Source organism: Ctenopharyngodon idella, chromosome 23, assembly GCF_019924925.1.
Source record: "Ctenopharyngodon idella isolate HZGC_01 chromosome 23, HZGC01, whole genome shotgun sequence".
Taxonomy (NCBI): domain Eukaryota; kingdom Metazoa; phylum Chordata; class Actinopteri; order Cypriniformes; family Xenocyprididae; genus Ctenopharyngodon; species Ctenopharyngodon idella.
The window spans coordinates 19,373,644-19,658,682 of NC_067242.1; the positions used below are offsets into that span (position 1 = coordinate 19,373,644).

A 285,039-nucleotide genomic window follows, 5' to 3' on the forward strand; every position below is an offset into this window, starting at 1 on the left:
AAACCGGTTTGCCCTTGTGAAAAAGAGGTACATTATTATAAAATAATATACTTTAAAAGAAATGTAATGCTTTTGAACACTTAATTGTACATTAATTACAATTAAATGAAATGTATTATAGTTTAAAGGGGTGGTTGATTATGATTTCACCTTTTTTAACTTTAGTTAGTGTGTAATGTTGCTGTTAGAGCATAAATAACATCTGCAAAGTTACGACGCTCAAAGTTCAATGCAAAGGGAGATATTTTCTTTTAAAGAATTCTCTGTTTAAGGACAATGACAAATGGCTGGTAGGGACTACAACGAGCTTCTTCCCGGGTTAATGACATCACTAACCTTAAAATTTACATAAACCCTGCCCCCGAGAACACACAACAAAGGGGTGAGGCCATGTTATTGCAATACAGTACGTAACACAAACGCAATAGCATGTCATAAAAGCAAGATGCCAACATAAGTTATAACTGTAATTAAACTAAACTATACCTGTTCTATCTATACAGTTCCCACATGAGTGATTTATAGGTTATCATGACAGAATATGCTAATCAATGACTTTAAGATAGTTAACTCCAAATCAGCTACATAAATTCATCAACTAACCATTCTACACTTCTTTATAAATCTATCCATCATTGTCTGACTCTGGTTTGAACATAAAAGGCTGAACAGTTTCTGACATTTTAAGTGAGTCTGCGTGAGGTAATCGTAGCTGCTAATGCTAACAGGAGCTCTTGAAACTCCGCCCTCTTCTTGAGAGCAGCAGCTTATTTGCATTTAAAGAGACACACACAAAAACGGCACATTTTTGCTCACCCTCAAAAAATGACAAATTTAACATGTTATAAAAAATGATCTGTGGGGTATTTTGAGTTTAAACTTCACATACACACTCTGGGGGCATCAGAGACTTATTTTACATCTTATAAAAGTGGCATTATATGACCTCTTTAAATATATACTAAATGCATTTAGCTGAACTTTACAGTGCTTTTTTGACCGACTTACATGGAACTTGCAGAAATATGTAATTTCATAATTCCTTCTACTGTCTTTGAAATATGGTTAAAGTGTACTGCCAAATGTACTGACAAGCATTTATGATAAGCTAAAATATACTTGAATGTCATTTTTATTGAAACGTATGTCATGTATAATATATTTGTAATTACATATTTAATGATTTAAAGTTGCAATTTACTATATTAACAAACGTAATAACAAAAAACACACTACAGTTAAAATGACAATCAAGTCACTTTACATGTGCTTTAGTATGTTAGTAAACACATACAGTACATACACTTCATTAAACCACAACAAAATATTATTTAAAAAAATAATGATTTAAAGTGTACTTCAAAGTAAAACTTGTAATTTGACATTATTATTACAATGTGCACTTTTTAAATGTGTGTTAAGAAACAGTCATGAAAAGTGTACTGTCTTCAAGTACACTAAAGTGGCCTTTCATTTCATTTTTATTATATTATCTGCAAAGTACAGATGTTTAAAAATATATTTTTAATATCTGAAGTACATTACATTTAATACTATTAAGCACACTTCGTTTTCACATTTGAAGAACACAAAGCAAAAATGTAGAAAATACTGTTCACCATGAAAGTGACCATACATGACTTGTGTGCTATATTCCAAGTCTTCTGAACAGACTGAGAAAAAGAAGGATTGGAATGAAATGAGGGTGAGAAAATGATGACAGAATTCAAGTAAATGATCCCTCAATATATAATTAATTTGTCACTATACTACTAAATTGTTCACATTAATTTTATGAACTGCATTAATATTCACACGATGATTACTATAATGTAAAGTGTCAACGTATTTTTTTGGTGTGAAATGGCATTTCATAGATTGCGAGTGATCGTGTCATAAAAACAGTCTTCTAAAAAAACGTGTGGTGAGAAAGAAACTCTTTGGATTGGTGCAAAGGGAACACATGCCAAAGATACCTGCTCCTGAGACTCTATCAGAGACTAACCTGACAAAGGAACACCTGCTAGGATTTTATCTTTCTCTTCTAACAGTATGGCTCGGATTTTAAAGGACCAATAGTGGGGTGCTCTTCCTTGAAGTATGGCTACAGAGAGTTCTCCCCAACCACTTCCTGATGGGCGCCACCTGTTCTCTTTGCCACATGAGGATCTACGGATCGCTGGGGGAAGAGAATATTGTCACCATAACACTGCTGGAGCCTCTCTCTCTCTCACCCACCCACTCACTCACTCTTTATTCTCCGTCACCTGTTGTCCTTCAGGTACCAGATGTGACTGTTGGTGCAATAAAGGCCATATTCTAGGAATCTATCGGGCAGGGATTCCAGCTTGAATGACTTTAGTTTCTCATACTTAAAATGATAGTCCTGCCAGAAATGAAAATTCTGTCAATGTTTTTTCATGTTGTTCAAAACCTTCATGCCTTTCTTTCTTCTGTGGAACACAAAAGAGAATATTTATATAATGTCTGTGGGGTCCGATGTTGTTTTGGACCCTATTGACTTTCATTGCATGTACAAAAGCAGTTGAAACAAGAAGCAAGCCATATCTAGACTTCAATACATGGAGACTTTGGACTCTTTTGATAAGCAATCAAGCACCTAGCAACCACCCAGAACAACCTAGCAACCATATATTAGCAACATGCTAAAAACAACTCAGAGCACCTTAGCAACCACATAGCAAAGTTCTAGGATTGTGGCGGTGATTTTTGCAAGCTACGCTTATATATATATTTTTTTTAATTAAATGTAGCTTCTTTTAATTTTTCACAAAATGAGCTTCCTAAAATATTGTTAGGGGGAATTCAAAATGGGACAACATTTTGTGTAGATATTCCATGCAAATGTCATTATGCAATCTGCATCCTAATTATCAGAATATATTGGTTTCATATATATATATATATATATATATATATATATATATATATATATATATATGACATACTAGATCACACTGAATTACACTAATACAAATCTCAAAATTATTTTTCTCCATTTTTTCGAAAATCCATTTTTTGTATTATAATGTTGAGATTCCTAAATTCAATTGTAGCATTTAAAATTTGATTTTTTATGTTTTATTTTGAATTTATTTATAGAAAATAGTATAGAATATTAATATGATTTAATATTTATCAGTTATTAATGGAAGCTTGTTTCCACCACTGAATACAAAAAAAAAGTAATTGCGACTTTTTAAGTTTTTATCTTGCCATTCTTTTTTTCTCAGAATTGTGTGATATAAGGGTCAATGATGTGACGGGTCATTTTTGTATGATATAAATATTTATATATATATATATATATATATATATATTATTGTAAGATATGACATCCAAAGTATGTAAGGTAGTACAACTAGATCTCTTTTATTGAATCCAAAAGACTTTAACTATATTTTGCTACATATAAAAGGTATTCTAAAGATTTTGAAGTGTCAAAAGGTCATTCGGTTTAACCGTCCAAAGGCCAATACAGCCACTTCATTTGTAATTGAAATATCTTAAAATGTAATAAATGTATATATTTTTTATTTTGGCATGATTTTATAACATCATATATCAACATAGTGCAAAATGGTATTAAAATTATGTGTAGAAGTCGTTGCTTTGTTATGAGAAAGAATGTCCGGAAAAATACATTTCACTGATGTCATTCGGAGTAACCAATATAAAGGGACCATTTTGGATCAAGTCATGTGGTCAATATCATGTGACAGGATGTGACATCATTCAGACACCTGCAAAGGACCACATGGTCTTGAAGCAAAGTAACTAACTCTCTCTTAACTATTTGAAAAATTCATGTTTTCACTTGCTCATATGAAACATCAGGTCATTCGGTACAACCACTATAAAACACGGAAAATGTTGTAATATTTTAAAAACTTGTACTAAATATAAAATGTTTGATTGTCCTTTAGCTAGCTAGTTAACAAGCTAACTAGTTAGTTATCAGCCTGTTAGCATTGTTTGAAAATACTGTCGTTCGGTATAACCAAAAGTGTCATTCTGTAATACCAAAATTTTGGTTAAACCGAATGACTTTTTTGGTGACAAATGTTGTCCATCTTGTAAAAAAAAAAAAAAAAGTGTTAGCAGTGTTAATTGATTATAAAAACCACATAATATCATTGTTAACACTTAATAAAACTTCAAAATTAATTATATCTCCATTATGTTTTTTTTACACTTTTAAAAACCTTATTAGTCAATGACCTTGACTAACTTGCAACTTGCAATTGCAAAAAGTCGCAATTTCTTTATTTTTTTTTTTTTAATTCCGTGGTGGAAACAAGCTTCCACAGTTACTGGCCATAACAAAGAAATGGCCAAAAAATAATTGAAAAGTAGGGCTACTTATAATTCCCATATCTACGGAGCCTAAAAGGACATGGAATGAGATGGGAAGAAAACATTGCAAAATGTTTGCGTTCCACCGAGAAACTTCTCTCACAAAGCATTTCCGTTCCCTTGCAAAACTTTTGCATTCCCCCAAGAAACTTTGCGTTCGCTTGCAAAGAACACAAAAGTTTTGCGAGGGAAGGCAAAGGTTTTAAAAATATATTTTTTTTCCCATCACCATGTCCCTTTAGGAGCTCCGCACATATCCATTTAAAATGATCAAATAGGCCAAAATAAAACTGGCACAGAAACAAAATTAAACATTAAACAACAAACAAACTGGCAGTAACCCCAGAACCACCCCATTGTCACCAAAAAATGGGATTAATTGATTAATTAATTATGCTCAGTAAATAAGTTATGAGTGCAGGTTATAGCTTCAGTGGTGATTAGACCTTTGGCATGGGATCACAGACTGTTCTCAAAAGTGAACCTTTATTAGGCTACCCCACAAATAAAAACATCTGGTGCCAGCAGGCACTTTGGGTCTCATCATTATGCTGCAGACCAAAGTTCCTTCTGCCGTGTCATTTTAAAGCCATAGCTGTGTTCACTGGGTAATTTGAGTTGTCTTCATCATCCGCTGACAAATGGAACTTCATGCAGAGGACCAGATGGCAAGGCTAAGTCATAAATCTACAAAATAAGACATTTGATTGATGACTTACGAGAGAAAGAAACACTCCCGGTAAAAAACAAACCGAACAGCGATTTCTCTAATTGAAACTGACATAAACACTAGCAAATCTGGAGCTATTCAAATTTAATTTGGGCTTCAACAGTATATAGCTAATGAAGTAAGTCATGAATATTTTTTAGTTAAATCAAATTTTGAACTCAGGACAAAAATTTACCCAACAGTATGTGAAACACATATTAAACAGTGTTGAAGAAATTCATACCTATAACAATAAGAGGATAACAGACGGAGGCTTTGAAAAGACAATATGACGGATCCATAATGCCAATTATATCCCGAAGCAGAACTGAATAACCCTGTATATCAAAACAAACCTACTCTTCTTTTCACACAAAAAGTTTGACTCACTCAGTTTGGCACATTTAAAAGGACGTGCTATTTCATGAGGGTGGCATCCTAGTGTGACAAGTTATCACCACCTTGCCATGAATAAAACATCTTGCACCCAGAAAAAGAATAAATATGTGTCTGTTCCTTAAGAGTCCACATTCAAGAACCAAGCATATTCTATATTTTTCTGATTAGAACTCAAACTGTACAAACACAATTGCCCAACTATTGTCTGTCTAACAAAAGTTAGCAGAGTCCAAAAGCATTTGTCAATGATATTTTTTTTTCTGAGAAACATACAAATAAATAAACAAGGGGGCAATTTCATTTAAACTTTTCATGCATTTTATCTGTTCATTTACATGACAACAGCATTTTTTGGGCCTGAAAACACAAACTTTCGAAGTTTTTGAAAACGATACCATAGTCTCCACGTAAACTACAAATTTGTGAAAATGCTGATGTCATGCATATTACATGTAGACGTGTAGTTTTTCTTTACAAAGTGACACCAACTACTGGCCTAGTATGCATAATACAGTGTTTTAGTCATTTTCACGGATGCTAAACTTTAGAAATGCAAAGGAAAAACTTTTCCGTTTTAGTATCAGCGTCATGTAAACATGCCCTAAATAAAATACAGTACATGAGCAAAGTTGAAAACAAACTTGAAACTTATAATTTATACGAGCAGATACAAACTTGTGCATTTTAGCCATTCACTTACATGACAATGGCGTTTTTGGGGCCTAAAAACTTTTGAAAACAGGTTTCAAAGTGCATGTTTTCGAAAATGATACAGCTATCATCTCCTTGTAAACTACAAAACAGGAATTTGTGAAAACGGTGACGTCATGCGTATGTGTATTACTTGTTTATTCTATTATAGTTTACCTATTATAGGCACCTAGTTTTTATTTACAAAGTGACATCGCCAACTACTGGCCTGGCATGCATAATACAGTGTTTGGTAACACTTTATTTTACAGTACCACTGTTACACGGTACATGTAGTTACTGTAGTATAAATTATGCATAATTACATATGACTTAACCTAACCAATCCCTAATCCTTACCCTATAGTAGTCCATAAGTAGACTGCAGTCCATAAGTTTTGCCTCTTTGTTGCCATCTCCGTTTGAAACCTGCAATTGCAGTTATTTGCGGAAGTGTGGATATTGACTATAATTCGGAATTACAGGTACTACGTCTTGGAATGTCCAAAATAAAGTTTCACCGGAAAATGTCATTTGAACAAGTAAGTAACATGTCTGCCACTTTTGTTGTGACCAACTGAAAAAAAAAAAAAAAAAGTTTTACAATATATCTGCCAATGTGATTAAATCTAACGATCGCAAAGTTAGCTCATATCACGTCAAACCGTGTGAATTATTATTATTGTTATACTTTGTTCTCAAATGACAATATTGTGTATTGGCGTTATCTAATTAGCATTATCTACCCAATGAACCATTAATAGCCTATGTCTTACCTGTCCAGCAGAAAAAGCAATCTCTTCGTCCGTTTCAAACCCGTTCAAAACATTGAGTCCTTTTTTGCTGTAGTCACTCCGCAATACGAAGTCTTTTGCTTTTTACTACTGGTGATTCACCAATTGTCAATGATGATCGTCGTTTTTACCTTTCTTGATTACAATCCGCCATCAAAATGACAAGTTTAATTAATCCAGCTGCTGTAAAAAGAGGCTACAAATGACCGCCACCTGCAGCATCCGGAACTCCTTCTTTATGTATACAGACATGACATAATGACGCAAAGGCAAACTCGTATTTCCCGCGGAAACCTACCAGTACCACACAAATTAAAAAACATTATTACAAGCTTACCGTTGTGAATCGGGCCAAGGTAATGAGATAATTTTGAATGATGGCTGGTTATGTACTTGCTCAATAATTTATTTTGGATCATTTTTAACCAAAAACAGTCATCATCATCATCATGAAATACAGTACAAAACAAAGCTTTGAATAGGTTTTTTTATTCATAATTTATACCAGCAGATACAAAAATGTTTTAACTGTATCCAAATGTGCAAGAAAACACTATTGGTACTTTCATTAAATCAAATTAACAACATACAAGTACTGACTTTGGAAAACTGACCATGTAAACTGGAGTGAGCAGACCCTTTTGAACAAAAAGGACTGAATTCAGAGCATTATTATCACTAACTAAAAACGTTGACTACAATTTTTGCATCTGACTTTCTCATGACTATACCAAAGTCATTGTGAATACATAGGCCTATATCTAGGTGACATTCTATCTCCCCCATTTTGTAATTAAAAAGGCAATCATAATCGTAAAGCAGCACAAATGTGTATGACACATTAAAGAAATACATTTGTAAAATTGTACCAAGATGTTTAAGAAAGAGATATAAACAAAGAGAAACTAATTTGTACTAAATACATCATGTAAACATTCACCTTCATTCGCAGCACAAGGACAACAGAACATGGATCAGAAAAATAGATATTTCAGTGAAGCTTGTTAAGTGCTCAACTGTCATCGGTTCAAAATACTTCAGCAATCCGAACAAGCAACATCTAACGACATACAAACAAGGTCATGAAAATGATATTGAACATGATACAGTCCCGGCAACTTTTTTTCTTTTTCAAAACACATGCTCACACACACTGAACATTTTCAGTGTTTATCTAATTATGCCACACATCTGGGAAAAAAAAATAAACAAAAATTCAAAGTACATTTCGGTCAAACACTTCAGTTCACATTTATTTTTTGCATTAGTCAACTTCCACATTCTGGTAAATGCATTTTCAACGAATTGAAAATCTTGTGCCTTGCCTAAGACATTCCTCTTTTTGTTGCTTACTCATCCACATTCTTTCACTCTCAAACACACACAATTTAGATGATTCTTCTGACATCCAACAACAGATTTGAAGAAAACCCTTCATTTAATGGGAAAATTACAATTTTGCCCATTCAAATACAGCAAATAAACAAAGATCATATTCTTTACCAAAACACACATAGATACAGCATTTAAAATAAGCTTCCATGTGTGTAAAGGAGCAATTTCCATCTCAAACTGTTCCCTCATACGCATTACATACAACACATTTTTTTGCTGAAGGAATGAACTCTACGGGTTATGTTTTCACTAATGAATATTAAAGATGGCAAACTGTGTTTATTTGACAGCTAACCTTCAAAGTCTCCCCAAGGTGTCTCACGAATACTTTCTGCGGCATTGTTCACCAGTTTCTGTGAACGCCAGTTGGCACTTTTTAAAAAAGGCCCTTAAAAGCCTTAGACCATGTGTGGTGTGAAAACCGCAAATAGAAAGTTCTGGCTCTGATTCACACACATTCAATATGCCAGCTAAAGAGACATTTATAAGCTCCCATTTGCTGATTATCCCAATGTAGTCTAAAGCCAACCGGTGCCGACTTGTATGAGGACAGTGTACATGCAAAACCATTTCATGTCAAATTTATCCCAGCATCATTTAAGTAATGCACATAAACCACTAACTCTCACAAAATATGAGCTTCCATTGACTGAAAATCTGAAGCCCTCATTAAAGAAAAGATAAGCAACACAAAATTCCCTTTCAGGTGACAAGAAAGAAGATAAGTGGTGTGGGAAAAACAATGCACAACAGTGTATGAATTCTCAAATGTCTGAATGCAACATTTTTGGCTTGAAGCAAAGTTTATGAAATATTGACAGGCTGACATGCTGCTATTATGGAGGGCAGAGGGTGAGGAAAGCCTGCTGTCATTCTGCAAGGGGAAAAAAAAACCTCCCATATTCAATCAAGAACTTATGAATGCATAATTCCTTTGGGATATTTGCAGATTAATTGAAAGTTTGCTTATGGTTCAAGTATACAAGCCATTTAAGGTGAAATGTCTCTATAAAACTGTGCTTTTAGGTTTGGTAGGTTGTCACGAACAATTCCTGGCATTATTTTCCTCTCTTAACCAGAGCTTCAACAACAACAACGACGACTGATGGCAATCATTCCAGTAGTGCTGGGCGGTTTGACCAAAAATCTCTATCACGGTTTTTTTTTTTTTTTTCTAAGATTCTGGCGGTTTCACGGTATGTCACAGTTTTTGGCACTGGACCTTTATTTTGGCATATTTTACTGTCAGGAGTACAGGGAATATATTATATAAACATTGTAAGGACAATTAAAAATTAATTTTAATCAAATCAGTTCATAAAGCTAACAATTTAGTTTAAAATGTAATCAAATAATTTATTTAATTAAATTAATAATATTAATAAGTAGGCTACATTTTTACTGTGCAATTTCTGCCATTTCAATGAAGACCTTTGAGTTTGTTTTAATAAACGGTGTTTATTATTATTATCTCTATTAATTAAAGTATACTCGAGTGTACAATAGTATATTTCTTTTATTTCAAGTTATACCGAACTTTTATTTTGACAGGGTCGTGAAGACCTTTGACTTCCTGTGTATATGATACGACAAATGTCGATAGTTTTATCAAATTAAACGGTGAAACGTTCATAAAGTGACCCTAAGAGCAGCTCTGCAGATGAAGTTCATGAGAGAGCAGACACTGAAATCATCGCGAGCGTCACGCGTGCTTCAGTATGTGTAGTAGTAGTAGACGAAAATGCGGCGTTCATTCATACAAACTTTAAATTTCAATAGCAGTCTTTTTTAGCTTTAATATTCACAGACACTAGTCCGTATCGATATCTGATTCATTGTACAGCCCGACTTTTGATTTATTCATTCAAAAATTGCCAAATTCTGTGACGTTCAGCTTTATACAGTAAGTTCTATTTGTGACTGGATTCTGTGATTTCATCCGTGTTTTCTGCATCGCGGAAATCATATAGCTCTACATGGTATTTGCAGTATTAAAGAGAAATCGTTTTGTGAGTTATTTATTGTTGTGTTATAAAGTTGTTTCTATTAGTGTAAAAAGGGTGTGCAGTTAACAGAAGTCCGCTCTCTATACGCTCTACATAGCGCTTCATGGCCAGTGAATAGAGACAGCAGCTGTTTCAGCTACACACCGGTATGGCGGTTTTTGAAAAATACATATCGGTCTCGAAATTGAAACCGGTATACCATATGAACCGGTATACCGCCCAGCACTACATTCCAGCACTTGAATATGAAATACTTGAAATGCTGTTTAAACAAAAAACCAAGATGTTTGTGATATCTTAATGTACATGAGCCAAAAATGATTTAGACAGAACAGAATACTGTGTGAACCACACTATACAATATAAATAAAAAAAACTAAACCTCTTTTGTTCTTTACCTGCTCCCTTTTTGTATAGGATCACAGATTCGTGGCATTCTGCATGTATTCTTCTATAACATTTGATTTAGATGCGATTCACAGTCCTTCCTTTATGGCCTTCTCATACCTGACTGTCTGAATTTGTTGTTGCACAGATCTGCAGAAGTCTAATGGACGAATAAATGATTTACTGTTAACATCTAATAAATGTAGAATATTAATGCTAAATAAATACTTAATCTCTTACAAAAGTTGTCTGCTGATACTTGTCGTGTTTGACATGATAACTGTATTCCACCAAAAAACTGTCATCCAGCATATTCGCAAGTTTCATTAAAAGTACCGATTTGTAGAAGAAAAACTATCAAAACCTGACAAAAACGTGGTTGACATCATGTTTCCAGAAACAACACAAATTCCTTGTAAAGGTGCGATCACATTTATCGTTGTTCGGCAAATTTTTGCAGGCGAAATCCAGTAATTTTACTAGGAATCCACACGATTGGGAATTTCGTAAGAAGGCGAGAGCTTTCCCCAGACTGATTTCGCAATGGATTCACAGCGTCGATTAAAAGAAATCATCTTGGTTTGAAAGTAACTTCTGCGTAAGCTGTGCTTCATATATCGCTACACTATTGACAATAGACAATGAACCTTTTTTTGCCAGCGAAACTTCGCCAATGTGACCGCACCTTTACACTTCAGCAAAAGAGATTGCTGAATGAAGCAGATTAATGCAACATCCAATCCTCAAATCCAAGCTTTGATAATAGTATTAGCATTATTACTGCAATACATATTCATATAATCAATACGAATAGGAGTATTAGGCATGGCATTAAAAATCCTGACTGGTTTTTGGACTTATCAAGTGACTCTGAAGAGCCTTGCGAAATGTAAAACACTGAATCTGAGCAACAACAAATTTACTGTTCATTTCTGTGGGAAGATCGGATAGTCAGCTTATGCAACTGATCACTTGACCTCCATATATGTAAACTGTTTTAAGAATGCGTCACTCAACAAAAAGTGCAATTTACTACCATATCCCACTACAGTCCGTTCAGTAGTGCTTCTCCTGCAAATAATCTTTCATTTTGTTTGGTAAAGGCAGTTTCTGAATCAGATCTATCCGTGTGTACTGTCGGATGACGAAGCGGCAAAGATATTGCAGCGAACGGACTTGCATGAACCGCGAAACGGGATTGGTCAACCGAACTGGGTACGTGGCGGACCCCGGCAGGCGGGATCTGGAGTAACAGAACGCGCCATTTTCTGAGTCTTTTATAGAGTGCTCGATGAGATCTACAATGGAAGTGTGACCTTCTATGTCGGGCTGCTCGTAAAAGCTAAATCTGCCATTCGAGTGTTCGATCCTGGTGTGAAGCGTCTTTCCCTGTGACCGAAAGCTCAAGCTGAGGAGATAGCGATCGTCTGAACTGTCCCTCACCAAAAAAGAACCATCTGGAAGGTTGATGAGCTTCTCCTCTGCCTCCCATCGCGTTATAGGTCCCCAGTACCAACCCTGCTTGGCCAGTTTTTTAAGTTCCTCCGTAAGGCTTGTTACAACCATGGGTCCGCTGGTTTGAAAAGAATCGTACACCCTGCTAACACCGGGAGCGGAATTGGGGTCAAAGTTCAGGTGATGCCTTACTCTCTCGACAACATGAGAGTCTGCACCACTGAACCTGGAGAGGGTCCTTGGAATATCGTTGGTGGAAAGAGGTGATAGTGAAGGAGAAAATAAAGGTGTGTCAGCTCTGGAATTGGAAAGGACCATCGCCGGAGTACCGGGAAGGTGTCCGTTCACCGCCTGCTCCATGAGAATTTCCGGCGGCATGAGATCGTGGTCATCTGGGCCCTGGTCCACGTGCAGCGAATCAGATTCAACCTGATCAACCACTTCCATTGGTGAGGGGCCATCTAAGCAGAAGGACTGGGACGAATCTGGGTACATTCCCTCATCTAAAGGCATTGTGTACTGGATGTAGTCCTGAGGTGTAAGTCCAATAGGCACGTGATCCTCAATGTTCAAATGCAAGTTGCCACTTTGAGTCTCCATGTCCTTCAGAGACTCGCTCTGATCCTGGAACAGACCTTCTAATTGGATGTCATGGAACTCTTTTCTGATGCCATTGAGGGAGGGACTGGGGTTGGGGGAGTGGACCATAGCTTTGACCTTCACCTCCATCTTGATGCAAGCCTCCTCGGAGCTGACGGGCCGGAAAGGCCACGGAGAAGGGCTGTAATGATGGCTTCGGAGGGATGAGGATCTTAAGGGCCGCTGGGCTTTGACTTCATTAAAGCTTATCGGGACCGACGAGGAAGAGAAAGTGTCATCATCATCTCCAGAGCCTACTGCAGCGGACCCTCCTTTGACTTTCGCTTTCTGTTTGGTAGACAGTCTCCTCTTTAGAGTGCCCATAAGACTCTCGCTCTTCGATCGGTTCTTATGACCCTTCTCATCCTCCCCATTAAGATCACAACCTACCAGCCCTTTGGTGTAACAGCCTCCAAAGAGAGAGTCATCCTTGGTGAACTCAGCCGCTAAAGATGGCTGCTGAAGCATGACAAAATCCCCATCTTCTTTGCCCTTTATGTTCAGTGACTTTCTGATCGTCTTCAGACTGATCTTCTTCATCCTTGTACACCCCAGGTGAGGGCATGGGACGGTCCTATCTGCTGACCGATGAATGCTAACCGCAGAGTCCGGCCATGTGACTTGGGAACGTCAATCATGTGAACGCCAAAGTCTTCGTCATCTGCAAAAGGTGAGATAAAAGACATCATGAAAAAGTGAACTAACCACTAAATATGCAGAGTTCTCACTCTTTTTGATTCATCATGACATTTCAAGTCATCTGTGATTGTGGTTGACCTATACATGGCATTTTTTCCGTTTGGCCGATAAGTGTAGAGAGTGGGACTTTTATTTTGGCAGCGCTGAGAATCCAGCACCAAAATGCAGATACATAAGCACCCATTCTCAAGTCTTTAACAGTTCTGTCTAATAATACAAAAGTATTTTTGGACAATAATAATTGGGAAAATAATACAAAGGTAAACTTTGAGTTTGACATTCAGAAAATATGCATTTATTTCCGCAATGCTCAAAAATTTTGATGAATTCAGCTGAAAAGTGCATTATATCCCATATAAAAACACGTACTCTGTGTGTGATGATCGAATGATCCAAGCCATGTGATTAGGATGCAGACAGGAGAGTTTGGATGTAAGTGGACATGCATGAGCAAGCAATTTAATACTATGCTGAGCTATACCCAGTTTCTCGCTGTCAAATTTCTGTCATATCCTCTGTGTATTGTATGTAAAAATTATCATTGCCTGGGGCCCGTTTCAATAAGGAGGTTCAACCAACTCTGAGTTAAAACTTGAACTCTGAGTTGGCTTACCCTGAAATGGGAAACTCTGAGTTTTCTGTTTCAGAACAGCTGAATTCAGTTAGTTCAATTGACTCTGAGTAGGCTGACTCAGAGTTAAGCGCGTGCACCACGACTATGACAAGCTATCATCAATGGAGCCCCGATATTACAATTCACCATAGCAACAGCACGTGACAAAAGGACGTCCACATTAGTTAATGCAAGTTTAATTCCTATCACTGTTATAATATCAAAGATGAAAACTGGCAGAATTGTAAGTTATTGAACTAATATTCACTTTCACGGTATCCCACGGGCAAAAAAAGAAGAAGAAAAAAATAATTTAACAGGATGCAATAATAAGAGTGTAAATGATTTTATCATTATTAAACACTCGTTAGGCAATTTACTTCCACTTTTAGAACATTTTCTTCATTTTTATTGAAAATAAATGCCTTTCTGATGTGATGGGAAAAGGAAGAATAGCGAGCTCGGCAGAAGGCGGATTCGAACCCTGTCAATCGCATCACAAGTTAATTCTCCGCACCCAACACACTACTGCCTACACCACTGCAGCCACTGTACTGTACTTACTGTAAATTTGCAATTAGTAATAGACACTCCGAATAATCTTGTTTTCCGTTTGCATTAAGATTATTTTTATTACCACACTGGCGGATATTGATAATTTTACTTTATTAAAATGCACTTAATTTAGATCCCCCCAGGAAACAAGACTAAATATCTTATATCATTTTCTTATATGCAAAATCCATCTTGATTTAAGAATTTTTAGATATTTGTACTAGGCTTGCTACGGTAGTCGGTGTTACCGGTGTTCAATCGCAACACTGGTTTCATCACTTGCCCACCGCGGCACCGAGGTTCTTTTTTTTTTCCACTTTAACGCGTTAAAAATATTTGCATTTAATGCAATTAACGTAGTATCCGTTTTCTGCGTTATATGATGAAGCTTTTATTCATGCTAATGCTTTTAAACCATTCAAGCGCGACAAGGCAAAAGAGAACGCGCTGTCTGTGAATGTCCTGCCTATGTGACACACACACACACACACACACACACACACACACACACACACACACACACAACGCGCGCACGCCAGTATAGAGTTCTCTTCTGCTCTTAACGAACCATAACACACACAAATTATGCCAAAATGTCCGTTTTGTCGAGTGTTTTTCAGTAAGAGTAACCCACCATTCAAGCAATTGCCGTTAATTTGAAAGTGAAAGTCGGCCTTTCCGTAACAAAACATCGAAAGCTCAGCCGAACAGCTGATCATAGCTGTACAGGGTGGGTTTTTATTTTTCATGTCAAAAACATTCCTCGTTGCGGAGAGCGCAGTTAATGGTTGCATAGCAATGACAGATGCCACGGGACTGCAAGCGCTTTGGAAACAAAAGGAGAAGCGCGTGGCCGCGCTTTCCACGCGTTTTTAGACGCGACATGTGAACGGCACCATTAAAAAAAAAGGTAGAGACCCCGCCCCCCGGTGACACCGGTATTACCGGTGTTGTCTCATGTCAATTAACCGGTGGGAAAATTTTCTCACCGTCACATCCCTAATTTGTACTTGAAATTGGACAAAAAATACTCAGTACGAAAAGCATTTTTGCAGTGTGAATGAATGAGTGAACTATTTAAACATCACTAGCACTTTAAAAAGGGGGAGGAGACCGAAGGAAACTCTGGGTTTACCAAAGAAAACCTGCTCCCTACCAGGTTAGGTTCACAGAGATAGTTACCATGGTAACTGACTCTGAGTATAAGTTCCCTCTCTTTCAGAAACAGGCTTGACTTAACCTGCTTTCTCGGGTTTGACGTACCTCCCATTCTGAAACGGAAAACCCAGAGTTTCCCTCATTTCAGGGTTAACATACTCAGAGTTTTCACTTAACCTCCTTTCTGAAATGGGCCCCTGGTCTTTATTTGAGAATATATGATTTCCAATTCAAAAAGACAGAGCAGATTATTGAGCTCACTGTTAGTTATAGTGTTTACTTCCTTTTTATTTATGTTTTTATTGTCATGTCTTTATATTTTCAATTATTTTACTTTTTAAAATGCCATAATAGTATTACAAAATCAAAGACATTCCTATTTAAAGTATAAATCTGTTTATTTTACAGTTCAATTCAGTTACAATTCAAATTTTAAAACTATTTATTTCCAATTACTTTAGAAAATGTCAAATTTATTTTCACCAATTGTTGTGCTTGTGTTATTTACTATATTTAAATTAAGTAGTGTGATGTCATACATCAGCTTTATATCAGCCATCAAAAACTAGTCTGTGATACTTATTACTAAATGAATATTCATCACTATGAAGATTTTCATAGTTTATTAATAATTTACTTCTATGACTTTTTTAGGCCTGTATATAGTCTCTAATATTTATAGGATTTCCATTAACCAAAGTATAACACAAACAAAACACTAAATAAAGTGATTATTTTTATTTAACTTATTATGTATCCAATTTGCAATGCCAAATTCCACAAATGACATTTGTGCATTTCTTATTTTTTTATAAAATGGTTGCCTCCACGGAGTGCTTTCAAATTGTTTAATGCACAGCTAGCCTTAGATTATCCCACTTATACCATGGTCATTTGCAAGCATTGACAAGTTAAAACTGTTAATGATGTTTGCAGCACAATATTTGACTGGAAGGGTAAAAATGATTTTTGTCAGTTACAGCTCATTAGATGTAGCATTCTGCCCACTTTAAATCAGACAGAGATGAAGTAGTCCGGTAAGACCACATTTATTTGAATAAATTATAGCATTTATTTGAATTAATTATTGAGAGAGCGAGAGATGAGAGTTGTGTGTGTGAATTTCCTGCGTCTTTGCAGTGTCTCTCTCAACAAGCAATGAATCTGTCTTTAATTACTTTAAAAAAATCTTTTATATGACTCAAAAATAACAAAAGAGCGTTTTGTTTCTCAGAGAGCGATTCGTTTATTTTGTGCTGGCCGCGCATGCACATTTGCGCAACATTCTTTTCTTAAAAATGATGATGTGATGTCAGCAACAGATTTACATACTAAAAGTTGATTGGACAGCTACTCTCACATGGAACAGGGGCGTATCCATCGACAGAAACATTAGCAGACCTCTGTCTGTCTGTTTTACTTGTTGTTTTTCACTAAACCATATTATAGATTCGTCATCATATTTGAGATTAACCGCGGTACGAATGTATGCCGAACTGTAGGAAATAGAAATGATTAGTTCACCTCTTGAGTCTTCTGGTCCAAGTCGTTCCTTCATGTGACAGCCGCATAGACTCCAAGTCTGACTCTGAACAGGAAACAGAAATGATTAGTTCACCTCCTGAGTCTCTTTCGTTCATTTGTCACATGACATGAAAGCTGCATATATTCTGTATTGGATACCAAAATTAGTTCATAATTCCCAAAACCTATTTACAAAAATGATTATTACACGCGTATTTTGCTAATTATTTATTTACTAAATAAATGCAACATTACATACAGAGATGAGTAGCGATCACATGACAAATGAACAAAAGTGACTCGCACTGGAGAAGAGACACACAGGAGGTGAAATAATCAATTCTGTTTCTTGTACTAGCCTATGCAACTGTCACATGACAGAAGAATGAACGACTCTGACCCTGAATTAATCATTTCTGTTTCTTATAATTTGTAATTTTTTGGAATATGATCAAAGTTTGCAAAAGTAGGTGTGTTGGGGAATCTGGCTATTGAAAATGTAGGCTAACATTTAATTTAATTCTGCTCAAATGAACAAAATAACTTGAATAAAGATTTGTTTATTTTGCTGAACGAGATTCAAAGATCCAAGTCAGTAACATGATCTGATCTTCCCATTACTACAATGAAAGCAGTGCATATATATATATATATATATATATATATATATATATATATAATATAGAATGGTGATTAAACTGACAGGAACTAACTGTGCATTAAAGGGTCTTAATGCACACCTTCCAACCAATCAGACTCGAGTATTCAGACAGACTATTATATATAATGTTATACTGTCAGATCTGACATCTGATGTTTTACTTAAATTTTACCATGATCAAATCAACATAATAAATTGATTCTCAATTGTTAATCAGACAGTTACAAATAATTGGTTCATATAAAACTATCAGATCAGTTTACAAACACATTCTTCCCAACATTTAAAAGCAGACATAAATGCATATAATAATACTTATAATAATCCTTAGTGTTCATCAAAATAAGCAGTTTACAGCTAAACTGACACAGGCCTTATCAACACACTTGAATATGATAAAGCAGCATCTAAAGCAATAACTAACTATAGAGCCAAAAACAAAAAACTACTATTTCTTTTCTTTTTTTTTTTTTTTTAGTTTGATCAATTTCTGTAACTTTGTCTCGCAAAATAAACAGGCCTGGAGATAGCAGACTTAGCTAGCAGGCTACGGGACCTTCATCGTGTCGGACACAAATAGAGTGTAAATATTCACGTACATACACCAAATTACGTCCACTTACCACTTTAAACAGAGTTGAATCCCCCTCTCTCACTTCAGAAAGATGGATCTGGGTCGAACGAGTCCGTAAATCTGACGACGAGGGTTGCATTTAGCATTAGCGTGCTAATAATAGGCTGCTAGCTGCTAAGCTAATCCAGCAACAGCTCCCTCACCCGAACACGAGCTGCTTTACTACAATAACACCCACTGTTCATAGTCTGTCATCATCTCGTGCACGTAAAGAGCCGAGGCTGTTTTTTCCTCATCTGTATTTGCCAATTTGATAAGTGAAACATTTATTTAATCTTTCATGACAGCTCCCATTTCTTTCTTCCTCTTTTTGTGCTAGCTAGCCACTTTGGCTACAGCCCGATCCTCTCCCTCTTCCTTTGTTGGCTGTTGCATTCTGGGAAAAGACTCTGAAAGGATAACAACAGGGAGGGTGTCTGGACCACTGATCTATATAAATTTATATAGTCAGTTTGGACTGAGTTTTATGTATTATTTATTTATTTATTGTGAAATGTACATGTGTTGTGCAACAAACCATGACTTTTACCAGGTTTGACATTTTGAATAGGCTATGCAGCAGATTATTTATTACCTTATTTTCAAGTATTTATTGTATGTCTGGATTGTGATATCTATTAATGCACAGGAGTGTGTCTATCTATCTATCTATCTATCTATCTATCTATCTATCTATCTATCTAATGTGAAATATTTGATGGAAACATAATATGAAACATTTGTTGTGCATCAAACTATCACATAATATGATTTTGACAAGGTTTGATACTTTGAATAGGCTATGCAGCAGATTATTTATTACCTTATATTCAAGTATTTATTAAGCTGTGTATTATTAAACTGTGTATCCATTATTTATGTATTATGTGAAATAGGCAAGAGTGTCAGGGTTTATTTATTTATTTGTGCTGTCAAACAATTAATCGTGTGTGTATTTATATATACATAATAAATATACACAGTACACACATTTTTATTTTAGATGCGATTAATTGCGATTAATCGTTTGACAGCACTATTATTTATTTATTTATTTATTTATGTGAAATTGTCTACACATCTGAGTTATATTCACAGAAGAATAAACACAGAATTGTATGCAAATTAAGATCTAATCACGTAATACATAATATGACAAATGGTGTTAAAATGGCTATTAACACTGTTATATTATCTGGGAGTGTATTATGAGAAATTCTGAAACTCATGTGAATTCATGTTACCGTTTCAATCAAAAAGTTTTTTTTTTTTTTAAATGTTTTATTATAAAAAATGGAAAACAGTATCAGTTTCATTGAATTGTTCACCTAATACAGTTTTTTTTTCCACAGCAATGTCTTATGCTCTGAGGGTGGGTATTAAAAACTGATTAATGATGATAACAAACACACATAAACATATTCAAATTATTTTTCTATTTAAGTGCTTGATGATTTTTTCATTATTTTTATTTAATTGACTATATTAATGAATATTTTGTCAGATAGCTGTCTTATTTTTTTCTAAGTGCTGCAGTGTTATTAGAAAAAAAGCATGAACTTTAAGTAATTCATCGGTGGCCTAATTAGTGTCAGTATTGTTTTAAAGTGGGTAATTGTGTTTACTGCTGTTGGGCTAATTTGAGCCTTACACTCTGAGATGCTGTTTTTTCCCCCCTCCCTTAAAGTTAACCTGTCAAGTTAATAAAATGCTGTGGTGAACCTGCTGGAGCTCTTTGTGCAGAGACAGCCTCTGCAAAGAGTCTAATTACATGCCCCTATTAAGGCTTATCAAGCTGAACCACATTATATCCAGAGAGGAGGAGAGAACCTGTTTCGTTAAAAGAGCACTGTCATGCTTATGAAGGGGTTTTAGAAGACAAACAGGATCTTTATACAAAAACAGCTTTTTTATGTACATTGCATGCTTTCTATGTTTTTTAAAAGCAGGAGATTATCATTTGTCATATCTTATATGATTTTTCCTATTTTGTATGAAAGATGCATGAGCCAGAAATGATTTGCTCAATATGTCTGCAGCATCTCTCACATTGATTTAGTCCTTCAGCTTGACTGTTTTCGCTAGGGGGGTGGTTGTCAGAGGTCCCTTGGTGCCCACCCTAATATCTTCAACACTTGCAGTGGAGCGGAAGACGTGTATTACAGACATGTCAGACAGTGATGGTACCGGTGGGACCACTTGGGTTTTTGTTGTCTGAGATTACTTGGCTCTTGCTCTTCGGTCCGGGGTCATTTATTGGATTGATCATGTTTACCTCTTTAGCGTATGCTTGCCTTTCCTTTCAAGTCAACAAGTGCATGCACCCCATTAGCATGCAGGAAAGGCGATCCGCGAGCTAGTCCTTCAAAACCTCTGCTCGCTCCACATGGAGAGTTCTTAAAGGGTCTGAGAGAGTTTGCATTAATTACACCTGAAACAGCTGGAGCCGCACAGAATGTAATGAGTCAGCTATAGACCTTCTCAAGCTGAATGCAATTACCATGTGCTCAAAAAAAAAAAGCAAAAAAAAAAAAACACCATCGATATTTAGCCTACTTTAGCTTGTAAAACATGATTTGCTCATTGTCTTTAAACTGAGTCTATCCTTTTTGGGTCGTTTGGGTGTTAATGTGCTTTGAAGAACTCTGTGGATTATGTTGGGAATGAACCCTTTGAATCAGCGTCCTTATAATAAAGATAGCCTGGTTGCGAAATGTTAAAGTATGACGTGCTGGAGGCATGAATGTGTTATATCACTTTGACATGCACTTTCTGTTTTTACTTCAGCCTTTTAGATATTTTTTTCCAGCTATATTGCCCTCTTTATCAACATCAAACTAGAAATGTTTGAGTTTTTACATTTATATTATGCTGGATGTTATTTAGGATAATTAAATTAGCCTTTAAATGAAAGTATTTATGGTGCGTTCAAGTCATGCTGACAAGATTGTATTCATGTATCATAAGCTATGTTCAATATTTTTATGTGCATTTTGGGATATCGGATGAAGAAAAACACTGGATGGAAACACCAAGATGAGCATAAGTTCTAAAAAATGTGCATAAAAACGAAAAGAAGACATGCATAAACTATGATGCAAACACATTTACAGAATAAATTCCTTGATTCGCATCAAACAACTCAAGTGACTTTGCACGTTGGGACGGCATGAAGGTGCATTCACGCCATGTTATAATTACCGTAATGATTCTGAACTGTAAAAAGCCTTCACATGCTAGTAGAACTTAATTACAACGTGTAAACTCCTAATTTTCTGAGAGCTAAAGTGTGTTCAAGCCATGTTGAAATTACTGTAATTTTGAGATTTCAAATTGTAAAAACAGTTCACGTTCTTGTAGAGCTTGTAATTACAGCTAGTAAGATAGAGAGCTCCTACTTGTACCACATGGCCACTGTACCACCTGACTGCTGCAGATTCATTTAGGCGTTGATTGTGTCACCATAGAAATGCATAATTACCAGTCCAAGGACATGAATAACTCCAAATAGAACGTCACTGTCATGATTCGTGTCTTGTGTTGCCCTGATCTTGTGTGGACTTTTATGTTATTTCCTGTTTTACGCCATGATTTGTGGTTCTTTGTAGTTTTTCTTGTTGATTAATTCTCTGATTGTTCCCAGGTGTGTCTTGTTTGCCAGTAACCCCTTGTGTATATGTACCCCAGTGTTTCTCATGTTCCTTGTCTGGTTGTCTTGATGATGCCATGGTGGATCAGGTGGCCATGCAGAGCCAGCAGCGATGGAGGCCATGGTAGATTTTGTGGGTCAGAAGGCCATGGCAGGACAGAAACATGGATGTCTTTCCTGGCCGTGACAGAGCAGGCATGGATGGCAACCATGGCCGTGACTTGGGACACAATGTGTTTGTGAACGGCCTCCGTGGCCATGGCATGGGACACAGTGGGTTCTTGGATGGCCTCTGTGACCGTAACTTGGGACACAGTGAGTTCATGGACGACCTCTGTGGCCGTAATAGAGCAAGCAGAAAGTTCTTGGACAGCCTCCGCCTCTGGAGGAGCTGGGGAAGTGTGTATGGCCCAAACACACAAGATTGGAGACAACAGTGGCAGGAACTCTGGGACCACCGGACGTGGAAGAGCTGAGGCCACCGGACTTGAGACCACTGGATTTGGAACCACAACAGCCATGGTAGGTAATTCTAGTGATGTCCCAAGCTCCGCATCTGCTGGAGCTTCAGGCATATAGCCCCCATCCCCCCAAAAATCTCCAAGGGAAACTTGAATGTCTATGATGTGAGGGGACTCTGGCGTGGCAGCCGTGACGTGATGAGGCTCTGGCATGGCGGCCATGACATGAACAGGCTCTGGCATGGACTAAGCTGTGAAACTGCCAGGCTTCTCATCAGTAACTCCAACTTTAAAGTCGCCATGAAATCAAAATTTAAGTTTTTTGGCTTTTAGTATGTATATGTGAGCCTTACTCTTATCTATAAGCTAGTGTGCCTCAAAACAATGACAGAATTCTTATTTAGAAGATATAAGCATTCAAATCTTACAGTCTTTCACTTCCGCCAATATGGATCAAGATTTTGATGACATCACACTACACTTCAGCTTCTCATCAGATTTTCTGTCCAATCAAAGGCTCTCTAGAATCTAAAGTGTTCCGTTCCCTACTTTATAAAAAGACACTGAAGCCACGGCTAAAATTGGTCACTTGTTCACACATTTACTATTTTCTACATGGTGAATGCCACATAGTGCACTATATAGGGGATAGTGAACGATCAAGACAGTGTAAATATGCTTTCCATTGAGGCGAATGAAGTCTGGTTTCATGTTAGTCACACAAACCGCCGCAACACGCACACGGTTTGCTCCGGTCCAGAGACAAGATAGCACAGAGTGGATAGAGATTACGGTTAGAGATTAGAAGGAAACTGAGGCTTTACCGAGCTCAACAGCTCTGGCCGAGCTGTGTATAAATGAAATGCTATTGGCTATTTTAAAAAAGGGGAGCAGCTGTTCGATATGTCCCTCCCAGTCTTCCTGTTTCAGTGGAAATTATGTAAACACATTGAATAATGCTGCGCGTTCCAAGGCACTTCATTGGGCCTTTAAATCAGGAGCCACTCACTAACAGAGCATAGTCAATGAACATTGACTATAAAAATTAATTTTTCCCACTGGCAATCGAGACCGAACCAGTTCGTTCAGGCCCATCCAAAAAATGTTCTTCAGTGCCATGTCATTAAAATCAACAAGGTGACAAAGTTCACAGAACTCCTTGACATAGTCCTTGATGGACCAATTACCTTGACGAAGGCAAAGGAGACGAACTGCTGGGTTCATATTTGACAGTTACAAATGTCCACTGAAGGCAAGTTGAAGTGAGAACCCATATGCAGTTTATTAATCCAAACATACAAAATTAAAGAAGACTTGACATAAACTTAAATTTCTTAAAACAAGAAACTCACCAACAGAGTTTGCAGGGAACAAACAGGAACCTTGGCTAAAACAAAATAAAAGACCTGAAAGCATGAACTTGAAACAAAACCACAAAACAGACATGACAGTTTCACTCAGATATACGTCACAATAGGAAAGAAAAGATAACTTCCGATTCATGCCGATTTTAATATTTTTAATTTAAAAAAATTAATGATGTGTACAGATAAATTATTTATAATAAACACTCCAATATTTTATATAAAAAAATAGTAATTGTCAATTTTTATTTCTTGACTTTAACAAAGCAAAATGTAAGTTTTTCCAGAGAGCCCCTGGAACCTGCTCACTTTCATAAGAGCCTAAAGTGTTTCAAAAATAACCAAATAAGAAAATCAAAGTTTCTACCTGGTCTTTGCGATATCAAATGTGTTTGGGTTATGTTCCATATTGGACTCTTAGTGCGGAATATTCATGATGAGTCCAGGCAGGGGCATGGGTGCAAGCCAGGGCGATAGATTTGGTTCATCAGCCAAGCACTTTATCTCACAGTGGGAGAAGACGCAGAGCGATCCTCTCCCTAATCACAGGTTCGCATATCAGAAAGAGACAGCCATGCGGAAAATAAAACAGGGAAATCAGTCCAAAGGTCTCCAGGTCAGAGATGTGCTGAGAGTCATATCAACCGGTCAGACTGCTCAGGGAGGCGACCACAGCACTGTGGCGTTTTAGACAAATAAAGTGATTTGGACAGTGAAGCTTCGGTGTACCAGAGGAGGTGATGAATCATACCGAACCCAGGACACATTCATCTGAGGGTGCAGTCTGTTTCCTCAGGCTGAAATGCTTTGAATGACTGATCTCAGATCCAGGCTGATTACCAGCAGGGTCTATCACAGTGAGCACATGGTGAACATTTAGGTGTTTAAACCATATTTCATCCGCCACATACAGGCCTTTAGTTCTGATATAAAGACGGATGGAAGAAGGGGGGAAACTCATCCAACGCTATCCAGAATACCTGTCTATGAAATCAACTGAAAATGTTATATAATCAATCTTTTGTGGATAGGCTCATCAGACTGTAGAAAGTGTCGTACAGTTTGTGTGCTGTTATTGATTCAAGATTATTAATAAAGAAACACAGATACACTAGACGTCATTTTCCATTTATTATTATTAATAAAGGACAATACCAAAAATGTTTGTCAAGGACAACATAATAAAATAATAAACATGGCATAACAAATAATTGATTCATATAAATAGATTAAAATAACAGATATAGGCAGTAGAGCTCAAAAGTTTTAGCTTCTATTTTGTATATATATATATATTTTTTAAAGTCAGCATGAAACAGAGTTTGTGATAACCTAGTCTTTTTTCCCTATTGTGACGTATATCTGAGGCCCTGTTTACACTATTGCGTTTTTGTTTTAAAACGGCATTTTAAAATGAAAACGATCCTCGTCTACACTGGCGTTTGCGCAGCGTTTCAGAAACGATCTCCGTCTATACTACATGACCGAAAACGCATGTCACATGACTGTTCATGCACACTGGGCATGCGCATACAAGTGTAAACAGTTGCCTCTTGCGCATGTAGGCAGCTGCAATATTAAAAAAATGAAGTTTAACTGCACAATGGCTGCTGAAAATGACAACAATGCCTGCAAAGTTTGCAGTTCAGTCTCCATGTTATTGTTTACATGGTTGTCAGGGATACGCAGAACTAACTTTTTCAAAAGTCTCCATTTTGGTCTGTTTATACTGAAACGCAACGCTGGCGTTTTCAAACTAAAACGGGGTCTGCAGCTTTTTCGAAAGTCTCCATTTTCGAATTTCGAAAACGCTGGCGTAGTGTAAACAACAGGCGTAACTGTAGCAAAACGTATGCGTTTTAAAACGAAAAAGCACTAGTGTAAATGGAGCCTGAGTGAAACTGCTTCTGGAATGAGAGAAAAGGCAGGGCGGGACTTGATTTTGTACATCGGGAATTTGATTGGATCGTTGTGGTTTGCTATTGCTGTGATGTCATGTGAGTGACAGGTTGTATCATCCCAGCGCCAGTAAACACGTCATCAGAGAAGAGATGGGAAGCAAGAGGGAGGGGAAGTTATTTTGATTAAAGATTACTTGGGCACATGAATTAAAAAAAATAATGATGTGCACTACGGATAAATTATGTATAATCAATATTGTTTATTATTTAGAACCATTAATTTTGACTTCATTGTAATCATCTTTCATTAATTCAAGTGGAAAAAATAATACAATGCCCTTTTGCATTAACTCCACAGGTTTTTTAATTCATTTTACATTATTAATGTGTCTTGGTTTATATATTTTCAAATTACAAAATACTCCAGGCTTCAGTATAACTTGCGCTGAGCTTTTCTGAGCACGTCCTTTTGTCATATACATTTTGTCAATGTTTTAAATCTATTAGATTAAGATCAGTTATGCTCTGCATGTTTTATAACTGTCTTTTATTTGTGAAAAATATTGAAAAATAAATTTGCTGGCCTAAATTCACAGCTTTTTAAAATCAGATGAAACACACCCTTGTCCTGTATCACCTACCGCTTATATTATAAGACCATTTTCAAGTAAAAAGATGTCTGCAGAGGCATTTATCAAAATCTCGAAGTCTTTTAATTATCACTTTTGAGGATCCCACTGTGTTATCATATGTCACCAGCCAGAGTGTGAAAATGTTAGTCACCAAATAAATATGACCTGCAAAATCATATAGCCTACAGTCTTAGTGTCTTTGCACACTATATAGCTGGCTATATATCAATATAAGAGCTATATAATACACATACTATTTTTGATGTTTGGTAAAATATGAATTTGCTAGCAGGAAAGTTCAGGGAATTTGCAATGATGCCTCAAAAATGTTTAGTAGGCCTACACAGATCATGCTTGGAAAATAAAACAGATCACTGTACTCATCTCATTGTATTAAATAAGATTATTTTTCTTGTGTGTAAACAGTGTAGTTGATAAAGGCATCAGTGTTGTAATGAACATTGACATTTCTAGCTGGTGAAAAGTCACAGTACAAATGCCACCCAAGAAATCAATAAAGGACGCTTTGTAGGTCCTCTAAAATATGCTCCTCTCTAGATCAACATGCTTATCCCACACAAATATGGTATACTTTGGGCTTTCATAACTTTTTAATAGCATGAAAGGCACAAATACAATGTTTATTGTTGTGATAACTATTTTAAGATATATCTAGGAATGAAATAATTTACTCACTCTCATGTCATTCAAAACCTCTAAGACTTTTTTATATTCTTTTGTTAATATGAGTTTTAATAACAAGTTTGCAAAACCTGCAATCTGCATAAAAATTAATAGAAAATACAGCTCATATAATATTTAGTTTGACTTCCAGCAGTCTCACTATGTAAAATATTAAAAGCTGTTAAGAATAAAAATGTTAAGCATACATAAAAATGTAAAAAGAGGTTGCATGAAGATTATTTAGTAGGCTAATCTATAAATTTTGCAACAGCAGAAAAAGTAAAACAGTAGAGCAATGGTATTATTATGGCAAAAATGTACAGCTTCACAAAGGGGACATTCAGATATATTATATACAGAATATATTACTGATTTGCTTATTTATTTTGCAAAACATATCTCAAGCTGTTGTGAATTTGCAAACATTTCTGAAGTGTCTCATTGATATATCTGACATATACCGGAAGTGCCTCACAGTGGCGCGCTAGTTGAAAACAAACCCGGGCTGCTGCAAGCGATGATGACAAGGATGTGACGTTAAACCGAAAACCGCCGTTGATCACAGTAAATGTAGTCTGTTTTGTTTTCTACCTGTGAGATAAACTATGGAGTTATCATCACTCATAAAGAAGATAGGTAAGACGCTTAGTACGAGGGACAGACGACTTTCGGAAGTTAAACAACAAACAGCTGATTTTGAAGTAGCTTGATAAGCTAAACAGAAGTGAAGCTATATGTTTTGAGCAGTTATTTGGTATAAACGTGTGCATAACTACCCAATATTGTTGTTGTATCTTGCAAAAAAACTCATTTTTAGTGTGTTGGAGTCATATAAAAGCTAATGTGATGTTGCGCGTGCATTTGTGATAGCTTTGTTACGAGCTCGCAAATATGTCAAACTTTTCTTTTTGTCATGACAATAACATCCAGCTGCACTTTTTTTTTTTTTTTTTTTTTGCAAGCTTGAGTAGTTGATCTGTGTTTGATCTGCAGTCTGTGTTTGTGGCATTATGAAAATACATGTCACCACCACTGAGATATTGCTACATTTATGCTTTGCATATAGTTTGTAAATTGTGGCAATACATTATGCAGTATTGATACATTATTGTTTTTTTTTTTCTCAATAAGGACACTCCTTAGTGGAAATCAGAGTTCGGGCTCTTAAAAATATCAGAAGCAAACTGGATCATGATCTCATCACTGTTCCTGATCTGGTCCAGGAAAAGATGCTGTTTGTTTTCCTCCTGGAATGGTTTAATTTTCCAGAGGTTCCAATGCAGGAGGAAGTTCTGGAGTTGATCAGCATGCTGTCCAAGGTAGATAATCTTCAGAATGTATGTAAAAGGATTTGAGTGTCTTTATATTGTCAGGCTGCATTTAGTGAAATGTTCTCAATGTCAGGAAGTGATGTTTTAATGGGCCTAGTGCAGTGGCACTATTCATTACAAATCAGATCGGGAGGAAATAAAGTGAAAGGGGATGTCAGTACCCACACAAAGAACCAGGCAGATTATTCTACTAGATGGCATGTTTTGAGTAGTATCTAATTTTGGTTTCCGTGCCATGTCAAAGCACCCAACCGGAGCTCAAATGCTACGAGAGGTAGGGGCTGTCGAATTCCTAACACAGCTCTCGCCTAATGTGGATCTTCGCCTCCGAACAATCGTAGACGGCATCTTCGATCAGCTCTTCCACCTCCCAGAGGCCCTGCCTAGTTGTCCACCCACCACCTCCTACGAGCCACACTCTGTTCCCTCGCCGCAGACAGGTATAAAAACATTACATTGATTTTATATCCGTCTGTTCTGCAGATTACTGTAGATATCGATGTCATTATAACCAATGTCAAGGTTGCCACATGGTCTTTTTGAATAGCTGTCTGACAGCAGCTTCGGAATGAACATGAGTAGACTGTCTGATTCAAGGCAGAGGAGAGCATGAAAGTGCTGGTTTCTGATTTGCTTTTCAACTACAGCTGCTTTTGTGTTCTCAGAAGAGGACTCGTCGGCTAGGGGATATTTCCAGTGCAGTAAACCCAAGCAGACAGATGCTCCCACCCCCAGAGTATCATGTAGGTGACATCAACATCGAATTACTTTTTGTTTAACTAACTTTCAGGGAGAACTTAAACTCATTAAATCTTCACTGTAGAATGTATGTGATAAATAATCTAATATCAACACCGGTAAGAATTGCCAGGAATTGACAACAAGTCATTTGTTTCTTCTGGCAAGGTTGGACCAATAGTACAGATTTGCATGTTAATATATATAGAAGATTTTATTAATGTTTTAGCAATTTTGAGCTATAGATCTTTGTCTGTCAAAAAGACATACTTGTATATTATTTATATTTTAATTTTATATACACTACCATTCAAAAGTTTGGGGTTGGTAAGATTTCTTATATATATAATACAGTCAAACCAAAATTTATTCAGACACCTTGAACATTTCATTCATTAATACAGTTTATTTGCTATAGTTTAAAATAAAATTGTAATAAAATATGACAAGAACACAGTTAAACTGTGTCAGAAAAAAATAATCTTAATTATGTCAGATAACACTTAAGCAAAACATGGTCAGGTCAAAGTGTGTGAATAATTTTTGGTTCCAAATTTGTATCAATTTTAATGGTAGTCCACTGTATGAAGAATTTTTGCGTATAATCTGTCACAGTTTACTTTATTTTGCTATCCTCACTTACATAAATGAACTATAGTGTCCTGCACCCACTAGTAAAAAAAAAAAAAAAAAAATTATATCTGGTGTCTGAATAATTTTTGGTTTGACTGTATACACACACATATACACACACACACTACCAGTCAAAAGTTTGGAAACATTACTATTTTTAATGTTTTTGAATGAAGTCTCTTATGCTCATTAAGGCTGCATTTATTTGATAATAAATACAGAAAAAACAACAATATTGTGAAATATTATTACAATTTAAAGTTATGGTTTTCTATTTTAATATACTTTTTAAATATAATTTATTTCTGTGATGCAAAGCTGAATTGTCAGCATCATTACTCCAGTCTTCAGTGTCACATGATCCTTCAGAAATCATTGTAATATGATGATTTATTATCAATGTTGGAAACAATTGTGCTGCTTAATATTATTTTATAACCTGTGATACTTTTTCAGGATTTTTTGATGAATAAAAAATGAAAAAATATCAGAATTTATTTAAAATAGAAATCTTTTGTAACAATATACACCACCGTTCAAAAGTTTGGGGTCAGTAATTTTTTTTCTTTCTTTTTTTTGAAAGAAATTAATACTTTTATTCAGCACGGATGTGTAAAATTGATAAAAAGTGATAGCAAAGATTTATATTGTTAGAAAAGATTTATATTTTAAATAAATGCTTTTCTTTTTAACATTTTATTCATCAGTGAATCCTGAAAAAAGTATCACAGGTTCCAAAAAAATATTAAGCAACACAACTGTTTTCAACATTGATAATAACTGAGTATCAAATCAGCATATTAGAATGATTTCTGAAGGATCATGTGACACTGAATACTGGAGTAATGATGCTGAAAATTCAGCTTTGCATCACAGAAATAAATTATATATTTCACAATATTATTGTTTTTTCTGTATTTATTATTAAATAAATGCAGCCTTAATGAGCATAAGAGACTTCGTTCAAAAACATTACTATTTTTAATGTTTCCAAACTTTTGACTGGTAGTGTACATACAATTATTTTTTTTAACAATGTCTTTACTGTCACTTTTGATCAAGTTAACGCATCCTTGCTAAAAACTAGAAGAAAACTACTAATTTCTTAAAAAAATCTTATTTTCCCCAACCTTTTGAAGTTTGAATGGAAGTGTATTTTAATTAAGCATTCTATTTTATTTACAAAAAAACAGGTTACAGCAATTCATTTATAATTTTCAGGCATTCTAGCTGATGCTTGTAAAACTGTCAATCTCACTATTTCTGTCAAAACCTAATCTGTTATCTAGCTAATAAGTTGTACAACCTTGCTGACATATTTGTGTATTTTAAGATTTAATTTTTTATATTTAAGAAACAGGCATAAAAACGCATGTACATGATCAGCAATCTTAAAGTATTTCACCCAAAAAGTAAAATTCTTTCATCATTTACTCACCCTCATGTCATTCCAAATCTGTATGACTTTCTTTCGTCTGTGTAACACCAAAGAAGATGTTTTGAAAAATGTTCATTGTTTTGATCATTACATTAGCAAAAAGCTCTTTTCGTCCATACAATGAGGGTCAATGGGGTCCAGTGTTGTTTGGACCTAAATGTTTTTCAAATGATTGTATTTTGTGAATAAAGTCGTACAAACCTGCACCAGACCTGACAGCCTGATTGGGCAATAACAGTTCCATTATCTAGCCGAAAACTCCTTCAAATGGGTGCCTAGACCATCCTTATTGTTGAAATTTGGCCATTGTTTGAAGTCTTTACACTTAGGACATCTTATTTAAGAACTTAATATTCTTTATTTCTTTATCCTGCAGTCAGTACTGCTGTTAGATGCTTGAAGTTCTCTGTTTTTCCATGGCTGTCTTTGAACACAACAGATCGACATATATTGTCATCAAATGAAAGGTACTGGTACCCTCTGCTTGGTGTAATTTTACCACTGTTACCATGTTTTTTTGCCAAAATGACCTGTTGCTCGCTCAATCTTTAGTTCCCTTAGAAGCGACGACCACAACTTAGTACGAACGACCTGTGAGCTGCTTCGTGACGTCATCATGCAAGACTTCCCAGCTGAAATATTCCTGCAAAGGCCAAGTACAGTTCAAGTAAGATTTAAATTTAATTTCTGTCTTCAATCTGTCAGTTGTTTTAACCCCTGATGGGAGCTTCATAAGTTGAGTGACAGTGATGAAAGTGATATTGTGCGCTCCGTAATCCCCATTTCTATTCTATAATTGAATGCCACGGAATCTGATTGGTTGTACAATAGGTTCAAGTCCGGAAAGTATTGGAATGACAGCGGCAAATCGTGTCTTATGTCTAGGACTGTACCGTGATGATTAGCTGGCAAGCTGACACTAGCCGTTTTAGTACAAGCGTTTAAAACCAAGTGACAAGCATTGCTGTATTTCTGTCAAAAAATGTGTTGGCATGGATGCGATTGAGATCATCTTTCTGAGATATGTAGTCTCAATGCCCTCAATGAAAATTATTCATCATTCTAATGTGCTAGAATAAAGCTTTGAATGGTTTTGGCAGCATTCTCTTTGGTTCTTATTTAATGCTCTTGATCTTTTGTATAATTGTTTAAAAATTGAAGGTGCCACTGATTCTGACTCGGAGTGATCAGTTCAATTAGGTTTATTTAATCACCCTGATTCATCTGCGTTGCTTTGGTACCACTGGAGGGGGAGTGAATTTTAAATTGGTACAAATTACACAATTTAAAAGTCAGTATTAGGTGGTGGCCTTTTATTTAGTGCCTAATTGAATGTAGAATCACTGCTTTTAAAACACTTGCACCATTTGGATCAGTTGTTTTTGTTGTAATGTTATAACAGTTCTACACATGTCCTATAGGTTTACAAGACAACATCAACTTCTGTTTTCATATATTGTTCTTTCCCCCTCTAGAGTCTGCTGTCACTTCTCGGCCTGAATGTTGATGGTGATGTCAGCTTCCTGACGTTGCAGGCATTGGCCTGTCTGGAACAGCTTTGTAGGAACTTGAGGAGCCGCCTACGTTTCTACAGAGATCCAAGCTTCTGTTCAGCCAAGCAAGGTACCCAACACCATCTATTATGAATATGTTAACTTGTCCTAATGTAAAGGTTTACTCATATGAGCAGATTTTACATGAGTTTGCATTTTAACTATTAAAATCTGTTATATACAATAATACCATTAAAAAATGTTGGGGTCGGTAAGATTTTTTGGTTGCACTTTATTTTACAGTACGTGCACTCACAGTGTACTTGCCTAAGAGAGTACTGGGTAATAAGGTAACTACATGGGTTAAGGTTAGGTTTAGGGGTTGGTTCACGGTTAGTACTTAGTTATTACACAGTAATTGTAACTACTATTATAAGTACATAGTATGTACATGGGGGAACAGGACTGTAAAATAAAGTGCTACTGATTTTTTTTTTATTATGTTTTTAAAAGAAGTCTCTTTTGCTCTTATACACTAAAAACAGTAATACTGTGATATATTTTACAATTTAAAATAACTGTTTTCTATTTTAATATTGTTTAAAATGTTTTTTTTTTTATTCTTGTGATGCAAAGAGCATCATTAATCTTCAGTCACATGATCCATAAGAAATCATTCTAATATGCCTATTTAGTGCTCAAGAAACATTTCTTATTATTATTGAAAACAGTTGTGCTGCTTAATATTGTTGTAGAAATCATAAAACATTTTTTCAAGATTCTTTCATGAATAAAGTTAAAATAACAGCATTTACTTTAAATAGAAACCTTTTGTAATGTTAACCTTTTGTAACATTATAAATGTCTTTACTGATCAATTTAATGCATCCTTTGCTGAATAAAAGCATACATTTCTTTAAAAAAAATCTTACTGACCTCAAACTTTTGAACAGTAGTGTATTGTTCAGCAGTTTAAAGTTTGAGAATTTTCTGAAAATGCTGAATCAATATCTGTCTTATTATTTCATCACTTTAGACCCTGTTTCTCAGAACTCTTCTATCTCCTACCCTCATGAGGTGAGGGGTACCCAACGGTCTGGGGTTTCTTCCCCAGAGGAAGGTTCCCCCAGACCCTCTGTGGTGGGTCGACCCATTCAGCGGGTACGCGGGGATGGCCAGGACGGAGATGCAGCCTCTTCTAGGTGCTCTTAGCTTTGTTTTCTACCTTTTAAAATAAAATTAAAAACAGGATTTTCCTTTTTCATTTTTAAAATAAAACTGTCTGTTTAGATATAATGTTCATAACACAAAGCTCCCTCCTGGTCATGGGACACCTTGAAATTGTGTTTCCAGGCCTGGAAAAGTCAGGGAAATTTCTAGTTAGTAAATTGGGTAAAATTGCTCTTTGGACATGCAATTATTTTTTTTATCATGTTTTTAAATATTTATTTTAATTATAAAAATCCTTATCCATAGATCATTTACATATAGAAATAATAAAAAAAAAACAGCCCATTTAATTCAAGCGTTTAGAGAGGGGGGTGGAAAATAGTCATTCTAAGCTAAATCTAAGCTAAATTTTCTACAAGACATGCACGGTGCACTATGCAGGATTTTCAGTTACTGTTTGTAAACACAACACTCAAACTTGGCCCCTTCCTCATGGCCGAAACACCACCAGAAGTGCAAGCCCTCTCCCCTGACATGATATACACCGATGACCCAAACCTTAAGACCACCTGACTAATATGCTGTTGGTTCTCCGCTTGCTGCCAAAACAGCACCGACTCGCCGAGGCATGGACTCTACAAGGCCCCTGAAGATGTCCTGTGGTATCTGGCACCAAGACATTAGCAGCAGATCCTTGGATCGAACTTGTTGGTCCAGCAGGTCCCACAGATGCTCAATTGGATTAAGATCCGGGGAATTTGGAGGCCAGGGTAACACCTTGATCTCTTTATCATGTTCCTCAAACCATTCCTGAACAATATGTGCAGTGTGGCAAGGTGCATTATTGTGCTGAAAGATGCCACTTCCACCAGAGAGAACACCATTATCATGAATGGGTATACCTGGTCTGCAACAATGTTTAGGTAGGTGGCACGTGTCAAATTTACATCCACATGAATGGCCGACCCAGGGTTTCCCAGCAGAACATTGCCCAGAGCATCATGCTCCCTCCACCGGATTGTCGCCATCCCACAATTCATCCTGGTGCCATCACTTCCACAGGGAAACGGCGCACACGTACACAGCCGTCCATGTGATGTAAAAGAAAACGGGGCTCATCTGACCAGGCGACTTTCTTCCACTGCTCCAATGTAGGCGCTTTCGATGGTGGACAGTGGTCTGATTGGTCTGCGGCTATTCATTCCCATTCACAGTGTGAAGCACATTCCTCCCGTAACCATCATTAAAATTTTGTATGACACAGTAGACCTTCTGTTGGCTTGGACCAGATGGGATAGCCTTAGATGCCCTCATGCACCCCAGGCTGCAACTCAGAATCGTCCCAATTGCAGGACTTCAAGAAGAAAATATGAAAGTACAGGCACAGGGCAGTGTCTCTGTAGACACAAACATCACCGCACACCTCTAGTGGACCATAAGTAATGATTGAGAGGCACTTCATTTGAGCCTATAATTTGTTTTTTTGTTTTTGAAAATCCTTTATAGTGCACCTTTAACGTTCAACTTTTTGGGTTCAGGGTTTTTTTTCAGGGGTTTCCACAAAAATATTAAGCAGCACTGTTTTCATCATTGATAATAGTAAGAAATGTTTCTTGAGCACCAAATCAGCATATTAGAATGATATTTGAAGAATCATGTAGCGCTCTAGACTGGAATAATGGCTGATGAAAATTCAGCTTTGCCATCACAGGAATAAATTACATTTTATAATATATTAAAATATAAATTTTTGTCACAGTTGAGTTGCAATAAACAAGGAGTAAAAGATCTAAACACAGCAGTTTAACTTCTATTAAAACAAAGAACTCCAGGCACTAGAAAACACGAATAGAACAACCAAACATAATGCAACGAGAACTGACAAAGAACTGAAGGAAACCCAGAGAACCAACGAACCAGTCAACTCAATGAATAACAGATGAACTTAATTAGGCTAATTGGCACACATAAAGAAACTGGGGCTGTGTCTGAAATCACTCCCTATAACCTTAAATAGGGCACAATTTGAGGGGACAGCCATTTCTAGGGGTGTCTGAAACCATAGTGGATGATATCGAGTGCACTCGTTCAATCCCACAATGCACCGCAATAACAAGTGTACAACTGATGTACGCTCAACAGCTAGAGAATACCCATAATGCATTTTGAGAGTCGCGTGCCGAATTAATTCCGCATCTGGCATTAAAATGGCGCCCGCAGCTGAATCATTCATCCATCCATTTTCCAAACCACACTGGTCCAATGTGGCTACAGCATAATATTATACAGGTATAAATTCATTTTTAAGTGATTATTAAATTGTTTAATTCAGATTTATAGTTTCCATGACAGAGTTCAAGATAAATATTTTCATCTTACTACTGGAGCTGCAAGTTTAAGTTTCAAATGATTATTAAACAGCAAGCACAAACAATACAAGAGCAGCAGCCCTTTCGGTGCACTCAGTGTCCGAATTCACTCACTTGCTTTCATTCACTCCTTAAAGTGGACTATATTAGTGGTGTAATGTAGGAAATAGTGAATGAGGGTACAGGGGGCAACTTCGAACACCGCATAGGTGAACATACACAAGCAACAGGCCAGAACCAAACCAAAACAGAATATACACATTACAATTGTAATAAAATTTGACAAATTACTGTTTTTTATCAAATATATGCAGCCTTGCTGAGCATTAGATACTTGTTTCAAAAACATAAGAAAATCTTACCCCAGATTTTTAAATGTCAGTGTACATATAAGTAGACTTAAAATAATAATAAAAAAAACTACAAAAGTGTGCAATATGGCTTTTTAATGACTAAATTAAGGTTTATGTTGGAAAAGATGAGAACTAAATATAGCGATAGTATTCGTCACTGTCTTAAAACCTTTTAATTTTTTAAAAATATTGCTCACAATCATTCATGTCGTTCGCAATTAAATATTCTTTTTGATTTGTGCGGTACAGCGGTAGCAGCAGTCAGAGAGGGGCTCCCCCCAGGCCAGCCCAGCAGTCTCCCCTCCCGCAGCCCCACCCGGAGCTCCCCCCGGAGATGGAAGCAGAAGACTCACTGGAGCTGCAGCTGCAGCAGTGGAGCCTGGCTAGATTCGCCGTGGCGGCCGTGGAGCACGCGCTCCCTCTCATCAGGACAGGTGAGAGTCCTCTTAAACCCTCTTTCCTGTTTCAAACGCGGCTACAGCTGCTGCCGTTCGCCTCACACGTGTGCTTCCATCGCTCATCATATTCCCTTTTTTTTTTTTTTTTTTTTTCCCCTCTCATCCCTGCCTTCTCAGAGAGCCTGAAGGTTTTCCAACGGGTTCTAGAGCTGCTGGCAGAGGCGCAGGGGCTGCTGGGAGACAGCGTAGCCCCCGAGGTGTGGGACGAGCACAGCCTGACTGCGACAGAGCTGGCAAGTGTCTTTAACAGCCCTCCTCCACGGTGTAGATCCACAGCCATGAGGCTGATGTCTGCATTAGTGCATACAAACACACACCTGTCGCCGCTTCGTCTCACCCACTCCACTTACTCTGAGGGACAGATGGTCATTGTAGAACGTTAAGCTATCAGCGCAAATCAGTCATGGCACGACCGTTGTTTTTTTAGGCCAGGTTCACCACTTAGAATTCCCTGTTTGCTCCTGACAACTAAATACATCTGCTGTTTCCATCTAAGTAATTTGTATTGGTTAAAAAAATACAATAAGCTGTAAGTCGTTTCAATAAGGCTCTATTCAACAGCATTAGGTAATGCAATAACTAACATGAAATAACAATGAACAATCATTAATTTAGTGTATTTATTAGTCTTGCTTAATGTTAATGTATTCATACATTTTTAACATTTCAAGTTGTATAGATTAACATTAGTTAATGTATTATGAATGAATGAACATTAACAATGAACAATACAATATTTATAAATTAACCTAGAATACTAAATAAGTAATTGTTTATTTTTAATTCATTATACCTCATGCAATGTTTTGAGCCTTATTTTTAAAGTGTTACCCAATATGTCAACATTAAGGTATAACTAACAATCTTTGTAAGCTTTATATTATATTACGTCATATTACATTACATTGTATTACGTTATATTACATAAATGACACTTTTCAAATTAATGTTAGTTCATAATGTTAAACTAATGTTAACATACAGTATATTGTGTTATTACATGTAGATATTTGGGCATTGGTCAGAAATCATACTGTACTGTAATGTTTAACCATTATTATTATGCAAAGTTTATCTCATTCAGCTTATGAGTATTTTACATAAAATCACATCAATGCATTGCATACAAAGGATTATGTAGGTCGCATTACACTGATTTGCCTCGTCCAATGATGTTTATTGCCTCTAGAAATCTTTGTGCTTAACAAACTCATTGTGCTTAGTGTGTGTGGATACCTATGAGAACGTTCCCCGCCGCATATGATTATGTATATTTCACGGCATGCCTCTCTCCCTCATTGATCTTTAATACACGCTCATGGCATTTTATCTTGAAAAACTGCTGTCATCTGAAAACTTTCTTTGAAATGCACAGGACTCTTGCTGCCCCCTGCTGGCAGGAAAATGACATGAGATCAATAAGACTCTTTGTACTTATGCTTTTTTTTTTTCGCGTAAAAGAGGGAGAAATTACAGGCATGTATAGAGACGTTGGGAGACATTATGTGCTACCACCATGGCATGACTTCCTCTGAACAGCCAGAATCGTCTCTGATCCACCACCGAATGGTCTTCACGGGCACTGCCAATTTCACAATACGTCTCCTGCAAACCTTGTTACCTGTGGAGAAGGTGAGTGAGCATATGGCTGTGCCATTCTTAGACATTAATAAGCCGTGCCACTGTGGACATATGGCTGTGTCCTTCATGGTCATTATTAAAACAAATGAGAGTGTGAAACACACCAGAAGTCACTGTGAAAGGGTCAATCGTTCAGTTAAGCTGTAGACCTAAGGACAGAGCTGTAATTATAGACAAATTCATTAATGTTTAGTGCACATATGTGTGTTTATTACCTTATATGTGTTGTCTTTACAAACAGGCTGGAGATAACCTTCCGGAAAGTACAGTGGCTGCCATTTTCCTCTTGTGTCTTGATGCATCCTTCAGTGTGGCGTACCCCCTCATCCATGAGTCAGCCGTGGCGTACCTAGAGCAGGCTTGCTTTGAAAGATACAGCCTGTATCGTAGAGTATCCCGCGTTTCTCACTGCATGGAGGCTACATGCACCTTTTTAAAGGATGCACAGGCTGAGGTAATGATTGGACATTTTTAAGAACTACTAACATGTTGGATATCTGCTAGAAGAGTATATTTCTTCTAGTGGATTTATTATTAAGGCATGTAGTCGATATTTAAACTACACTATTGTCCAAATAAATGAAAATCACCTTGAAATCAAAATGAATAGTTCTTATTGTAGTATTTATGTTAAACGATTTATCCGTGCACAGCATAATTCATGTGCCCTTGTAATTTTTAATCAAAATAACTTGCCCTCCCCCGTGCATCTCTTCTCTTCTCTGATGATGTGTTTACTGGCTCACATGAAATCACGGCAATAGCAAACCACAATAATCTAACGGTCCAGTCAATTCCCGATGGACAAAATCAAGTCCTGCCTAAATGCTATCGCAACATTTTTGTTTTGAGTCATTTCGTGATTTGCTAAAGGCTGAGGTAATGATTGGAACTTTCAAGAATGACATACTTGTAGCTGGAAGAATATATTTTTCAGTGCATGCCTTAATTCAATGAATCCACTGGTATTCACTGGTACCGATGAGCCAATAATTGTTTTATGTTATAGTCAATATTAAAATTGTAAACCTATTGTCTAAATAAATTAAAGACAAAACACAAAAAAATTTTTTTTTGAAATTGACTTAAGTTGAGATTTACTAAAGATTAAATTTATTAGTGATTTTAAAGATTAACTTTATAAGAGCAATACATGACAGAAAAGGTAATCTAAGGGTATGTTTACATTACAACAATGTACTAAAAATAGAAAAGTTTTTTCTTTGTACAGATGGCAACGTTATCAAACTATCGCCGTTCACACCGATCCGCGAAAATGACAAAAAATGTGCCACTGTGGACACGCAATGTAACATTTTGTAAAGAAACATTACGCGCCTCACACATACGCATTCTTTTACAGAGCACTCACGCATGCCTATAGACTAAACACGTAATACGCATGTGCATGGCGTCATTTTTTTTTCACAGTTTTGTGTTTTTACAGTTTAATCTGTGCTGTGTAAACGGCCCCTAATAGAGGAAATCGGCATGAACAATGAAACTATCAAATAATGACCGATATTGATACATTACAAAAATCTTTAATCTCAAAAACCAATATAGTACCAATCATAGACTAAAAAAAGATGGACGACGCACCTTCACTCTCTTCCATTGTAGTAAGTGAAGCCTCCAGTGTGCCAATATGACACTGACATCTTGAGTCTCGAGTCTGCGCAGTAGTGAGCGCGAAGTGGAGCCACGACATCAAGGTCCCACCCACTCTCTCGCAGAATCGGTTAATACTGCAGAACAACACATTATGTCAGTGTGAAATAAGCAGTTCTGGAAATGTAGAAATTAAAGTTCCAATCTCCTCCTGAAGATCCAGAAAAAAGTCTGTTGGTGCTTCAGTGATGACTTCGCTCAGAGAAGCTGTCAATCTCTGCTGTCAATCATGACGTCAAACCACACATTTTTATAGCATCAAATAACTAACCTAAAAACAAACTTATTTAAAGAACGAACACTTTAACTAACATCAGCATGATAAAAACCTAAAATGACAGAAAAAAAATATTTGATTTGTAATTTGACTGTTTAGTTTGTCTCACGCCCCATTTCATTACATGGAGTGGGCGGGGTTTATGACCTATACTGCATCCAGCCACCTGAGGGCGATTGATACTCTTTGGCTTCACTTTTCAGGACTCGTGTGGCACGCTTGTTACCAATGTATAGGGCACCCCTAAATTATATTTAGTAGAAAAGATTATGCACCTTGAATAACTGTTTGTCTTTAAAGTCACCATGAAATCAAAATTGACAATTCTCATTTTTAATGGAGTAAAATACGCAAATGATTTATGCTTGCTTTTTTTTTTTTTTTTTTTTTAATTCATGTGTCCTTGAATCTTTAATCAAAATAACTTCCCCTCCCACATTTCTTCTATTCTCTGTTGACGTGTTTACTGGCACGAGGGTGGAACAACCTTTCACTCACATGACATCACAGCAATAGCAAACAACAATGATCCAACAATCCAGTCAATTCCCAATTCCCAAAAATCAAATCCCACCCTACATTTTCTTTCTTGTTCGAGAAGCTGTTTCACTTGGATTTACATCACAATAAGGAAGAACAACATCCATTTCATGCCAACTTTAAAGGACCAGCTCACTAAAATACTATTATTTACTCACACTTATGTAGAATTTCGAATAAATGTGGTTCAAGTGAAATTTTTCTTTACAGGGCGATAAGAATTGGCATGAACTTTTGGAGCTTGCTGACCAAGGAATAGATGCTTTTCCATACCATCAGCACCTACCGATGGTGAAGGAATGCGTTCAGATTTGCTCCTACCTGTAAGTTTCTCACAATTATAGAAACAGTAAAAAAGCCATTGACATCTGCTGTTTTGTCTGGCACTGTGGAAGAGGTGTCATCATATAAAAATCTGTAAAATCGTGTCTCTTTGTAGGTGGAAATTTGCACAAGCAAGCCCACTCCTGCAGTCGGAGAGTCAGAAGATATTTCTGAAGCTTTTGTCTCACCCTCTGTCCCCAGTGAAGGTGGAAACCTACTCCTGCACTCTGAGCATTTTGAAGGTACAAGATGTGCAGTGGCAATTGGGGAGCTAGGGCTTATTTTGAGCCACTTCCAGTAGATAAGTGACAGAAAAGACAGGGAAAAAGTTCACCTAGTTTTGGAACTGAAAATTCCAGCTGAACCATCTTCTGATTTTAGCTGTGTATGGTTTTTATAGGGTCAAAGTTGTTCATTAACTTATCTAACATTCTTTATGTGGTTGATTTGCTGGACTACCACCTGCTAGGGCAGAAGCTGACCAGTGTTTTCTAGACTACAATTCAGATTACAGCCACTATAGATTCATGAAGATTTTTATGATCTGGACTCAATTACACAGGTTTTCAGTGATCCAGTAATCGAATTCATTCAATCAGTCCAAAACAGCGCTAATGCAAAGAAGACCAGGCTGATTACATCAGAGATATGAGAGAGACTCATGTTGCGTTTTTAGTGAATTATTCATTCCAGTGTGTTTTGCTTTAAAACACGAGCTCTGTCATATTCTGTGATTGTTTCTGAAGAGCACAATTTTGGAGTCGTACAGTAAGTGCGTGAGAGTCTGTTATATTGATGCTCAAACAACAAACTGTGTATATTTTTTCTTTAATGTTTTTTTTCATGGGGTCTTTGGTGTGCATACATTTATGAATTATATGGACATATATGGTTATTTGGTGTCCTTTTGGAGTCTCCAAGTGTCCTTGAAAAAAGCTTGCAGAAAATAGTTTTGTGAGAATCACACTCTAATCTGATTGTTTACTTTGCTGGATATAGCAAATGTTGACAAAATGAATGTGTTAAACAAGATAAATGGTGTATGCTTAATTTCGCAATTAGTGTGCGATTTAATCTGATTAAAAATTTTAATCGATTGTCAGCACTTATTTGTGTGTGTGTATATATATATATATATATGTGTGTGTGTGTATATATAAGATAAGTTTAACTAGAAATCTTCAACTTGAAAGTGTTTTGTGCATTTAAAATTCATGCAATTTAAATGTAGAGTTGAGTTTTTATATTATATTATATTAGCAATAAATATGTAATTATATGATACATTCATTACCAAAAAGTTGAGTAGTTTTGGTTCTGTAAAACATTTTTTGAGAGAAATTAATCATTTTAGTCTACAAAGGATGCATTAAATTAATCAAGAGAAATGCATTTATAATGTTATAAAAGATTTATGAAGAAAATATGAAAAAAAAAAACTCTTTCCACAATAATATTAAGCAGCACAGATATTTGTGTAAATGTTTTTACTACATCTTTGGATAAATAAATGCAGCGTTGATAACCAAAAGAGACATCTTTCAAAAACCAGCCCCAAACCTCTGAACAGTAGTGTGTATATATTTAAAATTGTACAAAAATATTGTTTACTTTATATTCCAAAGCATCTTTTGGACTGGTTGACCCTGGTACTTCCAGCCAGAAATATAATATTTTGGTTAAGAGTTCTTCCTTTTGCAGGGGTTACCCTTTGTAATGGGTGTGTGTACGATACATTGAATTGCCATTTCATTTTCTTGGCAGTTCTATTACACTCCACATAGGGTGTTTGTGACCCTTGAACTCTGTAGATGGTAATATCCCCACCCTAACTTGCTGCTCTCACCCCCACAGGAATGTTTGGGAGTTCAGAATGTGGCCAAACCTGCCTCATCCATCTGCAGCGGAGTGCATTTCTTGCTTCACTCCCGTGTCCTGTATGAGATCAGTGTGTTTGGCCTTCAAGACCAAGCAATAGAGGTGAATTATTCATCTTCCTGTTTCCATCGAGACCCCAAGTAATTCACAAAGAAGAAATATTTTGATATACCAATACACAGCTTGCTAATAAATAATGTATCCACGCTGTATGTTTAATGGGTTACTGAGGTCATGCTAACTAATGATTGACATTGGAAACGCCCCCGTCTCACTGCTGTAGGTGGCGTTTGGTGGATTTGGATGAGGTAGCTTGTTGTAAGTGCAATATCATAGCGCCATCAACTAACTTTATGTGTGATCCAAAGGTGAGTGCTGCTGCCAAGGATATTCTACTCTATCTGCTGAAGGGACGATTGATGATGACAGCTGCAAGTTGGAGCAGATTTAATGAGGCACTTTACCCGGTCATTCCTATATTACAGGTGCAAACACTCTTTCCTTTCTCCACCTCTCTCTTCACACACACACACAAGCGCATAGTCGCAATATAACCGTCAAACTTGGCTGAAAAAATAATTTCCAATGTAATATTAAAGTGTTTGCGAGACGCCCAAGGCAGAATGGTAATATCCATGTTATGCCACGTTCTATTTTAAACACGGTTATCTTGTACTTTTCAACTACCGAAGCTACATTTCATTTTTTTGATGGGTGGGGTTGGAGTGGCATTGAATATTCATAAATCTTGTCAAAGTCATCACATTTGATTCATTTTTAGATGAAGCCTCTCAGTAATTGGTTTGTGCTGTCAATAAAGCAGTGTTCTTTCGGAATTGTGTGTTTATTTATTGTTGTTTCAAGCCCGATTTAGGTTTTGTAAGTCTATTGTCTGCCGTGTTAAAACTTTGTACGTTTATCTATATTAGAGTTACGCCAGTACCGAGGACGCCCTGGGAAACTGTATCTTGCTGCTAAGTGAAGCATCTGCTGAGAAGGAAGATGAGGTGTGTTCACCGCCTACTAGACTACGGATGGCCCTCCGGCTTCTGTTCACCAAGCATCACACGTGAGTTTAAAGTGCACCTCCATTTGTATTTATGTACATTTCTTTCACCTTCTTATGGCAATAATTTCCAAAAGATGAAAATTCTGTCATCATTTACTCACCCATATCATTTTCCTCTGTGGAACACAACAGGAGATGGTTTGTAGAATATATTATCGCTGCTTTTTTCCAAAGACAATGAATGGGCTGTGACTGTGAAAGTCAAGGTTAATAAGCATTGTAAAAGTAGTCCCACATGGATATATTCCAAGTCTTAAAACTTAAAACTACAGTAGCTTTCCCATGTGAAAAAGAAGTGCCATACATGGTATTGAATGTGCACTTGTAGTGTACTTCACTTGTAGTGTACTTGTTTAGTTATTCTTGCAGATGATAATAATATAAATGAAATAAAAGTCCACTTAAGTCTACTTAAAGGGATAGTTCCAAAAAAGAAAATTCTGTCATCATTTAGGGGCCGTTTACATGACACCATTTTCAACTAAAAACGGAAAACTTTTTATGCGTTTTGGCCGTTCATTTACACCACAACGGCGTTTTGGTGGCCTGAAAATGCAAACTTTTGAAAACGTGTTTCAAAGTGCAAGTTTTTGAAATCGGTCTCCGTGTAAACAACAAAAATGCGAATCTGTGAAAACGATGACATATTGCACGTGCATTACAAGTTCAGTCTATAGTGTTTCATCGCCATCTAATGGCCTGACAGCAGAATACCACGTTTTTAGTTGTTTTCGCGGATCTGTGTGAATGGGGATCGTTTTGACAATGGTGTCATCTGTACGCAGAAAACTCAAAGGAAAACTTCTCCGTTTTAATCATATCGTTGTCGTGTAAATGTACCCTTACTCACCCTCAAGTTGTTCCAAACCTGCATGAGTTACTTTTTTCTGTTGAACACAAAAGAAGATATTTTGTAGAATGTTGGTAACCAGACAGTTGACCGTAGCCATTGACTTCCATAGTAGGAAAAAAATACTGGAAGTCAATGGCTACCATCAACTGTCTGGATAGAAAAGTACTGTACTGGATAATTTTAACTAGTATTCGACATTACATTTAGTTAACATATTTTATATGTACTAAATTGTAACTTCATCATTACAAATGTGCAATTACAAATATATTTAAATATATGATAAGGTTCAATAAAAAATTACATTTAAAGGAAATTTTATTTTACCCTTATTAACCGAAGTAATTATTAAATTGCATATAAAGATGTATTAATAAGTTAAACTATATTTAATTGCAGTAAACATGCAATAAAGGGCCATATTTACTAACGGCAAATTAGCGCGAGCACAATTAAAAAAAAAAAAAGTGCAGATAGGAGTGGAAAGGTCTGTGTGCGATCTACTGATGACAAGCAAATTAAAGAACACAGACGCAGCCAAATAATTTCCATAATGATCAACGTAACCTACCAAGAGCAGCACAAATTAGCGTCTAGTTTAAGACATGCTTTTTTGCCGTAGTAAATAATGTCGCAAATACCAGTAAATTGACTAGCGTAAACCTTAGTAAATCACATTGCATAATTCATTTAAATACTCTCCTCCCATAAATTTTGCGCCTGAAAGGGAAACTCCTACAAATGCATATGCAATAAGGTCAACCACAAAAATAACTGTCCATGCTTTTTTCACTGTGTCTTTAGTAAATCCCGACAGTATTTTTTCAACGCCAAAAGAGGGTTTGCGTTGGCGCAAGCTGTTAGTAAATCAGTCCCTTGGTGTTAGAAAAAAAGACATTAATTTAACACTCAACTATATCCTTTTAAAATAAATAATTTCAGTAATAAGTACAAAGTTTGTAAATACTGTGGCTCTGTTTGCAACTTTTAGTGTGAGGAATAAAGCAGTCCAACATCTGCTACCACACCTGACCAGCGCTGAGGGTGCCAGCAAATCCAGACCAACCCTGGACAGCTCCACATTGTCATGTTTACCAAATCTCTACGTTCTTAATAAAAGTGTGGAGATAAAGTTGAGCAATTCAGACAAGTCATATGTGAAGGTAAAACACTGTCCTCACTCAGCTGCCTGTTAATAATGCACTCTAGTGTTGCTTTGAACCCAATGTATTGAGTAGTAATTATTGGCATTGACACCATGTGAAAAAATGTTGCTCTGTTCTTAGTGGTCTTGACACAATCTTCAGTAAATGTTCTTTTGTTTAAACAGGTGGAGTCTGTAAATAAGTTGTACAATATTCTTAAGTCGGAAACGGTAGATCTAGTTTTACGGAGATCTGCAGCTGATCAGCTGACTATTGTTCTGCAAGGTAAGGAAACCAATCTGTGCATCCCAGTGTTATTATCATTACTAAATCTAAAATTAAAATTTAAACCATGGAAAAAATGCATTACTTTGAAATAAAATAAACATTATCGGAAATAAAATAAAATATAATAAAACTTAAGCTTCACCAGGTGAAATGTTGTCATTCACATCAAATTAAACAATCTATTCTGATTGAGGTCCATTTCTCTCGAAACTCCTCACAAACCAATTTTAAGTGTTTTGAGGCACGTTTTTGATCTTTGAAACACAAATGGACAAAGCAGATAACCTATATTTCAACATGTGCTAGAAACTAAGCCAGTCTTGATTTATATTTCATTATGTTCTTCATAGATTCATCAATGCATGTGGTGCTGAAGGCCTTGGGCTTATCAGACAAGCTCATATCTTTCATCACGGAGTGTGTCAACAACAATGTGGCGGTAAACCTCACATTCTCTTTTGTTCAGTAAGCCTTTTGTCATGAATGAATTCAGGAAACTGGTGGCTGGGCATGATGCTTGAGTTAATGGTGTCAGTCAAGAGTGAGTCAGTCTTAATTCGCATCCATTGCATGATCTGTACATCCCTAGGCTGAAAGCTGCCAGCTTTGTCAAGTATTCTGGCCTGCTAATGTGGCTAATTAGCGAGAATTATGCACAGAAATGTCTGGCAATTACGCCACGAGCAGAATCCGATACGTCTCCTCCATTTGCCATGCCTAGTTAGTACTGTTACCGTCAATTACGACACTGCTTTGGCTGTTTGTTTTGACTGCTTGCCTTGCCTTTGAGGCTGTCTAACTTTTTGTGTTGTTGTAGTTTTGCTGTGAATGTTATGACTGCGGTTGTGATTGTGTTGATTGTGTAAACACTCAGTCATAATGGACTTTTTCCTCTAAAGCAGTGGCATAACACTTCTCTAAATAGCTTAGCAGTGCAGTAGTTTATCGCAGATGTGTGGTTTTCCCCAGGGTCAGCTAGTGATGGGAGAAACAAAGCCTTTCAAATCTTTGAATCAGTTGAACCACTTGCTTCACAAAGTGATTCACTGTTTCAAAGCTCTTGCTGGTGACGCTTTCTGGTCAGAACAGTTTACAAATGTGTTATTGAACGTATATTATCTATTAAATGCAATTAGCAAATCATTTAATACTATTAAATAGGAAGTGTCTGTATAATATGTGTTAATTTTAATAAATTGTAGAGCTTGTTTTGTTTGTTTTATGGAGAGCTTGGTTAATCGGGCTAATAAGAGACTATTAAGACCTTTTTATTATACAAATGTGTCATTAAAAATGTCTAAAAATGTATAAAACTCATCCGAGATCATGGTAAAAGCCATATATGTAGACACTGTTTCATGGATTCACAGAGGTCGCCACCTAGCAGCAAACCATTGAAATTTCAGAAAGTTTCGAAACAGTTATGACGTAACCAAGCCGTGTTTACTGAAATGATGTGACTTTGGCAGTTTGATACGTGCTCTGAATCACTGGTTTGTATTTGCAAAGTTTTCGAAGATTCACAAAGCGATGTTTCAAAAGCTCCCATCACTAGGGTCAACACATTGTCAAAGTTCTTTTGATTATAATCCAAGACTTCTTTAAAAATCTCAGGAGGCTCAGACCATCTCAACTCATGTCCTATGTCTTATCTGGGGGGATCTATTGACACTAGAAGGTTTTGCATTCAGTCTTTGTATTCATTATCTAGAGCATGGATTGCATGTTGGAGCCCAGCATATGCATGCTGAGGAAGCTGGTGTTTGCGGACCCCTCCCTGCGTCACAGTCTGGCTCAGCAGACGTCTCTTCTCATCAAGCTGCTCAGAGGTATGGCCCGTAAAACGTCCCTCTAACCTTAATTAATTCAACTTACCGTAGATAGTTGGTTAATTAGTCCAAAGAACCAAAGTTTTGTAGGCACCTTTTGTAGATGTCGTTTTCTTATTATTTTTCATCCTCTAGGAGTTTATGTCAGCCCCTTTGGCACAGTGATTGGGAAGGGCGTCAGTGTTCATGGTGCCAATTTTGGGGTCCTTCTCTTAATCTCTCTAGCGCCACCAACAGTTCAAAGTTATAATCACAGTTCAAACCGTTTTTTTTTTTTTTTTTTTGGTTTTGCTTTGTTCTTTGAAAGAACCACCAAGGCTGCATTTATTTGATCAAAAATACAGTAAAAACAGTAATATTGTGAAAAATTGTTGAAATATTTAAAATAACATTTCTATTTTAATATATTTTAGTATATATGTGCATTTTATTCCTGTAATGGCAAAGCTGAATTTTCAGCATCATTACTCCAGTCTTCAGTGTCACATGATCCTTCAGAAATCATTCTAATATGCTGATTTGATGCTCAAGAAACATTTCTTATTATCATTATTGAAAACAGTTGAGCTGCTTAATATTTTTGTAGAAATCTTTTTGTTACAGAATTCTTTGAAGAACATAAAGTTCAAAAGAACAGCATTTATTTGAAAGAGAAGTGTCTGTACTGTACAATTTAATTTGATCAAATTAAATGGATCAAAAACATCATTGATTAATTTAATGTGTCCTTGCTGAATAATAATAAAAAAAAAACTTTAGAATCCTAAAAAGTCTATAGTTTTCCTTAAATTTCTTAGATCATGCTGTTTTTTTTTCCTCGTCATTTTGAACTCCATTGTCAGTGATCTTCAGACGATGGTGGTGAAAGATTTTTAAAAGTTATAGTTTTGAAAATTGGGTTAAACTCTTCTTCTCTCCATATATTTGTGAAGGCTTTATTGCCATATTTTCAAGGTCCATAATCTTTCACAAAATTAGCTCAGACCATCTGCACACCAAACCTCACAAATATGAATAATTGGATTTTTGATTTTCAAAACCATTTCAACACATACAAACAAGTTAATGGCAACTTTTGAAACAACCTTTTCATTTCTCACCATACTCTTTGGGTATGTGCAAATTCAGCTCCACATACTGATTAATCGTTATAAGAAATAACATATCTTCTTCTAGACTTTCAACCAAAAAGAAACATTACATATCATAACAGCACAGATCTATGCATCTACTTGGCATCACAAGGTCCACTAATGTGTTTGTTTGGCCACCTAATTGCCGCTTGCAGTTGCTTTTTTTGTTTATTACTATATTTACTGCTGAAAATACAAAGCTATTGACATGCCCCTTCCAGTATTCTAGAACACTGCACAAATGGCAAATGTAATTTTTATGCATGTCCAGACATTTATAAACATTTCCAGTGAAGAGCTCCCCGATAAGCTGTTTGCGAATGTTTGTGATCATCTAGAGAATGGTGGAGTAAAATTTGTTTTTCTGACTCGAGCCCTTTTTGTTTTGTTTTACTTTCACATCTATAATTAATGAGTTGTGTTGTTTTCCCTGTTATAGTTTTGTTTTCATGTTTTATTCCACCTCGGTCCCAGGATGTGGTCCTTAAAATCTGTTTGCTACTATGCCTCAACTAACCATTTCTAATGTGTATACATGCTATACAATTCATGACACATTTGTACATTTAAATGATTGCTCCCCTTGTCATTTGACTTTTCTTTTTTCTTTTTAAGCTTCTTTGTTGACAAAGGAGAACCAGGGTGATGTGAGCGAGGCTGCTGCATTGATGTGCATTCTGCTGTTTGATGAAATAGCACAAATGGATGTTTGGTAAGTCTTCTTTGTTGTATGATCTCACACTCCATTGGTCGATTTGTGAAATATCTGCAGCTGGCTTCATCAAACCCTGTCAGTTAAAATAAAACCTGTAAAGCCAGCTTTCCACTATCTCCGATGTCTGAAACATTTTATTACTAGCACTGTTTATTGTCTCTATTGTTTAGTTCTACTGTAAGTCGGCCACATATGGTCTAACATCAGAGGTTTTTCATATATTTCAACATATCCGAAGCTCAAATCAGATCAGACATTTCCGCCTATGCATATGGTTAGAACTCCATGCACTTCCCGTACTACTCTACACTGAAAATGAATGACTTCTGGTCTGTCGCTTGTCAGAGATAGTAGAAAGGGAACTTTTATACTCTTATAATTATAAATAAGGGTTTTGTTTAACTTAAAGGGAAATTTGACCCAAAAATGAAAGTCAATGGAGCCCAGTGTTGTTTGGAATCCAATGGCTTTCATTACATAGATAAAAACAGTTAAAATATATTAAAAACCTGAATGCTTTGGCTCACGTTACATTTCATCATCTTTGTGCACTGATCAGGACTGGCAAAGCTGGCTCAGACACAGGTCTGTCTTCCTTCTCACTGCCTGCTGCCATTATACGGAGGTAAATCACATCCATTACGACATTCTAGCTGTGCATTAAAAGAAACGGCCGTTTAATTCCCCCATAACCTGACTTTCATAGGTGTCATGGGTAAATTAAATGGTGATTTAACTCTTATTTGACAGATTCATTGTATTTGAAATGTTACATCTCATATTTTCTTACAGGTATAATCTTCCGTTTCAAGCTCCTTCACACCATGCCGTGAGTCCCTACTGTTCAGTTCTCCCTCCATATTCAGATCTGCTGAGTCTGAAGCCTGCCTGGGAAGCACTGCAGATCACCTGGAACACAGCATGGCATTCTGGGATTGATGGACTGCTAGAGCATCTGAGGGGTTTTAGGAGTGATGTACCTGAGTAAGTTGGATCTACAGTGCCACTGTTATGCTTTTTTTGGATACTACGTTTCATGTAGTGTGTAATATAGCTATTTGTGAATGTAAAAGGTCTGCAAAGTATTAAAGATCAAAGTGCGCAATAAATTGAGTTTCTGTCTCCCAAAAATGAACCATTTTAGAACTGCCTGAAACAAGTCGTCAGTAATTCCAGCCATACTTCCTGCACAAACCTAAGTAGGTTTGTAACAGATTTGCATTTTTGTGGTCTTCATTGGCTGCCCACGAATAATGTCTACTTTGACCCGCCCTCAAACACTGTACTTGTAGCTGAGGCCTGGAAGAGTTTGGTTCATGTTGTCGACATATTGAGAAGATGCTTTTTTCTGCGCTGCAAATCCACTTTGCATGCACTTTAGAGAGACAGAATCCTTGATTGAACCATTTCAGACACTGTGAGAAAATTAAAGTGTTTTTTGACCTTCGATGCATGTAAATCTATTGTAGGAGACCTCCAAAACAAAATTAGGAACCTTTAAAATAGCATAATATAGGCTCTTTTGACATTTTCAAAGTGTTTAATTAGTTTTCAAGCACTCAAATTGTATTGAGCGCTAGGAGTTTTAGGCAATAAATCTGGGTCATCTTAAGATCCATCTTAAGAATCGTATTTTATTGCTGAACTTTTGCAGCACAACTTAATGTCATTTTAATACACAGAAGCTGTTGATTTGTTACCAAGTTTAAATTGATTACAGATCTGTTGTCCTGCTGGCAGTAAACCTGTCTGGCCTCCCTAAAGGAATAAATGAAAAAATAAAAATTCTGTCATTATTTACTGTTGTTCCAAACCTCTATGCTGTTATTTATCTGTGGAAGGAAACAAATGTATTTTATTTTTCAAGGATCTTTATGTATTGCTTGTGATGCATATTGACCATCTGTGCCAAACTCCAAAAAAAATAACAACAACAAGGTGCCATAAAAGTTCCATTTGATTTGTGCACTGCTCCAAGTCTTCTGAAGCCATATGATAGCTTTGTGTGAGGAACCTGACAAAATTTTAATTATTAAAATAGTTATTAATTGATAACCATCACCAAAGCTCATATTGAACACATGCGCGAACCATTGGCGTTTTGGCGTCAGTGACATCAACATGCCACATGAATGGCTTAACGTTTTTTTTTTTGCAACACCTCATTTTCTGCTTCCTCCTCTCCCTAAGGTTTCATGGTGATCTGGTGCTGTCTGAATCTCAGGTGGTGGTGTTACGAATAAGCAATATAAGGTCCGGGTTACAGGACTGCATTCACGGGGTCCGTGATGCAAGCTCCCACAGCACTGTGACCTTTGCCATGACCAGAATGCACCTGTACCTTTTCGCTGACCGCCTTGCACTCAAATCCACTGCCCAAAGCAGCAAGAACATCCTGCAAACCCTGAGCTGGCACAACGCTGTAGAGAGGTAAACACACTGTGTGTGTGATCTATAGATTTGTTTTCCCTATACCTCCAGATATGTGATTTGTGATCACCAGGCATGACTTTGCGTGAGTTTGATGGAGTGCGCCAGCATTACACTGCCTTAAACAATGAATGAGCTGACAACTTCAGACACAAAGTGGAACAATGTTTTATCTTTGGCAAAACAGAGCTTAGAAATGACACTGAAACTAAATATAGTACCATTCAAAAGTTTGGGGTCAGTAAGATTCTTTTTTTTTTTTTCTTTTGTATTCGGTTTGAAGTAAGATTATTTTGTTTACCTCATTGGCAGACTATTTTGCTTGTTTTAAGGAAAAACTCAACTTAATTTTGACTTATTTTTTCTGAAAACAAGACAATAATTTTTACTTGTCTAGAAAATGCTTCTTGATTTAAAAATTTTAAGATATTTTGACTATAAACAAGACAAAAACTCTAAGTAAGAAAAGCATTTTTTGCAATGTACCAACCAAACCAAACTTTTGAATGCTAACATAAACTCTCATTTTTTATTAACTTAACAGATTTCTAATGGTACGTCCAGCTTGCCGTCAAGATGAGAGGCTCTTGGTGGACATTGTCTCATTCCTCAACACCTTCTTCAAGCAGAATCAGTCTGAATTGGACCACCAGGACCTAAAATGGCTCCTAGAATTACTCCTAAACCAGGTATTCCTGAATAAACTCGAGTCACACACCATAGCCGTGTTGAATCCGTTATGGAGTGCTTTCATTTATCTGAGTTTACTTTGGAGCCCTCGTAAAACAATAAAGAGACTTATTGTACCTTGATAATTAAATTAGCTTGCCCTCCTGCCTCAGATGAACACAGTGTGGTATATTTATTAAGAGGAGCTGAAATAAATCACACTGTGGAGCAATACAAATACATTAATATCGAATTAATGCTTGTAACGGAGAGACGTTCATCAGCTGTCATTGTTTTTGTTTCTCGCACTGGGGAAGAATGGCTTTATTTCCTAAAAGTCTCTTCCCGCCTTACCTCGCATTAATGTGTATGTATGCAAACAAACCTGCCTTGACGCTCTACAGAGAACGCTGGGTTTGATGAAACGCCTGGTGGGGGAGGTGGTGAAATGTAGAGAGCATCCACAGTCGCTGGAGTGTTTCTCAAACATCTGTGCTGTCTAAATGAAACACAGGCACAACAGTGCTTTTTTTTTTTTTTGTGGTGCCTGCTAAGACAAGCACAGGCTTATTAATATTCTTTTGCACAAAAATTTGGCATGTAACTCATGTTGCATCATTAGAGCTTTGGACATGAATGATTGCTCAAATTGTGTGGCTTACTGAAGAGGAGAGATTTTTTTTTTTTTTTCAAAAAATCCCATAGACTTACATTGAAAAAGGGCCACACAAATATCTAAAGAGAGGACTATCATAGAGAATTATGGGTAGGCTAAAAAGCAACCACTCATAGGCCTGGTTTCACAGACAGGGTTTAGATTAATCCAGGATTATACCTTAGTTCAGTTAGGACATTTAAAGGGATAGTTCACCCAAAAATGAAAATGATCCCATAATTTACTTAGCCTCAAGCCATCCTAGGTGTATATGACTTTCTTCTTTCAGCCAAATGCAATCGGAGTTATTTTAAAAAATATATACTGGCTCTTTCAAGCTCAATAATGGGATTGAATGGTATCCTAGATTTTGAAGCCCAAAAAAGCGCATCCATCTATCATAAAAGTAATCCATACAGCTCCAGGGGGTTAATAAAGGCCTTCTGAAGCGAAGCGATTCCTCTTTGTAAGACAAAATATCTATATTTATAACTTTATAAACTATAATCACTGGTTTCTGGTAATGGCCGTACTCGAGTCTAGTTCCGGTGGAATATTAATGCCTTATTTTGCATAACCTTATTCCACATTCTTAATCCTACCCAATACCTAAACTTAACAACTACCTTACTAACTATTAATAAGCAGTAAATTAGGAGTTTATTGAGGGAAAAGTCATAGTTAATAGTTTATATGTGTTCCCTATACTAGTGTTACCAGAAAGTCATATACACCTAGGATGGCTTGAGGGTGAGGAAATTATGGGATAATTTTCATTTTTGGGTGAACTAACCCTTTAAGTAGCTTTTAAAGATGTGTCTTAGAAAAAAAAAACTTAACTGGTGTGCATCTTGAGACAAAACAAAGACACTGACATATGTTAGAGCAAGTTGCTTTCAGTTAAAACAGCTCAAACGTGCATTTTTGTCTGGGACTAGGCTTACGCCTTGGGATAATGTCTTAGCAACCACTTAAAAACCACACAGAACACTTTGTAGCAGCTACCTAGCAATGCCTAAGCAACCATCTCTGACTCCCTAGCAAATGACTAGCAATGCACAAGGAACCACCCTAGAAACTGCCTTGCTTCTATAGAAACTAAAACACGCAAGCAACCACAACAACCAACACCCTAGCATCTTCCCAACAGTTCCTGAGTAACCACCAAGACCACCAACCAGAACTCCACACGCATAACTCTTTTGTGCCTGCCTAACAACCATTCAGGGCACCATAGCAATCACCTAGTGGCCCTAGCAACTAGCCAGAACACCTTAGAAATAACACAGAGCACTCTAACATGGGGAACTTCACACACGTTTTCTTCCGAATGCGTAAAATCTACTTTTGTCCCTGCTGTGTGAATTTGTAGGTAAATTATATGCAGGATTAAGATTTCTAGTGTTGCTGAATGAGGAATTTGTAATAACGATGCTATTTTCAGTTGTCGTTCCTGTGGCGGATGAGGAAGGGATCATTAAATCATGTTCAGCTGAATCAGGAGGTATAAGATAGCCGTAATTGACAGATCACATTGTTAAGTAGCTGTGTATTCGTGTGTGTGTAGGAGTCACACACCCTGCTGAACTTGTTGCTGAGTGCTGAACCACAGACCCACACACAGATCCAGTCACAGGGGGAAGCGGACAAGCTTCAGGCCCACCTCAGTCACCGGCTACAGAGAGAACTGACAGGCCTCTTCAACACTCTGCTGCTTCGAATGACACACACTTCTGACAGGTAACACACACACACACACACACACACACACACAGCGGTGGATGACACAAACACGGGATAATGACTCACAAACTCAAGGACACTGAATGAGTCATTCTCTCACACACACAAAATGACTCACTTGACTCATTTAGCGACAGACTCACACTTACTGACTCACTCATATTCTTTAACACATGGAGTCAACCATCAGACAGCTCTATCTATAGAACATACCCACACATACACTGTGGCACCTGAATACTCTTGGACCTATTTCCCATTTGAAGACTACAGAAATTAAAGTTCTTCAGTAGGTTTGCAAAGGGGCAGAACATTTCCGGAAACTTTCCATGGGAAGTTAAGCTGGGGAATTTTGGGGATAAGAATTTACAGAAATTAAAGGGTATCAATTGGAAATTTAGGGTATTTTATACAGACTTTATCATATACAAACATAAACATTTTGTTTGGTCATAAGCAGACATGCTTACAAACTAATACATATTTTAAAATAACATTTTAATCATATAGTTTTGGGGATCTATTGGCTGTAGGTAACTGCTAAAACTGAGGTGAATAGACTTCATACACTTTATGACCTTGGGACCAGTTGGCTAAATGACTGAAGAAGTGAAATTAATTCTGAGATAAAGGCTAGCAGCAAGTTAGCAACAATCTGAGGCTTTCTTTTTCTTTCTTTTTTTGGTTACAGACTAGTTATACACACTTAACCTGACCAGTGAGTTATAGTTATAGTATAGTAGTGATAGGGAGTGTGCCACAGCAGTGCTTGAGTAATCAATTGTAAATAAATGACACTACTCGTCCTGCCTGAGAAAAATTCACACAGTCCATCAGAGGATGACAGTCCAGGTTACAGTTCCACAGTACGCCATATGCACGCATTGCGCTTCTCAACCTTAAAGGGATAGTTAACCCAAAAATGAAAATTCTGTCATCATTTACTCACCCTCAAGTTCTTCCAAACCTGTATAAATTTCTTTGATCTGCTGTACACAAAGGAAGGTAGTTGGTAGAATGTTTGTAACCAAGCAAATTCCCCTTGATCAGACCATGGCTTGAAAACAAAGGGTTTGTTACCAGATTGTAAGCATTGATTATGCCAAATCGGGGATTCAGTTAACTTAATAGAACTTCCCATAAAATTGCAGACATATTGCCAAATTTTAAGAGAATTACCCATGATTGTACATTTAAGTTCCCTGTTATAGGCTAACCTGCAATTTTGCAAATTTCCAGTTTGTTCCCATAAATTCCTGTTAATTCCCATGGAAATTTTCCATCTTTGAAAATTCCCGGAATTTTGCAACCTTATTCTTCAGTATTTCTCTTGACTAACTGTTAGGCCTTAATACACTACCAAATTTGGTGTCGATAAGATTGAAAGAAGTCTTTTAAGCTCAGTAAAAATACAGAAAAACAGCATCATTACTCCAGTCTACAGTGTCACATGATTCTTCAAAAATCATTTAAATATGATGCTTTGGTGCTGAAGAATCATTTCTTATTCAGTATTGATGTTGGAAAAACTGTTGTGCTGCTTAATATTTTACTTAATAACTTAATATTTTACCTGTCACGATCATGATCAATTATCATACACATAATTGCAATTAATGATTTAATTCTGTTTTGTTCATATCACTTTCAGTAATACGTTTAGTCATATATAATATAATAAGAAAAATGTTAATAAAATAGGCCCACATGATAATGCAGTCTGATTAAACCCACAGACCTTTGACTCTCTTTGTACTTTACATCAGTGTTTTTTATATTCTTTGTCAAAATGTGATTGAAATTTAAATTGGATAATTATTGCGGTTATCTCAAATAATTGCAATTACATTGAATGAGCACAATCAGACGATTAATCAATAATAATGACAGCATTTATTTGTAATAGAAAAGTATTTTCTGGCACTTTGGATCAATTCAATGTAATACTTGTTGAATAAAAGCATTAATTTCTTTAAAAAATAAAAGTACTGACCCCCAAACTTTAGAACTGTAGTGCATTTACCAGGGTGTCCCAGTTACTGTAGCTAAATGTCTTTCATCTTTGTCATGTAGTTACAGAGATTTAGCGGAGCTCAAACCTGTTACCCACACGCACACCACAGCTCAATGTGCCCAGAACATGTGCACTAACCCCTAAGCCACGGCCCTAAGAAGCTTCTAAATAAGTTTTATAAAGTAAAAGCATGATATCACTCTTTGATCCTGGTCTTTTTTTCTATCAAGATGATTGGTTTGCAGACCGCTGTGCATTTTAATTAAATCTTCAAATGTATTCAAGAGCCGTAGCAGCTATTGAGCTTAGCGTGCACCTGTGGTTATTGAGGGTGCGAAAACACTCTGTCACATCTGTTTACTCCCCAAAACACACTCATTGAAACCATTTAGACCGACAAGGCAGATTTGTTATTACAAAAACACTCTTCCTTTTCTTTCTCCTGTACATGCATTAAAAAATGTTTTACTATCCTCATTAGGAGATTTCTGCTTCTACCTGCCATCTGGGGGGAAATGCAAATCTAATGACGCTTTTGATTTAATTTTGTTATTTATGGAATAACTCTTCTGAAAACTCCTTAAGGATCTGTAAATTGGAAACTCCCACTGTTAGTTGTTGATGTATCAAGGCCCTGTAATGCAAATCTGATTTTGTAAGATATTTCTCTGCATGCATTTTCATTTTATGGGCAGCAATCTAACAGGTATTGTTTGTTCAGGGTGCTTGTAATGGTCCTTCTATGTTATGATCATTCTAGTTTGTAATTCTTCATAATACAAAAATGGCATGGACGTGTGTCTTTGCAAAAAGCAAAAAAGTGAACTATAGGTTTAAACATGGATGGAGTGGTCTGATTGCAAGAAGAATAGAAAGCATCAATTATTTTAATAAACTAAAATAAAAAATAATACATTTTAATAGATGATTAAAACACAAAAAAAGGCATTTAAGGGCAAAAATAAAAATTAAAACACAATCAGGACATTTAAAATCTGCAACTTTTTGGTTACCGGCCCTGATACTACTAGGCTACAACCACTTAAAAAAAATAAATAAATAAAAAACTTGCTGAATTTTCAGCATCATTGCTCCAGTCTTCAATGTCACATGTTCCTTCAGAAATCATTCTAATATGCTGATTTGGTGCACAAGAAACATTTCTTATTATTAATCTTGAAAACAGCATTCATTTGAAATAGAAATATTTTGGAACATTATAAATGTGTTTACTGTCACTTTTGATCAATATAATGCATCCTTGCTAAATAAAAGTGTTAATTAAAAAAAGAAAAAAACCTTATTGACCGCAAACTTATGAACGGTAGTGTATATAAGGCTTACGGTGGTCCAGCAGTGCACAAAACAACGAAACACACCGGAATCGAGCCACAACACAATGGAATCGAGTCACAACACACCAGACACAACACAACAGAATCAGCACAGCACACCAAAATTGCCAAAACACAATGAGAAAAAAGTCACAACACACCGGAATCGAGCCACAACACAAAGGAAACAAGCCACAACACACCGGACACAGCACAACAGAATCACCAAGCAACAACAACACCGGAATCGAGCCACAACACAACGGAATCGAGCCACAACACACTGGAATCGAGCCACAACACACTGGAATCGAGCCGCAACACACTGGAATCGAGCCACAACACACCGGAACCAAGCCACAGCACACCCGAATCGAGCCGCAACACACCGGAATCGAGCCGCAACACACCAGACACATGTCACAACAATGGAATCACAACAACACAACAGAAACAATGCCTATACCTATATATATGCTATTGAAGTTGTTTCTTAATCCTGGTCCTGGGGACCCCCCGCTCTGCACATTTTGTATGTCTCCCTTATCTGACACACTTCACAGTTGAGTTTATGGAACTGTCACCTAATGAGCTGATGATCTGAGTCAGCTGTGATAAATAAGAGAGACATACAAAATGTGTAGAGCGGGGGTCCCCAGGACCAGGATTAAGAACCACTGGGCTGTAGCCTTTGCTACTTGACGTGTGAAGCTAGTCTTTAAATAACACAACGCTTCATCTTTTTTCTCATTCATCAGTTGAATGAGCCAAGGGGTTTAATGCAAGGTCTAATTATCTAATGAAATCCAAATTTTGAACAGTTTTTACCATACCAATGTTTTTTTATGGACCTTTGAACTTTGCACATATTATTATCAGCCAAGTCATTTCACGGCTCAGTTTCTCGGCCACATAAAGAATGCATTAAAGCTAACAGGGCCTCATACTAGAGGTAATAGTCTAACAAAATCCAAATTTCAAACAGCTTTTACTGTACCAATCTTTTTAAATGACACTTTAAATTTGCGTATATATATATAAATGACTTGGCTAATTTCAAAAGTAATAAATGCAGTTGAAGGATGTATTAAAAAAAAGATTGGTACAGTAAAAAATGTTAAAAGTTTAGATTTCATTAGACCATTACCTCTAATTTGAAGCCCTTATGTTCGCTTTAACACACCCTCTATAGTGAACGAGAAAGGAGTGGAAGTGTTTACGTTGTGTTGTGGCTTGTTTCTGTTGTGTTGTGACTTGATTCCACTGGGTTGTTAACTTATATTTGAATTTTTAATTTTCATTGTGTTGTGTACTACTGGGCCACTGTAAGTGCTTCATACTAGGGCAAAGATTACTACTATTATGATCACTCTGTTCCTCACTTTGCATTTATCATCTGTTTTTAAGGGTGTGTGAGGCTCTGTCTGGACCGTTTGCCTCTGAGCTGTCTCTGCGCCTGCTACAGTGCCTACGTTTGTCCGACGCTCCATGCTTTTACGGCCTGCCATCTCTTGAGCGCACGCTCAGGACCATGGCCCATGTGACCGCCCTGCCCGGCTGGAGCACACACACACCCAGCATGGAGCCAAACACACTCTGCCTCAAGTACCTCAGTGGCCTCTTGGAAGTATGCATACACACATGTGCTCAAGTGCCTCGGTTACACACTAGAATATATTTTGTACAGATTATATACACGCTTCCTGCTGCTCTCATCCAGACAGAACACATTAAACGCGCACTCACACGCAGGGTCCAAGATGTTCCCAAACACTTATGCGTAAATCACTTCATACCAACCAGCTGTCTCAGCTGTATGTAAATTTTTTTTTTTAACATCATTATTGCTCCATAACTCAATTAAACTTCATCTTAACTTAAAGAGAGAGTTTCAAATTCTCTCATAATTTACTCACCCACATGCCATCCCCGATGTATATGACTTTCTTTCTTCAGATAAAAAAAAAAAACAACAACAAAGATTTTTAGGAAAATAATGTCTGAGTAGACATTTATAGACATTGATTCATCCACTGAGGTTGTATGGATTACTGTCACAATCGCTATGTGTGTGTGTTTTTTTAAGCGTCAACCAAGCAGCACCCATTTATTTGCATTATATGGACTCAGAGATTGATTTTTGTGTGTGTTTATATGAAGAAAGAATTTTTTTTTATTGATTTGTCCTACTTTGAGGTGGTTTGGTTGAAAAGTAGCAAATGAAAATATGTAAATGAAACACAAATGACCCCTGTTCGTCTCTCAGACAGCTAATTATGATCTTTTTCCTATTTGACTGCTCTTCCCAGGTCATCTCTTCATTCTATGTAGATTTGGGAGGAAACTCAATGTCCTTCATGGGCAAAGGAGTGACAAAAAATGCAGTTATCTGCCTGCTTCACCTGTCACATGAGATGATGAAGGAAACCAAAAATGAGGTCAGAAATGCCGTTGCAATTGACAATGATATCAGTAGGCTTTGAAACTGACACTAGGGGGTGCTAACACTTCTTCTAATCAATTTAGTGAACCTGACATTGGCCGATTAGATCGGTTTATCACTAGAAACCTGTTCTATAAAAATACTAAGTTCGATTGTTATACTACCAAATAATTATTAGTTGCATTAGAACAGCAGTTTTACGCTTCATATTTAGTGTTTGTGTGTTGTTTAAGGACTGGATATCCTTGTGGTCTCTGGGGCGTGAGCAAAGTTCTGATGAGCAGAGTGCCGCCCAGCTTGGCTTGGCCTGGCTAATTCCCCTCTGGGTGGACAGAGACCCTGAGGTGAGATCTTCACATGTAAAATAAACATTGGGACATACAGTAGGTACTTAACATGAAGTACTGTTTTGAACTGTTGACATGAAATACATTTTAGAAGTTTACATCTCCTTTGGTGTGACATGCTAAGTTAATTTAAGACTGTTTTAAACAGTTTTTGCTAATTTTATAATCATTATGAATACAGCTTTCCTGTATACATGTTAATTGAGAGACTACATGGATTATTTAAATTATATTATATTTAAATTTTTTTTTACTCCCTACGACCATTTAAAATGAACTAATGGTGAACGGTTAACTGTTATTTTTGTATTATTTTGTATACTTTTTATTTATTTATTAACGTTTTGAATTAGGTTTTATATTTTCAGTTTTCATTTTAGTTTTAGTAATTTTATGTGCTTTTGTCATTTAATATTTCAATTTAGCTTTAATTTACTTTTATTTATTTTTATTTTTATTTCAGTTTTAGTTTGTCATTTTAGTACCATAACTTAAACTTATTTTATTTCAGTTATTTTCCAAGGCAACATTTCTGTTTCTATTTTATTTTATGACAGCATTATTATTTCAGTTAAACGTAATAAAATTCAGTTTCACTTTTTTTTTTCTTTTTTATATTTGTTTAGTTAACAATAACAACACTGCCAGTTAAAGAACCTAATATATTTTCCCTTATACATTTATATAAATTTTAAACCTAAAAATGATTTTGAGCATTGAATCAGCTACTCACAGATTTTCTTAAACTTAAAAAAGTTTTTCTTAAACTGAGTTGTGTTAAAAGATTTTTAAAGTCTGTCTTAAATGGATCACAAGACTGTGCACTAAATACTGATTCACAAAGTTTTCTCAAATGATTAACATTCACTACATTGGCGCTGAATACAATCATAGACAGTGTAAAATTATTAAATGTGCGTGTTCATAATTTTGATTAAAACCTTATTTAGCAATTTGTGTGCATTGGCCTTCTATTTTGGATCGTTTTCCCAAGTACCCGTGCGTGTCCAGGCCTCCCTCAGCTCAGCAGATGCTGAGCACTGAAAATAATGGGCATGACAAACACAAATTTGTGCCAGTGCTACACGCCAAAGAGCCCATAGCAGTTAGCACTGCCAAGCACATGTGCGGGGTCTGAGCATGAGTGTGTGTGTGTGTGTGTGTGTGTGTGTGTTTGTCTGGCTCTAGGTCCGCTGTGCCAGCCTGGCTGTGGGTGCGGCTCTGAGTTCGCTGGAGAGAGGGTGTGTGGCGCTGTCAGCGAGTTGCCAGAACATCTCAGGTGGCTTGTGGGCCACGGTACTCAACATCCTGCTGGAGAGACAGGAGTGCAGTATGGTGCGCCGAGAGGTGAGTCCATCCAGCTTCAGCTTGAACACGACACAAAAAACTGAGTGTTTACTCAGACTGAGGGTCTAGGGACCAGCACACTGTCTGTTCACTGACTTTCTGATGCATATTGGGCTCAAAAAATAGAGAGTAATCACCAGTTCCGCCCTAGGCCACATATAATGAAATTAGTAAAGGCTAATGTAAATCCAGACGGTTGTTATTCCACTTTGCGTCAGGGTCCTGATCACCATGTCAGGGATTAATTTGCTATAACAACCAACTGGATGTACATTATCTCGCTTATTACACAGCTACTTGCGACATAAGTAAATAAGTAGACATGAAATATTGATTTGAGTTGAAATATTTTATTAGCTCATTAAATGCAAAGCTTCCACAAAGAAAAACAGTTCCTACCTAGTTCAAACAAGATGGACATTTAAGGGATAATGTACAGTCGTGACATATCTTTTCACCAAATAATGAGAGACATTTGAGAAAAAAACTTTTTCAAAATCTCACCTGTTTATTATTATCTTATAATCCATTACAATGTACAAAACAATCATTTTAGCAACAAGATGATCACTTCAACAATATTACCATAGGCAATAAAAAAACATATACAATTAATACAGAAGTTTTCATTTTACAGTAAATACAGTCAATACTTGATAACTAAGGTGCAAGATGGCAGCAGATGTCAAATTTAAAGTTCATAAAATTCACAAAGCAAATTTAAGTTCATAAAAAAAGTTCAAGAGGTCTTAAATTTGGGGACGAAAAACTAGGAATCACCATATGGCTTAATGTTATAATTAAACTTCAAAAGGCTATGATTTAATTAAATGTGAGCTCTGCATATTTCAAAATAAAAATGCGTTGCTGTTGCTCGTTCAACAAACTTTCAAGTTTCAGAGCAGTTTGCAGTCTATGAATACAATATGAATTATGCCAAGCGATCGTTTATGATCTACTATTGATGAATTATGACAATGTTTACTTTATGGTGTTTTTATCCTACCTGCAAACTCGTTGCATTTCGGTGAGGAAAGTTTTGATGGCGTTTTCTTATCCTTAAAATGCCTAATAAAGTAGTGTTTAAATGCGCAGTGCTGCTTTTTTAAGAGGTAACGGGGTAACCACTATATTTTAACCACCATCTGTCAAAGAGTGAATTTGCATTTTCATTCAGCGCATCTGCCGTTTTTGTTAAGACCAATGTGAAGATTGACTCATATTTTTACACGCAGTGTTGTGTTAACCACTTTATCGAAGGTAATGTTTTTTTCTTTAAAAAATGTAGAATAACAAGGTATCTAGAATATTATATAATCATATTTTAAATGATGTATACAATCGTGTCATTTTATGGTTTAGGATGTTACCATAGACATTGAGCTACGCCCACCCCAAAACATGGTATTAATTTTATTTGTGCATCTTTTAAAAAAACTCCAGATACCTTGTTATCGGAGAATGTCTCGGCTGATCAATCAGAATCAAGCATTTCAGAGAGCAATGTAATAAAGGGTGCTTACTAGCTTTACAAATCAGTCAGACAGCCACTTTCTGTAAAAGTGGGCGGTTCTGGGTTAGAATATGCTGCAATGATGATTAGACTTAGTCGCAAGTCAGAAAGGCTCTGCAAGTCATGTTGTTTTAGATCTGTGATCTATTTCTGAATGTCTCATTATTAGTACAGATTTCGTACAGAGGTTTATTTATGAACAGGAAGAGAAAAAAAGAGGTTAAACCCATATATACACTGTGGCACTGCACAGAAAAGAATTTTAGCTATACCTCAGTCACAGTTTAAATGGAATGTGTTTGCATTTCTCTCTTTTTTAAGAATTTGCTTGCTTTCTGCTATTCCACTGAGAATTCAACCAGCATGCATTTCCATTCATTTACAAGAAGATGGCAGTGTTTCTGACTTTTATGTTTCCCTTCCCTACAGGCAGCGTTTATTTTGCAAAACCTCCTTGTGATGCCAATGCCTGCTAATGCAGAAGAGGCCAAAGAGTGTGCCTGGCAGGTATGTTTACATGAGAATAAACTTTCAGAAGTGAATATCAATATCACAGCCGGTCTTAAAAGCTCTGTAGACATAACAAATCTGTCTATGGTGATTTCTGGTTTCCTCAGTAATATATTTACCTTTTTTTTTTACATTTCATCTTTTTTTTTTCTTGTATTCTTCTCTTTCTTATGTCTCCCAGAGCCCCTGCGTGCATGATGAGGATTCTGGCCTGTGTCTGGTCGGGCTTCCTGCCCTGCAGGCTCTGTTGTACCACTGCCAGTTTTTTGAGAGCGTGGGCCAGATGGTGAAGAGCTGTTACATGGGCAGACATGCCTTTACCCTCAGCCCCCCTCCTCCCCTAGCCAATGTCACCCAGGGTACGGCGTCCACGTGCCCAGAGCACTGCCAGCTATTAGTGGCTGTCTGACTCGGTGGCATCCATATGCTTACACACATTATTAATACTGTTCTGTACTAGAGATCATGGCGGGTGTGCCGCATATTTTAGATGATGGTGTTAATATTTATCATTCGCTTGTTATAACAAAATGTTAGTGTTAGTAAGCTGTTAGAGATAATTATTCCAGTGAATATAATTTAGTAGTAAATATTGCTGTTTTATTTGTAAATGAAGTGGTGTGTGTTTCTTTCTGTACATGTAGAGACAGATCTGAACAATTCTCTGAAGCACTGGAGAGAGATGCTAGCTCCTCTAAACCAAACTCAAGGCTCAGGATCCATGTCCACCTCCAGTACTCTGGTCAGTACACCATTTAATTTGTGGTTGACCAATATGTTTTTTTTTTTTCTTCTAGTAAACAGGGTGGCAGGAAGGCTGATTTAATGTCTATATATTATACACTACTGAGTTTGGGGTCAGTAAGATTTTCTTTTTGAAAGAAATTAATACTTTTATTCACAAGGACACATTGATTATCAACAGTGACAGTAAAGACATTCATTTTCTTAAAACTTAAAAGCATTACTGTATTATTTTACATGACAGTATAACACAATATATAAAATTTAATAGTTATTATTAGTAAGAGTGTAACTGTTCAGATTATTCACGGTTCGGTTTTTATCACGGTTTTAGTGTCACGGGTTCGGTATGTGCTATGTTCAGGGAAAAAAGGATTACTGTCAAAAAAAAAAAAAAAATAAAGAAAATAAGAACAAATAACCAAACTACAAGCAACAGCACAAATAAATACAATGGAGCAGAGATACAAATAAAATAAACGGTGCTTTTCAGGTCATTTAGGTATCTTAACAGTAGTTTCAGGTACAGAAATTGAATAAAGTAATCAAATGTAAAATAGCATTGCATATAATCTTCACTGTATAAATTAAATAAAGATTAATCATTATTAAAGTTACAAAAGCTATTCAGTCAAGAGCAGTGAGTGATTTCCTTGTCTTTTGTTGTTTGGTTAACATTAAAAACACAGACAGCAAGAATATTAGGCTGCTGTCACTTTAAGACATAATGAACGGATCCAAAATACTGATACTGTTACTCATGCGTTGTCTTTCTCTACTGTTTACGCTCACTTAAGACAAAACCTACTATGTTTGCTAGGATAGTCGCCAAGACGTGCATTTTGACATAATTTTTGTGTGAATTTGTCCATTCAAGCGCAAGACTTGTAAGAGAGCTCAATATATGTGCACTGCTTGAGATGCGGCTTTGAGTTTTCTTTCGCGTCTTCTTGCACTTGAATGTTTAAATTAGCAAGGCTTAAATGAGTTTAGTTTAAACACACATAGCAACGTGTGCTGTTCAGGTCTCACCTGCACTCGCACGCTATCAACACCCTGGTGATGATGGCGTAAATGACTGGCCATATTAGAGCATTAGGCACTCCTATCGAACAAAGTTTACAAAGAGTGACTGTTCCGTCCACGTTTTTTTGATAATCGCTGTTGTAACGTTTAGGGAAGCCAGAATGCGTATCCATTGACAGAAACATTAGCCGAACTCTGTCTGTTTTACGCGTTGCTATTTTCAACAAACCATATTATAGATGCATTGTCAGATTTGAGATGAACCACGGTGCAAGTGCGTGCTGAACCGTGGTTGGAGAACGGTACAGTTAATTTTTTTTACCGAGAACCGTTACACCCTTAATTATTAGTTTATATAATATAATAACTTAAAGTGGACCATCAATGGACTGTGCTCATAGGTAACCAACCAACATCTCTCTGCTCATCTAGTGTGTACACAGCCCTTAGGTAACATCTCTCTGAGCTGTTTTCAAATTGTTATCATGTCTGTTTTTGTGTTCTTCAGCTTCCATCAGTTAGCTCTAGTGGGACTCATTCTCCAGTTCCAACCTCAGGTGTTACTGGAATCCAGGACACTCCAGTCAACAGACTCACTGCTCAGGGTATGACTTGGGTTGAGAAAAAACAAGGAATTTTTGTACTAACTGACAGTTTGGCCTTGAGAGGAATGTTTCTATCAGTCTTTAGTGACTTGAGTCTTCCTGCTGTTGTTTCTTTGTGTTGTAGGTCAGAGTGACACGGACAGCTCAGACTCCGCCCTCACTCAAGAGTCCCACTCAGGGGGAAGGGCCGAGCCTGTTGCTATAGTAACCCCTCACCTGTTGCTAGCTGTGTGTGGTCTACTGGACAACCTGCTGGCTGTGCTTCCTGAGTTTAGTCTATCTGCCCTCAAGCACAACCAAATACTACAGGGCTTGGCCAGGTTAGAGAGACATGTGAAGATTTTATTAGTTGAGTCACATTTATTTATTTAGCACTTTGTACAATACAGTTTGTTTCAAAGCAGTGATAAATAGGAAAATGATTAAAAGCAGATTAAATGATTAAAACTAACTAAAACTGAAATAAATATAAATTAAACATATATAGCAATATTAAAAAAGACATTAAAATGACAATTCATATAACAAAATTACTATAATTAAAATTAACATGAAAACTAAAAATATATAAAAATAAAAGCTAATTCAAAATATGAATAAAACTAAAATAACACAAGAAATGCACACCTCTTACTTTTCATACACATTCATACTTGAGTATAGCTTTATTGTCATGGTTTTCCTGAGAACACTTTAACACAACCACATCCTGCCTGCCTTCTGCCCACTCTCTCTAAATGCCAAATTTGGTTGGTTTGGTTTTGTCTGTTGGCTTACAGAAAGACCCACATAAAATAGACACAAAAATGGACACAAAATATGCTTTAAGTTAGATTCTGTTTATTTGTTTGTTTATACGTATTCATCTATTTAGACCCTGTGAGCTCAGCTGAACTTCTTGTTTGTTTTGTGCTGTTTGTTTCAGTGTGGTGGACGCGGCAACCATATCTCAATGTGTCAGTGAGTTAAGGACACCTCTCCTGCCAGCTGCTATGGAAGATGCTAGGAACCAGGTGCATTATGGGAGTTCTGCTATCATTTTCTACCTCCACTTAAACACCAATCTGTCATAAGGGAATGTGCACCTGCAGAGTGCCACTGAAAGCTTGGCAAATTTCCACAAAATTGGAACACAAACACATTCACAAACTTCTATACGTCCTCCACCACATGCATGTTATTATTATTTTTTTTTTAAATATTGTTTTATTACAAAAGTGCTCTTTTTTTTTTTTTTTTTCTTTCAGTATTTTGATAATGCCATTTTTAGCAGTCTTCAGTAAATTGATAACGTCGTTTTGTTTCTTCAGTTTCTTTTCGACTGTGAAAGAAGCCAGTGTCGCCACCTTGTGGGCAAAAAAATCAAGGCACATGTGCGAGCCTACAGAGTAGACGCGGTTTAAAAAATGTACATCACACGCATTGTACAATAAAGTGTAATAAAGGCCTTCTGAAGCCAAATGATGCGTTTTTGTAAGAAAAAGCTAGTTATTATAGGTAATAAAGTTTAAAAATATAGATTTTTTTTTTTTTAATTTATTTATTTTTTTATACAAAAACCCATTGCTTCGCTTCAGAAGGCCTTTATTAACCCCCCGGAGCCGTGTGGAGTACTTTTACGATGGATGGATGCACTTTTTTTCGGGCCCCCCATTCACTGATATTATAAAGCTTGGAAGAGGCAGAATATTTTTTAATATAACTATTAAATGTGTATATAAATGTGTATATAATGTGTTCTGCTGAAAGAAGATAGTCAAATACACCTAGGATGGCTTGAGGGTGAGTAAATCATGGAATAATTTTCATTTTTGGGTGAACTAACCTTTTAAAGGGATAGTTTGTCAAAAAAATTAAAAGGTCCAAATATGTCATAAAGGCAATTTAATTTTAATTCACAAATAAAAATGCTAGAACAAACTTCATTGGTTCTCGTGCATCAAGCACGCACGTTTGAGCTTCTGTGTTTACCATATTTGATGTGCTCTATGTATGTGCGTCGATCATTGTCAAGATGTACATAAAAGCCTAAATTAACTCCGTTTATCATATTAATTGATATCCATTTATCGATTGAATCTCCTCACAAGAATTGGATTAAAACGCTCAATTCTTAGAGCTTTTATGACCTTTTTGGGTCTTCTAAGTTTTTATTACCTTGACTTTCAATGGAGGGACAGAAACCTCTCAGGTTTCATTAAAAATATCATAATTTATGTTTTGAAGATTAATCAAAGTCTTATGAATTTGGAACGACATGATGAGGGTAAATGATGACAGAAATTACATTTTTGGGTGAACTAACCCACACACACTCTCATGCTAGAAAAATGCTATTCTACCTCAAGTACAATACAAGGGCATCATGGTTTCTGGTTCAGTTCCACTTTGTCTTCAACACAGTGCCAATTAGTCGGCTGTTTGTTGTCATTTAGGGTTGTGAAACCAAAGTTCTGTGTGTGTTTTTTTTTTTTTTTTTTTTTTTTTTTTTTTTTTTTATAGGTAACTCGGCATTGATTACCACTGACTCTCTCTTTCTCTCCCATCACCCCCTTGTTTCTCCCTCAGGTGCTGAGTAGCTTGTATTATGTGCAAAGTTTGTGTAAGCTCCTGCAGTCAGCAGCAATGCACAGTGAGGATGTGCTGTTCCACCGAGAGCTCTTCAAACCCCTGCTGAACGACCTAATTTCCATCCTCACGCTGTCTGTCGCTGACTTGGGTAACACAAAACGTCCTCAGCTAATCCACCCCCCCCCCCCAAATTTCTTACACTCAAGACCTTCAAATGAAAGAAAAGTGTTTTTAGATGAGTGTGTGGTTGTTTTGGTCCTCAGATGCACAGGCCCAGGGTGCAGTGCTCAACACCTGGGCGGATGTGTTGATGCTCCTGGCTACTCTGCTGCGCAGGAACCAAGCTGCGGTAGGCCCATCTGTCGGTGTGGCACTGGGGAAACACTGGCAGTGCTTTTCAGGTGACACACACACACACACACACACACACCAGAGTGTGTTACAAAGGGTGGAGACAGGCAAATGGAGAGGGAAAGCAGAAAGAAACAGAAGAGTACAAAGAAAAAATGGTGGCAAACCTGATGAAAGTGCAAAGGGACAGAGGGGAAAGAAAGATTGAGGAGTTTAGATGGAAGAGGATGTGCTGGATAGATGTTGAGAAGGAAGGAGACAGCTAAGGAGATGTAGATGGAGACAGATGCAGTAGGAGGCCAGCTCATTATGCCTGTATGTGTGTCCCTGCTGCATATGACAGACTGGGACAGAGACAGGGAGAACAATCAGCCTGCTTTAGATCTGATGGATGTGGTAGAAAAACCTAAAACAGGTGGGTGGGCAGTAGACTTGCCTGCAGGTATCCAGGCTTTGGAAGCCTTTTTTAAAAGCCTGTGAGTTTGGAGAGACTTTCGTCAGATGTTCCCTTGTGGTGAAGATTGTTTGTTGTGAAGTTTTGTATAATTTGCATCTTCTCGTCTCGAAGTTGGAGTTTGAGAAAAGCTCCGAAAAGTAAATATTAGCATTTTTATGTTTAGTCTTTGCCCTGTCTCGTCACAGATACCATCCGAGTGTGTTTGAACCAATCGGGCACGGAGTCTTCTCTCTACACGTCGACCATGCACTTTCTGTGTGTGATGTTCACAGAGGAGGCTAAAAGGAGATCGGGAGGCCACACAGAGGATCTGTTCAGCAAGGGCCCAAGCTCCTCGCTAACTGCGGTCATATCTTCTGAGCCTGGAGAGGTCATGTGTGAACTATTACTAGAGGTAACACAGATTTAGTTTAGGTTGTAAATAGTCTCAGATACAATTTCCGTTGGCTGTTCATAGACGCATTTCGCACACAAAATTGGCAAGCACTTTCCCAAAAAGGCAAGCTCAAATCTGAGTGGTTGACTGTGACAAGTTCTTAGGATTGTAATGTCTGTATTTATGGTTTTTTATGTTTTTAAGGGAAATTTATATGTTCTCAAATCTGATTGGCTGTCTGTATTCATCTGGAAAATAAAAAATTAAGATTTTTTTTCTTTTATTTAATATTTAGCATTATTGTTTTAATTAAAAGGTATTAAAATATTTATTTTTCGGGAAAGGTACCCGAGCCGGGACTCGAATTCGGGTCGCCCGAAGCAAAACCACACTACATCTCGAAGCAGTGCCGAGGCTATTGGCTCTGAAAATGAGAAGATATTTAAATAAATGTCATAATTATAATAAAAATCATTATTTTATTTTACAAGGCATATTTGTAAAGTTTTTTTTAATAATGAAAATGATTTTTTTTTTTTGTCTTGGGGCCATACCATTGGAATACCTGAACTAATTTGAGGATGATATGATTATACCATACTATTTGATTACAGTAATTCATTAAAAAACCTTCACTATGCTTTATTTTTATATATTTATATATTTATTTATGTTTTAAGAAATAATCATAGAAATTATTCCAATTATTTTTTCCATCTTTGATCCTATTTTTTTTTTTTTTCTTCTCAATTTACAGCAATATGAGAAGATTCCGTTCCAGGATCCGCTCAAAAAGGTGACGGCCAAAGCGTTCATGTCTCTGTTAGCCTGTAGCTCCAGTGCTCAGAGTTATGCATGTAAAGGTAAAAATCACTTCATTGTTCTTCAACACAATCACACAATGAGGAACTAACTTGTGACGTACAATATAGACATACGCTATTGTTCACAACACAAAGCTCCCTCCCCATTCCACCCAAACCATTTATGGAAATTAAACCGCACAGTTGGATCACAGAGAAATCATCATAGTTTTGATGTCATAACTATGAGCACATTTGCATATGATTGCCTACATTTACATAATAACGCATATTTAGTAGTCAGCATCTTAAAGGTACAGTAGCATAAAGACGTCTTAAAGGTATAGTAGCATAAACATCCTGTTTTATTCTGGGAGTCAAAGAGGGTAGGAAATGATCATGTATAATAAATTACTACGTATTACTTGCCTAACATAATAAGTAAACTTCAGGGGGAAAAGCAGTTGAGTATGCGTAGCAGTTAAAAAGGTGCTATAACCTCAACTAGGAGGAAATCTTGCATAAACATTAATTTTAGTCCCAGGTTACATTATATTTGTGTCTAATGTCTGATGGATGAGTACATAGACAGATATATGTCTCTTCTCCCTCTTCAGCTGGTGTGATTGACAGCTGTGTGGAACGCATGAAGCACATTTACGCAGAGCTTCACCTGGAGTCTGTGAAAACGGGCAAGAGCACTCACAGGAGGAAGGTACAGAGGGTTCCAGCAACATGACAGACAGCTTCAACATCAGAAACACTGAAAACCTGTTGAGAGGGAGGAGGGAGGGAGAGGGAGAGACACAGTGCTTTCACAGATGTGACAAAATATGTCAAAACTGAAGCGATCCTTTGGTTCAGTTGATTTAACCAGCTGATTTCTTCATGGTTGTACCACTTTATAATAACTTATATATATACAGTGGTGGTCAGAATTATTGGCACCCTTGGTAAATATGATCAAAGATGACTATAAAAATAGATGTGCATTGTTTATCCTTTTGATCTTTAATTCATAAAATTAGCAAAAATCTAACCTTTCATTGAAGGAAAAGAATTGAAAGTTGGGAAAATCACACTATGAAATAAATGTTTTTCTCCAAAACACGTTGGCCACAATTATTGGCACCCTTTTATTCAATACTTTTTGCAACCTCCTTTTGCCAAGATAACAGCTCTGAGTCTTCACCTATAAGACAATTCCTTCAGAGACAATTCCTTCATGCAGAATCTCTACAGATCCTTCAGATTCCCAGCTCCATGTTAGTGCTTCTTGTCTTCAGTTCACTCCACTCATTTTCTTTAGAGTTCAGGTCAGGGGACTGGGATGGCCATGGCAGAAGCTTCATTTTGTGCTCAGTGACACATTTTTTGTGTTGGTTTTGATGTTTGTTTTGGATCATTGTCCTGATGGAAGATCCAACCACTGCCCATTATTGGATTTCTAGCAGAAGCGGTCAGGTTTTGACTTCTTATCTGTTGGTATTTGATAGAATCCATGATACCATGTATCTGAACAAGATGTCTAGGACCTCCAGCAGAAAAATAGGCCCACAACCTTAAAGATCCAGCAGTATATTTAACCGTGGGCATGGGGTACTTTTTATCCATGTGTGCACCAAACCCATCTGGTGGGTTTGCTGTCAAAAAGCTCTTTTTTTTTTTTTAGTTTCATCTGACCATAGAAGCCGGTCCCGTTTGAAGTTCTAATCTTGTCAGACAACTGAATATGCTGGAGATTGTTTCTGGTTGAGAGCAGAGGATTTTTCTTGAAACCCTCCTGAACAACTTGTGGGGATGTAGGTGCTGTTTGATAATTTTTTTTTTTTAGGCTTTCTGAGACTCAAGACTCAACTAATCTCTGCAATTCTCCAGCTGTGATCCTTGGAGAGTCTTTGGCCACTCAAACTTTCCTCCTCACTGCGCATTAGGACGATTTAGACACACGTCCTCTTCCAGGCAGATTTGTAACATCTTTAGTTGATTGGAACTTCTTAATTATTGCCCTGATAGTGGAAATGGGGATTTTCGATGCTTTAGCTATTTTCTTACAGCCACTTTCTATTTTGTGAAGCTCAACAATCTGTTGCTGCACATCAGAACTATATTCTTTGGTTTTTCTCATTGTGATGAATGATTAAGGGAATTTGGCCTTTGTGTTTCCTCATGTTTATAGTCCTGTGGAACAGGAAGTCATGGCTGGATAATTTCATGCTTATGATCACCCAGGTGTGCTAAAAAAATGTGAATATGAATGGGTATATACTTCAGAGATATTTTACTTATAAAAAATTCTAGAGGTGCCAATAATTGTGGCCAACGTGTTTTGGAGAAAAATATTTATTTCATAATGTGATTTTTATATATATATATATAATGGTAATTATGCCAAATTATTCTTTCATTTTTATTTTTTTATTTAGCCCTTTAATGATACTTTATTTGTTACAATCTTGGGATTGTTAAACCACCTTGACAATTTTGTTTTGGCTTTTTAATGTATAAACATAGACAAAAATCATGTCTCTTACCATTATTTAAATTTGAAAATATGGGAACTGATCTGTGTCTTTGAAGTAGAACATGTTCCTGGATCAACATCCTTTGTTGGTCCTGGAATGACAAGACTATTAACTAATCACTGCGGTCTAAATTTAGAGCTAGAGTTATGATGGTTGAAATTAATGTATTTCTAGAAATAACAAACAATGCTGATCCAGTAACATGCCGTATTTCAGTAAATTGTTGTGCTCTGTGAATTTATGTACTGTAATTTTTGTTAAGATTTATTAATTTATGAATTGTTACAGTTATAATTAATACAAACAGGGAAAATTAAGCACAAATGTATGCATATACAAATAAGATGGTATCAAAATTTCCATTATCAGCATGAGCTCTTGTTTTAACCACTCTGTCTTTGTTCAATGTCAGCAGGTGGAGAACAGCATGAGAGAACTTAAGATGATTCTAGAGATACTGCGAAATTGCCTGTATCAACATAATGAATGCAAAGTACGTCATATCAAATAATGTTCCCCGTGATGATTATTTGAGTAGTTACATTCATCGTACAGTATCCGCAGACGTTCTCAAAAGGGGTCTTGTGGGTTTGAAACACGTGGGTTTTCAGTCTTCCTGGCTGCATGCAGATTTTCTTGTAAGGACAGTCTTTACAAGAAAATCTGCACGACTCCCAGCAAGATGCTTCTGTGCGTGTAATGAGTTGTGATAATTTCTGTGAAGTACAAAAGAAAGTCAATCAACCTGAGACTGTTTCACCAATTAAGCAGCACAATTTACAGCCTTTCAATGAACATTCGAAAAACACAGTACTATTTTTCTACTTTTTTGGCCTTAAAGAGACTCAAGAATGAACATTTTGTCATCATTTATTTACCCTTTTTACCCTTTTTAGAGTTTAGTTGGGATACACTGATACTGATAAACCGATTGTTATTTTCATTTAATGGCTGATATTAAAATTCAATTAAAGTTTTAAATGCTACAAGTGAATTTAGGCATTTCAACATTATAATGTGCCATATGAATTCATTTATAAATATAATTCATTTTTGGATTTACTAGATTACATTTAATGTAAATTTAAATATAAATTTGAGTATTAGGTGTCAGCAAAGGTAATGTAAATGTAAAAAATTAGCATGAACAAAAAATATCTGACAAATTTTGTCTTGTTTGATTAATGAATTCATAATTTTCTCTTTACAGGCTGTGGCTACAGAGCTGCGTCTGGCAGCGGTGCTGTTGGCCCTGTGGCCCTGGTTCCTGCTGGATGACCTCACTATGACGGCGGCCCTGGAACTGCTCTGTGTCTATACTGCTAACTACACAGCTGGTCAGTCTTCTGAGAAGTGGAGGAACGAGAGTGAGAAAAGGAGAATTACAGAGAGAAAGAGGATTAGAAAGCCAGAGACAGGGTGCTGAGATAATGTATAAGCTTTGTGCTCACTGTAACCTTCTCATGAGTCATGTGGCAGTACAGTAAGAGCCATTGTGTGCCAAATGTAAGGCTGACATGAGCCCGACAGCAACAGAAAGGATTGTGTCATAGTCTAAGCGTGCTGCTTTACTGGAAGCTACGACAGAGCATTTGCGTTAAGGGGAGGTACTTCAGGCATAAATGCTTACTTTGGTTGGATTGTGCAGTTTTTGATATATACATATACTGTATACATATATACAGTCATATGAAAAAGTTATCTTATTGAATTCCATGGTTTTCCATATCAGGACATAATGAAAAATCATCTGGTCCTTGGCAGGTCTTAAAATTTGGAAAATAAAACCTCCAGTGAACAACAACACATGACATAACACACCATGTCATTATTTATTTCACAAGAACTAGGCCAAAATGGAAAAGCCTTGAGTGACAAACTAAGGACACATTATTGATTCCTTAGGAATTAAGAGGGTAAGTAACGGTCAGTCACTGCTAATCAAATGCCTTTGTGTGAGCACCTCTATAAAAGCAGAAGTTTTGGCAGTTTGTTTGGTTGTGTGTTAACAAGGCAAAGGAGGAAAGACATCAGCAATATTCTTAAAGAAGCAATTGTTGCTGCCATCAATCTGGGAAGTGTTGTACAGCCATTTCCAAACAATTTGAAGTTCATTATTCTACAGTGATGAAGATTACTCACAAGTGGAAGACATTCAAAACAGACACCAGTGACACCATGAGTGGACGTCCCAGCAAATTCACCCCAAGATCAGACTGTGCAATGCTCAGAGAAATTGCAGACAATCCAAGAACTACACCTCAGACTCTACAGGCCTCAGTTAACATGTTAAATGATAAAGTTCATGACAGTACAATTAGAAAAAGACAGGACAAGTATGGCATGTTTGGAAGGGTTGCCAGGAGAAAGCTTCTTCTCTCTAAAAAGAACATGGCAGCATGGCTTAGGTTTGCAAAGTCGCATCTGAACCATAAGACTTATAGAAAAATGTCCTTTGGATAGACAAGACCAAAGTGGAGATGTTTGGCCATAATGCACAGCACCAAGTTTGGTGAAAACTAAACACAGCATATCAGAACAAACACCTCATACCAAAAGTCAAGCATGCTGGTGGACGGCTGATGATTTTGGGCTTGTTTTGTAGCCACAGGAAGTGAGCCTCTCACAGACATTGAGTCGACCATGAACTCCTCTGTATTCTAGAGTCAAATGTGAGGCCATCCGTCTGACAGCTAAACCTTAGCCAAAATTGGGTCATGCAACTGCATGCAACATGCAAGCACACCAGCAAATCTACAGCAGAATGGCTAAAAAAGAAAAGATCAAAGGCGTTGTACTCGCCTAGTGAAGTCCAGACCTCACCCCGACTGAAAAGCTGTGGCGATAGCTGTGCATAGACAAATACCTACAAACCTCAATAAACTGGAGCAATGATGTAAAGAAGAATGGGCCAAAATTTCTCCAGAAAGATGCGAGAGACTGATAAAGTCTTACAGAAAATGATTACTTCAAGTTATTGCTGCTAAAAGTGGATCTATAAGTAACTGAATCATAGGGTCTCCTTAGTTTGTCACTCATGGCTTTGCTGTCTTAATTTATTTGTTAATTAAATAATGACACTACGTGATATGTCATGTGTTGTTCATCTGAGGTTTTTTTTTTCTTCAAAAGGGGGGGGGGGGGGGGGGGGGGGGTCTAATGCTATTTCATGCATTCTGACTTATTTACACTGTTAAAGAGTTGGATTCTCATGTTTCAAAAAACGAGTTGGAAACAATTCCTGTGCCAAAAATACTCTTCAGATTGCTCACAAACTTTAGACATTTTTTTTCGAGTATGGCCCTTAATTATGTAATAAAGGGCGGAGTTCGTTGTATGGGCACTTCTCCCGGAAGAGCATGCATGCACACATCGACCAGAGCGAGAGAGCAAGAGCCACCCATCAACGCGTTTCGTTCGGCTTTACGGAAGTCGTCGGCAGCGCTGCACAGGACTAGCTCGAGAAAGATTTGTCACTTTGTTTTTAGACCAATGTTCAAATCAACAGTCACCAAAAAAGTGTTTTTGGTTGTGAGGAAAAGATAACCTTGCTTCCCAAAGAACCCAGCGTTAAGTGGAGCTGAGAGTTTTGTGCTCACGCATTACATTGATGCGCTCTCGACATTTGTCATTAAAATAACCATAGAAACTGATAGTTGCAATCACTTTTTTATTAGTTAAAATGAATCAAGAATATCTTGTGTTTTTCCATGGCTGCTCGAGCCCTCAGGATTGGCGCTTATGGTTTTATAAACAAATCCCAGTTCTACGCTGGATTTACAGATCGTTTGAAACTGAGAGATGAAGCGCTCACAGCGATAATGATCCCGGTCATGAGTCGGAACCGCTGGTCGTGAGTAAAACTGCTTTAAATGTCTGTTTTGTTGGCAAAAGACGCCTAAGTGCATATAATGTAAACAACACGAATGTAGTGAATTTATAAATTCATTATTCATCATTCACTATACACTATATTCATTATAGGGATTCAAAAGTTATCCATGGATAATGCGATGGTGTATTGTGTGTGTTTAAATACATTTGTTTAGCTGACCATTGATAGCTTGCAGACGATCGCTATACAAAAGCTGTGTGTGCTCGTCACTCTATCTCCGCTCACACGACACGCGCTCAGCTGTTTTCGGAAAGACTCGGTACAGTGTATGTATCTTTTATAAATATGATAAAACTAAAGACTTTTCGAGATATGAAGGATGCACTACCACTCTATAGGTATTCGAGATTAACATGAGATTGGCAGAAACTGTGTGTGATACCCCCCCTTTAAGACCTGCCAAGGACCAGATGATTTTTTTTATTACGTCCTTATACGGAAAACCATGGAATTCAATAGAGTGTCCTCACTTTTTCATATGACTGTATATTAAACTGGATGTGTCAAGCGAACGTTCTTTCACTCTTCCATTTGTCCTGTTGTCGACAGGTTGTAGACGGTGTCAGTGATTTATAATGGCTTCTATTTGCTTTTGACGCAACGCGACACAACGTTCACATCCAGTATAGGCAAATGTCAGCCATTAAGCAACTGAATATCACTGGACGGGACTATGGTGTGATGCAATGCTTCGTCAAATTTCTTGCTCTGGATGCAGTCATTTGCAGATGTTTTTCACAGATCAAGCAATATCAAAACAAACTGTTTTTGGAGCATGATTAAATAAATGCTTTGTTTACAACCCTCTACGGTCAGACACACTGAAGCTCAAGGCGCCATTGGCTAGTAAATTTATTTTACTCACCAGACTTTTTACATGAAATGCAAGAACAATGCAAATGAAAAAAATCTACATAAATATCATATAAAATCTACATTTCACTTTAAGACTAATGCACTGATCCAATATACTAATACTATTACACGTGCTTTTCTTTCTCGATTGTTTATATTCACTTAAGACATAACTGATTATGTTACTAAGATACTCACCAAGATTTTGACATCATTTTGTGTGAAATTCTGTTCAAGTGCAAGAAGACGTGAAAGAGAGCTTAATTCAGTATTCACGTGCTGTCAGCTGCGGCTTTCTGGGTGCGTGCTTCAGATGTGCAGTTTGCGCACACAAAACTTCTAACACAGCATACGCGAGTTCTCTTTTTTGCGTCCGATCGAGACGTGACAGTTCTGTCAAGCCCAGTATGTGCTCTCTTTCTCTCATGGTGAGTGAGTGCATGTGTGTGAGCGAAAGCGACAGAGGGCGCTCTCAGCTAAATGACGGCTGTAAAGCTCAGCAGGCAATGAAATTATATCTGGTGACTGTAATCGTACAATTTACTAGCCATTGGCTAAGTAAATACATTTTTTAGTCGCCTCGTGAAATTTGGTCACATGTGCAAGTGATTTATTTGCATTGTAGAGGGTAGATGATAAGGACGTTTTAAGCTATGAAACTTGCGGGACATTTTAATACAAAGTACGAAGACCTCTTATATGTCAAGGCAAAAACATCAAGGCAAATTTGATTTCTCATGTCATGACCTGTGGTCCACCCTTTAGATGAGACGCATCGGGTGTACAGTAGTAAATAAGAAAAGCGCTATATAAATGATTAATTCCTTCATTCATTAATTGATTACCCTTTTAAGAAGCAAAATCTGAAAATAAAGGGGACCTATTATGCCCCTTTTTACAAGATGTAAAATAAGTCTCTGATGTCTTCAGAATGTGTATGTGAAGTTTTAGCTCAAAATACCCTACAGATCATTTTTTATAGCATGTTAAAATTGCCATTTTCGGGGATAAGCAAAAACCCACCATTAAATGCAAATGAGCTGCTGCTCCCGACTCTTTCAAGAAGCTTCAAGAGCTCATGCAACAACAAAACAGGGACAATCTCACGCACTGAAAATGTCAGTTCTTGTATGTTCGAAGTCGGACAATGATGCCTACAGAGCCAGAGAATATATGCTGCATGAAGATAGAACAGATATAGTTTAGTTTAATTATGGTTACAACTTATGTTGTCATCCTGCTTTTATCCACTAATAGTACCAGCCTGTTGTAGCGAACCCGTCCGAAGGATGGCCAAAAATTTAATGGAGAATTTAGCCTTAAGTTAGAAGCATTTTTATTTATAACAACCTCATAAGAAAAGGATCGGACACTTAGACAACCACTGTTGGTTATATTAGACAAGATTGTTAGCCCTTTACTATAAATATAGATATTATGTATTAGGAAAAAATCTAGAGAAAACTAGGAAGAAATTTATCCTCCAGACACTAAAAAAATAAATCTGTACGTTAATCTTTAAAAACTGCATTGTGTGTGTGAGAGCAAGACGGTTACACATGAAAGCATTTGCACGTGTTTCTCTGTGTGTGTACATGAAAGTGTACGTGAGGGTGTTTACTTAAACACAATGATTGCTCAGTATCACATATCTGAGCTCATGGAAAGCTGTACTTTTGCACAGGATGTGGCTTTACACCTGTGAACAACCAACAATGCATGGGCGTATGTCAGTCTGTACATCTGTGTGTGTGTGTGTGTGTGTGTGTGTGTGTGTGTGTGTGTGTGTGTGTGTTGGTGCGCATGTGTTTTTGCGTCTGTATTTGTGTGTGCGTTTGGGGTATCACTATAGTTTAAGGACACTGGTCTACAACAGCGTGCTTCATGTGTGGTGCTTCTCAAGGTCTGTGTTAACAGTAGGTGATGTTCAAAGTTCATGAGGTTGGTTCATCAGTTATGGAATCAGCCCTCCAGCACTTTTTCCTTCCCATCATACTCTGTCCTGTGTCACTTTATATAATTCATTAACCTGCAACACACAACCCTCATTCCTTCATCTGGCCGATTAATATTGGATTTATTCTGCAAGCAAAACCCTGCTGAGGCCCCTCAATAATCCAGCATAATGTTAAATGATTCACCCGCAGTCATGCAGTTCTTCAAAATACAGTCTGTCAACTTACCCAGAGGTGAGACATTTAGTGGGTTTGACACTTGATGACACTAAATGCAGCATTGTTAGACCTGGAGGAAATGTTTTTTTTATCTATCTATATATATATATATATATATATATATATATATATATATATATATATATATATATATATATATTTAGAATGAAAACACAGTGGAATGAAGTTTCCATTGAGTTTTCAAACTCATTGTTACACAACTGTGGTATTTTGAGGCAGTAAAGATGCATAGGAAAAAAAAAAAAAGTGATAGGGGTTGTGTGGCTTTATATCACCGGCAATGTTTCCTGTAGCATTATTTTGCAGCACCATGGGCAAAAAGAAAGAAATAAAATGTTTTTGAAAGAAGTCTCTTATGTTATGTTCTGTATGTTTTTACAAAAATACAGTAAAAACAATAATATTGTGAAATATTATTACAATTTAAAAGAACTGTTTTCTTTTTTACTATATTTTAAAATGTAATAAATTCATGTGATGTTAAATCTGAATTACTCAAGTCTTCAGTGTCACATGATCCTTCAGAAATCATTCTAATATGCTGATTTGGTTCATCAGCATTTCATCAAACATTTCTTATTATCATCAATGTTGAAAATGGTTGTACTGCTTAATATTTTTTGTGAAAATGGTGATTCTTTTTAGGATTCTTTGACCAATTGAGTTCAAAAGATCTTTACTATAACTTTTGATCGAAATAATGCATCCTTGCTGAATATTGTACGGTCGTGTGTGTGTGTGTGTGTGTGTGTGTGTGTGTGTGCGCGTACATATGTGTGTGTGTGTGTATGTATTTGTGTGTGTGTGTGTGTATGTATATATGTATATATATAAGTGTTCAAAGTTTTATGCAAGGGGTTTGGCCTATTTCGGGTTTAGGACGGTTTCTGCTAAGAAACACTGATCAACGTTTTTGTTTCCTTAACGCTTTTATATAATCTTTCTGAGATACAGTTACTTAGTTTCTTGTAACTCTTTGTATACGTTATAGTTTTTTCCATAATCAGGTTATTTCTCTTCTCTTTGTCTGTCTCTCCCTCATTCTCTTTCAGCATGCAGTGCTTTATGTAGCAGCAGCAGCAGTTGTAGCTCTGGCTCAGTTCAGGCTGTTCTTCCTAAGACTGCGGTCACAAATTCACTGATGCATGGGGTGATGAAACTGGCCTCCCAGGTTGCCCCTGACAACAGCAGCATCCACAGTCTGTCTTTCTCATTGCTGGCCAACCTGGCCATCTCAAAGGACTGCAAAGGGGTACTGCTGAAGGTAACTCGCTGGCTAATGTTTGAAGTAAAACAATTCGGGGAAGAAAGAAATATAACCATATATGAAACACTTCAGTAAATATACCTAATAGTCTTTTGGTTGCAAATCCGCTTTTTAGTTTCATAGAGAAATTCACAAAGTTAAGTGTTAACAAAACCTCCTTTCTTGCTATTTTCCCTAGAGTAACTTCCTGCAGCAGTTCCTGTCTCTCCCCATGCCTAAGGCAGGTGGTCGAAGCGGCGTTCTGACAGCGGATCCTCTGTCCCTGTGGCTCAGGCTGCTGCTGAACGTGTCGTTCGGGGATGACGGACAGCAGATGATCCTCAGGCTTCGAGGGGCTTTGGAGCTGCTTGTCGAACTGGCCCAGTCCAAACACTCCAGCACTAAACCCACCATCCTGCTCATTCTTCACAACATCTGCTTCTGCTCCGCTAACAAGCCCAAAGTCTTAGCCAATGGTATGAGCGCTGGATTTACAGGGTTTTAGATGTTAATGGTCGACCAACATGTTTCTTTTTGAGTGGATGATGCCAATGCCAGTATCTAATAAGGCTCAGCAGACATGGTTATCAGAATAGCCAAATGTCATCTGATTAATTGGCCTGGCTGATATATCAACCTGTTTTTTTCCACAAAAGTAACTACAACATAATGCTTACACTTTGCAATAAGGTGTGAGTTAACGTTAACGCATTAACAATGAGCAGTACATTTGTTATCGTTGTTATTAATCTTTATTAACGTTAGTTGATAAAAATACTGTTCATTGGTGGTTCATGTAAGCTCAGGTCCATTAAATAATATTAACAGATACAACTTTTGATTTTAGTAATGTAATAGTAAATGCTTTAACAAAGATTAATAAATACATTAGAAGTATTTTCATTATTAGTTCATTAATGTAGTTAATTAATGTTAACAAATTAAACCTTATTGTAAAGTGTCACCAAAATAATAATATAATAATTTTTATTTTATTTATTTTGTATTTATTCATTTATTTTTTGATCTGTGACATAGACTCCAGCCTGTTAAGATGAATTTAACACTGCCTGTGTAAAAGTGATCCACCACACAGCCACTTACGGCAATGCGTACACACACAAAAGCTCAAGTGCGGATGTGTCACAACAGCCTCAATGGATAATAGTTTTTCACATGACACCAACATTTCCTTCCAATTCCTTTTTATAGAAAGCGAAGGAAATGAGATGATTGTCTTGACATGATGTGAATGTACTCATGAAACAGTGTGAAACTGCAACTACACACTACCAATAATGTCATTTGTATTACTTATATTAAAAATATTACTACACACACATATATCAATCAAAGATATATTCAAGATCACAAGATGTTACAGGCCATAACAATATATTTTCTGTGAAAACTTATATAGCTTATATAGCCTTACATAGAAAATCATGATTTCTTCTTGTCCGAATTAGTCAGTGTCAATTCTGTTACTGTCAAACTAGAATGTATGTAACTGAATTGACAGTCATGTATGTGTGTGTGTGTGCGTGAGAGAGAGAAAGAAAGAATGTGTGTTTCTCTGTGTAGGACTGTCAGTTCTGTTACATATTGTCAACACTGTTAATCTGCCTTGGTAACGGAGTTTGAATGTAACAGAATTGACACTGAATAATTTGGACAACAAGAAATCATGATTTGCAGCTATATAAAACATGTTTTACAGAAAACATTATATTGTTATGGCCTGTAACATCTTGTGATCCTTGACAATGAGTAACAAATTATTAAAATGATTAAAAATATAAGCATTTGAAAAAAGCAGAAAAAAATGACTTCGGATAACAAATGTACCTGCAATTATAGAATCACACGCGCACACACACATTTATACCGTGTGTGTGTGTATATATATATATATATATATATATATATATATATATATAATAAACACTGATCAGGCATAACATTAAGACCACCTTCCTAATATTGTGTTGGTAAAAAACACAATATGTTGTGAAAAGTTGGCTGGCAAAACAGCCCTGACCCGTCGAAGCATGGACTCTACTAGACCCCTGAAGGTGTGCTGTGGTATCTGGCACCAAGATGTTAGCAGCCGTCACAATTTGGCCCTTGTCAAACTCGCTCAAATTCTTATGGTTGCCCATTTTTCCTGCTTCTAACACATCAACTTTGAGGACAAAACGTTCACTTGCTGCCTAATGTATCCCACCCACTAACAGGTGCCGTGATGAAGAGATAATCAGTGTTATTCACTTCACCTGTCAGTGCTCATAATGTTATGCCTGATCGGTGTGTGTATATATGTGTGTGTGTGTATATATATATATATATATTATATACATACAAACCCGATTCCAAAAAAGTTTGGACACTGTACAAATTGTGAATAAAAAAGGAATGCAATAATTTACAATAATAATTTTCTCATAAACTTAAATTTTATTCACAATAGAATATAGATAACATATCAAATGTTGAAAGTGAGACATTTTGAAATGTCATGCCAAATATTGGCTCATTTTGGATTTCATGAGAGCTACACATTCCAAAAAAGTTGGGACAGGTAGCAATAAGAGGCCGGAAAAGTTAAATGTACATATAAGGAACAGCTGGAGGACCAATTTGCAACTTATTAGGTCAATTGGCAACATGATCGGGTATAAAAAGAGCCTCTCAGAGTGGCAGTGGAGCAATATCAGAAAGGAGTTTCTCAGAGAAAAATTGCAAAGAGTTTGAAGTTATCATCATCTACAGTGCATATCATCCAAAGATTCAGAGAATCTGGAACAATCTCTGTGCGTAAGGGTAAAGGCCGGAAAACCATACTGGATGCTTGTGATCTTCGGGCCCTTAGACGGCACTGCATCACATACAGGAATGCTACTGTAATGGAAATCACAACATGGGCTCAGGAATACTTCCAGAAAACATTGTCGGTGAACACAATCCACCGTGCCATTCGCCGTTGCCGGCTAAAACTCTATAGGTCAAAAAAGAAGCCATATCTAAACATGATCCAGAAGCGCAGACGTTTTCTCTGGGCCAAGGCTCATTTAAAATGGACTGTGGCAAAGTGGAAAACTGTTCTGTGGTCAGACGAATCAAAATTTGAAGTTCTTTTTGGAAAACTGGGACACCATGTCTTCCGGACTAAAGAGGACAAGGACAACCCAAGTTGTTATCAGTGCTCGGTTCAGAAGCCTGCATCTCTGATGGTATGGGGTTATATGAGTGCATGTGGCATGGTCAGCTTACACATCTGGAAAGGCACCATCAATGCTGAAAGGTATATCCAAGTTCTAGAACAACATATGCTCCCATCCAGACGTTGTCTCTTTCAGGGAAGACCTTGCATTTTCCAACATGACAATGTCAGACCACATACTGCATCAATTACAACATCATGGCTGCGTAGAAGAAGGATCCGGGTACTGAAATGGCCAGCCTGCAGTCCAGATCTTTCACCCATAGAAAACATTTGGCGCATCATAAAGAGGAAGATGCGACAAAGAAGACCTAAGACAGTTGAGCAGCTAGAAGCCTGTATTAGACAAGAATGGGACAACATTCCTATTCCTAAACTTGAGCAACTTGTCTCCTCAGTCCCCAGACGTTTGCAGACTGTTATAAAAAGAAGAGGGGATGCCACACAGTGGTAAACATGGCCTTGTCCCAACTTTTTTGAGATGTGTTGATGCCATGAAATTTAAAATCAACTTATTTTTCCCTTAAAATGATACATTTTCTCAGTTTAAACATTTGATATGTCATCTATGTCAGTGTTTCTCAACCACATTCCTGGAGGCCCACCAACACTGCACATTTTGCATGTCTCCTTAATTAAACACACCTGATTAGGGTTATCAGCTCATTAGTAGTGACTCAAAGATCTAAAATGGGTGTGTCAGACAAAGGAGACATGCAAAATGTGCAGTGTTGGTGGGCCTCCAGGAATGTGGTTGAGAACCACTGATCTATGTTGTATTCTGAATAAAATATCGAAATTTGAAACTTCCACATCATTGCATTCCTTTTTTATTCACAATTTGTACAGTGTCCCAACTTTTTTGGAATCGGGTTTGTGTGTATATATATATATATATATACACACACACACACACACACACACACACTATGTACATTTAAAATATGAATGAATAAATCAGTAAAAAAATCAATATGTCTTTATATTTCAGATAAAGCTGTTGAGCTACTAGTCTCTTGTTTGAGCAGTAGTTCTACAGATATACGTACCATAGGAGCTTCAGCACTTTGGGCTCTGTTGCACAACAATCAGAAGGTAACGTCATTTATTCAGTGGCATCCTGTTATTACATAATGCTTTTTACAAACAGTTAATGAATGATTGGGAAAAATATTAAATAGTAGAACTAGTCAAGCAACAGTTCTTTGGCAGCAGAATGTGGAATAAGACACTATTCATGATCATTTTTATAAACACAAATTACATGTGAGTCTTCATTTCTCACATCCGTCTCACCCTTTATCTTCCCATCCTGCATGTCTCCTCTCACAAAGGCAAAGGCCACTTTGAAGTGTCCTTCCATCAGACTGAAAGTTGAAGAGGCATACGTGTCCGCCAGGAAAGGTGCGAATATATTCAGTTTGATCAGAGGAGAGCCTCTCATTTTTACTCTCAAATGGTACTAGAGCATCAGGAATGGATCTTTCCTGAGAACGTGTGGTAATTGTCTGTCTGTTTGTTTGTTCATGTAGATGAAGAGCACAGAAGTGACAACCCCCTGAACGTCTATCTTCTGAAGTGCCTGAGAAATCTCACACACATTTTCAACTCTTAATTGCCTCACTGGTCATGGAGGTCATTGAAATCACCTAATAATGTGAATGTTTATTTATGTTTTGGTACATATTATGAACAGTTTTTGTACATTTTTGTTTTGTAGCAAATAAATAAATGAACTGTTTTACAGTAGACACCTCTTCATTCTCCAACTGTTAGATCGGTATTACTGGATGATGAAATCTCAGTAATTATTTATCGCGTGCACTGTAAAGGACTAGTACAACCAAAGTTTATTTTTTTCACCATTTTTGGGTGTACTATTCAATTACTTAAGGTCATTATTTTTCCTTTCCTTTGAGTTATTTTTGTTTTGATGTATTCTTATCATAGGGGAATTCAGAGATTGGTTTCAAATCAGCTCAGTTTCAAATTTCAGTTTCAGTTAAACACAAAAAAAACTTTGTGTGGGGTGGAATTATGCCCATTGTAGTTAGGAGAACTTAACACCTCCTCTCTAACAGTGTTGAACTACTGGTTGAGGATGTGATTGCAGACTCTTGCAGCTGAGCACAGATAGTGCCTGTGGTCGCCTCAGTCCTCGTCAATGCTGTATTCATTCTGTCTCAGAGGAGCAAGATGGTGGCAGTACAAAAGGATTACTGGTACTTCTTGGTACTCATGATGCCGCTCTGTTTTCTGAAAGGTAATGTTTTTAGCAAAGGTAGGAACGTTTGACTGTAGTTCGAATGGTTTGTTATAAGCAATTGTTTGTTCCTTATTGGTAATTTATATCTATATTTAAGTAGGTAAGCATGAATGGCTGTTCTCTAGCATTATAAACAGTGTTCCTGTTTACGTATGAGTTGAATTGACTGTTTGATTTCAGTGCTTAAAAATTAAAAAAAAAAAAAAGTTTTAAAAAGTTTATCCTAGACTATTAAAGAAGGAAACATCTGCAGTAACTGATTTTGCTTTGTTGCAATCCTTTTAAGAAGGATATGTGGTTACATTGAAACTAACTTTCGTTTGTTACTTTTACTTGTGGTTGTTGATTGCATTGTATTTTGTAGCCTTATAAAACTAAACTAACAATAACAGTTTAATAAACTTAAACTTTAAGATGTTGTTCTGCTGCAACTTTACCAAACAACTGGACTGGAGACAGAAGCGAAAACCAGCAACACTTGTTGGTTGGACAACTAGGAGAACATTGTATTTTTGCACATATGCCTTTATTTATGTATTTAAAAAGAAAATTAAAAGACAAATTACAATTGTTGTTGATTTAGACTGGGGAAAAATAAAGTTAAATTATTTATATACATATATTAATAATATATTCATTTATAATACACACACAAATATGTTTTACAGTTTTTATAATATGGAATGGTAATTTTAAATTTATACAAATCTGAAAAAAAGTCATGATTTATATAATATAAATGTCTTTACTGTCACTTTTGAGCAATTTAATATGTCTGTAGAATGTTACAGAAAATTCTGTCTTTTGAACTTTATCAAAGAATCTTAAAGTCACAGGAAAATCAGTTTCCCCTAAAATTTTAACACACCACTATTTTCAACAGATAATAGTAAGAAATATTTCATGAGCACCAGATCAGCATATCAGAATGAATTCTGGAGCATGTGACACTGAAGACTGGAGTAATGATGCTGAAAATTCAGCTGTGCCATCACATTGTAAAATATATTTAAATTAATAATATCTCACAATATTAATGATTTTCTTTTTCAAAATCCCAAAATCTTGCCAACCTCAAACTGTTGTATGGTAATGTAGCCTATTTCAAAAATATTTAATTGGCTTCTTTCCAAAATCTGTACAAATGCCACTGTCCACTGACATGAAACGATGTACATTTAGATGGTTTTGTATTCCAAATTCAAAGTAGTTTTATTGGCATGACTGTACGTAATACAATATTCCTACAAGTATTCTTTTGTGTGTCTCTCTCGCTCTCTCTCTTTTAATCTATATCTGACTTCCCACACTTCCGCAATGGTCTTTTAGGCTCTGTTCAGATGAAAGCCCCAGAATCAACAGTCATACTGCGTGAGGGAATGATATTGGACTGCCTGTGTCCGTGGACTGGCCAGCTCACTATGGTCTCTTGGACTAAAAAGTCTCTTTCACAACCTGTAGCTGTTTATCATCCTCAGTATGGTACCAACTTCGAATCATCTTATGATGGTAGAGTGGAGTTTCTGAAAACCACCACGATGGATGGCAGCATTTCCATAAGGAACGTCACTGAGGGTGACATCGGCCAGTATCATTGCTCTCTGCAGACCTATCCTCAGGGTTCATGGACAAAAGACACATTTGTCAAAAAAACAGGTGAATGAAGAAACCATTTCAATTTTGCCATGTTCAGCATTACATTTTTCAACATTACAGATGAAGACAGGTAATCTAATTAGTGGTCGACCGATACATTTTTTTTGGTTAGGTCGATAAGCGTCAAAAGGGACTTTTATTTTGACAGTGCCATGAACGCAGCACCTGAGTGCAGATACACAGGTGCTCCCATTCTCTGTCTTCATTAGTTTTGTTTAAAGGCCCACTGAAGTGCTTTGGATCACGCAGCTTTATTCACTGTGTTGATATATCTAGAAGCTCCTCCTCTTTTTTCAAAATAGCCAATAGATTTTCGCCTAGATCACAGCTCGGCCAGAGCCATCGAGCTCGTAAAACCCAATTTTCCTCACAATCTCTAATCGTTTCTCCTCCATATCTCTTTAAAACAGAGCATCGTTTGTAGAATTCAAATGTGTCCGAACATTTTGTGGTCTGCGCCGACCCACGGCACAAGTTGAAAATTTCTCAAAGTTTCAAGCGCAGGCGTCAGCCAATTAGATCGCCTTATGGATAAAACCCTAGAGCAGTCGCTAGCCAATTGCGTTCATTCAACACCGGAAAGTAATGTGATTGGCTGTTGTCACTGAGACGGTCGCGTCAAGCTTCAGACACGCCCACCGTCAAACGTTAACGCCAACGCCCCGTGTGAATGCAGCGTAATGTGAAAATGGACTTCATTCGCGTCAACAGAAGTATATTTACACTGTCTGAATCGTTCCCTATACTCTATATAGTGCACTATGTGCCATTCGCCATATAGAAACTAGTAAATGTGTGAACAAATGGCCAATTTCAACTGTCTGTTTAGTGTAGGAGGGGGCGGGACTTTAGATTCTAGAGAGCTTTTGATTGGACAGAAGATTTGATGAGAAACTGAAGTTCGCGGTGATGTCATGAAAATCCTTGATCCATTTTAGCGGAAGTGAGAGAGTTTTGAATGCTTATATCTTCTAAATGCGAATGTTGTCATTGTTTCGGAACACATCAGCTTATTCATAACCTTTAGGCTAACATATTCTTATTAAAAGCTAAAAAAAAACGTAAATTTTGATTTCAGGGGGACTTATACAGTTCCATCTAGGATATTAGAACTGTTAAATTTGGCATGAAACGGAAGTTGCGATAGTCTTTTCTTTACTATTGTAACATATTTCCGAGTGAAACGGCTACTCGAACAAGAAAAATGTAGGGCGGGACTTGATTTCTATGGTTTGCTATTGCTGTGATGTCATGTGAGTGGCAGGTTGCATAATTCTACTCCACTTTTTTTCTAGCAATCACCACCACCATCTCTATTCAACCAGACACTAAGTTGGTGGTGGCAGAGAACGACAACCTGACCATTAATTGTGACCTTGTCCACAACGGTGAGGTTTATCAAGTAAGCATAGAGAAACTGAACACTGAGGAGGGGAGTAGCAATATTATAGCAACGTGTCAGATGCTGGAGGATGGCGTGGAGCTGAACGAGTTCAACAGTAGAGGACGAGTGAACTGCAGTGATGCTATGGAGGTCAGTCTACACCTCACCAACATCATCAAAGAAGATGGAGGATTGTACCGCTGCAACTTCAGCACAGACGCCGGTGTCCAGTCCACCACAGTCCTGCTGACCACTCTATCTGCTCAAGGTAGGACAAGGATGGGACTTGTTTAAAATGTTTCTTTCCTTTCTGCATCTTTTTGTCCACACTGCTTCCTTTTGAGAGAATGAGACCAGTACCAGTCAAAGGTCTTGTAGATTCATTCATGTGTCCAAACTTTTGAATTGTGTTTGTAAGTAAAAGCCCTATCATGCTACAACTTTTTTATATATATATAAAATGATGATAATTATAAAAAAAAAAAAAAAAACAATTTAGCGAAAAATCCTGTGCTACAGAATATTTGGTTACCAAAATGTAAAGAAATATGCTTTACTTTATTCCTTTGGCATTGTTATTAAAATATCCGGAGAGTTTTATATTATTGCGGTAGTTAGAGATCCCTCCGTGTTGGATATAGATCCGGGTCGCTAAAGACCCGAATATGTAATAATGACTGCCGAAACATTCATGCATTTAGGGGTTAACACAAAATATCAAATTGACAGTTCTGAACCAAAATGTTGAGTGATCCATGGAGTTTTTGTGAATTAAATTTTATTCACACAACTTTTTTGACCAGATTATTCAAAATTCCATTGGAAATGCATAATTTTGGCCCTTTGCAAAGACTAATGTGCGGACACATTAGCAGATTTCCTGTAAATTTTGTGGACAAAAAAAAAAAGTGGTGGCCACTGCACCGATATATCAGCCGGCAATATTTATTGGCCGATTTTTGATAAATTTACAACCATCGGTATATCGGCTATAGCATAAAAAAGGCCGATATAACAAACTGATGGTTTATTAATTAAACAGTTAGTTCAACCGAAAATGAAATCTCTGTCATTAATTACTCACCCTTATGTTGTTCCAAACCCGTAAGACCTTCATTCACCATCAGAACATAAATTAAGATATTTTTGATGAAATCCAAGAAGTTTTTTTTTTTTTATCACCCATAAAAAGCAACGTAATTACCATCATTTAAAGTAGTAAAGACATCATTAAAACGGTCAACGTGACTGCAGTGGTTCAACCTTAATGTTATGAAGCGACTAGAATACTTTTTGTGCGCAAAAGCAAAACAAAAATAACGACTTTATTTAACAATCTAATCTTGCCTGTCAGTCTCCTACGCAGTTGACGCAGTGCAGCACTTTCTTGTTTATGTCAGAACGCCGACTGGCGTTTGGACGTAAACACGGAAGCTCTGCACTGCGTCACTTGAATTTAAATATTCAAGTGCAAGAAGACATGAAAGAGAACTCAATTCTACTCACTGTGTGAGAATCGTGCGCCCGGAAAACAGCGTCTCAGACAGCACACAAATACTGAATGGAGTTGTCTTTCGCTTCTTCTAATTCACACAAAATTATAACAAAATGGCCATCTTGGTGAGTGTCTTTGTAAACATAGTCAGTTATGTCTTAAATGAACATAAACAGCTGAAAAATAAAATGCTTGCAGCTTGTGTAACAGTATATTGGATCCATGGAGTTCTTAAAGCATTAGTTCACCCAAAAATGAAAATTATCCCATGATTTACTCACCCTCAAGCCATCCTAGGTGTCTATGACTATCTTCTTTCAGACGAACACCATCGGAGATATATTTAAAAATATCCTTAGTCCCCCAAGGTTTATAATGGTTGTGAATGCATCCTTACATAAAAAAAAAGTTATCCATACGACTACAGGGGGTCAATAAAGGCCTTCTGAAGTGAAGCGATGCATATTTGTAAGAAAAATATCCATATTTAAAACTTTTTAAATTCAAATAACTAGCTTCCGGCGGACGACCGTACGCAGCCACAGCAGCCAATCACCACTTCGAATTAACGTATATACCCCACTTTTCATGACATTGCTTTTTAAACCTGAAGAGCGAAATGGCTCCAAAAAATGAAAAAATAACCACTTTTCCATTAATAATAAACATAATGAGTGCTATTATTATTTTCATTGATGTGCAACATTTACATATGTCAACATCTCAAAAATGTGTTTGTAATTCATGACCCTTTAAATCATGTGTTTATCTCTCATTACAGATTTAAGGGGTCTTCATCACATGCTGTACGTGTATATTGGAGGAGGGCTGGTTGGTGTCGCTCTTCTGATGATTTTGTTAGTGACGTGGGTGAACAGGTATGTCATCTTACTTTATTAATCATAAAGATGCCCAGCAGTTTTTTTCACTTCAGGTTCAAACCACCTTCCGTACTTCTGAGGATTTGCTTTAGCAAGTGATAAAGGCAGCAAAAAACATCATTTCTTATTTTTTATGTGGAAATAATTAGAGGTAACATAACTAAAAATAGAAAGTAGGAACAGATTCATTGCTAGTATAACAGCGCAGACTTGTGTTCTGTGCGTGTTGTGACTGAATTAAGACTGAAGGTTGAAGAACAATGCTTTTCCCATAGCTTTCATTAGGTATGAAGTTATAAGCGTCTGGTTTGTCTGTTAAGAGGTCTCTCAGATAATTGGCTTTGAAATCCCATCCCCTCCTCGCCTTCACCATATGTCCACCACACTTGCTGCCAGCCTCAGTAAGTTTTATACTGAGTGTGCAGTTCGTTATTTTGCAGTGAAGCGAGGTTATCTCCATACTGCAGTGTTTGCTTTCCTGCTTCTTAATAAAATGATTAAGTGGCCTGTAATGTCTGTCATCTAGAGTAAACCGTCACTCAATTTCTAAACTGGTTTTCACAGGATGAAAAGGAAGAGAGAGGACTACAGAATCAAACTGCACCCTGCCAAAAGACAGGTAAATATGTCAATCAGTTTGGCTCCGCACAGCTGAGCACATATTGTTGCTGTGTGAATATCATGAAGAAATGTCCACGTCCATATTTCACTCCAAAATCAAATGTTCAAAAAAATGTTTTTTTTAATTTGCATTGTGACTTATTTTCATCACAATGAATCACATTACTCAATAAAATTGGTATAATAACATTATAATACCATATTTTTTAGCTGTGCGATATGGCTGTATATCAGCACGGCTATGATTTGGCTGTAGGTAATCACAGTGTGCTGTTATACAGCCATATCGCACGGCTACAAGTGTGATATTGCGTTTATACAACAGTTCGACAGCACAAGTGTGTAAATAAATAAGAACAACAACGGATTGTCTTTAAAAACCCTCTTTTGTGAGGTACTACTTCCTTCCGCCACGGATTCAAATCTCAAGTTGACAGTTTAACAGTTGAGCCCAAGCCTCAGTTACTAATTTTAAAACGTCACTTTAGAACTAGTAACGAAGGAACGTTGAGTTGCTTCATTGAAACTCATTGTAGTATGTAAAGTATTATGAGAGAGAGATCGCCTGAGTGTATTACCTGCATCTAGCTGTTCAGGTCAATCTTATTTTCATAATCACAAAATCAGTTTGAATGTCCGCTTGTCTTTGTCCTTTTAACATTTAAGACATTTCCATGACAGCGCTAGTCAATGCATTTGTCAGTTGCATCTTGTAACAACGCCCTTGTTTCCTTGTTTCAGGCCATTTCAATATAAAAGTCTTTGCGGCTGACTGACTGACTCATAAAGACAGTCTTTGCCGCCATCTCATGGCGTATTAATGTAACTTTCACTGAAGTCAAAATCACTAACGGACTCTTTTTCAATACCAAAAAATACGGCATGTTATTTATATAAAATATTATTTATTGAACAATAATATTTAAATTAACAACAATAGCCATTATAAAAAGTAAAATAGGAAAATAAACACAAGCAAACAGTTCAGTCAAACGTACAAAAGCAGCACTCTAGTTAGTACAGGATTTAATTCCAATGTAAATATAAGTTATGAAACTTAATATAGCCCTTAAGCCAAAACTATTAGCTCTGGAACAAGTAATGTATTAATAAGACCAAAGATTGCCCGTTTGATATACCCAAAACAAATTATACGTCATGTTTAAACACTATCTACATAAGAGCCAGCAGCAAATTCCCGAAGGACTGGCCGAGACGCAGCTGTTCTCTGTGGGTACACGAGCACTGAATGGTCGCTGACGGCCTGGAGCTCACATCTCCGAAAGCGTCTAAACAAATTTTCAAACAGGCGCTATGTTTACATATAAATCGCATATCTGAGGTCTAAACAACTATATTCTCGCCTAAAAAAACTCTTAAAACGACATTCTATTACAAAATAACAGAAGTATCTATAAAAATATGGTGGGGAATTTATAATGATATTATAAGTAATATAAGTACATAAAATACTTAAATTATATATAACATATATTATGTAATTTTATTATATTAATAGAATAATACATAAAAATTTTATATATATATATATTATTTTTAATATAATAATATATATTACATTAAGTAATATTATATAAATTTTTATTAATTCTAAAATATTTTATTATTAATAGAATTATAATGCATAAAAATATAAATAAAAATAAGCAGTTTTATTTAGAATTAATTATTAACTAGAATAGTATTTAGTAATATTTTTAATGGTTTTTTTTTTTCATTTTCATTTTAGTAATTTTGTTTTTGTAATTTTTTTATATTTTCTATTTATCTTTATTTTATTTCAGTTTTAGTAATTTTAGTACTTTAAATTAACTTATTTTATTTCAGCTATTTGCCACTGCAACATATGTCATTTTCATTCAAGTTTTTTAAAGTCTTATATATTTAATTTATTCTTTATTTAAATGAACAAAATGATTTTAATAGTGTTGTTATTGTTAACTAAAAGCAAAACTAAATATGACCTGGACATATTTCATGAAATTCACCCAGCTATATTATATACAAACATACAGCCACTGTTCAGGGACATTTTTCATTGTTGGAATTTGTCTCATCAATTTCAGTGTGTCCACAGCAAAAACACAAAGCAAAGAAAAAGATACCAATTCTTATACTCGTATCAGTCTGCACTTTATATTTTCTATGAAATTGTTTATAATATTGAAAAGTGGTGTCGTGTCCTTGCAGCTGCCTGGAATAAATGTGTCTTTGCTTAACTGCCACATTCTCCTTAACTAATGAAAAACCCTTAACACAGATGTTTTGCTGTAGCTCTAATGCTTCTTTTATTCATAATAACTCAAACTGAATGTTTTCTTTCTGTGGCAGCGTAACACATATGATCATGGCTGTGTCTATGACAGGATGAAAAAGGGGACCAAAAGTGGGGCAAGAGATAAAGAAATATACGTTAACTTTCAGATTGTGAGGGCTCATAAAAAACAAAAACAAAAGAGATGAGATACCACCACTCAATAGAGTTTTATACTGATAAATTGGCGTCTACATGGAAGAACTAGCTTTGGCTGAAGAGCAGAAATCATAAAACATAAACCAAACATCAGTGCCAAGAAATGCGTTTGCACCTGAATACTAATGGATGGATCAGAGGGGAAATTCCTAATAATGCAGAAGATTAATGGAGCAGTGTGTATAATTTGTCATTTGATGAACCACTACCACCATCATCATCGCCATCTTCATCATTACATTAACCATTCAAGCCTGGCCCAGAACCCACATTTCATGGCATTTCATTGCATAATGGTGCTGGATGTTGGCTGCTCATGACTACATTGTGGAAAAATGTCCTCTCTGCTCCTCGGTGAAGTCTGTTTGACAGGTAATCTGCTTAAGAAGCTTTCTGGACTGTATCAAAGCCAGATATAAGCCAAGCACGGTCACTATGAACAGACACCGAAGCAACACTTTAGTTTGAGTGACTCTAATTATCGAATGATTGGATCTCAGAGAGCTTTTGAGTGGATGAATCTTCTCAAAATCACATCCTTGTCTCGTGTCTCAGTTTGAGCCTGAATGCTTTCTCTCTGCAGAAATGGAAGTACCAGCCTCACGAATGAAAACGAGGATACGAAGGCTTCATTACTCATAGGTTGAACTGACAATGCTCAGCTTACAGGCGGAATATGATTTGTATTGTGAGGAATAATGACTTTAAATGATTAGGATCATTCAAGAGTTCAGATTTGATTTTTGAGCACAGAGCACTTAACATGTACAGGAATAAAATGAATCACATTTTGATGCATCTATTCTATCCTTCATCTCACAAATCAATCTGTATTTGATTACAAATCAAAAATTAGGCTTTGTACTCTAAAAAAAAGATACAGGATTTAGCTTCATGAGACTGTATTATGCCTGAATGATGGTGTTCTTTATGACTCATATAAAGATATTAACATTTATTGTAGACTTCTTGCTTTTCTTATTTTCATATACTCATTTAAGTATATAAGTAACAACTCTTAAAGGAAAAGATGACATATATATATATATATATATATTTTTTTTTTTTTTTTTTCTTTCTAAAGATTGGGGTTAGTAAGAGTTCTTTTATTTTAAGAAATTAATCATTTTATTCAGCAAGGAGACATTAATAATATATACATTATATGTATATGTGTATATATATATATATATATATATATATATATATATATATATATATATGTGTGTATATATATATATATATATATATATATATATATATATACACACACACACACACACACGTATATAATATATGTATGTATATATATATATACATACATACAGTGTATATATATATATATATATACACACACACACACACACATACATATATACATAATATATATGTATGTGTATATGTATGTATGTGTGTGTGTGTGTGTATATATATATATATATATATATATATACACACACACACAAATACATGCATACATACATATGTATGTGTGTGTATATAATATATATACACACACACACACACACACACACTATATTATATATATATATATATATATATATATATATATATATATATATATATATATATACTAGGGGTGTAACGGTACACAAACATGATGGTTCAGTACGTACTTCGGTTTTGAAGTCACGGTTCGGTACAGCAAGGTGAGAAAACAAAACATTTTTTTCTCTTTTTTTATTAAACAATGTTTTACTGAACCAACTGTGTCTTTGTCTTTAAATGTATTCAATTATAATTACAATTTTCTTAAGTAGAAAAAAACTATCTCTGCTAATGCTGTAAACTATTAGGGAGCCATATTAAAGGATACAATTAACAACAGATCCCAAATAATTCAATTCAGTTGCTATTTATTTTTAGATATAATCATCAACACTCAAATAATAATAATAAAAAAATATATGTATTGTAAGCATGTAAATTACACATAAGGCAGTTTTTGCATTAATTTATGTTTCTCCAATTCGTTGTTGAAATATAATCATTAACACAGTGGCTGTCATAACTTGTTTTCATGACGGATTTATTTAGGCCTTACATTAACTAACAGGTTAAGTAAAATATTTAATATATAGGCTAATATAGTGCATTTATTTATCGAAACAGTTCATTTCTCTAGCGAACTAACAAGCTGTGCACACCGAATGGATTTTCTGAGGTAAATGTAATAGCCTACTACGTGACATATTGTTTACAAACTGTTTTACTGACATCTTTTCGTGGCTGAAACACTTACCGTGCGAGAGCGGCGTGGCGCGTCTTGGACGGTGAGAGTGTCGAGGAGAGTTGAAACAAAGTCCCTTTATAGTCTTTGGTTGAAATCAGGTCAACTTTATGGTAATGAGCTATGACACGGTTCAACGGCAACCAATCGGAATGTAGAGGTCCTCGCTTGAGAGGATTCCGATTGGTTGCCACAACTTGTCATTTACTTTGACCCTCCCGCCGGCGGCGGTTTGAATGCACAGTACAGCGTTGTTGGCAGGGCAGCCAAGGTGAATTTTGACGCTCTCGCCGGCGGCGGTGTGAACGCACGGTAAGTTGTACTGTATCTTTCAACATACCTTCATGTTCATTCTGTAGTAGTGAAGAGGAAGGGATGATCGCGTTCACTCGCGCTCCGCACTGCCGTTTGTCACGTCACATTAAAAAGCGCCAAAACAGCATTTATTGTTTGAATTTCGTGATAAATGGACAGATGGCACTTTGTTTCTTATCGAAAGTAACATAACAGAGCTTATTGCGATTATTGGTGGTTAATGCTGGTTAAAAAATAGGTTAGGCTAAAAAGCGCGCCCCCTTCTGGTTTGGAGTGTGGATCGCCTGTAGGGGAGAGTGGGGTAAGATAAGCCTTTTTTTTACTTATGTGGTCCTCAAGATAAGGGAAAATGAGGCAGAAGTACAATGAAAGTATTTAAAGTAATTTCAGGATGTTTCATATCATTTTAAATGATCAGAATACATCTATGACAAAGGGTTCTAAAAATATGGCTTCTTATAAAAAAGTGTTCCTCTGGCTCAATTTACCCCAGGTTAGGGGTAAGTTGATCCGAGTCAGTAGGTGGGTGTAAACTGACCATCTTAACTGAATCTGGATCAAACCCATGTGAAATTTTAAAGATAATGTACCTATTTTAAAAACTAATTTAATAATCAAATTTCCTTTTACAAATATTCATTTTTTTTTTTTTAAAGCTAACTTAAACAACATAAAACCAACCAAAGAAGTTGCAATTTTGGTATGTTTAATTGTTTGCATTTCTGAAACAATATGTTGAACACCAAAGTTGTAACCTTCCCATAAACAGACTAAACAGAGAGTTTGTTGAGTAAAATTAAATAAAAACTAAATAAGAATGAATAAATGTCACTGAAACTAATTAACATTTTAGTCAAAAGGTTCTTGTCATGGTAGTTTTTCTGCAATGTTTACCATGTTAGGACATTAGGGACTACAGGTGGAAAGATATATATGATTAAACATCCTCTGGTTCGTATCAGACTTGGAGAAAGATTTTGTGTACTTGTACACTGTTCCTATCAAATAAACTCAAAAATAAGGATAAACTAAACCAGTTGCGTAATATTACACTGAAATGACACCAGTTTACTTCAGATTTAACTTAAATTCAGTGCCTTATGGTGGGGTAAGTTAAAACGCTGGCTCAATTTACCCCACAGCATTTGGCTCACTTTGCCCCATAGCTGCCATTTTAGGAAAAGCTAGCTATCTTACCAATTCAGAATAACATTTAGCTAAATGACTTGCATGGTTTTATACGTTGCTAAATCACCAATATACATAATAAATATTTTTAGACCTGGACAAATTTGCTTTGATGAAACAGCCATTATATCTGTTATGTTAAAATTTTACTTTGACAAGCCAAAAACAGTTTTTAAAGTAAATAAGCGACTTCCACTCCTCCCATGTGCTTCTCCTTTTCACAGTCTGGCAGAAATGATGGGTGGTCCAAAATATATGGTCACGTGACAATAAAATGGTACAGTTGCCAAGATACAGGGGGTGGGTCAACTTAGCCACTGGCTCATATTACCCCACTCTCCCCTATTCGTCGTCATACTGCATGAACCGAACCGTGACGTCCGTACCGTGACGGTTCGGGACCAATACATGTACCATTACACCCCTAATAGGCAATATACATACATACATACATATTTAGTGAATTATTTGAATATGAATTCTTTATCACAGACGCATATACAGTATTCAGGGGTTTCTGTAAAGTCCATTCAGTTTATTTTACTCAGTAAACATTGACATATCCACACAGGACAAAATTCTACTTAATGCCAAAATAAAACATGGATTTTAAAAACAACAACATACAATTACAAATAAGCACACAAACTGAAACTGGTGTAAATGCTATAACACATCCAGAAAGACATCTTACAAGACATGATTTCTGGAAAAGCCCAAAGGGAATTCCCAAACAATGTTCATAGCTGGCAAGGTTTGGAATATCATGGTATTAAACAACACAGTGTTTGACCAAATATCCCTTTGAATCCTCCTTAGAAAAGGACATTCCCTTTACAAAGACATTTTAAATGAAGTACAATGCACACTGTCATAAAACAAAGGTTGTTTAATTCACATTCAAGTGCTACTAAACGCTGCCTAGAATGAATTCTGAGTATCAGCAAATAATTTTGTGTGGAAAAGGGAAAAATTACAATTCATAATGTGCTTCTAAAACCTTTAGCTCCACATCATGACATAATTTGTTATTCTGGTCGAATCAGGTTTTTCTAGCACAATTACACAAAAGATCAACAGTCATTTAAAGGTATTTCATGGTCAAGTTGTAAAGTAAATTGATTGTCGCACTGAATGCATTATTGTTTCTGTGCACACTTCTATCATCCCATCTATACAAGACCACTTGGAAAAACCCTTAAAGTCATACAGTAGAGTTAAGCATTTTCCTGTGCGGGGAGAGAATAGATATTTTGTTCTGCTTTTAGACAAATGCAGTGTCAACGGAGAAACGTAATTCAGTTATACACATGTTGGATGGCTAGAGGGATGCTAATTTAATCAGCGTTCCAGCCAGAGTCTCAGTCTAGCAGAGTCTGAAGGCACTTCTTCTGCAGTGTGAGAGGGTTCAGATGAACCGAACCTCCCATCCAGTGTGTAGACACATTTCAGAAATTAATTTCATATAAAATAAGCTTGTTTTGGGGGGGAAACATTGAATAGAATAGTTCATCCAAAAAATGTAAATGATAATTTTTTACCCTCATGTCCTTCCAAACCTGTACGACTGTCGTCGTCTTAACCGCTGTGGCCAGATGTTGTGTCCAGATCATTCAGACTGCATTTTTGAACTAAAGTTGCGGTCACACTAGAGTTTCACATTTCACTGTTCTAAAGTTCAAGTTTAGTGAACTCTGACATGCAAATTCATATGATGTGAAGACGTCTGAATGACTAGAAGATTGATACGCCACAGATTGATACAAACTTTGTATCTGCAGGACTGCATTGTTATAGTACATTGGAGTAGATTGCATATTTGATGTATTAGATGTTGAATTATGTACTTAAAAAAGCACGACAGCTGCAGTGTCCGTAGAAATTTGCTCAAAGTCTAGTGTGACTGTGGCTTAACTGATTCATTGAAAAGATCTAATTCAAAGCAATGGTTTGATTATGGTTTGAACATGATAGGAATCTGATCTAAAAAAAAATTTGACTGTTCACACTGTGTATTGAAACGGTTTAGATCTGATTTGTGTGTCTCGTGGCGCTCAGAATAGGCCTATTTCTATAGCACTGCAGTGTTGCCTTACAATATGATATAGAATACGATTATACAATTTTGATATATAGTAGCGCTACACGATTAATCGTAAAAAGCTCGCGATCTCGATTCAAGCACCCACGCGATCGTACTTTATTAATGACAACGATTCTCCCGCGTCTATTAAACCTTTGACAAAATCATACCGGAACGTTCAAATCTGTGTTCGGGCTGCCAGAGCCAGCGAGAGCCGTTTTGAATCACACATTAGTTATTTCTATGTTACAAATATTCACGTTATCACATAAGTACTGAGATATAAGTTTTAAGTTAGTATTTAAACACCGATGTCTACGATAGCGATCAAAATGGAGCAAATAGCCTACCTTTTGAAACGAACTTGGCACGTCAAATAACGGTTGTATCAATTACATCTAATTCCACTAGTTGGCGACAACTGACTGTTAAAAAAATGTATGTCATTGAATCGTTCATTCAAAAGATTCGTTCAAAAACACTGATTCATCCAGCAATGAAACAAGTATTTATTAATGAGTCACTGAATTCATTCAAAACCATTTTTTAAATAATTCATTCAAACATTTTCCAGCAATTAGAGTCAGCAATTTATATTTTGTCAAAACTTCTAGTAAATTACATGTTATTTTGTTTAGTTATATATTCAGAATCGTGATCTCTATTTGAAACCTAAAAATCGTGATTCTCATTTTATCCAGAATCGTGCAGCTCTAATATATAGTACGATATGCGTTTACGTTTTACATGGCGTGAGAAGGTAACAAAGAATTGCTATGATCAGAGCGGTCAGACTTTAACCGATTTCCAAAAATTAGACTTGAATAGGATTTCAAACCACATTTGAATGTAGCTTGAAATGGATTTGTAAATATCAGATTTCATGTGATTTTTTTTCCCGTTCACACTTGCTAAATAGGATTGAATTTGGACTGACGGTCTGAACAAGGCTTGTGAGTCCTTTTTGAAGCTTTTTCAGATTTCATGGAAAAGAGCAATCAGCACAGTCTTCAAAATATCTTTTTTGTGTGTGTGTGTGTGTGTGTGTGTGTGTGTGTTCCACAGAAGAAACAAAAACATATGAGTTTGGAAAGCGAGTAAACAGCGATAGAATATCCATTTTTGGGTGAACTATCCCTTTAAAAGTATGCTCTTTTTTCCAGTTTCCCCCGAAACACCACACTGCACACATCTACAGACATCATGGCATAATGAACACCAAAGCAAATGACAAAAGTGCAAAACAAGCTCTAATATAAAAGTGCAGGGTGCTAAAACACAAACAGATACCTTGTTTGACAGAAGCTACGTACAGTAGGTGTCCCATTACAACGACAGACAAAAATGCAAGAAACTTAGGGTGAAAGCGCTACAGCGCTTAAATATTTACAGTATATCTGAAAAATAACTGCAGAAAGTCCATTTGTCTTGAACTACACAAGGAAAATAAAGTTTATGGTACAACTTTTTGGCATTTTTTTTTTTTTTTCTTCAACGTACAAAAAGAGGCTCCTAGAGTTCTTAGTATACACACTGTTCTACAAATAATTATAATAATTATTAAGTCATACATATACATACATATATATTGAGAGAGAGTTCATACTGTTCATGTGTCTATGAGCTTCCTAAAGCTTTGGAATGTCCGAGAGTCGTGGCTTTCGTCAAGCCATGACAGTGCATGTCAACGGAGCGGCGAGGTGCTGCAATTCCTATCGCAGCCACTAGAGGCCGCTGTTGCTTGATCCTGGTTCTGCTCCTCCTCCGTCCTCTCGGAAAGGAAGCTTTGAAACGTCTGCGCCCGTGGAATGAGAGTCATAGTCAAGCTCGTACCTTGAAAGAGCCAGAGAGATCATTACGTATGTTATTGACACGGCACTGATTCGAAAAGACATTCGAGTAAAGGTAATAAGAACTGTACAGCAAAACACATTCCTGTGCATTGATTAACTTGCGCTTTTGAATGCAGCATTGATCGTCTTTGTGCATTAATATCACACTCTTCCTCAAACAAGAAGGGGAAAAAAGATTTTGGCAACTCTCCACGTATCAGTGTTTGGCACGCTCGCAGGAGAGGAAGATGGCTTAACTCGATTTTCTAGAGGTGATTGTGTGATCAATTATGGATGAGGACGAGTAGAATATCCAGGGTGAGACGAGGATACCTGTTCTCCAAGTAGGCGAATCACACAAAACTTGTTTCTCAACAACAGCAAGGCCATATATAGAGCACTGACTCAAACAAATACAGCCTCACCGAGGCGCCTGACACAAACCGTATTTAGAAACCAAGTGAGCCGCTTCTGAGGAACGTACAGGTATTGCACGGAAGACTGTCACTTCATTACTTCTTACAGGTGGGTGGGTTAGTTTGGGTGAACTATTCCTTTAGGTTTTTAGAAATCAAATGAATTTTTGAGCAAAACGGGAGTGCTGAATCCTGCTCCAGTGCTGTGTCCTAATTCGCATACTATCCGTCCTAAATAATAATTAGTGCGTCCCAAATCAAAGCGTGTTGAGAATAGTATGCCAAAGGTGCCTATATATGTATTATTATTAAAAAAAAAAGTTAGCGTAGGCCTATGTGTTTTTATTGAGTATCATATTTGATGTCAGGTTGTCCTCGAGGAGGACAAAAACACCTCAAGCCCAAACTGAGCAAAATATATGCAGTATATGCAAACTTGTAATGTAAATCAATGAGGTCTTTATAACTTACAAAAATGCATATAAATAGGCCTATTAGTTGTCACTCTAGCCTATTTAAATGCTTAGTTTTATGACCAAAGCTCTTTTTTAAATATATATTTTGAATTCATAGAGCAAAAAGACCTATGAAAGAGTGGCATAAGTTTGAACATACTCACTGCGTCTGAAATCGAATACTACTCTACTACATAGTATGTGAAAAACAGTATGCGAATAGAGTATTATGTCCAAGTACTACACGCATTTGTACTATATAGAGCATACTTTTTCAACGGTCGTGAAGTAAATTTAAATTCAAATGTAGTACCTACTCAACAGTACGCGATTTAGCCACTGTATAGACCTTATGTAGCCCCGCCCCTTTTCAGCGCTGTGCTCGTTGTCTTTTGACTTGCGGTAAATATTTCAACAGCGATCTTATGTAGGCCTAATTATGAATGAACTGCTCCTTTTAAAATCTTCCTGGCGTACTGACATTTGTTAAAACATGTGCTTTAAACATTACAATGCTCAAAAAAACGGAAGTTCAAAGACAATATTATAAAGATGGCGGCGTGCACGTTTCTCTGGCGCATAAGGTCTTATAGAAGAAAGTTTTGCTTTACGTTTTGTACTATTGCATATTTCTTTGTGTGTATAACTTGTGTAATGTGTGACGATAAGAAGTGACTACGACATGTTTGTTAAAATGGTGATATTCAGCGGATACTGTATTAATTAACGTAATGATATGCAGATATCTGAGTGAAACACTTGATTTTGTCTATATTCTACTTAATTTCATTATCCTTGATCTTGTCCACTTGTCCGCTTCGGATAGCACTCGTTAAAAAATAAAACATCACTAACATAACTTGTAAGATTCTATGCCTAAGATCTGATCAATAGACAATACAATGTTTTGACTCATTATGAATAATATAGTCTTTAAAGGTGCAGTGTGTAAATTTTAGCGGCATCTAGCGGTGAGGTTGCGAATTGCAATATAGAGAAGCTAAGGTGGCCAACACAGGACAAATATGTCGTCTGAGACAGCAGAGAGTAGCTAGTCAATCAAACGCACTCTGTAGAGTTTTTGTCCGTTTAGGGCTGCTGTAGAAACTTGCCGGCGCAAAATGACGACTTGACACCTTCGGTGTATGTAGATAAAAATGGCTCATTCTAGGGTAATAAAAACGTAACGGTTCATTATGTAAGGTCTTTCTACACCACTGAAAACATAATGTATATTATATTGCATTTCTGTCAAAAGATCCTCCTAAAATTTACACATTGCACCTTTAAAGAAAGTGAAATAGATGCTTTATTTATTTAGTTATTTACAGTATACTACTGTTTAAAAAAAAACTTTAAGCAATTATTTTATTCAGAAAAAAGCACTTATAATGCTACTGTACATAAATTCTTTTACAAATAAATGCTGTTCTATTCATAAAATCCTGAAGAAAAAACAATTTCTACAAAAAGCAACAAAAAGCAACAACTGTTCTTAACATTGATAATAATAAATATTTCTTTAGCAGCAAATCAGTATAGAATGATCTGTGAAGGATCATGTGACACTGGAGTAATAATGCTGAAAATTCAGCTTTACCGTCACAGGAATAAATTATATTTTAAATTATAGAAAACTGTTAGTTAAATTGTAATAATAAATTGTAATAATATCTCACAATATCACTGTATTTTTGATCAAATAAATGCAGCTTTGATGAGCACAAGAGATTTAAATGAACATTAAAAAAATCTTACCGATCCCAAGTTTTTGAACAGTAATGGATATATTTATTAATATTAATAATTATTATTATCGTATTATCAAAAACAGAAGCCCTAGACCGTGTTTAGTATCATTGAGATACTATTTTAGTTTCTATTAATATTTTATTTATTTTCTGGTATCATTTTAATTTTACAGTCATTTTGTTTTATGTTTTTGGCATTTTTATTATTTTTTTTTTATTTTTTTTTTAAAAATATGTTTGTATAGTTTTTATTCATTTTTATTTCAGTTTTAGTAATTTTTGTACATATTTTAGTACAAGTTAAACTGAATGGAAATCTTGCCTTGGCAACTAGCTGCAATAAAATTAGTAATAAAAAATAATAAATATTTTTTGTATATTTTATTTAAGTTCAGTTAACGTTCGATTCATTTTAAGTAGCGATTTATTTTATTTTATTTTTTTCATGGTTTTGGATTTAACTATAATAACCCTAGAGCATATTTGTTGCATAATCTGACATAATTCCTCATGCCTAAAGCCTGAAGTGTCTGCATCTTTAACTGTGTGAACTAGGTGCAGCACTGGAGATCAAATGACGTTTAGTTCCAACCCTCATCCGAATGGGTTTTCCTGACAATTTCAGGCAGTATCCGAGAAGGGTTGAAGCTAACCTCTGCATTGAGGGATCCTGTAGCAGAACTGAACACTCCCGCTCTGGTACATGATTCAGACAGCACAGAAGGTGTCCTCTCATCCAGATGCCACATTTTTGGTGTAAGCGGATTTGCGGGAGCCAGTATGAACCCAAAGGCAGTCGGAGCGCCACTTGTCCTGCATGCTTGGTAAACATGTTATGCCTCTGTGGCCCCAGCGATCTGCCAACAGACACCATCCACATGTGTGTTTCCATCACCTTAGGAAATTACAGTCAGGGTACTGAGCCACAGATGATCATCTGAGCTGCCAGTGAGCTCTACAGGATGGAGGAAATGAAGCAACGGCCAGATAAACAGACTTGGATGATAACACACACACACACACAGACACTCACACACCATACCTCAATATTTGCAATGTCTAGAGTCTACAAGCTGTATCACTTTCTTATAACAAAGGCAATACCGTGTACCTGAACAACCAGGAAACTATCTTTATCAAATACTCATAAACCAAGTCAAACCATAATGAAAAAAAAATCAGACTACGTGACTGTAGTCTGCAGTATGAATCCATTATTCATTTCAACAGACACAAATACAGCAATATGACATGCAAAAACATTATTTACATGAGCACAAAAATTATTGTGACCTCCATGACAAAAAAAAACAAATATTTTTATAGATTATATATGTATATATTCAATAATAAAAAAAATAAATTAACAAAAGAATGTCTAAGTATTGGATTTGTTTAGTGAATATTTGTTCATTTTATATCATGTTTCTTTGTTTACAAAAAAATTATGTAGTTTGTGGAAAAAATCCCAACACAGATTTTCAGTATATGGTAACATATTTTCACTAGCTTACATTTATATCAGTAAAACCGGTTATTCAAAGAGACTGTTGTTATCGTTAACTAAAACTATTAAAAACTGTTTTTTAATTTGAAATCAAAATTAAATACTTCATATTATTTCAGCTTCATCTCAAATACAACATTGGTTTTTGATAATAAAAACATTTATAAAAACAAAACATTTTTCTTTTTGTTTAATGAAAAAAAATAATAATAATAATCCCAGTGCAGATTATCAGTATTGCCTCATATTTTCACTATGTAACTATGTTTTATATTAGTAAAACCAGTTATTCAAAGAGACAATGTTATCGTTAAAGGGTTAGTTCACCCCAAAATGAAAATTCTGTAATTTATTACTCACCCTCGTGTCGTTCCAAACCCTTAAGACCTTTGTTCATCTTTGGAACACAAATTAAGATATTTTTGATAATATCCGATGGCTCAGTGAGGCCTGCATTGACCGCAAGATAATTTACACTTTCAAAGCCCAGAAAGGTACTAAAGACATATTTAAAACAGTTCATGTGACTAAAGTGGTTCAACCTTAATGTTATGAAGCGACAAGAATACTTTTTGTGCAGCAAAAAACAAAATAACGACTTTATTCAACAATATCTAGTGATGGGCGATTTCAAAACACGAAGCTTTACGAATCTTTTGTTTCGAATCAGTGGTTCGGAGCGTGTATCAAACTGCCAAAGTCGTGAACCATTTAAATTTCGAAACGTTTCAAAACACTTATAACGTAAGCCTCGTTTACTGAAATCACGTGACTTTGATACACGCTCCGAACCACTGATTCGAAACAAATAATTCGTAAAGCTTCAAAGCTTCATGAAGCAGTGTTTTGAAATCACCCATCACTAGATATTGTTGAATAAAGTCCTTATTTTGTTTTTTGGCGCACAAAAAATTATAACAATCATAACATTAATGTTGAACCACTGTAGTCACATGAACTGTTTTAAATATGTCTTTAGTACCTTTCTGGGCATTGAAAGTGTTAATTGTCTTGCTGGCAATGGAGGCCTCACTTAATTTTATCAAAAATATCTTAATTTGTGTTCCGAAGATTAACGAAGGTCTTACGGGTGTGGAACGACATGAGGGTGAGTAATAAATGACAGAATTTTCATTTTTGGGTGAACTAACCCTTTAACTAAAACGATTTTTTTTTTAATAAATGTGAAATTATTTATTTTATTTCAGCTTTCAGCTTATTTCAAATACAAAAAAATATATATTTTTTAAATTGTAGTTTAACTAAAGTTATTAGACAAAAATCTTAAAAAATTAGAAATGTTACCTTGGCAACTACCTGAAATAAGTTTAGGTTTAAGCACTAAAATTACGAAAATTGAAATAAAAATAAAGTTATATAGAAATGTTTAAAAAACAAAATGAATAAAACAGCACATAACAAATGACTTAAAGCTAAACTAAAATTAAAATGTTAAACTTGTTAAACATCAAACACTAAATGAGAAGGAAATGAGACAATCTCCTCTTATCTTTATGCCATTAAATGAAATGTGTAGTGATTTATTTTCAAACACTGGCATGGCATTACATTTATTCTAACTAATAACATCGACAGAAGTGCCGCTGTGTTTGACTCCCTAATTTTGACTGCAAACTGCCAATTGGCCAACACTATCAGTTCCCACCGCAGGGGCTCGAACTAACAACGACCAGAGAACAAAACAAAGTGACAACCTCTCGATTCTTCTTCATTAGTTCTTATGAAACGACAGAAGCCAAACAAGCCTTTCGTACCTCACTTGAAACAAGCCAGCCTTTAGAAAAATGCAATTATACTGCAGATCTGTTGCTCAAAGTTCTGGCCCGGTTTCAGCTTGGTAGGACAAAAAGAAGGGGAAAAAAAGGGAATTATCAGCCGGGATGGTAAACAAGCATATTTGTTGTGTGCAAGACAGCTCCTGCAGTGCCAGGGCTTCGGGTTAGACCACAGCTGTCACACACACACACACAAATGCGTACATGCACACATACAGTACACTCACACAAGAGGCTCCAGTACACTGATCTAACCTGGTGGGACACAGATGATTTGTCATTGGCTTGACATTAAAGCAAGTTGCTCTCACCAGTCTGACTTACACAGCTCTAGACTAGAGGATGAACTGCAGAAACTAGAGTATAGTACTGTTAGAGTATTGAACTTTCTGTAATAACCTGTTGTATTTGTGTAAATGAAATTATTTTAATGCTTTAAACAATTTGTAATCCATCACATTCGAATATAGCTTTATTGTTCTGTTAGACTGACAGACTATGGAAGTAAAATATAAAAAATGGAATAAAAAATAAAAAAAGGTATTTGTGACTCATAATTTTGAAGGTTTTTTCCCTTTTTTCCATTGCAAGAAATAAAGTCAGAATTGCGAGATATGAACTTGCAATTGCAAGAAACAAGAAACATATTGCATGCGACTTTTTTCTCGCAATTTAATATTCAGATCTGACATTATTTCTCACAAACTTTATAACACAATTCTGACCTTTTTTCTCAGAATTGTGAGAAGTTTGGAATTGCGAGAAAAAAGTCAGAATTGTGAGATATAAACAGGGAATTCTGACTTTTTTCCCCGCAATTGCGCGTTTATAAATCAGATATAAAAGATAATAAGGCGCAATTACCTTTTTTACTTTTTGTTCCATAGTGGAAACAAGCTTTTATAGAAAGATGTAGCTGGAGAAAAAGGGATAAAAGCAGGATGCATGTTCCACTGCTGCACTTACAGTATGACATCTCAGTGCCACTTGCATCATGGGTAGGTTGCATCAGCTCAGTCTAGTTGTGGCATGAATGGGCACCAAGGCTCCATTCACACAGCAAACCTTTCCAGTTCCCGCTGGATTTTGTCCTCCGTATATGAGCTTAATAAAGCCTGAACCTCGTCGTTTGTCTTACTGTACGCACTTTTAAAAATCGTGGTTGAAATAAAATGCTGCGTGGAGTCAACCAATCAAATTGCTGCGTGAACTCAACCATCCAAGTCCCACCCCCTAAAGTTCCTGAACTTTGAAAAAGTACTACCTCATGAGCAGGGACTTTCTGAGGGGTAAATTTTTACCCGGAACCTCATTTAAACCCTGGTCCCTGCGGTCGAAACACACCGAGTACCACCCCGAAGTCCCTGGGGAAAGTTCCTGCTGTGGAAACGTGTCTATATATAACCAATTCCGTGTTCAAGCGCACTCATAAAGCTTGCCGGAAAGCACCGGCAAAAGTAATGATTATGAATGTGTACGAAAAAAAATAGCAAAGAGACATTTTTATTATTTATTAATAAACTAGTGTTTTCTGAGTCAGTGTCAGCTGCAAAGATGAAGTTGACGACACCGACTCGCCACCTCCGCAGTATAGTGAACGCGCCTTTAGACAGAATGCACCTTTCGTACGGATTACATAATCAGAAAGTAGGGCCTATTTGTTTTATATTTGTATTAGTTTGTTTAAAAGTAGACATATATTGTCTGTGAGGCAAGTAGCCTATATGATGAGTTCCGATTCATTTTTGTGACACGCTCCAGTTCACAGAGACTGAGACAGCAGAAAGCACATCCTGTGTGTTTCCTTTATTTTACAAAAGCACAACGTTTTGTTGTTATTGCGAGTGTTAACAGTTTCGAATGTATTACTCTTATCTGTATGACCAAAAATAACAGAGCAAGTTGTTTCCGCTGTTATAAGCTTGTCAGTCGACATGAGAGCGCCACCCTCAGGCTGAATAACGCAACCTCTGCCAAAAGTGTGTCTGCATGTGTTCAGTGATTAGAATATAGTTTACAAAATAGAGCTAAGACCCAGAATCTGCCCTACCTAAATTTATAGTCAGGAGTCGCTACTGGGTGCATATCGATTTGACTGGGAAAAACACCTTTTTCCACCATGTATTTCTATGCATTAGTAAACTCACATTTTCCTGCTCTGAAAGTTAATTTACATTAAGCCCGATCTGCTGCTCACATATAACCTGCCATCACCAGACAGACACTCACCGCAAGGTGATTACAAACCTAAAGGCCAAAGTAAATGAGCCAAACTAATGAAGGTAGAGGAAAAGGTTTTAAGCAAAAGCCTCCATTTTCAAAAGTCTGTAATTGGGTAGTTGACAGATAACATGTCCATGAACTTTTTACCCGACTTCTAGATGTTTTTACATTAAGATACACATATTTTATACATATAATTTATTAATTTGTTTACACAGTTTATTTAAATAACCATGTGGTGCAACAAATGTGTTGTTAAAAGTACAAATATTCAATTTAATCTCTTATTATGAGTAATAATGTATAATAAAAATTATAAAACGGTTCTGGTTGGAGTATAGCATGCTGTCATTAGGCTAATTTAATGTCAACTACCCAGTTATATATGTAAACTAATTGATTTTTGCATTGATTTTATTTTATTGGTGTGGAACTTCTATTGCTAAACTTTAACTTTAAACTTTATACATTGTTTATATAAAATATCAGTCTATCTATGGCTAATACAGGTATGGCCATTATCAGAACAGGAATAAGTAATACTAGTTAATGAATACAGCTGTAGTTGTTGTCCATAAGAGCAACAGAAAAATACTTCTCTGCAAAAGTACGCCTACTCATGTTTTGCTGAAGGAAAGATTCAGCACACACACATACACACACACACACACATTATATATATATATATATATATATATATATATATATATATATACATACTTTAGCACAATCTTTGACAGGGAACAGAAGAGGCCCAATCAGTAGAAAAGCAAGGTGCAGCTGGTCAGAAGGACACACATGGGACCAATCAGGCTTATCAAACCACTCCAGAGCGTTCCCAAGACCTGAGACAGCAGCGTGTGAGCGTGTTTATATAATAAGAAAAGCTCTTTCCGTTCTACCCTTGTCTGAATCTTCCAGAAAAGCCTCTTTATATCATTGCTGCTAGGTTAGAGCTGCTGGGAACGTGCTGTCTGGCAGGGAGGCACACAGATTGGGTCTGCTGTGTATTGATTTCAGATTAGCGAGATGGTGAGGAATGCGAAGATGGGCATTTTTGAGTCTGTATATGGACTGGGCTCGTTCAGCTCCAACCCAGACAACCAGACAACCATGTGCTTAGTGCAGGTGTCCTGGAGAAAGTGTGGAACTGAAGGAACCTGTGTGTGTGTGTGTGTGTGTGTGTGTGATCCAGGTAGTCCCTACATTTTGAGGACCAAATGTTCCCATGGGGAAAACAGCTTATAAATCATTCTAAAAGATTATATATATATATATATATATATATATATATAGCAAAGTCAATTTTGAGAAAAATTTAGTTAAAGGTTCTGAAGGTTCCAAAACAAAATCATCTAGCAACCATACTTTAAAATCCCTGTTAATAACACCTAATTTGGCAAACACCTCATCAAAACCAAATATCTATAGGAAAATATATTCATCTCTTTTTTTTTTTCAATATTTTACTTCAATATTTTACTGTAATTCTGTTCATACATGTATATCGGGATCGCGCACTTTGTGCGAGCACTTCAGCGCGAGTAAGATCGATTTGTTTACATCAGCAAGAGTTTGAAAACTGCATTTTTCATGGTCAAAGGAAAGGTACTCCTCTCAGAAAACATACAAATAAAGATACTTTTAGATGTTTAATTGCTATTTGAAGCATTTGAATCGCTAGATGAGGGCTTAATGAACTCATTTTTGTGAAAACCTCAAATTCGACCAAAATCAAAATTTTTGACTTGTTTTTCCTGTAGCTCAAACACATTCTTTAAATGTCTCACAATGCAACACATTATACTAACCTTCATTAATATATCACCAAACATCATTACTATACATTATGCTTATACACTGTAAAAAAAAGAATTGTTGGCTTACCTTAAAAAAGTAAGTTACCTGGTTGCCATAAAATTTTGAGTTCATTGAAATTAAAAATTTGAGTTAATACAATGAAGGTGATTGGTTTAATCAACAGAAACTCAAAATATTATGTTATCTGAACCACATTAATTATTTATGGAAGCCCTGAACTGCATGGTAGAGAAAAAAAAAAGAAAACTTATCTCGTTATTTCGACATAAGTCACTATTTCGAGATACTTTTAGATGTTTAATTGCTATTTGAAGCATTTGAATCGTTAGATGAGGGCTCATTTTTGTGAAAACCTAAAATTCGACCAAAATCAAAATTTTTGACTTGTTTTGCCTGTAGCTCGTAATTAGCCCGTGTGTATTCCGACTCATTTTGCCTGCACAGGTCACATATTTCTGTAATAATTTCTTCAAGTTAAAACAAACTTATTGTGGCGAGTTGTAGTGAAGACCTTTGAGTTTCAATGTGTATATGATGATAGTTTTATTAGATGAAATGGTGAAATGATGGTGAAGTGGCTCTCAGAGCAGCTCTGGAGATGAAGTTCATATGTTCATTTAGTGAGACTGCAGACGCTGAAAACACCACGAGTATCAAGTAGATGAAATTATATGATTATTTGTACGGTGCTACTTTTGATTTATTCATCCAAAATTTGCCAAATTCGGTGACATTCCGCATTATCCAATAAATTCCATTTTATGACTGGATTCGGTCCGTTTTCCTCTTCTCAAAGTCATAATGCCCTAAGTATGACCCTAAATAAAGCCATCAAATAGTGCAAAATATGTATTAATCAAATTATCATCAAGCAATTGCACATAGCAAAATATGCTGAAGACATATTTTGACATTATTATGGCAAGGTAAAGTTACATACAAGAACTGCAAGGCTATTTGTAATAGGAAGTATTTATTAATTGTGCTACATGTCTTGGAGGGGAACGGAAGGAGGTGATCCATTTTTAACAGAATACATACAGTATGACTCATATTATATGAGTCAGCAAATCCATACCTGCTGACTACAAATTTATCTTGTGACCAAATGTACGCTGCCAGTTTGGCCCCTGTTTTCTATCTGTCACCTGAGCTGTGACTGAATGAACATCAGCACAACACTTTCCAGGCATTATTTCTCATTCACAAAGTGACAGGAAGTCATGTTCTTTCCTGCCAGATGTGGATATTAGCTGGAGAAGTTACTGTAAACAATTAAAAAGCAGATATTCATCTTTATATTGTAGTTCATACATCAATATGAGGGGAAAACACATTCTTTAAATGTCTTACAATGCATCACATTATAATAACCTTCATTAATATATTACCAAACATCATTACTATACATTATGCTTATACACTGTAAAAAAAAGAATTGTTGGTTTAGGGTTAGGGTTAGAAAAGTAAGTTACCTGGTTGCCTTAAAATTTTGAGTTCATTGAAATTAAAAATTTGAGTTAATACAATGAAGGTGATTGGTTTAATCAACAGAAACTCAAAATATTATGTTATCTGAACCACATTAATTATTTATGGAAGCCCTGAACCGCATGGTAGAGAAAAAAAAAAAAAGAAAAAGAAAACTTATCTCGTTATTTTGACATAAGACGCTATTTCGAGATATTAAGTCGTTATTTCGAGATATCAAGTCGTTATTTCTACGACATAACTCGTTATTATGACATATTTCATTATTTCAACATAAGTCGTTATTTCGACATAACTCGTTATTGCAACATAACTCATTATTTTGACATATCTTGTTATTTCGACATAAGTTGACTGCAAGCCGACAAGTTACTGTTGCACCACTGAAGACATTGAATTGTGCACGTCTTTTATTAAACTTGATATACAAGAACGAGTTATGTCGAAATAACGACTTAATATCTCGAAATAACGAATTAGGTCGAAATAACGAGATATGTTGAAATAACAAGTTATGTCGAAATAACGAGATATGCTGAAATAACGAGTTATGTCGTAATACCAACTTAATATCTCGAAATAACAAGTTATGTCGAAATAACGAGATAAGTTTTCTTTTTCTTTTTTTCTCCCCACCATAAGTTTTTTTTTTCTTTTCACCATGCGGTTCAGGGCTTCCATAATTATTTAAGTTGATTTGACAAAAAATAAATAAATAAATAAATAAATGTTGTGATAACAAATCATGAAAATAATTATTTACAGTGTAGGGATCGTTCGATCATTTACTTGCCCTCATTTCAAATCTGTATGACTTTATTTCCACGGAACACAAAAGAAGAGGCAGGTGACAAATATTAACAGATTTTTCATTTTTGGTAGAACTTAATGTAAATTATAATAGTTTTGAAACTTTGATTTACACACTACTGTTCAAAAGTTTGGGGATGGTATGATTTTTTTTTTTGTATTTTTGAAAGAATCATATGCTCACCAAGGCTGCAATTATTTGATCAAAAATACAGTAAAAACAGCAATATTGTGAAATATTATCACAATTTAAAATAATTATTTTCTATTTCAATATATTTTAAAATGTAATTTATTCCTGCGATGGCAAAGCTGAATTTTCAGCATCATTACTCCAGTCTTCAGTCACATGATCATTCAGAAATCATTATAATATGCTGATTTACTGCTCAATAAACATTTCATATTATTATGTGAAAACATTTTTGTTTTCTTTTCAGAATTCCTTGATGAATAGAAAGTTCAAAAGAACAGCATTTATTTTAAATAGATTTTTTTTTGTATGTCTTTACTGTCACTTTTAAACAATTTAATGCATCCACTCTGAATAAGTGTCTTACTGATCCCAAACTTTTGAACATTACTTAATAAATGCCTATTATTTAATACTAATGTTTACATTTAAATTTTAGTTTGTATAATTAACAATTATACACTAAAAAATAAATAAACATTTAATTAATAAACATTTGAATTTATCAGATTTTTAAAAATAAAATGTTGTATTTTATTTAAACATTTTTAAAAGCTTTTAAATGTAATATTTAAATGTACACAAACTAATGAGCAGTTAAATGAACATGCTGAACATTACATACTGTTTGTTAATGACCAGCTGTCACCAATTTATCTTTGTTCACTGATGTAGTATCCATTCTTCAGGTGTGAATGATTAGATTTATGGCATGAACTGTATATTATCGTACACAGTGCAGTGGGTTGTTCATATGCATGCTGATTGATTAAAAAAGCATCTTATGCTGTATATGCCATCTTACGCAGGTGGCAAAGTCCTCTATTCAGCACAATTCGTAAGGAGTGTGCTTTTGCACAGCAGAGATCTTTATAATATTTTCCATTTTCCTCTCACGGAAGGCACGCGCTCTCATTGACTCCTCAACCTAAACACCGTCCTTCAACATGGTGATGCACTCAATTTATTCATTGAAAAAAAAAAAAGCAGCATTCTGCTGAATTTGTATTTCTGAGGGAAGCTGATGAGGAGGGGGAACATTCACTATATCAGGCTAACATCTCAACAATGGGAATGCCACAATGATGAACGAGACAGAGGTTTTAAGGCTGGCTGCCTCAGAGGCAGATACATCAGCAGATGGAGCTGCCTCAAAACATTTTTTTCACTGATTAGGGACGCAAATATCATGCCATTATAGCTAATAATCTTTTTGTGTTTACACTAACGCATTCATATGTTCAAATTTCCTGCTTGTGTCTTGTGGAATTGCGTTACAGTAAAAATGCATGTTATTCGCATATGACAAAGGACCGCTTTGACAGCTTGACAAAGGCCGAGGCACCAAACCCATGTGGCGTCCAGTTATCTCTCACTAGGCAGATTAACTCATTTCTCCCCCAGCAGATGGACACATCATTTCCCTAATGCTACGCTTCTCCGGACCACATGGACATAAATGCACTCTTTCAGTCCAACACTCAAAAGCATTAAAAGGAGCCATGGAAAATAAAAAATAAAATCAATGGCACACAAATAGCAAGTAGATGCAAAATGTATTTTTGTAAAATGGATTTAAATGTGCGTCAGTGAGGGTTTACATAAGAATAGTTCAAAAAGAAAATCTGTAAATATTTACTGAAATCCATATAACAGTTTTCAGTTTCAAAGGAGTATTTACAGTATAGCAGAATGTTCAAGATGCTCTTTTCCCATATATTGAAAGTTTTCAAAGCAAGATTATTAGTGAATCTCAACTTAAAGTTCACCCAAAAATGAAAATTTTGTCATCATTTACTCACCATCATGTTTTTCCAAACCTATACAAGTGTCTTTCTTCTGTTAAACACAAAAGAATATATTTTTAAAAAATGTGGGTAACCAGACAGTCGATGGTACCCATTGACTTCCATATCTATATATTTTTCCTACTATGGAAGTCAATGGCTACCATCAACTGACTGGTTACCCACATTTTTTTTAAAAAATATATTCTTTTGTGTTCAACAGAAGAAAGAAACTTATACATATTTGGAACCACTTGAGGGTGAGTAAGTAATAACAACATTTACATTTTTGGGTGATCTATACCTTTAAATTTGGTCTTTTCCTCACGCTAAGCTATAAAGAGCTTCTGAAGACTTAGAAAATAGTATATGTAAGCAATCAGGTACGAGCGGCTGTGCTGTATCATGAATAAGTCTGCTTCGCGTCGTGCCTAACAACGCCCTTCTGCCATGACTTATTCACGATACAGCACTAGCCTCGAGTACCTTATTGCTTTTATAAAACGGTTACAACACAATACAAATATTAAAGCCAAAAATATGTATCAATGCAACTTTCATGACGTAAACTTTCACTAAAAGCCTTCCTTCAGCCAGAAAAAATAGTCCCTGACCATGAACAGCAACAGAAGTTACATTATTACGCCATTAGATGGCAGCAAAGACTGTTTTTATGAGTGTGTCAGTCAGTAGCGAAGACTTTTACATTGAAAAGACTGAATTGTTGTGAACATGGAACAAAACGCAACTGACAAATGCTTTGACTAGCGCTGTCAGTCATGGAAAACCCCTTAAATGTTAAAAGGACAAGATAATACATCGGACATTTAAACAGATTTTTTTATTATGAACATAGGACTGACCTGAAGGAAAATGCTAAATATGAATGCAGGTAACAAACTCGCTCACTCAATCTCTTTCTCACAGCACTCTTCTACATAATACAGTAAGCTTCAATGAACAATATCAATTAAGAACATACAGTTTACGTTGCTAAGAGTGGTTGCTAAGGGTGTTGTGTAGTGATACACAGAACCGTTGGGTTAAGCGGTCATAGCCGTGTTTTATCATGAATAAAACACAGCTATTGACCAATCAGAATCAAGGACAGGAACTAAACGTTTTATAAGAGCCAAACAAACTACTTTTATTATAATTTTATGGCGCTTTTTTGTTCTGAAAGCCCCGGTCCCATCCACGTTTACTGTAAAGAAGAGAGCAGTTTGAACATTCTGCTAAACTTCTCTTATGTTCCACTGTAGAAAGAAACTGGGTTTGGAACAACATGAGAGTCAGTAAATGAAATATATATTTTTATTTTTAAATGATCTATCCCCATTCTAAATGTGATGTAAGCGTCTTTTACTTTAAATGCAGTATGAGTTTATTTGTTGGCATAATAAGAGAAGCATCAACATGTTTTAATAAACATAAATACAGTAAGGTTTTGCTGACACAATTGTTTTAATTAGATGAATACATGCTCATCAGCTACTTTATGCAAATCCGCTCCCTATGCGGAACACAGCTTTACTGGTAATTCAAGATCACTATGGAAACCTTCCATGCTTAATTTATGTTCACTTAAAGTATTGAATTAAATCCACCAGTCTGATTTCCAGCTAGACTAATGCAGTACCACATTCAAACAGTCTTACAAAACACTTTTCACTCAAGAACTCCAGAAAGGGCAGAGGGATGTTAAAGAGCATGTAGCGCTGTTACACGCACAACAAATGTGTTGCTATATTATTGCTTTATTCAATCGCCGGATTGATTTACTTTACTCAAGTGAAAGGGCCAGTGTTGCTCACCGATTTATAAATGTACCCAATGGAGCTTCAGATGAAATCGTCACCCTCATAAGTACGGTGAACATTTAAAGACGGTGTTTTCACTGAGCTGTAGAGCGGGAAAGAGCTCTGTCTTACCTTGGTAATTGCAGATGTCTCCCACGCTGTTCTGACGCGTGATGTGGTGCCAGTAAGCGCTTCGCGGGAGAGATATCGACTTTGTTAATGTGCTCTCGTTTGAAAGAGTCTGTGAGGCAGAGCAGAAAATCATTGGGTTACATTGGTTATATTTCCAGTCAAATCACTCGGAAAGGGCTTACACTGAGAGGATTTCAAAGACCGAGACTCGCAGTAAACAGCACCCCTCCATTAGGCTGTTTTGATCATTACTGATGACAGGTGAAGTGTGATGTCATTACAGCCTTTTAAAAACAGAGCATTTATCACGAGAATTTCGCAAATTCGAACAAATAATACTTGTAGCGGGACTCTAGATCAAGATTTCAGAGCAAGCAGCATTTTTGGCAGGGGTCCTGAATGCGAGATCTGAGCGGAGGGCCATATGGTCAAGTCTCATCAGCCTCCACTGAAGGCCTTAGAGATGACAGCATAGATTCACTGCCAGCGAGGTTTAAATAGTGCAGGAAAGACCATCGCGCACCAGGCGACTGAACGATTCATCAACTTCACTTGCTTCAGGAGGTTAGAGAGAAATAACCAAAATGGGGTTTCAGTGATATGCTGACAATAAAAATGGTGAGATTACATTCCAAGGCATTACTGTTTAGATGCAGAAAGCTTTGAATGTTGAAAACCTCTTGAGGCTGTTATTTCTGTTGTTATCTTGCAACTAAGATGCATCTCAAATCTATTTACACGTACGCATTTGGTAGACGCTTTTAACCAAAGCTACTTCAGTTGCGGCTGAAGGTATGCTGTTTATCTGTGTGTGTATTCTTGGGAATCAAACTCTTGACCTTGATGTTGCTAATAATGTCATGCTCTACCAGTTGAGCTATGGGAACACATAAGCGCATCAATTTTGACATAAGCGCAGGTTTTCGACAGTGCAAAGATGCCAGTGTTCTGAGACCTGTGTGCGCTCTACAAGCAAGGGCATGGGAAAACTTAGAGGAATCCTAAAGGGTAAGTAGCAAGTTGCAATACTGATCCACAATTTCATTGTGTGCAGTGACAAAAGATTGACTTTTAGGTAATCTGATCTAAAGTAATATTGTTGTAGACTTGAATCCCTGAAATAATCACATATACAATACCATTCAAAACTTTGAGGTCAGTAAATGTTTGTGTTTGTTTCTTTGTTTGTTTGGTTTGGGGGTGGTGGGGGTGGTGGTGGTGGTGGCAGTGGTGGCGGTTTCTTTCTACATTTAAAGGGGCTATATGTAAGATTTTTACTTTAATAAAGCATAAAAATACCCCAATATGTTTGCAGATATTTATGAAACATGCTAAGTTCACCTACTTGTTTCTCAGAAAAACAATGCTACAGCTAGATATTCTACTTTGAAATGTGCGTTCCGTGTCGGAATGTCTGTCTTTGTTTTGGTCTGTGCAAAATCGTGTGCTGCCAGTTTATCCAATAGTATTTCGACATCACAGGTTGCCAGCATCCATCTAAAAATCTCTATGAACGACAGCATATTAAAACACAGATAAATCAACTCATCAGCTTACAATGTGTAAGTCTCCTCAGATTTTATTGTCAATTGCACTCCCTCTTGTTGCGTGTCCTCAAGCTGGCCACCCGCGTCTTTGAACGAGGGGGCGGGGCAAACAATATTTTTAATTTGGACTGCAGTACCTATTTTGACCACTGGGTGTCATTCCCACATAGAGCCCCTTTAAAACAGTAATTTTGTGAAATATTATTACAATCCAAAATACCTGTTTTATATTTTAATATATTTTAAAAAGTAATTTATTCCTGTGATGCAAAGCTGTATTTTCAACATCATTACTCCAGTCTTCAGTGTCACATGATCCTTCAGAAATCATTCTAATATGCCTAATTTGGTGCTCAAGAAACATTCCTTATTATTATCAATGTTGAAAACGGTTGTGCTGCTTAATATTTTAGTGGAAACTGTGATACCACATTTATTTGAAATAAAAATCTTTTGTAACATTAAAAATGTCACTTTTTATCAGTTGAATACGTCCTTGCTAGTCTCAATTTCTTTAAAATAAATAAATAAAATTACTGACCCCCAAATTTTGAATGGTAATGTATTTTTAGATTTAAAAAAAAAAAAATCTTTTTAGTTTTGTATAAGGTGATAAAATTAAAAGGGTCCTTCATTATGATTTCACTTTTTTAACTTTAGTTAGTGTGTAATGTTGCTGTTTGAGCACAAACAACGCCTACAAAGTTACAACGCTCAAAGTTCAGTGAAAAGGGAAAATATCTTTTCAAGGACTACAACAAACGGCTGGTAGGGACTATAACAAGCTTCCTCCTGGGTTGGTGACATCACAAACCCAAAATTAACATAAACCCAGTCCCCGAGAACACACAACAAAGGGGTGAGGCATTGTTGGGCTGCTTTAGAGAAGAGGGAGAGTTGTTGTAGAGTGTTGTTGTCATGCCGTCATTTCAGGGTCAATTCAACGCACAAAAGATTAACATGACGGCACATGCTAGTCAATGATTTGAATCAACTCCACAGCAACTACATACATTTATCCACTAAACATTCAACATTCATGCATTCTATAAGTTGTAACTTCTTCTTGAGTCTCTCAATCAGTGTCTGACTCCGGTTTGAACAATGTAAGGCTGAACTGTTACTGACAATTGTCATTTTGGCTGCGTGAGATTCTCCAGCTTTGTTGTTGTTGAGCAACCGAAGCACGAGCAGTTAAAGCTCCGCCCTCTTCTGGAAAGCGGCCAGGAGCAGCAGCTCATTTGCATTTAAAGGGACACACACAAATGGCGTGTTTTTGCTCACACCCAAATAGGGGCAAATTTGACAAACTATAATAAATGATCTGTGGGGTATTTTGAGCTAAAACTTCACAGACACATTCTGGGGACACCAGAGACTTGTATTACATCTTGCAAAAGGGGCATTATAGGACCCTTTTAAAATATAAGAAGTAATACGGCGCATTTGTGTGCACATGGAGGTTATTATTATTATTAATATTATAGAAATTTCATCAATGATGAATGAATAAAGAACCCCAGAAACATTTTGAATACTACAATTGAGACTCATTTGTGAAATATGTTTGTACTAATATTACAGAATAATACACACAGCAAATTGTTATAAAATACTAAATAAGAAAAGCCTTTCACCCCAGAATTCTGAGATATGTAGTTTTACTATACCTGTGAGCTCTTCTCCATCTCCATCATCATGCGTTCATGTTGCTCGGCGATGGACAGTGTGGCAGAGTGAACTCTTTGATAGATCATCTCGCCTTCTCTTGTCTGGAATGTGAACAAACCCTCCCCTGTATCACACATCCTGTAAGAGCACAACACACATGCACACACATCCGTTAAGCAATTATTGCTTCTATTAGTTTTCAGTACATTCACAATCTTGTCGTAATAGGCTGAGTAGTAGTAGTACACTTTAAGGGCAGCCATTCAAGGGAAATTATACTAAATGTTGAGCACCTTCATGAATCAGCAAATCAATATCCAGAGCAGCAGAATCAGGACTATTGGATCTAGGATGAAAACATCTTGTCAGACAAAAGCACACCCAACTAGAATCAAATGGCATTCACACACCTCCCGGACTCAAACGTGAACCAGGTCGAGTCTCTGCCGTATCTCCTCAGGGAGTTGAGCGGCCACATGACCAGCTTGACTCTGGCATTATGGACGTCCCAAAGGTAGATGTTCTCATGGGTAATCTGCATTGTGCACTCTCCGTAGATGTCCAGGTTTGGGGTAGGCATCAAGTAAACATTAAATCTCTCTGAAATAAAAAAAACAAACAAAACAAAACAATTATAAGTCACAAGTACTGCATATTGGGGTTGTTGAGATTAAATTAAATTAAATTAAATTAAATTAAAAATTAAATTAAATTAAATTAAATTAAATAAAATTAAAATAAATTAAAGTAAATTAAATATTAAATTAAATTAAATTAAATTAAAAATAAACAATTCAAATCATTAAAATATAACACTTAATTTGATCTTATAAAAAGATTTGTGACAAGACTTGGGGTTTTTTAAAATAAAATAAAATAAAATAAAATAAAATAAAATAAAATAAAATAAAATAAAATAAAATAAAATAACCAATTAAAACCAGTAAAATAGAACACTTAATTTAATCTTATAAAAAGGATATAAATACATTTTAATTATTTTGCAATAACAACATGCAAATAATTTGACAAGATAATATACTATTATATATTACACTACATTATATGTTTTATATAATATTATACATTTTTATATTATATAATATATAATGTATAATATAATATATTTATCAAAATTGTGTTCACAACTCATTTTACTTCAATAATATGAAGTATTTCCAAGTAAAAAAGGATATTTAATGTGAGAAAAAAAAAAAAAAAAAAAAAAAATGTAGAATAGGACCTGACTTTTTCCATTGGGAACTGATTGGATCTCTAAAAGTAGGTGTTATATGCCAGAATGGAGCCATGAAGCTGAAGGGGTCGGGGTTGTCAACATTTTTTTTGCAGTATTTTTGCAGAAGTGTTGTTTAATATATTTTGATGCAAGCACAGATGAAGCTCACCCAATAAAATTAGGAATTTATATTAAGTAGGTTGACAAAACTGAGTGGTTCGTTTAAGTAAATAAGTCATAGAAGTTCAGCAGCCATACCAGCTTAGGTTGACAGAAATTGCCAATGTTTTGTGTGAAACAAAATTCATAAGAGGGTAAACAGTTTCTTTAAGAGATACGAAAAGTTGCCAACTGCTGTGTGAGTGACATTTCTTTTAATAATAATTAAATTTGCTTAAAATAGGGCAACCACTGTGGCGGTACAGTCAATTCAGCTGTCATATTTACAGACATCTAAAACAGCTTGGGTAAATGCAGCTTTTATTTGCACAGCTGAAAGATTCTGCTCTGCCTAAAGATGACAGAGAATTAAAGGATATGGGTGGAGAGCTCGAGAACATCTTAACAGAGCTATCTAGCATGATTATTATTTTTCCAACTGACTATTTTCCTTCTTGCAGATGCAGCTCTTGCAGTGCACAAAGGTCAACAGATTGTTGCCATAGAGCCGCAATTGAGCCAACCACGGCTGGAGTAACCACACCATCTCAATTAGCTCCAAAAAGACAAGGGTGCACTTCATAATCCAAATTAATAGTGCCTAATTATACCTAATGCTTCAAAATAAGCTATGTGTCTCTCCAGAGGAAGAGGCAATGTAATGTGGGGGCTATTTTAGGGATTGTGAAAATTAACTCTGATTTAATTATCGCAGGCTGCCGTTAGAGGGGTCTAATTGAAGCGCAAAATGGCAAACTCTCTACTCGTTATTCCTCAGCTGTCGAATAGCGCAGAAACGATCATTTTGCTGACCTCCAGCTGATATAATCATATACACATTGCGCTCTCGTTATGAAAACAAATCAATATTTGCCTGTCATTTGATTGAAAAAAATTTGATGATCACGGCAGGGTGTCTGACACAGCTGAATGCTTGAACGCTTGAGCAGCACTTGGAGATGAACTGATATTGATTTTCTGAATTATGTTTAAAAAACAAACTGTAAACACAGACACAACTCAGACCAACTCAGACTGAAACAGTGTGATCCTAGAGAAGATGAGTTGCAATTGTCCTTGTGGGTCAGATCTGTTCTTATTGTCACAGACTTCAGAGAAAACTACATACATACATTCATACATACATACATACATACATATTTATACAACAGTTCGTTCTGCTTCTCGAATCTGATTGGCTGAGAGGTCTTTCCAGCCATGTTATATTCTACCAGTATTGCCACAGGAACTGTTTCAACCTTTGAATCACTCCGCTGTTCTTACAGCGAGTGTCATGGCGGACGAGGAAACTCACCATATTTTTATAGATACTTCTGTTATTTTGTAACAGAATGTAGTTTTAAGAGTTTTTTTTTTTTTTTTTTTAAGGCGAAAATGTAGTTGTTTAGACCTCAAATATGCAATTTATATGTAAACATAGTGCCTATTTGAAAATTTGTTTAGACGCTTTCGGAGATGTGAGCTCCAGACAGTCAGTGACTGTTCAGCGCTCATGTACCCACTGAGAACAGCTTCATCTCGGCCAGTCCTTCGGGAATTTGCTGCTGGCTCTTATGTAGATAGTGTTTAAACATAAGGTATAATTCGTTTTGGGTATATCAAACAGGCAATCTTTGATCTTATTAATACATTACTTGTTCCAGAGCTAATAGATTTGGCTTAAGGGCTATATTAAGTTTCATAACTTTATATTTACATTGAAATTAAATCCTGTACTAACTAGAGTGCTGCTTTTGTACATTTGACTGAACTTATAATGGCTATTGTTATTAATTTAAATATTGTTCAATAAATAATATTTTAAATAAATAACATGCCATATTTTTGGCATTGAGAAAGAGTCCGTTAGTGATTTCAACTTCACTTAAAGTTACATTAATACGCCATGAGATGGCGGCAAAGACTGTCTATAAGTGAGTCAGTCAGTCGCAAAGACTTTTATATTGAAATGGACTGAAACAAGGACATTATTTTTAATTTAAACAGCATTTTACGAGACTCAACTGACAAATGCCTTGACAAGCGCTGTCATGGAAATGTCTTAAATGTTAAAAGGACAAAGACAAAGATATCGCTTTCCTCAGCGGACATTCAAACTGATTTTGTGATTAGGAATATAACACTGACCTGAAAAATATCAGCTAGATGCAGGTAACACACTCGCTTAGGCGATCTCTCTCTCATAATACTCTACATATTACAGTGAGTTTCAATGAAGCGACTCAACGTTCCTTCGTTACTAGTTCTAAAGTGATGTTAAAATTAGTAACTGAGGCTTGGGCTCAACTGTTAAACTTGAGATTTGTGAAGAGTTCCTCACAAAAGAGGGTTTTCAAAGACACTCTGTTGTTGTTCTTATTTATTTAGACACTCGTGCTGTCCAACTGTTGTATAAATGCAATATCACACTCGTAGCCGTGCGAAACGGCTGTATATCAGCACACTGTGATTACCTACGGCCAAATCAAAGCCGTGCTGATATACAGCCATATCGCACGGCTACTTGTGATATATATATATTAGTTAGTAATTGAAAAAATAACATACATACATGCCCCAGACCTACGTAGGTCATACATTTCATACATTTGATAGGCGATAAACATGATGCAGAGCAACTCACTGCGTGATGTAGCCTATAGAATGCCTGAATGACTTTCTTTTGCAGAACATAAAAAGATATTTTGAAGAATGTTGGTAACCAAATTGTTTTGGTTAAAATTTACTTCTATTGTATGAACAAAAAAATACAGAGACATTTCTCAAAATAACTTCTTTTATGTTCCACAGAAGAAAGTAAGTCATACAGGTTTGAAACGACATGAGGGTGAGTAAATGATGACAGAAGTTTAATTTTTGAGTGAACTATCCCTTTTAATACCCATTTTAAACCCATTAATCTCATGGCATCATTTATGAAATTGTAAATGCAGTGTAAATGCATTCATACCACCTCTGAACTGCAATAAATAGTCAAAACATATCTAAACACCAATTCAGATGCAGCTTCTTAAAAAAAGAGGCCACTGTAGCCTAAAAGTTTGTGTAATAAATTCTATGTTGAATCAAATCAAATATTTCTTTCTAAAGTTACTTTTTGTAATTTCTATTTGATGCTTTTCTCATTTAACACAATAATGATTTTAAATTATCTTTTGTAGGTAATTTCTCAGCCAAATTTGATGTGTGATCAATTAATCGGCACATCATGTAATTAATTTATATATATATATATATATATATATATATATATATATATATATATAAAATGAAAAATAAAATAAAAATATAATTAGAAGTTAATTAGATATATTATATTTAGTAGGGCTGTCAAGCAATTAAATTTTTTTTAATCTAATTAATTACATAATGTGCAGATTAATTATTCGAAATATATATTTATATATTTATGTATTATATATTTATTATTTATATATAATTAATATATATTTATTATATACTTATATTATATATACACAGGTGCTAGTCATATAATTAGAATATCATCAAAAAGTTGATTTATTTCACTAATTCCATTCAAAAAGTGAAACTTGTATATTATATTCATTCGTTACACACAGACTGATATATTTCAAATGTTTATTTCTTTTAATTTTGATGATTATAACTAACAACTAAGGAAAATCCCAAATTCAGTATCTCAGAATATTACTTAAGACCAACACAAAGAAAGGATTTTTAGAAATCTTGGCCAACTGAAAAGTATGAACATGAAAAGTATGAGCATGTACAGCACTCAATACTTAGTTGGGGCTCCTTTTGCCTGAATTACTGCAGCAATGCGGCGTGGCATGTCGATCAGTCTGTGGCACTGCTCAGGTGTTAAAAGAGCCCAGGTTGCTCTGATAGTGGCCTTCAGCTCTTCTGCATTGTTGGGTCTGGCATATCGCATCTTCCTCTTCACAATACCCCATAGATTTTCTGTGGGGTTAAGGTCAGGCGAGTTTGCTGGCCAATTAAGAACAGGGATACCATGGTCCTTAAACCAGGTACTGGTAGCTTTGGCACTGTGTGCAGGTGCCAAGTCCTGTTGGAAAATGAAATCTGCATCTCCATAAAGTTGGTCAGCAGCAGGAAGCATGAAGTGCTCTAAAACTTCCTGGTATACGGCTGCGTTGACCTTGGACCTCAGAAAACACAGTGGACCAACACCAGCAGATGACATGGCACCCCAAACCATCACTGACTGTGGAAACTTTACACTGGACCTCAAGCAACGTGGATTGTGTGCCTCTCCTCTCTTCCTCCAGACTCTGGGACCCTGATTTCCAAAGGAAATGCAAAATTTACTTTCATCAGAGAACATAACTTTGGACCACTCAGCAGCAGTCCAGTCCTTTTTGTCTTTAGCCCAGGCGAGATGCTTCTGACGCTGTCTGTTGTTCAAGAGTGGCTTGACACAGCTGAAACCCATGTCTTGCATACGTCTGTGCGTAGTGGCTCTTGAAGCACTGACTCCAGCTGCAGTCCACTCTTTGTGAATCTCCCCCACATTTTTGAATGGGTTTTATTTCACAATCCTCTCCAGGGTGCAGCTATCCCTATTGCTTGTACACTTTTTTCTACCACATCTTTTCCTTCCCTTCGCCTCTCTATTAATGTGCTTGGACACAGAGCTCTGTGAACAGCCAGCCTATTTTGCAATGACATTTTGTGTCTTGCCCTCCTTGTGCAAGGTGTCAATGGTCGTCTTTTGGACAACTGTCAAGTCAGCAGTCTTCCCCATGATTGTGTAGCCTACAGAACTAGACTGAGAGACCATTTAAAGGCCTTTGCAGGTGTTTTGAGTTAATTAGCTGATTAGAGTGTGGCACCAGGTGTCTTCAATATTGAACCTTTCACAATATTCTAACATTTGAAATATATCAGTCTGTGTGTAAATGAATGAATATAATATACAAGTTTTCACTTTTTTAATGGAATTAGTGAAATAAATCAACTTTTTGATGATATTCTAATTATATGACCAGCACCTGTATATATATATAAATTTAAATTGAACACATTGCCATTCATTCTAGAAGGAAACAAAATGAATTCACTAAAGATTCTCGCTCATTCTCTTAAGCGTTTTTTGCAGAGGTGCCATGCGTATTCATCCTGCTTTTCTTCTGCGTCATAATCTCATCCATCTCTATGACAAGCTTCATTATGGGCTGATGCTCTGATGCACGGCAGTACCCATTAGTGCTTAGTAGAGAACCTTGGCCCGAGCAGATCATTTATAAACATGAGAACAGACCTGGAGGGACTGTGTTTAACAAACACATTTGGTCCTTGTAATAGAATCATTTAGGGAGTACAAGAGGAAAAAAATCAACCAAAAAGCCGGGCTCTAATTGGATACTGACCGTTCTGTTCCCTCTGCACCCCTGCTGCTAACAAGTCCGGTTCTCCCAGGCTGATGTCATTAAGTCTGCTGCCCAGACACTCCAAACACAATAACTTCCACCACTCTTCAGCCTCCAGCTCTGTGGACACACACATCCATATCATCATGTTTATATGCAAACATACAAGAGCAGCTACTGAAGAGACAGCAGCGAACAGGGAACAAGTAGAAGAAAAACACATTTACAGATTTAGCACTAATGCACAAAAACAAGCAATTTGCGAAGGCTTCATTGGTGATGAATGTTATTTTTTTCTAGTCATCGACCAGCTCAGCCTTTCTATGAATAATAAATGTTTAATGTTACAAAAGATATGTGCTTTAAAACTAAAATAGCCAGCAGTCATATCCAGACACAAAGGGGTATAGTGATGGACAAACAGACATATAGAAGTGACAGACAGAAAGGCAGAAAGGCAGATGACAGACAAGTTTATAGGTGTGGACACAGGGTCTAAAAATACTTGCCAAGTGCAAATTGTGAGTAAAAACTGGCTGTCAAGTAAGAAAACAGAATTACTGACCATTTTAGGAAGTGCAATGACGGAAGTCATGCAGGTTTGCAACAACATGAGGGGAAATGACAGAATTTTCTTTTTTTTTTTTTTTAGGTGAACTTTACCATTTATTACACTTACACTCATATATAAATACATAAATAATATTTTATATACAGGTATGTTATATATTATCGGTCAAAAGTTTGGAATAATTAAGATGTTTTTGAAAGAAGTCTCTTAAGCTCACCAAGGCTGCATTTACTGGATCAAAAATACAGTAAAAACAGAAATATTGTGAAATATTATTACAATTTAAAATAACTGTTTTCTATTTTAATACATTTTAAAACGTAATTTATTTCTTTGATGGCCAATCTGAATTTTTTAGCAGCCATTACTTCAGTGTCACATGATTCTTCAGAATATCAGAATATCAGATTTGGCACTCAATTATCATCAATTATTACTAATAAGGTTTCTTATTATCATCAATGTTGAAAACAGTTTTTGCTGCTTAATATTTTTGTGAAAACCATACCTTTTTTTTTTTTTTTTTTTAATGAACATGAAATAAAATTATTATTAAAAATAGAAATCTTTTGTAAAATTATAAATTAAGATTTTATAAATGTAATAAATTAAACGCATCAATTTAATTTTCATCAATTTACTGCATCCTTGCTGAATAAAAGTATTATTAATTTTTAAATCTTATTCTTACCCCAAACCTTTGAATGGTGTTAGTGTTGTGAACAAAATATTAAGCAGCAAAGACTATTTTCAACATTGATAATAATAAGAAAATGTTCTTGAGCATCAAATCAGCATATTAGAATGATTTCTGGAGGATCATGTGACACTGAAGACTGGAGTAATGATGCTGAAAATCCAGCTTTGTCATAACAGGAATAAATTACATTAAATATATTCAAAAAGGAATTTAAAGTTATTTTCAATTTAAATAATAATACAACCCGAATTCTAGAAAAGTTGGGACATTTTTTAAATTTGAATAAAATGAAAACTAAAAGACTTTCAAATCACATGAGCCAATATTTTATTCACAATAGAACATAGATAACATAACAAATGTTTAAACTGAGAAATTTTACAATTTTATGCACAAAAGGAGCTCATTTTAAATTTGATGAATGTTACATGTCTCAAAATAGTTGGGACGGGGTCATGTTTACCATGGTTTAGCATCTCCTCTTCTTTTCAAAACAGTTTGAAGACGTCTGGGCATCGAGGTTATGAGGTTCTGGAGTTTTGTTGTTGGAATTTGGTCCCATTCTTGCCTGATATAGGTTTCCAGATGCTGAAGAGTTTGTGGTCATCTTTGACGTTTTTTTTGTGTAATGATGCGCCAAATGTTCTCTATAGGTGAAAGATCTGGACTGCAGAAAGGCCAATTCAGCACCCGGACTCTTCTACGACGAAGCCATGCTGTTGTAATAGCTGCAGTATGTGGTTTTGCATAGTCCTCTTTTCAAAATGGCTGAAAAAGCTTTTTCAGCCATTTGTTGCCCATGTCCCAACTATTTTGAGACCTGTAGAAGGCATCAAATTTGAAATGAGCTCATTTAGTGGATAAAAGTGTAAAATTTCTCTCTTTAAACATTTATGTTATCTATTGTGAATAAAATATTGGCTCATGTGATTTGAAAGTCTTTTAGTTTTCATTTTATTCAAATTTAAAAAACGTCCCAACTTTTCTGGAATTCGGGTTGTATTTCACAATATTACTGTTTTTACTGTATTTTTGATAAAAAAAAAAAACAGTCTTGCTGAGCATAAGAGACTTTTTTCAAGAACATTAAAAATCGTAATCTCAAACTTTTGATTGCTAATATATATAAAGTGATATATTTCTAGTTATATAAATATAAAAATGCAGTTTAATGGACAGTAAAAGTAATTATGGGCAGCACATTTTCTCAGTTTACACATTATTAGCAGGTGTTGCAATAGTTATTTTGGCCCCTGTGTGCACACAAAAGAAACACAAATAGCATTCTGTAGGAGTTGAGCATGTTGAGTAAGCCACTTGCATGTATTTATGTGACTTCTTGTTTTGTTTTGTTTTTTTCTTCTTGGCAGTCAGTTTATGAAATTCTTGAAAATCTCCTGGATAATCTATAGCAGACTCTGAACAGTATCGTTCTAATGTGTAAACCTTACAAATGAACATCCACTCTGAAGCACCTAATGCAGTTTAGCACAAAGTGAGCACAAATGATGACTACGGCAACTACAAAACGAGCTCCGTCCACACCGCTTCTCTTTGTGACATGGGTTTGAAAGCTCAACGTTATGAGATTAGATTTGTCTAATTACATGCTAAGTAGTTCTTAGCAGATTCGTGACCTGGTCGAGTTTGTGTATTCAGCGGAGCTTGTTTGAATAACAATGGCTGTCTGCTTGATGTTTCCCTAAGTGTATTTCAGCTGTAGTAATTGAAGCTTAAAATGAATACTGTATGTGTTCACATTTTAATTTTGCTTGCTTGAGTAATGTGAGCAGGCACCATTCAAAATATTCAGTCAGAAAAAAAATTGCTAGAATTTGCTATAGTGCCAAATGCATTAGTGAATAGTACAATGAATAAAGTCTTACACATAGTTTTGAGTAACTTATTTGATAAGTCATGCGCACAGATCCAAAAGATGGAAATAAAACTACACTGTCTTAGATTATCTTTATCTAACTTTATCCAATCACAAACAAAACACTGTCAACATTTTTTATTCAAGCTTTTTGTTGGATTTTTTGCATGGCCTCTCCCCTGAGACGGTGACCTTTAAGTGTGTCTAAATTCACACACACTTTTGGGACCACTGAGTGGAAAATTGGATAAACAAATACTTCATCAGCATGGCAAACTCTCAAGTGCTCAGGCAGCTATGTGCACAAACACAAAGATGCCCGGTGGAATCACAGCACTTTACAGCACAACAGCTTCACATGGTTAATGGTTCACACAGAGCAAAGGAAATGAGAAGAACTACATGATAAATAGTCAAGAGAGAGAAAATGGGTCAGGACGGATGAGAATGGATTAGGGTGGCAACATCAAACTGATAATGAAAATAATCATCAATGAATTTCAGTATCGATTAGTAGGGTCTGTGGGAGAAGGTGTCGCCACATGGGACAGGAAAAAATTAATTACATTTTACTGCTTTATTCTTATAAGGTAAGCACTTTCATTTGGCAAAGCAGAGCATCCTAAAAGCAAGCAAGCTCAGAAACTTAATAGAGCCTATCATTGCCTATCAAATTTAAGTTTTAAATAAACATTTACATTAATGCATGTGACCAAACATCTTATATTGCATTCAAGGTATATAGGGTGAATTCAGGTTGATTGGGACACTTTTTCCAAGTCATCTCAATGGCAAAAAAAGTGTCCAAATCAACCTCAATTCACCCTATCTATATATATATATATATATATATATATATATATATATATATTTTTTTTTTTTTTTTTTTTTTTTTTTTTTTTTCTCATGCATTCCCTGGAAACTGAACTCAAGACGTTGGCATTGCTAATGCCATGCTCTACTGACTTTTTATATTAGAAATATCAACACTACCATTCAAAAGTTTGGGGTCAGTAAGATTTGTTAATGATTTTGAAAAAAGTCTCATATGCTCACCAAGGCTGCATTTATTTGCTATAGTAATATTGTGAAATATTATGAAAACCGTTTTCTATTTTAATATATATTTTTTTAAAATGTAATTTATTCCTGTGATGTCAAAGCTGAATTTTCAGCATCATTACTATTAGTCTTCAGTGTCACATGATCCTTCGGAAATCATTCTAATATGCTGATTTGGTGCTCAAGAAATATTTATTTATTATTATTAATGAAAACAGTTGTCTGCTTAATATTTTTGTGGAAACTGTGATACATTATTTTCAGGATTATTTGATAAATGTTCAAAAGAACAGCAGAAATACAAATCTTTTGTAACAATGTAAAAGACTTTGTCACTTTTGATCAATGTCATGCATACTGGCTGAATAATAATAATAATAAAAATCGTACTGACCACAAACTTTTGAATGGTATATTATTATTAGGGATGTGACGAGATCTCGTGCCAAGAAATCTTGCGAGATTAAAATGTGATGAGATTTCTTGTTGAGGTGAAAATCTGTCTTGCGATATTGCCATGGCGGAGAGTGACGGTGAAATTAGGATAGAATATGCCACCGCTATGTTAACATTGCGTGTCCACTGTCGTTTTGCTTTTTATAGAAATAAAAACCATTCAATTCAGTTGGATAATGATCACCGCCTTTCCCTTTTCACAGAGTACACGCGATCACGAAAGCGAAAGTAAAACGCGAACACGCATTCAAGCGCGGTTTCAATGCTCCCCATTTTGAAAGCGGCTCCCTGATGCATACAAATATCTCCCAATATGAAAGCTATTTTAGGCTGGCCTGTGTAGTTGTAACCATCTCTTAGCTCTGTATCATACTTGAAGAAAAATTTGGTCTCTATACTTGCACTTTGAATATTGAGAGAGTCCTTTGATTATGGTTGCACTTATTGTTTGCACTTAATAAGACTAAGAGAAAACTGTTATTCTATTTATGGTAACACTTTATTCATTAGTTAACATTAGTTATCATTGATTCAAATTAGTTATAAGTCACAGCTCTTATAGTCAGACATGATAATTCTAAGACAGAGAAAGAAAGTGAGAAAGAAGAAAAGGATCAGCACAAGCGTAACCTGACAGACTCAGAGGGAGGTGAGGAAGTGGAAGCGAAGGATCAAGGGAGGTCGAGTTCCTACATGTGGCGGACATGTGAGGGACACAAGCTCCATATGGCCGGAGTTAGTGGGAAAGGGGAAGTTCGAGAGGGGGCGGCTTGTGGACATGTACCTGTGCCAAAATTAAAAGAGCCACAAGGAGAGTTAACCACACACACATACATACGCCTGAGGTCCACACTGACGCAAAGGTGATTTACTCTTACAAGGACAATAAGGTGATCTAATGCAGCAGGACACATCACCAACAAACCAGCACAGAAAAGTCTTTGAACGTGTCACAGTTGCAACACTGGAGGACTGCAGACTTCTTCATCTAAACAGCCTCAAGGCACGTATACTTTTTAAACCCTTGGTGTACGCCCATATCTCGCACAGCTCTTCATTTATGCCCTATGCCCGCTCTACCCGTTTCCCATTAATATCCTGCCTCTGAAGGGAGTGGAAGAGAGTCGAGGCAGAGCTGGGGGTGGGGAGGTTATTGTGGTAAATGGATTCAGGAGAACATTCCTCGCCTCCCCCTGGCAGTGCGGAAGACCCCAGAGGTGCTAATGATATCCCAGCGGGTCCACCGTGCTGCTCCCCCTGTGCACATCCACTCCACTGCCTCTCCTTCCCGTCTCCTCCAGCTCTTCCCCTTTTCTCCTTCTCACTCCTCTCCTTTCCTACCTGGGAATTTAGCTCAACAGGAAAATTGAAGGCAAAGGACAAATTCAGTGCTAGATTATGACAAGTTTTGTACTTCTGGTCTAATAATGTTGTTGTGACCATATTATTTCTGTAGGTGGAATTCACTAAGAATTAATCGGACCTGCTGTTATTATGGTTTATCAGCACATACTTCTTGCGTTGCTTTAGCAACCAATTCACTAAACAAATTATTAAAGTCAGGTACACACAAAAAATTTTTTGCCCTAAATTCAAGATTTATGTATTTGAATTGCAAAATTCCTTTTGGATTGCGCAGTTCAAACTAGTAAACGTAATATGATGCATATTTGTCAGTCATACATAAATGAAGCAGGTAAAAAACAGGTTAGATCTCTGTAATAATACTAAATAACTATGACAAAATAAAATGTCTTTTAAATACACAATAACAAGGTATATGTATTTATCAATCATTCCAATTTGTTTCATTCTCATATATTTTAACTAATTAAATATTGCTTGTCCACGGCTAGCCATATTTTAACCATGTGCATACTTTTTAATTGAATAAATTTAATTTATCACTGCAATCCAGGTACTAGAATTTGCACTTTAAAATGAAGAAAGGGTACTTGTTTACACTGCACCATGGATATATGTCTGGGTATGACATTCTTTTCCATGATCTGATGAATAACTGCTGCCATGATCACAAGAAAATGTATACAAATGTCTGTTTTTCGATGAAATTCCATTCAAGAGTTTTGTGAATTATACATTATAAATATATTTAAATAAAGCTATTTACATAAAAAGGCTTAATTTAAATTCAGCATTTTATCTGTGCATTTAGTGCAAGGTTAAACTAGATGCATGGTTCTTAGTCCGAAATAAGATGTGGAAAAGCGGAAGCCCAAGCCCACGGGGTCCCACGCAATTGCATGCTTTGCGTGGTGGGTAAACACACTACTGCATTTACAACTATTGTCTTCAGTGTCACATGATCCTTTAGAAATCATTCTAATATGCTGATTTGCTGCTCAAGAAACATTTCTTATTATCAATGTAGAAAACAGTTTTCTGCTTAATATTTTTGAGGAAACTAAGATCAAAACAATAGCATTTATTTGAAATAAAAATCATTTGTAATATGTCTTTCCTGTCACTTTTTATAAATTTAATTCACCCTTACTGAATAAAACCACACTCAGGATTTCCAGGATTTCCCCATCCCATCATGATTTGCACAAGGCTGGATAGGGAGAGTAAATGTGGAAATAAAATGTTATTTTATGTTTTTTTTTTTGTTTTGTTTTTTAATCAAGATGATAAAATTGGGAGAAGTTAATTTTGAATGTTCTTTTATGTTTATATTTAAAAGAGTTTCTGGTATGTTAGTGTTTTTGGGGGTTACCATTGTGATGAAGTGTAGCACGTGCTTGGGGTGAGGACCTGCTAACAATTTAAGTTGTTTTAATAATAAAAAAATGACTGCTTTGGGCATGCCATGGATGTAACAAAACCATCTTCTGGCTAACGCCTAACAATTAAAATCTTTACAGAGTAAAGTTTTTGTAAAAACTATTCTTACACTATAAAAAGTAATACGCTCCATCTACTCAATAAAATTGTGGCAACAGATTACAAGCAATATTATTAATTAAATTCAACATATAAGTATTGAGTTAGAATTAATCAAATTAATTCCTTAAAAGTCAACCATTTAAAATGTGTAAAATTAGCAAACACCTTTACAAAAACCACAAACTGACATAAAAAGCAAAGAGTCAAACTGTCCAACTAAATGAAACACTGATCACAATAAGGGTGATCAAACATTTTCAATAAAATCAACATCAACACCTAAACCTCTGTTAATTCTTGTGTTTCTCTTTCCTTCAGTGATTCTGCTTGTTATCATCAGGTGTCTTCAATGTTGGCAATAAAAAATAAAGAGTTCTTAATTTATCTTTGTCTGTCTGTTATTCAGATGTTTTTGTTTAAATTTTACTTAAATTTTACTAATTTTAAATGGATGACATTTGTAAAAGTTCTAAAAACTGTTCTTGAATGCATTCACTAAATAAACTAATAAATTAAACTGGATTACTTGTTTCAATTTTTGTTTGATATTAATTTTAGGATATTTAACTTAATAGTTTTGGACAAAATTAAGAATGTTAACCTGATTCAACTAAATGACATTGAATTAACCTTATGTAATAAACTTAAGTTTACTGAAATAAATAATGTTAATTAAATGCAACATAACCCAGTTACCCAGTAAAAAAGTAGTTCAAAAAATTCTCTCAAACAAACAAAATGTTACATTTAATTAGGGTCAAACATGCTTTATTTGTCCCGGTAAAATGACGATCGTGGTAAGCCCCAGAAATGAATATTAAAACTCACCTACAATCACTTCGCAACCAAGTTAGTATTTATTCATGTTTTTATTCTGGGTGTATTTTTTTTATCCTGCGAGAACACTTTGATCAGTTTCGACATCTGTGCCATCTTTCCACTACAAGATTCTCAGTGTGAGAGGAGAGAAAACACATGGGAAAAGACACTTTCTGCTGCCAAGCTAATGGTGAGTAAAGCATCTCATTCATATTTCAAATGCATGTTTGTGTGTTAAGCCTTTCTCTTGTTGTTTTGTTTTCTAACTGCTGATCTATCTGTTGCCTTTGGCCATATTCATTCTCAATGACACAAGCTATGACACAATTTATAAAAAATCCATGTATATCCCAAAGGGCTCTTCTAACACTTATTAGCCTCAATGTTTTTCAGCACCTTCTCTAGTTTCAAGGTAAAAATGGAATAACTCTAAGAATAAACAAGTATTCCTGATATGTGAAAATCAATACTTGCACATCTTGAAATATAGAATAAATGAAGTCATTTTGGATACAATCCAGCACTACAACAAAGACTTTTCTCATAGTTGGAGACAGTGCTTACCTGACTCACAGGCAAATGTCTTTGACGTCTCATCACAGAAAATAATTGCCACTGCGTGTTTCTTGGTCTCTCGTGGCATTCGCGTAATGTTCTTAATGTTGTGGAGCTCAGTAATCTGTGGAAGAAGACAAAACTCGTTACCAAAATTAACAAACTCAAGAGGAGGAGGAAACGAAGAAAGGAGGATAACACTGAGGTAATGTAGTTACTGTTATCTGAAAATGAAATGATTTGAAATTACTGCTGTGTCTGGATTTAGGAAGCAATGGAGATGAAAGTCAACGCTTGTTGTATCTATTGTCACACTAATGACAAACACTAAAGAACAGTTGGACATTGGAAAGTTAAAATAAATTTTAATATTCATAAGTATTCATAATATTCATATATTACTATGTTCAGGTATGTTTTAGACAGGGTTACATCAACCTAGCTTCACTGTAAAAACGTGCCTCTACCTACACTTTTGCAAAACTCTAAAACACCAGCAACTTTCATTCTTCTTCACACAAATTATGATTACAGTAGCAAAATATAGATTTTTGCACAGCTCCTTGTACAATACTGCATGATTTGTAAACTAATACATTTTAACGTTTGTATCACGTAACCAGCTCCATATGTTTGGCTTTTCTGACATAGTAAACTTGCCCGGTAGCTCACCTGGTACAGCACTGCACTTGTAATACAGAGTGCTAGGATATGATTCCTGTGAAACACGATTTACCATAAAAGAGCTCAAAGACTTGTAGAAGCAGCTAAAATGGCATGGTTGCTTCAGCAAATGCTTTTTTATCTCACATTGCTTTTGTTAAAGGTGATGTATGTGATTTTTTTGCCTGTACTAAAGCATAAAATGTTTGCAGAGATTAAGGAAACAATCTAAGTTCAAATACTTGTTTCCCTGAAAAACAATGCGACAACTAGTTATTCTACTTTGAAATGTGCATTCCGTGTTGGAACATCTGTTTTTGTTTTGCGCAGTGTGAACCCGCCCACTGCCAATTTACCCAAAAGTATTTAGAAACCCCAGGTTGCCAGTTGGGGAAAAACAGAGAATCAGCAAACGATCTGGGACAGAGATCGCAGATTCTACCCTAACCTAAAAACCATCAGCAATAAAATATTGCAAACGTACACATTAGCTGATCAACTTGCAGTGTAAGGCTTCAGTATCAAGTCGGTACTGAAATTTTAAAAACGTGATGCTTTGAGCGCTATTCAAAAACACTTCTGATTGGCCATTGTGTTCACATGCTCATCGGATATGTCTGTGATTGGCTACAGTGATCAACACACGGCAGTGTTTGAAAGCACACGAAAGTGTTTGAATTTGAAAGTGTTTTGAAAGTGGGAGCATTTGAAAGCAGGCGTCTATCAGCGGACTGGTCCGTGATAGATGCCTGCTTTCAAACGCTCCCGTGTGTATCTGTATAAGCGCTCAGTGAAGTCTTTGAAGTGGTGATCATTGAAGCCAATCACAGACATGTCTGATGAGCGCGTGAACACAATGGCCAATCAGAGGTGTTTACGAAGCCGCTCAACAGTGCTCAAAGCGTCACATTTTTAAAATTTCGGTACCGACTTTGTACCGAAGTTGGTACTTTTGACAATATTTTAAATTTGGACTGCAGTACCCATTTCAACCACTAGTTGTCAATATTACATACTGTAACTTTAACACTATTGTTAGGTTTAGGGTAGGGTTTGGTGTAGATGGTATGTTATTTTCACACGATGGAGCAAATATTTAATTTCCGAACTGCCAATTTACTTACAACAATCTACATAATAAAACATTGTCAGATTCACGTTAATCTGTTTCGGATAAAACTGAACATGTTTTTAGTGCAGCTCACTGGACTTTTCACTTTGAAAGTGGTGCGAAACATGCAAGAAGCAACATAATATAATTTTGCAGAAATGTTGCCACCGACACGTTTTTTCAATGAGCCTGGGTTGGGTTGCACAGATAATGACACACATTCCTTCACCCAAAGCTTTATTATACTTAAAAAGGGTCGGAAAAGGACTTAAAATAATTTAAAATGAGACAAAACAATCAGCAAAATGACCCAAAACAAGTAAAATCAAGATGTTTCATATTTTGAGTAACCCCATCAGCACTTTTAAGCCTAATCTTAAAAGTGTGATTTCTAGAAAATATCTATAATAGTAGTATTTTATATCTTTCCACTACATGTTGAAAAGACATTTTCATAATGAATATACATTTTTCTAGTCAAGCCAAGCTTTAAAATGTATCAGGTAGAAATTGTGTAAGTAAAAATATTTTTAAAAATCCATATCCTTATCACAAAAAACACTGTAAAAGTCATATGACCTTTGAATATTATTATGGATAATGGGGTTTCCTGGAGTCAAAAATGTTGGGAACCACTGATCTAGAGAAAAACAAAAACAAAAGAAATGTTCTTGCAAATCGGTTTCATCCAGTACACTAAAAGAAGGAGATAATGGGATAATTAGGGATATGACTAAGCTGTCACCATACTGCAATTAGAATGAACGAATGCTGCTATTGTTTTGTGATTACTTGCGCTTTAATAAATTAAGCTAGCAGGGATGTGAATTTGAATATTTCATCCATGATTTAAAATATTTTCACATCCATGACAAACACTATTACCTCAGAGAAAAGCAGCCTGCTTACTGACGGTACAAAATAAGCACAGTCTATATTTAAAATGCTCTTCAGGTACATTTCACTTCATCTTCCAGCGTCACACACACAACACAACGTTACACAAAGTTTACCAACACTTCTTCGGATCTCTGTTAAAATAGTTAAAATGCAGTCAAGATGGCAGACGCTACACTTCACCTCTCAGTTTTGCCGGTGGCATTTCTTGGTTTGAGAGTATATGATTTGCCTGTGGCAACAGGGAGGAGGTGTTTGAATCTGAAAGTGTTTGTGTTGTGCTGAGTGTGGGTTCAAGGTTTATCAATCTGATGAAGGGTTTGCTCAAGGCTTTGAGAGAACTTCTCCAGCTTGAGTGCGTCACAGTGAATGGATGACGCGCTGATTGGTGTGTTGAAGCATCTTCTGAAAACGTCTTCGCTTTCAGCAATGTGTTAGCCTTGCAAAGTCAGACCTTTGACTAGAGATCAAAAGGTCTGACCCACATTGCAGCTTATTCTGGCCAAGAAGTCGGTCCATAGGCATGACATTTGAGGATGAGACTAGGAATATACAGTTATTGTTAACTAAAATGAAAACTATTAAAAATTATTTTTCGGTAACTGAACAAAAATAAAACAATATCTCAAAAACTGAACATTAAATTGGCTCCAAATAAAAGTTATAATAACTGTAACAACTGTTTATTTTCTTTGAAAAGTTGAAAGTTGGCTTATTGAGGTCAAAACAAAATTGAACATTGATGTCAATTGATTTAAAAATATATTACATTACATGATACATGATATACTAATCCATCTGAGCACATATCAACATGTTAACAATTCTACTCGAGTTCAAATTGGAATATCATGAACATCAAATATGAACAAAATGGGACTTTAAGTATGTCAAGTATGCATCAAGTTTAATAGAAAATTAGCTTAATCATTGTATCTTGTAATCATTGTAAGTGCAGAGAGTTACACCTACACCAGTGTCTGCCTGTTACAGTGTCTTCATCACACATGCTGAAAAGCCGGGCTGTTGCTTTGTACCACATTCACTCATCTCCCTCATGTCTAATGAGTAATCTTTTTAGCAGGCTTGTTAGAGCTGATAAAGGCACGTTTCCACAATGCAGCGACATCAAACCGTGGTGTCACGGCCCTAATCTACAACCGCATCTGTGCTCATTATTCTAGAATGTTCTGCATGTTCGCCGCATAAGATCATCAGCCATCGCCCTGATAATGAGCCCTAATTGGAATATTTTCAAAAGGGCTTGAGGACAGGAAAGGGATGTAATTCTCAAAATTATTCACACTAAAAGAGGGTCTGGTTCCTGGGCGGAAAGAAACCTGGTGCAATTGCAAAATACCCTATAATGGATTTTAATTTGGCATTAGACGTTATAAACCTAATCCTGATATTGCTATTGGGAAAAAATCTGATAATTAGAAAAAAAAATCTTATGTTATGTTTCAAAAACAATAAGAAGAGTTCTCTAACGGGTCTATATTGGGTAGGCATGTAAGGTAGTTAGGTAGGCATGTCGGGTAGGTAGGTAGGCATGAAAGGTAGGTAGGTATGTAAGGTAGGTAGGTAGGCAGGTAAGATAGGTAGGTAGGTAAAGTAGGTATGTAAGGTAGGTAGGCAGGTATTTATTTAAGGTAGATAGGTAGGTAGGCATGTAAGGTGGACAGGTAAGTATTTATGTAAGGTAGATAGGTAGGTAGGCATGTAAGGTAGTTAGGTAGGTAGGTAGGCATGTAATGTAGGTAGGTAGGTAAGGCAGGTAGGTAGGCATTTATGTATGGTAGGTAGATAGGTAGGTAGGTATGTAAGGTAGGCAGGTAAGGTAAGTAGGTATGTAAGGTAGATAGGTAGGTAGGCATGTAAGGTAGTTAAGGTAGGTAGGTATATAAGGAAGGTAGGTAGGTAGGTAGGTAGGTAGGTAGGTAGGTAAGGCAGGTAGGTAGGCATGTAATGTAGGTAGGTAGGTAGGGAAGGCAGGTAGGTAAGGCAGGTAGGTAGGTATTTATGTAAGGTAGATAGGTAGGTAGGCATGTAAGGTATTTAGATAGGTAGGTATATAAGGTAGGTAGGTATGCATGTAAGGTAGGTAGGTAGGTAGGTAAGATAGGTAAAGTAGGTATGTAAGGTAGGTACGTATTTATGTAAGGTAGATGGGTAGGTATTTATGTAGGGTAGGTATTTATGTAAGATAGGTAGGAAGGTAGGCATGTAAGGTAGGTAGGTAGATAGGCTTTTAAGGTAAGTAGGTAGGTAGGTAAGGTAAGTAGGTATGTAAGGTAGGTAGGTATATAAAGTAGGTAGTTATGTACGTATGGTAGGGAGGTAGGTATTTATGTAAAATAGATAGGTAGGTAGGCATGTTAGGTATTTAGGTAGGTAGGTATATAAGGTAGGTACTGTAGATAGGTAGGTAGATAAAGTAGGTATGTAAGGTAGGTAGGTATATAAGGTAGGTAGGTAGGTATGTACATATGATAGGTAGGTAGGTATTTATGTAAGGTAGGTAGTTGGGTAGGTAGGTATGTGGGTAAGTAGGTAGGTAAGTAGGTAGGCATGTAAGGTAGATAGATAGGTAGGTAGGTGGGCAGACAGGTAAGGTAGGTAGGTGGGTGGGTAGGTATGTAAGGTAGGTGGGTAGGTAGATAGGTAGACAGACATGTAAGGTAGGTAGGTGGGTGGGTAGGCAGGTATCTAGGTAGGTAGGTATATATGAAAGGTAGGTAGGTATATATGAAAGGTAGGTAAGGTATGTATGTAATGTATATAGGTAGGTAGGTAGGTAGATAGACAGACGGACAGATTCTGAAAAAAAGAATCGTAAATAAGAAAATCTATCATTTTTGTGCTCCATGTGTCAACCACCGGAGGAAATCCCAAACTCTTGTGAGCCATTTTTAGAGCGGGTGGGGAGGAGGTACTCTATGCTGATAAGACCATCTGATCAACTCCTTTATCGCAGTGACTTTCAAAGTTATTGAAGCAATGCCAATGTCAGATACAAGTCTCTGACCAACACTCCACAGAGAGCACATCATATTATCATCTGACACAACACAAATAAACAGACATGTGCTCACGTTTACACCTTTAACCTGAGCTACTGTCAGCTCCAAAAGTATCACACAGCGATCGCACCGGAATGCCTATGACCCCTGCTAACTAAATAATTAGACTCAGAGATTCTTTCCCAGCGTGAACCCTTGAGCCAGAGCTCTCACTGTCAGAGGAACTTCTCAAGAGGGGCGCTATGCAAATAAATTATGCAGGTAATGAATAGAGCTATCCTTGAGCCTGAAATGAACCGAGGGTGCATGTTAAACAGAATGGACCCAATGTGTTTCTTAATTTAGTGATTTGTAAATGTGATCAAAATGAAGTTTTCAATCAAGATAATTTTTTTTTTTAAATGAAACATGAAAGTCACAATTACCTTGTGAAAGCTTCTGAAGTAAGCAGCTTTTTCATCTGGATATTTCTCTAATCGCCGTGGTCCTTTACTGGACGCCTTCTTGAATACAAGCCAGCATCTTCTGAAGATCTATTACAGAAAGATACATGTATTTACTGCAATGTTTAGTGTTTCGAACGCATAACAACAATTCTGAATTATGTGACATGCTGCTTAATCAAATCAAATAAAATTACAATTAAAATAACCATTCTTTATTTTGAGATTATATATATAGCACATACATACACACACATAAATATATACATAAATATATATATATACACACATACACATACACATACTATATTGCCAAAAGTTTTGGGACGCCTGCCTTTACGTGCACATGAAATTTAATGACATCCCATTCTTAATCCGTAGGGTTTAATATGGAGTTGGCCCACCCTTTGCAGCTATAACAGCCTCAACTCTTCTGGGAAGGCTTTCCACAAGGTTTAGGAGTGTGTTTATGGGAATTTTTGACCATTCTTCTAGAAGCGCATTTGTGAGGTCAGGCAGTGATGTTGGCGAGAAGGCCTCCGCTCTAATTCATCCCAAAGGTGTTCTATCGGGTTGAGGTCAGGACTCTCTGCAGGCCAGTCAAGATCCTCCACACCAAACTCACTCATCCATGTCTTTATGGACCTTGCTTTGTGCACTGGTGCGCAGTCATGTTGGAACAGGAAGGGGCCATCCCCAAACTGTTCCCACAAAGTTGGGAGCATGAAATTGTCCAAAATGTCTTGGTATGCTGAAGCATTAAGAGTTCCTTTCACTGGAACTAAGGGGCCAAGCCCAACTCCTGAAAAACAACCCCACACCATAATCCCCCCTCCACCAAACTTTACACTTGGCACAATGCAGTCAGGCAAGTACCATTCTCCTGGCAACCGCCAAACCAGACTCGTCCATCGGATTGCCAGACAGAGAAGCGTGATTCGTCACTCCAGAGAACACGTCTCCACTGCTCTAGAGTCCAGTGGCACCGTGCTTTACACCACTGCATCCGACGCTTTGCATTGCACTTGGTGATGTAAGGCTTGGATGCAGCTGCTCGGCCATGGAAACCCATTCTATGAAGCTCTCTACACACTGTTCTTGAGCTAATCTGAAGGCCACATGAAGTTTGGAGGTCTGTAGCTATTGACTCTGCAGAAAGTTGGCGACTTCTGCGCACCGTGTGCCTCAGCATGCGCTGACCCCGCTCTGTGATTTTACGTGGCCTACCACTTCGTGGCTGATTTGCTGTTGTTCCCAATTGCTTCCACTTTGTTATGATACCACTAACAGTTGACCGTGGAATATTTAGTAGTGAGGAAATTTCACGAATGGACTTATTGCACAGGTGACAACCTATCATGGTACCACGCTTGACTTCACTGAGCTCCTGAGAGCGACCCATTCTTTCACAAATGTTTGTAGAAGCAGTCTGCATGACTAGGTGCTTGATTTTAAACACCTGTGGCCATGGAAGTGATTGGAACACCTGAATTCAATGATTTGCAGGGGTGTCCCAATACTTTTGGCAATATAGTGTACATATACGATATACAGCATGTGTGTGTGTGTATATTATATATATATATATATATATATATATATATATATATATATATATATATATATATATATATATATAAGTGCCAGAATGAATTTTGGCTTGATTGGCTCTTCATATATATACACACACATACAAATACACATACACATATATACATACATACATACATAAATATGTATGTAAAGTGACAATTATCTTAAAATAAATACATAAGAACATTTGGTAACACTTTGCTTTACGGTGTCCTTGTTACAATTTACATGTACTTACTATAGTAATAACAGTAAATTATACATAATACATAATTACATGCACCTAACACATGTTGTTAATTATAATTATTCAGAACTTAAATGTATAATTACACCGTAACAATAACACCTTTAAATAAAGTGTAACCGAAAATTCTACAAAAAATGACTTGCAATGCATACAATATAGAAAACATTTCCATAAAAGGAATTTTTCAGACAAATAAAACACCATAGCCATACTTTCTGATATTACACAATGTACCGCTGAGCCATAAAACCATGAAAGAGCTATTGGATCTCAGTGGCACTTTCATTTCAGTGTCCATTTGTCTGAGTTTGCCCCCTGCATACTATTTAAAGAAATAAAGGCCTAAATTTCTCTCTGAAACATTCCTCCAAGCAACGTCTGAGACTTTCACAGATTAAACACTCACATTCCCCTGACAGTGTTTCAAGGTCAACAGAAAAGAGAGAGTGTGAGAGAATGTGCACAATCTCTATTAAAAAAAAAGAATCCACAAACACACACACATACTTATTTCAATCCATTTCCCCTGACACCTGTGTTTATTATCTTATACTGCCCAAAAAACAGACACAGTTCTCTCCCCAAAAGGCATGGGGAAAATCATAGCTTTACCCAACCAATAACCCAGCAGTTCTATAATTAACAAATGAGGTTTGAATGGCCTTTTCTCAGCGGGACCATCCACATCTGTTTAATATCTCTGATTTATTCACACAATAAAACATCATGTGTTTAAAAATGGCAGATGACTCTTCTAATGCCGTTGAACATTTTACAATGGATATTTACTGAGGCTTAAGAGTCCACCTGGATCTGCGCCAAGGTTTATTTTCTTAATATAATACTTTAATAGTACCAAAAAGAAATTCTGCTCACCTACACTCTAAAAATGGCTGGGTTAAAAACAACCCAAATGGCAACCCAGCACTGGATAAAAGTGGACAGAACACAAGCTGAGTTAACATAACCCAGCAAGTTGGGTTGGTAATTTAGGAAATGAAAGGACATTAAACAGTCTAAATCAAATCATCACTGGATGGCAAGTTCATTAACAACATCAAACATTTAGGAAGTGACAGGAGCAAAAGAAAAACAATTTGAGTGTATATTCTGTCTCAGGCAGAACAAACAAGTGCCACCTGAGTACACTTAAAAACATTTGACCACGCATGCTTTTGAGGTTAGGAGGATTATTATACAGAAGGGATAACTCAATATCCTGCTTCAGACAGCCAATATTCATTTGTTGATGTATGTGTATTCCTGTCGGGATTCATATCCATGGGCGAGATTAATTTGTTTACTCCAATGATGTAGTGCATGGAAAAAGAACAATGCTTAATTTGGCACTCAAAATAATTGATCTGGGTGCATTCCTGTACGACGCCTGGTGCTCCTGATACCTGCTATGTGTGTCGAGCCAAAAGGTTACACGCAAAATGGCTCAATTTCATCCACATTGTTGCAAATGGGAAAATCAGAAATAATGAAACACTATGCACGCATGCCATCTGTTATCAAATGTGGTTATGGGGATTTGAGATTTGCAAGACCAGTACTTTCTTGCCATTTGCTGGACTTTTGGGATGCCGACTGTTGTGATAGACAAGGCTGCTTATTCCTGTTCATTCATATTAACATGCACCCTCTGACATGGATAAGGCAATTCAATACTATTCATTTTTTTTATTTATGTTTTGCTACAGCATAAGCTATCTATAATCTCTTTTTTTTTTCTTTTTTTTTATTGATTTTGGTCTGGGAAGTCAATTTTATTTAGGTCAAGCAGAGCCAGCAAGAAGAAACCATCAATCATTCTTTCCAAATGAATTGTTTCGACATTATGACATACCGCTGCCTCTTGACCTTCTACTAGAGAAGCAAACTTTCAGAGGCTTCTGACAAGTTTCTCTCTTCCTAGAAAGCAGCCAAGTAGATGCGCCATGCCCCTTCAAACTGAAGTATTTTTGAACTTCCAAAAACTATATATAAATAATTAAAATGATCATCGTTGGTAAAAAGGTCTAAAATGTTATGACAGAACAGCCTCTTACATGGCTGTAAGGTTAATGAGCAAATTTACTTTAATATATTGCTTGAAATATTATATAAATAAATAGTTATATTATATAATCAAAAATGAGATGATAATATTGAGTGAATGCTCTCCGCACATAGTATATGTTCATCAAATACTTTCACTTCAAATCCGCTAAATCCCAGTGTCAGCCCATTCAGAAATACCGGTTTGTTGGCAAAAACCGCTAAATGTCACTTCCCTTTGTCAGCAAAAGCCTCTAAGTCAGGGTTGCCAGGTTTTCACAACAAAACCCGCCCAATTGTTACTCAAAACTAGCCCAAAACTAGCCCAATCGCGTTTTAGGGGGGGTCCCACAGTAAAAATTGCATTCCAGGGGGTAAAATCCACGTTTTTGGCGGGGCTCCCCAAGTAAAAGTCGCATTCTAGGGGCTAAATGTCATGTTATTTGGAGTCGCTTCAACCTGCGGACATGAAAAACAACCCGCGGCAACAGTGTAAAAGTAGCCCAATTCCGTGGAAAAACCGTGGACTTGGTAACACTGCTCTAAGTCCACAAAAGAACCAATTGGAAGACGCGAATGATGTTGACGTCATTTTGAACAAAATCAGACCGAAACAAAGTTCGTTTTGGAAATTCGAAACAGCTTGCCAAAGCGAACTTTCTGGAAAAGTTTGTTTCGGCTGGTAAACACCTTCGTGCTGCCATTGGTCCATGGCCATTACGTAAGGTAGGTGCGCGCTGAGGCTCTGCCTTCTTTCACTCTGAAAATCTTCTCCAGTTCATTTCTCCTTTCGACAGTGTTGCCAAGTCCAGGCTATTTTACACTGTTGCCGTGGGTTGTTTTTCATGTACGCGGGTTGAAGCGACCCGACATAACATTATATTTAGCCTCTGGAATGTGAATTGTACTAGAGGAACCCCGCCAAAAACATGGATTTTTTCCCCTGAACGCAATTTTTTTTTTATCGCGGGAGCCCCCATGAAACACAATTGGGCTAGTTTTGAGTAGCAATTGGGCAGGTTTTGTTGTGAAAACCTGGCAACCCTGCCTCTCGATTCTGTAGAAGTCAGACATCCGCAAGTGAAAACATGAACACTGGAGAGTTGCTTTATAGTAGAAAACGAAGTTGTGCTTCTTATGAAATGAGAGACTGACACTGTTTTTCGTGTTTAATAATGTAAAGCTGCTTGATTTTAGGCAATTTATTTTATAAAGTGTTATAATATAAACATGACGTGACTTTACTGGAGTGCCAAATTACAGAGCTCGTGCAAACAAACATATCTACGTTGCCATTATCAGATGCTTTTCTTATGCTTTGTTAAAAAATCTTTGCTAGTTTCTCAATTTTGTTGTGTTTATTTTGTTACTGAGAGGAAAGCGCGCAACATTTTTACATATTCATCTAACCGTCGCTCTCAGCTGTGTGGGCGGCGTCAGATGTTCGATTACAGTATATCGCTGCTCACGTATTTCGAACAAAAAATAACTTTGCTTGAAGTATATCAGGGCCTTTAGAGGTTTTTGCAAATTGTTAAATACCAATGAATTGACTAAAGTGACATTTTTGAAAATAAGTCATTTCAATAACTGACTAATAACCTTTTAAACTGAAATTACTGAACCTAAACATAGTAGCAAAAGTATTAGCAAATGAGCAAAAGTAAATGGATGGTAAAAAAAAGTGTTTTTGTAGTGTTTTTTGCTTCTATTTTTATTTACATGGAATTTTAGGAAAACCTTGAGGATGAAGATAAAAATGACGGTAAATGAAGCTTAACTTCATCATGTCTCCTGAGCAAACTTTCCTCTGGGTTGATCTGTATCAAGAGTTTAACCATGTAACTAAAGCTAATACATTTTATCATGTACTTCCCTTTCTTTTAGTTTCGCAACAATATTAAAAGTCAAACAAACTACTCAGAACAGGAACTTTTAAAGCAATGAATTGAAGGTTTCCCATGCTTGACTCACTACGTCTGAGCAGAGCCAGAGTGTTTTTTTTTGTGCTGCCCAGACCTGAACTAGTCCTAGATTTCATTTTCTCATTCTCAAAGTCATTTGAGATAAAAAAAAAAAAAATTAAAAAAAATCAGATGTAGATACTTTGTTTTGTCACAACAAGTAGTTAAGGCAGTAAGTAAGACTGGTGCCAATATTTCTTCATCCAAACGCAATTTAGTAGAACTGACTGCCATTCTTTTCCTAAAAAGCTGCTGATTTTCTGCTACAATCTAAATAGGCACTCACTGATTTTTTTAAAGGTTGACACGGGTAAGTAAATGCAACTTGAGTGTGTAATAGCTTTATATAAATGCTAATTCTGACCATGGCATTTAGTTCTTTTCACTGTATTATCCCCAAATAAACACACTACTCTTAGCCAATTTTCACTTTACTGCAACCATGGCCAAAGTCATCAAGCCTAACTATGACTGACATAAATGAATTTGCAATCAGCCTCCCTCTCCATCACTTAGTGCGGCTCAATCGACGGCAGGAGTTGCGGGTGGACAGTATCTCTCCGAGCTCTCTGATTGCATACTGAAATTTCAAAAGCTGATTAATGAAGAAACCTTCCGTCTCTGGATTGGATTGTTTAATTATGAATCAGGACACTGTGTACTCTCCAAACCGTCAAAATTATATGTACACACACAAGGACTCTTCAGTGAAAACAAAGCCAGGTAAATTTAGCCACTTCATTAAGAACCAACCGTAAACAGTGTATATAAAAATTATATGTTTACACTATAAAATATATATGAATAATATTATATTGTGATTAAAGTTATTGTCAATGTACTTTTACCTACCCATTACATTTTTAATATTGTTGAAAAGTGGTTAGGTTTAGAAATGGGATTAGGTGGCCAAAAACATTTAAACAAATGTAAAAGATAAAATGAATGTATGTGATACTACATATACTGTCACGATTTTTACATACTACTCCTTACACATATTGTTTTCTGCTCACTATATAGTAGGGAAGTATTCAATTTCAGATGCAGCCAGTGTCTTAAAGGATTAGTTCACCCAGAAATGAAAATAATGTCATTTATTACTCACCCTCATGTTGTTCCACACCCATAAGACCTTCGTTCTTCGGAACACAAATTAAGATATTGTTGATGAAATCCGATGGCTCAGTGAGAGCTCTATTGAGAGCAAAGCCATTGAAACTCTCAAGATCCATAAAGGTACTAAAAACATATTTGAAACAGTTCATGCGAGTTCAGTGGTTCTATCTTAATATTATAAAGCGACAAGAATACTTTTTGTGCGCCAAAAAAACAAAATAACGACTTTTCTAGTGTCAGGCTGATTTCAAAACACTGCTTCATGAAGCTTCGAAGCTTTATAAATCTTTTGTTTCGAATTAGTGATTCGGATCTCCTATCAAACGCCTAAACTGCTGAAATCACGTGACTTTGGCGCTCCGATCCACTGATTCGATTCGTAAAGCTCTGCATCAGTGTTTTGAAATCGGCCCATCACTAGATATTGTTGAAGTCATTATTTTGTATTTTTTGTGCACAAAAAGTATTCTTGTCGCTTTATAATATTAAGATAGAACCACTGAACTCACATGAACTGTTTCAAATATGTTTTTAGTACCTTTATGGACCTTGAGAGTTTCAATGGCTTTGCTCTCAATAGAGGCCTCACATGAGCCATTGGATTTCATCAACAATATCTTAATTTGTGTCACAAAGATGAACGAAGGTCTTATGGCTGTAGAACGACATGAGGGTGAGTAATAAATGACATTATTTTCATTTTTGGATGAACTAACCCTTTAATGGGTGAATAATTTAATCATTCATTCAACTGAATCACTCAAAACCATAGATTCAATCAGAAACAAAACAAGTGACTGTCTTAAAGGGGTCATGAAATGCAGTTTCAGCTTTTTATATTATGTTTCTTCAGGTTATTTTAAGTTTGCAAGTTTTTTTGATCAAAAAAGGTCCAATATTTGTATAAATGATCATTTTTCATCCTCATTTTCACTCTCTGGGAAAAACACTCAATTTCAAGGGGTGTTACCTTTTGCAGAAATGGAAGTAAACACCATTTGTTATAACTTAATTTTAATTTTTGGGATGAACTATCGCTTTAATAAAAGAAAAAAGTATTCACTCCTGCAGCTGTTGTTAATCACATAATCACACCTGTTATATGCATGTACTAATGTAGCCATAAAAAATATGAAAATATGAACTGAATCAAGAGTTCACCTAAAGGCAGAGAATTCAGATATGAGCCCCAAAGCAATCAATGCTACCATAACCCTGTAAGCATGCAGGAATGTTTGCGTTTATGACATTGGCTGATCAAAAGACAATGCAGCTCAGTCAGAGAGACGGCTGACCTTTTCATGTGCCAGCAAGATGATGTGAGCCACCTTGGAGGCTCCGCTGTCTGACGTTTCACCTCTCTAATAAAATCAGTGTCTGCTGTGATCCACAAACCACCAGCTGCTAGCGGAGAAAGTTATCTGATTACTTATAAGACACTGCTATCATACTCACTCTACACCCAGAGAGGGCAAGAGACAGAGAGAATCAACACTACCGTAACTTGCTTTCTCAGATGATTCTGAACTGTAAAGCCCAGACCGATCTGAACAAACTGAATACACGGTTTAAATACACTGTACACTACCGTGTGACTTGAAAACAAATTATTATAATCAGTTTTCAAAGCAAACATTTGTAGAAAATTCCCTTAGGTTGTCATCAGATGTGTCAAGATGAGGAAAAATCATTTACAGTGACAGTAGGGTCTATAGAAAGTGACAGAAGTGGGGCTCTAAGAAGACAACATGTGCAACACATCTTTTTATATTTGGTACACTACTTTTGAAGGCTTTTTGATTATTCTACACTACCGGTTAAAAGTTTGGGATCTGTAAAATATTTTACATGTTTTTGAAAGAAGTCTTCCTATGATCACCAAGGCTGTATTTATTTGATAAAAATTACTCCTGTCACATGATCCTTCAGAAATCATTCTGATATGCTTATTTGGTGCAGAAGAAACATTTTTTAATCATTATTATCGGTGTTGAAAACAGTTTAATAGCTGCTTAATATTTTATGGAAACCGCGATTAATTGAAAGTTTAAAAAAAAACAGCCTTTATTTGAAATATAAATTTTTGGTAACATTATAAATGTCTTTACTGTCACTGTTGATCAATTCAATGTGTCCTTGCTGAATAAATATATTACTTTCTTTAAAAAAAAATACCAAACTTTTGAACAGCAGTGTATACTGTATATGTTTTGTTCATTTCAATGGGTTTCACGCTGCACAAATGACTTTCTGTAACGTCCACATACAAACAATAGAAACTCCCACTTTATTAATTACTACAAAGATCTTAATCCCATCAGCATAAGTACATAAACCACAGACATTATGCTAATAACTGTAAATGAATCCTGTGCAAATACAGGTCATCTGCAAAGGCACATGAATATACATTAAAGCTACAAGAGAATTGCTAAACACACACACACACACACACACACACACACACACGAAGCAATTTCTGCTGATTTTGAGAAACCATGAAGAATGAAGCTGCAAGACTGATGAGTACTGATGTTGTTTGTGAATATCCTGACACTGCGAGTAACATTTTCCAAACAAAAAAGGGCTGCTTTTGACATGATTGCCAAGCTGTTTTGGGACAGAGCTGTAGAGGATGCTATGATTTGATTTGTTATCTGGACGAGCGGTTGCTAAGGCCATCGTTACTGCAATCACATCCAGACTTCAGTTTGCATTCTGATAAAGCTTTTATTTGACTTTTACACTCAAGATTGGCAACATCTGAGATATCAGGGCTTTACATTAATCCTTGTCTGGGACAAGCCCAATATTGCTTATATACTATATATAGTATTTATACATTTTTGAATTAGCTGTCATTTTTATATTTTGAGTGTCCATTTTAATTTAATCTGATTGGCTGAGAGCCGTGCGATATTCTAGTGATAACAGCGCTCCTACCTTTTCACCGTTTGTATCACTCCGCTTGAAGCGACTGTCATGGCGGACGAGCAAATCATATTTTTTACAAATACTTCACTTGCTGTACCACGAACTGTAGTTTCAAGAGTTTTTTAGAGGAGAATGTAGTTGTTTAGACCTGAAATATGTGACTCATATTTAATCATAGCGCCTATTTTACAATTTGTTTAGATGTTTTCGGAGATGCGAGCTCCAGGCCGTCAGTGGCCGTTCAGAGCTCGTGTACCCGCCGAGAACAGCTTCATCTTGGCCAGTGCTTCGGGGATTTGTTGCTGTTTCTTATATTGGTTAAACATGAGATATAATTCATTTTGGGTACATAAAACGGGCAATCTTTAGTCTTATTAACACATTACTTGTTGCAGAGCAAATCGAATTGGTCTATGTTAAATTTAATAATTTAATATTAAGGCTATTTAACATACATCCTGTAGAGCACTGCTTTTGTACGTGACTGAATTGTACAATTGTGTTTATGTCCTATTGTCATTTATAATGGCTATTGTTGGTCATCTAAATGGTGTTCAATAAATATTATTTTCTATAAATAATATGTTGCATTTGATATTGAGAAAGGGTCCATTAGAGCACAATATGGATTGAGTGAAAGTTACATTAATACACCATTAGATGGTGGCACACTCTACGAGTGAATGAGTCAATCGCAAGAGACTTTTTAATTGAAAAGGACTTTCGTGAATAAAGAACATTGTTTTAGCGCTGTGAAAATTCCCTTAACTGTAAATAGGACAAATACAAAGATCGCTTTCCTCAGCGGACATTCAAACGTATTTTTATAATGGATATAATATTATGGACATCGACTTGAAGAATGAATGTTGTATCAGACACAGGTAATGCTCGCTCAGGCTCTCTTTCTCTCTCTCTCTCTCTCTCTCTCTCTCTCTCTAATACTGTACAAAATACAATGAGTTTCAATGGAGGGACTCAACATTCCTTCCTACTAGTTCTAAAGCGACATTTTAGAATAATTAACAGAGCCTTGGTCGAATTGTCAACTTGAGATTTGAATCTGTGGCGGAAGGAAGTAGCTCTGCACAAAAGAGGTTTAAAGATACTCCATTGTTATTTCTTATTTATTTTCACACTTGTGCCATCATACTGTTGTATAAACGTAATATCACACTCGTAGCCATGTGAAATGGCTGTATATCAGCACACTGTGATGACCTACGGCCGAATCATTGCTCATAGCTTTAAACTATATAAATATAGCTTTAAAATCATGACAGAATTTTCATTCTTGGGTGAACTAGCCCTTTATAGCTGTTAGGCAGGTAAACCATCAGTTTTACTTTGCCAGTAAAACAAGTATGTGTAAAAGTTTAATGTTGTGCCCTGGGTTAGATTCTATTCCCACTGTCTGCAATCCCACTTTAGGTTGATGCGTCTTGGGTGTAGACATCATTTAATTTATTCATTTGCTCAGTGACAACAATTGCTCCTAGGAAAGTGAAACTTCTTCCTGGTTAATCATAGATTACACTATCTGGGGCATTCCGAAAGTGAAACACATCGTTGCCCCAGTAGCAAGTAATCACAGTATAGCGCCGGTTCATTTCCCATGCACGGACGCTCTTTAATAAAATATCCATGGGCTTCCACCCAAGTCCAGAAATGTAATATGGAGTTAATGACATACGGCAAAGTGACACACAAACCAGTGGCGTGTGGTGGACTTGTGAAATGAGGAGGCAAGGTCTCCTCTCTGGGCTTTAGTCTAATGTAAATTCCAGGTTAAAGGCTTGGAAAACTGTTTACTTTACAGTATTAATAAGCAAACATAATATAGTAGAAGTCCAAACTTTTTAAACATATTTGTTGTGTCATTCCTTTTAACCTTGATTTGTTACTACTACATAACTGTTGTTTAGCTAATAATAATAATAAATTCATAAATTATTATTACATTTTTTTTGGATTATTATTATGTATTACACTGATTTTTTTTTTTTTTTTTGAACAGACACTGCTTTCCTTAACTCCTAGATGAAAGCACCGCTGGCACACACACACAGAGAGAGCCACACACTTTCACATATCAAAGAGATGCACACACACAACCCAACAAGGTCAAGCTGTGTCAGCATAGGGCTAATCCAAAGCCTAGCCTTTCAAAGATCTGCATGGATGATAACACTGCCAGCAAGAACCAGTGTCCAGCATAGTGCAGGAGGGGCAGAGAGAGACATTCTTGGCTTATAACATTAGCATAACACTCTATTTACTTATTTCTCTTGCACACATTCGGTCCAGCAGAGCACCCATGCCGCTTTCCCTGTTACTGCAGCCAACAGATCTGAGAGCTGCAGGAGGAAATAGAATTCAGGTGACATTCAGCAGGTGCTGATGACTCACAAACATTTGGGTTATCAGAGCCGCCACATCCCTGTTTCATATCAGGAACAGAAAGTTCTGTAACACACTTCATATGTTCTCTCTATAGGGCTAATTAAACTGTTGAATGACGCTGTTGCTATCAACGTCAAGTTACTCTCTTCTTTAACGTCAGTCACTTAAATTAAATCCTGAATAATTAACACTTCGTTTTTTGTGCGTTCTAACACTTAAGGCATCATTTCATTCAGGTGCAAGGAGAAAGAGGAGGGGAGAGAGAAAACTCCACATGGAGCATGTAGGTCACTCTAACCTTTTGTGAAGAACATTAGTTAAAATGTCAGGTTTGAGGCAGGTCTAACCGCCTGCCTGAGCTCTGCACATATACTAGTACATTACCAAAATAGCTGCAAAATAATGTTGAAACAATATGTAGGTCAAGTTTTCTCATCTTAAAGTGAAGCAGTGGCAGCGGGGATTATTCGGATACTAAAAACATCCATATGCAAGCATTAAAATCTACCGTTATTAAATATTAAGGTTAGAAGCTTTTCAATTCATTTTGAAGTTTCGGTACCAAATCTTTGGTTTGTTAAGATCAGTAATGGTTTATAATACTTCTGTAAGTCTCTTGTGCTCCAGGGCTACATTTGTTTTTTATCAAAAATACAGTAAAAACAGTAATATTGTGTCTGTGATGGCAAAGAATTTTCAGCAGCCACTACTTTAGTCTTCAGTGTCACATGATCCTTCAGAAATCATTCTAATATGCTGATTTGATGTTCAAAAAACATTTCTTATTATTATCAATGTTGAAAACAGCTGTGCTGCTTAATATTTTTGTGAAAACCGTGATACTTTTGGAGGGGGGGGGTTCTTTGATTAATAGAAAGAACAGCATTTATATGAAAGAGAAATCTTTTGTAACATAAATGTCTTTACTGCAACTTTTATTTAACTTAAGGCATCCTTGCTAAATAAAAAGTACAAATTTCTGTCAAATAAAAAAAATTAAATCTTACTGACCCTAAACTTTTGAAGTTTTGTACATCTTGTTAATAACAGCAGACGTCCCACAATAGGGCTTTTCACACTTGAAATAGTTAACTCTGGGTCATTCTAAACCTGGGTAAACGGAATCCTGAGTTATCTTTATTCATGTTTCACGCTGCTCATAATATACCCGGGGTTAACAGTTAATCCTGGGTATTTTCATAAGCTGCCATTTCACATTCCTAAACCTGTTGCTAACTGGACAAAAGCAGCACGTGACCTATTTACATAAAGGCTCTAGCATTAACATGTACTCCAACCAATACGCCCATATAGGTTGTTTGTCACTTCCCTGAAATATGACCCATAGGAGCGTTTACTAAAGTTGCGCCCCTATCGACAACAGGATACTTTCATTTTAATGCATTGTACCCTTTTATCTGCATCATATTTCAGGTTTCGCGTAGCTCGAATGGTAGAGCATTGCAATATACAACATATGCAATCATGTGATCATGGGTTCGATCCCAAGGAACGCATGTGCTCATAAAGTGTATATGCACTATAAATCACTAAGGGTAGGTTTAGGGTTGGGGTAGGTGTAGTCGTTAATAAAAAAAAAAAAAGAAAAAAAAAAAAGAGTTTGGCTATAATAGGACAAATGGTGTAAAAAGTCCACAAATTGCATTTAAATGAACACGTATTTGGTTTGGTAACGACAGTTATATGTCATTTCATGACGACAGACGTAACATGACACTATAGGGTCGTTTTTTTTGGAGGACAGTCTGCTAGCATTGCGCGACCTCATATTACACATATTACGTCTGCCCAAAGCACATGAATATAAGGCATGCGATTGGTTGTCGGTTGCTAAGCATCTAGTTGTAACATTCTAACACCGCTTTCTAACATGCTTTTATCTCCAGGTAAAGGAGCGTTTCACACTGTACAGGTTTGGCACCGCAATGCGGGGTTAACACCGCAAAAGCAGTGCTAACCCCGCATCTAAATTACAAGAGTGAAACGCTCCTGTACCTGGGGATAAAAGCGGTGTTTAGACTGACGATATCCCGGGGTTAAGCGCAGTGTGAAAAGCCCTAATGTTTCCTTAAAGGTAAGGCTCACCAAAAAAAAAAAAAAAAAAATTCTGTAATTATTTACACACCTTTTTGACTTTCTTTCTTGCAAAGATCACAAAAGAGAATTTTTAATATTGCACTACTCTATGTTTTTAATGTAATTACAGTGGGCACTGAAGCTTTCAAGCTTCAAAAAGAATGCAAAAACACCATAAAAATAGTACTTATGACTCAATAGCAATATAATGATGGAGAGACCAAAATTTAAATTATATTTTCACTGATAATTTATCACTCCAGTGGGCTGTTAACCACTGAAACTGGATCAAAGTCAGTACGCTGAACGTAAGATCAGCTTGATTTGTGAAAGAATTATTAAATCTCGATTTGTGAAAGAATTCAGAGAGAATCACGTTGTGAACTGTAATCAACCGATTCAACAATTTGCACGTTAAATGGACAGTGTTATTTACCTTATGAACGTGCCAAGGAAAGCTAAAATGCACATTTTTGCTTGTGAGTCCAAAGATTGAATACCACAAACCTCTCACACTTTCCAGTCACTAGCTCTTTCTCAGAAGCATTCACTGTAGCAGTCTGGGACCTTGTAAAAATCACTCTGTTTCCATTTCCTTTGTGCACTCTGAAACTGAATAGAAGTCAGCCAATCAGACTATTCCAGGCAGTTAGGCATTTTTGAGTGCAAGATGCATCAGACAGTCTGTGAATAGTCTGTGGGTGTGCCGTCTGAGACTGTAAGCTGGATAACTACCATATACTCTCATCCCATTTCTCTAATGGGGGATTTCATTTTTTTTAATCATGCACGGTCACTTGCCTATGGAATCATTTCTTTTAATCCACTGCTTCTATTATGGGGCTCTCATACAAAAGCTGTGCAATCCACAAATCTGCCCAGGGACAAATACAGACCAGGAAACACTACGCTATGCACAGAACTGTCAAGCTGGATGATCTATATGCCATAATAAAATATAAAAAAGGAATAATCAAACAAACAAACACGCCTCCTCAGGGTTTTTTTAGAGATGCATATACCACACATGAATAACCTGGGGGTGGGACACATACAGGATTTCGTCAGTTTCAGTGGACACTGTTGGTTGAATTGTCAATTATCAGATGGAAGATGCAGCAAACCACCCAGAAACTGTCTAGAAAAGGTCATCTGTCAAAGCCCTCCAACCGAACAAGTAGGAGATTTGTGAGAGATGCCACAGAGAGGCCAACAATCACTTTGAAGGAGCTAAAGAGTTCAGTAGCCGAGGAAGAAGTGAAGGCGTATCCATGAACCATATCAAGCGCTCTGCAGTGCACTGGGATGGTGGAAACAAATTAAGCTATTTCTCCAAAAGAAATTAATTGCATGAAAGCATGCCTAGACTTTGACAGAATGTAACATAACAACCCACAGGCATTCAATGACTGAAAAAATTAGTTAGAAAATTTTTGAATGTTGTAGTTGGGTCATAATGGTCAAATCATTGTTTAAAGGCACAATATGTAAGATTTTTAGATTAAAATATCCAAAAACCACTAGAACAATGTTAAATATTTTGTTGTCTTGTGTATTTACATTATCCCAAACATTTCCAACAATGTTTAAATCCAGAGAAATCAGCAATTTTAACCAGGACACGGACCATGTCCTTGCGTCACCTGTGAATGACGTCGTATCCACGTTACCCTCGATTTCCAGCTTTACTTTCGTAGAAACCATGGAAATACCAAAGACACTTAAATATATTATGTGTTTTATTGGACAGGTGAGCAACAGTTTGGAGCAACAATTTATCAACAGAAAACTATTGTTATATAGCTCAACACGGTTAGTCTTTTTGTTCGAATCGCTTTTTTTCTTGATTTACCATGAGTACAATGTTTGTACCTCAGAGACAACACTATTTTGTCAAGTGGCTAACATAGCATAATCATCTCCATCATACAATATACACTGCTCAAATAAAATAAAAGGAACACTTTGAAAACACATCAGATCTCAATGGGGAAAAATATCATGCTGATATCTATACTGACTGGGTAATGTGTTAGGAATGAAAGGATGCCACATCGTTTGATGGAAATGAAAATTATCAACCTACAGAGGACTGAATTCAAAGCCACCCAGAAAATCAAAGTGAAAAAATGATGTAGCAGGCTAGTCCATTTTGCTGAAATTTCATTGCAGCATCTCAAAATGGTACTCAGTAGTTTGTATGGCCCCCACGTGCTTGTATGCATGCATGCAACGTCAAGGTGTCCTGGGGTATTTCCTTCCAGATCTGGACCAGGGCATCACTGAGATCCTGGACAGTCTGCAGGTGCAACCTGGTCGCGTCGGATGGACCAAAACATAATGTCCCAGAGGTGTTCTTTTGGATTTAGCTCAGGCGAGTGTGGGGGCCACTCTCATCTGTGAAAAGCACAGGGCGCCAGTGGCGGACCTGCCAATTCTGGTGTTCAATGGCAAATGCCAATCGAGCTCTGTGGTGCCGGGCAGTGAGCACAGGGCCCACTAGAGGGTGTTGAGCCCTCAGGCCACCCTCATGAAGTCTGTTTCTGATTGTTTGGTCAGAGACATTCACACCAGTGGCCTGCTGAAGGTCATTTTGTAGGGCTCTGGCAGTGCTCATCTTGTTCCTCCTTGCACAAAGGAGCAAATACCAGTCCTGCTGATGGGTTAAGGACCTTCTACGGCCCTGTCCAGCTCTCTAAGAGTAACTGCCTGTCTCCTGGAATCTGCTCTTGAGACTGTGCTGGGAGATACAGCAAACCTTCTGGCAATGGCACGTATTGATGTGCCATCCTAAAGGATTTGGACTGCTTGTGCAACCTCTGTAGGGTCCAGGTATCGCCTCATGCTACCAGTAGTGGCACTGACCCTAGCCAAATGCAAAACTAGTGAAAAACAGTCAGAAAAGATGAGTAGGGAAAAAATGTCAGTGGCCTCCACCTGTAAAACCATTCCTGTTTTGGGGGTCGTCTCATTGTTGCCCATCTAGTGCACCTGTTGTTAATTTCATTAACACCAAAGCAGCTGAAACTGATTAACAACCCCCTCTGCTACTTAACTGACCAGATCAATATCCCAGGAGTTTAACTGACTTGATGCTATTCTCTGATTAAAAAGTGTTCCTTTAATTTCTTGAGCAGTGTATTTTAAAATTAATTGCATGTCATTTACCAAAATTAGCAACACAAGTCATCCAGTACGCAACGAAAAGAACGGAAGCGGCCGACTGCAGCATAAGTATAATAAAAGCTCCGCTCGAGAGACCTCGTTCTGCTCCCACGGCTAAGGTTAATAAATCTTTAATACATTAGCTCATCCATGAACATGATTTCTTCCCAAGTCCGTCGAATTCCTTTCAGTGGAGGTGAAGATGACAACTCCCATGAATCCACACTCATTCGCGGCGCCATCAATCTACGCCTTTGTTTTGAATAAGCGACCTCTAGTGGCGAAAATTACATATTGTGCCTTTAAGCTGCTAAAATTTAATTTGAATGCTGACAGAGTGCTGTTAGTTAGTTTGTATGGTGAAATACATTATATTTATATTAAATAATATTTTAATGCCTTTGTGTTCGCTCGCAAAACAGACAACGCAAAAAAAAAAGTTTCTGTGGGAACGCAAAATTTTTCTGAGCAAACACAATGTTTTTTGGGGGAGCACAAAAGTTTTGTGTCAAAACACAAAGTTTATTGGGAGAATGCAAACGTTTGGCAAAAGAACAAAGTTTCTCAGAGGAATGCAAAAACTAGCGAGCAAATGAAAAGTTTCTTGTGGACATGAAAACATTTTGCGAGACAACACAAAGTTTCTTTGGGGAACGCAAAAGTATTATGAGTAAACGGAGAATTCTTGGGGGAACACAAAAAATATTTCACAAGCAAACACAAAGTTTCTTGGGGCAACGCCAGAGCTGGCGCCAGTCACACACGAACTAGGGGGGCATTCATAATTCTGGAGGGGGCCATGTCACAGGGTGGGGGGGGGTATCTATATTGTAGGGGCTCTATATTATAGCTGAGCCCCCAGCGTGAGTTTAAGGTGACTGCTATTTTAGAACATTATTTTAGAACGGCTATTATTCCTTGGCAACGCATCATGCAGACACACTATGACAGGTGTGTATCACGTTTTTCCTTTTTTTTTCCAAATAATCACTTGTTAACTATAATTATATGATATATTCCGATTGTCAAATATGTGGAAGTTAATGTGTTTTGTCGTTTAAACACTTATAATGATCATGTTAGTTGATATAATACAAATTCCGAGTAGGGGTTACCATACTTGGCTACATGTCACATCACTTTCATGTAACGTGCGATGAGTTTGCACTCATTTCACTGAATTTGCACTCAATTCAGAGGTTCTATCGGATTTACATTATGTAAACTCATCCATTTTTCCCTGAAATACATAAAAGTAAATGGCCGGTGAACTGGGAGAAGAATAGAGAAACTTTATTGTTTCATACACAACATCTGATATGAATAAAACACTTTGTCAAATTATAATTGAAAGGATTATTGCAGCTTCCATAGACATCAGTGTATCGAATTTGAATTTAACAAACTATAAATGTCTTTTTTTTATATAGCCTAGTAATTCATTTAAGTGTATATTTAAATGTCTGAAACATCAAATAAACATTATGTGGCTGAAAACACTGAATAGTTGTGAAATATGAAAAGTGCTGAGTACACGTCAGCATGAAAGCACGTTTAGCAGTGAGGCACTTAACGTTCTAATCACACCGGTGTGATTTTATGCGTCAAAGGCCTAAAATCAATTGGGGGTGGAGAAATTTGTCCCCACAAATTGAAACTGAAGGGGCACCTGGGCAACGCAAAAGCACAAAAGTTCTGCAAGAGAATGCAAAAGCACTGAAAACATTAACACTAAAAAGCATCTGTAACCAATAAATTATTTAACTAGAAAAAAAATTCTAGTTAACTACGCTTTCACTGATTAAGCAGAGGATTTAATGCGAAGTGATTTACAAATGAGGAACATCACCAGCAATTTTCATACACAATGTCAGGTTTCAAGTTTCAAGTGATAGACTTAGTCTAGTAAACAAGCAGAAGTAAAATGCAGAAGAGAAAGAGTTGTTATAGTAAGTGCATTTGTTCCAGAAGACTACTGAAACTTTCAAATTTTATGACTTCTCTAGGTCTTGAAAATCACAATTTCAAACCTCCATGAACATGGACACCCTATGCTTAACTCACTAGTCCTTCAGACAACACACTTATTAGTCACTTATATAATTTTGCACATCCCTATCTGGAACTGAGCACTTGTATAAAAAACATATTTCAAATATTTATTTAATTAATCATATATTTTCTTACATTGAAAATGCTATACACACGTAATTTGAGTCAGTGTTTTGAAATAAAATAGTGATTAAAACAGAATGAGTTTGTAATGCAGCAAAATAAAAGAATTGGTTTAGGGTCTGATTGTATTTTCAAAGGCTCTCTGACTTATTCATGAGCAAAGCTCTATCTTATTTAGACACATGGTTGAGAAACTCAAGGATGCTTTGATTTTCTGTCAGTTTAACTTGTTTACCTTCATGCCACCGTGACAACCATCTCCCACATGACAACACGATCAGTGGAGAATAATGAAGTGGAGTATGGGGACACTGCTGGTTTGCTATTTTTGGACTAATCAACAAGGCTAAGCACGTGCACTCAAGCACCTGCAATGGTAAACAAACAGGATTAATGCAGGGTTATTGTTTGAAAACTCTTCCGAGAAACCACTGAGGTCCTTCCAGAAAGTCAGGTGCATGTCATATATATATATATATATATATATATATATATATATATGTGTGTGTGTGTGTGTGTGTGTGTGTGTGTGTGAAATCATATATACAGGTGTATGAAATCAAGCACCTAGGCATGCAGACTGCTTGCAACTACAAAAATCTACAAACATTTGTGAAAGAATGGGTTGCTCTCAGGAGCTCAGTGATAAGCATGGTACCGTGATAGGTCCATTTGTGAAACTTCCTCACTACTGAATATTCCACGGTCAACTGTTAGTGGTATCATAATAAAGTGGAAGCAATTGGGAACAACAGCAACTCAGCCACGAGGAGCGGGGTCAACGCATGCTGAGGCGCACAGTGCACAGAAGTCGCCAACTTTCTGCAGAGTCAATAGCTACAGACCTCCAAACTTCATGTGGCCTTCAGATTAGCTCAAGAACAGTGTGTAGAGAGCTTCATAGAATGGGTTTCCATGGCTGAGCAGCTGCATCCAAGCCTTACATCACCAAGTGCAATGCAAAGCGTCAAATGCAGTCGAGTCTGGTTTGGCGGTTGCCAGGAGAATGGTACTTGCCTGACTGCATTGTGCCAAGTGTAAAGTTTGGTGGAGGGGGGATTATGGGGTGGGGTTGTTTTTCAGGGGTTGGGCTTGGCCCCTTAGTTCCAGTGAAAGGAACTCTTAATGCTTCTGCATACCAAGACATTCTGGACAATTTCATGCTCCCAACTTTGTGGGAACAGTTTGGGAATGGCCCCTTCCTGTTCCAACATGACTGCACACCAGTGCACAAAGCAAGGTCCATAAACACATGGATGAGCGAGTTTGGTGTGGAGGATCTTGACTGGCCTGCACAGAGTCCTGACCTCAGCCCAACAGAACACCTTTGGGATGAATTAGAGCAGAGACTGCGAGCCAGGCCTTCTCGCCAACATCACTGCCTGACCGCACTAATGCACTTCTAGAAGAATGGTCAAAAATTCCCATAAACACACTCCTAAACCTTGTGGAAAGCCTTCCCAGAAGAGTTGAGGCTGTTATAGCTGCAATCTTAACCCTACGGATTAAGAATGGGATGTCATTAATGTTCATGTGCACGTAAAGGCAGGCGTCCCAAAACTTTTGGCAATATAGTGTATACACACACACATATATATATATTATATATATATATATATATATATATATATACATACATACACACACACACACACACACACACACATTAATTCATGGTAAGAGTATTAATCTAGTGAGAGACCTATGTGACGCACATTAGCAGAGACCTGAAGCACTTAAATGCACCAGTGCACAGAGAAAATATCTATTCTGTGTCATTACATGCTTATTTTTATACTCAGTTTTCTCTAAAAGAATGGATTTGATCCATAATTCAGGATAACCCATGCATAACAGCCTGGTTTCAAAAGGAAATCAAAGCCAAGTGTCTACAGAAACATTCTTAAAACTAACCATTGGATGACAAAAGGAGATCATTCACTGCAATCATTCAATTGTCATACTGTGAATGAAGGACTGTGGTCAGAAATTTGCGGCTCAAGAACCCCTAATGGAACAGAAAGGTCATGCAGACCTGAAAGGAAGCTTTTATCAAGAAGAACCACAGTAGCCTACAAATTCACAATCTTATATGAATCTTCTTTTCAGGGAATATATTTCATCATATTCATGACATATAATTTTGTTCCAGGCAATGTTCCCATAAATTACATGTTGTCTTTACTGTCCAGGCCATTTGTCTTCCCTGCATCTCCTACTATTGCCAATAAATTTCTCTGGAAAAAAAAAATGTTTTTGCCAAAATGAAAATTGTGCCTAATAAAAGGCAGAATTCATTCTTCTGTCCAATAAAACACTTTATATTCATCAAAAAAAAAAAAAAAAGAGATTTGGCTCAGCAGCCATCTCTTTGCTCATTATAGTCTATTGCACTTATATGCGGGTGACTGATATTTCTCAACATAATGCCTATGGCATATATGTGTGGAGGGACTGTTCATCATTCTGGCAGATATGACAAAGCAGAATGGGCAACCATTAAGTAAACACTGGATTTGATGTTACAGAGCGGGCAACAAATCTCCAAAATAAGCCATTGTGGGATCTGAAAAGAAGAACAAAATGATCACAAAACTCATTTCTGCTTGTAAATAACTCATTTTAAAAGGCCGGACAACATTTAACAGATTATTTGGACTTATACCAAGCCTTAGCTTTAGAGAAATTTCAAACCAAAGACTGACAGCATTATGGATTCGTGGAAAGCTGTTTGCATAACTTAGTGCAGGGATCAGGTGCTTAGTGAGTGGCTCTCCAATTAAAACAGAGCATGAAAACTCCCACGTACACACTCGGTCAGCTAAACTACACTTCACTGAGTTTTGCACTTGGAGCAAGATACAAACTGTATCAGCCTTCTGTAGTTAATGAAGAAGGGTTTTGTAAAAGTTTTGATATAAAAAACAAAATCAAATGAAGTCGATATGATGATAATTAAAATACTAATACTGTTGACAAAAATATGAAGACCGCATGATATTAACAATGTGCTTTTTAGAAGTAAAAAGGAAAAAAAAAAAAAATGTAGAAAGAATTACAGCTGGCTGGTGCAAATTGTAATTACTGTACAGTATATTTACAGTTTGTGAAAATAAAAAAAATTATTTAATACAATTAGAAAATGTTAAATATAACTTATTTAATATGGAACCCACAACAATTCACAAAAAAATTAATATTTAAAAATTAATTGTTTTTAATTCATAGATAAAAACGAATTAGATTTCCATGATATTTTGACCACTGAACTATGAAATGTCTCTGGTTTCAATTTTAGAAATCTGGTCACTTTAGAAGATGCCTTTGCTCTAACAATAGGCTACACGTAACGCATTATCAATAACAGTCTGTAAAATACAGAAGTTAATTTGTGTAGTAGTATCAAATGAGCAAGAAGGCTGTTGTTCCTGAAAATCAGCATAGGAAAACAATATGATTGCTTCAATTGTCATGGTTATGGACTTATATTTTGATATTGTTTTGTTTCCTTTAGTTCCTGTTTCCCTGGTCGGTTTAGTTTCGGTTTCCTGGGTTACTGATTATATCCTAGTTTGTTTCTACGGTTACTTATAATTTGCAGCTGTCCTTTAGTGATGGGAAGATCGGTTCTTTTATATATATAAATTAGTCTTCATCAGCACAGAAACCATGATCCACTTACTATACATAATCCATTACGATTTATTTGTAATTAAATAAACTTACGTTTCGCCAGATCATAGCATCAGTTGTCCTACTAGTTCGGTTCAAACGCCGGTGCTGTGACAGTCATTACTGTTCAGTAGCTTCAGATCACACGCTGAATCACGCATGCGCAGTATCATCAGCTCATCAGTTCTCAAATCGGACATGTCCGAAAGAAGCAATTCTCGGTTGTGTACTGGTGATCCGAAAACCGCTGCAACAGATTCTTGACTCGAGAATGAGAACTGTGACAGGCCGTGTACATTCGTTCGTGTGCGCCGCACATGCTCACTCAGTATATCAGCTGCTCTGCTGCTCGTGCCCATCATCATCAGTTCTCTCTTCACAGCAGGTAAAGTCAGTGTACTGTTGAAGTAACTGAATAACTCCGGGATGTTGGTTTATTTTGAGTCAGAGCGAGTGTCAGGCATGTCAAAAAGTGAGTAACTTATGTATGTGAACAATTCAAGGAATCACTCAAGTGTTTAATTCCTGAATGAATCAGTGTTTTTGAACAAATCAGTTGATTGGATGATTCAATGACTTTCATAAAGAGAGCCACCTGCCGCCAACTTTCCTTCCCCCTGTATCGTAAAATGGTTCCTAACTCAAAGCTTTTCAGCACAGTCTACATTGTGGCCTGCGGCTGATTCTTATTTATTTTATTTTATTTTTAAATGAAACAAATACATAAATAAAATCTGTGATCTCTCTGTTTTTAACCATAACCCAGCCCAGCTCAACTATTATTTCATAATCAAATGAACACTGAGCTCTTCGTATATTAACTACAGTATTTATTGTTAAAAAACAAAACAAAAACAAAATAAAACGAATAAGAGGAAGGAAAACCCAGTGCGGTTTTGCTCCATTTGAACCAGACACTGAAGAATTCACATGGTTCTCAGGTGAACCAAGCTTTGGATGTCATAGATCACATGATTTTGGCAAAAATGAACCAAGCTCTGAGGAAGTGCTTCAATGTGAAAGAGAAACTTCAGTCTGTAAATTACATTTGGTGTAAAAAAGTCTAAAAGTGATGAATATGACATGACAACATGAAAACATTAAAAAAAAAAGTGAAACAAATATCACTGGCCGTCTGCATTTTATCTTGTAATACAGAGACATATTTACATAAATAAACTTTGAAGCAGTCCAGAGGCACATATTGTCCTTAAACTAGGGTCATAACTACACATAACTGTACACGGTCTATGAAATTATGAGGAAAAGAATAAAGTCTAGCTATACTATGGATTGTGGTTTATCTAAGAGCACAAAGTAGCATGAAAACACATTTTCGCTTCTGGCAGAGGAAAGCAGATAGCATGTCCACATAGCAAATTCTCAGAGGCCTGAAGCATCAAGAACTTTCTCAGCTTGAGAGAGAAGGAGGGGGTATAAAAAGAAAACCAAGATGTTCTGTGGGAAAGAGAGTGATAGAACAGTGAAATAAAATTGCCCTGTGGAAAACAAAACCCCAAAAGTGTGTTCAATGGCCCATGCTAGCATGAATGGAGATTGGCTGGGCTGCCCAGATTGGGTGCTGTTGCTTTAACCCAAAGCACATACTGTACTGTGCTGTGCTGTGCTGAGAGACACTAGACAGCAGAACGACTAGAGATGAGCAAGACTCAGGAGACACAGACATGATTAATGCGTGCCAAATGATTAGAAGAGACAGCGGCTGGGTGAATGGACCTATGGTACATTCATTCAGAGGTGAAAATTTTCCATACAAATTGAAAAAGTCTCTGAAGACTAGAAACCATACAACTATGTTTTATAGGGTATGCTAGTCATTCATTAAGACTTGGCCGTTTTATCATCGCTCCTTCTCTGAAATATTCTCAGAGAAAATATGATTTTGCATTCAGATTAGGACAGATGTGATAAGACTGGTAAACTGAGATACAGAGAGCTTTGGAAGTGGGAAACAATAATACAAAGAGAAATCGCAAAGTTCTTAACTTATCTTAGCTTTTTAACTTAAATTTTTAGTTTAAGTGAATACTAACAAAGACTCACAACTTGCACAAAAAGGATGCAGAAGCATAATATAATTATCATAAATGTGGTCCATACTACTTAGAAAAGTTTTTCATGTAATGCACATTTTTTCTAGCCAAAAGTTATTTAAAATAAAAACCAAAACAGCACAGCTTAGGGAAATAAATGTTTTAAATTGAAAAAATATTTCATTTAAACCTTCAAATGCAAAAATATATTACAAGATGTACTTAAAGGGGCAAGAAAATAGATTTCAAATCTCAAATGAGGGAAACAAATACAAATATATAAAAATATATATAAATGGGTAAAGACAATGTATTTTTTAAAAAATATGGTTCATAAAATATAAATATATTGAGTTTGAAAATATATACAATATACAGTATATAATGACTATATGTATGCCTATACAGTGTATGTGTGTGTGTCTCTCTCTCTCTCCCTGGAAAAAAACCCTACATTGTGAAGCCCAAATGTCCACACAAGGATAGTAATACCAGTCATTTTTGTCCTTGTGGAGACATGTAGTGCAGTGTTGTTCTGAAATGAGGATGCAAAGACCTCACAAGTTTTATTTTTTCAAGTTTTATATTTTCAAGTTTTATTTTGATGTGACAATGTGGTGATATTTAAGTGGGTGAGTTGTTTACTTTTTAATTTGTCTTCCCATTAACACCATCATTTACTCATTTAGACTGATTTGCGGACGCGGAACACGAACGAGAACAAGAGGCGGGATTTATCGCATGAAACAATCATATCCAATCAAAGCCAATCATAGTGTGATGGAGGCATTGCCGCCTCTCACATGACTTTCCCCTATTGATTCTAAATTACCTGCCACTAAACCCACACGCTTAAAGGGGTTTGTTAAAACTCAATGGGCTCAGGGGAGGCAAGGAAGACGCAGACTCCTGTTGTAACTTTACCTGCTGGTGTCACTGTTGGACGGTGCTACTTTAGAAAAACAAGTGATTTATACACATTTTTAATGTCGTATTTTGTAATATTTACATTGTACTGTGGATTATTTTCTCATTCAATTTTTTTGAGGCGGCACTGCCTCCTCAATATATTTTTTTTATATTTGCCACTCGGTTTAATCATTTTTTAACTGCAATATTTTTCTAATGTCTTCTCTAAAATTACATACATGCATACATACTATACATACCATACACACATATCAGCCACTTTATTAGGTACACCTTGCTAATGTCAGGTTGGACCCCCTTTTGCCTTCAGAACTGCCTGAATTCTTCACAGAATAGATTCAACAATGTGCTGGAAACCTTCCTCAGAGATTTTTGTCCATATTGACATGATAGCATCACTGTGGGCCAAGTACACCTGTTCAACTGCTCGTTAACGCAAATGATCTTATCATCCAATCACATGGCAGCAACTCAATGCATTTAGGCATTTAGACATGGTCAAGACGATCTGCTGAAGTTCAAACTGAGCATCAGAATGGGAAAGAAAGGTGATTTAAGTGACTTTGAACGTGGCATGGTTGTTGGTGCCAGACGGGCTGGTCTTGAGTATTTCAAAAACTGCTGATCTACTGGGATCCTGCCTTGTATCAATGGTTCAGGCTGCTGGTGATGTAATGGTGTGAGGGATATTTTCTTGGCGCACTTTGGGCCCCTTAGTACCAATTGAGCATTGTTGAAATGCCACAGCCTTCCTGAGTATTGTTGCTGACCATGTCCATCCCTTTATGACCACATTGTACTCATCTTCTGATGGCTACTTCCAACAGGATAACATGCCATCTCACAAAGCTCAAATCATTTCAAACATGACAATGAGTTCACTATACTCAAATGGCCTCCACAGTCACCAGACCTTTGGGATGTGGTGGAACGGGAGATTTGCATCATGAATGTGTAGCCGACAAATCTGCAGCAACTGTGTGATGCTGTCATGTCAATACGGACCAAAATGTCTGAGGAATGTTCTATGATCTATGAAGAATTAAGGCAGTTCTGAAGGCAAAAGGGTGTCCAACCCAGCACTAGCACGGTGTACCTAATAAAGTGGCCAGTGACTGTATATCTGAAAACATATAGATACAGTGCTTTTTGCCATATTGGTTGTGCAACAAACAGTCCAATATTAAAGTCATCATTCAGTGATAAACTTCACCTTCAGTGGGTTGTTAAACAGTCAATGAGTTGTTGAGATTGTCGAGATTTTCAGTGAATAGTGACTTAAATTTCAATATGTTTCTCATATAAAGCTATAGCTTTAGAAGTCTTGAAATACAGTCTTATGGATTACTTTTATAGTACTTTTATGGTGGGGCTTTTTGTAATTTTGGAGCTTGACATCACTATTTCTCATTTACTTTCATTACAATGAAAAATTGTCCAGGGTATTCTTCAGAAATTCACTTTTGTGTTCTACAAAAGAAGCTTGAATTGACATGAGGGTGAATATTGACAGAATCTCTGTGTGAACTCTTCCTTTATAACATGAAAAGGTGACAAGCTTCAGTCTAGTAGTCTGAACTCAGCTAAGAAGTTGGCAAAGATAAAGGGCTCTTTTCAGATTCAACAGGATGTTTCAGTCTGATGATTGGCTAAATGGCAGATCTCAAATGACCTTGGATGAAAGACTTCTGACTATCATCAGGAGGAGAGCGTAAAGCTTTTCCTCACTTTTTCCCTTTTGCTCTTTCAAGATTATTTAACTTCTAGACAGTATAAAGAATGAAAACAGTATTAAAACGCATAAATAATTGCTCAGTGTTGTGAGAACAAGAACATAAAATGACACAAACACTGGGCTCACTCAACATTGAAGAAACTACAATCAGTTGTGTCACACATCCATGACAGCTAATGGTAATGTTTGCTCCTGTTCAAAACAAAAGTGTGTTTTGTAATTAAAAACAGCAGGGATCGATGATGTGAAATGTTGGAGTGAAGACTGAGAGGAGATTTATCTGCGAGAGAAATGGCACAATAGTGCAGCATTATTCACTCTGAATAACATTTGCTGCTTCCGCTGCTGTGGGGGGCAATTCATCAGCCCTAATAAGAGCCTCCAATTTATCTTCCGCTCTTTGTTTGAATCAATTTGATGAAAGCTGGATAAACACTATTAGCATGAACATGAAAACAGAATTGGTATATGGCATAGTAACATGTAACGTAGCTCTGTGCACACAAGAGACACTAGAAAGAATTATGCAAAACTGCTGTCTGATATTAAGCATCCATACAGTACATCAGCGGTCACAAAAGAATTGGTGTGCAGGTTTAGTTAGCACATAGTTGAAGTTAAATATTTGCAAAGCTTGGGTTTGAATGTTTAAGGGGACCTAATATGCACCTTTTTACAAGATGTAATGTAAGTCTCAGGGGTCTCAAGAATGTGTCTGAAGTTTCAGCTCAAAATACCCCACAGATCATTTATAATATCATGTTGTAAATGCCCATTTTTGAGTGGAAGGAAAAACATGCTGTTTTCGTGCATGTATCTTTAAATGCAAATGCGCTGCTGATCCCCACCCCGCTTTCCAGAAGAGGGCAGAGCCTGTACAACTCGTGCCTCGGATACTCTCCCAAAAACTTTGTTTGGTTTTGATTATAATCTCTATCGCGGCCACACTCATGTGACATTGCAGTTCTTCGTCATCATGAAAGTTAATTATTTGCATGCATTTTAAAGCCATAACAATCTAATCTTCTGATATATGGTTTTCTGAGCGCACACATCCATAGAAAGCTGGCTGTCAAACGGCGCATCCTGTGATTTCTCTTACACGTCTTATTGCACTTAAAGGTGCAATATGTAAGATTTTTGCAGTAAAATATCCAAAAACCACTAGGCCAGTGTTATATATTTTGTTCACTTGAGTACTTACAATATCCTAAATGTTTGCAACTATTTGTAAATCGTGAGAAAATTGCAATTTTAACCAAGGCTCTGGGACATGTGAGTCGCCGCCTGTCAATTGCGTCATACCCGCGTTAACCCTCAGTTTCCGGTTTTATTTTGTAAAAACCATGGAAACACCAAAGACGCTTTAATATATTACATGTTTTAATAGATAAGGGAACAACTGTTTGGTTACGTTTATAGACAGAAAACTAATTGTTGTTATATAGCGCAACACGTTTAGTCTTATTGTTTAAATCTAATTTTCTTGATTTTTTTGCGAGTACCATGATTTACCATGCCTCAGAGAAAAACACTATTTTGTCAAGTAGCTAACATAGCATAATCAGATGCAGCTTTATGTTTAGTAACAGTAATACAGAATTTTCTCCATCATACAATATGTTTTAAAATGAATTGCATGCCATTTATCAACACAAGCCATCCAGCATTTAATATGATATTCTAAACTCAATCTAGCTTACTGCAGTGTGTCTCAAACAAGTGTCTCACAGCAGCCACCGAGCGAACGCACAGAGTAACATTATAACATCATTTTCAACACTCTCAAATGTATCTAATATGATAAACAGAGCTGTGTTACCTCATACTCATGACCGGAAAAGCGGAAGCAGCGCCGGCGACTGTGTCATAATAAAAGTTCCGCTGCTCTTGAGGCGTGTGTTGCGCAATCACTCCAGCGGCCTCGTTCAGCTCCCACAACACTCGGTCCTGCTCTCCTTCATACTACAGTAACGTTAATAATCACATCCATGAACATGATTTCTTCCTGAGTCCTATCCCAATTGTTTCCACTGGCTTTGATGTGAAGACCACATGTCCCAAGATTCCGCGCTCAAATTTGCCGTCATCAAGCTACGCCTTTGTTTTAAATAGGCCTCTAGCGACCTCTAGCGGACAGAAATCTTACATAGTGCACCTTTAAACTGTCAAATATACACAAGGTTATGTCAAAAACACACAAAGTTCACAAACACAGTCAGGAATGTCTGGGAGCGTAAACAGCAGGGAAAGAAATCGTGTGTGTGTATGTGTATTAAAGTGACAGCAGCATAATATACAGTACCTACTGCTGTATATGCTGTTAATATGAACCAAACAACAAAAGAATAACAGAAAATCACTCACTGCTCTTGATTAAATCACTTTAGTAGCTTTAATAAGAATACATTTCTTACTTGAATGCTACTACTGTTAAATGCTCTGAATCTGGAATGAATCTGGAACTGTTAGTTTGGAGAGACTGTTTATGATTTATGGAGATTATAAAAATAGATTTTTACCATTATATGCTGGTTGTTTACACACACTGTGGTCACACATCTGTGTTACAGTACATGCACCTTATAAAAGTGCATAATAGGTCCCCTTTAAGGTATAGTTCTTTATTGAAATGGCCCAAACCTAATATTTTTGCCTATATGTGACAAACCATAGTTATTAAGCATGGTAAATATACAGTTTTTCCTGGACACTTGCAATGGGGTCTAATTTAAAACTGGAAATAAATAAATTTTTTAGTATTTTGAACATTAAAAAAAGAAAAAAAAGAAATATTTAAGAAATAATAAAATTTACATTTTCATTTTTTTTTTTAATTATTTTTAATAATTTAAAGTGCCCCTATTATGCTATTTTAAAAGGTAACTAATTTTGATTTGGAGGTTTCCTAAAATATGTTTACATGCATCCAAGGTCAAAAAACACTTTAATTTTCTCATAACATAAATTGCAGCATCTCCTCTTTTCTGTGTCTGAAACAGTTTGATAAAGGATTCAGTCTCTCTAAACCCTTCCTTTCCGAGAGCCTACTCTGCTCTGAATGGTCAGATTGTGATTGGTCTACCGCTTATAGTGCATGTCAGAAACGAAACGCCCATAACTATATCTGAATTTCAGCTCCACAGACTTCCTCATCACTTGATACACAGTGATACGAACAGTAAAAATGGCATTGGTTTTACTGTATCAATTCGAGCTTGAGTCCTCATCCTTTGGAAGTGCATGCAAAGTGGTTTTGCGCAGAAAACAGCATCTTCTTGACATGTCAACAACATGAGCTCTTCCATGTCTCAGATACAACTGCAGTGTGTTTGAGGGCCTGTCAAAGTAGACTTTGTGCGTGTGACGCAAATTTCATAATCAGAAGAATACGCACATACTGTACTCGCGTCGCCAGATTTTTTTTTTAACCACATGTACTTTGTGCGCACAGGTCGCAGATTTGCATTTAATTGTTTTTGCAGTAATTTGTTTTGTCCACAAGGTGGCAACTGTGCCCTGGGGGGGATTCACAAGGTAGTCAAAGAAAAACTGCATAAACAGAACAGACCGGAACGCATGCAAGCTACAGCGACAATGGAGGCCTACATAGACGAGAGTTTGTGCGAAGAGGTTACCCTCATTTGTACAACTCTATCATGAAAGAATACAAATATGTTTACATGGGTTGTAACTCGTGGAGAGAGATTGCTCAAAACTGCGCATGTGTCAAACGCCTATATGCGTATGAGTCGAATAAAGGCTGTGCGTTCAACAGTGCGCATACAAAAAACATATACCCAGAGCTTGAGATTTGGTATAGAATTGCTAGTAAATTTACTCCAATAATCTTCATTTACAATTTTGAAAAATAATTTAAAAACATTTAAAATGTATATCAAATTGCACAACGCCAGCTCTTTGACATGACATGATATGGAGTGAGACCATGTGTACCTATAAGATGGGCTTTACTGCTAGACACTTTCATTGTCCAGAACCTTGTGTTAGGCTGATCTCTGTTAAACATTAATCTCTGGCATTACTAAACTGCCTGTGCGTTTAGAGACAGATGACAAAACACAGTTGTCAAATATGGGTCAAGTACTGGCTTGCAACAACAGCTTAAATAAGATTACAGTTCTGCTGGAAGTGTTGAGAGGAAAGGCCGCTTTAAGTCGACCGCTCCAGGGTAAGCCTGGTTGATTCTCTATGGATTCACAATGCATTATAAGGCTGTTTGTAAGTGTCATAAGCAGCGACTGTCTGGGACAACAAAGACAACATAAACAGGAGACGTGAAATTATCCAAGGTTAAAGGGCATTTCAGTAAGGACAGAGTTTACATGGACATGGTCCTGACTGCCTGTAAAGTAATACCATTCACGGTCTACTGAGCAGAAAGAAATTAAACTGACTGAAGTGATCCATCATACTGTACAAACAGTTGGTGTAAAAATTGCTTTCCCTAAATATGGTACAGTTTGGCCTTTTGTAGAGCAATATAGGCAACAAAATGTTTTTGTTGGGGGAGCAATTAGATATGTTTGATAAACTTTTATATATCACAAAATTAAACATGAAAGTACCTAGTTTTAAACACATTAAAGGCACAATATGTAAGATTTTTGTACTTACTTGTGTACTTACATTATCCCAAATGTTTCCAAGAATGTTTAAATCCAGAGAAATAAGCAATTTTAAGAAGGACACGGACCATGTCTGTGCGTCGCCTATCAATGACATCGTACCCGCGTTACACTCGGTTCCCGGTTTTATTTTGTAGAAACCATGGAAACACCAAAGACGCTTTAATGTATTATGTGTTTTATTAGACAGGTGAGCAACTGTTTGGATGGACACATTCAACGACAGAAAACTCATCATGATATATAGCTCAACACAGTAAGTCTTATTGTTTAAATGTCGTTTTGTTGATTTACCGCGAGTACCATGTTTTACCATGCCTAGCTTACTGCAGTGTGTATAACAACTTTACAACAACTTTATAACAACAACACAAATGTATCTAATATGATAAAACAGCGCTGCTTTACCCCACATATGCTTGACCGGAAGAAGTGGAAGTGACGACTGTGGCATAATAAAAGTCCCGCAGCTCTCGATCCGTGTGTCGCGCTCGTCTCTCATTATCAATCGCTCCAGCGGCCTAGTTTCTGATGATTTCTGGCCGAGTCCCATCCTGATTCTTTTCCACCGGCTATAGACGTGAAGACAAAACCTCCCATGATTCTGCGAAATCAAGGGGTCATCAAGCTACGCCTTTGTTTTGAATAAGTGACCTCTAGTGGCAAAAAATTACATATTGTGCCTTTAAATGTTTGTAACCCCCTTAAAATAGTGATTTTGGCCATCCCCATTTAAGAAGCAAAGTACTTTTTGAAAGAAAGTAATAAAATTTAATTATTATTAATATCATAAAAAAAATTTCTTGAGCACCAAATCAACATATTAGAATGATTTCTGAAGGATCATGTGACACTGAAGACTGTAATAAAATTCAGCTTTGCTATCACAGGAATATATTGTTATTTTAAAATAGATTAAACTGTTACTTTAAATGGTAATAATATTTCAGAATTTTTACTTTTGATCAAATAAATGTAGCCTAGGTGAGCCTGACACCAAACTTCTGAATGGTAGTGTATATTAACTCATTAATAAAATACTTTAAATTGTGACACTCAAGTAGTAAAAACTGTATTCGTCAAGCTCAAGCATTCATTTACCCATGATATTGCAAAAAATAAATAAATAAAAAAGATCAAACAAATATTTGGTCCCAGCTCGCCCCTACTGAGTGACAGCTTAATTTAGATGAATAAAATAAATAGAAAATAACACAGCTCATATTAATATTGACCTCCTGTGGTTGTACTATCAACATTTTCTAGAGGTTAAGCATTTACATGCATTCAATTCACTTTGATCATTTGCTGAAAGAGGGAGAAAAATGTTTTGTACCCTATTCATGGAAAGTGTCAAAAAAAGTAACAATTTGTATCTTTTTTACCCCATTTAGTTTTTAAATTGCATTACATTTCTAGGTCTCAGAAGATTGAGAAAGAGAGGAAAGGAAATACAAGAGGAACAGAGAGAGACATCAGAGGGAAACCCTAAGCTGATCCTGCTGTTCAAAACATGATACTCGCACTAAAAAAAAAAGACTGTGCCAGCACTGATGAGACAAGTAGTCCTTCCCTCTAAAGCAGTCTTCAAAAGAGCAGCTGCCTGTTTCATCAGCATATTTTATCAGATGAACAGATTACACTCAAATAGATACAAACGACTGATAAAGACCAGTTTAGGGGCTTTTTAAATATCAGTAAAAACATTTTAAACCTTACATTTATGCTTTTTTCTTTCAGATGGTTATCATCAACTTTTATACTAATACTTATTTAATAGCTAAAGGTTTGGTTATATTTTTACACAGATGTGTCAAATGGGAAAATGCCAAAGGTGCAGGAGTATGTGGGTTCAAAGGGCATTGTGTCTATGTGAGAAGGTCAGTTAATGTCAGGTGCGTTGAACTGTAAATTCATACAGCAGGGTTTTACACGGATATCAAAGCAAATTTTTTAAATATCTAAACATTCATTCTGTTCAATTAATGGCAAACGTGACCATGAAGATGTACCGCACATAATGGAAAAATAATGAGAGGGGTTATATTTCTTCACAGTACTATTAGATGCTAATTCTATGCTCCGCAAGCAAGAACAATGCAGAAGATGTGGCAATACAGAGCAGTTTTCTTTATTTTAGCTTCAAGGAGATGTGACCACTACTGTATATTTACAGGCTAATGTGAATCTGAAATGCAGCTGGTAAGTTTATATATGACCAATAAAAATCAACACGCAATATGAAGCTGCACTTCAAAATGCATTTAGAGTAAGCAATATCTGTGGAAATACACTTTATCTCACGTCTCATATCCCATATCTAGGGGCAAAAACAAACCATCTTGGTCAAACATCCCTGAGACATCAAGTATTGAATGGAACTTTCAGTTATATTTGTTTCATTGCTAAAATAGACATGTCTCAAACTTAAGACAAATACTCTGTTCATTATTTGTTCATTTTATTTATAGTATAATATATATATATACACACATATATATATATATATATATTTGAAACATTTTTTGATATATTTTTACTAGTGGGTGCAGGACACTATAGTTCATTTATGTAAGTGAGGATAGCAAAATAAAGTAAACTGACAAAAATTATACCCAAAAATTCTTCATACAGTGAATTACCAGTAAAATTGATAAAAATTTGGAACCAAAAATTATTCAGACACTTTCACCTAATCATGTTTTGCTTAAGTGTTATCTGACATAATTAAGATTATTTTTTTCTGACACAGTTTAACTCTGAGATCGTCATATTTTATTACCATTTTTTTTAAACTATAGTGAATAAACTGTATTAATGAATGAAATGTTCAAGGTGTCTGAATCAATTTTGGTTTGACTGTGTGTGTGTGTGTGTGTGTGTGTGTATATATATATATATATAGAAGAAATTATATACATTTCTTATAACTATTTATTCTGTTTCTATCTTGTCTATAATGTGCTCTACTGCACTGTATTGTATATTGAAATTTATATTGTATTGCATATATTGCATTGCTAGATAGCAACAATTCACCAAAACAAATTTCATAAAAGAGAAATTTTGGCCAATAAACTTTAATCTACACACTATATATTCAGCTGTAAAACCCTCATCAAACCCCTTATGCTGCAATAAAATTATAATTGGCATAGTTTACAGCATATCATATACGATTGCGTAAGAAAGTGAATCTTTCTTGGTTGGATGAATTCACCTGCTGTATCACACAGACCTGATGACCTACAGTACTCACTCTGTTCACAGCTGCAGAATCAGGAGGACAATAAACAGATGATGCTGCATCTGTAGACTTGACTAATGTGTCTTCTCATAGGCAAAGAAACTACTGAAGACAGCAGGTTCTTGATTAACTTTTTATAATGTAATAAACTTAATCTATTTAACAGACAAGGCAATTATAACTTTAAAAATAAACCATATTTAAATAAATAAATAATATTGCTTAAAGCAAATACTCTGTTTATGGTAAAACAAGGTGACAAGTTTTGTTTAAACAACACATATTTGCTAAAAGCACAAGCAATAATCCAATGAATGAGTATACTAATTATCTATTTGTTCAGATGGATAACATCAGAACAGGATTTCAGCAATATACAGGCTACACTGAGTAATAAATATAAGGTGAAAAAGAAATAACTGGTCATTAAGAATAAAACAAAAAGTAGAATGAGTTGCTCGTGCACACTGATAGCATGTTCTCCTCTCCTCGCGCGCTCCATAAAGCCCTTTTAATTACAGATGCCCCAAAATTACTGGCCACACAGTAACGTCCAGCAGATATTGACTATACTCACCCCCAATTTCTTACTCCGAATCCTCACGTAGCCCTGCTTCACTATATCGTTGAAGTTTGAAGCCATCCTAACAGCCTCTCTGTCCTCGTCCCCCGTCTCGGCTGCGAGTCCCCTCAGAAGTCAGTACGACATTCAGTCCTCAAACAACCTGCCTCAGTGCCGCCGCCGCCGCCTGCTGCTGCTGCTCGGGCAACCGGCTCGAACGGCTCATTCCACACGAGAATAGGGAGACAGCGCGCGTCAGATGATTTAATTCAGTGAAGAGTGCAGCTTCCTGGAATGCACCATGAGAGGGCTGTCGGAGGGGTGGACGCAGTGAACTACTTACTTGCGTAAAATGGAATAAAGAAATTATTTATTTATTTGATAGTATTAGGAGTTTGTTTTTTTGGGAATATGTTTAATTTCACTTTCACACAGGCACCGGAAATTTTCTTTTGGTGTGGATATCAGAATTAACAGCTGTATACTATTATAAAAAAGTAGTGCTAAAGAAAAAAACAAAATCGTTAAATTTGCCAACATTTTATTGATTATGATATTTATCGATTATGATATATATGCTTTATGATATTTCTGTAGGCTTCTAGTCAGTTACTCTGTTTCTCTCTCTTTTTTTTTAGTATATATATTAAATTTGCTTTGTGAACTTTAAGTCAAGTCAAGTCACCTTTATTTATATAGCACTTTTTACAATGCAGATTGTGTCAAAGCAGCTTTACAGTGATAACTGGTATATAATTTTGGCTGCACAGAAGCTCTTAAAGAAAATGGTGTCATTGTCCATCTTAAGTAAATTCAGTATTGATTCATTCGGTTGTAAGAATCAATAGTTATTAGTTTAGTTAATTTATCTATATCAGAACTGGAGTGAACAGTGATGTCATCATCCAGCTCAGTTCAGTTCGCATACAATGGTGTCGATGCAGGCAGATCAAAACACTGTTGAATATCAAATATCAACTTTACACATCACATATTTTCATAAAAATAAAATCACTATATATATATATATATATATATATATATATATATATAGTATATTTGTTTCTGTGTATTTAATTGTGATTTTATTTTATTTTTATGTAAATATGTGATGTGTAAAGTTCACAAAGCAAATTTAAAAAGCAAAACAGTATAAGAAATTGTTTATCTATTAATTAAAGTTTTTTTTATTCATTTATTTACAGATTAGAATTAGGATTTTTGGGGGGAATATGTTCAGTTTCACTGTCACAGGAAATTTCCTTTAGATGTGGATCTTAGAAATTAACAGCTGTATATTATAAAAAGCAATACACTAAAAAAAAAAAAAACAACAACAACAAAAAACATTAAATTTGGCAACAATTTATTGATTATGATGATTATTATCCTTCTAAAATGCTTTATGATATAGGCTTCTAGTCTGTTACTGTTTTAATTGCTAATCCTTGTGATTTTATTTTATGTAATTGTGTTAAAGCTCCACAAAGCAAATCTAAAATGTTGATTAATTGATTGATTGATTGATTGATTGATTGATTGATTGATTGATTGATTGATTGATTGAGTGAGTGAGTGATTGATTGATTGGATTCATTCATTCAGTGAGTGACTGACTGACTGACTGACTGACTGACTGACTGATTGATTGATTGATTGATTGATTGATTTACAAGAATGGTATCTTTAGTGAAGGAATTCTGTCTTGAAACTAATGTCACAATGCATAAATTATTAATTGTCCTAAAAACAGGGTGAAACATGAAATATGACAGGTTTTGTGAGGTTGCATGTTATTATTAGCATGTCGTAAAACACACATGAAGTAATCCGACAAGTTAAGACATAAAAATGTCCTGCTGCTGATTTACATCTAACTAACTACATGTGCTATGTGAGTGATATCTTTTAACTATGTATTTTGAGACTTCATTTTCATTCATTAGCAAAAATACTTCCATATGAGAATTATCCTTCTACAATAAAAGGGTGGTGATAACTAGTGGATGGGAGATTTGTTTTGTTGATTGGATCCTTGGGATTAAAAGATCAAAGCAGATCAAAAGCAAATGAAAAAAAAAAAAAAAAGACATGGGATGGGATGTTAAATTCATACATTAGAGCATGCTGCAGCTCCACTGATACAAATGCTGAAAATGCCTGCAAAAGCCTCCTCCTTTAATCCTACTTTATGAGACACCCTTTTGCCTGTGGAAAAATGCCAAAACCAATTTGATACAGCTGATGACACAGTTACATGTGTGAGAGGGTTTTCTGCATCTCTCGTGACAATAAAAGATGTAATGTATCACTCACTTACTAAAGTCATAAATGGTAAAATGGATCAGGCATACAATCCATATGGGTGATATAATTTGATCTTTTCAGTAAAGTATAAATATAAGTATTTATTTTTGTCTTTCTGTCTATATTACCATCTTTTCATACATGCATTCTGCCACCACAGTAGAAAAGAAGAAGGTCATTGGGAACTATAGTTAATTTGAGAGCTGTCATTTCTCATTTGTTATTTTGTTCTGAGGCACAACATTATACCACTGTTTCTCAATTATTTTTTCATTTCTCTTGGTCCTGAAAATTACATCAAATAGATTAAAACATTAAAAAATGAAAGGCAAACATTGCAAATGTCTGTTACTCAGTGACACCATATTTTACATGAGACAATGAGTGAAACAAAAGTTGTCCAATGACATGACCCTCATTTTTGAACTATTAAATTATAAAACATTGTTTTTTAATTAAATCATTAATCACTCATAAAACATTAAACATTTCATGCATATACAATGACTTGAAAACACCTTTTGAAGAACATGTTTAACCTTTCTGAATTAAAGTCATTTTGATATTTTTGAGGTCAGCAATGTTAAGGTGGCGTAATATATTACCTTAAATTATTAAAAACATTTGAGAATAAAGATGTGTCCACTGACATGGATCCAACATAAGAAAAGCATGTTAGTACTTTCTACTTGATTGCTACAACATCTGGCATTTTTTAGAGTTAAAAAAAAAAAAAAGATCAAAACTTTTGCTGAAAATGGTATAAAAGTTTTTCAAAAATGCATGAAACCAACAAAAAACGTTACATATAAAATCTGCCAAATGCATGTGAAACAATCTAAACTCACCTTGCAATAGGTTGGAGCCCCTTTTTTTTTTTTTTTTTTGCTTTCAGAACTGACTTAATTCTTCGTGGCATAGATTCAACAAAGGTGCTGGAAACATTCCTCAGACATTTTGGTCTGTATTGACATGATAGCATAACACAGTTGCTGCAGATTTGTCGGCTACACATCCATGATGCAAATCTCCCCTTTCACCACATCCCAAAGGTGCTCCATTCTTGGACTGAGATATGGTGACTGTGGAGGCCATTTGAGTATAGTGAACTCATTGTCATGTTCAAGAAACCAGTCTGAGATGATTTGAACTTTGTGAGATTGCATGTTATCCTGCTGGAAGTAGCCATCAGAAGATGAGTAGACTGTGGTCATAAAGGGATGGACATGGTCAGCAACAAAAATTAAGGTAGGCTGTGACATTTAAATTAGGGATGCACCGACACCATTTTTTAAGGACCGAGTACGAGTACAGATACTTTTTTTTCTAGTACTCGCCAATACCGATACCGATGCCTATACATTTATTAATTTCTCTCTCCCCTCTCTCTCTATCTCTCTTTTTTTTTTTTTTTTTTTTGATGTTGCAGTTTTCCAAGCACAACACAGTGAGACTAATGAATGTAGGACAGCTTCTTTATTATTACTCTAATGAAAAAAGTAATACTTTTTATGTGCTTGTCACAAACTTAAAGAACAAACATTTCACAGTGTCCAATAGCCTTCAAAGGGCATAATTACCAATATATATAATTGTTGTTATATAACAAGAAATTTACAAACAAATTACAAACAATACAACAAATGCCATAGAGATACAAATTAAATAAACTTGTTTTTCAGATACAGTAGGTTTATTTACCATGTGTATATTTATTTAACATATTTTGTTGTTTTATATTAATGACAAATATAGGCTACGGTCCCTTTAAGACCGAAACCATGGATACTGACAGATATCCTGTTTTCACCCGAATGTTTACGTCCACTTAAGCCATAACCGACTGTATTTACGTGAGATACTCAACACGATGGACATTTTGACAGCTATGTGTGCATTTGACCATTCAGGCGCAAGTAGAACTGATCGCGCGCATGTCTGAGAGAACTGGGACCGCGCGCAAGAAAGAGAGAGAGCACGTGCGAGAGAGAGAGCTTCTGGTCTGTGTCATTCAGCGCGATTCCGCTTATCCCGCCTTCACTAATCCATAACGAATTGTGATTGAAAGCATGCATCATTAATTTTGAAGTATTTTCCACACCTCTGACGCTGACATTGTTTATGCTGCTGCCGCCGGTGTCTCTGTTCATGGAAAATTCTGTCAGTTACTTCACGTGAGGTATCGGTCTTTGGTATCGGGGGTATTTTTACGAGTACGAGTGCAAGTACACGAGCTTGGTCCCTAATTTAAATGATGCTCAGTTGGTACTAAGGGTCCCAAAGTGTGCCATGAAAATATCTCCCACACCATTACACCACCAGCAACCTAAACCAATGATACAAGGCTGGATGGATCCATGCTTTCATGATTATGTCAAATTCTGACCATACCATCTGAATGTCGCGGCAGAAATCAAGACTCATCAGACCAGGCAACATTTTTCCAATCTTCTCTTGTCCAATTTTGGTGAGCCAGTGTGAATTGTAGCCTCAGTTTCCTGTTCTCAGCTGACAGGAGTGGCACTGGTGTGGTCTTCTGCTGCTGTAGCCCATCTGCTTCAAGGTTTGACGCATTCAGAGATGAACTGAACTGCATACCTTGGTTGTAACAAGTGTTTATTTGAGTTACTGTTGCCTTTTTATCAGCTCGAACCAGTCTGGCCATTCTCCTCTGACCTCTGGCATCAACAAGGCATTTTCACCCCCAGAACTGCCGCTCACTGGATGTTTTCTCTTTTCGGACCATTCTCTGTAAATTGTCCTCAACTCTGGACCTCGAGATCCACTATCCTGCAGGGTCTAGCTCCAACCCTAATCAAACACACCTTAACAAGCTAATCAAGGTCTTCAGGATTATAACAAAGTTGTAGGTAAGCATGTTTAATCCAGGTTGAAGCTAATCTCTGCAGGAAAATGGATTTCAAGGTCCAGGGTTGAGGACCCCATAGATGGTTGTGCATGAAAATTCCAATAGATCAGCAGTTTCTGAAATACTCAGACCAGTTCCTCAGGCACCAACAACCATGCCACATTCAAGGTCAGTTAAATCATCTTTCTTCCCCATTCTGATGCTCAGTTTGAACTTCAGCAGATCTTCCTGACCATGTCTAAATGCCTAAATGCATTGAGTTGCTGCCATGTGATTGGATGATTGGATATTTGCGTTAACAAGCAGTTGAATAGGTGTACCTAATAAAGTGTCTTGTGAGTGTATTATATTGGTAGAATAAAGCAATGATACCTTGACCTCTACAAAACTTCAGGTTATTCATTATGTGTTAAGAAATCAGATAATTTTGCATTCAACTCTCACAACCAACATTTCATCTTTTTTTTCTTTAAACAGACATGCAACCCTCAGATGAAGTACCTTTCACAGCAACTTTATTTGCAAGCCCTCCACTTACTGTAATGCATAAAAAATGAAATCTTCACTGTCCACCCAGAGGAGTCTGGTGTCATAGTTATGATTTATTCATAACTGTTAAATAGGAAATGGTTTGAGGGCTTCTTTGACCTTCACTTTTGAGGTAACATACTTTAGCAGCCCAGCTGCCTTTGAAGTAATTTACCCCTGTTGATGACATAGGTAACTCACCAATAAATGAAAGCTCTAAAAAATGTAACCCTCGATGTACAAGGAGTCTGAGAGCTGTCACTGAAGGTGACAATAAAGGCTTCATTTGAAGATGGAACAAAGCCTTCCACTGGAATAAACATCACACATTTCATTGTGCAGTGTGTGAAGTGTGAACTCCAAACTATTAATCACAGGCTGACTGTGCTATATTGAGATTTATTGTCAAAAAATGTGTGCCTTGTCACACTTCTAACTGTCACACTCATTCACACATGCACACAAATACACACCGTGCATGTGAAATGTCACACTCTCACTGCCACTGCATGTTTGATCATGCTTGATAACTGAGCTAAAAGCACATTTTAAACAGATGACTATTTTCATTCAACATCTAGTATTTTTTTCTTTGCTATTAAACAATTTCTTGCTGTATAGGAAAGCCATTAAAGTCACCACAAATTCAATTCTTGTTTTTAAAGGGGTCATGAACTGCATTGTTTTATTATTTTATAATGTTTCCTGTGGTGCACATAATGTTAGTATGCTTTTCACAATAAAAATTGTCATCATTTAGAAATAAAAAGCATTTTTCCTACCCTGATTTCAGCTCTCATATTTGTATGCTCTGTTTTAAGGGGCGTGTCTGCTGTGAGACTTCGCCCACTGCTGTGATTGGCTAACATCTTTGCCTATGAAATAGCTAAGTATTACTCTCTCGAAAACTTTTAGCACGTTTATTTAACCTCTCAAGGTTAACTAATCATGAAAAGTGTTGATTATAGCATTACATTTAGATCTATGGCATTATATTTAGATCGTGGCATGAAAGGTTGCAGTGATGAACATTGTAGCTGATCACAGACATGTTGTTGATCGCATGAAAGCAGTGATCTCGTCATTGCAACTCAATTTATGCACACTAACGAATGTGCAAACACGATGTAACTAAGAGATTTGTTGAATAAAAGTGATTGACAGCTCCAGTGCGCTGTTTGATTGACAGCTCCAGCGACTGTAAAAGGAGCGTTCTTTGAACGCTTTCTATATATAATCACCGTTTGAATAACAGATTATTTTCATCCTACTAAGAGAAACAATGTGAAGTTGACCGTTTAGTCACTGGTTTGATTCACTGACACATAGACAAAGAACATCTGTCTGTACATGAATCATTACATATCACATCAGACATTAGAATTAACACAGTTACTTACATGTTGTTGCATTACTGTCGAGTCCATATCGTAAAAGTCTGTTTGCAAAGCCTGCGCCAAATGCGATTGATTTACCAAAGAATCCACAGTAACATGTACCGAATACAAATAAATAATGCTCAACTGAGACATTCACATTGTTAAAAATAAAAAAAACATATTCCTAGCATTAGGATCCTTTGAAATGTAATGTTATGTTTAGTCCTTTATCGCTCTTCTCTCCTCGTCATCTCACTAACACGCAGTGGGCAGGGCTAACGTTTCAATGATGAAGTAGGCATTGATTTTCTTCTGCGGAGGCGGCGTTTCACCTGTCTATAGGCACAAGTAGTTTGCTGGGCTTGCAGTCAATAAAAGCTTTTATTGGAGTAACAATGAAGTTTTCAGTTCTGAAACTTACAGGATATATTCTTATAGTACAATGACGTCTTATATCAAAAGCTCAAGGAAAAGTTGATTTCTCAATTCATGACCCCTTTAATTGAGTATTGCAGTATTATAAATTATTTTATCCATGCACATCATTATTTTTTTTAATTCATGAGCACTTCATGAGCACTAATCTTTAATCAAAATAACTTCCCCTTCCTCTTGTAGAGTCATCTCTTCTCTGATGACGTGTTTACTGATGCGAGGATTACACAACCTGTCACTCACATGACATCACAGCAATAGCAAACCACAAAAATCCAATTACTTCCTTATGGACAAAATCAAGTCCTGCTCTACATTTTTTCTTGCTCGAGAAGCCGTTTCACTCGGATATATATGTCACAAAAAAAGACTATCGCAACTTCCGTTTCTGCCAACTTTAAAGATTACTCTTTAATATGAGCTTTGACAATAAATTAAATACCAGCAGCTTTTGGCTATTAACATATACATTAGATGGTGAAACATTCTTAAATCAAAATATCCTAAAAAACAACTCAATTTGCCTGTGCTCTAGAAACATGACTGAGATGACAAACACCTGCACTGTCAGCTGTCACAGCTGCTATTGTCCATTAGATGGCAATGTTACATTTGATGCATGTGGTAAGAAACCTAGTCTAGTGCATGCCAGTACTTGTCACATGGTCATTTAGTTGAGCTTTTGCAATATTTCAGCCCTTTATACCCAAGTAAATTTCATAGGCTATAATTTGGATGCTTTACATGATTGAGTCTCTTAGAAAGAAAAAAAGAAAGAAAGAAAGAAAGATGTTGGCTACCACACAGGGTTATTATAGTTAATTAAATTAAAACCATAGTATATATATATATATATATATATATTTTTTTTTTTTTTTTTTCATTACATAAAATTAAATAAACATTAACTGAAATAATATAAAATATAAACGTATTTTATTTCAGTTAGTTGCCAAAGCAACATTTCTCATTTTCACTTTGTTTAACTTGATGTACTAAAATAACTAAAACTAAAATTGAAAAAGACATTTAAAAACAATAACAAAAAATGACAAAAACACACAACAAAATTACTAAAACTAACATTAAAATGAAAAATGTAAATAATTCAAAACATATAAAAAACAATAATAGTATCTCAATAATACTATGATATTAGGTTTTTTTGAAATAATTTAAAGGGGTGGTTGATTATGATTTCACTTTTTTAACTTTAGTTAGTGTGTAATGTTACTGTTTGAGCACAAACAACATCTGCAAAGTTACGACGCTCAAAGTTCAATGCAAAGATAGATATTTTCTTTTAAAGAATTCTCTGTTTAAGGACTACAACAAACGGCTGGTAGAGACTACAATGAGCTTCTTCCTGGGTAAGTGACATCACTAACCCTAAAATTTACATAAACCTTTCCCAAACAGGGTGAGGCCATGTTGGGCTGCTTTAGATTAGAGGAAAAGTTGTTGTAGTAGAGTATTGTTGCCATGCCGTCATTTTACCCTGGACTGCTTCACAAACAAGGGTCAATCCCTGGAGTTGCACAAAAGATTAACATGACGGCACATGCTATTCGACAAGTTGAATCAATTCCACAGCAACTACATAAATTTATCCACTAACTGTTCAGAAACATCCAGATGCATTCTATAAGTTGTAACTTCTTCCTGAGTCTCTCTATCAGTGTCCGACTCCGGTTTGAACAACGTAAGGCTGAACACCGTTACTGACAATCCTCATTTTGGCTGTGTGAGATTCTCCAGCTTTGTTGTTGTTGAGCAACCGAAGCGTGAGCTGTTAAAGCTCCGCCCTCTTCTGGAAAGTGGCAGCTCATTTGCATTTAAAGGGACACACAAAAACAGCATGTTTTTGCTCACACCCAAATAGGGGCAAATTTGCTATAATAAATGATCTGTGGGGTATTTTGAGCTGAAACTTCACAGACACATTCTGGGGACACCAGAGACTTATATTACATCTTGCAAAAGGGGCATTATAGGACCCCTTTAATCTCAATATAAATATAGAGCCAGTATAAATCTGAGAGAAAATGTATAAAACTACTAAATTATATTCATCCAAGTTATGTTCATGTGACAATGAGCCTCATACACTAATAATTAGTGCAATTTGCATATTGATTATGTGCACAGGAAAATTGCACACACAATTTTTCCATAGGTGCGTACTGCGTACACGCACTTAAATTTGTGCTAACCCTCTTTCTAATTGTTTATGAATCCAGATTATTAGGGATTGCACATCCACAGCTAGTAATTTGCATAAACAACGTCAACCTTTGCATGTCAGCTTTTTGATGAATCAGGATTCTGTGGGAAAGTATGCAGATTTTACGCAAAAATACAGTACTTGCATATGCACAGTTAGTAGATGAAATCCAACATCTGTTACATCTGTTCCCTTTGCACAGTAATGTTTGACCTTGAAGTACAAACCCAAACTAGACAACACTGGAGCAGTGAAACTGAGTACAGATAGAGTGTTCAGAGAGTGCCATGTCATTTCAATAAAACAACCCTCTCCAGAGACACAATTTGTTTGCTTTTTTGGAGTCATAAATATTTATACGCAATTAACAATGCTCTGCCTAATGAATTGTTTGAAGACTGGAATCAATTATGAATTAAAACAGTAAGGCTTCAAAATTGGTCATCAAAATAAGTCATGCAAGAATATACCATCAGGGTATTAATGCTGCAATGCCTGTGCTAATTATAGAAAACCGCTTACCGGCATCCTCTATCACACACAAGTTCTGCTGTTCTCAGTTTGGGTGTCTGACGTCATCACAGGCAAATGTTTTGCAGGTGGTGTGATGTGGATAACTGCTAGATATCAGTGATTCTCGTAATCGTTTCTCTGCTGTCCTTGATGATGCTGGGCTGTTTTGTTCTGCTGGGCCTGTGGAGAGTTTGGTCCTCATGGGCCTCAGACAAGAATCAAGAATTCATCAATTGTCGGCATCCTCCACTCCCCTCAAATTCAACAAACAACCATGCCAAGGACAGGGCACTTATGACGTCAGTTCTTTCATATGTTTGTTCGGTTATTCTCTGAATGGCTTGATGGTGCATTCTCAATACTGGGGAACAAAGTGGATGAATTTATGACTTGTATAACTTGGCTTGGTTGATTATTTTGTCTTCTCAGATCTTCATTTTGTTTAGACCAGATTATGCCGAGTTTGTACACCCAGAGTTTATAATGATGTGTTGAAAGTAACTAAACTGAGATTAATATAATAAAATGTATAAAACGGTTAGTTCCTGTCCTTGATTCTGATTGGTCAATAGCTGTGTTTTATTCACGATAAAACACGGCTATGACCGCTTCACCCAACGGTTCTGTGTATCACTACACAACACCCTTAGCAACCACTCTTAGCAACGTAAACTGTTTGTCCTCAATTGATATTGTTCATTGAAGCTTACTGTATTATGTAGAAGAGTAGTGTGAGAAAGAGATTGATTGAGCGGGTTTATTACCTGCATTCAGATTTAGCATTTTCCTTTAAGTCAGTCCTATGTTCATAATAAAAAATCTGTTTAAATGTCCGATGTATTATCTTGTCCTTTTAACAGTTAAGGGGTTTTCCCGTGACTGACAGCGCTAGTCAAAGCATTTTTCAGTTGCATCTTGTTCCGTGTTCACACAAATTCAATCTTTTTAATGTAAAAGTCTTCACTACTGACTGACACACTCATAAAGACAATCTTTGGGACTATTTTTTCCGGCGGAAGGAAGGCTTTTAGTTAAAGTTTACTTCATGAAAGTTGCATTAATACATATTTTTGGCTTTAATATTTGTATTGTGTGGTAACCGTTTTATAAAAGCAAAAAGGTACTCGAGGCTAGTGCTGTATCGTGAATAAGTCACGGCTGAAGGGGTTGCAGGCACTCCGCTTCGCAGTCTGGTCAAAAATCATATCTGCACAATGTGGCATGTTTAATTGCCTTATCACAGATAAAATAATTGACTCAGCACAACTACAAAATATTCTTACAAATCTTTAACAATTTTTTAAATAATACTTGAATAAAGAATGAAGATGTCAGTTTTCATATAGGCCGGACATCACTTTTGGCCAGTACTGTAAAACCCTCCCTTTTGTAATACATACAAAATGATTTTGGTCACAATAGCAAGATATTTTAGTAAAAAAATGCTAAACACATGTAGGCCTACAATTTATTATTAATTCAGTGTATATCGAGGTCTGTGTTTGGATTACCTGCCCTTCAGACGAGCTGTGGCTGGACTTCAGATTTCTTGGAATATAATGCACAAGTTATTTTGCATTCTTTTTGAATACTTCAGTTCTCATTTATTGTAATTTCATAAAAAAGAGCAATTGAAAATCTCTCCTTTTCTGTTTCACAGACAAAAGTGGATTTAAAAGGACATGATGGTGAGATGATGACATGATTTTAATTTATGAACATGAGTTATTCCTTTAATGTTTTGAATATTTTTGAACATGTTTAATTATAAATAAATATATAGAAATGATGAGTTTAAAGGGTTAGTTCACACAAAAATTATAATTCTGTCATTAATTACTCACCCTCATGTTGTTCAACACCCGTAAGTCCTTCGTTTATCTTCGGAACACAAATTAAGATATTTTTTTTCCATTGACAGCAAGATAATTAACACTTTCAGATGCCCAGAAAGGTACTAAAGACATTTATAACAGTTTATGTGACTACAGTGGTTCAACCTTAATGTTATGAAACAACGAGAATACTTTTTGTGTGCCAAAAAAACTAAATAATGACTTTATTCAACAATATCTAGTGATGGGCGATTTCAAAACACTGCTTCATGAACTGCTTCATGAAGCTTCGAAGCTTTACGAATCTTTTATTTCGAATCAGTGCGCAGTGCCGATGCATCTCGAACAAGCCTACATGCTCCAAACACTGATTCGAAACAAAAGATTTGTAAAGCTTCGAAGCTTCATGAAGCAGTGTTTTGAAATCGCCCATCACTAGATATTGTTGTATAAAGTCGTTATTTTGTTTTTTTGGCTCACAAAAAGTATTCTCGTCGCTTCATAACATTGAGGTTGAACCACTGTAGTCATATGAACTGTTTTAAATATGTTTTTAGTAGCTTTCTGGGCATTTGAAAGTGTTAATTATCTTGCTGTCAATAGAGGCCTCACTGAGCCATCGAATATTATCAAAGATATCTTAATTTGTGTTCTGATGATGAACGAAGGTTTTACGGTGTGGAACGACATGAGGGTGAGCAATTAATGACAGAATTTTCATTTTTGGGTGAACTAACCCTTTAAGGCTATACTGATGCTGTATTGAATTTACACATAGGGTCTATTTTGGTATGGCTTTTATGTGCCACACCAATAGTTTTCAGTCCCAAAAGTGGTGGTTTTAAAGTGAAAATGAATTATATAGTAAAATAATATTTGTATTTGGGCATTGTTCTAAATATTATTTGAGTTAATTTGATTTACTGTTGTAATTTATTAATCATTTTCGTGCATGCAACAAGTGATTGTAAGACTCAGTTAAATACTGATTATCTGGTATTGTTTATTGCTATATTAGTTAATCAACTGGAGGGGAAATTAATTGATTAACAAGCAACTGTTGCTGACTTCAGACCAGATTTCATTACACAAGCTGTCACTGCAAGTGAAGTGTTTAGAATCATTCATTTGATCAGCTGGAAAGTAGGGCCAGTGAGGGGGTAGAGGCGTGTATTTTGGCTCACACTGTATTCGCAGAAGTTTATCAGCTCACTCATTTAATCCGACAGGTTTAATATAAAACAGGTGAAGTTTGTGGAGCTCTGAATCTTGGCTGGTTTTGGCAGAAACATATGTGGCCGCTGCTGCCATTTCATTAAGACAAAGCGACTCTTTTACCTCCCCATGGGTACTGACAACGGCTCATGTGTGGACATGGAAAAAGAAGCGAAATGAAATCCATTTCATAAACAGAGAAAGGTCAGTGGTGACGTGGATGAGTAGGACAACCCCTAGTGCTCACCACAGTTTGTAACCTTAACTGCGTCCTGTATGTTGCTGTAACGGATGTGAACCATTTAAACTGACCATTTTATATATATATATATATATATATATATATATACACACAGTGGGGGAAATAAGTATTAAACACGTCAACATTTTTTAAATTAAACAGTTCCAATGCAACAATTCACATTAATTTTGATCAGACATCGATATTCCCAACTCCTAAATGTTCCTGTAAGCACCAATGGAGCCATTTTCCACAACTGAAGGGAACATCATTTCCATGCAAAGGAGTTCCTTGCAAGATTTCTGATCAGGAAGTCAGAAGGTTAGTCAGAAGAGTACCCCAAGAGCCAAGGACCACTCGGAAAGAGGCCCAGAAAGACTTGGAGGCAGCAGGTACAGTGGTCACAGAGAAAACAATAGGACATGCACTCCACTGCCACAGCTTCATTATTGAAAAAAAGGCATGTTGAAGCTCATTTGAAGTTTTCTACACAACATTTGGAAAGGTCTGAATTACTGAGAGAATTTAGTCTGGTCAGATGAGACAAAAATCGAACTTTTGGCAACAATACCACATGCCATGTTTGGAGGAGAAATGGCTTTGCATATGATCCTAAAAATACCATACCAACAGTAATGTTTGGAGGTGGAAGCATCATGGTATGGGGCTGTTTCTCTTCTCATAGTACTGGCAGAGTCAATATTATTAAAGGGAAGATGAATTGAGCCATGTACTGGGAAATTCTTGAGATAAATTTGTTGCCATCCACCAGGATAATGAGGATGAGACATTGGTGGACCTTCCACCAGGACAACAATTCAAAACACACTGCAAAGGTGACTTTAAATTAGTTTTAGAAAAAAAATAAAAAAATAAAGTTGTTAGAATGTCCCAGTAAATCACCAAACCTAAACCCAACAGAGCATTTGTGGAAGGAACTGAAGATCAAAATTCACAAGAGAGACCGCCAGAATATTCAAGATTTAAAGTTTGTTCATACAGGACGCACCTTGCAGCTGTCATTGCAAAAAAGACTTTTCCCAATAACTATTAAAGTTTATATGTATTCGGTCAAGACAATCTGCTGAAGCTCAAGCTGAGCATTAGAATGGGGAAGAAAGGTGATTTTTGAACAAAGTGACTTTGAACATGGTTGTTGGTGCCAGACGGGCTGGTCTTGAATATTTCAGAAACTGCTGATCTACTGGGATTTTCACGCACAGTCATCTCTAGGGTTTACAGAGAATGGTCCAAAAAAGAGAAAATATCCAGTGAGCATCAGTTCTGTGGGCGAAAATGCCTTGTTGATGCCAGAGGTCAGAGGAGAATGGCCAGACAGGTTCAAGCTAACAGAATGGCAACAGTAACTCAAACAACCACTTGTTACAATCGAGGTATGCAGTTCAGTTCATCTCTGAACACACAACACGTCAAACCTTAAGCTGATGGGCTGCAGCAGCAGAAGACCACACCGGGTGCCACTCCTGTCAGCTGAGAACAGGAAACTGAGGCTATAATTTGCACTGGCTCACCAAAATTGGACAACAGAAGATTGGAAAAACATTGCCTGGTCTGATGAGTCTCGAATTCTGCTGCGACATTCAGATGGTAGGGTCAGAATTTTGGCATAAACAACATGAAAGCATGGACCCATCCTGCCTTGTATCAATGGTTCATGCTGCTGGTGGTGTAGTAGTGTGAGGGACATTTTCTTGGCACACTTTGGGCTCCTTAGTACCAATTGAGATTCGTTTAAATGCCACAGCCTACCTGAGTATTGTTGCTGACCATGTCCATCCCTTTATGACCACAGTGTGCCCATCTTTTGATGTCTATTTCCAGCAGGATAACACACCATCTCACAAAACTCAAATCATCTCAGACTGGTTTCTTGATCATGACAAGGAGTTCACTATACTCAAATGGCCTCCACAGTCACCAGACCTCAATCCAATAGAGCACCTTTGGGATGTGGTGGAACGGGAGATTTTCAGTATGGATATTTACATACATGTATATAGTGTGTATACATAGAGTGTATATATACACACACATATATATATATATATATATATATATATATATATATATATATACAAACCCGATTCCAAAAAAGTTGGGACACTGTACAAATTGTGAATAAAAAAGGAATGCAATGATGTGGAAGTTTCAAATTTCAATATTTTATTCAGAATACAACATAGATGACATATCAAATGTTTAAACTGAGAAAATGTATCATTTTAAGGGAAAAATAAGTTGATTTTAAATTTCATGGCATCAACACATCTCAAAAAAGTTGGGACAAGGCCATGTTTACCACTGTGTGGCATCCCCTCTTCTTTTTATAACAGTCTGCAAACATCTGGGGACTGAGGAGACAAGTTGCTCAAGTTTAGGAATAGGAATGTTGTCCCATTCTTGTCTAATGCAGGCGTCTAGTTGTTCAACTGTCTTAGGTCTTCTTTGTCGCATTTTCCTCTTTATGATGCGCCAAATGTTTTCTATGGGTGAAAGATCTGGACTGCAGGCTGGCCATTTCAGTACCCGGATCCTTCTTCTACTCAGCCATGATGTTGTAATTGATGCAGTATGTGGTCTGGCATTGTCATGTTGGAAAATGCAAGGTCTTCCCTGAAAGAGACGACATCTGGATGGGAGCATATGTTGTTCTAGAACTTGGATATACCTTTCAGCACTGATGGTGCCTTTCCAGATGTGTAAGCTGCCCATGCCACACGCACTCATGCAACCCCATACCATCAGAGATGCAGGCTTCTGAACTGAGCGCTGATAACAACTTGGGTTGTCCTTGTCCTCTTTAGTCCCAGTTTTCCAAAAAGAACTTCAAATTTTGATTCGTCTGACCAGAAAACAGTTTTCCACTTTGCCACAGTCCATTTTAAATGAGCCTTGGCCCAGAGAAAACGCCTGCGCTTCTGGATCATGTTTAGATATGGCTTCTTTTTTGACCTATAGAGTTTTAGCCGGCAACGGCGAATGGCACGGTGGATTGTGTTCACCGACAATGTTTTCTGGAAGTATTCCTGAGCCCATGTTGTGATTTCCATTACAGTAGCATTCCTGTATGCGATGCAGTGCCGTCTAAGGGCCCGAAGATCACGTGCATCCAGTATGGTTTTCCGGCCTTGACCCTTACGTACAGAGATTGTTCCAGATTCTCTGAATCTTTGGATGATATTATGCACTGTAGATGATGATAACTTCAATTTTTCTCTGAGAAACTTTCTGATATTGCTCCACTATTTTTCGCCGCAGCATTGGGGGAATTGGTGATCCTCTGCCCATCTTGACTTCTGAGAGACACTGCCACTCTGAAAGGCTCTTTATATACCCAATCATGTTGCCAATTGACCTAATAAGTTGCAAATTGGTCCTCCAGCTGTTCCTTATATGTACATTTAACTTTTCCGGCCTCTTACTGCTACCTGTCCCAACTTTTTTGGAATGTGTAGCTCTCATGAAATCCAAAATGAGCCAATATTTGGCATGACATTTCAAAATGTCTCACTTTCAACATTTGATATGTTATCTATATTCTATTGTGAATAAAATATACGTTTATGAGATTTGTAAATTATTGCATTCCTTTTTTATTCACAATTTATACAGTGTCCCAACTTTTTTGGAATCGGGTTTGTACATATATATATATATATATATATATATATATATTCCTGACAAGCTCCCATAGTTCCTTCGTAAATTGATCTTTTGGATTCACTCGTCTTAGCTTAATTTTTTCTTCATTTGATTAGAAAAAAATAACGGTATTCTTCATCATCCTATTTGACCTAGATTCCTTCTCAAAGGAATGCCAAAATAGACAGCGCTCTAACGTCTGTGGCAGTTCCTGTATTTAAAGGTATTTCCTCATTTCACTAATGTGGTGTTGTTTCAGTAAACTAAAACAGCAGGACTTGTTCTCATTTAAGAAGAAGAAAGTAACTTTTGAGTTGCAGGATCATAATAACCTGTACATATTAGAAAAGTACACCATGCATTTTCAAAGACTTTCATCATAAATCTTTCCTTGAATTTGATTATTAATGCACAAATACCAGAAGCTTTCCTGGGAATCTCTGGAGAAGATTTTGCATATTGGATGTTCTTGATACTTGTGAGCTTGCTTTAAAAGAAAACCTTCTACATGTGGTACACACCTGAAGAAAAACTTTGTTATGGTTTTCCTGACATCTCATAAGAGAATGTTACATTGGTTTTACTGTAACTCAAATGAGCAAATGTTTTTCTTGGGCTTTTGTTGATGGAGTTTTGCCATGTATGTAATACAATGAATGGCAGCAATTACATTTTTTTTTTCTAGGTGCAAATTTTAAGCAATTGTTTATATGAATATAACAATAGCAATCTTGTTATTTCAACCAGTGATAGTATATTTGAGTAAAATGTCGTCCAAAAACTAACCATGATGGCACAGAATGCATGTTTAAAGGAAAAGTTTCACTCAGCACAAAATGACTGCATTAGTGTGGAAACAAGACAGCTTTATTTATTCAATACTGCCTGTACTGGAGCACATGTTCCAGATCCATCTGACATCTCATCTGCTGTATTGATTGTTCAGTACTGTCTGTATAATGTTCAGATTGCTCACTTTTGTGCAATTTGAAGCATTTTCTGTTTTTGACGGACTGGTTACTTTAATAACCACAAATATCGAAATGTGAATTTTGGTGTAAATTGCATAGGGAACAGACTTGTCATTTTTATATGAACAAATGAGATGCTGATTGTGCTTAGAGTGAGACGTTATTAGTCCAATTAATTTGACAGAAGTAATAAATCAAATCACTCATTCACGTGCACATCACATTCATATTAATTCAAAACATGCAGAAACAAGCAGGAGCTTGTGTTTCTGTAGTCCATATAGTAATTAAATGATATTTAAAATCACGTCTTATATTTATATGGGGTTTCTGTCTAAAGAACTGAAATAGCTCTAATTTTAAGACTCATTTGGCAGGTCAAGAGAAGTCTAAAAAGCTCCTTCCACTCAAAATGTATTCAATTTGTGTTTCATATTTTTAGCGCTTCCCTTCATCTGTAAATTCAATTCCGATGCCAAGGAAAAGGTGGGCGTAAAAAGGCAGACATTACCTCTGGTCACCATAATATTTCAATTCATCATCAACAACCTTGTGGTTGCCAGACTGAATCGTTTTCAAAGGTTTAGGAAAATGCCACATGTAAATAGAAAAACGACTGAGTAAGATTGTTGAAGATGTTCCAAAGGACTGAAAGAGAAAAGGCTAACATTTTCTTGCCAGGCAGTGAATATATGCTGCTTTCAGTTCAGTTCATCAAACTGCAGCTTAGAAAGTTATTAATGGTGACTGTTATTTCAAATGACTCTCAGAAAACATAAGTCTTAAGGTTTGTCTTTCATCATACACACAAACATCTTCAGTCTTCAATCTGCTGCTGCCAACCGCTGCATGTGTCGATGGAAAGTTGCGGCAACTCCCCAGCCTCATTTGTCCTGCATGAACCTCTGCTGCCTGGCTGTCCAAAGACAGTCATTTATGCTCTATTTAGTCAAATGAACTGCTTTCTTTTTCACACAACCTTCTTATATGAAAAGTTTGAGTTTGGTGTGAGACAAAAATACCATCTACAAGCTAAAGAAGACCTTTTATTTGGGTGTAAAGAAGTAAATAACACCTTTTTGAGTGCATAATGGTAGTGATTAAAGAGATTTCAAAAGCAGAGATTGGCTTTATAATCCATGAACCAAAACAACCAGCTACGTGGTGAATCAAAACAATATAAACTTTGATTTGAAGCAAAAAAGTTCTTGATACAAGATGCTCAATGGCTTTAATAAGGGAAAGAACTATTATCACATGAAGCACTGCGAATGACAAAATTAAATTAAAAACGGCAGATAAATATGAAACTGTTAATTTAAAGCTGTTGATTGTGTATATAGAAATAACATTTTACGTTATTGCAAAATATGCATAAATATACAAGTATTCGCAGTTCTTCATGGGAGTGGGCGGTTCTTTTAGCTCAATTTGATTGTTGCAATTCTCCAAATGGTGGAGATTTCTTTGCAGAATCATGGGTAATGTAGTTTTTCCACTAGGAATTCCACTGTTAAACTATTGAAAAAAATATGTTGAAATAACGCAGACTCACAGCTTCAATGAAAGCATATATCATTAATTAACAACCTTGTATACACTGCAAACCCCAATGCTCAAAATACTTAATTGATTTGAGTAGGACAAACTTAAATTAAACAAATTAGTTCAGTTAAATGAACTGTTATGAATATTTAGAACTTTCTTTTTCTTTTGAGTTCACAGCATGTACATATTTCAAGTAAACCGAATTGTTTGAACTAATTTCTTTTAATTTAAACTAACTTAAGTTTAAGTGAAACTAGGTTGGGATTTATATTTCCCAGCATGCTTTGCCCATGGCACTCGAAAGGGAGAGTAAATGTAAAAATTAAGAGTTATATAATGTTTTTTTTTTTGTGCAAGATTAGTGGTAAGGGAGATTTAGTAGTGATTAATGTTTTGTTATGCTAATTTAGAAGAGTTTCTGTTAATGTGGGTTTTTGGAGAGTTACCATCATGGTGACAAGTAGCGCATGCGGTTTGAGAGCAGGTAAGTTAGGTTTTAAGTTGCTGTACTCATTCAGTAAGTGCTATTGTACCATGCTATTGTTGCAAAATATTTACAATGAGATAACTTGATAATTTTAAAGGGGTCATGAACTGCGTTGGTTTATTGTTTTATAATGTTTCCTGGGGTGCACTTATAATGTTAGTATGCTTTTTACATCCAAAATTGTCATAATTCATGAATAAAAGGCATTTTTCTTACCCTGATTTTAGCCTCTGGTTTGAACGCTCCGTTTTAAGGGGCGTGTCTGCTGTGAGACTTCAGTGTAAACGCCCACTGCTGTGATTGGCTAACATCTTTGCATATCTAAATATCCAAATATTACTCTCTCTTTTAGCGCGTTTTTACTATTACAGCTCTAAGGTTAACTAATCGTGAAAAGTGTTGCATTATATTTAGATCGTGGCATGAAAGGTTGCAGAGATGAACATTGTAGCCGATCACAGACAATGTTGAGCGCATGAAAGCAGTGATCTCGTCATTGCAACTCAATTTCTGTACACTAACAAATGCTTTCATCTTCACTAACAGTGCAAACGCGATATAACTAAAAGATTCGTTGAATAAAACGGGAGTTTTGTGCGTCAGTCACTGATAAACTCGCTGTTTGATTGACAGCTTCAGCACGCGCTGCTCCAGCGATTACAAAGGGGGCTTTTTTTGAGCTTTCTTTATATAATTTGATCACCGTTAAATAACAGATTATTTTCATCCTACTAAGAGAAACAACGCAAGTTAACGTTTAGTCACTGGTTTGATTAGTTCTGCTTATTTAAAATTGGGAACATCATAACTCAAAAAAAATGATGTAACTTATTACATACAATTTGAGTTAGCTCAACTTATTCGGGTTTACAGTGTAGCTCACGGGTCTGTCTTTAAAGGTTTATAAGTTACTGATAAAAATAATTTCTCTATGGATAAAATTAATAGTTTTACTAATATTTTTAATAGTAACACTAATAATTTTTACTTCCAGAAAGTGTCTTTTGCACTTTGGCTTTAGTTACATCACAGATATTAACATAATTGCTAGTTGATTGCAAATAATATTTGGGGGCGGGGCATTCTTATTCTAGAGACTGTTTGATTGGACAAAAATCTGTGTAGTGCAGGATGAGTCATCAGTAGTTATATGGCCCATTTTCCTACATTATATATAGAGGTTTTAAAGCTAATAGACATAGAATAAAATCCACAAATACAAATGCACAAAGACCCATTTAAAGAAATAGCACCAAACAAACAAACAGAGTTGTCATTTGTTTTTTCTCATCCCTTCTAAGCAACGTTTGATTGTAAATAAATATGCCATAGTTCATACATTTAACTTTACAAGCAAAATTACATCAGACATGTAAATGAATATTCATAAATACATAAGAAAAAAAAACTTGCTCCAATTTGGTCCAATGGCCAGAATGATTCTGACATGCTCACAGTGTTGTACTTTGTCTGTTCTCACTTAGCTGAAAAAGAGCAGTTGAGCATATAAACTTTACGTATTTCTGTATTTGATTTTCCTTAAATAGAGTGGGTATCTGTTTTTTACATTTTGTCGATTATGATGTAAGAAAGCAGTGGTAACACTAATATTTCCATGTCCTACGTTATTGCTTTTTTGAGTGATTTCCATCCAAAGGCACCTAACTCCAATAAACAGGCAAAGTTATTTATCAAGGTGTTGAAATCATGTCATTATATGTTAGTGGCACTTTATATTATAAACATATGTTAGTGTGGCAGTCACCCTGCATTACTCTGTTTTGTTATGATGTCAGTGTGGTGGCTGGTAATTACACTTGAGTTGTGTTTCTGGACTGCAGGCGTCCAGGCAGAACACAACCTGGATGGAGAATGATGTTTTGGACATTAGCCATAAATACTGGCTTTCTATGGCACAGCAGACTGTGACTGTGGCAAGTCTGAAAATAGCCAGGCAGCACTGACAAAGTGGACTTCTAACTAATAAACAAGTTATTTAAAAGAAAACTTGAGGTGTCTGAAACTGCAGGTGTTTAATATTCACTAGCAGCACCCGCTTTAGTAGTTATATTTACCCATCTTTCTTACCGAGAAGACATTTAATTCTTCTACCAAATTAGATCTACAGCATCTATCAACCTGAATGAATGAAAGTAATGTGGAAGTGTGTTCCTCAATAAAATGATTCTATAATCCATAAGGGAATTGTTTCAGCTGTTACTTTGAGGGTGAGAGAGCAGTAAACACTGAAAATTATTCCATCTGGTTTTCATTACAGACAGATGGCCTCAATCATTTCTCTATTCCATGCATTGTGCCAGTCCAGGGTTTCCAAAAAAGAAAAAATAAAGAAGAAAAAATCACATTGTGAGCTGAAAACACTATATTTTCAGTTTAAAAGGCATAAAAAAGATTGATTACGTTTATTGTAAAATGTTTCTTAAACAATGTGAGGTAGAAAACAAATAATTTGTACAACCATATGCATACATTATACAAGGCCATTATAACAGACATTGTAGGGGGAGGACAATGGAAAGTGCCAATCACCATCAGAAATCAGTTTTGGAGATTTCACTCTTTCCCCATTCAAGCAGAAATGAGCTGTACTTAGGTGCTGTATGTAATTTTTTGACTGTGCTAAAAGCATAAAAATGTGTTTGCGTTTTTTTGATACGCATATTTATTTGGCTTCCCTAAATATGCACAATTATATGCTTAGTTGTTTTCCCATCAGAACAAACCTGCGACTCATTTTTGGGTTGCGACCCACCAGTTGAGAACCACTGCATTAAAGTCACCATGAAATCAAACTTGTCAATTGACAGCAATTCTCTTGCAGCGGCATCGTGTTCACTGGCACGAGGATGGCACAACCTGTCACTCACATTACAGCAATAACAAACCGCAACGATCCAATTAACTCCTAAAGGACAAAGTCTTGCCCTACATTTTTTCTTGTTTGAGAAGCTGTTTCACTCAGATATACGTTATAATGGGAAAGAAAAGTCTATCGCAACTTACGTTTCATGTTGACTTTAAAGGGTTAGTTCACCCAAAAATGAAAATTCTGTTATTAATTACTCACCCTCATGTCGTTCCACACCCATAAGACCTTCGTTCATCTTCAGAACACAAATTAAAATATTTTTGATAAAATCCGATGGCTCAGTGAAGACAGCAAGATAATTAACACTTTCAGATGCCCAGAAAGCTACTAAAGACGTATTTAAAACAGTTCATGTGACTACAGTGGTTCAACCTCAATGTTATGAAGCGACAAGAATACTTTTTGTGCACCAAAAAAACAAAATAACGACTTTATTCAACAATATCTAGTGATGGGCGATTTCAAAACACTGTTTCATGAAGCTTCGAAGCTTTTGTTTCGAATCAGTGGTTCGGAGCGTGTATCAAACTGCCAAAGTCATGTCCCCCAGTGGTGAACCATTGAAATTTTGAAACACTTATGACGTAACGAAGCCTCGTTTACTGAAATCATGTGACTTTGGCAGTTTGATACACGCTCCGAACCACTGATTCGAAAGAAAAGATTCCTCAATGAGCCATCAGATTTTATCAAAAATATCTTAATTTGTGTTCCGAAGATGAATGAAGGTCTTACGGGTGTAGAACGACATGAGGGTGAGTAATTAATGACAGAAATTTCCTTTAAGGAAATGCAAATGTTCAAAAACATTACAAACAAAAAAATTCATTTGGGCATCATATAAAAGCTAGTTTTTAGTAACCTATAAAAATCATTACATGATAATAAAGTTACACAACACATGAATACAGCACCTCACAACAATTAATACTATGAAGACAAGCTATCTAAAACAAGCTATTTACAGTGTTTAATAATGTGGACGTTTCATATAATGTTTTGTTGGATGTGTTTAGACGTAAACTCCTGCCCTGCAGGATTATATCCACATTCTTTATTATCATCACAATAATCTGCAAAAACCTTAAAACCATATCAGCAGTCCTTTCTTGCCCTAAAATAAAGCAATATATATATATATATATATATATATATAAATTTATAGTGACAATTTCCTTAACATGTTACTATAATATATACAAAGATATGCTATAACAGTCTCTGAAATGTTCTTTATGAAAATAATGGAAGATTAAAACTCAACTTAAGTGCTTTTTCTCTGCAATACAGACACCATATTCCCTGAATAATCCTCTAATTACATGCTTTTTAGGCAATACAATTGCTAATCAGCTTGATGCATTTGAGAGGGTCTCCATCTATACAGCAAATTCTTACTTCAGTAAACATTTGTGTGAAAGGAAATACAGCATAGGCTGGTTAGAGAAGAAAAGGCCTCTCAATGGCCACTATTACAGCCTAATCAACAGAACGAGTTGATGAGTGGTCGCGATTTCAGCACACGCTCAAACAACTGCGAATACTCTGAATGCTTTGCCTCCCGTGGGGTTCTGCAGGCTGTGAGAGAACACAGAGGGTAAATAAGCAATGTTTCCCAACCCTTAAACATAATTGTGTTCATAATGACAACATTTGATGAAAAGCTTATTTAGTGTAAGATGTTTATGATATTGTGACAAATCCTTTGTGATGATTTGATGGGATGGATATGTTCATTTTGTCAATAAATTAATAATAATAATTGTATCGCATGTCGATTCATCCATGATTTTGTCTACCATTAGCAAGCCTACCTTCAAAGTGACTTGCAAAGTTTACTCTACCACGCTTGGAGTGGAACCACTGGTACAGCTCTACCCTAATCAGCTTTCTCAAAAAAGGCCTGTGATTTCAAAAGCTTAAGGAGAGACAGGCTGCCCCATACTCTGCCTTACACGGAGTGCACATGGGCCAGTTTGGGGATAAAACCTACCTTTCTGAGACTATGCCATTCTGGTATGAGGAAATGTACAGCTTCCTGTTGTCTGTGGGCATCACGTCAACATAACCACCTGACCCATTGCTTAAGACGCCAGCATGAATTGCAGACCTACATATACTAGATTTCTGAAAAATAAACGCATTGATGTCTTTAGTTGGACAGCAATTTTGTGCTTTAAAGGGATAGTTCATCCAAAGATGAAAATTATGTTATCATTTACTCACTCAGTTGTTCCAAACCTCTATGAATTTCTTTCTTCCGCTGAATACAAAAGAAGATATTTTGAAGAATGTTGGTAACCAAACAGTTGATGAGCCCCATTGACTTCCATAGTACAGTATTTATACTAAGGAAGTCAGTGGGACCCTGGGCCTGTTTGGTTACCCTTATTCTTCAAAATATCTTCTTTTGTATTCAGCAGAAGAAATAGAGGTTTGGAACAACTTGAGGGTGAGTAAATGATGACAGAATTTTTTTGGGTGAACTATCCCTATTTAAGTTTGATTTTGAAAAATAAAAAAGCTTACATCTGAATAAATGTTGGTGCCAATGACTCGAGAAAGGTGGGGATTTTCTTGCAGGCAGTTGTGAGGACAGTAAATCCTTGGGGGAAGACAAAACAGGTTGTAAAGTTTCCTGTTTGACACTGTAATAATAGCAGTTTGAAATGCTATTGGCAAGTTTAATTTCAAAACAGTCAAGATAAAACTTTTCAACTGAAGGTTTGGTTAATTACAGATTTTTACCTAGGACAGTGTCTTGCAGGCTTGTGGTAAGGGCACAGCACAGAAACTGTAGTCTCACATGTGATAACTTTTACTGCAACAAAGGAAAGATTATGAAATTAATAGTAAAGGTACTTTATGTAACTCTTTCAGGATGATACAAGATCCCCGTTTTGCATTGAGGTCCTGATCAATTATGTCAGGGTTTATTTTGAAATAATAACTGATTGGCTGTACGTTATTATGCATCTTACTCAGCTACTTAGCAAACACTCAGGGCCTAAAACTAACTTTTTGCCACACCTGCCAATAGCCGGTGACTTTAAATTTACCATAAATATTTTTTACCAGCCATGAAACATATATTAATCCTTTTTAAAGTTACAAAAGTTATTCAGTTAAGAGCAATGAGTGATTGTTCTTTGTCTTTTGTTGTTTGATTAACACTAATAAAACAGACAGCAGCAGGAATATTAGGCTGCTGTCACTTTAAGAGCTAATGCACGGATCCAATATACTGTTACACATGAGTTTTCTTTCTTTACGTTCACTTAAGACATAACTTACTATGTTTACAAGGATACTTGCCAAGATAGACATTTTGAAAATTTTGTTTGAAAATGTCTGTTCAAGTGCAAAAAGACGTGAAAGAGAGCTCAATTCAGTATTCGTGTGCTGTCTGAGACGTGGATTTCTGGGAACACGCTTCGGAGTAACGAATTTAATTCTCTTTTCTGTCTTCTTGCGCTTGAATATTTAAATTGGCAAGACTTTCATGATGATACAGCACTGCCCTGTCAACTGTCCCAAGCATTGTTCACGTTTGTTCACGTTCATGTTCTCACTACACTGCATTGCTAGAATTCATAAAAATGTTAGCGGTCAACTGGTGAATGACACCATTACATATACTTGCCAACACCAATTTTTACTTGCATTTGGTGCTTGGCGAGTGTTAATTTTAGGCCCTGCAGTACTGTTCAAAAGTTTGGGCCGAGTAATTTTTTATTTTTATATATTTTTTAAAGTTGTTAACACTTTTTTTTAGGAATGGATGCATTGGATGCATTGATCAAAAGTGACAGTAAAGACATTTATAATGTAAAAAGAATATCATTGATTTCTATTTCAAATAAATGCTGTAAAGACTGAAGCCATTATATAAAATAATTAACTTCTGAATGCTGCAGCTGAACAATCAAAACTAAGTACTGCAGTGTGTAATAATATATTTAATATAGTTCTAATATATTTAATTAGAAAAACTGAAAAACTCATTTAAAACTTACTTGTCACTTTGGATACTGTGAAGGCATTGGCACTCTGGTACTTCCTGTAACATTTTCATTATGTTAGATGGAGTTGTTTCTATTATGCGCATGAAAGTCAGTCTTGAACAGATTGCTTACCCAAGGGACTGAAGTCCATTTTTGTATGATTTGATGAAGAAGTCCTTTCTGCCCTGTCTTGTGACATCCATCCAGCCTCCATCGTTGTCAATGACACCGTAATGAATGCCTGCACGGCAAATACTGGATTGCTGAGGGCGAAGATATTGTCAGCGTGAAGTTTAGAGTACACATGACATGATAAAATGAAAAAAAATCTTTATGCCACACTTACCATGTCATAATACACTGTTCCAACCACTTTCGCCATGCTGTCTAAACAACCAGCAGGACACTCGTACCTTTACAGAAGCCAAAAAATAATTTGGGGGTGGAATTGCAGAAATTAAAAGATAAAATTGGATACAGATCATCAAATGGAAAAACAATTTACAAAATTGTGGGTCATAGATAAGTATAGTCAAGAATTATTATTATTAGTATCAACAAAAAGGTCTATATGGCGTTTTAATTATTATTATTTTATCTCACCTATTACATGTGGTGCCTTTACACTGGTCTCTTAGCTTTGTGTCACATGTCACAATCTGTGCTGCACAAAAGAAGGAAAGAAACACAGGTGGTTCATTTATGTTTAGACATGCTGTATAGTTTAGCAGCGCTGCAGAAATGCACAGCTCTGTTCTTGCAGTTCTGTAAAAGCAAGCTGTGGAATTCCAGCAGGAGCTCATGGTGGCCAACAGCAGGAGATCTCAGTTTTCAGTCCAAACCCCCTTTCAGCAAAGGAAGCAATTTAAAACCCACAAGTATTCATCGTCCCCAAAGCAAACATACTCAGCAGGGAGATCACCATTATGAGAAAAAAAAAAAAAAAAAACTCCCTGCTGCACAAAGTGACTTGCAACATTAAATATACGTTTGAAAAAAATAATAACTCATTGACAGATCCATGCCTGGTGAACATCAAAACAATCTGAGTTAAACAGAAATACATTTGAGAGCCAGCAATTTTTTGGTGCAGACATTTTCATAAAATGTATTTTCTTTAGATGAAACAGAACTTTTATTTCTGAAAGTGGTTCCCCCATGACTCTAAAAAGTATAATCAGTGAACCACAGCTTACACATCTGCTCTTTGCTCACAACTGCATTTGGGCGTCTGGTTGGACTTGGGGCCGGTAAACGGGGTCTAGGGCTATGAGGGGCCTCAGGATCTATAGAATTTCTTTCGTCTGTTTCCTCACGTGGGCTATGTCTATTTGTTCCATCACCTGAAAATGAAACAAAGACACGAGTCTTCCATTTTGCCTACATCAAGTTATGCTACATTTGAAAAATTGATCCTATTCATCAAGCAATCTATAAATGATTAAACACAATGTATACACAATACCATTCGAAAGTTTGGGGTTGGTGATGAGCAACTTTTTTGTAACAATTTAAATGTTAACACATCTTACTGACCCTAAACTTTTGAACAGTAGTGTATGTATGGAAAAAGTTACTGCAATATAAGCTCCAAACCTTTATAACAGAGGTTTTCTCTGCAAACTCCTCCATAGCTAGGTGGGCAGGCAGAGCAAGGGGTGCCATGTTTATATGGCGCATATCCCCACCAGTTACCCCTGCACAGAACAAAACACAGAGAAGGAGAGACAACACTGACAAGCTATCATAATACAATTGACAGAGAATGAATACAGTATTTAATAATAAATGACGAATAAAGAGTAAGAAACTCACTTTGGTGAGTAGTTGCACACAAGATAAACTGCTTTTGCCCAAATCTGGCCCCACACATTCATGTTGTAGCACACATTGATCGCACAGCCAATTCGACTACTAGTTGCCCAAACAAGCTGGAATAAGTAAGGAAGCAAAACAGTCAATCAATTATATCTGACTATAAGTAAGACTTGGAAAACAGTGCATAAGCTACATAAACTACCTTAATGGTGTTTTGTTCTATTTGGAGTTTAACAGACTAAGATCATGGTTGCTATTAATTGTTATTGTATGGAAAAGAGTTGGGTTAAGATTCTTCTCTTCTGAATTTTTACTTTAAATTAGACTTTAATTGTTTGTTAGTTTTGGTAGGGCTTAACTGTTAACTAAAATTTTTTGTTGCCATTTGGCAGCGGCTCAGCTAAACTTTTGATGTTCCTCAAGGCTCTATATTGAGACCTCTTTAGTTTTGATATGCCGATTTAAAATTCACAGTTACTACAACTGCCTTATAAAATCTAAGAACCATTGTCAAAGAGGCACACAGATATTGGCACTCGTGTTCACTGGTAGCAGACTGAAGTGCTGTAATGTCCTCCTGTCTGGTGTTTTCCAGAAGCCCTGGTTAAACTCAAAACTATTTAAAAAGGCTGCAGCTGAAATGGTGACAACCAGAACAAGAGCACATATTAAACTGGTATTAAAGGGTTAGTTCACCCAAAAATGAAAATAATGTTATTTAATACTCACCCTCATGTTGTTCTACACCCGTAAGACCTTCCTTCATCTTCGGAACATAAATTAAGATATTTTTGATTAAATCTGATGGCTAAGTGAGGCCTGCATCACCAGCAATGCCACTGAAAATCTCAAGATTCATAAAGGTACTAAAACATATTTTAAAATAGTTAATGTGAGTTCAGTAGTTTTACCTTAATATTATAAAGTGACGAGAATACTTTTTGTGTGCCAAAAAAACGAAATAATGACTCGTGATGGCCGATTTCAAAACACTGCTTCAGAGCTTTACAATTCATTTGATTCGAATCAGTAATTCGGGTCTCCTATCAAACGGCTAAACTGCTGAAATCACGTGACTTTGGCACTCTGAACCACTGATTCGATTCATAAAGGTCCTAAGCAGTGTTTTGAAATCGGCCATCACAAGATATTGTTGAAAAGTCGTTATTTTGTTTTGTTTTTTTGCCGCACAAAAAGTATTCTCGTCGCTTTATAATATTAAGGTAGAACCACTGTACTCACATGAACTGTTTTAAATATGTTTTTAGTACCTTTATGGATCTTGAGATTTTCAGTGGCATTGCTGTCAGGCCTCACTGAGCCATCGGATTTAATCAAAATATCTTAATTTGTGTTCTGAAGATGAACGAAGATCTTACGGGTGTGGAACGACATGAGGGTGAATAATTAATGACAAAATTTTCATTTTTGGGTGAACTAACCTTTTAAACTTCCTTCACTGCCTTCTCATAAATTTCAGAATTGTTTTCAGATCTGGCAAATCCATCAGTGGGTTTGCACCTAAATACACATGTGATATGCTCATTAGGTATGTTGCAGTCATTATATCTACCTGAGTGTAGTGGGTACAGACTGGACCACTACACCTAAAAGGGCAGTGAGGGTTACATTCCTGGGGGTATGGGAATGAGTAGTCTTTGACCTCATCATACCAGGATTGTACATGAGAAGTAGGTGGACGATACCTGGGGGTGAACATTAAAAAAAGCATCATTAATAGTAACTTAAAATTCATGCATTGTCTAATGAAGAATAAAACCAACAGTTGGATTATTGCAAACATGTATTCATAGTCATGCATGGCCAAGCCTTTGACAAAACGTCATATGGTCTGGTGGTCCACAATGTATTCTAGCAAGGAACGGTCCACGTAGAACAGAAGATTGTCTAACTGACATTTACACTACCATTCAAGAATTTGGGAACTATCAGATTTTTTAAAGTTTTTAAAAGAAACCATGGCTGCATTTATTTGATAAAAAATATAGTAAAACAGTAGTATTGAGAAATATTATTATAACATAAAAAAACTGTTTCTATTTTAATATATTTTAAAATGTAAAATTCTGATTTGGTGCTCATAAATATTTATTATTAATATTATTATGTTAAAAAAAGCTGCTTAATATTTTTGTGGTAACGGTGATACTTTTTTCAGTATTCTTTGTGAACAGAAAGTTCAAAAGAACACTATATATATATATATATTTTTTTTTTTATGCGTTCTTTAATAGTTTTTGTTTTATGTGTTATTTAGAGTTTATTTGGAAAAGATTACATCACAATAATAGTCCAGTATGGAAAAAAATAAAATGATATTATTAAAATATTAGAAAATGTGTAGATTTACTGACATAACTCAAAAAATGAATGGATAAATTGCTAGAAAGTGCCTTAGACAAGACTCTTAGTATCTTTCAAAGATCTGATGACAACTTCAAAAGTTCTTCAAAACTGCTCACTGTAACAAAATTTATCACAAAAATATTATGCAGCACAAATATTTTCTACATTTACAATAATAACAAATGTTTCTTGAGCACCAAATCAGCATATTAAAATGATTTCTGAAGAATCAAGTGACACTGAAGACTGGAGTAATGATACTGAAAATTCAGCTTTGGATCATAGGAATAAATTACATTTAAAAATATGTTCAAATAGAAAACAGTCCTTTTAAATTGTAATAATATTTCACAATATTACTGTTTTTACTTTATTTTTCAATTTAATAAATGCAGCCTTTTGGCTGCACTTCTTTAAAAAATATTTAAAAAATCTTGCCGAACCAAAACTTTTAAATATTAGTGTTAGTGTATTAATAAAGCTGAATTATAGCTGTATAGTAGTTCAGATATCACATGTGTTGTTTTAACACAGATATAACATATGTTTTGACTATTAAGCTCACATTGCTAAAGCAACAAAGCACAATCAGACCTTCCCCAGTGCACTCCTAGGTTCTGACCAATCTGAGGCAGCAGGCCAGCTGGGCCATGTTCCCACAGGCAGGTCTCGGCCCATTCCTCAGCACTCCTCTCCAGTTCAGTGTCCCACACCTAAAAGAAATACAGAGACAGGGCTCAGATTCAAACGGAAATAGGTGGCAAGCAGAGCACTACAGAAACAAAGCTTTCAGTTTAATCTTTTGTATGTGTAGTTGTAATTATGACCTGGTTATAAGGTTGTTAACAGAAAAAAGGATTTGGTCCAGTGAAATACTGCTAAAGCTGGCCTTCAATACAATGAGTGCTGCAGGCTGTATAAAGAACCAGGTTTCTCTCTGGTTCACCTCTTGGTTTATTTTTCTTGTGCACTGATTCAAAAGGCACAATCATTTTTTGGATACAGCAGTGGCTCTCAAAGTGTAGGGCGTGCCTGCCAGGGAGGTTGGGGCGCACAGGTACTGCAGGGGGTTTAAATGGAGGGCATGACCAAAAATTTGGAGAATCACTGGGATATAGTAATGTTCTCCATATGTCTTCTGAATTTTCTACTCGTTGTTCCAAGTTTTGGTTGCATGCTACACCATTCAAGGCCACTCACAAATCGAATAGTTTTTTTTGTCTATCTGACCCACATTTTGCTGTTTAATAAAAACATCTCATTATTCTGGAAAAGCAAAACAGCACTTTCACCTTGAATGGAAAGCATACAAAACTCAAGGTTGGAGAGAAATTTGAACCAGAATTATGGCGTGAGTGACTGGGGAGTTATCTGCCCTGTCACTGCCCATTCATGTTACACTTTTTCCCTAGGAAGTCCCAAAGCACAGTCCAGCGGTAAATGTGGCCCAAAAAGGTCCCCAAAATAGCTGAAACAATTGCCTGAGACATTAATCCTTGAAGTGAGTACCTGCCAACAGGATGTCTGCTTGGTTTGCAAAGCCACCCATCAAAGTGGGCCTTTATACTGCAGAGTTAAAGGTATATTCTGCATTCAACACAAGAAGCTCAATCGAGAGCAACTTGTGTATAAGTTAAAGGTGGGGTATGTATTTTTTCAACTACTCTGTTTGGAAGTTAGTCGGGCCGACACCAACAACAAACGTCTAACCAATCAGCATTAGGGGCGTACGAAGGTCAAGGAGAGAGAACGAGCAAGAGGGAGATTTGAAAGAAAAAAAAACGCAGAAAGAGAAATGAGACAATACAAAACAGTTCAAAAGTATATCACTGGAATGAAGGTTTATTACTGGGCAAGCACTTCAGGACCAACGTTAATATTAGAAAAGCTTTCCAGTGCTGGAGAGAGCTAAGTGGGAAGGCCTGAAAACAGACGTGGAGGCTGCTTTGAATCCGCTTCACATGTGAATAAAACTGGGTTTGAGTGTCATTGATTGTCTGGAGCTGCTGTGCTGTTGGCGATTAACAACAAACTCTTGTTTGTATTTACTCTTGTGTACTGTACGTTCATTTTTTGTGCTTCCTTGTCTTTCGTTCATCAACTGCGCTTTATTTTTCGTGAAGCATTTTGTTGCACGTTGTTGTGTCTCATTTCTCATTTCAGCTGTGATAAACAGACACTCACTCTCGTATTGCATGTGTAACGGTGGCCAGATAGTGAGAGCTGTGCAGGTAAACCAATGCACACCGACGACCGCTAGAGAATGCAGTGTTTGTTACAACTTTACAAAGAAAAGGTTAATAATAATATAATAATCTTTATCTAGCACCTTTTATACAAAAATGTAGTACTTGCAAAGTTACTTATAGTCAGTAGAATGTCTGTTGGGGTACCATCAAAATAAAGTGTTAGCAGATATTAAGACAGTCAACTAATACTCTAACAGTTGACATGTAGTTGCAAAGTTACTTATAGTTAGTAGAATGTCTAAAGTGGACTATCGAAATAAAGTGTTATCTTAAAAAGTAATAAGATACATTTTTGGCTTTCTTTAAAAAAATATTTCAGTTTATTAGCAATGTTTCACATTAAAATCATATTAACATTTTGTATAAGTCTTGTGTCTGTACTATTGAAACGTTTTTTAACATTTACGGATTGGCTCCATTCACTCCCATTGTAAGTACCGGTAACACTTTATTTTAAGGTGACATAGTACACGTTACATGTAGTCACTATAGAAATAACAGTAAATTATGCATTATTACAACTAACCCTAAACCCAATCCAAATTCTAGCCTTAACCCTATAGTAAGTACATGTTGTTAATTAATATGACTCAGTACTTATTTGTGTAATTACACTGTAACAGTGTCATCTTATAGGGTTAGTTCACCCAAAAATGAAAATTCTGTCATTAATTACTCACCCTCATGTCATTCCAAACCCATAAGACCTTCGTTCATCTTCGGAACACAAATTAAGATATTTTTGGTGAAATCCGAGAGCTTTATGATCCCCCATACACAGCAACGCAACTACCACTTTCAAGGCTAAGAAAGGTAGTAAAGACATTGTTAAAATAGTCCATGTGACTACAGTGTATTTTATGAAGCGACAAGAATACTTTTTGTGTGCAAAAAAATAAATAAAATGCTGTTCACGTGAGCACCATGACGCATGCATGTGATGCTGATGCAGGAGCCGGCCAATATATTCTGACATAGAACCTGGAAGCGCTGCACTGTGTTTACAACATGAAAAAGCATTTGAGATTGACAAGGAAGAGAAGAAATTGTTGAATAACGTCATTATTCTTGATTTTGTTTTGTTTTTTGTTTTTTGCAGACAAAAAGTATTCTCGTCGCTTCATAAAATTAAGGTTGAACCACTGTAGTCACATGGACTATATTAACGATGTCTTTACTACCTTTCTGGACCTTGAAAATGGTAATTGCGTTGCTTTTTATGGGGAATCAGAAAGCTCTCAGATTTCATCAAAAATGGCTTAATTTGTGTTCCGAAGATGAACGAAGGTCTTAAGGGTTTAGAACGACATGAAGGTGAGTAATTAATGACAGAATTTTCATTTTAAACAAAGTGTAACATAAGTACCTCACTGGATCCCAGAAATTGCTTTTTTTCAAAGAAAAGGAAGGACCAGTCAAAATGAATAATTGTGGTAATCAACATCGTGCCACAAGTACTGTTAACTGAGCTTAACTTGTTTTGAACAGAATATTCCTTCAAGCAGAAGGACAGGTGTCTATCTATCTATATTAACCAACACACATCAATGGAGAGATATATTCAGAATTCCATGATATATTGATGATCCAAGGTGATATGGTGTACCAACAAAATCAAATACTCTAAAACCACAAATAGATTTTTCAGTAGTCCAAAACTGAATGCCAGCTAGTACTGTATTTCTAGCAATGAATGGTTTATCCTTCAAAACCTGTAAACTGAAAAAAGGGTAAACTGATTCTATTTACACAGCGTTCTCGGTAGGGGAGGCCCCAAAGAATCCGACCGCACTTAGACAGGACCAGTAAAGGAAAACACGTCCCGTCAGTGCAGACACTCATACTCTTTCACACACCATTGTTTACTTCACTTGACACCTCATCAGCTGCACGTTTTTTGTCATCTGGTCACATTCCAAGAAAGTGAAAAATTTCCAACGTCCCCCAGGAGCTAATTTTTTCTGTTAAGTGGCAAAAGAGCCACAGTGAAAGTATTAAATGAGGAACGTAGAGTCAATGTATCTGCTGTACAGCGTGTGTGTGTGGGAATATGAGTGTGTTCTTATTGAAATGAGAGTCTGTTGATTGCTTGATTTCCCTGCTGCAGTCTGGAATTCTGCTGTTTTGCCTAGAATTCAGAACCGGTTATTGTAAAAGGCTATGGAGGGCTGGAGCAGCGCATCATCACATTCCATGTCTCCACATCCATCACACCTGTCGTATTACTTTCACTCTGCTGAGCTGCCCAAACTCCACTCCCGACGCCCAGTTAACAATCCCGGCAAGGCATCTCTCAAGCTATTGCCTGTCTTTCTGAAAAGCTGCAGTATAAATGGGGTCTTACTGTTCAAGATGGCCATGCACCTATTTATTTATTTATTTATCTATTTTCTTAAGTAAAGGTCTAAGCTGGGTTAGTCTCATGGTACTGTTTCTTTTAGCATGCAAGGAAACGCAGCTTTAAATTCTATCCTAATTTTAGCTTGGTTCTTTTCACTACCATAGTTTGGAAGCATGAAGGTTTTTTAATGTTTCTGAAAGAAGTCTCTTAATCTCACCAAGGTTGCTTTTATTTGATCAAAAAACAAAACAACAAAACAAAACAACAACAACAAGAAAAACAGCAATATTGTTAAATATTATTACAATTTAAAATAACTGTTTTATAATTGAATATAATTTAAAATGTTATTTATTCCTGTAATAGCAAAGATGTATTTTCAGCAGCCATTACTTCAGTTTTCAGTGTCACATGATCCTTCAGAAATCATTCTATGATCATTTATTATTATTATCAATGTTGAAAACAGTTTTTGCTTCTTAATATTTTATTTTACTTTGTTTTATTTTTGTGGAAATCATGATACACTGCCATTCAAAAGTTTGGGGTAAGTAAGATTAAAAAAAGAAGAAATTAATAATTTTATTCAGCAAAGGTACATTAAATTGATCAAAAAAATAGTAACAGTAAAGCCATTTATGAAATATATTAATAAATGTTACAAAAAAGTTCTACTTAAAATAAATCCTGATTTTTTAACTTTCTATTCATCAAAGAATCCTGAAAAAAAATATCAGTTTCCACAAAAATATTAAGCAGCACAACTGTTTTCAACATCGATAATAATAATACATTTTTCTTAAAGCACCAAATCAGGATTTGATTTCTGAAGGATCATGTGACACTGAAGACTGGAGTAATGATGCTGAAAATTCAGCTTTGCCATCACAGGAATAAATTACATTTTAAAATATATTACAATATAAACCAGTTAATTTAAATTGTAATAATATTTCACAGTATTATTGTTCTTACTGTATTATTATTATTATTATTTGATCAAATAAATGCAGTCTTGGTGAGCATGAGATAACTTAAATAAACATTAAAAAAAAATCTTAATGATTCCAAACTTTTGACCAGTATTGTAAAACAGTAAATATAGACACACCATAAAGGGATAGTTCCTCCAAACATGAAAATTCTGTCATGTTTTTTTCTTCATCTGGGGAACACAAAAGCAGATATTTTGAAGAACGTGCCAACAACATAAGGATGTAAATGATGACAAATTGGTCATTTTTGAATGAACTATGACTATCTGTTTAATACCTCAATGTTTCATGCTAAGCCAGCCTGAAGAAGCATGAGGAAACACTGCTTCTGAAACAATATTTAACTGCATTTGTTTTACAACACTTCAGATACTGACATTCTGCTGGTTTATATCCATGAGTCAACATTCTGCTGAAGGATTATTTGTCAGTTTCATAGACAGACTGGAAGAACAATAGGAATAATAATTTATCTTCCATCTCGACAATGATCCTTCAGACAGAACAAAATATATGTGCTTTACATGCAGACTAAAGTAAGGTTGGTGGTGAGTGTGTGCAAGTGTGTGGTACACTTTTAAACAGCTCATTGAAAACTGGCAGTGCTTAAGCAAAGACATCAAAAAGTAATTATGCCACTATCAAACATTAGACAAAGCAATAAGTTCAGTCAAGCTGTACTAATGTTTCAATGTTCTTATTATTTTGTTACCTTATTTCTATTCTGCATTGACACCAATTGTCTGTAATATTCTCAAAACTTTTTATTCTTTTTTCCCCCCACATAACTGTCCTGGAGTCCCACTATTCTCTTTGCAAACAAAGACTAGGTACTTAAAGGTATAGTTCACCCAAAAATGAAATTGTACTCACCCTCAACAGATTCTAAAGTTATTGGTTACCAACTGGTTACCAACATTCTTCAAAATATCTTCTTTTGTGCTCAACAGTGCAAAGAAACTCATACAGGTTTAGAACAACTTGAGGGTAAGTAAATGATGACAAATTTTTATTTTTGGGTGAACTATCCCTTTATCCCTTTAAAGGGTTAGTTCACCCAAAAATGAAAATAACGTCATTTATTACTCACCCTCATGTCGTTCCACACACGTAAGACCTTCGTTAATCTTCGGAACGCAAATTAAGATATTTTTGTTGAAATCCGATGGCTCAGTGAGGCCTGCATAGCCAGCAATGACATTTCCTCTGTCAAGATCCATTAATGTACTTAAAACATATTTAAATCAGTGAGTACAGTGGTTCAATATTAACATTATAAAGCGACAAGAATATTTTTGGTGCACCAAAATTCATGAAGCTTCGGAGCGTTATGAATCTTTTGTGTCAAATCATGATTCGGATCGTGTTTCAAACCGCCAAACTGCTGAAATCACCTGACTTTGGCGCCCCGAACCGCTGATTCGACACAAAAGATTCATAACGCTCCGAAGCTTCATGAAGCAGTGTTTTGAAATCGACCATCACTATATAAGTCGTTATTTTGTTTTTTGGCGCACCAAAAATATTCTCGTTGCTTTATAATATTAATATTGAACCACTGTACTCACATGAACTGATTTAAATATGTTTTTTGCTGGCTATGCAGGCCTCACTGAGCCATCGGATTTCAACAAAAATATCTTAATTTGCGTTCCGAAGATTAACAAAGGTCTTACGGGTGTGGAACGGCATGAGGGTGAGTAATAAATGACATTATTTTCATTTTTGGGTGAACTAACTCTTTAAGCATTTTTTTTCCTTTCCCAAAAAAGCAGATAGAATTATTCCTAATTTGTGTTATTTGCCATATTTTATTATTTGTAGTAGAGTAGAGACATTGTACCATGTATTCCATATTTGAAGCCTGTGGGTAGACCTGCCCCCGAAGTTTGTTGTGAAGGTCCAGGATGGCCTGCATGTCACTGGCAGTGATGGCCCTCTTGCCTCGCTGTCTCTCCACCATCCAGTCTCTGTCATCATCCAGGTACTTATCCAAGAGAATGCCAAGATCCGTGGCATTAAACAGCACCATGGCAAACACACACTGGGTCATCAGCATGAGAGAAAGGCCCCTCAGTAATGCAGAGGTTAAGTGACCCATGGTGGATGAGTTCTGATGATGACGTAATGATGACGTCTGAGGGTCTTCAGGTAACTGTTGAGAAGAGAAAGAGCTTTCAGGTAATAATGCTGAGAAATAAAACAGGTACAATAAAGAGAAAGAGATAGGGAAGGGCCTGCTGTGGATGACGACAGAAACATTTCTAAAAATTCAACCAAGCTTTCGTTTACATATTCAACATCAGTATGAGGATGCTACAAGGAACATCATTTTGCATGCTTTAGGGACAAAGAGCACTTTCTTGTGTTTAAAACTATTAAAGGAAAGGCTGATTAAACTTTTCAAAGAACTGAATCAGTTCATAACTTATTTTACATCATCATTTATTTTTAAGGCTGTTGTATTTGTATGTATCCACGTTCAGTTTGTTGCAGCCACTAAGTATAAAGTTTAAATCAAACCTAAAGATTTGACTTCATGTTAAACAATACAAAAAAAATTATTTACATCTCGTCTGCAAACGTTTGTTAATGTTTCGTATGTTCTGTAAAAATGCAATAACATCTAAACATATTTCCAGTACCTTTTATTTGTAATATTTCTGATATTTTAAAGCAACTTACTTTTCGTCGAGTATAAGTTGTATAAGTTGATTCGCTTACCGATTCAGTCCGCGTGAACGAATGGTTCAGATCGGTTTTTTGACATTAAGACATAACAGTAGCTATATGTATTTATAGTCTTTGATAAAACTTGACACGGTCAGACAACAATAATAAAGCAACCATTAATTAGACTTTGAACCAAGTGTTTTCGTGAAAAGATATTTGAAACTGATCACCTGAGCTACTGTATCCAGCGAATAAATGTTCACTCAGCTTTTCTGCAGACTTGTTGTAAGTTTCAGCCGGCTAATGAGAACTGCTAGTCTTGTGACAGTAATGTTTTGCGAATGCTCATCCATAGATCCCAAAGCATCTGTAAGCATGCTCATAAATGCAATTTAACGATCATCATTGTGCAGGGGAGACTCGGTTTCCCTATGTGGGACAGACTACAACATCTCTTTAAATCCAAACTCAACTTCTTTGACGCAGTTTCGAATTTCTTTGCAAACCACGCCTCCCATGTTTCAGTCAAACCACCGGTTTAACCTGGATTCAAAAGAATAATATTTACAAACTGTGTAAACATATTTTTGTGCGCGTTTGTGTGGGAGAGACTAATCCAAAATGTATCATATTATTTGCACCGTACTGTTATCCAGTTAAGCATGGACTTTCAATGGTATGAATTCAACAAGCTGTTAGAAACTTCCTGACAATGTTGACATGATGGCATCATGCATTTTTGTATCAGATCTGTTCCAAAATATCCCAAAATGACTTGCTGGATTTAAGTCTAGAAGCCATTTGAGTCCAAACTCATACCAGGAAACATCTATCGTCTAGTTTTCAGCAGGCACCTACTATAGTAGCCTGGAATGGTACTTGGGTTTAGGAACCTGGAAAGAAATGGTCTTCTGCTGCCGTCTAATGTACTTTACTTCAATGTTCGATGTGTGTTCAGAGATGTTCTTTACCACAGCAGATATTTCACACACTGCTGCCTTTCTATCAGATTGCACCAGCCTGGTCATTCTGTCTCACCTCTCTCATTAATAAAGCATATCCCCCAACCCCCCCCACAAAATGCCACTTACTAGTTGTTATTTTGTGTCTGCACTGTCCTCTATAGAGTCTGTTGTGCATGAAAATCCCAGAAGATCAGCAGTTTATACTCAACCATGTGTGGCGCTATAAATCATTCAGTAGTTAAAGTCATAGATACATTTATTTTATACATTTATTTACACTTTAGGACAAAAAAAATCAGCCAAGCCAAAAATGGCAAAATATTTAGTGGTCTTCTAATGGTCTCAACCATTTTAATCACAAATCACTGATCAGGAAATTAGAAAGAATTGTACAAATACTTGCAGACAGCTTTTTACAGGAAGAACTCAATGTTGATGGCTTCAAATAGTTCATAGCTGAAAAATGTTTCCTAGTTAGAGTTTAATGTGAGACCAAATATTCACTATAAGGGTTCAAATCTGGACTCTGACCAGGCCAAAACATGAGCCTGATGAACTTGTTCTCAAGCCACTTCTTGGTTGTCTTTGCAATATGGGCATTATCTTGTTGAAAAATAACATTTGATCATTTCTCTTTAGATAACATCTTTTCAAATGTGGGAAGCAAGCCATTTTGCAATATTCTCCTGTTCTCCAAAGCATTAAATGACTTTTCACAGTGAAGTAGCTCACACATACCAGCAACTAAGAAGGCTCCCCACACCATGACACCTCTTCATCCATGCTTCACTGTGGTAGAGATGCATTATATCTCATAAGATTTTCAAAGACGCTGCTCTGGAGCATCACCATGCAACTCGTGTTTCACTGTGACACACAACTTCCCATATTCTGCCAAAAACTTCATTTTGTCTTTGATGTTTTCTGAGACAATGGCTTCTTAAAGGGTTTGTTCACCCAAAAATGAAAATTCTGTCATTAATTATTCACCCTCATGTCGTTCCACACCCGTAAGACCTTCATTCATCTTCGGAACACAAATTAAGATATTTTTGATAAAATCCGATGGCTCAGTGAGGTCTCCATTGCCAGCAAGATAATTAGCCCTTTCAGATGCCCAGATAGCTACTAAAGACATTTAAAACAGTTCATGTGACTACAGCAGTTCAACCTTAATGTTATGAAGGGACGAGAATACTTTTTGTGCGCCGAAAAAACAAAATAACGACTTAATTCAACAATATCTAGTGATGGGCGATTTAAAAAAACTGCTTCATGAAGCTTTACGAATCTTTTGTTTCGAATCAGTGGTTCGAAGCATGTATCAAACTGCCAAAGTCACACCCCCTAGTGGTGAACCACTAAAAAATTTCGAAACGCTTATGACGTAACGAAGCCTCGTTTACTGAAATAACGTGACTTTGGCAGTTTGATCCACACTCCGAACCGGATCGATACAAAAGATTTGTAAAGCTTCGAAGCTTCATGAAGCAGTGTTAATTATCTTGCTGGCAATAGAGGCCTCACTGAGTCATCGGATTTTATCAAAAATATCTTCATTTGTGTTCTGAAGATGAATGAAGGTCTTACGGGTGTGGAACAACATGAGGGTGAGTAATTAATGACAGAATTTTCATTTTTGGGTGAACTAACCATTTAAGTAGTGCATTTGCTTAAATTTTGCTAATTTCCTGACCATTAATTTGTGGTTAAGACAATTAAAAGCTTAGTGTTTAGCCATTTTGGGCATGGCTTTTTTCTCTTCTTTTCTTTTCTTTTTTTTTTTCGCCCAGGAGCGTATTTCATTTAAGACATAAAATGAAGAAGATTATGCACTAGGTCACTAATCAAATAAGCAAATTTGTGACACTGACCATGTGAACTCCTTTGCACAAAAAGTTACATTTTATTGCTTCCATTTGGATTCCGGAATTATGCTGAAAAGTATGATCATCACATCTTGAACAAACTTAGAGAGAAATTCATGTTCATTTTAATTTATCTTTCACCTCTGAAACCCTTTCCTTGCATTTCATTTAGAGCTTTGGACCAAACTGCATTTGAAAAATAAACAAGAAATATAATTATCTGCTACATACAGAACACATACATACATAACACCACTATCATTATTTGACCTAACCAACACTGCCATTTATATTTAGATATTTGGCAAATGAACTTGCCAGAATATGAATTTTCCCTATTTGTTATATACTGCAGAGCTCACACTGTATTTATCTTAATGCAAATCACTGTTCTATCTGGTATACCTCATGTGCATACATTTGAACTCAATCCAGTTTTATTGCTGACTCTCAAATTTATATTTAGCATCTGTCCTGTCCAAACCAGAAGCTGTGGTTTTTGCAGTACAGCTTTACTTTGCACTTAATGTTATAATGAGCCTCTACAGCATGACCTACCACATCTGAAACAGCAATGAACCAGAGTTTGCGGCTGGTTGTGTAGGTCAGTGGCGTGGGGCCGTGACCGCAGACATCAGAATGGATAGCTGTGTGAAGAGACCAGGGCTGTCCACAACTGAAATAGAAATGCCAAGGTGCTTTGAGTGCCAGCTAGACCCGCCACAAAACACTACAATAATTCATTAGCCTCAGTACAGAGTGATGGCTGCTCTACACTTAACAAATACATGGGCTGCATGTATTTAGAAAATAAGCATGGCAGTTCAGTAGAGGAGATTGTCGGTTTGGTTGAAGTCTGTTTGCACTTTTTTCTTATTTGGCTCCCTCTGTTGGCTAGCCAAATCCCCCCTTCCTTCCCAAGTGTACATGTTCTTTAAGGCTGATGAGAGACAAGTTTTTAAGTTAGTGTCCTGTCTATATTTACTTTCCAATAAACTGGATGAACCCATACTCTAAACACAAGACCAGAAACAGCTCAATGTCTCCCTCTACCGTTTTTTAGGTGGAATTATACCTACACACAGCAGGTTCATATGGTGTTGTTACTTCTATCATGTACCAGTGTATCACCATATTTTTTATGGATTGACACATTTACAACCATTTACATATCTGTCACAAGATTTACATAATATTTCCAAACTATACGATGCATACTTTGCAAACATCATTGCTACAGTATGTAATGTACAGTTCTAATTATATAAAAGAAGTGCTGTACAGGGTTTAAACTTTATATTGTACAGGTGTAATGTTGTACATAATACAGAATTTTAACTCAAAAAATGAAGTGTTAGGATTTTCAGAATGATCAGATGCATTTTAAAGTCTCCATGAAATCAAAATGTAAGTTTTTTGGCCTTTAGTATGGATATGTTAGCCTTAAGATTATCTATAAGCTAGTGTGCTCCAAAACAATGACAAAATTTGCATTTAGAAGATAATAGGTGTGTTCGACTTGTCGCAACCTACTGTTGTAATGATGTAATCGATACCATCTTTATTTGAAGCATCAAGTTACTTTCAAAAGGTGATTTACTTTATTTTGATCGTTACCGTAGACATCAGTGTTTATATCCAAACTATAAACGTTTATCCCAGTACTAATTTGAATTATTTTAAGACAGAAATAATTACTGTGTGTTTGAAAAGACTGTTTATGAAATTGTTTCATACCTATACATGACAACTGATCTCTCTGGGTCAAAGGCAGTAAAAATGCAGATTTGAATGTTTGCTGTGATCATACTTGTCAAAGATTTATTAGACATAGCAAAATCGTTGTCATTTAGGAAAACGCGATCTTTCAACGATTAATTGCACAGCTCTACTGCACTGAATAAAGAATGGTATCAAAACGTCCTGCAAGGGCAACTTCTCCCAATGACCTAAGAGCAATTTGGTGATGATTCATGCATTTTCCAACATGATTTCCACCATGTCATAAGGCAAGAGTGATAATAAAGTGGCTCGGAGATCATTACATTGAATTTTTGGATATGTGGCCATGCAACTAGAGAACCTGTGGTCAGTCCTTAAAAGGCAAGTGGCAAGCAGGAGTCACAAATTGTGATCAACTCTGAGCAGTAATGCGGCAAAGATGGATCACCATCAGTCAGGATTGGGCCCAGAAGCTGATATCCAGCATGCCAGAGCGAGTTGCAGAGGTTATGAAGAAGGGTCAGCGCTGTAAATGCTGACTCTTTGCGTATTGAATATTTTAGCGATTAAATGCCTTTGAAACTTATGAAATGCTTATCTAAAGTTTTTCCAGTATACCATAGAAACAAATAATCTACAAAAAATGAAGCAGCAAACATTGCAAAACACAAAATTTATGTCACTGCCAATACTTTTGGCCACGGCTATACATCATTTTCCAAAATTCAATATGCATATTTAATTACCATTGTTACAGTAAGTACCATAATCTACAGTCATAAGTATATAAAAGAATTGCAGCACAGGGTTTCAACTGCTAATTTAGTTCTTGGATGGTTGGAAAGAGTAAATGTTTTTCAAATTAGCTTTTTAATGGCTATGTGATGAATCACCAGAAGATGGCAATCTTGCCTAATTTTTGTCCTAATGCAGCTCCACTCTGCTAATAATCATGCAATACCTTTTGACATAAAAATCTGGCACAACACATTTAAATGCAGCAGATTTAATGTGCACTAGGGATACAATGAGGCAACAATAAAATGTATTAATAAAAAAACAGTCAATGAATTTGATGACTGATCAGTCAGGTCTGCACTATGTGGGCAAAAAAATAAATAAAAAAAATTAGAAAGCACTATGCAAAAAAGAAAGAAAAAGGAAAGTACCTAATTTGGTGTCTCTGATATCTTATGCTGAATATGCAGAGGGAAAAGAAAGGAATGGCCCTTTAAATCCTTATGTTCACATCACTGATGAGTGGTGCCAGGGAGGTTCTGCAAGAGCCTGTGCAATAATGTTAAAAAAGATATGAGTATATAAGACAATTCAATGCACAATTCCCAAACAGAGATCTGTTGACATGCATGCATTCTACACAGATTATAATGAGATGTATGATAAATGTACAAGGAGTAAAAATGTGTATAAGTGTTCATTCCAACCAGCACAGGTAACGATTTCATAGCAGGAAAGCACTGGAAATCTTTCTGAATAGTTGGGAGGGCACATGGAACAATGACCGCCTTATTTCTTGATAATACTCTTAAAGTGTAACTTTGCTGATTTTCAAACCGATTTGTATTATTACAATGTCGGTAGTATATGTAAATAAACAATGTTTACTCATTTGCCATGTTACTTGGAATGAGAAATTCACGTTTATTTGTAAGCAAAATTCCATCTGCTGACGCAAAACGAGTCATCTGGTGGACTTTTGACAGCTCCAGGGCTTTTGTGAAAACTACCAATTATACTTCCGCATTTTTGCATCCCCACCCATGGAAAGTCGGATCAACAGAGGGTTATTAACAGAACAGTTATTGTAAGGGTTTGTTTATCATTGAAAATTGTATCAGAACACTATGCAACAGCTTTCTTACCTGTACCAAAGACTACAGATATACAAAGACGGTGCACTCCTAATACTTATGAATGGGAGAAACTGTAACGCGCAATATGGTGATTTCAGGATTCACATAGATAGGACATTTGTCTTGGATGCCTGAAATAGCTGCCCGGAGGCATTGCAAATATGGCCACAGAGTGAACAGACTTTCCTTGAAAGGGACTTTGCCTGTACGCAACAGTGTTTTGTTTCGGGCGGCTGATTGAAACTGACAGAATGGCAGTTTCTTTCAGTTTTTAGCCTAAAACACTTATGTAAGTCCAGATTGAAATGTTGATTACAAACAGAGTTTTTTTTTTTTGGTTTTTTTTTTTAGATTTTCCATCGCAGTGTTCTCTATACATTTATGATTTTTTGCAGCCTTTAGCTGCTGCCTACTGAAACCGAACTGAAAGTAACTCACTCCATTTACTTATATTCTTGCGCCCGGGAACAATACAAGTCATCACCATTATGACTAAAAGTTTGCTAATAAGTATTTCCTACAAAAGCAAGGCACAGAAGGCAGTATTTGACTCTGGTAATCGTATCCTGAAAGTTGATATGTTGAGAACTGGTTGTCAGACATGGACTAAATAAACACTTTGAAATTCCCTTTGACATGACATACTTTTTACAAATTTGGGTTTAGAAAGATTCTTTTTTTTTAAAGAAATGTATACTTTTACTCAGCAAAGATGCATTAAATGGATAAAAAAATGACAGTAAACAAATTTATAACGTTAAAAAAGATTTCTATTTCAAACAAGTTTGTGTTCAAATTCTTGGGATAAGAAATGGTTCATGAATGAAAAATATTATTTTTTTATTTTATTATATGAGTAACAAATGCATGGCACAGCTAGTCATGTGACCAACATTAAGGTACAAACCTTGATGAACCGACTGCGACTTCTGACCCAAAGAAGACCCATGCAGACTGGGAGGAGTGTGTCCTTGAATAATAGTGGATATTGCTCCGCTGTCTGACAGTCACCCCAGAGCTGAAAAACAAAATACACTGTTATTAGTCCACAAAATAAATTTATGTTCAAAATTAATTTTGTAAATTTGTTGATTTTATTAGAAAGTCTTGATTTCCTAAAGAGTACCACAAAGAGCAAGACTTCTTGATTCTGTAAATGACAATGTAGAATAACTTTGTTAAAGTCTGGGGCAAGACAATCATTTGATTGTTCACTGAGTCTTAGACCCTAATTACCTTTAACTATGCCAGCAAAATATAGAAATACCAAAATAACCCATCATGGTTCTATTGAAACACTTCTGAAACTGCAAAGTATTTCAGTTCAACAACAATTCAAATGCACTTATTTCAACAGTTTTGATGTCATTGTGTTTCTGACTGTATCATACATTAAAACGCTGATTACTGTAGTGACTTACCATATATTTCATGTTTGTGGCTGAGTGACTGTTACAGAAATCAAGAATTTCTTGCTTATAAAATATTTGCAGCATCAGTAAGATAATTTAGAGGCACGGAGCCAGTATCAGTGAAACTGGTTGCTGGCAGAGATGAAGAGGCAGTACCATTAAAGGCTGATAGAGGACTTGCTCCATAGGATATACACAAAAGAAGAATGTCAATAGCCAAACGGTTTTCATTCATGATTGACATCCCAGCATATCACATGAAATCAAACCATTTCTTTAAAAGAATTTCTGCCTGCAAAATATAAAGTATAGCCTATAAATATTAAAAACAACTAAAGATACAAGTTGTTTCAACTTATAAATCAATAGTCCTAACAACCAAAATCTCATACAGGCATATACTGTTAAAAAACTTTTTTCGTCTATGGGAATTGTGTTGTGTAAAACTGTCAGACAAAATTGTGTCTGAGCAAACCTGGAGTGTTCACCCATACAAATCAGGTGTCGGATACTGGATTCAGCTTTCAAAAGACAAGCTCATCTATTTTCATAGGTCACAGATCATCTAACAGACAGAGAGAAAGACAACACACAACAGACAACAATGAATAATACAGAGGACAATTAACAGTGGCCAACAATAAAAATGTCTCTTCATTTTTGAGCAACTCATGGATTTCTTCAGGACTCAAACGGCAAATAATTCTATTTTTTAGACTGACCACAAAAATATGTCAACAGAGAGTGAAGCTGCCATGGAGACTGGTGTGCAAGGGTCAAGTTTTGCCTAAAATACAGGGGAAACACTGTTTAAAATACATTTGAATACTGTTATATAATAGTTTTACAAAGGAAATTGAATGTTTACTTCAGTAGGTATACACAGGTTGGTTTTAGGTTGTTGCTTAATATATCTACTAATACATTATTATTATTTTTGCAATGTATGAAGCTAGAAGATCATAGACTGTAAAAAAGAAATATATAAGATTCCTTTCTCCGCCAAAAACAAACAAAACATCTGTTTGTTTTTGATTATCATCTCTATCACGGTCACGCTCACGTGACATTGCTGTGGTGAATTGGCCACTCATGACAGTTTGTATTATTTGCATGCGTTTTAAAGCCATATCAGTTTAAACTTCTAATGTATAGTGAAAAATGCAAATATAGTGTTGGTAGCACATCCTGGGCTGTGTTTCTCAAAAGCATTGAGCTAAATTGGTCGTAGAGACAACGTCTTTTTATGGAAAACGCAGCCCTGATAGGTAGCATGCTGCTGTCTATTCTGTTATGATAATCAAAAACAGAAAATCACTCACTGCTCCTGCCTGAATAACTTTAGTACCAATTTCTTACCCAAATATTCTCTAGCGAGGAGATAATCATAGCGGACCATACAACCAGCGCACTCAGGGGAGGAGCTAATGGTTTCTGTCGCCATTTACAGGCGGGGCCTGTTTCCATGTGACGTCACAGCAGAAAACCACTATAAATAAAGCGCGTTAGAATGTTTCGCGGTTCCCTGTTGTCGGAGACTATCTCTCGTCGTTGCGTACATATGTGGATCACATTCACAATTGCTTATAATTTGCGTTTCGTGCACAGATTTTTGTTTTTCTTCAACCGTTGTAGAATAATGGAATTTTGATTTCTTGTCAAACATATTTGTGCAAGGAGAACTTCAGGCAAGTGGAAAGTAAGAAATACTATCTCTACAATAACAAGACAAGTAGGCATGAGACTACATCAGATAACAGAAGAGTCACTGAAAAGTAAGATTTGACAAATAACTATATTTAATATTTTAAAAAGCTAAATGAAATCTGAAATAGTTAAATGTATAATGAAACATAGTCAAGCACATTTTCAGTTGACAAAGCAAAACTAATGCCCAGATATGATGATTTTAAAACACGAAATCTGTGGTTAATTGGCCTTTTTGTCATATTGGTTCCTAGCTCTGGTGCAGCACTCTGGGCGGGACTGATCAGCTATGTGCCCATCGCGCAGTCTGTTGTAGTCTGCGTATCCAGAAAACCCTTAACCGCCTGTACAATTAGGGAAAAGCTGCCCTTTCAGGTCAGGAATGTAGAGAAGTTGTGGCACTGAACTATGTGCGGGACAACTAGCAATGGACCAAGAGCGCACTCTGAGCATTGCATACCTTGGCCAGTTGGATATTTTGGCAAAGCTGTCAGTTCACCCCAAGTAAACACTTGGAGTTAGGACTAGGGTGTGTCCTGTAAGGTTGTGGTGGGTGGGACACAGGCCGCACCCTAGGTTGCCAAAAAAAATGACAAAAAATTATCTAAAAAAGCTAAATGAAATCTGAAATAGTTAAATGTATAATGAAACATAGTCAAACACATTTTCAAGTGACAAAGCAAAACTAATGCCCAGATATAGGCCTAATTATTTTAAAATATGAAATCTGTGGTGAATTGGCCTTTTTGTCATATTGGTTCCTATCTCTGGTGCAGCACTCTGGGCGGGACTGATCAGCTATGAGCCTATTGCACAGTCTGTTGTAGTCTGCTTATCCAGAAAACCCTTAACCACCTGTACAATTAGGGAAAAGCTGCCCTTTCAGGTCAGGAATGTAGAGAAGTTCTGACACTGAACTATGTGCGGGACAACTAACAATGGACCAAGAGCGCACTCTGCGCATTGCATACCTTGGCCAGTTGGATATTTTGGCAAAGCTGTCAGTTCACCCCAAGTAATCACTTGGAGTTAGGACTAGGGTGTGTCCTGTAAGGTTGTGGTGGGTGGGACACAGGCCGCACCCTAGGTTGCCAAAAAAAAAAATTACAAAAAATTATCTAAAAAAGCTAAATGAAATCTGAAATAGTTAAATGTATAATGAAACATAGTCAAACACATTTTCAAGTTACAAAGCAAAACTAATGCCCAGATATAGGCCTAATTATTTTAAAATATGAAATCTGTGGTGAATTGGCCTTTTTGTCATATTGGTTCCTAGCTCTGGTGCAGCACTCTGGGCAGGACTGACCTGCTATGTGCCCATTGCACAGTCTGTTGTAGTCTGCTTATCCAGAAAACCCTTAACTGCCTGTACAATTAGGGAAAAGCTGCCCTTTCAGGTCAGGAAAGTAGGGAAGTTGTGTCACTGAACTATACCAGCAGCCATATCACCCTGTAGCCCAAGACTGGTTGCCCACTGAAGCTAAGCTGAGCCTGGTTAGTACCTGGATGAGAGACCTCCTGGGAAAAAGTAGGTTGCTGCTGGAAGAGGTGTTAGTGAGGCCAGCAGGGGGTGCTCACCCTGTGGTCTGTGTGGGTCATAACGCCCCAGTATAGTAATGGGGACACTATACTGTCAAAAAGCACAGTCTTTCGGATGAGACGTTAAACCGAGGTCCTGACTCTCTGTGGTCATTAAAAATCCCAGGATGTCCTTCAAAAAGAGTAGGGGTGTAACCCCGACATCTTGGCCAAATTTGCCCATTGGCCTCTGTCAACCATGGCCTCCTAATCATTCCCATATACTGATTGGCTTCATCACTCTGTCTCCTCTCCACCAATAAGCTGGTGTGTGGTGGGTGTTCTGGCGCAATATGGCTGCCGTCACATCATCATTTTTTTTTTGCCAAAAAAATGACAAACAATTATTTTAAAAAAGCTAATTGAAATCTGAAATAGTTTATAATGAAACATAGTCAAACACATTTTCAATTGACAAAGAAAAACTAATGCCTTTTTGTCATATTAGTTCCTAGCTCTGGTGCAGCACTCTGGGTGGGACTGATCAGCTATGTGCCCATTGCACAGTCTGTTGTAGTCTGCTTATCCAGAAAACCCTTAACCGCCTGTACAATTAGGGAAAAGCTGCCCTTTCAGGTCAGGAATGTAGAGAAGTTCTGCAATAGACCAAGAGCGCACTCTGCGCATTGCATACCTTGGCCAGTTGGATATTTTGGCAAAGCTGTCAGTTCACCCCAAGTAACACTTGGAGTTAGGACTAGGGTGTGTCCTGTAAGGTTGCAGTGGGTGGGACACAGGCCGCACCCTAGGTTGCCCAAAAAAAATGACAAACAATTATAAAAAAAAAAAAAAAAAAAAAAGCTTAATGAAATTCGTAATATAGTTAAGTTTATAATGAAACACAGTCAAACACATTTTAAATGACAAACGTTGCTAAATACGCAGCGCTCCCATTGAAAACAATTGACAATATGCTGGACATAGGAAAAAATTCTTTGGTGAACACATGGCCTTAAGTTACTCCCATCCTACACAGCTCTAATGTAATGTATAAATTTTAAGATGTAATCGCATAATACTTGTTGCTGTCTTAAATTGATTGTTTGTTACACAGTTTGATACATTGATATTTTATTTTTATATTTTAAATAGTTTGTGTTATTTTGTTTTCTCCAATAGCCCAAGCATACATACAGGCATATAGAATGATGCATCAAACAAATTCTTAAAGAGAAAAAAAAGTAAATAAATCAGTTTCATAGCGATTAAGTGATCAAGGGATTAGGGTGTTTGATTAAACGTATTGCAAGGGTTCCGCCAATTGTGGGCATTCATGCAATGTAAGCATGACGTACATCCGAGTCAACGGGGGAAGTTAGTGAGGGAAGGGCATAAAAAAGTGAAGTGGAGCTTAGCCTAAATGATTGAAGTCCTGCATATGTCACAGAGAAGTCTGACGTTTTCATCAGAAGATGAAGTTACTGTATAACATTTTGATTAACCCGAATGGTGCTCTTCTGGGTCACTTTTGACCCCAAAATTTTACGTTTTGATTTTAAAACATAACTTGAAATGGTACGAAACTTTGTGACTTATGTGAACATACACAAAAAAAAAAACATGATTGGAAAAATGCTAAATAGTTAAATAGTTAAATGTGCAACATTCTGTAAAAAAAATTAGAATTGTACATTTTGATTTCATAGTGACTTTAAGGTCATATTATGTAAATGTTAAAGTCTGTCATCTCATTTGTTAATTTACAATTATTAAGAAATCACACCAAGCCTACAAGACTTATCTGAAAGTCCCATCGCTGGATGTCATGGGCCATTTCAGCTGAAGAACAGACTGATCTGTAGAGATCTACTTTTGTGTTATGAGAGAACAGGCTTAAGCAAACAACGTGAAGTAGATGACATGTCACCATGTATGGTGAAACTGCCCATGGCTTATTTTTCTTGTTGAAAAGAGACACAGCTCACTAGGTTGCATCCTCAGAACGGATTCTGAGTGCTATCTAACCAAACTTTGCAGATTTACAACTGAGAACCTTTTAACAACCATGCGCCAACATCTGTGAGGAACTCCAAACAGTCAGAGCCCTTGCTATCTGTCAAACAGATGTGTGCAAATTCACACAGCCATAATAAACCACCAAAACAGAGTTCTGTAATTTCAACAGTTCTCCTCAGACTTTCATCAACGTGATTCATTGCTAAGGGGGACAAACAGCATGTGACAAAGTGACAAGCAATAACAGCTGTTTCGTGTAAAACCAGTTTCACATGTACGTTAAACATTAAATATCTTCTACATTGCTGTAATCATGTCAGCACAGCAGTTCCATGTACTGTGTGTCTTTGGTTGCTAGCTTAAATTGTTAGCCCTCATGCTAATTACACCATTCTAATCCCAAACAGCATCTGTCTCCATTGTCAGCTGTGGCGAGGGGGGCGTGGTTCAGCGGAGTCGGCAGCGGGAGAGAGAGTCAGGAGACGAACGGTGAGTGAGTGGGTTAAATGCAAATGACGAACACCTGTCTCTTGTTTCAGTAATTGGTGTGGAGAGAGTATATAACACCAGGAGAAACAGGAGTGGGGGAGAGAGAGACGGACTACTGACTGCTGCCCCGCTGGTGATCTACGAGTGAGAGAATTGTGAATGATTTGTGACCGCTTTGTGCCTGTCTGCACCCCTTTTGTTTTGAATTGTGAGAATTAGTGCAAATAAAAAGCAGTCAGTAGTCAAGCCGACCCTGTCCTCTTCCTTCCTGAATACTGAACTTTGCTACACTGGTGCCGAAACCCGGGAAGGAAGACGGAAGCCGCCGCCATGCAATCGTCCTCCGGATCGCCATTTGCGGAGATTATCACCTCCCTCGCGGTCATGCAACAAGAACAACACCAGGCCCTGCTGGACTTGAGACAGGATCAAGAGAGGTGCTTCCAAGTCGTTGTTCAAGCCCAGCAGGAGGACCGCGAGAGGTTCCGGAGCTGGATTGACCGGGAGGTTCGACCGGAAGCCCTGGAACCTCGAGCTGTGCCCGCCCACCTACCACTCCACAAAATGGGATCTGAGGACGACCCGGAGGTTTTCATCGATCTCTTTCAGAAGACGGCTGAGCTGTCGGGCTGGCCGCGGGACCAGTGGCCGATGCGCCTGGTCCCGCTGCTCTCCGGGGAGTCCCAGATAGCGGCACAGCAGCTTCCGGTGCAGAATCTCCTGGTCTTCGACGACCTAAAAAGGGCCATCCTCCAGCGGGTCGGCCGGAGCCCTGAAGAACATCGCCAGCGGTTCCGTTCCCTGGAACTGGGCGAGTCCGGCCGACCGTTCGTGTTGGCCCAACAGCTCCGGGACTCCTGCCGCAAATGGCTGTTGGCTGAGGGAAGCGACGTGGAGAAGATTGTCGATCGAGTGGTACTGGAGCAGTTCATTACTCGGCTCCCACGGAGGACAGCAGAGTGGGTCCAGTGCCACCGCCCCACGTCGCTGGACTCAGCCATCCACCTCGCGGAGGACCATATGGTGGCGTGCCCAGGGGTCGGCGAACCCCTCCCATCTGTCTCTCTCTCCCCGTCTTCCCCTTCTGTCTCTCTCTCTCGTCCTGTCCCTCTCCCCAGGTCCCGCCCACCTGTACATCCTCGAGTCCCGCCCCGGGGGCGGGGCGGAGTTGACCCGAGCCAGTTTGGGGGTCCCAGAGCCCCGCCCAGGAGGGCGGGACTGACTTCCGCTGGACAGGACCCCGCGCCTGTTTCTCCGCTCTCTCCACGCCAATCATTTACCCCACTCCCTGCCACTGGGGCGGCGGGGAGGTCTGGGCCAGCCTGTTGGCGTTGCGGGGACCCGGAGCATTTCGTGGACAGGTGCCCAGTGATGGAGGTTGGGACAATGGTCCGGGTCCCGGACGCCCCGCAGGCTGCCCCCGGTCAAGCTGGCTGGTATCAAATACCTGTGAGTATCAAGGGGGGTACCTATCAGGCCTTGGTGGATTCAGGCTGTAACCAAACCTCGATCCATCAAAGCCTGATTTCATCCGGGGCATTGGATACAAGCCGCGTGGTTAAGGTGCGGTGCGTACACGGGGATGTGGTGGTATATCCGGTAGTGCCGGTCATTATCCAGTTCAGGGGCCAAAAGCATAGCGTTGAGGTGGCAGTTAATCCGCACCTCCGGCATCCGTTAATTTTGGGGACAAATTGGCCAGCATTTTCTGAATTATTGGGTTATTTATGCACGGATGCCTCTTGGGGGAAAAAGGCGATGGTTGGGGATGCGCAAGCACAGGCGGGAGAGACTGAACGGGGACCACTGAGTGCTGCTTCAGGGGAACAGAGTGAAATTGAGAGAATAATTCTCTCGGATCGCGATGACTTTCCCCTGGAGCAGTCTCAGGATGAGACCCTAAAACGTGCATTTGAGCAGGTCCAAACCATCGACGGTCAGCCTCTCCAGCCTGGACGGGCGCTTACTTATCCATATTTTGCAGTTATAAAAAATCGGTTGTATCGGGTGACCCAAGACACCCAGACAAAAGAAGATACAACCCAGTTGTTAGTTCCAAGGAGCCGCAGGGAAATGCTTTTCCAAGCGGCTCATTCTAATCCAATGGCTGGACACTTAGGACAGGCAACAACACTAAATCGCCTCATGACCCGATTCTTTTGGCCGGGCATTCACGAGAATGTGCGCAGGTGGTGCACGTCTTGTCGTGAATGTCAGTTGGTAAATCCACCGGCCACCCCAAAAGCGCCTTTGCGCCCCCTCCCATTAATGCAGGTCCCCTTCGAGAGAATTGGTATGGACCTCATCGGGCCATTAGAGCGATCAGCCAGGGGACATCGCTTTGCATTAGTCATTGTGGATTATGCAACTCGATATCCTGAAGCAGTGGCCCTCCGCAGCATTTCCGCGAAGAGTGTTGCGGACGCACTGTTTACTTTAATCTCCCGGGTGGGGATTCCAAAAGAAATCCTCACCGATCAAGGCACGGCGTTTATGTCACGTACTTTACGCGAACTTTACGAATTATTGGGCATTAAAGCGATCCGTACCAGCGTCTTTCACCCACAAACTGACGGGCTGGTCGAATGTTTTAATCGCACGCTTAAAACCATGATTCGTAAATTCGTACAAGAAGACGCCAAAAATTGGGATAAATGGTTAGAACCCCTGTTGTTCGCTGTGCGAGAAGTCCCGCAAGCCTCCACGGGGTTTTCCCCCTTCGAGCTTCTTTACGGACGCCAGCCCCGCGGGGTACTGGATGTCCTGAGAGAAACTTGGGAGGACGGACCATCTCAGAGCAAAAACGAAATTCAGTATGTAATGGACTTGAGAACAAAACTCCACACTTTGGGGCGGCTATCAACGGAGAATTTGTTACAAGCCCAGGACAGACAGAGCCGGCTGTACAACAGGGGAACTAACTTGCGTAAATTCGCACCGGGAGAGAAAGTGCTTGTATTACTTCCAACGTCAAGCTCGAAATTATTAGCAAAGTGGCAAGGACCATTTGAGGTCACACGGCGGATTGGAGATCTCGATTATGAGGTTATACGGTCTGATAGGAGAGGGGCACGTCAGATTTATCACCTCAATCTCCTTAAAAAATGGAATGAGGCAGAGGCAGTGATGTTGGCGATGGTGATTGGTGGAGAGGATGATCTCGGGCCAGAGGCGAATACCAAACACCAATCTCTCGCACTGGCCCCCGGAGGAGATCATCTCTCGCCCTCCCAGCTCACTGACCTGACGAAATTACAAGCAGAGTTTGCGGACGTGTTCTCGCCCCTACCGGGCCGTACTAATTTGATTCAGCACCATATCGAGACAGAGCCGGGCGTGGTAGTTCGCAGCCGGCCGTACCGTTTGCCTGAACATAAAAAAAAAGTGGTTCAGGCAGAATTAGGAGCAATGCTTGACATGGGCGTAATAGAAGAATCCAACAGTAACTGGGCGAGCCCGATAGTTTTAGTTCCGAAAACGGACGGCTCGGTTCGGTTCTGTGTGGATTATCGCAAGGTGAATGCTGTGTCGAAATTCGACGCGTATCCAATGCCACGGGTGGACGAACTGCTTGATCGGCTCGGTACGGCTCGGTTTTATTCGACACTGGACTTAACAAAGGGATATTGGCAGATCCCCTTGTCTCCATTATCTAAAGAAAAGACAGCTTTCACCACGCCGTTTGGATTACACCAATTTGTTACCCTTCCGTTCGGGCTGTTCGGGGCTCCGGCTACCTTTCAGCGTCTCATGGACAGAATTTTACGGCCCCATGCTGCGTATGCTGCTGCCTACTTAGATGACATAATTATATTTAGTCATGACTGGCAGCGGCATATGCAGCATTTGAGGGCTGTCTTGAGGTCGCTGAGAGGGGCTGGGCTCACGGCCAACCCGAAGAAGTGTGCAATTGGGCGGGTGGAAGTAAGATATCTGGGCTTCCACTTGGGACATGGGCAGGTGCGTCCCCAAATTGATAAGACGGCAGCAGTTGCGACCTGTCCGCGTCCCAAGACCAAAAAGGAGGTGAGACAGTTCCTAGGGCTGGCGGGATATTATAGAAGGTTTGTACCTAATTATTCGGACCTCACCAGCCCTTTGACTGATCTCACTAAAAAGGAGGCACCAGATACGGTCCAGTGGACGGAGCTGTGCCAGCAGGCCTTTACCCAAGTGAAGGCTGCTTTATGTGGCGGGCCGTTGTTACACTCTCCTGATTTTTCTCTCCCTTTCCTGTTGCAGACAGACGCGTCGGACAGGGGGCTGGGTGCCGTCCTGTCCCAGGAGATAGAGGGGGAGGAACGGCCGGTGCTGTACATTAGTCGGAAGCTCTCAAAGAGAGAGACTAAGTACAGCACCATAGAAAAGGAGTGTCTTGCCATCAGGTGGGCCGTCCTCACCCTCCGCTATTATCTCCTGGGACGGGAATTCACTCTCTGTTCGGACCATGCCCCCCTGCAGTGGCTCCACCGCATGAAGGATACCAACGCGCGGATCACTCGTTGGTATCTAGCTTTACAGCCTTTTAAGTTCAAAGTGGTCCACAGGCCGGGTGCTCAGATGGCTGTGGCCGACTTCCTCTCCAGAAATGGGGGGGGGGGGGGGGCTGCAGGCCGGATGGCTCCCCGGCCTGAGTCGGGCGGTGGGGGTATGTGGCGAGGGGGGCGTGGTTCAGCGGAGTCGGCAGCGGGAGAGAGAGTCAGGAGACGAACGGTGAGTGAGTGGGTTAAATGCAAATGACGAACACCTGTCTCTTGTTTCAGTAATTGGTGTGGAGAGAGTATATAACACCAGGAGAAACAGGAGTGGGGGAGAGAGAGACGGACTACTGACTGCTGCCCCGCTGGTGATCTACGAGTGAGAGAATTGTGAATGATTTGTGACCCCTTTTGTTTTGAATTGTGAGAATTAGTGCAAATAAAAAGCAGTCAGTAGTCAAGCCGACCCTGTCCTCTTCCTTCCTGAATACTGAACTTTGCTACATCAGCCTTTGAAAAATAGCTGTATATTCTGACAAGATGTGCTTTTTTAGAAAATATTGCAAATATTTCATTATTTTATTGCAGAAGTTTTGTCAGAGACAAGTTTTGTTTTGTTTTTGAGAGCTCTTAAAGTATCACCATGTAATTTTTTGACCTTAAAATAATGTCTCTAAAATTATTTCAGTGGTAGAACAACTTTTAACCAGGCCAATTCTACTGCCGCTGCTACTTGAGCAGCCTCCCAGCGGCTGCAACCACTCTCTTCAAGTTTCGTGTTCGGGTCGGTACACACAGCCCCGCCCATTAACTGCCAGTGGAAGAGTGCGACCTGCTTTACGGCATCCGTCACATATTTTACATGCAGCCTGGAGTTAGCCAACAGCTAACTATAAGACGAAATGATCTAATATGCAAGTCTCAAAACCAACACCATGGCAGAGCCAGCAAAGAAACCAAAGAGGGTTTTGTCGGAGGAAGCGAAGAAAAGAAAGAGAGAGAGTGATCGGACACGAGCCCGAACACGAATCAATATCGGACGGGATTACACTCGGTGGCGCAAGCTAAAAGAGGCAAAGGGTTGTAACATGGGCTACTTTACCTGGTTGCGCTTATCAACCACATGGGGGAACTGTGAGCAAATGTTCCATGGTGTTGCTTTAAAAGCACATTCTTGCCTTGTCTTTTCTTCACAGCTCAGCATGTGAAGGTATTTGTGCATTCGAGTCCTCATGTGAAGTTTATATTTACGAGTTGAAGTCATAATTACGACGTCAAGTGTGGTCAGTTTAATCACTCTGGAAGTGTGCAGAGGCCCCCTAGTGGATTCCGGACCCTAGTCTGCTTTAGTTGTGTCACTCCTGGTTCCGATACGGGGGTCATTCGGTTTTCTTCCTTGACTCATTCTGTTATTGTTTTTTCTTGCCAGCATGCTTCCTAAACAAAGGCTTGCAAAATTTATCAGTTTATCTGTAACACTTTACAGCAAGGAGACATTTGTTAACATTAGTCAACTACATAGGAAATATATGGAAGTAAAATAATGCCATATGTTTTTGAAACAAAAAGCATCTTGAATTGCACTACTTGAAAAAAAATATGCATTGCATTAACCGTGCTTGTATTTTAATGCATTGTATTTTTAGGGCTTGCATTTTTATGGGCTGAAATTCAACATGGTTGTATATTTAAGCAGTGAATATTTCAATTCAAAACATTTCACACACATTTTCATTGTTAAAAATGCAATAATCCATATTCACCTTTCAGATTTCACTTCCAAAATATTTATTCTGTTTAAAAACAACAACCTATAGTATTCAGCAGGCAATTTTCGGTCCATTTTATGTCTCGGTCCATTTTATGTCTTGCTCTAACTGTTGCTCTGCTCTTCGTCAACACGCGCTTGCGCCACCTGCTGGTGAGGTCCACTAACAGCAGATGGCGATTATGCTTGGTACTCTACTGCTTTTCCTGCAGTTCCCGGATGTGAAATGTGTGAAATGTTGAAATTTGAACCACTGAATTTGTGGGCACGAAATTATTTTACTTCCATAGAAATAATAATAATTAAAAAAAAACTTCTAAAGCATTTATTAATCTTAGTTAATGTTATCAACATTTAACAATACATTACTAAAATCAAAAGTTGTATCTGTTTAGATTAATGATAACACTTTACAGTAAGGTTTCATTTGTTAACTTTAGTTAACATGAACTAACAATTATGAATGTTAATAATTTGCCAATACATTTTTAGGATCAAAAGTTGTATTTGTTAACATTAGTTAATGCAGTGTGAACGAACATGAACATTTTTATTAACTAATGTTAGAAAAGGTTCATAAATGCTGAAAAAATACAAAGTTCTATCATGAAACTCTAGATGGCGTAGGCTGCTCAATCTGCTTGCAATCACATCCTTCTCTATAGGGCATAGCAGATTGGTTCCTGCTGTATTAGTAGCAATGAGCTCATTGCTCAACCTTCACAAACTTGGTCAGCATTTGCTGTAGCAGATGCAGCATGCTTTCAGAAACCCTCCAAATTCCCCAGCTACCTGTATAGATCTGCTGTGGGTAAATCCTGTATGCTATATTGATGTTCATGTATGATATGTGTATGCTATAATTCATGTATGCAGCAGCATGTCGTGCATGTACTATGAGACCTCATTGTAAATGGTTATTATCTTGTGATCGGTATAAACTGCAGTCAAAAATTTCACTAACTTCTATATTTTGCTTCAGTTTGAGAGGAAACTATAATTTGATATTTTAACCACAGTATTGATTGTTGTTTAAAAGTTAATCATTGTAAAAGTGACCATTTTAATGATAAAATTATGTGATATGTAGTATAATGTAAGTTAAAATATATTTAGAAGAATGTTTCAACTGTCTTTGCCCATAAAATAAGTAATTTTTCAAAATATATTTTGTGTACAACAGAAGAAGTCATACAGGTTTGGAATCACAAATTTTCATATTTTGGTGAACTGTCCCTTTAACACCTTTAGCTCTTTGCAGCATCTGCGTTTGGAGAGATGGTTTGGCATTGCACAGGGGATGTTTACAGTCCGTTCTGTTGCTTTTGCAGCAGACCAGATCTAGCTGTGGAGATGCACACCAGATGCAGCACTTTACTCCACAGACTCAGTCATCCTCCATTTCAACAAGTTTTTTTTCTTTTCTTTTTCCCCCAAGAATTAAAAAGGTGAGTTTTGATAGTGTCCATAAATGCATTTACAAGCTTTCTTCCAAGCTGTATTTGGCAAGCATTATGTTAAGCTTAAAGCTCCATTATGATGAACAGCTGTTTTTTTCTCAAGAGTCATGGAAAGTGGGGACAGTGTTAAAGAGGCAGGCCGAGGACAGTAGAGGCCAGTCTGAACTTAGCCACCTCAGATTAAAGGAAGGAGGCGCAGGGAGAGGGGGAGGAGGGACGGTTGTCGAATGAACAGATTTGTTGTGGGTTTCTCAGAGGGAATGGCAAAGACAGAGGGAAAGAGAAAAAGCACACAAAGAATTAAAAAATGCTATCTGTGATGGCTCCCGGGAGACATGAAAGAAAATGAGCGGGAGCCAAGTTTTCATCAGCAGGTTGTTGGTCTGTCATGCATAGTCTCAAGCCAAAGACACATTGGATCTTTCTTCTGATCTGCCGTCAGCCATTTACCTGATGTTTAGCTGGAAGAGTATGAGGGCATGTTTGCAAAAAAAAAAAAAAAAAAATTGCTGAAAGATCACATACTTTTATAATTTATCACCTGTTCTTCACATCTTCCAAGTAAAAGCCATAATGTTTCTGTATTTCATGAGAAAAAGTTTTAAAATTTGCAGTTTTGCACTATGAGATTGGAATTTTGTGGCTCAAATTTGGGTTGCTCTAAAATGGATCATGTCAAATAGATTTTGTTGAATACAAACAAGTGCACAGTGAATCTTATAATTCACACAGGTGGGGTATTTTTATTGCAGCTACAGTCTCGGGTCCAAGGAGCCTTTTGTTTAAAGACATGAAACTTTAATTTCCACTTGAGCTGGACTTTATAATGCATACTATTAGTCATTTTGACCTAAAAGTTTAAAATAAAACAGGGCTGTATTGTACTGTATAAGTGTAATGAGGCCTATGAAACAATGAGGCAAGTGAATCAGATTAGAAATTTACTCAACAGAACCTTTGACTAACAACGAGATATATAGTTAAATATAATGGAATAAACTGAAATGAAGTTGATGTGAAACCCCGTTCACAGTAGATTTTACCTCAGTGAAGTATTTCCAAGTGAAAAAGGATTTTCAATTAGAACCATCCATTCAGTCCATCATATCTCCAAACTGCTTGTCTGTTTAATTAGTTTTAAATTTCACAGTTTTGAATTAATCTTGAGATCAGAATTTTGTGACCCAAATTTAGGTTGCTCTACAATGGACAATGTTAAATTTATGTTACATACAAACAAGTACACAATGAACCGTACACAGGTTCTGTGTGTACAAAACACACAGAATTGTCAAAATGACCTGTTTTGGTGAGTATTCTCGTAAGAACAGTTTTAAATGTGTTAAAGTTGTAAATGACAATAAAAAGTTGGGAGAAAATCAGATGTGTGTCAGATCTGCGTTATGTGCGGCAGGTCTTATGCTGCATTCCAAACAACATGGAACTCGGATTTTCCCTACCTCCTACTTGGGAAAAACATCTGGAACAAGTCGTACATCCAACCTGTGAACTCAGGGCAGATCGATCAACCCTGACCTCAGTGGGATGCATCATTTGACGTCACTTCCGAGATGGTGGCAAGTCCTAAAAACAAATTTGTAACATCAGATGTTATGTTTATCTAACTATTACTTATTTTTTGCTTTTCGTCAGCTGTTTACAGAGTGAACGCCAGCATTTTCTTAAAGGGTTAGTTCACCCAAAAATGAAAATTCTGTCATTAATTACTCACCCTCGTGCCGTTTTACACCCGTAAGACCTTTGTTGATCTTCGGAACACAAATAATGATATTTTTGTTGAAATCCGATGGCTCAGTGAGGCCTGCATAGCCAGCAATGACATTTCCTCTGTCAAGATCCATTAATGTACTAAAAACATATTTAAATCAGTTCATGTGAGTACAGTGGTTCAATATTAATATTATAAAGAAACGAGAATATTTTTGGTGCGCCAAAAAAAACAAAATAACGACTTATTTAGTGATGGCCGATTTCAAAACACTGCTTCAGGAAGCTTCGGAGCGTTATGAATCAGCATGTCGAATCATGATTCGGATCGCGTGTCAAACCGCCAAACTGCTGAAATCACGTGACTTTGGCGCTCCGAACTGCGGATTCGACACGCTGGTTCATTATGCTCCGAAGCTTCCTGAAGCAGTCTTGAAATCGGCCATCACTAAATAATTCATTATTTTGTTTTTTTTTTGGCGCACCAAAAATATTCTCGTCGCTTTATAATATTAATATTGAACCACTGTACTCACATGAACTGATTTAAAATTAAATATGTTTTTAGTACATTAATAGATCTTGAGAGAGGAAATGTCATTGCTCCCTATGTAGGCCTCACAGAGCCATCGGATTTAAACAAAAATATCTCAGTTTGCGTTCCGAAGATTAACAAATGTCTTACGGGTCTGGAATGGCATGAGCGTGAGTAATAAATGACAGAATTTTCATTTTTGGGTGAACTAACCCTTTAATTTTTTTCTGTTTTTTTTCCATAACTGACACAAAAACACAAAATACTCTTGTTGTGTCATACAGCAAAAACAAAGAATGACAATACAAGCCAACACACATGCATGTATGTAAAACACGCTGCTGCATTAATAGACATTAATAAATCCTCACAAAAAGATGATATAAAGACAATAGGCAACTACAGCCCCTCAACACAAACAGATCTTTCGCCAATACATATACTGCTGCTGCTCCAAAGAGCCATGAGAACAACGTTTGCTAACTGTGTGCCTGCTTTGCCAATTGGCGATCTAGTGGCTTGATCTATGTGTATCTGGGCTAGAGAAGCTGATAGAGATGGAGAAAATAACCCCCAGCAACTACCTGAGCAAGCATGCATTATTTAGCCTATATGTTGCTGTGTTTGAACAGCCTATCCAAAAGTATGGTCAAACAGCAAACCACAGGGTAACACTCCATCTTCATGAAAAATACCAAATTTCACTTAAAATATGGGTTACACTTTATTTTGGTGGACCGTCTTAGACATTCTATAAGTAACATTGCACCTACCTGTCAATTAAATCTCATTGGATTATTAAAGTATTAATAGACTTAATATCTATTAACACTTTATTTTAATGGTCCTCAACAGACATTCTACTGACTATAAGTAACTTTGCAGCTACATGTCAACTTATTCTACTAACCCTAACCCTAAAAGTCTCTATGATATAATACTCTCATGATAGTTAATTGACATGTAGGTGCAACATTTCTTGTAGTCAACAGAATGTCTAAAGGGGACCATCAAAATAAAGTGTAACCAAAACAGGTTTTCATGCAAACCTCACGGCAAAGTTGTCTTTGCTGTTGCTGTTTATAGTTGAATCAAAATACATGCTAGCATTGCTTATGCTAAATTATTCACTCCTTGCCTCATGCACAACTTGTAAAACATCAAACATGACTTTTAACATGTGTCTGTTTGCTTCATTAATGAACTGATAAATGCAGACAGACCATGCAACATTTTTGAGTGATTTGGGATAATAAAAGATTGTTCGCTTATCTTAAGAGGGTGCATTTCATAGAAAGGACTACTACTTCTTCTTTTTTAATGGTGGTTGGCATCCAACGTTTTGGTGCATTACCGCCACCTTCTGCTCCGGACTGTCGATCAGATTTTAGGTTTACAATCTTTGGTGAGGGAAGGGGATAAAGGGAAGAAAAAAACACGGTAACACTTTAGTATAGGGAACACATATAAACTAATAACTACAACTTTTCCCTTAATAAACTCCCAATTTACTGCTTATTAATAGTTAGTAAGGTAGTTGTTAAGTTTAGGTATTGGGTAGGATTAAAAATGTAGAATATGGTCATGTAGAATAAGGCATTAATATGTGCTTAATAAGTACTAATAAATAGCCAATATTCTATTAATATGCATGCTAATAAGCAACTAGTTAAAAGACCCTAAAATAAAGTGTTACCAAAAACACATACCATCATATCCTGTGAAAAAGCCGTTTCCCTCAAAAAGTTTATCAGTTCTCTAACCTCCATTCATACTCATCTCCAAAGCTGCCTTTAAATTGAACTCTTGATGCGTTCGTGTAAGACAAGTAAAATAAAAAGCTTCCGGCGTGACAGCCATATGCATTTGACATACGTCAAAAAAGCGTTAACTTCCGCGACGTAGTACACAATGCCATGATGTTCTACACAACAACGTGTAAGAACGCATTGTGTAAATCATGGAACCATTTTCATTTTTGGGTGAACTATCCCTTTAATGCATTTTTTTGCCACCTCATCAATACTCTAATTTCCCTTCACTCCCATATGTGCTGGTACCCACAAGAATTTAACCTGGCCTCCCTGCTTTATTATCCTTGTTACAGATTGAAGTACTTCAAATAATATGTCTTGTCGACTTTTGGATCGAAACAATCTTAGGCTTACTAGGGCTGATGAAAAGTTTGAACAAATGACAGCTTTGTCTATTTTTGATTTTTCCACTCATCTCAGAGCAATCAAAATTGCTACCATCTCTACTGTATACACTCCTTAATTATTTGATTTCCTTCTATTTTTTTTTTTTTTTTTTTTATCCCGTTCTCTTGAATTACCACACCAAATCCTGTCTCTGGTTTCTTTGTTCCATCAGTATATACACAGTAAAAAGTAATACACTATATCTACTCCATAAAATTTTGGCAACAGATTACAAGCAATATTATTAATTAAATTCAACAAATAGAACTGAGTTAGAATTAATGAAATTAATTTCTTAAATGTAAACCATTTAAAACGAGTAAAATTTAAGTAAAATTTAAACAAAAATATCTGAATAACAGACAGACGTCAAAGATGAATTAAGAATTCTTTAATTTTTATTGTCAACATTGAAGAAACCTGATGATAACAAGTAGAATCACTGAAGGAAAGAGAAACACATGAATTAAAAGAGGTTTAGATGTTGATGTTGATTTTATTGAAAATGATTGGTCACCATTATGGTTATCGGTGTTTCATTTAGATGGCCAGTTTGACTCTTTGCTTTTTGTCAGTTTGTAGTTTTTGCAATGGTGTTTGCAAATTTTACACATTTTAAATGGTTGACTTTCAAGGAATTAATTTCATTAATTCTAACTCAATTCTTATATGTTGAATTTGATTAATAATATTGCTTGTAATCTGTTGCTACAATTTTATTAAGTAGGTAGAGCGTATTACTTTTTACAGTGTATCTGAATAACATCTTTTTTCATGTTTTTATTAAATGGACATTAAAAGCATCTGCCAAATCAATATTTGCCTCTTGTTTTATCTTTAACAATTTCCAATGTACTTCAGGACATACCATCTTCCATGGAGCCATTGCCGGGTATACCACTGTAAGGCTAACCTTCATATCATGCACCCCAATCACTTTTACCATTTCGTTTCCTATTCATCCAAAGTTATCTTTTTTACATTTCCCATATTCCCAACACTCTTTTAGCACCCCTTTTGTAGGGTGTTCATCATTGAGTCCCTGCAAATTAGCCCAATAGTTAGTTATCAACTGCATCCTTCTTATGTCCAGTGGCATTTCTCCCATTTCTATTTGCAACGCTAGAAAGGACTAGCCTGAAGGAAACACTGAACTAGACTATTTAAATGTTGAGCAAGCAATCTCATTGGCTGCAGAATCAGCAGAGGCCAATCAGCTTCTACCCTGCAGTAATGACGTGACTGCTTGCAGATTGCATGTTACGGGACCTATCAGTACAAAACAAATAGCATTGATATAAATTTCAGAATCTATCTATCTATCTAATTTCATTTTATCCTTCGGAAATTGACTAGATCATGAAAGGGGTATTATAATGATCTGCAAAAAAGGCAGCAGGCCAGTAAAGGAAGCGGATCAGAGTTTAGTTTTGGGGTGAAAATGGACTTTGTCACCATTTCTGTTTTGCTACACTAGTTTGACGTGGTCGTCACTGCAAACAGGTAGTTGGAGAGAAGCGGATTAAACGTTTGGCTAATTTCCCTGTCCATGCCGTCAGATTGACGTTAGTGGGAAAGGAAATTTGTTCGAGAGGAAGTGCAAGTTATTAGATTTTGATTAAAGATTATAAAGATAACACATTTTTATTTTGAATAACACGCACTATGAATCGTGCACAATAAGACCAGTAAGAAAGGTAGCAAACAGAGTCCATTTTTTGATGCTGACGTAGCCTGTCCATTCAGAATTACTGTACACCCACTTCATCCTTCCTGTGAAACACTACCTTTTTAATGTTTTGGCATATTTTTTTTGCACAGCTACTGCATACCTAAGGTTTTTTTTTTTTTTTTTTTTTATAAAGTATGATGGCCTGTTATTCTTTGTACGGCATTGGCAGGATTGTGCCTCTTCTCACAGCTGGAAGTCTGTACAGGAACAGCTGTGTCTGTCCAATAGATCAAAACATTTATGGCATCATATTTCCCTGCGATATCTGCATTCTTCTCCCAAATCTGCTGAATTTGGTAGTGGTGAGAGTCTGTCTGCCTGCTCGCCCCACCCTTTCCCAAATGAGTGCATGAGGTGGAGCCTGTAACTTTCACAGAGTTCATCGGTTTCATTCGCTCCGTTACAGGCCCCTCTAAGTAAGATCATATACATATTGTTTGTGTAGAAGACGGGTATCAGCTGGGCCAAAGTCAACGTTTTCTTATCAAGATTTAACTGTAACCAATTTTCATATCAAGGAAGTGGTCTTACAATTACAATGCTTAGTGAAATTGTAAATAGAGCATCAAAAGGAACAGGGATGAGAAATTGTTTCTCAAAAGATCCCATAATCACTATCAGCTCTGTCTGTTTCTGTGCAAAAAACAAAGAGAAGAAAACGAGAACGGGACGGGTTGACAGAGGGCAAAAAGGAGGGAATAAGGGACTGATTCACACAATTTAAGGAAAAATACTTTGGTTTTTTTTAGCTTTATTCAACAATACAAAATACATCAGCAAGCAGTCTCATTAAAAAGTATAAATACAACATTAATTTAAATAGTCAACAAGGGTGGTGGTATTGTTTATACTTATACATATTCTTCAAATAATAATAGATATTCTGGTTTGAATGTATTTGTTTTTGCTTGTGGGCCAAAGTCCAAAATCATTTCAACCCTCAACCAGCAATGGGGATGTCTCTTTCATCATCTAGTCTTGTTTCAAAACTGTTGCTAATGGGTGTTATTTGTGAGCTGCCCTTTCAAAAGTTTGGGGTCGGATTTTTTAATGTTTTTGAAAAAAAGCTGCATTTCTTTGATCAAATAATACAATAAATTAGTAATGTTGTGAAATATTATTAGTTTTAAAATACTGTTTTCTATTTTCATACTGTATATTTTAATTTTATTCCAGTGATGCAAAGCTATATTTTCAGCATCATTACTCCAGTCTTCAGTGTCACATGATTCTTCAGAAATCATTCTGATATGCTGATTCGGTGCTGAAGAAACATTTCTTATTGTTATAATCAATCAACAGTTGTGCTGCTTAATATTTTTGTGGAAACCATGATACTTTTTTTTTTTCAGGATTTTTTTTTTTTTGATGAATAGAAATCTTTTGTAACAGCATACATGCCACTTTTGATCAATTTAATGTTTCCATGCTAAAAAAGTAAAATCGTACCGACCCCAAACCTTTGAACAATGTTGCTTTGCAATGAGGCACAAAATGACAGGTTTAAATAACAAAATTTATATTAAAAAAAAAAAAAAAAGAGAGATTTGTATAAAAAGGTTATGTACAGCTTATTTCAGATGATAAATAAATTGTTAATGAAATACAGTTGCCATTTAGGTATATTGAATCTTAACAATAGGTGCAAATACACAAATTTACATTATGCTCATCAAATCCAGCACCAGAACTAGTTTTCAGAGGTCTACAAATACACATTAACACAATAAGAGATGCAGTCTATGACATCATTAAAAATCATATTTTACAGAACTGAATTTAGCAGAAAATACCATTTCTATAAATGAAGTCATGTTGAACATTATGAATGGATAAGGGATAAATAGCCCTTTCTATCCCCTCCATATGCAGAGCAGTGCCTGGTAGATTTCCCTAAGTGCTTGTGTGGAAAAAAAAAAAAAAAATACAAATTAACACAATACAATGCAATAGCATGCTACTGTTATGCATGCATTGTAGAGACTGTACTGCTGAATCCATAGTAAATGTATGTACAAATGGTAAAAATCACAAATAATGACAGACTTCTAAATAACAATACATTTAAAAAAAAAAAACATTATAAGGTGCACTTACACATCAAACATGTTTCCATGTTAATCCACCTCAACATTTCATGAGGGTACAGCAAGATTAGCCATCTCACTAAATGTTCTTTCTGGGGTTGCAAAATGCAATTGTTTTTTCAAACTAATCCATGATTTCTAAGCCCCAAGCACACGCTTATAGGCTTTAAGCATGTGGAGGCCTTCCAAGAGGGAAGACCCAAAGCAAAGCATAACTAAGAATGCCAGTGAGTGTATTCAAACCAGTGAAGTTCTGTTGTGTCCCAGTTCAGGAAGAGCTAGCTTAACTTTTCTTCTGAAGCACCAAAACCGCCAGGGTTAATAGATATGACATCATATGATTTAAAGCAGGGGTGTCCAACCCTGCTCCTGGAGAGCTACTGTCCTGCAGACTTTAGTTCCAACCCTGCTCCAGCACACCTGTCTGTAATTATCAAGTGACCCTGAACACCTTGATTAGCTGGTTCAGGTGTGTTTGATTGGGGTTAGAACTGAAATCTGCAGGATGGTAGCTCTCCAGGAGCAGGGTTGGACACCCCTGATTTAAAGGGATAGTTCATGCTAACATGACAATTCTGTCATTATTTACTTATCCCCATGTTGTTACAAACCTGTATGACTGTTTCTAAAGCCCGGAACACACCAAGCTGACGGTTGGCCGTCGGGCAGTTTATGTTCGTCGGCCGATTAAGTTTTCTCAGTGTGTTCCATACTGTTGGCTGAAGTTGGTCCTCGTCTGCTTTTTTTTTTTTTAGCCGATTTGACATGTTGAATCGGCGTCGGAGCTCGTCGGTCAGTTGGACCATCTGATCATTCTGATTGGCTGTTCAGCTACTGCCACCTGCTGGTATGGAAAGGCATTTCTTCTTACGCAGGCGCAGAATGGACGTGCTACTTGGCCATCGGGTGTTGAGCATCGGTTTGGTGTGTCAGGGCAACTTTGGACCCAGACGCTGCTGACGTGAGCCAACCCCGCAGTCTGCTTTCGTCGCCACTAGTTCGTCGGCGTCGGCTTGGTGTGTTTCGGGCTTTATGTTGGACATAAAAGTAGCAGTAGTTTCGGTTCCCATTATACCAACATTATTTAAATTATCTTTTTTTTTTTTTTTGCATTCTGCAGAAGAAAGGAAGTCATACAGGTTTGGAAAGACATTAGAATGAGTCCATCATAACAGAATATCTTCTGCATACTGAATACAGTTTCAGCCATACAATAAAAGTCAATGGGGTCCAAAACTTTCAAGCTCCAAAAAGGAGGTGTACAATTTGTTCTGACGCCCTTAATAAAACAGCTGAAAAAGTTTTCAAAATGGCCACGGATGAAAGAAAGCCATAAGAGTTTGAAACGACTCTTGACGGTGAGTAAATTCTGTCAGAACTTTCATTTTTGGGTGAACTATCCCTTTAAGACCAGTCTGGGACTACAGTCAATGTGCAATGTTAGACTTGCTAACAAGGCCTGATGGGAATTTTGGCAACTGCACCTTATGTTCTTGAAATACAGTTACGGTTAAATACTGTAAGCACCAATCATGACTTGACAGATCACAGTAGAGTCCCTCTCAGGAAATAAACTATTTCCTATAAATGGGTACATACACAATACAATATAATGGTATAAACACTGAAAAATAAGTTATGTACATGTCTTTAAAAACTTGCTGCCTTGCAATCCATGGTCCTATATGGCCCATATATAAAAAAAAAAACAGGGTGATGCAGGAATGTTGTGCAAATTCCCACAAGGGACAGTGTCTCTGTGATGGGCATGTACATTCTGTCTGTGTTCATTTGAACCAGTGCAGGTAATTTGAGTTCACGGCAGGAAAGCACATGTTGTTACTGCATGATCCTCCATAGCTCGGAGGGCACATGGAACAAGGAACACCTACTTTATACGGGGCCTCACCAATCCAGTTCCCCCTGTAAACAACAAAAGAATCAACATTGTCAATGACAATTGCTTGAAATTACCTGTGACATGAAGCATACAATAACTATTTCCATTTTAACTGTGATTCTATGTTGGTTCTATGAGAAGACATGCTTTAAATCAATCCGGATCTACTTTAACTAGTTCTCAGACAGCAAGTCGGGTCTTTACTAGAGCTTAAAAATAACTCTGCAGTAGCCTAAGAATTTTCTCAAGTGTGCTGCCCTATAAGACTGAAAGGAGGAGGTCACAAGTCAGTCACAAGTCACCAGCCACACAAGATCATGGTGCTTTGATTCTGGAATTAGAGGCAGAATTCCGCTAAAATTCCACATGCAGCAGGAATGCGAGAGGTCGTCTAGGTCTTTGAACCAGAAAGCCCCTTGGATGTCCATGTCAAAAAATGTTTTTAACAGAGGAGTGTCAAATTGCTAGCTTAGCCTAATTATGTTACTGAAGAGTTTCACTCTGGAGTTTAGCTTAGCTATAGCACAGAAAACATACTTACTTTGGAGAATAGTTGCACACCAAGTATGTTGCCCTCTTCCATACTGAGCCCCAAACATTCATATTATGGCAAGTGTTGATGGCACATCCTACTTTATTTGAGGTTGCCCACACCATCTGGTAAAGACAAGCAACAAGTGTGCAATGGTCAAATGAGAACGATAAACACTGCCGTTCAAAAGTTTGTGGTCAGTAAGATGTTTTTGAATTAAGTCTCTTATGTTCACCAAAGCTGAATTTATTTGATAAAAAAATACAGTAAAAAACACCATTATTATGAAATATATTTTATAACAGTTTTCTTTTTTTTATTTTTTTTTTATATATATTTTATATTGTAATACAATTTGAATTTTCAGCAGCCATTACTCCTGTCTTCAGTGTCACATGATCCTTCAGAAATCATTTTAATCTGCTGATTTGGTGCTCAAGAAGCACTTTCCATCGTTATCAATGTTTAAAAAAAGTTGTGCTGCTTAATATTTTTGATATTTATTTGAAATAAAAATCCTTTGTAACATTATAAATGTCTTTACTGTCACTTTTGATCTATTTCATGCATCCTTGCTAAATAAAAGTATTAATTTCTTTCAAAAAAAAAAAAAAAAATTATTTCGGTTATACCGAATTTTGCACTTTTCGTTATACCGAATGACGATATTTTCAAACAATGCGAACAGGCTGATATCTAACTAGCTAGCAAAAAGACAATCAAACATTTTATATTTAGTAAGTTTTTAAAATATTACAACATTTTCCATGTTTTATAACGGTTGTACCGAATGACCTGATGATTCGGGACATGCGTATGAGCAAGTGAAAATATAAATTTTTCAAATAGTTAAGAGAGTGTTAGTTACTTTGCTTCATGACCATGTGGTCCTTTGCAGGTGTCTGAATGATGTCACATCCTTTCACATGATATTGACCGCATGACTTGATCCAAAATGGTTCCTTTACTGTATATTGGTTACTCCGAATGACATCAATGAAATTCATTTTTCCGGACATTCTTTCTCATAAAAAAGCGACGACTTCTTAATCTTAATACCATTTTGCACTATGTTGATATATGATGTTGTAAAATCATGCCAGAATAAAAAAAATATACACATTACATTTTAAGATATTTTAATCACAAATGAAATGGCTGTATTGGCCTTTGGATGGTTAAACCAAATTACATTTTGACACTTCAAAATTTTTAAAATATGTAGCAAAATATAATTAAAACCTTTTGGATTCAATAAAAGATCTAGTTGTTCTACCTTACATACTTTTGGATGTCATATCTTTGTTTTTTTATTGTTATTATTAAGGTCTTTGGACAAAAAAATGACCCGTCACATCATTGACCCATAATCTTACTGACCCCAAACTGTGATTGGTATTATAGATGAAGAAATTCATTTCATGAAGACCATCTTAAATCAACTCACTTGTGTATAATGAGTGCACATAGGCCCATAGCACTTAAGAGGACATCTGGGATTGCAGTCTCGAGGATAGGGAAAAGAATAGTCCTTCACTTCATCATGCCAGGGCTTCACCAGCTGCAAAATGGATCTGTACCTGTAAACAATCCAAACATAGCACTAAATCTCATTATGGTGTGATAAAGTGCTTAGCTTGGTCTTTCAGGCCAAAATGTCTATTGGTACAGTAAAAGCATCAGTGATCACAAACTGGGACTGAGGGTGGAGATGCATACCTTCCTGTTCGAACTGAAAGGTTCTGACCCAGAAATCTAAGAAGACTGCGAGGACCATGCTCCCAAATGCACGTAGACGCCCACTGCTCAGCTGTTTTTGCAAGAGTGTCATCCCAGACCTGAGACATGAAATTCACTTTCATCAGTCTACTAAATTTAAATTTATTCATTGCATTATTTAATAAATAATGTTTTTATTTTTTTAAGAAAGCATGATGAATTTCCACAGATAAATTCTGTCCATAAAAGGAAGATTAAAACAAAAATTCCAAACATTAACACAGATTTGATAGACTCCTAAGTGAGTTAAGTCATAAAACATGGATACCCATTTTATACTGGAAAATATAGCTAAACTATTCAACACACAGTAGACCATTACATAATCTTTGCCCATTTAATCAGGGTTAAATCAGAGAATTAGTCATAAAAAAAAAAAAAACATTTAGGTCTATTGAAACATATTTAATACAGCATTTCCCATGACTGTGCACTTTTGAAAGTATTTCAGTGCTTAGCTGTAGTCTTAGCACATTGATAATGCTGGAAAGGATCTACTCTGGTGGTCCGAGCCAATTAAATCTGCTCAACAGCTGCTGGTGCCAAATGGACACAGAGAAGTTTGTCATTCCTGCATCCTGTGATGAGCGCAGTTACATGTGCAACGTTCACGTGTCCAACTACAACAGCAGCAATGTGCTTTCCAGGCAAAATGCCAGGTAATTATACAATTAAATAAATAAAACAACTGAACCCAATGAACTGCTGTGAGGGTGTAGAGCAAAAGTTCAAACAAGCAGAACTTTTTTTCTAAAATTCAAACTGTTCCTGATTGTATCACAGGCTACTTTTTTTTTTTTTTTTTTTTAAAAAGGCAATTATTATAAGTGACTTACCATATATTCCATGTTTGAGGCTGGGGGAAAAACTTTCCCTCTGACTTTATTATGGTAATCAAGAATAGTGAGCATATCGTTCTGGGAAATATAACGTTTCCGTCTGGTTTTGGGAAGGTTTGCGGCCTCTGTGAGATATTTTGGAGGCGCAGAGCCAATATCAGTGAAATTGGTTGCTGGCAGCGATGAAGAGGCAGTGGGATTGAAGGCTGCCAGTGCACTTGCTCCACAGGATATACACAAGAGCAGAATGTCAATAGCCAAACTGTTTTCATTCATGATTTATGGCTGAGATGTGGCGAGAGGTTTCTATTCCTTTTTTGCAGAATCTGCCTGTGAAACACAAATGATTCCCATTTATTAGAGAACACATTAAACCCTATTATATCAATTGACCTTCACTTTACCTTGAGACAGCATTGAAAAAAAAAACATTTTCATCAATATAACATCTTTTCTTCTAACTTGTCAGAATCATTTCTATTCAAATGTATTAGTTTTCAGAATTAAATTCACATTGGTTGTAAAAGTGCATTGAACTTAAGAATATATACAAGGTATCAATTTCATATTAACTTGTTTTGATTTTAGCAAAACGTTTTAGCATAAATTTAACAGAAATAAAATGCTTTAAATAAAATGAGACTATTTATTCAACACTGAGCATGCAGACATTTGTCTACACGCTATACAACAATAACCCAACACACAATCTAATTAAAAAAAAAAAGATAACTTGTAAACACAAATGTCCCTACCTTCTCAGGGATGCTAGATCAGCCTGTGAATATAAAAACGTCTCCTATTTGCCTGAGTCTGTCCAGTAGTAGCTTTGCTTTAAGTCTTTGTGAACTCGCGAGCTCTTTCTCTCTCCCTCTCCCTGCTGAGAAGCGCTGCGGTTTTATATACGGCTGAGGTACCGGTTCAGGAAGTGTTCCGGCTTTGAAGGTGCGCGGGGTTCCGCCCCATTCGTCACCTGAAACGTGACATCATCTGAGACGTAATACTGCGTTTCTTTTATCAATTCACTGGCACATACAAGCAGGCTTAATAAAGACATCTGCTTTTAGTTTGCACAGCTGGCGTGAGTAGAAAAGAAAACATAAGATAAGCAAGCGAATATTCCCGTGACCCCAAAATGCAGCTTAGTCCATTGCAACGGCCAATAAAGAGGTTCCAAATGAACAAATATATGAGTATTAAACTAGGGAGTGTTGTAACTAATTTTGTGTAAAAATCTGTAACTGTTAGTGCCGGATAGCCCCATATTAATTTACTTCAAATTACAGTCGTTTAGAAATCTACAGTTTATCCCTGTAAATTATTGTCTAGAACAAAGTGCTGTTGTTACAACCTAACCACCCTAAAAATAAGTAAGGAAAAATTATGGAGTGTCCCAAAAAGCAATCAGGAATTTATTGCAATCAATTGTTTCATTATTGCATGATTTAGCATTTTGTAACAAAACACTTGAGTGAATTATTCAATGACTTATTTGGATCACTTGTCGCGTTCCTGAATGATTTACTGTTTTTAAACAAATCGGTTGAATGAATGATTCAATACTCACTTAATAAGAGCCATTTTGCCACCACCAACCTATCTGCACTTTTGGAGTGCTGCTTGACCAATCAGATTTGAGGTGTAATACAACTCATGTTACAATAGGGTCTCCTCTACCTTATTATGCCTAGCATCCATATGCACTGCATATGCTATGCATATTACTTGTTATTCTTCCTTTAATCACACATCATGCCATGCAAAAGCATTCATATCTATTAAAGCTGAGTTTGTTTTTATAGACAATAAACTGGTTTAAAGGTCTGTCAGTTAGGCTGCACCATAAAGTATGTAGTTACAATACAACAATAGTCTTACACTGTCTTAAATGGTCAAGTAATTAGGACATTCAAGAATAGCTGGGGGAAGTCCAGCGGTTTTTATACTTTAGGGCTGTTGCTCTCAACTTTATTTGCTTTGTCTTATTTATAATAATTCACTAAATTGTACAGATTGCACTTGTTCAGTATCGGAGTCAAGCCAATCTAGTGTGCCATAGCAGTTGGCGAGCCAAGAGCAAAACCCCCTCAGCAGTTCAATCATTTTCTTTGGCTGCCTGAGGACAAATTAAAGCAACGTGACGCAGAAGCAGCCTCCTCCTCCACACAAACGGCAGTGGTTTCCAAACTTTCTTGGAAGTGATGGTCTTTAAGAGCTAGAATTGTGTGAAATGAAGCTGACATATTGTACAACTACGTTGTGAGAGCTGCTGGATTTTATGGGACAGTCTGTACTCTCTGTGGGAAAAACATGTTAGATCTACTCCATATGTCAAAACTGGTAAATTTACTGAACTGCAAATATTCAACCTCAGGTATACATGAGGCATTGAGGGGACAGGTATGATTCCACATATACTACAACTTTAGTATAATAAGGCAGCTTTTAAAGGAACATGTCAATTGTGCCATTAAAAGGTTAGTTCACCCAAAAATGAAATTTCTGTCATTAAGTACTCACCCTCATGTCATTCCAAACCCGCAAGACCTTCATTCATCTTCGGAACACAAATTAAGATATTTTTGATGAAATCCAAGAGGTTTTTTATCTCCCATAGAAAGCAATGAAATTACCAAATTCAAGGTCCAGAGAAGTAGTAAAGACATAGTTAAAATAGTCAACGTGACTACAGTGGTTCAAACTTGATGTTATGAAGCGATGAGAATACTTTTTGTGCACAAAAACAAAACAAAAATAATGATTTTATGCAACAATTTTTCCTCTTCCCTGTCAGTTTTCTACGCAGTTGATGCAGTGAACGCAGTGCAGAGCTTCCGTGTTCTATGTCAGAACATCAACGTATTGGTCGGCTCCTGCGTCAGCATCACACACATGTGTCGTGGTGCTCACGTGAACAGCATCGGCCAATACTGAGCCGGCATTTGGACGTAAACACGGAAGCTCTGCACTGCATTCACTGCATCAACTGCGTAGAAGACTGACAGGGAAGAGCAAAAATCAATGAATAAAGTCGTTATTTTTTTTTGTTTTTGCGCACAAAATGTATTCTCGTTGCTTCCGTTAAGGTTGAACCACTGTAGTCACGCTGACTATTTTAACAATGTCTACTATTTCTCTGGACCTTGAATGTAGTAATTTCTGTTGCTTTCTATGGGAGATAAAAAAAAAAAACCTCTCAGATTTCATCAAAAATATCTTAAATTTGTGTTCAGAAGATGAACGAAGGTCTTGCGGGTTTGGAACGACATGAGGGTGAGTAAATGATGACAGAAATTTCATTTTGGGTGAACTAACCCTTTAAGCCACAAGTCAAGTAACATCTACAGTCAAAACAAATTCACCTTCCCCCTACATCAAAACATCAACCTTCATCAACAGGCCAATCCAAATTCAGTATGAACACATAATAAACAGCTACTATGACCTCACTGCACCTGCTCTGGTTTTACTGATGCACACTCCTGGACAGATGTTCATTTATGCACACCACACATGCTTCTGCCATCACAGAAAAGATGTCTGTCGTCTTACTACTTGACCCAAGATTCAAACCCGTTGAAGACAAGGGAACTTTCATCAGCCATCAAGAAATGTGTTCTCCCCATGTTATTTCAGGTCTTTTAGGTCTCTCAAATCCAAATGCTAATCTATAACATCAACAGTCACCACTGCCCCAGGTAATTAGACCACATTTAATGATCACACAGTCAAACAAACAATCACTTCTCATTTGTGAGGAATAGACTGAGTAGAGGACTGTTATGAAGAAGCCCACTTTTTTCAGATGGAACATTTATTTACTTATTGCCTCATTCCAAGTTTCCCCTCGCGATCCCTCTCCGCGGCCTCGTGGAAGCCCTGCTGATGCCAACAGGTTTAGACTCAAAAGAAGCTACACATCATGGAGTTCATCAGTGTGCCTTCGGCCCGTGCGTTCTTCAGACACAGACTCACAGCTGTGAACTCCACCCCGAGGCTTTAGTTTCTTCTCTGGCAGAGAACAGCATGTCTAGGAAAATCACTTAGCAGTCATCGGTGTGTGAATGAAACTAAAACACCACTGCCTTGAGACTAGCAAAACCAGTGTCTGCCCTCAGGGGTCAAATTTGAGAGCTATGCTGGAGCGGTGATTTGATTCAAACAGTCATTGATAATTTGTTTTTGTTTGTAGTCATTGAAAGGGCCAGACTTATCTCAGGGATCTTTTCCAGTATGGAAATCGTTAGTATGTTTTGTTCTCAAAAACTGGCACATCCAGTTCTTATTGAGATCAATTTAGACATAAACATAAGGTGGAGTGTCAATACATAGTGGCTTATCCACATCATAGGCATGTGTTATGATATTTTCATATGTTTCACATTGTTTTCTGGCCATGCTCAAGCTTTGTCTAGATGTTACTTCACAGAATTGATACCATTATTTTTGAAAATGCAAAAACATTTACTGTTTTTCTTGCACTGTCCTGTAATTTTATTAAGAATATGGATATTGAAGTGTCACACAAAGATGTTTTTATTTTTTCATGATTGTAGTGTTCGATTTAAACTATAATTCCATAAATTACATATTCATATTAAATTACAAACCTTCATTTACACATTTTAAAACAGAAATAGGTCAGTACCTTAATTCATTAAAGCTGCAGTCTGTAAGTTTTGTCCATTTGTCGCCATCTCTGTTCAAAACCTGCAATTGCAGTTATTTGCAGAATTATCATCTTTACGTGGGTTGTGCATCGGCAAAGCTCCTCAGCGCGGATGAATCTAATGTTTTGAGGAGAATGTGTGGCTGTCGGTCACCACACCGGTGGATACTGTACAGTTACTTCGGAATCACAGATTGTAGTCCAAAGTATGACCACAATAAGAATTTTCACCAGAGAATGCCATCTGACAAAGTAAGTAACAAATCTGCCACTTTTGTTCTGAAAAAAAAAAGCATTACAATAAATAGCGCTACCAATGGTGATTAAATCGAATGATCGCTTAGCTCCTATCACATTAAACCGTGTAAATTATTATTATTATTGTTATACTTAAATCTCAAATAGTTAGCATTGCATGACTACGTGTATTAGTGTTACCTGTAGATTTCAATTTCTGTACAGTCTAATCTCTAATTGTCCATTTGTCATACCATACAATCTGCCATCAAAATGATGTTTATTTATTGCAGCTGCTGTGAGAAAAGGCTATAAATGATCCGTCGCCTTCAGCATCCTCACATGATATAGCCTACTAGCTGGGACTTGTTCTTTATGTAAACAGATGTGACATAATGATGCAAAGATGAACGGCTGCATGCTCGAATTTCCCGCGGAAACCCACCAGTACCACCTGAATTAGAAAACATTATTACAAGCTTACCGTTGTGAAGCGGGCTAAGGTAAGGAGATAGTTTTGAACACTGGCTGGTTATGTACTTGCTCAAAAATTGATTTTGGATCATTTTTAACCAAAAAAAGTTACGGAAAGTAGCAAAAACAAAAGTGTGAATTAAGCCTTCAAGCCAACATTGTCGCCTGTACTCAAAAAACACAAAGATAAAACTTTTCCGTTTTTAGTACATCATTGTCGTGTAAACGTACCCTAAATGTAGCTTTCTCCTTACTCTTGTTAGTTTCCTTGGGTACTCATTAGTTTATGATTATGTTAACCTGTCTCCCATTTAGTTCCTTTGTTAACTCAGCCTACCTGCTGCCACTGTCAGACAAAAAACCGAAGACAGCTGTGGTTAAATGCAATAAAACGAGTGGACTGGACAGAAACGATCATCAAAAATGCCCACGTTTGCAGTGTACACTTCATATCATTTAAGGTTAAATAAACGATTGTCTTTGTTGGTATGGATTACGGTTTGGTTATGTGTCTAGAGATTTCTCATGCATGCCCACCTAATCAGAAATTGGGAAACAAGTTAAGGGATTTCTCACGTAACGCTTAAGGCTAATTTATACTTCTGCGTCGTACCTACACCGGAGCCTCTGCGCCGCAGGCTATGCGTCTGTTTTCATTTATACTTCTGCGTCATTGTCCGCGTTGACGTGCATGCAGACCACTAGTAGGCGGTGTCCGTAGTCATGTTGAGTATCAAGGCAAAAGCTGAAGAAGAAGCAGCTTGTCATGTACGTTGTCAGAGAAGCTTACAAATAGAAGCGGCAGAGAAGCGGCAAATTGATAACGACTTTGTGTCCCCTGAAACAGAGCATTTTTTCATTCCTATGGAAGTTGAAAACGCTTGCTCTTCTCCAAGTGCTCCGCGCCAGTTTTTTTTACCTGAGGGAGTGGTTCTAGTAAACCAATCACAGTGCTTACAGTCCGCGTGGAAATGACGCGTAGTTACATTTTTGAAGAGGTGCACGTCAGGCTACGTCGTAGGATACGCGTGCTACACACAGCCTACGCCGTAGCTACGCCGTACACTCGACGCAGAAGTATAAATCGATCTTAACTTAGCGCATAAGTTAGCCAACAACTGATTATTTATACGCCTTCAGTTTCTCTTTACTATACATGGTTTCTCTATGTGTAGATGTTAGGCTACTCAACCGGAGGTAATCCTATCACATCGTCTATCCATTGAGTGAGCGTGTACAGGTCAGGTCGGCCAATCTGATTCCGTCCGTTTAAGTTAACTTTTACAAATAACAATCACGGTGACCTTACATATTCTGATAAAATCGGATTTTCTCCAGTTATTGTTAAAAAACAAGCTAACAAAAAACTAGCTAACAAGCTAGCTAGCGTTAGTTAGGTGGTCAGGGGAATCGTTCTGCCTCCACCTAAGCTCCACCCACAAAAAAGTCACAATGTTTACTAACTGAAAAGGGGTCTATATACTCCCTTTCCCGTTCAGTCCCTTGTCAGTTCTCATCCTTACGTTATGTGGTAATATATGTATATGTATGTGTATATATATACACACTTCTGACTGCCCCATCCCTGGAACGCGATTTCAACTGAGGTGGACCAACCCCCCCTGCCCCACATAATGTAAGTATACATATACATGGTTGGTATATAGACCTCCTTGACTGAAAGCAACTACTGTGTGTCTCAAACCTTTTGATCAGATGAGGAAAAGGGGATGGTCCAGAAAAGATGTTTTCCCACCATGTTGTGGGAAATAGTCCATGATATTGTGGGAAATGGTCACATGGTCCTTTCTGGGTTTTTTATTGTCAGTTTGACAAGTGCACATACAAAAGTGAGCTCTTAAATCAAGATCAAGTAAACAGTGTTACACAAAGCCAGGTCCAACTGCAACCTTGGAATACCCATAATAACTTTAATCTAGACATTACATTGAGCTATGTATTAAACATCTTGTACAGATATAAGAAACAACACCTGCATGTTATGAGGGTGAATCTTGTCTTGTCCACAGTAAATAACGCTGAGGTGTGGGAACATGATCATGCATCTCCATGCTACTGTATCTATTTTTAACATACTACATTCCTGCACAGCCAAAATATTCTCACTCATATATATATAAGACATTTATGGCCATCTTTGATGCCAGGACCTTATAAGTGCGGGGGCAGTTGGCTTTGTGGCCATCCTCAGACATTTCACAAGAGGTTCTGATGTAAACGCCGCAGGCACAAGTAAACATGAAATGCTCCCCAGGTCTAAACTTAGCCAGTGGGGATTTTTTTTTTTTTTTTTTTCTGAGAATGAAGTTGTACATGAATATAATATCAAGCACAAATACATACACATAATTACAATATTTTATTCCAGAAAATTCACCAAACTAAATTTTAATTGTTTTTTTATTTTATTTTATTTATAACTATTACACTTTTTTTATCAATATTTTGAAGTAGCTTCTATTGTTGTCATTTAATATTCTTTTTTTTTTTTTGTAATTGAGTTTTTGTCATTTTTGTCATTTTTATTAGTTTTGGGGTTTTTAAAATATTATTATTTAGGTTTAATTTATTTGTTTTTGTTTTTATTTATTTCCAGTTAAATTAACTGCTTCTACTTAAACTTATTTCAGTTAGTTGCCAAGGCAACATTTCTAATGTTCGTTTAATGTTTTTCATCATCTAATATTTATTTTTTAATTTATTTCAGCTTTATTTCAATTAACAAAAATGTTTTAATAGTTTTAGTTAAAAATAACACAGATATACACTCTAAAAAATGCGTAAATATAGGGCAGAATGTACTGTATTAATTTGACGGTGTTTATTTTTTGAATATTTTATTTTTGAATTTTGATTTTGCCTATATATGTTGTACAATTGTAGAAGTTGAAAGAAAGCCATACAGATTCAAGTTTGGTTTTTAGGTGAACTATCCCTTTAATGGAACTGCCATTGTTCTCTGGATGGTGTATGAAGATAAATGTTGGAGAAAAGACAGAATGCTCTGACATTTTACCTGTTTATAGTGGCTTTGGAGCACATCTCTGGTCTGGCCTTGGTGGGAATAAAAGTGTGCAGTGTGGGTCAGCATGGTCTTGCAGATCTCCCTTGGTTGTGAAAATGAGCAAGCCGATTGGCTGCGGCTAAAGAGGGCCTGAGGCTGTCTAGACAGCAGATGAAAGATGACTTTCAACTTTGGCAGCTGGCGGTTTCAACCTTGTTCCCTAGCCAAGGTTTTCTACCTGTCATGGCTAATTCAAGAGCATGTATCCAAATCACACTGCATATGTGCAATTCTAACTTAATGTTGTATGTCAGATGCACACCCCAACGACGTGTGGCGTTCTTTCTTTGTTATTTGTACGTCTCTTTTCACGTGGCTAAAAATATCAGAACTGACTGCAGAAAACGTTGTACGTCCAAAGCGATTTAGAGGATGAAGAATGGAATATTGTGTTTTATAAACTTCTGTCTTTGTCAAGATTAAAGCACTTACTTTCTAATTTAAGTTGCCCAGCATTGTTTAACTCTGAGAAGATTCAAAGGGGAGAACAGTTTTTCAAGTTACATGCTTTAGTATATGAATTGTCTGGAACTCAAACCTGTATAATGTTGCTAGTCAAGTGCTACCAGATGAGCTACACAGACATGTGCTGAAGGACAAACTTGTGCATATATGTGAATGTGTCTCATGCGCTGTAAGCAGTACAGCTGAAAATCACAGGATATGGTGAGTGGTAGAGCAGATACATGCTGGCTCTTCTTTCAGTTGGTCTGTGTTTTTAAAATGTTAACTATCATAAATCCTTTTCCTACAATCAAAATGTTTTGGAGATTTATTCCCCCACTGTATTTTTCATCATGTAACTTCTGCAAAAACTGTCAAGTCAACAAACTGTAGAGGAATATTAGCAGGTTGTTTTAAAGTTCCCGGTTTGGCTTGTTTTTTTAAGATCAGTTTTTATCTGATGACTGGTGTCTGTCTAAGAATGTACCTTCATAAAAGTTTAGGGTTTTGAAATTTGGCGCAAACAATTCAGTTTGAAATCTATTAAATTCTACCAGTTCAGTTTTTCAAAAGGCGGAAAAGATTTTGTAAAACTAATCCACATGAATTGAGTGGTTTAGTCCAAATTTTCTGAAGAGACATTATCACTTTATATGATGAACAGATTGAATTTACATTGATCAGCAAACACAAACAGAAGCTCAACCAAACCTGCTTTGATGCACGAGAACAAACCTCTTGCGGAAGCTTAAACGTGATACGTAACACACGAGAATGAACCTCATTGGTCCTTGCGAAAGCTTAAACGTGATGCGTAACACACGAGAATGAACCTCATTGGTCCTTGCGGAAGCTTAAACGTGATGCGTAACACACCAGAATGAACCTCATTGGTTCTTGCGGAAGCTTAAACGTGATGCTTAACACACGAGAATGAACCTCATTGGTCCTTGCGGAAGCTTAAACGTGATGCGAAACACACGAGAATGAACCTCATTGGTCCTTGCGGAAGCTTAAACGTGATGCTTAACACACGAGAATGAACCTCATTGGTCCTTGCGGAAGCTTAGACGTGATGCGTAACACACGAGAATGAACCTCATTGGTTCTCGCATGTCAAGTGAACATGCTTGAGCTTCCGTTTACCCAACTGATGGGTGTGTTGATGAATGTGAATAAAAGCCAAAATTAAATATGTTCAGTGTATAACGCGACTGTGTCTCTTGAGAAAATTTGGACTAAAACACTCAATTTTTATGGATTAGTTTTACAATCTCTTTATGAATTTTTTGAAGCATAAAAGTGGTAGTTGCGTAGCAGAAATAGCTCAGATTTCATTAAAAATGTCTTAATTTGTGTTCCAAAGATGAACGAAAGTCTTACAGGATTGGAACGACATGAGGGTGAGTAAATGATGACAGAATCCCCCAAAGAAAACTCTAAAGTCAATGTAAATATTGATAAAGTAGATTAATTTACTGTACATGATAACACATGCATCAATTAATCCAAAAGTGATGAAGATGGGCATGTTTTATATAGTTTCCAAAGGAAACATCTCCTTGCATTGTCAAAAAGAGTTCCTGTTCTGTATGCTATAAATAATAATTTATATGATGAAAATGTTCACAGTCTCCCTAACTTCCAAGGCAACAAGACAGAGCCAAAGAAACTGTACACCACAGGGTTTAATAATAAATTGTACTCAATCCTTTAAAAAGAAGTGGATCTAAGCATTTAAAGCTGGATTTCCAGTGTTACACTGTGTCCCCTTAATTGACCATTTTAGCTTTTTCTATTCAGAGGCTTTTAAGGCATGTTGGCAGTGCTGATGGTGATTGAAAATCCATCATAATTTCTGTGCTTTTGTTTGGCTTATTCAACAAAGAATCCATTACAATTTAACGATTTCAGTGTCTTTAAATCTGTCACCCATCAATCTAAGTGAAACGGTGCCGCATGACCTCATTGTCTCCAAAAACAAAGAGTATCACACTCCCAGTTTCTCTTGATTTTATAACCACGCTCGGCCCTCTGGCCTGCTCCATGTACGTGCTCAGCAGGTCTTGATTTAGAAAAAGCTTTCTGCGAGGGCGTATCAGCTTTTATCAAATATCAAATAGGGTGGTTCGCTTTGAGGTCTTTCTCTAATTTCAAACAAATCATACAGTAAGCTGTGATACTGTCTTGTTTAATGAGACAATGAAAACTTGGCTAAAAACCTAGCTAGCTCATCCAGAGATGACCATGAGAATGTTGTTTTAGACTAAGTGAGGATTATTCCCATCCCTGTATAGCAAACGTTGACCTCACATGATGATGAAAAGAAACTTGAGTAAGCTTTTTCTTTATACAAGAAGGCAAGATTGCGCGTTTGTTTGTGCCATCTCTGCTTTAGTAAATCACTTCTCTTCTTATCTTAAAGCTTAATTTAAACAGTCATGCCTGATTTAAAAACACTGCTTTATCACAAATATCATATAGGAGAATTACTCTTTGATGATTCTGGCTTCATTTATTATTTTATTTACTACTCTGCTAATTCAGCATCACTGCGTTTAGCAGACCAAACAAATGTAGCCACTCCAGGTGCAAAATACGTCACTGGACAGCCTAACATATAATTGGTTAGTCATTGTGCTCTAGGGATCCAGCGTTTTAGTGTTTGAACTCAACCAGACACACAAATCTGCATCACCCCAGTCTTTGTTTTGACTGCAGCTCTACCGCTGGTTAGTTTCACCCACCATTTTTCCTTTGGCTTTCATTCCCATAGCAAGCCATTTTTTGTGCAACATAGACATAAGCTTGTTTCCTGGAAATAAAGTGGCTGGAAAATGTAAATTACTTTTAGCTCTGTTTATAAATTTATGCAAGGTGTGTCTAGCGGTTACAGGCCCAGATAAGTTTTGACTTCCAACATCCCAAAGAGTAAAACCATGACATCATGTTTTACCACATCTGCATGGTGTTTGGGTCTCGCCAAAGCACTTAACCAGAAGATTCATTTTTCATTACATTCGAATGAAAATCAATAATGCGTCACTGCACTGAAAATCATGCCAGCAAGCTTTCAGTGACTTGCTGGGCTCCTCTTTTCACCTCTTCACTTCACGTGGTTTTCCACAAACAGTAGCCATGTGGTCATTGGTGCAAACCTCACATTTGATTTTTTTCTGCAGTTTCCAAATATCAGCATGTCTATGACAATTGTATAATTACAGACAATAATTCCTGATTATGCCAGATGAGCTTATTATATGAAATGCTGATTTAAACTTATATTTCAATCAACACAAAAAAAGTTTTGCCTTTTTTGGAGTGTCTATTTACAATAAGTGCAAATAGCGTCCCTTGTTGGCAAGTGCTATTTACACTAGCTCCACCCACCAATGTCTGGTTGGGTCTTCAGTGGCGCAGCAGTAGCGAGTACTCGCAGACCTAGCTTTTAACACGATCGACACGGGTTCAAATCTGCTTTTTGCTGAGCTTGCATTTATTTTCAATGAAAATGAAAATAATGTTCTAAAAGTGGAAACAAATTGCGAACGAGTGTTTAATAATATTAAAAGTGTTTTTGGGTAGGGTTAGGGGAAGGTGTAGGGAGGGTTTTTATTCTCCCAATAAGGCAGCATCCATTTAATAATTTTAATAAATATAATCATTTACACTCTATGATATTATTGCATCCTGTTAATGTACAAAATTACTGAGGTACAAATAGTATCTGCCAATATAAAGTATAGATAGTTGTTACGTGTTGGTGTGGTAGAGATGAGGCGTATACGTAAATCCACAATCAACGGGTATTTATTACAATGAAGAGATGAAGATGTTGTAATGAAGAGATAACAACATCCAAACACATATACTAACATTAGAACAGACAAGGGAGTGCAGGGAGTGAGTCCATTATAAAGGATGTGTAGATGATGAATTCCAGGTGCAGGTGATGAGTGCTGATGGGGAGATGACGAGGAAGAGAGTGCAGGTGTGGAAACACGAAGGGCGGGTCCAGGAATTCAGGCTGCCATGGCGGGTCAGAGGCCGTGGGCGGCCATGGCGGGTCTGGAGACGTGGACGGCCATGGCGGGTCTGGAGACGTGGACGGCCATGGCGGGTCTGGAGACGTGGACGGCCATGGCGGGTCTGGAGACGTGGATGGCCATGGCGGGTCAGGAGCCTCAGGAGGCCATGGCGGGACTGGAGCCTCGGCAGGCCATGGAGATGCCGAAACCCCGCCCATGAATTCCCCAACCACGGGTACTTGTGGAAATCCCTGGTGGCTGGAAGGGATTCGTGGGCTGGCTCGTGTTGGTGGGCTGGCGAGGGCTTGAAGGCCGGAGAGGGTCCGTCGAGGGCCGTAGAGGGCTCGTCGGAGGCTGGATCGGGCTCGGCGGAGGCTGGAGCAGGTTCGTTGAAGCCTGGAGCGGGCTCGTTGAAGCCAGGAGCGGGCTCGTTGAAGCCAGGAGCGGGCTCGTTGAAGCCAGGAGCGGGCTCGTGGAAGCCTGGAGCGGGCTCGTGGAAGCCTGGAGCGGGCACGTTGAAGCCTGGAGCGGGCTCGTTGAAGCCTGGAGCGGGCTCGTTGAAGCCTGGAGCGGGCTCGAGGAAGGCTGGAGCGGGCTTGAGGAGGATGAGAGCGTGCTCGTCAAAGGCTGGAGCTGGCTCGTGGAAGGCTGGTGAGGGGTCTGGAGACGGGGTCCAAGATATCCCCTCATACTCAATCAAAAGCCCCTCAGGTACTGGAGTGGGCGTCTTAGGCTCGGAGGCAGGCTTCGCTGGAAGCTCTGGTGAGGAAGCGCCCATTCTCTGCGGCCGTCTTAGGCCTCGTGGTGGACCTTTTCTTCTTGGGTGGTTTGGGCTAAGGGTCAGACATGGCCATAGGGGAATGCCCACTGGAGCGGTAGGTGGAGGAATCCGGAATGATTCAGAAAGAGAATCAGATCAATAGACTCGACTAGGGAAAAGAGGCATTCAGGTTCAATATAGCGAATCGTCTCCTTGTCCAGACCCCTCAAAAAACAGGTGTTAAGGATAGCACCTGGCCAGCTCACCTTAGAAGAAAGCTCAGCGAATTCCTCAACATATCTCTCCAGCGGGCACAAACACATATACTAACATTAGAACAGACAAGGGAGTGAGTCCATTATAAAGGATGTGTAGATGATGAATTCCAGGTGCAGGTGATGAGTCCTGATGGAGAGATGACGAGGAAGAGAGTGCAGGTGTGGAAACACGAAGGATTATGGGTAATGGAGTCCAGGAACAGAGGGAACTGTGACAATAGCATTTAATTGCTATTTACTCTTATTGCAAAGAACCGATTTTACATGGTGTAAATAGAATCTATTGCAATTTTCACCAAGTTTAAATAGCATATTGCTAAGAAAATGCTGCTATTATCACTTAATTTGTAAATAGAATATATATATATATATATATATATATATACACTAGGTGAAAATAGCTGTAGATGCTATTTACACTAAGTGAAAATAGCATCTACAGCTATTTCCACCTAGTGTAAATATCATCTATCGCTAAGAAAATATGCTATATTCACTTAGAGTAAATAGCATAGCCTCTGCCTTTTTTCAGCCTAAAATTAACTATTTTACCAATGTGTGTGCTTTGTATTTTTATGCTTATTGGAGCACTTTACTGTTAGCTTAGAAACATCGGTCCCACTTTATATTAGGTGGCCTTAACTACTATGTACTTACATCAAAAAATAAGTACAATGTACTTATTGTGTTCATATTATATTGTAAAACCGTTTTGCTGCTATTAAGGTGGGTTACAGGTAAGGTTAGGGAAAACTTTGGTGGTATGGGTAGGTTTAAGGGTGGGTTAAGGGGTAAGGGATGGGTCAACAGTGTAATTATAAATGTAAATACAGAAATTAATTACAGATGTAATTACATGCAGGTATTTTTAAAATATAATTACAATGTAAAAACATGTATGTACACAATAAGTGCATTGTATCAAATGATTAATTTAAATGTAAGTACACAGTAGTTAAGGCCACCTAATATAAAGTGGGACCGAAACATCAAATATCAAATTAGCTAAAATCAAACTATTAAAATCAATTGCAAATCATTCTAAATCAGTCACTTTTGATGTTCCATGACAGTTAGGATACAGTCTTGCTGTCAGCATTGGAACAGAACTTGTCATAGTCTTTTCTTCCCTATTGTGATGTATATATCTGAGTGATACAGCTAGAGCAGGACTTGGTTTTGTCCATTGAGAATTGATTGGATGGGTGGATCATTGTGGTTTGCTGTTGCTTGACAGTTTGTCAAGTTATTTTGATTAAAAATTACAAGGGCACATGAATTAAAAAAAAAAGTTATATGCATGGATAAATAATCTTTAATAAATACTGAAATATTCCCTAAAAATTATTATATGGTGACTTTAAAAGGAAGCTAGCTTTTGGACTTTTAGCTATTTGTATGCATATAAATACATAAATGTATTCTTTGTTTTGGTATCTTTACACTAAAAACACTGCCTCACTCTCACTTTTTCATTTAAGTTTAGAGGCCCATCGGAGGGCATTTCCTGTATGGTTCTGCAGTGTATTACCAATAGAATACCAACACTGCCTCAGTACATCTGAAGTTACACTGTGTACAAGAGAAGCACATGGCAGTCTATGCGAAAAGTCTTCTTTATTGTTTTTCCATGGCCTTCAAGTGAACCAGCAATGCACTAAAAGTAGCTAAATAGCTAATGCAGTCATATTTCCAGTCTTATATGCTTTCTGAATGCAGTGAAAAAGCAGAGAGGAAAAATGCATGCTCTGTTATAGCTGTTTTTTCCTACAAAGTAGAGCCAGTGGTATATACTCTGACCATTTATCTTACAACAAATAGGTCTCTACGATAGACTGTAAAAAAAGATGGACGACACCTTCACTCTCTTCCATTGTAGTAACTGAAGCCACCAGTGTATCAATATTGCGCTAACATCTTGAGTCTCGAGTCTGTGCATAGTGAACTTGGAGTCTGAGTCTGCGCAGTAGTGAGCGAGAAGTGGAGCCGCGATATCAAGGTCCCGCCCACACTCTCACAAAATCAGCTTCAGTGACGACTTTGCTCAGAGAAGCTGTCATCTCTGCTGTCAATCATGACGTCAAAACCCGCGTTTTTATAACATAAACAAACTTATTTTAAGAAAGAACACTTTAACTAACATCAGCGTGATAAAAACTGCCTAAAAATGCCTAAACCATCTTTGGAAGAAAAAATATTTGACGTGTAATTTGACTGTTTGTCTCACGTCCAATTGCATTACATGGAGAGGGCGGGGTTTATGACCTATATTGCATCCAGCCACCTGGGGGCGATCGAGACGCTTTGGCTTCACTTTTCAGGACACGCTTGGTCTCTAAAGTCTGTGAAGTGTTTTGATTGTCAGGGCCATATCTGAAAGTTTGCAATATGACTCTATCCAAAAATATTTTAGTAGGCATATTTACACTTTAAAAAATATTTTTAAAAGGTAAAATAAAACAGATTATTGTATTATGTTTTACAAGAAACAGCTATTTCAGTGTTTTATACAAAAATGTAATTTATGTTTAATTCAGTGTTACTTGCTGTTTTTATTTTTGTAATTATGTGTTAAATTTACTAGTAATTTCTGATTTAAAATAGTTTCAAAGTAAATCCTACACCAAATATATTTTTAGAATAGACATATACCTGTACTGTAACAATATTTTACTGTTACATTTCAAAGGTTGAACTCTTTTAGGTCCTAATAGGTTGGTTGTCTCTATTAGGTCACCTTTTACTCCTTGTGTTGTTTTTTCTCCCTCCCAGAAAACTAGGGACCTGAGGTATCCCTTTGTGCCGTTAGAATGACAAACCTTTAGCTGACCTATGACCCTGAACATCACACTGTACAATGTAAAAAAGAATTGTTGGTTTAACTTAAAAAAGTTACCTGGTTGCCTTAAAAATTTGAGTTCATTGAAATTTGAGTTAATACAATGAAGGCGATTGGTAAAAATCAACAGAAACTCAACATATTATGTTATCTGAACCACATTAATTATCTAAGTTGATTTGACAAAAAAAAAAAAAAAAAAGTGATAAATCATGAAAATATTTTTTTACAGTTTACCACAGTAAATCCAGATGGAACCACACTAAGAAGAATTCACAGTTAATGTCTCGTGTTGTAGCCCTGCATGTTATAATGAGGATGTTGTAATTATTTTTAGAAACACAATCCACATTAATACTCACAAATTAAGGACTTTATTAGCAAAGGCACCTGAGTAACATCACTTTAAATGCACTGGAGAAACCATTTCCATCAATGACATTAACACAAACAGAACAGTCTGAGGAGAGATCTCTCTGAACTCGTTCCCATCCTCAAACAAACCTCAGTAACTGTAGTAACTTGGACTTGGAGCCAGGAAAAGCAGTCTCCAAAGCTCCAAACAAGGTAAAAATAGTAGTAAAGCAAAACAATTTATCTGTTAACAAAGATAAGAGAACTCTGTAATAGTTTGGGAAACCTCTGCTGAGCCTGTGACTAAACACTTTCTGGCCTATGATTTGTTGTATGAGCTTTCACATTTAGCGGTGACGTTCGACTATAATGACGAACACAGCCGTGTCTTGAAACCATTATTCATTAAATAAACAAACTTAGAAATGGACGTAACAAAGATTTCCCCACAGAAGAAAACAGCAAATGTCACAAACAGCAAGTATCTGCAATTATTGCATCAGCAGCTGTGAAATTCATATAGTGGCTGAGCTAAAAGGATTTGGTTGATTTATCATACAGAGACTTAATTTGTACTTATTCTTAAAGTCACCATGAAATCAAAATGGACAATTCTTGGGGTTTTTTTTATGGAACATTGCAGTATTTATTACAAATGATTTATCCGTGCACATCAAATTTACGTTCCCTCGTAATCTTTAATCAAAATTACTTCCCCTCCCTTTTGAAGCGACATCTCTTCTGATGACGTGTTTACTGGCGCAAGGACGACACAACCAGTCACTCACATGAGATCACAGATATAGCAAACCACAAACATTCGATCGATTCTCAATGACAAAATCAAGTCCCTCCCTACTTTTTCTCTTGTTCGAGAAGCTGTTTTACTTGGATATACATCAGAATATAGGGAAGAAAAGACTATTACAACTTCCGTTTAATGCCATTGAATATTGAAAATGCAATTTATAATTATTTGGGATAAATATATCCCATACACTCATATAGTGTACTATATGAGAGGACAGCATTTGTAGTGGTGTCCGAAACCATAGTGGGCATTATTAATCACGGTCATTGAATCCCCATAATGCACCTCAATAACAAGTGTATAACCAATGTACATTCAATGGCTAGCATGCACTGTGGGAGTTGCAGCAGTGGTCATGGCTTGGTTTAGTGACACCTACTGGAATGGAGGCAGCATTGTGCTAAAAACCATATGCCATTTTCAATTTTAGAAACTCTTTTTGCATTTGTATTTTTCACCCATAATGAATTGATTCAACAATTGAAAGTGTGTTTGTCCTGTCATATGATCTCAACATGGCTGCCACCATGGGATCTGTTATCCAGAAAAGATTCGCTTTTTAAGCCACATATACAAACCCGATTCCAAAAAAGTTGGGACACTGTACAAATTGTGAATAAAAAAGGAATGCAATAATTTACAAATCTCATAAACTTATATTTTATTCACAATAGAATATGGATAACATATCACATGTTGAAAGTTAGACATTTTAAAATGTCATGCCAAATATTGGCTCATTTTGGATTTCATGAGAGCTACACATTCCAAAAAAGTTGGGACAGGTAGCAATAAGAGGCCGGAAAAGTTAAATGTACATATAAGGAACAGCTGGAGGACCAATTTGCAACTTATTAGGTCAATTGGCAACATGATTGGGTATAAAAAGAGCCTCTCAGAGTGGCAGTGTCTCTCAGAAGTCAAGATGGGCAGAGGATCACCAATTCCCCCAATGCTGCGGCGAAAAATAGTGGAGCAATATCAGAAAGGAGTTTCTCAGAGAAAAATTGGAAAGAGTTTGAAGTTATCATCATCTACAGTGCATAATATCATCCAAAGATTCAGAGAATCTGGAACAATCTCTGTGCGTAAGGGTCAAGGCCGGAAAACCATACTGGATGCCCGTGATCTTCAGGGCCCTTAGACGGCACTGCATCACATACAGGAATGCTACTGTAATGGAAATCACAACATGGGCTCAGGAATACTTCCAGAAAACATTGTCGGTGAACACAATCCACCGTGCCATTCACCGTTGCCGGCTAAAACTCTATAGGTCAAAACAGAAGCCATATCTAAACATGATCCAGAAGTGCCGGCGTTTTCTCTGGGCCAAGGCTCATTTAAAATGGACTGTGGCAAAGTGGAAAACTGTTCTGTGGTCAGACGAATCAAAATTTGAAGTTCTTTTTGGAAAACTGGGACGCCATGTCATCCGGACTAAAGAGGACAAGGACAACCCAAGTTGTTATCAGCGCTCAGTTCAGAAGCCTGCATCTCTGATGGTATGGGGTTGCATGAGTGCGTGTGGCATGGGCAGCTTACACATCTGGAAAGGCACCATCAATGCTGAAAGGTATATCCAAGTTCCAACTAGAAGCCTGTATTAGACAAGAATGGGACAACATTCCTATTCCTAAACTTGAGCAACTTGTCTCCTCAGTCCCCAGACGTTTGCAGACTGTTATAAAAAGAAGAGGGGATGCCACACAGTGGTAAACATGGCCTTGTCCCAACTTTTTTGAGATGTGTTGATGCCATGAAATTTAAAATCAACTTATTTTTCCCTTAAAATGATACATTTTCTCAGTTTAAACATTTGATATGTCATCTATGACATATCAAAACTTCCACATCATTGCATTCCTTTTTTATTCACAATTTGTACAGTGTCCCAACTTTTTTGGAATCGGGTTTGTATCATGTCATTGTAAACATATTTGTCGAAAGTACTAGTTGATTTTTTTTAAGTGGAAAAAATGACTTAGTGCACCTTTAAGTTGCATAAAAGACAGACGCTGCACGCTTGTCATACTACATCATGTAGTAATGGTAACTTTGATATTTTTCGTTGTCATTGTTTTGCAGAAATATTTTCCAGGTTGTGATCCACACATATAAATTTAACATAAAAAGACAATTTTATTGGGACGTTTAGTTGAATGTCAGATATACCAATGATCACTATAAAGCATGTCTTGTTGAAAATGGCACATGACATTGGCATATAGGATGGAAAACTGTAATCCGTTGCATAGTTTTTGAAGAATTTCCTTTTAAAAATAACTGCTTAAATCATTTGAATTCACAATGGTGGTGTGGCGGATTTTCTTGCTGCTTTTTTCTGATATCTTGCCATGTTGAAAAGACTGCTGTTAAGTGCTACTTTTTTCTCTTTTTTTGCATGGAGGAGGACAACACATTCACTTCTCACAGTGGGGAATAACCCTATTCTTCACTTCTTATCAGAAAAAGACAAGACAGTGAAAACATACAGTACAGAACTGTTGGCATGCAAGTGGTGACCCTACTATTGTCATGGTCAGGATGAGGAAGAACACGAGGTGAGGCACAGAGGATCTAATTTGCAGCACTATTAAAGCTACAATATGTACATTTTCACCACTAGAGGTTGCTTATTCAAAACAAAGGCGTAGCTTGATGATGCCTTGATTTTGCGGAATCATGGGATGTGTTGTCTTTACGTCTACAGTTGGTGGAAAAGAATCGGGACAGGACTCAGGAAGAAACCATGTTCATGGATGAGATTATTAATGTTACTTTATGAAGCAGAGCAGGACCGAGTTCTGTGTGAGCAGGAACGAGGCTGCTGGAGCAATTGATAATGAGAGACGAGCGGCACACGTCTTGGGAGCAGTGGAACTTTTATTATGCCACAGTCACACTTCGCTTCTTCCAGTCAAGCATATGCTGTTTTATCATATTAGATATATTTGCGTGTTGAAAGTTGTTATAGTGCTACTCTGCATTCGTTCGGCAGCTGCTATGAGACACTTGTTGCACACTGTAGTAAGCTAGATGGATATTAGGCATGGTAAAACATGATACTCGCGGTAAAGAAAACAAGATTTAAACAATAAGACTTACTGTGTTGAGCTACATAACAATGATTAGTTTTCTGTTGATGAATGTATCTATTCAAACAGTTGCTCACCTGGTTAATAAAACACATAATATATTAAAGCGTATTTAATGTTTCCATGGTTTTGACAAAATAAAACCGGAAACCGATAGTAACGCAGGTATGATGTCATTGATAAGCGACGCACGGACACGGTCCTAGTTCTGGTTAAAATGGCTTATTTCTCTGGATTTATACATTCTTGGAAGCATTTGTAAGTACACAAGTCAATAAAATATATAACACTGTTCTAGTGGTTTTTTGATATTTTAATCCAAAAATGTTACATATTGTGCCTTTAACTTTAATATACTAAACAAAACAAAGATACAAAACACTCCTAACAGAGCGAGCTAATACAAACAGTACCATAAAAAAGAACAGACAGAACTGAGGGCAATATATCAAGCAAACTCAAGGAACAAAACAAGGATCAGGTGGATCAAATCAATCAAACAATGAGTCACTTTGGCAACTAATGAAACCATTCTAACCATGGAAACAAAAGAAAACAAAAAGGAAACACAGTTACAAACTAGAAGTCCATGAAAACGAACAAACTGAACTATATGGGCATACTGAACTAAAATAAAACTCAATATTTGTTAAAAAATTTAACTTTTTATGGTCAAATTATGTAAAACAAATCAAAACGATTTTATATTTTAGCTTCTTCAATACTATTCTCTAACCAGGTATCTACCCTGGATGGGTTTTAAGCTATACTGACAGAGTGTCCCCTTATATAGATAAATAATTTAAAATACCTTATTTATAGGCAATTTATCTTGTATTTAAGCATAATCTTTTGATCTTTTAATGTTTATGATCATGGGAAGCATACATTTAGTCAAGTATTCAAACTTTTTACTGACAGTGAGTGTACCATAAATCAGGATTTTGAAAACCTATAAGGTAATGCATTATTGCTTTAGCTCTCAAATAAATGCATAAGAATGTGCTTCTACAGCCCTAGTGGCATTTAACACAGGCTATATTGCCTGACAAGTCTTTATTTTTACTGGCACCTGGTGATGGAGACTTGTGCTTGTTTGATGATCTGCTCAGCAGGACTGCTTTACTTCCAACAGCAAAGGATATCATATGTAAAACAGATTATCCAATAAAGCTTACTCTTCTTTTCCCACAATTAACAACTGAAATTGAGCAGTATGGGAGGATTTATCGTTTCGTATTTCTTAATACTGAATATTTCCAAAATTTGGCTTGCATTTTTATCGTGCATAGAGCGCACATCCATCCAGTCTACTTTCACTGACAGGAGAAGAGAAAGAATGTTAGGGTCCATCTGCAATAGGCCTATATAGAAAGGTAAAATAAAATACCAATATAGTATCTGATTCGAGCCAATTTGAAAAGAAGTCAAGTATGTCTACTGTACAACAGCTTATGTAACGTATTTTGCATTCTTCCAAATCAACAATTAATTTTCCACCTTGCCAAATCAAACTTTTACCTTGCCAGATCAAATTCAATTTATTGTCACGTACTAGACGTTAACTCAACAACCATACCTTTTTTTTCTGGTGTTGTTATTGCAAGGCTACGCCATTGTTGAGAGTCTAGTCATGTGACTTTTAAGAAGTGAGTGTCAATGAATTGACCCTTGTCATCAAGAGGCAGACAGGGAAACACACTCATATTACCGTCCATATGTTGAGGAAAACTGTGGGTGGTAGTGACGTAAAACGGTGAAAGACTGTTCTATTAACCTCCCGAAAAAACATTCCATTCATTCTAAGACCACTTTCATCAGTTTGACATGAGTGACCAACAGCTGTGGGGTATATGATGAAAATTATTCGATAAACATTATTATTATTATGAATGCATACGTGTAAAATATGCTTTTTGAGGTTATTTATTTATTTATCTTCCTGTGGTTGTGGTAAAGTCATTGATTAAAAGTTGTTTTCTCCAAGACGTACCTATAAGGCTTGTTCTCACCCCACGGCGAGCCCCTGTAGCAGATGATGAGAAAACCAGCTGTGGCACCAAAAGGGTAGCTAATCCTGCATTAATATAACATACAGTAGTTGTAGATATTAGCAGTTTTAATGTGTGTCAGGTAAATTCTTAAATGGACCAAAACATCATTTAATAATAATAAATATGCTTTAAAATATATCTTTTAGTTTAACAGCTTTTATCTTCCCTGTAAATTACATATGTACCACCGTTCACAAATTTCACATGAAAAACTACAATGAACTACAATACCAAACACACGACAGAAAGCAACATAAGAGTCCAGACACAGGGAATTTGTAACAGTAACATTGTGAAATATTATTACAAATTAAAATATCTGTTTTCTGTTTTAATATATTTAAAAAACTTTGGCTGAATTTTCAGTGCCCATTATTCCAAGTCTTCAGTGTCACATGATCCTTCAGAGATCATTCCAATGTGCTGATTTGGTGCTCAAGAGGCATTTCTTATTATTATTATCAATGTTGATAGCTGTCACATTACACTTGTCAAATAGCACAATGTAGGAGATATATTCATATAGGCTTTAATTGATAATCCAAAATCACTCAAAACACAGGCATTCGTAAGAGATGACACTAATCCAGACTTAACATTAACGAGAACTGACAAAGGAACAGAATCAAACACAGGGCTTAAATACATTAGGAACGTAATCAAAGAGAAACTGAACAGGTGCATAGAATTAGGAACTATGGAAACTAATTAACACACAGGGAATCTGTAAAAAGTAATACGCTCCATCTACTTAATAAAATTGTGGCAACAGATTACAAGCAATGTTATTAATTAAATTCAACATATAAGAATTGAGTTAGAATTAATGAAATTAATTCCTTAAAAGTCAACCATTTAAAATGTGTAAAATTTGCAAACACCATTGCAAAAACAACTACATGAAACACTGATCACCATAATGATGACCAATCATTTTCAATAAAATCAACATCAACATCTAAACCTCTGTTAATTCATGTGTTTCTCTTTCCTTCAGTGATTCTACTTGTTATCATCAGGTTCCTTCAATGTTGACAATAAAAATTAAAGAGTTCTTAATTCGTCTTTGACGTCTGTCTGTTATTCAGATATTTTTGTTTAAATTTTACTTAAATTGTACTCGTTTTAAATGGTTGACATTTATGGAATTAATTTCATTAATTCTAACTCAATTCTATTTGTTGAATTTAATTAATAATATTGCTTGTAATCTGTTGCCAAAATTTTATGGAGTAGATATAGTGTATTATTTTTTACAGTGGAACAAACAAAACAGAACATAGAATATACACATTACAAGAACAGTTGTGCTGCTTAATATTTTTGCTGAAACCATAATATTTTTTTAGTATTCTTTGATGAATAGAAAATTCAAAAGAAAAAGAAAAAATAATTAAGGGTTAAATATGTCCTGCTGATTTTTATAACCAAAGATGTATTTTATCACATTAACTATGAACTATCCACTCACCTTTGACAACCTAAAAATGTCCAAATAAGACAAATTGTGTTAATTTTAAACGCTCTATTATTTTATCAGTACAAACCTTTCTTTTGTGAAATGTTTTGCTTGAAAAGTGTGCTAACTTCTTGGAGTCATAGCCTTATTGGCAGCATTCTGACTTCAGGCATCCTGAGCTGGAAGTCCTGGTATCCCTGTTTTCTCTCCTATTGCCTCTGGTCTCTTCATGAAATATACTGTTCATATATATTGTTACATGACATTCAGACATTGTGAACTATTTATCTAAAATATGTTATTTTGGATTTTACTCATGATTCATACTGTAGTGATACTTAACACAGCTGATTTTGAAGGTCTAATACTACTTTTCAAAGTAGAATTAGATAATATATAGCAGTGACAGAATGCAAAGTCTATGGAAATGAGTTTATCTTTGGCTAATCATCAAGCACTAATACCTAAGATCATTTCATGAGGGAAACATTTACCAAAAATCAATGGTAATGATTGACATTAATCCCAAAATGCAACAGATCTGTTATTTTAGGGGAGCTGGTGGCACAGTGACGCAAGCTGCTACAAAGACTTAAGCTCTAAAATGGCTGAAGCATAAAATTTTGGTTTCATTCATGCAGTTATACAAATACACATACTCTCAGAGCATGTAGCTTAGAGAAAATCACACTACCATTGATGCAATGTCAATAGTTCTCTGAAGACATTTACACATTTCCAAAACCCAGTTCAAATGTTTGATTGTAATAAATTAGGTCACACTCCCACTGTTGATGTTTGGGGAGTTTTTCTCGCAAATGCAAGTAGGTCTCAATGATAAATGGACTGATATTGTTTGATTTACAAGCTATCCTAAGTAAAAGCCAGGCTAAATTTTCATCCAGGGCTTATTATTCAATGTTATTCTGTACTTTCAGTCTACACACTTCTCTTTTGTCTGGATAACTTCACTGCACAAAAACCCTAAATACAGTTAAACAATAATTGTGATCTGAATGTGTTATAGTTATCTTTCTTCTGTGGAGAGCAAAAGAAGAAATCTTGAAGAACATTTCAAATATTTCAACTGCCCAAATGATACTGTTCAATGGGGTCCAAAACATCACTGGACCCCAATGACTTCCTGTGTTTATTTCCTGTTTACATTCTTGCCTAGGCTTCCAATTATACCCCTGTTTGTTTCCATGGTTATTAAGTCCCACCTGTTCCTTGTGTTGTTTAATTAATGGTACAGCAAGCAATTAGATCCTCTTTCCTCTCCTTACTCTCCACCACAGCATGACAGAAGAACCCAATATGGATCTAGCAGCTGTACAACTCCTCCTCACCCAGGGATATCGTACCCTCAAGAACCACATCCGTGAGTTTTTGCTCCTAGCCAAATCAGTGTGCTTCCATGACAATTCCTTTATCTTATTTTTAGAGCGGGTTTAAGCAAATCTTTGAAGTCACTGCTGCCTAAGGATGGTCCTCAAGTGTGTGGATCTGGCCTACAAATGGGTGTATCTCCTAAACAGTCAATAATCTGGTATGTCCAGTTGACTAGCTGCTCCACATTCTTGCCCTGCCGGCTTTCTCCAGACTTCAGGCTCCACCGGCGCGACCAAGGTTTGCTGGCCAGCCAGAGCCACCGCGTTCTTTAGAGTTGTGACTTACCTCTGATCCTGTGGTTCTCTGAGTTCTCGACTCCACCATGGCCTGTCAGCCTTCTGGCTCCACCAGAGTCCTTCAGCCTGCTGACTCCGCCTCGGTCTGTCAACCCCTTGGCTCCACTACGGACTTCTGGTCTTCTGGCTGTGCTTTGTCCCTTCACCCTCTGTTCCACCCAGCTCCTTCATCCCTAAGGCTCCACCATTGTCCTCAGTCCCACCAGCTCCACCTCAGTCCTCCATTCCTTTAGCTTCACCTTGGTCTCCACCTCAGTCAATGGGTCCAGCAGGCTCCACCATGGACCTCCATCCCACTGACTCTCCTCCATGGTCATCCACTCTGCTGGTTCCACCATGGGCTTCCCTCACACCGACTCCTCCATTGGGGTCTCCAGCTCCACCGTGGTCATCTCTTCTACCAGTCCCACCATTGTCTCTTCCTCCACCAGCATCTCCATGGGGTCTTCAGCTCCACTATGGTCACTTCCTCCTCTAGTCATCTCCTTCGCTGGCTCAAATAGGGTCTTTTCCTCCAATATAAATCATATTGTGGTGGAGAGTAAAGAGGATTTAATTGCTTGCTGTACTTTATATATATAGTTTTTCTCAGAAAGGGTGCAGCTTTCTCATCATGTCCTCTCTAGATGATATTAACCTAATTAATAAGCTTAATTTCTTTTGTTTGGATGGAACAGTACAATCTTTGCCCTGTCCTATATCAATTAATCCAATATTCAACTATTTTTCATGGAACAAAAACTGTCTAAAGTCTTATGGGTAGTAGCATGTTATTTTCTGTGGATTTTGAATACTTTTGAACTGTTCCTTTGGGGAAGATAAGTTTATTTTGTTATCCATTATCGAGCCATTTTGCTTTTTTCCAAGGTTAGGTTCTGCTAGTTTAATTAATGTAATCACCAAAGGAAAGCCTGGATACTTTATCTTTGTCATTTGAAAAAGGTGATTAACAAGTCTCAGAAGAGCAATTTTCTTGTCTCAATTCAGAAGAGAATGTAATGGACAGACAAGATGATAGTCTTGGTATTGTCTTTGGATACTATTTCTGGTCAATGCAAATAAAAGCTTTCCTAATAAGCTATGATAAACATTATGAACTGAAATAATACTGCTAACATTGCACGATGGGAGTTTAGGCCACATTACCCACTTCAGAGTTTGTCATTTCAGAAAATGTTAAATCCCTGCACAAGTGGAGAGAATGAAGAGCTTATTCACAAACTCAAAACCCATTTTTGGCTTTAACTGTGAGGTTCTAAGCATGGCAATGTGGCTGTGGTCCTTCTTGTATATTGGGGTAGGGAAGTGTAAACACTAAAGCCTTAAAGCTGTAAATAAACACAAGGGTACTGAGTTCATGTATTTTCCCACTGTGAATTAAATTAACACAATAATATTTCCATCCAAGTGTCACAAGGTGCTGGCATGAATGTGTTAGGCAATTTGAGTGAAAGAGACATTTTCTAATCTGTTTTTTTTTTAGCCATGCAAAAAAAAAAAAAAAAAAAAAAAAGAGCTGACAGATTTATTCATTCAAGACCAAATGTTCTTTTTGAACTGATTTCATGGAAGATATGATATCCTATTCTAAGAGTCCAGTAACTAGATGACTGCACCACTTGCACTTTCTGTAGCCTACTGTTTGAAACACTGAACTTTCAATCAGCGGTCAATCTTGG

The 285,039-nt window shown here is 36.8% G+C and overlaps 7 protein-coding genes across 17 annotated transcripts; 3 read left to right on the forward strand and 4 right to left on the reverse strand.

The window, feature by feature from the left end:
- Positions 1-7,442: 7,442 nt before the first annotated feature.
- LOC127505966 (suppressor of cytokine signaling 6) lies at positions 7,443-19,082 on the reverse strand. Of its 3 annotated transcripts, XR_007927854.1 has the most exons (4): positions 18,685-19,082; positions 17,401-17,464; positions 10,050-13,512; positions 7,443-10,016 (listed from the first exon to the last, which is right to left on the reverse strand). XR_007927854.1 is itself a non-coding variant. In XM_051881987.1 (3 exons), exon 3 carries the CDS (start codon positions 13,389-13,391, stop codon positions 11,814-11,816), a length of 1,578 nt encoding a protein of 525 aa, XP_051737947.1. In that variant the 5' UTR covers positions 13,392-13,512; positions 17,401-17,464; positions 18,685-19,082; the 3' UTR covers positions 7,443-11,813. The 3 variants fall into 3 exon arrangements, 1 of the variants encoding a protein (XP_051737947.1); XR_007927855.1 differs by lacking the exon at positions 17,401-17,464; XM_051881987.1 differs by having other exon boundaries at positions 7,443-13,512.
- Positions 19,083-27,853: 8,771 nt separating this feature from the next.
- Positions 27,854-88,337, forward strand: rttn (rotatin). Of its 4 annotated transcripts, none has more exons than XM_051881658.1 (49): positions 27,854-28,001; positions 28,497-28,684; positions 28,941-29,136; positions 29,344-29,439; positions 31,882-31,972; positions 32,058-32,172; positions 32,981-33,128; positions 34,035-34,200; positions 37,140-37,324; positions 37,466-37,581; positions 38,810-38,980; positions 39,231-39,443; positions 41,688-41,800; positions 41,917-42,043; positions 43,656-43,781; positions 44,048-44,164; positions 44,609-44,748; positions 46,593-46,764; positions 46,932-47,031; positions 47,385-47,473; positions 48,746-48,863; positions 50,612-50,708; positions 51,271-51,336; positions 51,504-51,695; positions 52,902-53,141; positions 53,686-53,830; positions 56,033-56,205; positions 60,964-61,183; positions 61,866-61,994; positions 62,233-62,343; positions 63,535-63,693; positions 65,636-65,713; positions 65,898-66,075; positions 66,361-66,458; positions 67,995-68,091; positions 68,216-68,411; positions 69,017-69,104; positions 70,660-70,810; positions 70,926-71,063; positions 71,656-71,864; positions 72,604-72,709; positions 73,267-73,364; positions 75,587-75,667; positions 76,385-76,511; positions 83,172-83,383; positions 83,565-83,841; positions 87,580-87,683; positions 87,923-87,992; positions 88,121-88,337. In XM_051881658.1, the coding sequence occupies exons 1-49, from the start codon at positions 27,971-27,973 to the stop codon at positions 88,201-88,203; spliced, it is 6,741 nt and encodes a 2,246-aa protein (XP_051737618.1). In that variant the 5' UTR covers positions 27,854-27,970; the 3' UTR covers positions 88,204-88,337. The 4 variants fall into 4 exon arrangements, with proteins under 4 accessions (XP_051737618.1, XP_051737619.1, XP_051737620.1 ...); XM_051881659.1 differs by having other exon boundaries at positions 75,590-75,667; XM_051881660.1 differs by having other exon boundaries at positions 29,362-29,439.
- A 296-nt stretch (positions 88,338-88,633) lies between these two features.
- On the forward strand, positions 88,634-98,343 carry cd226 (CD226 molecule). 2 transcript variants are annotated; one of them, XM_051881670.1, is made up of 6 exons: positions 88,634-88,851; positions 90,184-90,510; positions 91,806-92,162; positions 94,171-94,267; positions 94,835-94,889; positions 97,969-98,343. In XM_051881670.1, exons 1-6 carry the CDS (start codon positions 88,785-88,787, stop codon positions 97,993-97,995), a joined length of 930 nt encoding a protein of 309 aa, XP_051737630.1. In that variant the 5' UTR covers positions 88,634-88,784; the 3' UTR covers positions 97,996-98,343. The 2 variants fall into 2 exon arrangements, with proteins under 2 accessions (XP_051737630.1, XP_051737629.1); XM_051881669.1 differs by having other exon boundaries at positions 88,635-88,851; positions 97,244-98,343.
- Positions 98,344-101,645: 3,302 nt separating this feature from the next.
- On the reverse strand, positions 101,646-183,163 carry dok6 (docking protein 6). The gene is made up of 8 exons (XM_051881671.1): positions 182,933-183,163; positions 146,308-146,415; positions 140,198-140,312; positions 131,243-131,362; positions 124,864-125,053; positions 124,453-124,591; positions 121,236-121,344; positions 101,646-105,055 (listed from the first exon to the last, which is right to left on the reverse strand). Exons 1-8 carry the CDS (start codon positions 182,996-182,998, stop codon positions 104,907-104,909), a joined length of 996 nt encoding a protein of 331 aa, XP_051737631.1. The 5' UTR covers positions 182,999-183,163; the 3' UTR covers positions 101,646-104,906.
- A 22,161-nt stretch (positions 183,164-205,324) lies between these two features.
- crispld1a (cysteine-rich secretory protein LCCL domain containing 1a) lies at positions 205,325-245,470 on the reverse strand. Of its 4 annotated transcripts, XM_051881665.1 has the most exons (20): positions 245,210-245,470; positions 231,033-231,097; positions 230,786-230,875; positions 229,806-229,916; positions 228,194-228,311; positions 225,861-225,978; positions 221,640-221,951; positions 214,806-214,924; positions 213,418-213,550; positions 211,842-211,957; positions 211,623-211,723; positions 211,223-211,369; positions 210,630-210,690; positions 210,373-210,439; positions 210,159-210,289; positions 210,039-210,082; positions 208,771-208,843; positions 208,552-208,627; positions 208,016-208,149; positions 205,325-207,600 (listed from the first exon to the last, which is right to left on the reverse strand). In XM_051881665.1, the coding sequence occupies exons 7-20, from the start codon at positions 221,895-221,897 to the stop codon at positions 207,549-207,551; spliced, it is 1,512 nt and encodes a 503-aa protein (XP_051737625.1). In that variant the 5' UTR covers positions 221,898-221,951; positions 225,861-225,978; positions 228,194-228,311; positions 229,806-229,916; positions 230,786-230,875; positions 231,033-231,097; positions 245,210-245,470; the 3' UTR covers positions 205,325-207,548. The 4 variants fall into 4 exon arrangements, with proteins under 4 accessions (XP_051737625.1, XP_051737626.1, XP_051737627.1 ...); XM_051881666.1 differs by lacking the exon at positions 231,033-231,097; XM_051881667.1 differs by lacking the exons at positions 230,786-230,875; positions 231,033-231,097.
- Positions 235,988-240,914, forward strand: LOC127505819 (zinc finger protein 500-like). Of its 2 annotated transcripts, none has more exons than XM_051881663.1 (2): positions 235,988-237,492; positions 240,807-240,914. In XM_051881663.1, the coding sequence occupies exons 1-2, from the start codon at positions 236,374-236,376 to the stop codon at positions 240,807-240,809; spliced, it is 1,122 nt and encodes a 373-aa protein (XP_051737623.1). In that variant the 5' UTR covers positions 235,988-236,373; the 3' UTR covers positions 240,810-240,914. The 2 variants fall into 2 exon arrangements, with proteins under 2 accessions (XP_051737623.1, XP_051737622.1); XM_051881662.1 differs by lacking the exon at positions 240,807-240,914 and adding an exon at positions 240,286-240,800.
- Positions 245,471-251,442: 5,972 nt separating the features above from the next.
- pi15a (peptidase inhibitor 15a) lies at positions 251,443-257,995 on the reverse strand. Its single transcript, XM_051881672.1, has 6 exons — positions 257,838-257,995; positions 257,080-257,412; positions 256,184-256,302; positions 255,912-256,044; positions 254,474-254,589; positions 251,443-253,955 (listed from the first exon to the last, which is right to left on the reverse strand). The coding sequence occupies exons 2-6, from the start codon at positions 257,356-257,358 to the stop codon at positions 253,820-253,822; spliced, it is 783 nt and encodes a 260-aa protein (XP_051737632.1). The 5' UTR covers positions 257,359-257,412; positions 257,838-257,995; the 3' UTR covers positions 251,443-253,819.
- Between the last annotated feature and the right edge of the window lie 27,044 nt (positions 257,996-285,039).

Coding starts and splice junctions, on each gene's coding strand:
- LOC127505819 (XM_051881662.1), top strand. CDS start 236,374: ATGCAATCGTCCTCCGGATCGCCATTTGCGGAGATTATCACCTCCCTC. Junction 237,493..240,285: donor CTGGCTGGTATCAAATACCT/GTGAGTATCAAG, acceptor TTCCTGTTGCAG/ACAGACGCGTCGGACAGGGG.
- crispld1a (XM_051881667.1), bottom strand. CDS start 221,897: ATGGGTCACTTAACCTCTGCATTACTGAGGGGCCTTTCTCTCATGCTG. Junction 208,844..210,038: donor CACAGTATCCAAAGTGACAA/GTAAGTTTTAAA, acceptor CCTTTGTTGCAG/TAAAAGTTATCACATGTGAG. Junction 208,628..208,770: donor CCTGCAAGACACTGTCCTAG/GTAAAAATCTGT, acceptor TCTTCCCCCAAG/GATTTACTGTCCTCACAACT.
- dok6 (XM_051881671.1), bottom strand. CDS start 182,998: ATGGCTTCAAACTTCAACGATATAGTGAAGCAGGGCTACGTGAGGATT. Junction 140,313..146,307: donor ACTTCAGAAGCTTTCACAAG/GTAATTGTGACT, acceptor CTTCTTCCACAG/ATTACTGAGCTCCACAACAT. Junction 125,054..131,242: donor GGTGCAGAGGGAACAGAACG/GTCAGTATCCAA, acceptor TTTTTATTTCAG/AGAGATTTAATGTTTACTTG.
- rttn (XM_051881658.1), top strand. CDS start 27,971: ATGGAGTTATCATCACTCATAAAGAAGATAG. Junction 47,032..47,384: donor GCTGACTATTGTTCTGCAAG/GTAAGGAAACCA, acceptor TGTTCTTCATAG/ATTCATCAATGCATGTGGTG. Junction 51,337..51,503: donor CCTGCTGCCATTATACGGAG/GTAAATCACATC, acceptor ATTTTCTTACAG/GTATAATCTTCCGTTTCAAG.
- pi15a (XM_051881672.1), bottom strand. CDS start 257,358: ATGAATGAAAACAGTTTGGCTATTGACATTCTGCTCTTGTGTATATCC. Junction 256,303..257,079: donor CCTCAAACATGGAATATATG/GTAAGTCACTTA, acceptor TTCATGTCTCAG/GTCTGGGATGACACTCTTGC. Junction 256,045..256,183: donor CTTTCAGTTCGAACAGGAAG/GTATGCATCTCC, acceptor GATTGTTTACAG/GTACAGATCCATTTTGCAGC.
- cd226 (XM_051881669.1), top strand. CDS start 88,785: ATGGTGGCAGTACAAAAGGATTACTGGTACTTCTTGGTACTCATGATG. Junction 92,163..94,170: donor GACCACTCTATCTGCTCAAG/GTAGGACAAGGA, acceptor CTCTCATTACAG/ATTTAAGGGGTCTTCATCAC. Junction 94,268..94,834: donor TTAGTGACGTGGGTGAACAG/GTATGTCATCTT, acceptor TGGTTTTCACAG/GATGAAAAGGAAGAGAGAGG.
- LOC127505966 (XM_051881987.1), bottom strand. CDS start 13,391: ATGAAGAAGATCAGTCTGAAGACGATCAGAAAGTCACTGAACATAAAG.